The 262,523-nt window shown below is 40.2% G+C and overlaps 3 protein-coding genes across 5 annotated transcripts; 2 read left to right on the top strand and 1 right to left on the bottom strand.

Moving 5' to 3' along the window:
- Positions 1-112,431: 112,431 nt before the first annotated feature.
- DHX40 (DEAH-box helicase 40) lies at positions 112,432-164,445 on the top strand (the record flags this gene model as incomplete). 2 transcript variants are annotated; one of them, XM_079725877.1, is made up of 18 exons in its annotated part: positions 112,432-112,543; positions 113,386-113,553; positions 114,579-114,724; positions 116,201-116,320; positions 116,520-116,747; positions 117,333-117,399; positions 118,592-118,723; positions 128,055-128,154; positions 130,366-130,452; positions 130,598-130,780; positions 135,363-135,443; positions 137,241-137,398; positions 152,018-152,132; positions 152,732-152,840; positions 153,547-153,641; positions 162,297-162,366; positions 162,673-162,901; positions 164,069-164,445. In XM_079725877.1, the coding sequence occupies 18 exons, from the start codon at positions 112,432-112,434 to the stop codon at positions 164,206-164,208; spliced, it is 2,340 nt and encodes a 779-aa protein (XP_079582003.1). In that variant the 3' UTR covers positions 164,209-164,445. The 2 variants fall into 2 exon arrangements, with proteins under 2 accessions (XP_079582003.1, XP_079582004.1); XM_079725878.1 differs by lacking the exon at positions 114,579-114,724 and having other exon boundaries at positions 113,386-113,468.
- An 11,717-nt stretch (positions 164,446-176,162) lies between these two features.
- On the top strand, positions 176,163-236,466 carry CLTC (clathrin heavy chain; the record flags this gene model as incomplete). 2 transcript variants are annotated; one of them, XM_079725287.1, is made up of 33 exons in its annotated part: positions 176,163-176,204; positions 195,326-195,533; positions 198,235-198,503; positions 199,052-199,213; positions 200,873-200,986; positions 201,416-201,589; positions 204,428-204,625; positions 205,370-205,570; positions 208,013-208,165; positions 208,876-208,998; positions 209,839-209,976; positions 210,224-210,388; positions 210,535-210,715; positions 212,370-212,533; positions 216,730-216,855; positions 217,941-218,083; positions 219,522-219,756; positions 222,275-222,397; positions 223,443-223,588; positions 223,820-224,003; positions 224,201-224,393; positions 224,843-225,000; positions 225,196-225,360; positions 225,488-225,595; positions 225,678-225,845; positions 225,982-226,131; positions 226,223-226,354; positions 226,471-226,581; positions 227,522-227,692; positions 228,069-228,290; positions 229,555-229,575; positions 233,223-233,298; positions 235,424-236,466. In XM_079725287.1, 33 exons carry the CDS (start codon positions 176,163-176,165, stop codon positions 235,546-235,548), a joined length of 5,049 nt encoding a protein of 1,682 aa, XP_079581413.1. In that variant the 3' UTR covers positions 235,549-236,466. The 2 variants fall into 2 exon arrangements, with proteins under 2 accessions (XP_079581413.1, XP_079581412.1); XM_079725286.1 differs by lacking the exon at positions 229,555-229,575.
- Positions 236,467-240,976: 4,510 nt separating this feature from the next.
- PTRH2 (peptidyl-tRNA hydrolase 2) lies at positions 240,977-242,458 on the bottom strand. Its single transcript, XM_079724993.1, has one exon. The coding sequence runs from the start codon at positions 241,591-241,593 to the stop codon at positions 241,054-241,056; it is 540 nt and encodes a 179-aa protein (XP_079581119.1). The 5' UTR covers positions 241,594-242,458; the 3' UTR covers positions 240,977-241,053.
- Between the last annotated feature and the right edge of the window lie 20,065 nt (positions 242,459-262,523).

Here is a 262,523-nt window from a genome sequence, read left to right as displayed (position 1 = left end):
TTTCATGGCTGTTGATTGCAGCACTATTATTTTTCATTTCTTTTGAGGGGAAATAAAAGTGTTACTTTCAGTTGCTCGGACTGATTTAAAAGATAGAAACCCAAAAACATACCCACGCAGAAGTGACTAAAGTATCCTAACACATGGCATTTCTATGGGGCCATTGGGGGTGATGCTCCAGGCCAGCTTGAATAAGCCAAGGATTAAAAGTTCATGTTGCATGAAGATTCTTCTAATTCCCAAGTGATGTGGGATCATTTTTTTCTGAGAGAAAGAATGGCTAGAGACGCTGAATTTTTCAAGGCATGAGCAAATTATTTGAAAACTATGATAGAACTAGCGAGTTATATTTATTTTGAATTAAAATCATGTTAATGATTTATCCCAAGCTCAGGAATTAGCAAGGTCAAATAGAAAGAAGGTTACTTTGGAGTTGGACAGATGGGGATTTGAAGCCTGACTGCATGCTTAGCCACTGATCACTTTGAGGAAGTCACTGCAATTCTCAGGACTAGTTTCCATCATTTGTAAATTGGGGGTACCAGCAACGATGCATAAGTTACGGTGAGGATCAAATAACAGCCATAAAGGGCCCAGCACATTGCCCAGACCAAATAGGGCTTAACATGTGTCACTTGTCCTTTTTTATTTGCTGAGTGATTGGAACTCACTGTTATGGGCACTACTAGCACATAGGATATTTAGGATCCAACAGTCATCCCTCCACAAAGGAGGCTGACACCCAGGGAGGTTAAGTAACCAACACTTGGTCACGGGCCTGGTAAGTATCCAGAACTGGAACTGAAACCCAGGGCACCTTAGGCAATCAGGTGAGTGGTCCCTGCACCACGCTGCTTGCTTTTATTTCGAGAGAAGAGTGTGTACTTTTATGGAAAAAAAAAAAAAAGGGTGTCAGCTAGAAAAACATCCTTGCATTTTAGGATCCTGTTTGAAATGTTTGTAGTAACCATCCTTGGGTCGTCTTCAATAAAGCAAAATTTGCTCATTATCCTTACACCCTGGACTGATGTGCTAGCAACTTGTGGGAGAAGAAGCAGGATGTTCTCACCTCCCCAGCCTCCCTGGACTGCCTGCCTCCAATTCTGAGCCACTTCTCCAAAGCGCGGCCACACAAGCACAGCAACCAAGCAGCTGAATCAGGGATGTTTTATTTATGGCTTTAATAATGGAGTCTCTTGGGAAAACTTTGGTTTCCCATTCCCAGAAGCAAAAATTCATCTACAGAATGTTCTTGAAATTTATTACTGTTTTTTTTTTTCTACCATAGTCTTTGAGCCACCTTAATAGTGTTTAAAACATCCCTTCACAAAAGAAGGATAATTTGAACTGATGTTCATTGGGCTGGTATGTTCTGAACCAAGCCAGCACAGTGCCAGAAATTGAGAATATAGGTTGATCACCCTGCTGACGACACAGTCCTATACTGAACATGGTATTTATTACCAAAACTCCCATGAGTCCAACAGGGGCTTGTTTTAGCTTTGTCCAGTTCCCAGACCCTTATTTCCACGGCCATTGGAAGAATAGCACCCACATCTCCTGGAGGCACTCAGGCTTGAAGTCGTTTCCATGGTGACGAGACATACCCAGGGCTCAGGTTTCATTTCGTGTATATATCTCAACAATATTATACAGAAATAGTACCAGCAAGCATGTCAGCCACATGAGGGAGGCAGGTTGAGGAAAGGGAAAGCCACTAACCTTCTGGTGCCCTGGCTATAGGAGGGAGCTCTGGGAGTTTCTGCTTAACCAGGGGGAGTTGGGTAGTCATCTTGCAAAGAAAAGATCAGAGTTACCACTGACATAACTGGTTTGGACCTGTTGTGTCCAATGTATCAGATATTTCATCTTGCCTTGGGTAGAGCTAGATTCAGCCTGAGGGAGACTTACCTGAAAAAGCAGATAAGGCAGGCAGAACTCAACAGAGGAATTCCTGGAGAGATCTTTTCTGCCTGTGGGCATGAGACTACCAGGCACTTGGGGATTAAAAAGCAGGCTTCTAGGCTCTAGTTAGCTGTGTGACTTTGGATAGGCTGGTTACCTTTTGAGGCTCAGCTGACTCATCTGTAAAAGAGGGTTGTTGTAAGGACTAAGTGAGATGATGTGCATTAAGTACCTGGCACCCCAGAGCTAAAGAAATGTTGGTTATTGTTACTTAAATAGTGGTAAAGGCAAAGCACGGATGTGTGCTATTCAAAGTGGAAAAATGCATGTGCACCAATAGTCAAATGACAAGGATTATTAGTAGGCTGGTTTATAATTATCCTTTTCCTTTGCATGCACTTTCTGAACATGTTTTATCTTATATTTCTTTATTTCTGTATATTTGGCAAATATTAAATATCCCCAAGGACAATAACTTACCCATTCTTTCAACAAGTCTTTTGTTTCTTTTATAAATTTATTTATTTTATTTATTTTATTTTTGGCTGTGTTGGGTCTTGGTTGCTGCGTGCGGGCTTTCTCTAGTTGCGGTGAGTGGGGGCTGCTCTTCGCTGCGGTGCGCGGGCTTCTCATTGCGGTGGCTTCTCTTGTTGCGGAGCATGGGCTCTAGGCGTGCGAGCTTCAGTAGCCGTGGCACATGGGCTCAGTAGTTGTGGCTTGCGGGCTCTAGAGCGCAGGCTCAGTAGTTGTGGCACACGAGCTTAGTTGCTCTGCAGCATGTGGGATCTTCCCGGACCAGGGCTCGAACCTGTGTCCCCTGCATTGGCAGGGGGACTCTTAACTACTGTGCCACCAGGGAAGCCCCAGCAAGTCTTTTTTTTTTTTTTTAGATGTTGGGGGTAGGAGTTTATTTTATTAATTAATTTATTTATTTTTGCTGTGTTGGGTCTTCGTTTCTGTGCGAGGGCTTTCTCTAGTTGTGGCAAGCGGGGGCCACTCTACATCGCGGTGCGCGGGCCTCTCACTGTCACGGCCTCTCTTGTTGCGGAGCACAGGCTCCAGACGCGCAGGCTTAGTAGTTGTGGCTCACGTGCCTAGTTGCTCTGCGGCATGTGGGATCCTTCCAGACCAGGGCTCGAATCCGTGTCCCCCTGCATTAGCAGGCAGATTCTCTACCACTGCACCACCAGGGAAGCTCCCCAGCAAGTCTTTTTTGAGCCAGGCATTGTGCTAGGGATAACTAGACTAGGTCCCTGCCCTCAGGGAGTTTTCTTAATCTCTTCAGGGAGCGCTTGTGTGACAAGGGAGAGAGGTTGCCCAGTAAAGAGAAGCTCAGAGTTACCACAGCAATTACTGGCTTGGACTAGAGAGTATAGTTCTAGAAAGGCTGCACAGCGGCCCCTTGCTGCCTGTCTCCCACTGGGTCCTTGTAGCACTTGACTCAGGCCTCTTCAATGGCCCTTACCAAGTTTATTGTCTATCTCCTTCCTTAGGACTCCTTCCTGGGCAGGGACCCAGACTCTTTATAGCCGAGCAGTGAATGTTTAATGAACAAATAATCGTGGGGAGTTCCCTGGTGGCCTAGTGGTTAGGATTGCGGGCTTTCACAGCCATGGCCCAGGTTCAATACTTGATGGGGGAACTGAGATCCCGCAAGCCGCGTGGCCAGAAAAAAAACAAAAATTGTGTGGATGTAAGGGGTGGTCAGCCAGCCAACAAAAGTATTCTTCCTTTCAATCCCAACCCAAAAGGAAACATGATATTTATTGAACGTACGTGGAAGAAAGGAAAGATTGCTTCACCTTTTACCTTCCTTCCACTGGAAACAATAAGGTAAATGAGAGTTTACTTTTTATTTATTTATTTTTGGCCATGCCACACGGCTTGCAGGATCTTTGTTCCCAGATCAGGAATTGAACCCAGGCCCTCGACAGTGAAAGCATGGAGTCCTAACCCCTGGACCGCCAGGGAATTCCTGAGAAAAGTTTAGAAGACAGGAAAGGTAACTAAAGTGGGCATGTTTTACATCTCCTGGTGGGAGTGAAGGTTCTTAAATGGTTTCATTCAGTCTAACCAACTACAAGTGGTAGGGAGCATGGGGTGGCGGGCAGTCACTCATGTAATATCAAGGCAGGAGGATTTCTCCACCTGGGGTAAGCCGGACAGAGAGCTGGGCCAAGTCTTGGGGGAACAAACATGAGTCATTTCAGCTGTCTGGTCAGAGGGTGATGAGCAATCTGCTGCCCAAGGAAAGTCCTCACCAGTATGGCCTGGATGCCAACAAATTGTGGTTCCCTATCACTCAGTCACAGGCTGGGAAGCTGGTGAACAGGGACTCTAATCCTTCTTGTGGGTCCCATTAAGTTCAGCCTCTACATCTCCAGGCCCCGCTAATCATTTCCTCTTCCTCTCTCTTCCCTATCTCTCAGGGTCTAGGGAATCCCTTTCAAGTGAAGGACACAAGTGAGGACATCTTGCTTTCATTTGTGGTGTTTTCTCCCACATACCTTGTTCTGGCCTAAAGTCCTTTTTTCTTACCCTTGATGACCTAGGATTTTGAAACTCGAAACTCAAAAGCTAAAGAAATACAAATATTTTTTCAAATCAGATGTAATTTAGAGACAGCAAAATTTACTTTGTTAGGTATACAGTTCTATGAGTTTTGACAAATGTGTACGGTCATGTAGCTAATCATCACCACAATCAAGACAGAGAATATTTCCATCACCTCAAAAAGTTCCTTCATGTCCCTCTTCTAATGAACCCACTTCTCCCATCCCCAGCCCCTGACAACCACTGATGTGTTTTCTGTTCCTGTAGTTTTGCCTTTTCCAGAAGGCCATGGGATAAGTAGCCTTCTGAATCTGGCTTCTTTCCTAATGCTTTAACATAATACTTTAGAGGTTCGTCCACGCTATTGCATGTACCTGTAAGTCATTCCTTTTTATTGCTTAATAGTAGTTCATACTATGGATATACCACAGTATTTTCACCAGTTGATGAACATTTGTATTGTTTCCAGTTTCTGGCTGCTATGAAAAAGCTGCTATTAAGATCTGTGGACAGGTTTTGTTATGTATTTTGTATATATTTTCACTTTTCTTGGGTAAATGCTTAGATGTAAGATTGTTAGGTCATATGGCAAGTGGATGTTTAAATTTAGAAGAAACCATCAAACTTTTTCCAAAGGGGCTGTGCCATTTTGCATTCCCGCCAGCACTGCGTGAGAGATCTGGTTGCTCCAAACCTGTGTCAGTACTCAGAATTGTCTGTCTGTTTGTTTATTTTTCAATTTAATCGTTCTGATAGATGTGGATACTCATTTTTTTTTCTTTCTGATTTCTACTGACACATTTCTCCTTTGGGATAAATGTGCAGAAAATCCTATCTGACCAAATAAAGCCAAGAGGAAATTTAAGAGGAAATTTACATAATAAGCAAAAATATATTTTGCTTCCTAAGAAAACACAAAGATAAGAGTGAAGAAATGAAGATGTGAGGAGCAGGTGTTGGGAAGAGGGACCGAGGTATGGGGTCTCACAACCTTTCCAGTATGGTTCCTTTTTGTTACCCATCTAGGTAGGACATATACCTTTGGCCAAATTTTCTGATTAATCCATTTGGAAAAATTCACTTCTGCTCTCAGCATAGATTATAAAACCCACCACTTTTTGTTAACTCCTGTTTTCCACCTTAGTCTCCTTTAAACCAGAAATGCCAGCTCTCACAGAAAGATGGGTGGGACAATGGCATTGCTAAAATAGCCACATGGAAAATGATTATAAAAGATTACACATTCAAAGGAAGACCTCACCCTTGACCCAAAATTATGTTATTTTTTTAGTTCTTTAGAAAGTGATTTGACGTGAAGAGTCTTTGAATTCTTTTGAGGACTCGTTCTTTTCCTTGTCACTCCTCATTCAGTTCATTGGCACACACATTTTCAGGATAATCTTCCAATTTATATCTCGGCCATTTAGTTCCAGTCTCCATTGAGACTATTATGGCCTCTGAAAGAGGCTGTTTGAATCGAGATCCAGAAGACTCAGGTCTGAAATAGAGACTACAACCCCCTCCTTATGCATGAAAATTGAAAGCAAGGCATTTCTTCCAGCTGTATTTGAGACACACACCAGGGGCTTTGTTTATCCATGGTTGCTTTGTACACCTCTGTGCAGCCAGCAAAAGGGACAAAACACCCCACATCCTACCCTGACAGTCTACGTCCCACTTCCTTTCATCCAAGGAGAAATTGCTGCTTGTATCCAAAGCTGCTTACACCCATCACCTCTCTTTTACCAAATGCAAGGGACAACAAGGGGGCAGAGTGGGGGGGGGAATTTTGAAGAATTCAGGTAATCTGCTGACTGGTTGGCAAGGCTTATTTTTGGTTTCTAGGTAATAAATCATGACTTACAAGCAGAAGGCTACTCCTGGCTTCAGCCATCATCTGCAACCATACTCCCCAAGGCCCTGTATCCAGGGTGACCCAATACTTTGGCAAATGGAGAGCATGCTGAAACTGAGCATTCATGTTTGAGAACCAGGCTCTAGACATTTGGTTCAAAAAGTGATGGTGACACAATGGGGTCAAGCGATGCTGTCAGGAAAATAGCTACTAATAATAGCTCATATGTATTGAGCACTTGCTCTGTGCCAACCACCAGACGCTCCACATGGTCTTTTTTTTTTTTGGCCACGCCACATGGCTTATGGGATTTTACTTCCCTGACTAGGGATCGAACCTGGGGCCCAGGCAGTGAGATCGCTGAGTCCTAACCACTGAACCGACAGGGTATTCCCATGTTCTTTTTTTTTTTTTTTTTAATTTATTTATTTAATTATTTATGGCTGTGTTGGGTCTTCGTTTCTGTACGAGGGCTTTCTCTAGTTGCGGCAAGCGGGGGCCACTCTTCATCGCCGTGTGCGAGCCTCTCACTATCACGGCCTCTCTTGTTGCGGAGCACAGGCTCCAGACGCGCAGGCTCAGTAGTTGTGGCTCACGGGCCTAGTTGCTCCGCGGCATGTGGGATCCTCCCAGACTAGGGCTCGAACCCGTGTCCCCTGCATTGGCAGGCAGATTCTCAACCACTGTGCCACCAGGGAAGCCCACCTGTTCTTTTTTTTTTAATTAGCCCTCTCATTAGCCCTATGATAGATCCTATTGCTATTATTAACTCAGTTTTACTGAGGCTTAGTGAGAGAGTGACTTTTACCTAAGGGCCCATAGCAGATGGTAGAGCCAAGTTAAAACCAAGTAATGTGAGGGACTTCCCTGGTGGTCCAGTGGGTAAGGCTCTGTGCTCCCAAGGCAGGGAGTCCGGGTTCAATCCCTGGTCGGGGAACTAGATCCTGCAGGCATGCTGCAACTAAGACCCAGTGCAGCCAAAAGAAACAAATAAATAAATGAATATTTTTTTTTAATGTTAAAACCAGGGCTTCCCTGGTGGCGCAGTGGTTGAGAGTCTGCCTGCCGATGCAGGGGACACGGGTTCATGCCCCGGTCCGGGAAGATCCCACATGCCGCAGAGCGGCTGGGCCCGTGAGCCATGGCCGCTGAGCCTGCTCGTCCAGAGCCTGTGCTCCGCAACGGGAGAGGCCACAACAGTGAGAGGCCCGTGTACCACACAAAAAAAATGTTAAAACCAGGTGATGTGAGTCTTCATTCTTAACAACTACTAAATTCTATCTCAACTAGAGCCCCATTGCAGCAAAAATCCACAGGTAGATAAGTCTAACAATGGGAAAATGTGAGGACCAAAATTTCCCAGATTTTGAATTCTACTTCGAAAATCAATTCATTTCAACAAGTCATTCATTTATTCATTTAACAAAGATTTATGAACATGTACAGATGCTGGGCATACAATAGTAACAAGATAACTATGGTTCCTGCCCTCATGGACCTTACAATCTTAAAGAGAAAGAGTTTGTAGAGAGACAATTACAGTAAAAAATGATGTATTTCATCAAAGCTATGAAGGCACAATGCCAAAGGAAAAGAAGAGGAGCCTATATCTGATTGTGAGAGTGAGGAAAAGCAGCTGAGTCTCAAAGAAGAGAGAGAAATCACCCAACAGACAAAGTGTGTATTTGTGTGTGTGCCTGCACACATGTGTGCACAGGTGCTCGTGCATATGGGGTGGGGTACTGCACAGAGGGGAAAAGGAAGCATAGTACTCATCCCTGAGAGCAGGTGTTTGGTGTGCCTGGAACACAGGGTTCAAGGGAAACAGCAGGAGAGGAGGATGAGGCTGCACAAGGAGGTCAGGACCAGGTCTTTGAAGGGCCTTATAAGGGCCTTTAACTCACAGGCAACAAGAAACGAATAAAGGATTTTGAGCAGAAGCATGACATAGTCAGATGGGTATCAAGGGATTTCCCTGGTGGTCTAGTGGTTAGGACTCTGCGCTTTCACTACTGTGTGCCCAGGTTCAATCCCTGGTTGGGGAACTAAGATCCAGCAAGTCAAATGGTGCGGCCAAAAAAAAAGGATGGCTATCAAATTCCAACTTGGTCAGTTATGGAAGGAGGCATGGGGGCAGGGAGATAATTTAGGACGATGGGGCAATTTCAAAGATGAGAAAAGATAAACTGCCTAACCTGGGGCCGTGCCCCTGGGGGAGGAGGAGGCAACGGGAGTAGGATTAAGGAGACAGAATCCCTGGAGTTGAGGACTGTTTCACCATGAGGTAATGTAGTGGTTAACTGCATGTGGCTCCAGACTGCACCGTTTGCATTCACTTCATAGCAATGTGACTTGACCAAGGTATTAATACTTAAACCCATCTGCCTCGGTCTCCTCATCTGTAACATGAGGACACAATAGTACTTACAGCAAAGGGTTGTGGCTAACATCAGATGAGATCCATGCATCGAGAACAGTGTCTGGCACCGTTAGTGCTCAACAAGTTTTCTGTATACATCGTTTTAGTATGAGAAGGGGAGGAATCTAGGCTGGGTCCCGGGTTCCTGACCTGGGTCACTGTCAACGTCAACTAGGTGCCGGTTACTCTCCCTGAGAAGGTTGTAATCTTATAGAGCACCTACTGAAAAAACATTGTGAAACTGTTCCTAATGGGCCACAACTAAGATCTGATGTACTTGTTGAGCCATGGAAGTAATACGTGACACTCCTGAGTAGCTCCAGGTTCTGGGCTGCCTGACTCATAGCAAGATTTTCTGCCTTTGTTCTCAGAAGCTACTTTTCAAATATCAAAAGTATTTCATGTGATCCTAATGCTCTTAAAGTAATCCCAGATCATTGAAAAAAGTACTAGGTACTAGGAAATGCTCCCTGAAAGATCATTTCTTCGACTATCTAAGTTTTTAAAAAAAATTTAACAAAGCTTTCTAGAACTTTCTCTGTCTCCCCTGCACGCCCCTCCCCCAAGTGGATTCTATCTCCTCTGAATTCCTGGGAATAACTTTCGTGGGAATTCATGCTTGGCTCGTCTAGTGTTTCCTTTCAGGTGTAGATCTGAATCTACTCCTCCCAGTTGGAATCTCTTTTACTTTCAGAGAGACACTATGGTATAAATGATTTTCAGCATGTGATGTTGCCTTCTAGCCATCCATCTATTCATCCATCCTTGGGTCCATCCATCCACCCACCCACCCATCCATATACCCACCCAGACCCTTTGACTGTGTGGTACACTGGTGAAGAGCCTAGAGTTTGGAGCCAGAAACACCACTATTACACTTTACCACTTAGTACCTATGAGACCTTGAGGCTGTCATGTGATCTCTCTGAACCCAACTTCTTGTTTGTAAAATGAGGATACAAACAAGTATCTCCTCGCATTTCTCTTGTGAGAATTAAATGAGCATGACTATTAAGCATGAAGCACAGCACTGGGCATGGACTACACGCTCAGGCATTGGTATGTGTTTGCCTTTATTATTCTGCAAACCAGATGTTGTGCCAGTCACTGAGCACACAGCAGTGAACAAGAGAGTTAGGGGCCCGGCCTTCATGGAATGTATAGTCTAGAAGAGGAGAAAGACATGGAATTAGTCATTTCTCCCAAACAATCCCATCTCATTAAACAGTACTACTATTCTCCCAGTTTATTAGGTTCAAAATCTAGGAGTCATCTTTGGTTCCTATCAACCCCGCCTTCCCCCTCCCCGCACACCCAGCCCCCATATCTAACCCATAGCTAAGTCCTGTTAGCTGTACCCTCAAAAGATATCTCAAATCTGGCCAGTTTTTACCATCTCCTCTTGCCTGGACTCATGGCAACCACCTCCTTAACTGGTCTCCTTACTTTTATTCATGCACCTTATAGCACATTTCCAAGAATAGCCACAGGGATCTTTTCAAAGCTTAAACAGGGACTTCCCTGGTGGCTCAGTGCTTAAGAATCTGCCTGCAAATGCAAGGGACACGGGTGCGGGCCCTGGTCCGGGAAGATCCCACATGCCGCGGAGCGACTAAGCCTGTGCGCCACAACTACTGAGCCTGTGCCCTAGAGCCCGTGAGCCACAACTACTGAGCCTATGTGCCACAACGACGGAAGCCCGCGCACCTAGAGCCTGTGCTCCACAACAAGAGAAGCCACTGCAACGAGAAGCCCACGCACCGCAAAGAAGAGTAGCCCCCGCTCGCCGCAGCTGGAGAAAGCCCGCGCACAGCAACGAAGATCCAACGCAGCCAAAAAAAAAAAAAAAAAAAATCAAAGTATAAATCAGATGTTGCCGGTCCTCTGCTTGAAACCCTGCAGTTAGAATAAAATTCAACCTTCAAGGCCCTACTTGCTCTCATACCTGCGGTTGCACTACCACAGCCACCTGGACAATCATTCTGTGCCTTGAAGCATGAAGCTCTTCCCATCCTCCTATGCCTGCCTCCTCCTCACCCACCAGGTCTCTGTTCAGATGGCATCTCCTCAAAGGGGCGTCTCTGACCACTGCACCTCATTACCTCCACCCCATCTCTCTATCCTCCTACCTTGTTTTATTTTCTTGATATCACTTCTCTTTTTTTCTCTCTTCCTCCCTCCCACCCTTCCTTCCTTCCTTCCTTCCTCTCTCTCCCTCCCTCTTTTAAAAATCTCTGCATATAACTGGTCTCCATGCGGGATAGGCCTTTGTCTTCTTGCCTCCATATCTATGTGCCTTGGGTAGTACTCGGCACATAGTAACTGCTCCATAAATATTTTCTGAATTAATGATTAAAGGACTGAGTGAATAGTCAAGTCTGTGTGATCACAAGAACAGTATGGCTGGGGCAGCGTGGTGATGCCTGCTCAACTATGTACTGGAAAAGACTTCCATCTGTCTCAAACTGAAATTCAGTCCTGCCTGATAGCAAGAACTTGGACTAGAATTTTCTTAGGATTCCTTCCAATCCGAGATTCTGGGATCCATGCCTTTTACTGTGTCCTGAAGTGTCCTCCTTTCACCTGGTTCTTAGCAATACTCGTATTAAAGAGCTGCTGTGGCCAAATGGTTGGTGAAATGGAGACCTGGCCACCATTCTTGAAAGAGCCATGGATCACCTTCCTAAAAGAGGCACTGCCAAAACTCCACTGAGGTTATTTTATAGCTGATATCATAACAAAGGCTCCCATTTGTCCTGCACTGCTACATTGCATCCACCCTGCCTCCCTCTTGGCTAATTCTTACATCCAGTCTGCAGAGTAAGCAATTTCCCCCTCCTCGTCTTGCATGTCAGGAACCTGAGGCCCAGAGAAGACTCCCGACTTGCCCAAGGTCACAGAGCTGGTTAAAGTGGGGAGCTGGGGGGCTTCCCCAGTCCAGTGGGTAAGACTCCGTGCTCCCAAGGCAGGGGGCCTGGGTTCGATCCCTGGTCAGGGAACTGGATCCCGCATGCATGCCGCAACTAAGAAGCCCACGTGCTGCAACGAAGAGTCCACATGCTGCAACTAAAAGATCCCACATGCTGCAAGGAATATCCCGTGTGCTGCAGCTAAGACCTGGGGCAGACAAAATAAATATAAAAATATGTATATATTAAAAAAAAAAAGTGGGGAGCTGGGATTCGAATCCATGTCTGTCTGGCTCTGATATCTGGGCTGGGTCCCCAACAGTCTAGAGCAGGGGTCCCCAACCCCCGGTCCGCGGACCAGTAAGGGTCTGCAGCCTGTTAGGAACCAGGCCGCACAGCGGGAGGTGAGAGGCGTGCCAGCAAGCAGAGATTCACCTGCCGCTCCCCACCGCTCCCCACCGCTCGCATTACTGCCTGAACCATTGCCCCCACTCCGTCCGTGAACAAATTGTCTTCTACGAAACCGGTCCCTGGAGCCAGAAAGGTTGGGGACCGCTGGTCTAGAGGGCCAACTCCTTAATGTAGGCGGTAGATGGCACTGATGTCAACCTAGCTGATACTAAGTTAGGAAAACAATCCTGAGATAAAGAGTTGGAGAAAGAAGACTCTGTAATTAGCCTGCTGGCCCAGCAGGAATGATGGGTTTATCTATTGCAGGTCAGAGCTATTTGGCTTCTGGAGATTCAAGGACAGGCCTGTGGGGACCTTGGAGAAAACTGCTTTCAAAGACAGTGAGCCCATGATGGGCTCCTCTGGGCTGTGCCAGTGGTGGGCGATGTCCTCACCGTAATGAGAACCTGTCAGGTGAGAGGAACAAGGAAGGGTTTGTAGGGAAACATGTGCCAGGAAGGCCCTGGACAGAGGACAAATGGGTGCTGGGGTGCAGGAAAGAGAAGACAAGTAGATATGCCCACAGCACCTACTTCTTCTGTAGTCCCCTTTCTTCTCCCAGGATGTTCTTCACTGCATCCCTGGCTGAGGTACCCTTTTGTTCTTATAGTCTTTCATTAGCAGAGAAGGGAATTAGCTGAGCAGTGAGGGGGGACCTCCATAGACAATTGCCACCGAAATCCCATCAAGTTTTTAAATGTCACCTCCTCAGAGTGGCCTCCCTTGACCTTCTCCTCTAAATAAGACACCCCTCACACCCACCATCATTCTCTCTCTCTTTTTTTATTTTTTTTTGCCAAGCTGAGCAGCTTGTGGGATCTTAGTTCCCTGACCAGGGATTGAACCTGGGCCCTCGGCAGTGAAAGCCTGGAGTCCTAACCACTGGACCACCAGGGAACTCCCCCCACTATCATTCTCTATTACTGCACCCGAGCACGTCTCTTACCACCATTTCTCACAACTGGAATTACATACTTACTAATTTTCACATTCTGTGTCTGATTCTCCCCCTAGGGCAAAGACCATCATTTTTTAAAATTCACCAGTGTGTTTAGAGCCCAGAACAGGGCTGGTATGAGGGCAATGTTCAAAAACTATTTGTTGCATGAGCGAAGGAGTGAATGGTGTCTGGGTGGCTGATCCTCAGACGGGTGGTCTCTGTGGCATGGAAATAAATCAAAGTGTGTTCATTCCCCTCAGCATCTGCGTATAAGTAAAATCACGTTAGGTTAATACCAAGGATAGGTCCAAAGGGGAAGTCAGAACCACTCCCCAAGAGGTGTCTGAGGGAGTCCTACCCCTTTGCCTACTAAGGTGCAGGGGATTGGGGGCTGCTTTTTTTTTTTTTGCGTTACGCGGGCCTCTCACTGTTGTGGCCTCTCCCGTTGCGGGGCACAGGCTCCGGACACGCAGGCTCAGCGGCCATGGCTCACGGGCCCAGCCGCTCCGCAGCATGTGGGATCTTCCCGGACCGGGGCACGAACCCACGTCCCCTGCATCGGCAGGCAGACTCTCCACCACTGCGCCACCAGGGAAGCCCTGGGGGCTGCTTTTATGGGAACGAGCCTAAGTCAACTCAGCCCTGGTCTCTCCTCCCCACACCAGCCCCCACTCAGTGCCCAGCGGGGAGCAGGTCATGCTGGGGCTTGCCCCACTTTGTGCTGCCAGGAGCTCCCGCCAGCTCCTATCAGATACGTGCCGGCTGTTGGCAAGCGAGAAGGAAGCAAGCTGCCGCAAGAACAAAGTCTGCCACCCTCCTAGACTGCAAGGGGTAGCTGAGGGAAGCCAGCTGGTACTGGGTTAAGGGGACCATTATTTGCCATCTTATAAGCAGGTGTTTGAGGGTCAGATTATTTCTCAGCAGGTTGAAAAACGGGGCAGGCATGATGTTTTGTTTCTCCTTTGGCCTTCCTGAGAGCAGGGTTCGCCCATGACGTCTGATTGACCTGGTTCTTTTAAGGGGGACCTTGAAATGTAGCTGAGCATACAGACCCTACACCGTGCCTACCCATCTTCCCAGTGCCATCCTTTGTTTATCAACTGTGAGACCTCTGATAAATGTCATGAGAGAAGGTAAATGGAGCCAGGAGACTCCTCACTATGGCCTCAGCAAGATGCATCACAGTCCAGATTGGGCCTCTCTTTGGGATTTCTAAATGGTAGGAATCTAAGGAAGGGAAACAAAGTTCTGCTTATTCTTATGGGCTTTCATATCAGAGATGTTCCCATCGTGGGTCTGCACATTTAGAGATGATGGTCATTTTTTTCCCACTAGTGTGAGGGGCTTGGATGACCTTGATTTGCCCTCACATTTTATTTTCTTTTAATTTTTTAAAAAAATTTTATTTTATTTTATTTATTTATTTTTGGCTGCATTGCGTCTTCGTTGCTGTGCACGGGCTTTTCTCTAGTTGCGGCGAGCAGGGGCTACTCTTTGTTGCGGTGTGCGGGCTTCTCATTGCAGTGACCTCTTGTTGTGGAGCACGGGCTCTAGGCGCGTGGGCTTCAGTAGTTGTGGCATGCGGGCTCAGTAGTTGTGGCTCGCGGGCTCTAGGGCTCAGGCTCAGTAGTTGTGGCGCACGGGCTTCATTGCTCCGTGGCATGTGGGATCTTCCCAGACCAGGGCTCGAACCCGTGTGCCCTGCATTGACAGGTGGATTCCCAACCACTGCGCCACCAGGGATGCCCCACATTTTATTTTCTGGAAATAAAGTTAAGACTGTTTATTGATCACCTACTATATTCCAGGCACTGTACTAGGCATATTTTCCAAAGTTGTCTCACTTCACTGGTATAAAACCATTTCAGGATAGATTATTATTTCTTTTATATACATGAGAAGATGGAGGTTCAGAAAACTAAAATAAATTTACTAAGCCCTCAGCTGAGAGACTGAGTCATACTTTGTACTCAGGTTGCCTGGCTCCTAAATGTGTGTGTTCTTCCCATCCAGGACCCATGAAGAACAAGAATCCTGGAACAAATTACAGGGTGACCCAAATACATTACTCATCAGTATGAATCTAACACTAAAGATTGTTTAGCTGTTTGCTCTTACTGGGGAGTGAGGAGGGGTATGAGGGGGGCATTTTTCTTTTGCTGGGGTTCAGTCTGCTCTTGGCACCCTGTCCTGTCCAGACAACCCGAGCCTCTCTAAGTGGCCACCTTGCTACTGTAGTGTCAGAGAAAAGGTGACTTCTGTAGGGACTAATGTTAACTTGGCCCAAACTTCCATCCAAGGTAGCTGAAGGATCTGCATCATTGGATAAGAACCACACTTCTTCAGTCCAGGAATATCTGCCCAGGAATATCTGTGGGGATAAAAGCTCCAATAAAATGAAAGTTAGCCTGTATTATTGTCTCCTGCCCTAAACCAGAGGCATCTCAGCAAGACAGAAACCCCAAAGCAGTGTCTTGTCTCGGAGACCAGTGACTTAATCACCTGGACCTCTATCCTTCTGCGGAAGACAAGCCTCTGCCTCTGCCTTCTGGGATGGAGCCTGAGCTCTCCCAGCCCTCGGCAGCCCAGCTCCAGGAAGTTTGCTGCTTCCTTATTTGAGATGTATTATTAAACTGTAATCATACTGTGAGAGAAGCCAGCCAAAGCAGTGGCTATTAATAGGAAGGTGAAGAAAGCTGACTCAGGAGGAAGCTGACTTAGACTGGAGGGGCGAGCCTGGCCACCTTGGCCTACAATCCTTGGCCAGAGGTCAGCGAGCGAGAGAGAGACCTGAGCTCCTTTCGTTCCTGGACCAGAGTCAGCACTGTCTGGATTTCTCAACTTTGGAAATAGAAACCTGAAGCAGTCCTGATCAAAGGGATATACAGCTGTCTTTCCCAGGTCCTTGGGGAGTCTCAGAGCCCTGAGAACAAATAAATAGCTACGACTCAGCAGAGCAGCAACTCTTCCCTCACGATGTCATCAGTCCGTGCGTCTCGGAAAGGTGCTGGGGCTACGTTTCTGTGGTCTCCCTCAACTGAGAAGCCAGTGCTGACCCAGCCCTTGGCTGGCCAGACCTTCCCATTGGCAGAGATGTCAGAGCAGGGAGATTCTATTTCTGGCTTCTTGATAAGGCTTGGGGAAGTGGGCGTTACAGAAAGGTGCAAGGGGAGAATGAAGGACATGGTGCAGAAGGGCCTGATAACGTGGGAGAAAGTTTTCAGTAATTTCTGTTGATGTAATGCCTTCTTCAGGGAGTTAAGACTTTAGCCATCTGGTAGACTTGCCATCCTCTGGCAGCTGGAAGCAGGATAGATTCCAAAATCTGGCCAGGGCATGCCACAGGAAAAATAGATCGGCTCCTGGATGCTGGGTTCAGCGTATCCCTTACTCTGTACCAGGCACTGAAAGAACACATGTTCTGCATATGTTGCTACGTTTAGTCTGCACCAGCCCCCACAGGGGGGTATTATTACCCCTCTTCTAAGGGGAAAAAAGTGAGATTCAGAAAGGTAAAGTGACTTGGTCACACAGTAGGTGACAAAGATAGTACTAAAAACTAGGTCTGTCTGAGGCCAGAGGAAAAGCCAGGCTTCCTGCCTTTGTGCCCAAAGCACATCCCTATCTTTTCTGATTCTTCTACGTTCACCCAGCTGTCTCCCCTCTGTTGCTACTCCAGTACTCATACTGAGGTCAAGGTGGTAAAGGTCTGTATGTGTGTCGCTGGGAGGTGCTGAGAAGTGGGGGAGTGATATGTTCTCATCTTCTCACCTTTCTTTTAGTTGGTTAGGCATGCCTAGGTATGTTTCCTCAAAGTAGAAGATTCATTTTGGTTCCTGGATCTCTGAAGAAGGAGGTTCAGACGCAGATAGGATGTGGGAGACTTTTCCCCCTACTTCCTAAATATATTTATTAAGCACCTATTGGGCTCAGCTCTGGGTGGCCTGGGCACTTTCAGATTATAGGACAATTGAATGACACCATTGATCTGGCATTTTTCTCTGCTGTTTTTCACGTACTATCCATATGTGTATATCTCTTTAGAGTTACAAAGGTGTCATAATCTACACAGTTATATGTATCTATAAAATACTTCTTCACAGAAAAGAAAGAAGTGACTTTCCTTCCAATGATTGTCATATGGGCCACTTCCTGAACTTGAAAGAAATTCCGGGATCCCAAACACCAGGTCCTAAACTCTAGCACTTACATGAGGGAAGAGTTTCAGCCCCCAGCAGTCAGGGCACCTTAAATACAGAGGTGGGACCAGACCAAGCTTGGTAGTTTCCAAGCCCTCAGGCAGTAGATCATCTAGGCTCTTGTTTTGGGATCTTACGTACTCTTTTGGTCAATTCTTTTTCCTTCCTTTTTTTTTTTTTTTTTTGCAGTACGCAGGCCTCTCACTGTTGTGGCCTCTCCCGTTGCGGAGCACAGGCTCTGGACGCGCAGGCTCAGCGGCCATGGCTCATGGGCCCAGCCGCTCCGCGGCCTGTGGGATCTTCCCGGACCGGGGCACGAACCCGTGTCCCCTGCATCGGCAGGCGGACTCTCAACCACTGTGCCACCAGGGGAGCTCTCTTCCTTTATTGGAAAGGCAAACAAGTAGCCTACCAGCAATAATAGCCAACAGGATGATGGCAGCATCTAGGTTCAGAGAGCAGCCTCCTCTCACTGTAGTCAAAGTTAATTAATTCCCACTGTACCTTGAACTAGGTCACCTGCGGGTCTGTGCTGGGACCTGACCTGGCTGTCAGGGGAGGGCATTTCTAGTCTGGCTCTTGGTGCACTGTCCTGGGCAGGGGCCGTGGAGAAGTGGGTATATTTCACCTTTGTGTGGGGTTGTCTCTCCTCTTTTCCTCTAGGGAGGTGACCATTTTCAGATCTGTGGGTGGGGAGGAAAATCTTCTCTTCCAGAAATAATCTCTTTCTGCAGCGGGGTTTGAAGCTGGACCAAGCTGCTAGTGCTATTTTTACCCAGCTTGCAGTTCAGGGTGTAAATAGCAACTCTGGCTGTTTTTTCCCACAGCTGACAACAGAGTCGACCTCTTCGAGGCAAAGGCATTCTGGTGTTTTGCAGAGAGGAAACAACAAAGGTTGTCCTCGGGCCCAGGGGATGATTCCTTGACCACTGGGTCAGTATAGAAACAGGGGCGGCATCTCCATGGTTCTGTTGTCTCGGGCTCGGCTGTAAACACCAGGCCCCGTGATAGCTGTTCGGCTGAGGCTGGTTTAAAGAAGCTCGATGTGGAATCAGGAGGGGAAGTCTTGGCCTGAGCTGCTGAGGGTTCCAGTAGCCTGAGCAGCTCCAGGCTCCCCCTGACTGCCCCTTTGCCCCACCTCTTGCATTAGCAAGCACTTCCTCCGAGGTTACTGCCCTTGGAGGCTTTCTTGCCCCAAACCCACCAGATCAGGAGCTGAAGAAAGATAGAGAAAAAAAAAAAAAATCCGGGCTTCCCTGGTGGCACAGTGGTTGAGAGTCCGCCTGCCGATGCAGGGGACACGGGTTCGTGCCCCAGTCCGGGAAGATTCCACATGCCGTGGATCGGCTGGGCCCGTGAGCCATGGCTGCTGAGCCTGCGCGTCTGGAGCCTGTGCTCCGCAACGGGAGAGGCCACAACAGTGAGAGGCCCGCGTACCGAAAAAAAAAAAAAAAAAAAAAAATCCACTCGAGGCTGCCCAAATGACAGAACGTCTCTATAAATATCTGCCTCCTGGTTCTCAAGTGATTGGAGGCCCCGCAGTCTTCAGTGTTGGAAGTGGGCATTAGTGAGGGGGCTGGCTCCCCCCATGCCACGTGTGAGCAGAAGCTCAGAAACTCACCAAAGCCTTGGGTTATGTCTCCACGTGGCTTGGGTGAGGTGGGTGGGAAGTTCAGCTTCACAGAGGCCCTTCCTTGGTGTGGCTTATGAGCAAGATAAACCAGCAAAGACTGAGATGTGCCCATCACAGTTGGCAATTCTCTATTGCTTTTCTTCGGGGGAACAAATAAACTTCAGTGGCTTTTCTCTGAGGCCAAGTTTTTTACCCAAATCTTTCCCGGAGGGCTTTGGTCTGAAATTAGAAAGGACTTATGAGTCAGCACTTTGTTATGAATTACACAGCAACTCCTTATGGAACTGCCCATTCCTTTCCTTAAGTACACATCAGTCAGAGAATTCCTACCACACACTCAGAACTGGGCATTTAGGCACATGGTTCAAGTTTCAGATTCTTCCAGCAGATGATGTGTGGGGTAGGATAAGGATTGAAGAAAGGCAAGCAGTGAGTAATCCCCAAATGTGCTTTTTTGGAAATGGTTTCTATGTAACTCCTTGAAATTGATTCTGGGCTGCTGTTAATTGCAAAACTCACTGCCAATTATCCATAGCTAAAGTGACATTGGAGAGCTTCTCATGGTAAAAATAAGGGCAGGTAATAGATGAGAAAACAGCTTGGCGTTTGAGAAGAGAGGATGGGAACATATTGTTTCAATCTGGGTTTCCACTGTTAGCTTGGGTTCTCTCGGAGGACTGGCCAATGAAACCTGCTTCCTGACCTCCAGCAAGAAGTCTGCCAGAGAGCTTCTCAGGATGAGATCAAAGCTTTGTCTTAGCAGCCTGACCAGAAGAGATCCATGCTGGGTTCAGGGCATCCTGGCCCTAACTGTGCTCAGTCACATTAAACAGCCGACACCACCGCTTGCAGTAAAACCCGCTGAATTTTACACGTACTGTTGGCTAATTTGGGGGATTATTGTTGTCCAGTTGATGTGGTAATTTTTTTGTCCACCGAACTTCAAATTTACAAACAATGGGTTTTTTGGAATGCCTCTTGAAGCCTGAATAGTAAATGTTTACCGTAAAAAACAAACAAAAAAACCTGGAGCAGGAAGAAGTGCCCTGGTGAATAAAATGAAAAGCATGTGCAGACAGTCATATTGCTAAACTGACCATTTGTTTCGAAAAACGCTTCCAGCTCCAGCCTTGACATTGGGCAAGTTGGGAACACTGTAACAGACTTCCTGTCTAGTATTCCCCTAGATTCCTGGAATCCAATTTGAAGTGCCGTTTCCCCTACGCCACCAAGGAGTTAAACTGTGGCTCTGCTTTCTGGTGACTAATAGGCACCGTGTGGCTCTGAGATCAGCGAGAAAGAAACTGACAGTCGGCGTGGGAAGTGTGTGAGATTTCAGTGCTCTTGAAACGCCTTTGATGGGCATGGTGTGCGAGCACAAGGATGATTGCCATCCAGTGCCCTCGATTGTGTACTTTTATCACGAATTCTTGGTTCTTCCTTTGAACTTTGCATGATTTTAGATGAAGATCTTTAACTCCTTTGGGAGCTTGATATTACTGTGGTGTGTGAGGTAATTCCATGGACAATGATATTTTAGACAGCAAACATATTTCATCACTTTGAAAAAGAACCCATTTTGATTGAAAAGAAAGCAGAATCAACTGACCTGACCAAACCACGCTTGACTTGTGCTAGAGAGTCTTCGTCTTTCCACTCTTGCTGTTTTCTTCCTGGTGAAAGAAGCCCAACAGCATAACACTCCCGATTGCTCTCCACCCGCTCATTCTTCCCTGGGAAGGAGTGGTTTAATAGGACGGTTGAGTTTCGAAGGAGAATCTGTGCCTCTTTAGCATCTCCTCTTCCTTTCCTCTTGGGAGCCCACACTGCTCCTGCAGGGTGGGAAGGGGTGGCCCATTCTGGCCCAGCTGCGTGTCACTGAGTGGCCAGGTCTGTCTAATGCTGAGTTTGAGTATTGGGAAGCTCATGTACCTGACAATATAGGCCACATTCTCTAAATATCAGGTTTATTAGTTATAAAGGGCATTTTTGGTCCCCATCTAGCTTACTGTTATCTTACCTCTGATTTAGTTCAAAAACTTGCGGAGAGGGCTTCCCTGGTGGCGCAGTGGTTGAGAGTCCGCCTGCCGATGCAGGGGACGCGGGTTCGTGCCCCGGTCTGGGAGGATCCCGCGTGCCGCGGAGCGGCTGGGCCCGTGAGCCATGGCCGCTGGGCCTGTGCTCCGGAGCCTGTGCTCCGCAAGGGGAGAGGCCACAACAGTGAGAGGCCCGCCTACCGCAAAAAAAAAAAAAAAAAAAAAAAAAAAAAAAAAAAAAAAAAAAAAAAAAAAAAACTTGCGGAGAAAAGGGGGTGATTGCTATCTTGGGGCCTCCTCGAAGCCCCCAACATTTACTGGGAGGCTTCCTGGTGGTTAGAAAAAGCCTTGTGTTGGGTTGAGATCCTGGTGTCTAGATCCACATCACTACTTTCCTACAGATCACCAGGTTCCTTAGCTGTCAAATGAGTAAAGGGGAGTTTATAGGGTGTTCCTTCCAGCTGAAATGTGTCCATCCAAAATTTGTTTATTGAATGTCTACTACGTGCCAAGGGTGATCAAGATGGACCCTCTCTGTTGTCACACCGTTTATAATGTAACTAGGGTGTATCAATTAGAAATTTAATGTTCCAAGTGAAATAAAACAACTTCAAGCAAGCTTAAGCAATAAAGAAAATTTATTGGCTCACTGGGGATCCAGGCACAATTCGATCCAGGCATCAAACAACAGGGCTCCATTGCTTGGCTCTTCCCCTGGGCAGGATGCGTTCTGTTGCTGCCGCAAGACGGAACCCCTCCCTCTCCTGGCGGCTTCAACCTTTCCACTACGCCTGCAGCGGAAATAGGATACATCGTTTACCACTTGGCCTGAGAAGAGCTCAAGTCCCAGCATCCCCTGCACACCTCTGAGGTCCACTCTGACGAGACCATTCTAGGTCACAGGCCATCCTTAAAGCAACGACCGGGCTCAGTGTGATGGGATGCACTGATGGGCTTAAACCCAGTGGGGCCCATCCCATGTGACTCAGAAATTCGTGGACCCTACCCTCAATGCGGCCGGGCACAGGGGGCGAAGAGGCTCAGGCTGGGCTGTGGGGGGCTCTCGGAGGGGGGTCTCAGGAGCCCCTGGGGCCGACAGAGGGGTGGGAGGGCCTGCTTAGGAATGGGATGGGCCCAAGGGCCTTCCTCGAGGCAGCGTGGGAGGGTATGGCCCCAGGGAGTGCTCCAGGCTTTTTAAATTTTTATTTGTTTTATTTTTGGATGCTTTTGGGTCTTCGTACGCGGGCTTTTCTCTGGTTGCTACTCTTCGTTGCGGTGCACAGGCTTCTCACTGCGGTGGCTTCTCTTGTTGGGAGCACGGGCTCGAGGCGCGGGCTTCAGTAGTTGTGGTGCACCGGCTTAGTTGCTCCGCAGCATGTGGGATCTTCCAGGACCAGGGCTCGAACCCGTGTCTTCTGCATTGGCAGGCGGATTCTTAACCACTGCGCCACCAGGGAAGCCGGTGCTCCAGGCTTTGTGTCCTCCCTTCCCGTGGGTGTAAAAAGAAAAAGGAAGGAAGGAGGGAAGGAAGGAAGAAAAATTTGGGGACCTATTAGGAAGAGAAAAGGGGCCGCAGCCAATAACTGTCCGTAATAGTGTAGAAGGAAAAGAAAATACATGAAATGATTCTGCTCGGAGGGGACAATTCAGCTTGCAGAAAACACAGATATCCCGTTATTACCTGGTGAGTCAAGCACAGGCCTAGGAATCAGAGATCTGGATTCTGAATTCTGTGCAGGGCCCCATTACACAACAGGCCCCTTAAGTCATGGAGGTTAATAGACTTTGCTCCTTGATTTGGCCCCTTAGGAACTGCCCTCCAGCTGGATTCTCCTGCTTTGTGGTCCCCTTTTTCTTTATGGAAAGGATGATAAGGTGCCTGAGAGGACTGAGGCGATAGCCACAAAGCACCTGTCACTAAATAAGCCCAAGCTATCTGCTGGCCTCTGCTTGTTATTCTTTCAGATTTATGGACATTCAGCCAGCGGTTTAGGGGTTAAACATTAACCACACTGGAGCAGATTAGCACTATAGGAGTCACAGGACTTCAGTGTACTAAGTTCAAAAGATCTGTGTGAGGGGCTTCCCTGGTGGTGCAGTGGTTGAGAGTCCGCCTGCCGATGCAGGGGACACGGGTTCGTGCCCCGGTCCGGGGAGATACCACATGCCACGGAGCGGCTGGGCCCGTGAGCCATGACCGCTGAGCCTGCGCGTCCGGAGCCTGTGCTCCGCAACGGGAGAGGCCACAACAGTGAGAGGCCCGCGTACCGCAAAAAAAAAAAATCTGTGTGAAACAATATATAACCCAAATGAGTTGAAAACGGACAGAAATGACATGAAACAGGCAGGGTAGGAAGAGTGCTCCAGCTAAGTACCCAGCTACTTCTCAAGAGGTCTCAGTACTTGCCAAGCAACTCAAGAGTATCACTGGGGCCTAAGCAATCCTTTACTTCCTCATTCAATGAACATTTTTTGGGTACTTTCTATACAAGAAGGTACGGAGGCTGCCACTTAAATCCTTCTTGGAAGAAAGAAGGAATCTCCATTTTCGAATAGGTAAATTATCACAAGAAACCAGATTGCTATATGCAAAGCTAAAATGATCTAAAGATCTACTATTATACCAGAGACAGAATGTAAAACTAGTTTCATTTGGGGGCAAAAGTTGGAGAAGGAGTGGGCCATGGCTGGATTTAAGTGAATCTTGTTTTAAGACATAAACAAATATATAGGGTTACATTGAAAGATTGCAATCAATTACAGTCTCAGTCCTTTGAACACCCAACAGCAACAGTTTATTTGCACCTTTCTTATCGTTCTTATTCTGACTCGTATCACAGTCAGTTATTTATTCATTCAGTTATTCGGTCAGCCTCTCATTGAACATTTAAGGCAGGCTTGCTATGCACCAAGTACAGTGTCAAAGGCCAGTGTACAAAACAGAGTGAGATGTGGTCCCTACATTCCAGGGACTCAGTCCAGGAGGGGAGGAGGCATATAAAAAAAAAAAACTATAACATGAGAGGTACCATAACAGAAGCATGCACTGAGTGCTTGGAGGTGAAGTCTTTACAAAGGAGGTTACATTTGATCTTGAAGATAACAGCTGAAATTCCAGATGATCTGGAAAGTCCCTGAAGGAGGAGCCAGCATGGTGTGTGAGGAAGTGGGAAATCGTTTGGTATGGAGGGATCTTGAGGTATGTAGGGAGAGTGTCAGAAGAGGGGTTGAAGAGGTGGGTGGGGTAAGAGATAAGTCGCCAGAGCTTCTTGCAGAGATCTCGCTGTGGGCTTTGGACTTTATTTTACAGATAAAAGGGATTTGTTGAAGGACTTTAAGTAAAGGAAGGACAATATTAGGTTTGGGCTTTAGAAAGACATTCTGGCAGCGGGTCTGGAGGAAGGGTTATTGTGGGGAGGAACTGGAGGCAAAGAAATCAACAGGGAAATATTTCAGCAGGTAAATCAACAGGGAGGTGAGAAGTGATAAGGTCTTGATAGTTGAAAAGAGGGAACAGAATGGGTTCAAGGAAGAACTGAGAGACTGACTCAAACAATAAGACTTGATGATTGATGGGAGTTGAGGTGGGAAAGGAAGAAGTTAAGGATGACTTAAGAAGTTAAACTTGGACTTCCCTGGTGGTTCAGTGGTTAAGAATCTGCCTGCCAACACAGAGGACATGGGTTCGAGCCCTGGTCCGGGGAGATCCCACATGCCACGGAGCAACTAAGCCCGTGCACCACAGCTACCGAGCCTGCGCTCTAGAGCCCGCGAGCCACAACTACTGAAGCCTGCGCACCTAGAGCCCGTGCTCTGCAACAAGAGAAGCCACCGCAATGAGAAGCCTGCGCACCGCAACAAGGAGTAGTCCCCCCCCCCGCAACTAGAGAAAGCCCGCACAGAGCAACGAAGAGCCAACACAGCCAAAAATAAATAAATAAATATTTTTAAAAAAGAAGTTAAACCTGCTGTATAAAAAATAAATAAATAAAATTCAAAACAAAAAAAAGTTAAGAATCAGTAGCCAGGGCAGCGGAGGAAATGAGGGTTCCATTAACTACAGTAGGTAATAGAAGAAGAACAGGTTTGGGAGGAAAGATAAAAACATGCTGCCTTTAAGATGCCCACATGATATTCAGATAGGCAAGCCCATCCGTTAGAAACATCTGTCTAGAGTTGAGCCTAGAGATGGACTAAGGTTTAGGTAGGTGCTGAGGCCATGGAATTAAATGGCACAGACCAGACCACTGAAGGGCAAAGCTTTTGACATTAGGAGCTTGATAGTCCCCCAAACCCCTGGCAAAGTACTTTGCATAAAGCAGGCAGTATGTATGTAAAAATCTACAGAAACATTCGTAGACATACAAGTTTGGAAATTGCTAGTAATAGCTAGATGCCCAGAGACCTCAAATTTGGAGCCACTGCAATTTTAAAGACTTATTTTAGGGCAAAGGGGCAATAAGAAGAGTACAACTAACAAACTATTCTGTATAAAATAAATAAGGAACAAGGATATACTGTACAGCACAGGGAAACAAAGCCATTATTTTGTAACAGTTTTTTTTTGGCCACACACTGTGGCTTGTGGGATCTTAGTTCCCTGATCAGGGATTGAACCTGAGCCCTTGGCGGATTCCTAACCATTGGACAACCAGGGAATTCCCTATTTTGTAATAATTTTAAATGGAGTATAATCTATAAAAACTGTTGAATCACTATGTCGTACACCTGAAACTAATATAATGTTGTAAATCAACTATACTTCAATAAAAAAGAGTACAACTAGCATACTAATATTCAAAAGAGATTCTAGCCTTCCCCAAAATTCCATTAAAAAGTACTGTTATCACCTTTGTAGTGGTCTTTCAGAGAAGATGAATGGTTAATACTATAAAATGAAGAAGCTGGGGAAACACAGTTTATCAGAATAGGGGAGTTCACTTGCAGTTGCTGAAACACAGAAATTGGTCAATGTGTTTGACCTTCAGCAAAGTCATTCTGAGGGCAACTTCACGGTGTTTTAGGAGCTAAGCAATGTCTTCATCAAATGTCATAGAATGCGGGACTTCCCTGGTAGCACAGTGGTTAAGAATCCACCTGCCAATGCAGGGGACATGGGTTCGAGCCCTGGTTGGGGAACTAAGATCCCACATGGCACGGGGCAACTACTGAGCCCGTGAGCTCCGGAGTGCAAGCACCACAACTGGAGAGAAGCCCGCGCGCTGCAGCGAAGATCCCGCAAGCCCCAACTAAGACCCAGTGCAGCCAAATAATTAAATAAATAAATATTAAAACAAACAAACAAACAAAAAGAAAACAAGATGCCCTGGTGATTCCCAGGTACATTCAAGTTTGAAAAGTCCTGATTTACAAGATAGGAAAACTGCTTAGCTGGTAGAACTTGTCACGATGTTGCAATCTTAAGCTTTTTTGCAGGGCTAAGTGATATGTAATCAGTTTGTCAACCCCTATGATTATGATTTATGTCCAAAAGTAAACCCAGTCAGGGGTTAAACTGTTTGTACGCCACTAAACATTTCCAAGAAATCTCCTTGGAGTCAATGAGGTTGAGATCCCTTTAAATGAAGGGCTTGCCCTCTGGCTGATGGGTGAAAGTCATCTTTTCGCGCCATTGTGACGAAATAAACATAACATAAATTTACCGTTTTAACCATTTTTAAGTGTAGGATTCAGTAGCAATAAGTACATTCACATTGTTATGCAACCATCACCCCCATCTATCTCCAGAACGTTTTCGTCTTCCCAAGCTGAAACTCTGCACCCACTAAACAGTAACTCCGCTTTCCCCCACCTCATGTCCCTTGGCAACCACCTTTCTGCTTTCTGTGTCTATGAGGTAGACTACTGTAGGTACTTCATATGAGTGGCATCATACAGTATTTGTGCTTTTGTGATTGGCTTTTTCACTTAGCATAATGTCTTCAAGATTCATCCATGCTGTAGCTTGTATCAGAACTTCCTTCCTTTTTAAGGCTAAATAATATTCCGTTATACGTATATACCATATTTTATTTATCATTTATCCATCGGTGGACATTTGGGTTTTTTTCCATTTTTTTAGCTGTTGTGAATAATGCTGCTATGAACATGGATGTAGAAAGATTCATTCTTATAACCAGGCCTTCATGCCAGGCAGGCAGCTCTCCTTTTCCTGCTTATCCACATTATTTCCTACAAGCATACCACAAGAAACATTACAAAATTCACAGTTAATGGATGTTCTAAATGAATTTCTTTAATATGTCAAGTCTCTAGTTGACTCCTCATTAAGAAAAGGGAATTTGCTGTTGTTTGGAGCGAAATGTCTGTTCCATTTAGCGTCTCTGTCTGGGAGCAATGGCCTCCTGAATACAAACTGAGAATCAGAGCCAAGGCATTAATTTGTAAAGCTCAAGTATTGATTTGGTGAAGCCATTCTCTCCCCTGATGCTATCCTATCAACCCAAATTATCTCTGTGACTGTAGGAACCATTTTTTTCCTTGGGTGTGCTGGGCAGCTGGTGACAAGTTCCTTGATGATAGGCTCTGACAGAGATGAACAGTCAGCTGCTCCTGGGCAATCTGGGCCTTCCCTGCCAGAGTGTTACTGGGCAGAGGAACTTGCAGCCCTGAAGCCAAGGGGTAGATGCCCACCAGGATAGACTCAGGGCTCCATCCTGATTTCAGTGACCCGTACCAGGGCTCAGATAGGGGAAGAGTCCTTGAGCTTACGGTGGAACTATTCTAAAGAATTATTTAAAGCGTATTAGCTCCTCAAAATGATCATATTTCTCTTCTGGAGTCTCCAGTTTACTTGTGCCACTTCAGGAAGCTGGGGATTGGGGTGGGGGAAAGGACGGCGGGGGGCAGGTTTCCTTATGCACTTTCCCACAGGCATCCAGTGGGGGCGCTCTCATAACCCTCCATTTCATCCCCACTGTTTCATCCCTGGAACAACTCTTGTTTATCCGATAGGCCTGTGAAGAGGAGAGGGTTACAATCACACCAGCTCATTTGGAAAATGAACACCGCAACTCTGGATTTCATCTTCTGTGCAATCACTTTTGCTTTGCAAACTAAATCTAGATGTAAAACAGGGGAACCACTAAGTCCCCCCTTTTCATGTTAATTCCTGGCCTTCAAGGATGATTAACTTTACCTAGAAACTGTAAACATGTTTGGGCTAATCGTTTATGAGATCTGATTAAGAGCTTTACAGAGAAGATTTGCACCACGTTAGAAAGGCTCTAGCTATGTGGGAGAGTCACATATAAGGAATTTCCTTTTACCCAATTATAAAAGAAGAGCTAGAAATCACAGCCAACTACCCGAGAAAGGGGTGAGGATCTCCTGCCTTTCTGAATCCAAAGGAAAGAAAGTTTGCATACTGGTGAGAACATTTGAAGAATTCCCATGAAAACCATTGATTAAACCAAAATACGTAACATGAGATGAGATTATATGTGTGTGCAGCCACAGCAACCTGTGACATGCTGGAAGGATCCAGCGAGAGTCCGGAGACAGGCATAAAATAATAAAGTATCTATAGGCCACTGCCTAGAGTTTACAATTTGCCCCTGATCTGTGCAAAAGAAAGGCCTTTTCCTCTCCATTCATACATACTTATCAAAATTTCACCGCTCGTGGGAAGACTGCTCAGGCTGACCCCTCTTAACTGTAATCATCCTTTTGCACGCTCTCAAAATATGTGTCCTAGGGCAGCCCACATGGCGTTAATAACACATTTCTTTTTTATTTTACTTTTTATTTTTGTCTGCGTTGTGTCTTCATTGCTGCGCGCAGGCTTTCTCTAGTTGCGGCAAGTGGGAGCTACTCTTCGTTGCGGTGCACAGGCTTCTCACTGCGGTGGCTTCTCTTGTTGCAGAGCCCGGGCTCGAGGTGTGCGGGCTTCAGTAGTTGTGTCTCGTGGGCTCTAGAACTCAGGCTCAGTAGTTGTGGCGCACGGGCTTAGTTGCTCCACTGCATGTGGGATCTTCCCTAACCAGGGATCGAACCCGTGTCCCCTGCATTGGCAAGTGGATTCTTAACCACTGTGCCACCAGGGAAGTCCCAATAACACATTTCTTAATGGTCATCTGCATGACATTTTTCATGAAAAATGTGGTTTGAACTGTTAAACAACCTATAAGCTCCCTGAGGTAGGGACTATTTGGGGAGAGGGAGGTGGTGTCTGTTGTTGGTTTTGGCCTTTTTTCTAGGATGTCCTAAAGCAGCACTTCTCACACTTGAACATGCATGGGAATCAACAGGGGATCTTGCTAAAATGGAGATGTTGATTTAGCAGGAATGGGTTGGGCCAGAGATTCTCCACTTTTAACCAGCTTCCAGATGTTGCTGCTGGTTGGAAGACCACAATTTGAGTGGTAAGGCCCTATAACACCCAGTAAGGTGTTTCAAAATAAACAAGTAACACTTTCTATTGGTAATAGTTCTGGGAAAATGCCTCTTCTGGGGCCTGACCCCTTTAAGCACATGCTACCTTGCAATAAGGCCTTATCTTTTGATCACTAGACTGCCCCTAAACCAATGGAAGCCTGAGGACATGATTTTATTATAGTGCAGTTTGGATTTGTGTTTAAATTCTAGGAATATGAGCGGTTTTACTCATGCAATTTGAAAGGCTTGGTGAGTTATTTGGGTGTACATAGCCCAGCCCTGCCAAGCTAGGCCACCCTTGATAAGATCCACAATTATACTATCTGGTCCCTTAAAAGGGAGTACACGCCAGACTGCACAGAGTGCTGAGAGCTGTTACCCCCATTCTGGAATAGGGGCCCTGAATTTTCTCCCCAGTGGTTTAGGTAGGGAGAAGCAGTGTTTACCTGTGTCCGGTAAGTCTCTGTTTCCTAAGTCCTGCTCTGTTACAGGCAGAGACACCCCTTTTCTCTTGTAAAAAATCTTTATTGGAATATAGTAGATTTGCAATGTTGTATACAGCAAAGTGAATCAGTTATACATATACATATATCCACTCTTTTTTAGATTCTTTTCCCATATAGGCCATTACAGAGTATTGAGTAGAGTTCCCTGTGCTATACAGTAGGTCCTTATTAGTTATCTATTTTATATATGCGCCTTTTCACTTCACCTTCGAAACTAGGAAAATTAGTCTTTAACTGTTCTAAGCAGACCTCAGTAAATGCTTTTTAACCAGAGGGACAGGTCAGAAGGATAAGCTGGCACCACTGAAAGTGCAAAGACAGCTACCTGGACTCAAGTCAAACCTCTCAAAACCTCGGTTTACTTGTCATAGAGTCAAGGTGTTGGACTGGAAGATTCTTATCAGCCCTTAAAGTCTGTGATTCTAATCAGCATATCAGGGAAAGGCACAGAAGGACACAGGAATTCTACACCTGGCTACTTGAGGGCACAGTGTGACTGGGAGCCTCTTGGCTCTTATCCTCTGCCTGGTCTCAGCCCCAATGCTTGCCCTGAGATGATGCTAAGTTATCCCTTCCTAGACAATTTGGTGCCTCACATCCGCCAGCCTGTTGTAGCAAGACTAGAAAAGATATGCCCTGTGCTGCCACCTAACGGTTCCTGTTCTATCAAGGTGATTCTTCAGCACCGTTTGGATATTGTACAATCTTTCGACTCTTTTATACATAATCCATCAGCTATGAGAATCAACAAGAGAGAATAAAAATAGGGTACTTCCAAGTGCCATCTCATTAAGGGAATCAGGGGCTATGACTGTAAGAACTAGAAGGGTTTTTTAAACTTTGTCATTTCCTCCTTATTGTTATTTCCTGTCTGTTTCCCTGTAGTGATTAGCAGTAAAACTCTAAAAACAAAAAGGGCCAAGGTGTTTGTTTTCAAGGGCAGTGAGGAAGCAGGGAACTGGGGAAACTGAACTCCAGGGTTTGAGGTAAACAACTCCAGGAGATGGAGTGGGTGGAGGGAGCTGAATAGCTGAAAGGAAAGCAGGCTGAGTCCTCAGGCTTCCTTGAAAAAGGAAAGAGGGGGTGGGAGAATGAACTTGCCTTCTAGCTGGAATGAAGGGAACGGGCTTAATAGCATTGTTGTTCTTTCCTATTTTGTCTTCAGATGTACCAGTCTGTTTTCAAGCCCAGGAAACGAAGCAAATGTAGAGCTAGTCTTGTAGTTTAGGGGCCTTTGTAGCAAATGATACTCCACTAGAGTAAGGATTCTAGATGCAAATGTCTACAGAAATGCCAGGCAGATAAGGTACCTGGATGGGGGCAGCCTGGGGTCAGGCTATAGGGAGTAGTGGGGACTGTGGTGAATTGGAGGGCACTTACTCCATCTAAGGAGGTAACGGCTACTCAGCCCCAGGTGGTTATGGCCCTAACCAAAATATGTACCCATATTGCCTGATCGTTCAAATTTTCAAGAGAAGCGGGAAATTTGAATTATTAGTGAAGTCTCCTTATTTTTTAATGTTGGCCGCTAATGCTGCTTTGAAGACAAACAGCAGCATCGTGTGTGCCAAATAAAACATGTTGATGAGACATATTTAGCCCAAAGTCCAGCTCTTTGAAAAGTTGGATCTAGAGCAATTTGCATTCTGGAATCTTAAAGCACTAACATGCTCCTGGCAAGGCATAGGGTCTTCTATCAACAATAGCAAACTACAGGGCTTCCCTGGTGGCACAGTGGTTAAGAGTCCGTCTGCCGATGCAGAGGACACGGGTTCGTGCCCCGGTCCGGGAAGATCCCACATGCCGCGGAGCGGCTGGGCCCGTGAGCCATGGCTGCTGAGCCTGCGTGTCCGGAGCCTGTGCTCCACAACGGGAGGCCACAACAGTGAGAGGCCCGCGTACCAAAAAAAAAAAAAAAAAAAAAAAACAATAGCAAACTACAGTCCAACAAGCAAATACCAGATAAATTGGGGAAGTATAAAATGCTTTATGTTTAGATTTGTTCATTTGTTAATTTTTCATATCCAGCTGGGAAGCCTTGAGTGTATTCATTCAATAAATCAAGAAGCATTTATTGAGCACCTAATATGTGCTAAGTAATGATAAATAAAATTTTTTCTGTAAAGGGCCAGAGAGTAAATATTTTAGGCTTTGAGGGCCATACAGTCCCCCACAAAACTACTCAGCTCTGCCCATTAGAATTTCAAAGCAGACTTAGACAGTATATAAACAGATGGGTATGGCTGTTTTCCAAAAAAACTTTATTTACAACGGGCAGTAGTTCAGATTTGGCCCATAGTCCATAGTTTACCAATTCCTGATCTAGAATATCTGAGAGCTTGCAGCCTAATGCAACAGTTTTCTTTAAGGAGTCCTACATGTTTATGCTTTACCTATTAAGACACGGGTTTAGGGTGGTATCACTATGATTTTAAACTTATTTTTGTAAGTAAGATGCCCAAAATAGCTCTCTATTATCATTTAGTATAAGATAAACTATCATAACTATTCTGTAAACATAAGCAAGTTACTATAAACATTGGAAATAATTCTGGTCTTACCTGGCTACTGAAGTTAGCTTGGCAAGGCTGTCTGAATATGAATTTAATGTAGGATAATTCTTCATAAAGAGAACCATTTACATAGGAGAACAGTGAGTATTTGACTGAGCCACTTACCTCAGTGGAGTGATTCAATACCTGTTTTTTTGGATTTGAAATTGTTGTGAAGAGGCAACACAAAGCTGAACACACCTGTTTGTTTCCTGAGTCCTAGGATTTACTACTTGGAACTTTCATAAGTACGTTCTAAAGAGGACAAATGAAGCAATATATCTCTTTCATCTTTATATTCTCAATGAAGTAATAGTACATAGAAGATGCTCAAAATTTTTTTGCTTCATGAATGGGAGGCATACAGATTGTGGCCAAGTTAATTTCTTCTGATGTAACTTTTATGAACTATCAACTAAAGATGCCTAGCTGTTTATATGGCTGTAGATACTGTGTATTGGTTACTGAAATGTATTTGTAACCTCTTTCTCCTTTGCTTTCTTCTACGATAGACTCCCATGTAAGTAAGGAGACCGTATATTCCAATTCTGACCAACAAGTTATAAATCCAAGTACCTGCTGGGGTCTTCAAAGAAAGTTTCCTAATAGGGACTGATTCAGTTTGACCTCATATCCCTTCTCTTTTCTTCCTAATCTAGAACATAGATGCAGTACCTTAGCCGTTCAGTAGCATTTTGAAACCATGAGGATAAAAGCAACAGACTGAGGATGGTGGAATGGAAAGAAAGAGGAAGGTCTGATGATATCACTGAGCAGCTCCACTAGCCCTTGGGGTTTTTGTTTGTTTTTTGTTTTGGCTGTGCCATGCAGCATTCGGGATCTTAGTTCACTGACCAGGAATCAACCCCATGCCCCCTGCAGTGGAAGTGCGGAGTCCTAAACACTGGACCACCAGGGAAGTTCCAGCTCCACTATCCCTGAACTGACTACCTTTGGGTTTCTTTTTTTTTTTTTAATTTATTCTATTTATTTTATTATTATTATCTTTTTTGGCTGCATTGGGTCTTTGTTGCTGCACGCAGGCTTTCTCTAGTTGTGGCGAGCAGAGGCTACTCTTCGTTGTGGTGCGCAGGCTTCTCATTGCGGTGGCTTCTCTTGTTGTGGAGCACGGGCCCTGGACACGCGGGCTTCAGTAGTTGTGGCTCGCGGGCTCTATAGTGCAGGCTCAGTAGCTGTGGTGCAGGGGCTTAGTTGCTCCGTGGCATGTGGGATCTTCCCGGACCAGGGATCGAACCTGTGTCCCCTGCATTGGCAAGCGAATTCTTAACCATTGCACCATCTGGGAAGTCCGGGTTTTTTATTACATAAGAAAAAAAAGAGTCCCTGAGGGTTAAAGCCATTATTATCTGGTTTTCTATTACTTGCAACCCAACCCAGTCTTATCTAATTGGGGCTATTTAGAGTTTCTTTCTATCCTCATACTTCATCACGATTGCTCAGGAAATGAAATTTCTGGCATCCAATGTAGTCGTATTAATTCTCCAACTCTTCCTATGTCGCTTTAAAGAGTTGGGTTAAAGACATTTGAAATCTTGTTACAAACCCAAATAATACGTAATGATCAAAATTCATTGGTTTTCTTAGGAAGTCCTATTATAATACATCAACATCAACTTCAAAGAAAGTGTTCTATAATACAGCTTCTAAGAAATCAAAGGTGTCAACAGATTCTTTCTGAACTAGTTAGGTAGCAAATATTTTCTGCCAAGAAACCATCCAAAAAGTAGTTAAAATATATGAGTATATTTTACATTTTAAAGTTTCATGGACCCTAAAACCATCATATTGTGTGACATATACATTAGATTATTATAAAGACCTTTCAAATTTTGGGGGTTTTTTTGTTCTTTAAATTACAGGTGATTTTTTTTTTTTTTTTTTTCTTGGCTGTGTTGGGTCTTTGTTTCTGTGTGAGGGCTTTCTCCAGTTGTGGCGAGCGGGGGCCACTCTTCATCGCAGTGCACGGGCCTCTCACTATCCCAGCCTCTCTTGTTGTGGAGCACAGGCTCCAGATACGCAGGCTCAGCAGTTGTGGCTCACAGGCCTAGTTGCTCCGTGGCATGTGGGATCTTCCCAGACCAGGGCTTGAACCCGTGTCCCCTGCATTGGCAGGCAGACTCTCAACCACTGTGTCACCAGGGAAGCCCTCAAATTTTGGTTTTTAAGAGCTCCCAGTTGCCAAATTTTGGACAATTTCAGCATAAAAAGAAATTAATAATGGTAATAGATTGTAACACATTAAAAGAAAAGTAAAAAAAAATCTATAATCCACAGTGATTCACAAGCATGTCAGCTAATAAATGTAGACAAATGATAGAATTAGAGTTTTTAACTGCCACTATAATAATTGATTCAGGGTAGGATCATTAATGAATGCTAAAGTCTTTGAGTGAAAGGATTTTGGGGAACAAGATAATCATATGGTTTCAAAGTAGTATCCTACATTGGGAATTCCCTGGCGGTCCAGTGGTTAGAACTCTGCGCTTTCACTGTTAAGGATCTGGGTTCAATCCCTGGTCGGGGAACTGAGATGCCTCAAGCTGCATGGCGTGGCCAAAAAAATAAATAAATAAAAATAAATAAAAGCAGCAAAGTAGCATCCTTCAGGTCAATTAATAATTCCAAAGGGAAAACGTATCTTTACCATGGAAAGATCTGTCAGACACCATCTTAACCAAGAGCTAAAACTTGGCATCATCAACAGTAAGACAGCAGGCAGTGTTCTGACCTTATGCACTGAGAGGTACACAGTACCCCCTATGCAGAATTCTTGAGTGCTTAACCTGAATCTAAACATAAGGAAACAATTAGGCAAACCCAGAATTTGGAAAAATCTGCAAGACAACTGGCTTGGATTCTCTGAAAAGTTCAATGTCATGGAAAACACCAAAAGGTGGAGATTTTTCTAGACTAAAAGAAACTAAGGAGATAACGACCAAATGCCACGTGTAAACCTTGATTAGACTTTGCATTAGGAGGGAAAAATCCAACTGTAAAATAAATTTTAAAGACCACTGGAGAAATCTGAATATAGATAGGATATTAAAGTATATTATTGAATTAATGTTAATTTTCTTAAGTGTGATAGTAATGTTATTGTGGTTATTTGCTAAAATGTCCTTTTTCTAGGAGATCCATATGGAGATATTTAGGGGTGAAGTGTCATGATGGCTGCATCCTACTTTTTAAAGTATGGTGTGTGTGTGTGTGTGTGTGTGTGTGTGTGTGTGTATGTATGTCAGAGAGGACAGGGATTTCCTGAGACATGGGACAATCAAGGCTAAAATAGGGACAGTCCTGGGCAAACTGGAATGGCTGGTCATCCCAACCATTCTGCAACTTGTGTCACCTATGTGACCTTGAGGAAATCATCATTTAGCTTCCCAGAGTCTTGGCTTCCTCATCTATACAAAGGATATTATCTACATGCTACAGCATGGATATACCTTGAAAACATTATGCTAAGTGAAAGAAGCTAGACACAAAAGCCACATATTGTATGATTCCATTTATATGAAATTTCCCAAATAGGCAAATCCATAGAGACAGAAAGCCGATTAGTGGTTGCCAGGGCCTGGAGGGAGAATATGGGGAATGATTGCTAAGGAGTATGAGATTTCTTTTTGGGGTGATGAACATATTCTAGAATTCGATATTAGTGGTCACACAACTCTGTAAATGTCCCACTGAATTGTACATTTTAAGAGGGTAAATTTTGTGGCATATTATTTATATCTCAATAAAGCTGTTATTTTAAAAATTCAGTAACATAAAGCTTCCGGGAATTCCCTGGTGGTCCAGTGGTTAAGACTCCATGCCTTCACTGCCAAGGGCCCAGGTTCAATCCCTGGCTGGGGAATTAAGATCCCACAAGCTGCAAGGTGCAGCCAAAAGAAAAATTACCTGTTGAATAGTTTTATTGATATATAATTCACATACCATACAATTCGATTCACCCATTTAAGTAAAATTCAATAGTTTTTACTATCTTGATAGAGATGGGCAACCATCACCACAATCAATTTTAGAACTTTTTTTTTCTTGTTTTTCGTATTTTGGCGGCACGTGGGATGGTTCCCCAACCAGGGATGGAACCTGGCCTCTGCAGTGAACGTGCCAAATCCTAACCACTAGGCCACCAGGGAACTTCCCAATTTTAGAACATTTTTATCGCTCCAAAAAGAAACCCCATGCCCATTAGCAGTCCCTCCCCATTTTCCTCCATCTCTCCACAGCCCTAGGCGACAACTAATTTGCGTTCTGTCTCGATGGATTTGCCTATTCTTATTTATTTATTTATTTATTTTTGACTGCGTTTGGGTCTTTGTTGCTGCGTGTGGGCTTTCTCTAGTTGTGGTGAGCGGGGGCTACTCTTCATTGCAGTGCACAGGCTTCTCATTGTGGTGGCTTCTCTTGTGGCGGAGCACAGGCTCTAGGAGCACGGGCTTCAGTAGTTGTGGCACATGGGCTCAGTAGTTGTGGCTCACGGGCTCTAGAGCACAGGCTCAGTAGTTGTGGCACACGGGCTTGTTGCTCCGCAGCATGTGGGATCTTCCAGGACCAAGACTTGAACCTGTGTCCCCTGCATTGATAGGCGGATTCTTAACCTCTCTGCCACCAGGGAAAGCCCTGATTTGCCTATTCTTAGGAGTGGAATTGCTGAATTGTTGAGTTATACGGTAAGTCTATGTTATTTTTTGGGGGGGCCATGTCCTGCACCTTGTGGAATCTTAGTTCCCCAACCAGGGATTGAACCCAGGCCCTCTTCAGTGAAAGCGCCGATTCCTAACCACTGGACTGTCAGGGAATTCCCAAACAGATAATATTTTTAAAATATTTTAGGCTCAAAAAAGGAGATTGAAATACTTGTGTGAGATCTAAATGAGTCTTTGCTCTTATAACACCTCATGCCACCCTCCCCAACACACATTATCATATCACATCACCACTCAGTATGCCTTTGTCTTGCCCTTAGATAATAACAACTTTCTAATTCACCCAGGGCCAGCTCCTGGGTGTTCAACCTGTGAGTCATACAAGATTCCCTACTCAGAAGGGCCCTACATTTGGTTGAATGCTCTGCTGTCACCATGTTGAAATTCTTTTTCTGTTGTTGGTTTTTTTGTTTTGTTTTTGTTTTGAAGTTCTTAATAATTTTTGAACAAGGTGCAGGCACCCCCATTTCCATTTTGCACTGGGCTCTGCAAAGCTTGTAGCTGTCCTCAATCCAACTTTGTACCCCAGCGCTTAGCACAGTACTGATGCTCTATGGGTGTTCAATAAAGGTTAATTCTCTTTCCTGGTCCCTGTACCCTGAGATGTCCCTCAGACAGTGCATTGATCTTCAACACAGATTTACCCAGAGCCTCATCTGTGCCAGGAACTGTGTCAGTAGCTGGGGATACAGTCGGGAGCCAAAGCAGGCAGCTGAAGCCCCCTCCCCCTTCACGGCAGGGGAGCTGCTCAGAAGGCTGTTCACGCAGGCAGATGAGCCCACCTAACCATTTGTCTGAAACAGCAATGACAGCGTCTGACTCATCTGTACTTTTAGTTAGAGAAAAACACATCACCTTGGGATCCTGATTTTGCGAGTTCTGCTTTGTTACAGGAAATAGAAAGCTCTGATAACTGAGGATGGAACTTCAGTTCTTCTCCATGGCGTGAATAAAAAGTCAGCTTCGCCTTTTTCAGTTATGTTTGTGGTGTCTATCACATTGACATCTGGTATTAAAGAAATCTGTCAGCACCTTTCAATTCAATTCCGTTTCTATGTACAAAACACTGTGCTAGGCACTGCTGACAGGAAGATCCTTGCTGGATTTTTTTAAGCTCATCACACAAACTCTTTGTTGTTTTTTAAATATTTATTTATTTTTCTGCGCCAGGTCTTAGTTGCGGACTCGGGATCTTCACTGCAGCATGTGGGATCTTTTTAGTTGTGACATGAGGGCCCTTAGTTGTGGCATGCATGCGGGAACTGTTCCCTGACCAGAGATTGAACCTGGGCCCCCTGCATTGGGAGTGTGGAGTCTTAACCACTGGACCACCAGGGAAGTCCCTGATCACACAAGCTCTTTGGACAAAGATTATGGTGGGCTACAACTTCATGGAGAGTCAGCAGAGAGCAGTAGTCAAACTAAAATCCCTGATCTAACTGGCTCCCACTTGCTAAATGTTTTTTACTAGCTCTGAGTCCCAGGGGCAATTCCTTAGTCTTTCTAAACTTCAGTTTTTTAATCATTTGATAGGACCCTGGTGTCGAAGGGCTGTTGTCAAGATTAGAAGAGAAAATGCACACACAGTGTCTGGCTCTTAGTAAGAAAAAAGCCACACTAAAAACAAAACCTAAAACATCTTGTAAAATTGAGCTATTTTGCCTCATAATGGCTAAATGATACCGTTCCTGGCACATAGCCCTGAGTCATAAAATACCTCTGCCTGCAACTTCTATTTGTCCAGTTAGAGGTGAAGGCAAGGAACTTCAGCCAGCATCACCCAGCACTGTAAGTCAGTGAGGCCCTCTTCTCTGCTTTCAGCCTCGGTAGTGACCCACACGCTCCCGGGCACACACTGTCTTTTGTGGGGGAGGCTGAGCCATGGGGCTGGAATGCCTGCAGCTGCTGGTGTGGCTACTTGGGGGGAGAAGGTTTGACCTGTCCTGGAATCTTTAGCTTCTTTGGAACCCGAAGCCCACTCTTCCCCAGCACAGTCTGCTCACTGAGCACCTAAAGACTCGGGATCTCCCCCGCCACCCCACCTCCCATCATTGGCCAGTCATTAGAAGTGGCTATACCTCCAAGGACAGGGGCATGATCTTGGACAAGACAGGTGGGCAATTCTCTGAGAGACACTCATCTGAGAGCAGTTGGCCAACTCTCCCAGCAGGTAGAGGATTGAGTGCTCACTTGTGAAAGGGGGAATCTAGGTAGGCAGTGTACCCCTGAATCCATTCCCATAACAAGAGGTAGGAATTTCTGTTCTACATTTCAGCCATTGCTAGGAGCTCTGGAATAGGGGTGGGTTTGGGGAGGAGAGAGAATTGGGAGATGGGCCATCTGCTCAATTTCATAGTTGATTATCTGGGAGAATTGATTGAGAACTGCACATATTATGGTTTATGTATATATATATTTTTAAATTTATTTATTTTTAAAATTTTTTCGCTGCGTTGAGTCTTTGCTGCTGCCCACGGGCTTTCTCTAGTTGCGGCAAGCGGGGGCTACTCTTCGTTGTGGTGCACGGGCTTCTCATTGCGGTGGCTTCTCTTGCTGCAGAGCAGGGGCTCTAGGTGCGTGGGCTTCAGTAGTTGTGGCACACGGGCTCAGTAGTTGTGGCCCACGGGCTCTAGAGCACAGGCTCAGTAGTTGTGGTGCACAGGCTTAGTTGCTCCGCGGCACGTGGCATCTTCCCAGACCAGGGCTCAAACCCATGTACCCTGCATTGGCAGGCAGATTCTTTTTTTTTGTGGCTCCTTAGTTGTGGCATGCGAATTCTTAGTTGAGGCATGCCTGTGGGATCTAATTCCCTGACCAGGGATCAAACCCGGGCACCCTGCATTGGGAGGGTGGAGTCTTATCCACTGCACCACCAGGGAAGTCCCTCCCTCATTTTCATTAACTGGATTATCAAACAATCTAGGAGTTTATTTATACCTTCTATTCAAGTTTTGTCTCTTCCTTCTAACACATTAGTACTTTCTGTAGAATCTATAAGTTTTGTTGTTTTCTACTTCACTTCTCAATGTCAGAGTGTTTACTATTGAATTATCATCTTTATCACTTTTCTTTCATATTCTACTAATTTTTACTCTGGATTTTTTTCAGTCTTTTAATAACTAAATGTAAAAGATTTCAAAAGAAGATGCCTTTCATATCCAAATCAGAGGTCTGTAACTTCTCACTAGTTTATTGTAATGTTGCAAAATGTCATTCCGTTGACTTTGTGGTAAATCGACCTTGGATTACAGTGTGTGCTCCTCAGCCTCCCCTCATCATGCTCCAGCTGCTGGGCCATTTGGTTCTGTGAACAAGCCAAGCTTGCTCCAGCCTCAGGGTCTTTGCACTGGACTGAGCTCTCTTTCCTCTGATCTTCACTTACCTGCTTCTTCTTCTTTTTTTTTTTTTTTAATTAATTAATTAATTAATTAATTTTTGGCTGCACTGGGTCTTCGTTGCTGCGTGCGGGCTTTCTCTAGTTGTGGAGAGCAGGGGCTACTCTTCGTTGCAGCGCACGGGCTTCTCATTGCGGTGGCTTCTCTTAGTTGTGGAGCCTGGGCTCTAGGCACTCAGGCTTCAGTAGTTGTGGCACACGGGTTTAGTTGCTCCACGTCATGTGGAATCTTCCCGAACCAGGGCTTGAACCCGTGTCCCCTGCATTGGCAGGCGGATTCTTAACCAGTGCACCACCAGGAAAGTCCCCACTTGCCTGCTTCTTGCTTGTCATTCAGACCTCAGCATAAAATCATCTCCTCAAGGAAATCTCTGGCTACCCTGTGTTAAGTAGCCACCAACACTCTGTCTCATATCAACCTACTTTAAAGCTTTACGAATTGCTAAATAAATACAAATTTTATTATCTCATTATCTCATTAATCCAGTGAGGTAGGTAATATTATCTTCATTACAAAGGTCACTAGATAGAGGTCACTCAGGGTATAAGTCATGGAGCTGGGATTTAAATCCATTCTGGTCTATTTCCAGAGCCCTAGTTTTTTGGGGTGTTTTGACTATGTAACCATTATGTCTATACAAGAATAAAGATTTTAAAAGAAAACATGCAGACTCTTGTAAATGTATATTTGATGATAAAGGCATTGTTTGTACCTTTTTTTTCCTTTTTTTTTTTTTTTTTTTTGCGGTACGCGGGCCTCTCACTGCTGTGGCCTTTCCCACTGCGGAGCCTGTTCCGGACGCGCAGGCTCAGCGGCCATGGCTCACGGGCCCAGCCGCTCTGCGGCATGTGGGATCTTCCCGAACCGGGGCACAAACCCGTGTCCCCTGCATCGGCAGGCGGACTCTCAACCACTGAGACACCAGGGAAGTCCTCAATTTAATTTTTTATTTGTGATTTTATATTTTTTCTTAAAGAGGCTACTCTCCTTCCCCCCAAATAAATTGTGTAAGTTTCAGGTTCCACAAAACCTAAATCTGCCCATGGCTATAAAATGAGGTCTGGCTTTGCTGGCTAAGGGAAGGATCTGGATTTTCTTCTAGGTATGATGGGAAGCTATTAAAGAGTTTTTGGTTACACAAATGACATGAACTGACTGATATTTTAGAAAGATTGCTCTGGCTGCTGGGTTATGTGCAATTAACATGGTGTTAGTGGGAACATGAAGGAGGGGGGCTATGTCCATGCTTATGGTGATGAGGTGTGGGGCGTGGCCACAGCTGTGCAACACCCAGACCCTATAGAGAAAAAGCCAGGACAGGGGTTTCGGGCAGGAGGTGATAAGCCCCAACTGGAAGAAGATAAAATAGCCCTGGGTGGATTCAGAATTATTGAGGAAGAGATTGACTTTCTTATAGGATGGGGGCCTGAGTTAAGGGAATTGTGATCTGAGAAGGCTGGAGGGCTTAGGGACATGGGGAATAAATTACTGGTAGGGAGAGAATAAAAAGACACAATAGGAACGAAACATGGGGGCTTCCCCGGTGGTGCAGTGGTTCAGAGCCCGCCTGCCGATGCAGGGGACACGGGTTCGTGCCCCGGTCCAGGAAGATCCCACATGCCGCGGAGTGGCTGGGCCTGTGAGCCACGGCCGCTGAGCCTGCGCGTCCGGAGCCTGTGCTCCGCAGCGGGAGAGGCCACAACAGTGAAAAGCCCGCGTACCGCAAAAAACAAAACAAAACAAAAAAAGAAACATGGGACACCAAGGGTAAAGGGAGAAGTTGAGAGATTAGTTGGACAGAAACAAGGATAATAATAATAATAATAATAACCAACACTTCCATAGTGCTCACCTTGTGCCACATTCTGTGCTTTGCATGCCTTAACCTAATTTTTTCTTTTTTAAATTTTATTTATTTGTTTATTTATTTATTTATTATTTTTGGCTGCGTTGGGTCTTCGTTGTTGTGCGCGGGCTTTCTCTAGTTGCTGCGAGCGGGGGCTACTCTTCGCTGCGGTGCGCGGGCTTCTCATTGAGGTGGCTTCTCCTGTTGCGGAGCACAGGCTCTAGGTGCATGGGCTTCAGTAGCTATGGCACGCGGGCTCAGTAGATGTGGCTCGTGGGCTCTAGAGCGCAGGCTCAGTAGTTGTGGCGCATGGGCTTAGTTGCTCCGCGGCATGTGGGATCTTCCCAGATCAGGGCTCGAACCCATGTCCCCTGCATTGGCAGGTGGATTCTTAACCACTGCGCCACCATGGAAGCCCCATTAACCCATTATTTTAGAAAGATGGGCTGCAGTTGGATTGTGGTATGTTCTAAGTACCAGGCCAGGAAATATGGACATATATTATTTTATTGACAGTGAGGGATCACTAAAGATTTTTGAGCAGATATGATTAGAAAATAAAAGAGAAGAAGAAAGTTTGCTTAGACAGGGGAACCTAAAGGACCCCTGAAATTTTGAGTAAATATTTGTGGGAATAGCCATAGATTTCTTTTTCTGGAGGAGAAAATCCGTAACTTCAATCCAATCACAAAGGTAGACACTTCAAAAAGGGCTAGAAACCACTGGCTGAGCAGTTTCAAGCCCAGATGACCAGCAGGATGGCAGTAGTGGTCAAGGAAAAGAGGTCCCAAGGCAAGAAATAAGGAGGTGGGGTTGGCTGGAAGAGAGTAGAGATGATCCCTTCCCTCTGATATCTATTGCTTTCACGATGCTGTAGGCGGACCTTCCAGTGGGCAGTAGGGATGGAGAACCCAGGCCGTCAGAGGCAGAGGAAGGTCACAGACACAAGCAGGGAGTGGCCTCCATCACAGGCTAGCGTTTGAATGACGTTGTCAAGGAAAACAGAAAAGGAGGCCAAGGACAGATCTTTGAACATATGTAATCTGTCTGCTGTGCCTTTTCCTAAGTGCTTTCTGACAGATCATTTTTCTCTACACGGGAAATTCACATTTTGAACTTTAGTTCCTAAAATACATTAAATCACACTTTGGCTTTGGAGGAGGGCAGGAGGGGACGCACATAATGACTACTTAAGTGGTTCACTTCTCATCTGAGGAAATTATCTTTTCAAAACGATCAAGGTGCTTCTGACCCTGTTTGAGAGAGTGTGGGTATTTTTGAGCTAAGTTAGGAAGCGTGTAGGATAATTGTTAGCACTCAGAGGACCTAGTTCTAGCCCAGTGCTGACATCTCAGGAACCCACAGAATTCCTTCTCTCCCTGGAGGGAACGGAAAAGATCTCTGTTACCATTTCCCTGCTCATTACAGAAAAGCTACTTAAAATATTTGGGTAGATTGCAAATTGATAGCCCTAGCCTGGGTCAGTGGTCATAACTCAGCTATACTGTTGTGTAGAGATATCCCAGAGAATACCAGCATTTCCCCAAGAGTTTGTGTAATTTTGTATGGGTGCTAAATTTCAAGAAGAAAGGAGCGGAAGTTCTAATATGTCATACCCAGAAACTACTTAGTCAGCAACATCATGGAAATGTGTGGAAGCAGTAAAATGTCTAAAGTGGCCATCATGGTCTCCATAGTTATCATATTAAATGTTCACATTTTACCAGGCACGGGGTTAAGGCTATATATTCATTATTCATTTAATTCCCACAAAAATCCCATAAGATACATTTGGTTTATGGGTCTCATTTTATGCATGCAGAAGCTGAGGCTTAATGAGCAATATTCATGCCCATAACCATTGCCAGACTGTTCCTGCTTTACTCTGGGGCACAACTCATCTGCAGACCTTTATATGACCATAGTCTAGCCTTGTAGGCCCAGATTGTCCATACAAGGGGCAGTAATAAACACACTTAGATCTACCAAGTTGCACTGTAACTCTGTTTACCTGTGCATTCTCCTACCTGGTTCTGAACCTTGCCTGTCTGTCTCTAAATGTCCTCACTTCTATGAACTTCAAACATTGCTGGCTTGGGACTTCCCTGGCGGTCCAGTGGTTAAGACTGCGCGTTTCCACTGCAGGGAACGTGGGTTCGATCCCTGGTCGGGGATCTAAGATCCCCGTGGTCAAAAAAAAACAAAAAAAACATTGCTGGCTTCCCTCAGGATGCAGCTGGGTGTAGCCCCAGTACCTGCAGAGGTTGGGGCACAGCTAAAAAAGCAGGGGCCTGGATTAGCACATGCCCTGAGGTGAGGCCTGAGGAAATCGGCTCAGGTAAACAGAAGAAGCACTGGCAGGTTAGGAATACAGGACAGGTGTCATGGGATGGCCTTTCCCCACCTATATCCCCTTTTATGGGTTGAATTGTGTCTCCTCAAAATTCATATCTTGAAGTCCTAAGCCCCAGTGTCTCAGAACGTGATCTTATTTGGAAATAGGATCCTTGCAGATATAATTCGTTAATTGAGGTCATTAAGGTGGACCCTAAGCCATTATGACTGGTGTCCTTATAAGGGGTAGTTTGACACAGAGACACACACACAAAAAGAATGTCATGTGAAGATGAAGACAGAGATCAGGGTGATGCTTCTACAGGCCAAGGAATGCCAAAGGTTGCCAGCAAAGCACCAGAAGCTAGCATGGAACAGAATGTTCCTCACAGCTCTCAGAAGGAACCAATGCAGCTAACACCTTGGTCTCATACCTCTAGCTTCCAGAATGTGAGACGATAAATATCTGTTGTTGAAACCACACAGTTTGTGTCACCTTATAGCAGCAGCCCTAGAAAACGGATACACTCCCTTTCTCTAAAATTATAGAGCGGTTCCACTCTGCTTCCCGGTTTCCTGAACCAAGGCCTCAGAGGCGGTGGCTCTGAAGAGAACGTTTCAAACAAAATGGCTCCTGCAGAGCTTGCAAGGTCTGCAGAGCTCACTGGAAGTCAGCAGGTAGAGTGGCGTGGAGACCTCCAACCCTGCCTTGCACTTGGAGGACACTCTGTCTTATGTGCACTATGACCTGAAGGAGGGGGCCCCAGATGTAGAGCTGGGTGCTAACTCTCTTGAGGGATTAAAGTATTCAACCCCCAAGTCATGGATTTTGTTTCATCTGGATCCTAAAAGTCTTTGTTCTCAGCCATTCTCATCAGGCTGTTCCCAACTTGCTTCCAGCCACCTGATGAAGGCAGCGGGTTTCCATGGTTACCCACAAGCATGCAGCAAGGTTTCATTCCTAGGAGGCTCCAGGATTAGGCAAATAACAGAGACAGGGCCTCTGGCACACTGAAAATAACCTGGATCCAATGATCCGCATGGGATACCGTCGGCAACTGGGTCTCAGAAGCAAGTCAGAAGCCTAGTTGTTAGAGCTGGTCATGAAGGCAGTGGGAGAGCAGCAGTCATACTTGGTACTACTGTCTGGCAGATTCTGAGCCCCTTCCTATTAAGGAGGTGCTACACCAAGCACTTCATGGGCGTTGCCACGTTTTGGTCCTTGTTTACTAAAGCCCTCTGTTTTATTCATGAAGGAACTAAGCTCATGGGACTTGTTGAAGATCACACAGCTGGTGGTTACAGAGCAAGGATTTGAACCCCAGTGCGGAACAATGTCTCCCGTCTCTCCCTCCAGACCCACTTTCTGCTGTTCTCCACCCCAGAGGCTGACCGGCATGGGCTGCATCAACAGCCCGCTGGCTCGGACTAGGTCTGTTACTGGACGCCCCACCGACAAGGGGGGAGTGAGGAGGGGTGGCTTTTGTCTGGCTGTGCTGTCTCTACAGAATCCTCTCCTTCCATTTTCTCCCCTGGGGTCTTTGAGGCTAGGGCCCTATTCCAGGCTACTGCCCAATCCCTTGTGGTTACCTGTACCCACTCTTTTGTAGGGAACCCCTTGATAATAAGTCCTTCTTTATTGTCTTCTTTCGAGGGAGACCCTGACTGCTTCACCAGGCCTGTCTGTTGCTGAAGGCTTTGCCTTCAACTCCATGCCATGCTCCTCCCGATTCCCAGCCAGTGTGATGGAATTGAGTCCCGGAGTGTTGGGTCGGTGCTCTTCAAACCCTCGCAATCGAAGGGCAGGATTGGTTTCTAAGACTTGGGGTTGCGGGAAAGAGGTGCTGAACCTGAGGTGGGGGCCCTGTGGTTAGAGCGGAGCGGGCCACAGCACAGCCAAGAGAGTTAAGCAGGGTCTGGTACTCATCTGTAAGGATTCTCAGTTCCCATGTGATCTTCCCTATCCTGGCAACTCCCCAGTGTTTGGTTACTGCAATGAGTTTAGCTAACTGTACATTTTGAGTGAACAGTCCCCACAAGACTGTCCTCGCTTCAGGTGTTGGCTGTAAATATGTGGGTTCCCAAGACCTCCCTCCCTTCAGACTAGCTGGCTACAAAATCAGAGGTTCCCACGACCGCCTCAACTTCTATAATTTGCTAGAACAACTCACAGAACTCAGGAAGTGCTATCCTTAAGACTACAGTTTTGTTTTGGTTTTTTAAAATTAATTTATTTAATTTATTTATTTTTGGCTGTGTTGGGTCTTCGCTGCTGTGCGCGGGCTTTCTCTGGTTGCGGCGAGCGGGGGCTACTCTTTGTTGCGGTGTGCGGGCTTCTCATTGTGGTGGATTCTCTTGTTGGGGAGCAGCGACTCAGTAGTTGTGGCTCGCGGGCTCTAGAGCACAGGCTCAGTAGTTGTGGCGCACGGGATTAGTTGCTCTGTGGCATGTGGGATCTTCCCAGACCAGGAATTGAACCTGTGTCCCCAGCATTGGCAGATGGATTCTTAACCACTGCACCACCAAGGAAGTCCCCATTTAGTGTTTTTAGATGACTTAGGAGAGTTGCCTCTGACTGCATGCCTGCCTGCTCTTTAACAATAGTAACTCATATTTACCTGGAAGACTTACCTGTTTACAAATATTATCTCTTTGACCTTTGCACCTATGGAATAGGTACTCTTACTATCCTCATGAACAGATGGAGAAATAGAGGCAAAGACAGCAACTTCCCCAAGGACATTTAATTCCCCAGGTGGGCCAGCAGGGATGGAGCTGGGTCTGCTGGATTCCAGAGCTCCAAGCCCTTAACCACTATTCCATAATGGATTGGGGCAGTCCATTGAGATGAATGCAATTGATAGGGCATTTCCAGAAGAGGATTGAGCTTGAAATCACGTTTAGAGTTAGGAATGAGATGATAAGATAAAACCACTTGGAATAATCTGTGAAGGACTGAAGTGGAAGCTAGTGATTATGATTGAGAATGTACTGGAAATAAAGAAAAAAATATTGATTTTTTTTTAAGGGGGTAGAAAGCCACTGCAAGCGGATGAAAGAGATCATTGTTAAGTCCACAGGTAAAATATAAGATGAAATATTTCTGTGGTTTTTTTTTTTTTTCTGACCTTAGAGTAAGTTCAGCTCTCTCTCTCTCTTTTCTATATTTTTCATATTGCATGGACAATCTATCCCTTTATTTTTAGGTTAATTTCTATTTTTATACATGTAATATTAATACATACATGTATATAACAGTATAAAAAGGTAACATTGCCTAAGGATTTTTTTTTAAAAGTCCCTGGCCTGATCCTTACATGTCTTCCAGTTCTATTCCCCAGAGGCAATCACTTCAGCTCTTTTAGCTGTTTCTTCTAACATTTATCATTTTTTTTTTTTTTGGCTATGCCGCATGCCTTGCAGAAACTGAGTTCCCCCATCAGGAATTGAACCCAGGCCCTCTGCAATGAAATTGCGGAGTTCTAACCACTGGGCTGCCAGGGAATTCCAGCCATTTTCTAAATGATATGCTTTTATTCAACCTCTTGACTGATTGATTTTAGATATAATCTATTGACTTTTCACCGTGGTAGATGAGGGTTTCGCTTTTCCATACCACCTTTCCCATTTCCCTTTCTCCCATGTTCTCTGCATAAGCATATCAATACTTTTTGTTATATCAAAAGTCAGTGTTGGGGGCTTCCCTGGTGGCGCAGTGGTTGGGAGCCCGCCTGCCGATGCAGGGGACGCGGGTTCGTGCCCCAGTCTGGGAGGATCCCGCATGCCGCGGAGCGGCTGGGCCTGTGAGCCATGGCCGCTGGGCCTGCGCGTCCGGAGCCTGTGCTCCACCATGGGAGAGGCCGCAACAGTGAGAGGTCCGCGTACGCAAAAAAAAAAAAGTCAGTGTTGGGCTTCCCCGGTGGCGCAGTGGTTGAGAATCCGCCTGCCGATCAGGGGACACGGGTTCGTGCCCCGGTGCGGGAAGATCCCACATGCCGCGGAGTAGCTGGGCCCGTGAGCCATGGCCGCTGAGCCTGCACGTCCGGAGCCTGTGCTCCGCAACGGGAGAGGCCACAACGGTGAGAGGCCCGCGTACCGCAGAAAAAAAAAAAAAGTCAGTGTTTAGGGAGTTCCCTGGTGGTCCAGTGGTTAGGATTCCGGGCTTTCACTGCCGTGGCCAGGGTTCAATCCCTGGTCGGGGAATTGAGATCCTGCAAACTGCATGGTGCCTGAAAAGTTAGTGTTTACATTATTATGACCAAGCAAATATTGTTGACAGACAAGCCAAGTAGTATTCTCAACCACACCTCCTTTTTCATACAATCTTCATTTTTCCTATGTTAAAAATTGCTATGTTTTTTCATTTGCCTATTTGTCTATGAACCCTTCCAAATTCCCCCAAGCAGTTCATACCTCTGTCATCTACATATCAACAATGTCTCCCAAATATTCACACAAACCTCTTCCATAGTTTTCCCAGCTCTCTCCCAGAGTCTTCCTTTGTGCTCTTGTCTGGGCAGAATATTCTCTTGGGCTGTACACAGCTGCTGATTTGGGAATTCCTAGCCTTTTATTTTTATATGTCATTAAAAAGTAAAAAAACAAAACAAAAAACTACTGATGCTTATACACTATACCTTCTGAAGATTTTTTTGCATAATAAATTCCTATTTGAATTTTATAAAGAAATCTACTAACTATTTTTTTGTTGTTGTTGTTGTCGTTGTTGTTTTCGGTACGCGGGCCTCTCATTGTTGTGGCCTCTCCCGTTGCGGAGCACAGGCTCCGGACGCGCAGGCTCAGCGGCCATGGCTCACGGGCCCAGCCGCTCCGCCGCATGTGGGATCTTCCCGGACGGGGGCACGAACCCGTGTCCCCTGCATCGGCAGGCAGACTCTCCACCACTGCGCCACCAGGGAAGTCCTACTAACTATTTTGAATACTGGAAAATAAAGGGAATGAACCAAGAATTATTCTGCCATTCTGCTTTTCCTATTCTAACTGTATCCTTGGGTAACCAAATGTAGATAAGGAAAGATTCCTCTTTATGGAGCTCTTCCAGATAACAAGTGAAAAAAGGAGTCTCTGAAATAAAATACCACCATTTTGTAATTCTTAATAAATTAATGGATCTAGGCATTGAGCATCAATGACCACTGATGTCACAAAAAAAGAGACAACCAGATATTATGTGCCTCCCGATGAAAAAACTCAATACCACCTCTGAAGATGTGTTGCAAAAAAAATCAAACTAGAATCTGATTAGCGTCAATATCCAACTACCAATATATAGGAAATACAAATTAAAAACAACAAACAAACAGGAAAAATTGCACCACTGGGATGCAGTCAGCAAAATCCAGATTATGGAAATGTTTATAGGACAAACAACCCAGTTTATTCAACTAATAAATTGCAAAAAATAGAAAAACGGGATGGTGGGGAATTTTAAAGACATATTGACAAATTGCAGTATGTGACCTTTATTTTAATCCTGATTTAAACATATTAAAGAAAAGTATGACATTATGAGATATTGGAAGTTTAAAAGCCAACTAAATATGATATTAAGTGATTATTGTTAATCTTCAAAATAATACGGGAGTTGGGGAAGCAAGTGGAGGTATAGATGAAACAAAGTTGGCCATGAGTTGATAATTTTTCTTTTTTTTGGCCGCAGTGCGTTGCTTATGAGATCTTAGCTCCCTGACCAGGGATTGAACCCGGGCCATGGCAGTGAAAGCGTTGATTCATAACCACTGGACTGTCAGGGAATTCCTGAGTTTATAATTTTTGAAGTTGGGTAATGGGCACACAGGAGTTCATTGTACCATTCAGTTTGCTTTTATATGTTTGAAATTCTCTATAATAAAAAGTTAAAAATGTAACCTTGAGATAGTTACAATCCAAACTAAATGAAAAATCTTATAAAGGGTAAGCTGACTATGCTCCAAATGATCAACCTGGCTGTGGTGATTTTGAAGACATAGCCCCCAAATTCTTTGATACTCTCTCCATTAAGTGGTGGCTTCTATTTCTCTGCCTTTTTTTTTTTTTTTTTTTTTGCATGGTACGCGGGCCTCTCACTGTTGTGGCCTCTCCCGTTGCGGAGCACAGGCTCCGGACGCGCAGGCTCAGCGGCCACGGCTCACGGGCCCAGCCGCTCCGCGGCATGTGGGATCCTCCCAGACCGGGGCAGGAACCACGTGTCCCCTGCATCGGCAGGCGGACTCTCAACCACTGCGCCACCAGGGAAGCCCTATTTCTCTGCCTTTTGATTCTGGATGAACTTGTGATTGTTCTGCCCCATAAAATTCAGAGGAAGTGATGGTATGTGACGTCTGAGGCTGGGTCATAAAAGGTGCTGCAGCTTCCTCCAGGTACTCTTGGGACACGGCTCTGTGGGAAGTCAGCCACCATTTAAGTAGGCTGACAACTGTGAGACCATCTTGCTGGAGAGAGGTTTTTTTTTTTCAGGTTTTATTTCAGTCTTTAAAACAATTTTTTTCCCCCACAGCTTGAAACATAACTTACAGTTTAGCATGTACAGTGGCTAAACCTCTATGATTTAATATTTTCCTTTTTGAAAAACAGACAAACCCCCCCAGGCTCAAGAATCAAGAACTTTCCACAGGAATATTCGAAAAGGGTGGGGCAGGGAGCTTTAAAACTACAAAATAAAGAAATGGAAAGCTGGGTTTGGGCATAGGGGGCTCTCGCTGGGTATTCTTTTTTTTTCCCCCTGAGGTTTTCCTTTTTTTTTTTTCTTTTTGCCACACTGCGTGGCTTGCGGAATCTTAATTCCAAGACCGGGACCCCTGCAGTGGAAGCAGTGGAGTCCTAACCACTGGATCGCCAGGAATTCCCTTGCTGGGTATTCTTTTCCATGTCTCCTTTTATTACAAAGACTAACACCCCTGACTTCTGATAAGCTGAGAGGTAGAGCTCTGGAAAGCAGGTACTGTCAGGAAGACAGAGGCGGGCTTCCCTGGTGGCGCAGTGGTTGAGAGTCCGCCTGCCGATGCAGGGGACACGGGTTCGTGCCCCGGTCTGGGAGGATCCCACATGCCGCGGAGCGGCTGGGCCCGTGAGCCATGGCTGTTGAGCCTGCGCGTCCGGAGCCTGTGCTCCGCAACGGGAGAGGCCACAGCAGTGAGAGGCCCGCGTACCGCAAAAAAAAAAAAAAAGACAGAGGCTCTAGCAGCTACCCAGATCTATTTTTTGAAAACATGAGTACTGTGTCTGAAAGAGCCATTAATCTATTTGAATATCCATATTTTCTCTTATGAATTGAGGTATAGGAAGTGACTTAGGTCACTTCTAAGAATCCTTCTAGTTCTAGCATTTTCTAATCAGTAACAACAAATAGGCAAATTTTTTTACATTACTCATCCAGTTTTTCACTTATCTTTTATTTAAACAGCATGATTAAAAAAATTTTTATTGAAGTATAGTTGATTTACAATGTGTTAATTTCTTCTTGCTGCAAAGTGTGACTCAGTTATGCATATATATATATATTCTTTTTCATATTCTTTTCCATTATGGTTTGTCACACAATATTGAATATAGTTCCCTGTGCTATACAGTATGACTTTGTTGTTTATCCATCCTATATATAATAGTTTGCTAATCCCAAACTCCCATTCCTTCCCTCCACTACCCCCTCACACCCTTGGCAACCACAAGCCTGTTCTCTATATGTGTGAGTCTTAAACAGCATCATTTATTAAATTTTTCAACAAATATCTGACTCAGACACTGTTGCTAAGTGCTGGGCACTGTTCTTACATCATCTAAGGGAACTTGGTCTTTTTTTTTTTTGCGGTACGCGGGCCTCTCACCGTTGTGGCCTCTCCCGCTGCGGAGCACAGGCTCCGGACGCGCAGGTCCAGTGGCCACGGCTCACGGGCCCAGCCGCTCCGCGGCACGTGGGATCCTCCCGGACCGGGGCACGAACCCGTGTCCCTTGCATCGGCAGGCGGACTCTCAACCACTGCGCCACCAGGGAAGCCCCGGGAACTTGGCCTTTTTAAAAAATTGAAATATAGATGATTTACAATATTGTTAGTTTCAGGTATACAGCAAATGATTTGGTTATACATATATGTGTATATATTTTATTCTTTTTAAAAAATGATTTCCATTGTAGGTTATTATAAGACATTGCACATAGTTCCCTGTGCTATACAGTGAATCCTTGTTGTTTATCTATTTTACATATGGTAGTGTGTATCTGTTAATCCCATACTCCTAATTTATCCCTACCCCCCTCCACTTCCTAAGGGAACTTGTTGATCCAAAGTTAGGCATGGCATAAGCAGAGAAACTGGTCCACATCCCAATTGCCCCTTCCCCCCAACCTCCTTCGTGTTTTTGCAGGTTTACTAGAGTCAGCACTAAAACACTCTTTTCATGTTTTTTTAAATCTTTTCTGAAGAAAATGCTTTTTTATTCAGAAATTACCATATACAATACTGAACTCTGTTCATTTGGGTATATAAATATCAAGGAAATTGGCTTGGGTACATAAATATGGAGGAAATTGGCATTAAATTCTAGGTAGTTCCATGGCAAAACTGCTACAAAAATAAATAACAATATTATTTTATGCAGTGCTGTTTGGTAATCTTAGCGTACATTTCTGGACTGACATTTGGAGTTCGGGCTTTGTTCTTAGGCTGGAAATGAGAAGAGCTAAATGAAATGATAAGTTAATGTCTTCTTTGCTTAGGCAAAATGATGAGAATGTGGGCCTAAGAGAAATTAATTTGAATTTTAAAGAAATGTCCAAGGTCAACCTGGGCTCCAGTTCAAAAATTTTGTTTGCTTACTGTGGTTTCATTAAAAACCCCCCACTAATTTTATAATGTTAATCCAGTGTGTATGTATGTATATGTATGTGTGTGTGTATGTATATATCAGTGTGTAAAATTCTTTCATTATAAACATGCTCAGTCGTTGTGGCACATGGGCTTAGTTGCTCCGTGGCATGTGGGATCTTCCCAGACCAGGGCTCGAACCCTAGTCCCCTGCATTGGCAGGTGGATTCTTAACCACTGCACCACCAGGGAAGCCTGCTTGGAATTCTTTTAATGCTGGTGAGTTGGAAAAACACTCCTGTGTTTCTCCTTGATTCTCACACTATTACCACACTATACTTCTGACAAAAAAATGTGTGGGTTTTCCACACATCAAGCAACTACCAACACCAGCTGAGTGTCCTACAATTCAATTCAGTTCTGACGCCATCTACCTGGATTTACCTTAACCTGTTGAATCCACAGGTTAAGGTCTCAATCGCACAAGACTCTCCCCACTCTAGATTGTAATTGCAAGTCCCAGATAATCACCTGTACTTCTGACCCACGGGCAATAAATCAGGGTTCCCATGCACCCCTCCTTGGGTTCAAAAGTTTGCAGAAATCATCACAGAACTCAAGGAAACACTTTCTTATGGTCACTGGTTTATTCTAATGGATATAATAAAAGATACGAATGAACACCAGATGTAGAGATACATAGGATGTGGTGTGGAAGTGTCCGAAGTGCAGGAGCTTCTGTCCCTGGGGAACTGGGTGTACCAACCTCCTGGCACATAGATGCATTCACCAACCCAGAAGCTCTTTGAACCCTGTATGATTGGGATGTTTATGAAGGCTTCATTACAGAGGCATGATCGATCATTAATTACATTTCCAGGCTCTCTCCCTTCTCTGGAGAAAGGTGGGAGGAGGGAGATGAAATTTCCAAGCTTCTATTCATGGCATGATCTTTCTGGAGGCCAGCCCCCATCCAGGAGCCCATCAAGAGTCACCTCGTTAGGGCTTCCCTGGTGGCGCAGTGGTTGAGAGTCCGCCTGCCGATGCAGGAGACGCGGGTTCGTGCCCCGGTCTGGGAGGATCCCACATGCCGCAGAGCGGCTGGGCCCGTGAGCCATGGCTGCTGAGCCTGCGCTCCGGAGCCTGTGCTCCGCAGGGGGAGAGGCCACAGCAGTGAGAGGCCCGCCTACCGCAAAAAAAAAAAAAAAAAAAAAAAAAAAAAAAAAAAGAGTCACCTCGTTAGAACAAAAGACATTCCTATCATCCAGGAAATTTCAAAGGATTTAGAAGATCCGTGTCAGATCCTCCTATCACTTAGGAAATTATAAAGATCTTAGGAATTCTATGCCAGGAACCAGGAGCAGTATTATTTCACAGTAGATTATTTCTATAAAATGGTATCTCACTTTTAACTTTGTGACACAGCCTCCAAGATTTTAACTGTCATGATGCTACCTTATTAAAAATAGTAGCATCAGTGATAATAATAATTAACAGTTATGGAGTGCCAGGCACTATGTTAAAAGCTTTCTACGCATAATTTCATTCAAAGCTCACCACAACCTTATGAGGTTGATATTGTTATTGGCCGCATTTCATAAATAAGGACACTGAGGACTTATATCGAGTCAGTGGAAAGTCCCAGACTCCCACCCAAGTATTGGGTTGGCCAAAAAGTTCCTTTGGTTTTTAAGTAAACATAAAAGACACATTTTTCATTTTCACCAAGATCTTTATTGAATAACGTATTCACCATTTTGTTCCACTACCTTCTGCCATTTTTCGGGCAACTTCATAATTCCATCTTCCCAGGACTTTTATCTTTTTGAGCAAAGAACTGTTCCAGGTGCCTTTTACAGTCTTCCAGGGAATTGAAATTTTTTCCATTAAGAGAATTTTGTAAAGACCGAAATAAATGGAAATCTGAAGGTGCAAAATCTGGTGAATACAGTGGATGAATCAGAACTTCCCAGCCAAGCTGTAACAGTTTTTGCCTGGTCATCAAAGAAACCGGCGGGCTTGCGTTATCCTGATGGAAGATTATGCGTTTTCTGTTGACTAATTCTGGACGCTTTTCATCGAGTGCATTGGGAGCAGTACTTGTTGGAATTAATCGTTCCGGAAGGAGCTCATAATAGAGGACTCCCTTCCAATCGCACCATATACACAACGTCATCTTCTTTGGATGAAGACCAGGCTTTGGTGTGGTTGGTGGTGGTTCATTTCTCTTGCCCCACGATCTCTTCCGTTCCACATTATTGTACAGTATACATTTTTCATCGGCCATCACAATTTGTTTTAAAAATGGAATGTTTTCATTACGTTTCAGTAGAGAATTCCGTGGTCAAGAAGGTTTTTTTCACTTAACTTATGTGGAACCCAAACATCAAAGCAATGAACATAACCAAGCTGGTGCAAATGACTTTCAAAACTTGATTTGGATATTTTGAGTATGTCGGCTATCTCCCGCCTGGTATAACGTTGATTGTTCTCAGTTAATGTCTCGACTTGATCACTATCAACTTGAACTGGTCTATCCAACAGTGGAGCATCGTCCAGTGAGAAATCTCCAGCACAAAACATCACAAAACTCTTTTTACACGTTCGATCAGTCACAGCACCTTCTCCATACACTGCACAAAGCTTTTTTTTTTGCATTTCGGTTGCATTTTTACCTTTCTTGAAATAATAAAGCATAATATGCTGAAAATGTTGCTTTTTTCCCCCCATCTTCAATATTAAAATGGCTACACAAAAATTCACTCATTTTGATAGGTTTTTAAAAAATGCACCCGGATATGACAGCTGTCACAATACAACCTAACAAAATTGTTTCGAATGAGGTTAAAGACAACTAAGTGCTACTAGAGCCATCTTATGGGAAAAAAAAACGAACCAACGTTTTGACCAACCCAATATATTTAAGTCAAGCCTGTGTGCTTTTAACCTCTAAGCTATCTTTCCTCTATAATTAGGAAATTAAGGCTGAGCAGGATCATTTATTTATACCATTGCCTTGTTCCAGAAAGGATTTCAGGCATCTGGTTAAGTAACTTGTCCAAGATTACCCAGACAATAAGTGGCAGAGCCAGGAATCCAATCTCTTTGTCTCACGAGCTGTATAAACGAAGTGAGATAACACAGATGTAGACCCACATCATATATTTCCTCATAACCATGAGAAGGGGAAACGGGGACACTTTCTTTGGCTTTCATTTTCATTCTGGTTGGATATGTTCTCAGTGTTAGAGTTCTTTGCTGTATCTTTTGAGAAGGGATGAATAGAACAAGAGGGGTTCAGAATAAAAGGACTGGGCAGTAGGTACATAGGCTGCCCATGGTGGGCAGATGAAAAGGCCTGAGACCTCGTGAGAAACGTGCTTGGTACATGGCAGGCAACCTGCAAACACAGCTTAGTAAATAAACAGAGTTCAGGAGGAAGGGTAAGAAAGAGCAAATAGAGGGTGAAATGGGCAGACAGACAGAGGAAGCCAAGTATTAGAGGAAGTGGAGGGAAGGCGAAGGGAGTGGGGAAGGGAACACATATCTGTTCAAGAGTGAGAATAAAAATAATAATTGAATTTGGTTGTGCAAGTTTTCAGAGAAGAAAAGTATGAAAGGTAAACGCCACCAGAACAGCCAGTTTTTTAAAAACCGCATATCCTAAAGTATGTCTCAAATCAGGGACAGTCGCTTCAAGTCTGAGCAACTAACAGTTTCATCAATCCCTCTCAGTCCTTTCTTCTTCTTGAATGTAGCATTGTCCCTCTTCAGACAAATACTTAATCCATTTCTTTGGGTCCCAAAGACCCAATCCAAACAGGATTGTGTAAAAAAAATGGTCTTTTCTTGGGAATTCCCTGGCTGTCCAGTGGTTAGGATTCGGCGCTTTCACTGTCATGGCGTGGGTTCAATCCCTGGTTGGGGAACTAAGATCCTGCAAGGCTCGGCCAAAAAAACAGTGGCCTTTTCTTGGCAATACCTTGAAAAAATAAATAGGATGAAACATACACTCATATTTTAGTATGTGCCTAAAAAGTGGAACATTCATTTGCTTTCAGTTTGAATTATTATAAAAACATTGCAGAACTTGTTCTTTTTTTTTTTTTTTTTTTGATGAAGGAGCCTGTCTCAATTTAGTATCCTTAACCAAATATGCTTTAGTCTCAGGGCAAGAACTGGCTATAAAGAAAATATAGCTCTTTTAAGAGCAGCTCTTTAGCCCTGGCTGTTCACTGAAAGCTAACTATGAAGGCAAGATGCATTTGAAACTCTTCTCATTAAGAGCCATGATGTTTTACTTAAGTTGGACTTGGCCACTCTGGATAATGTGAAACAGAAGTCACTTATTGAGAGGCAGGGACAGGAAGAGGACATGGCTGACTGGGAACTAGAGTTCTCTAAAGGTGATAGGTACATTTATTAATCTCCTGGGACCTACATTCAGTTAGCAACTTGCGCTGACTAGCATGTGTGTGGAGTAATGTTTAAATCGTTAACGTGCATGAATACGAACTTAACATCACGGGAATTTATCTCCTCCCCCACCCCTCTTCTTTAGACATTTCCTCTTTTACCTAAACCATGCAAACAACATTCAAAAAAAGCAATCCAATTCAGACTTGTTGGATGGAATCTCATGGAATATTGATCGTGAGAATTTCTCTTTCGCCACCAGACGGGGACAAAAAGTTCTCTGTTGTAAGTCAATTAATCCAGGGCAAAGAAATTTCCAAATCTCCTTGAGTTTAGTTTGGAATTCTTCCTTCTTTCTCCAAAAGTGGCATAATGTATATATTTATTTTTAAATATATGTATTATATATATTTTAATGTAAGCAATTTAATCTTGTTTTAAGGATTAAAAAAAATAAGAAAATTGAAGGAGTTGCAAATTCAACAAAGTAAACAGCACAAAGTAAACAGTATTTCTGGAAATACTGTACATAGAAACGCACAAGGTAGAAAATGTACCATGATAGCCAGTGGCTAAAAGCCTGACCTAAATTAAATTTAATCCCTCATTGATTACTTTGTAAAATCTCAGGTCTAATACAAACAATAGACATGACACACAAATGTGACAGAGGCACAAATGCATTAGACTTCAACGCCCAATAAAATGATATGAGACATAGAAGATCTGTGCTCTGATACTATTTTTTTAAATTGTGATGTTCTCAGCTCTAAGAACCCCTGAAAGAAAAATGACTCATTTTATAAATGCATTTTTGTAAGCGAAGTGGATTTAGAATTTAATGGTGACATTTAGTCATTATCAAGCAGACAATTTCATGAAGAGTAATTTGATATTTATAACAGCATCATTATCAATTAAATTTATAAAGAGTAAAAGTGAATCAAAAGTCCTCGATGAGCAAAGATAGAGAAGTGGGAGCTGTAATGGGGTTGTCAGCTGTTAAGAGAGAAGAAAAACAAAGGAAGGTTGTAATTTTTGTAGTTGTTCATTTTTAATTCCACTGATCTTTAGGTGTGCATCATGATAGAATCAAAGGCCTTTAGTATGAGGTAAATGTATATAAATTCAGATTTCTTTTTTTTTTTTTTTGCGGTACGCGGGCCTCTCACTGCTGTGGCCTCTCCCGTTGTGGAGCACAGGCTCCGGACGCGCAGGCTCAGCGGCCATGGCTCACGGGCCCAGCCGCTCCGCGGCATGTGGGATCTTCCCAGACTGGAGCACGAACCCGTGTCCCCTGCATCGGCAGGCGGACTCTCAACCACTGCGCCACCAGGGAAGCCCCAACTTGCTTTTCTGTTGCTTGTAGTTTATGGCCTCATGTGCTCTGTGCTACCTTCTGAGGACAATGCAGGTACTGTAAACGTCAGAAACATATGTAAGCCGTCAAACTCCATTGTATAATATATTGTGCCAAGAATGTATTTTGCACACATGGTGGGTTAGTGAAGAAATAAAACCTTGAAAATAAAGTGTATTCTATTAGGTAGAAAATGGTAGGTGCCCCAGGGCAAAAATTAATTGATGCTCAGGCATAACCTATTGATTGAAAGCTTGCTAATTTTACAAGTGTAAATCTGTGAGCTAAATCACATTTTGAGCCTCAGGATTCATGACTAGGATAAGCTTAATGCTGAATTAGCTCTTATAAAATGTGCTCTCTTAGAATAATAGCATTAGCTCAAAAATATATGTTCTTTGGTTGCCTTATTGCACCCAAAACAAAATTAGTGAAATTTGACAATAGCATAAAACATTTACCTTAATTAATAATAACACATATTTGAGCATAAAGTATGTTCAGTAATTGTTCCCTGAGATTCAAGCATCTGAAAATACATTCACAACATCACCTGACCGGCAAACAAATATTTCATTTTTAGGACTGAAAAGATGAAGTTTTAACGCTTAATTATTAAGGCTATGTTTTACAGAAACTATAGTATATTGTTTTAAGTTCTTTTTTTTCTTTGTGAATGTCTGCTTTGAATTTTCATTTATTCCTTGGGGTTTGTGGTTTGGTAAAACACAGTGGCAAATACATTTATCTAAAAATTAAAAAAAATTTTTTTTCTCATGACTCTTCTAACTGCCCAACTGAAATTTTAGAAGATCAAAAGGAAAGTAAGCAATAGATGCTGATTTTTTTAAAGGATAAAAGAACAGAATGTCTGGCTCATTTACTTCTAATTAAGGTCTGCATGAAACCATTAAAGTGGAAATGTGTTTATGTAACCCACTTAAAAGCTAACCAATCCAGAGAAAACAGCCCTCAACTGGGTGTGTCAATACACAGTTTTGTAATATAAGAAAAGAAAAAGTGACCCGAAAAATAAGAGCCAATGGTTAGTCCCTTTCTTAAAATAATTTCCCTCTACTAAATACATGAGTATCCAAATGAACATTCACAGATGGTGGTTTGCCTCTACGTATCAGGAGAAAACAATAATGAACACACTGTGCAGAGAAATTGATTTCTTTATTCACCCACGGTTATTCAGCATTCAGTTGTGTGCCAAGCACTGTGTTCTGTCTATCCAAGTGTCAAATGCCTAATAGAATAAGGTGAATTATCGTGTCTCTCTGCAGTGAAATTATAAGTGTATCTGTAGATAGCCTTTCATTTTCAACCCATTGTTTCCTTGACATTCATGTTCTTTTAGACATTTTTCTCTCATATTGAAGGCTAAGTATAATTTTTAGGAAAAAGTTAATTTTATTTATTTATTTTTTGGCTGTGCTGAGCTGCTTGTGGGATCTTAGTTCCCCGACCAGGGATCTAACCTGGGCTCCCAGCAGTGAGAGCACTGAGTCCTAACCACTGGAATTCCTGAAAGAGGTTAATTTCAGATCTTCCACCATATAGGCTTAATCTGAAAATGTTCTCTTTCACATTGTTCCAAGCAAATTATTCTATTTTTTTCAGGGCTGCATTCTGAGGCTGTTGGGCCTGCTTAAGCCACTGTCTGTTGAAAAGTTTAGTAAGATATCCATGAATGTAAGATCCTGTAGGTCAGTGTATTACTTTGATCAGAGATTTTTTGCCCAACCAAGAGGACTAAGTTTGACATTTTTCAAAACCATGAATCATTTGGTAGCAATATATACTCTTCTTTCTGGGATATTTGCCTATGTCCTTATCAATGCTAAATTCTCTTTTTGGTCTAAAAATGTAGACTTCTTGGCAGTTTAATTTTCATAGCTATACCCCTCTCTACCACCTGCAGTAGTCTGTTTGTTAGTATTCAGATTGGACTTTCTAGATTATATATTTTTTAACTTTAGAGTTGGACTCTTATTTTGGCTCTTTGATTTGAATTATCTAATTCTGGTGAGATAGGATTCTCCAGTATTAAACTAAGATGTCTCCAGGGTAACAGAGCAGAGAAGTGGTAGGATATGCTAAATAAGGCTCTGAGCTATTTCAAATATTAAGTGGAAAGCAACCAGGAATAATCAAGGGCACTATAGAATATGAAAGAAAGGCACTCTGAATGAACCTATATTGAAGAAACAAAATGCATGTAAAACAGAGCCAAGCATGCTGTCTTTTGTATAACAAAAAGGGGGAATTAAAAAATATGTATTCATATTTGATTATATTTGCATAAAGAAACAAACACTGGAAGAATAAACAAAAAACAATAAAAATTATTACCCATGAAGTAAAAGAGCTGAAGGGGGAAAAGAGAAGGTATAGAACATTTTCATGGGCTTTCCTGGTGGCACAGTGGTTAAGAATCTGCCTGACAATGCAGGGAACACAGGTTCGAGCCCTGGTCCGGGAAGCTCCCACATGCTGCGGAGCAACTAAGCCCGTGTGTTGCAACTACTGAGCCTGTGCTCTAGAGCCCGCGAGCCACAACTAGAGAAGGGCTGCGCAGCAATGCAGCCAAAAAAAAAAAAAAAAAAAGTTCCCCACAACACGCCCTCAGAAAGACTCCTCATCCCCTTAGGGACTCTCAGTGCTCACTCGCACCAGACAGCTCCCGCTTTGGAGAGATGACCAAAAGTAGCTTTTTAAAAGAGGTTTGAGACTCCGGAATTAAAATGAGTTTCTCAGCCTGAATTAGGCTACGCAGATAACATTTTACTTTTCAAAGCAGGTCAGAAAAATTGCTGTGTTAATGAAGAAAGAGCAAAAGTTAAATAAAAATTGTGTATATCCCAAAGACTGAAATTTATGAAACAGTTCACGATGAACAGTTTCATAGAGCTGCCTTTCTTGAGTTAGACAAGACAATAAACTCTCTTTGTGTGATTCTTTTGTTATGAAACCTGGGTAATTATTTGGGCCTTTAAACTCTCTTTTAATGTGTATTATTTCTGAATGATGACGATAGCCAGTTTTTAAATAAATAGATAAATAAATACTCCACAAGGGAAAGACTGAAAGGAGGCATTCTTTCCAGGGGAGGCTCTGCCCTGTTATTCCATGGCTGGTGTCAATTAGCTTTGTGCCACCACACATTAGTGAATTCGGCAAAGGCGTAAAGAAGATGCCCATAGGTCTGGGGAAGATTTCCATTTTCTCTTCATTTTTGGCACTGCAGGAACACTTCAGTGCAGGACACATAATCAGTTCGAGTGCATGAATAAAACTCTAGTATATATAGTATGAGTGAATTCCAGGATGCAAACGACATAAAGTTGAGCTAAAAAGCAAGTTCGGTGTCATGTTACTCAGCTTGGCAATGTTTGAACATTAAACAGTTCCTTCCAGTCATTCCTTGTTGGATGCTGGTCCTTACTGGTGCCTCCTTTGTGCACCCTTACCTTCAGCTGGTCTGTTTTCATAAGTCTCGTTTTGGACTTGTGTCAAGTGGGAGCTGCTTCTGCCTGACTTCCTCGTACTGAGATGGCTCTAGCTTTTCTAAGCAGGAAGAGCTCAGGGCAGCAATCTGGTTGGGGAATTGCCTGGAATCTTTTGGCGGGTTACTTGGAGGGCGTGCTGGAGACTACAGAGGAGGGAGGGAGGGCTAAAGAGCTCACCCTAGGCTATCTTTTGGTGCTGTCACTACCTGTATATACCTGTTTGTTGTCTTATAGACACTGCTTATTCTGGCAGCCAGTTAAGCTGAGCTCACCCAACAGAAAGTCTCTTAATTATTCTCTGAATTGCCCATTTCCATCAGCAGGGCATTGAGAGATCCTATGAGCATTTATTTGGACATTGGAGATGTAAAAATGAACAAGATTGTCCTTGTCCCAAGTTGTTCATGGTCTAAAGTAGGGGTAAAGGGACATACAAAAACAAAAATAAAACATATACAAGGACCGTACTTTAATGGTGCTTTGTAAAAGTAACAGTGTGGGCCCAGGTGAAGGTTCCATATACCTCAGATTGCTCTCTCTATTTGTATCTCCTCTCTCTAGTCTAGAGCAACTCATATTTCATGTTTTTCTTCACATTCAACTCATTTCACAAATACATATTGAGTATTGACTCTGCTCATTGCTGAGGCTGCAGCTATGTTGGACTTTTATTCTAGTTTGGGAATCAGATAATAAACAAATCAACAAATAAGATATTATATAGTGATAAATAAAATAGGCTAAGTGTAGCTAATGACTGCTGGTGGGGAGGGGGTGGGCGTCAAAGGGGAAAGGTCGCAACCACAAGCACAGAGGTCAGGGAAGACCTTTTTTGGAGAGGGCACATGTGAGCTGAGACCTGATTGGTAAGAAATAAGCAGCCATGGGGAGAGCTGGAGGAAGAGTGCTGCTGGCAGGTAAAACTGGAAGGTGGGAGAAAGTTTGGGGTGTTTCAGGAATGGAGAGAAGGCCACGTGACTAGAACCTAGAGTTAAGGGGGAGAATGACAGGAATTGAGGTCAGAGAAATCAGCAGGGGCCCCCCTCCTGAGGGCTGGAGATTGCATTTGAATTTTGGCTCAGTGCAATTTAGAGAGGGGGAAATACTTTTCCCAGTGATCAGATATGCATGTTTCTCATCCAGGGTACTCTCTTCAGCATCTAAAGAAAACAGAATTAGTAATTAAAATATTGGCTGCTTGGTGAGAACAGAATTAGAGCAAAGGTAAATGAAAGGTCTTGAGGGATATTTTACATGGGCTACCGAAGGGTCCACACCATTGGGGATTTTCCCTTTTGAGTGTCTGGATATTTGTGAGCAACAGATATACTACTCTTCCTTGAACAAATTTTCAGTCCCCAGGTTTCCTTCTTTTTTAGGGTTGACTGTCCATTTGTCTTTACTCTTTTTTAAAAAAATAAGCTGTAGTAACTACTTTTAATGTTTTTATTTTATTTATTTATTTATGGCTATGTTGAGTCTTCATTGCTGCACGCAGGCTTTCTCTAGTTGTGACGAGCGGGGGCTACGCTTCATTGTGGTGCGGGGGCTTTTCATTGCAGTGGCTTCATTGCAGAGGCTCTGTGCACACAGGCTTCAGTAGCTGCAGCACGTGGGCTCAGTAGTTGTGGCTCGCGGGCTCTAGAACGTAGGCTCAGTAGTTGTGGTGCATGGGCTTAGTTGCTCCGCGGCATGTGGGAACTTCCCGGACCAGGGATTGAACCTGTGTTCCCTGCATTGTCAGGCAGATTCTTAACCACTGCGCCACCAGGGAAGTCCCGATTTGTCTTTATTCTTCTTTTGTTTTTAATTATTTATTTATTTTTGGCTGCATTGGGTCTTTGTTGCTGTGCACGGGCTTTCTCTAGTTGCAGCGAGCAGGGGCTACTCTTCGTTCCGGTGCGTGGGCTTCTCATTGTGGTGGCTTCTCTTGTTGTGGAGCACGTGCTCTAGGGCACGCAGGCTTCAATAGTTGTGGCTCACGGGCTTAGTTGCTCCGCGTCATGTGGGATCTTCCCAGACCAAGGATTGAACCCGTGTCCCCTGCATTGGCAGGCGGATTCTTAACCACTGCACAACCAGGGGAGTGCTGTCTTTATTCTTTATCACACTGTCACCTTTCCTCACTGCCACAACTTTCGATGCATTGAGGATTCTCAGTTTAGAGATGAAATTTAATCACCTCAAGAATCTAATCCAAAGCCTATTCTACCATGGATCTTCATGGGAAGTATACAGTTATATAATAGCCCATCCATGTTTAGTGAATGGCTGTCAGGATCAGCCCCTGAGAGTGAGACCTCCTGACTTGGTCTTTTGGTTTGGAGGTGAGTCTTTCTTTCAGGCTTGTCACCCTATAATCACTGAATGATTATGGTTTTAACATAAAATAGAATCTTTACCCAAAGAATCTGTCCACCTAACAACTTTAGAACCCATACAAAATAAGGAGATTCTTCTTTTGGGATCTCATTTGCTCATTCATTCAGGTCCCTGGAAGCCCAGGCAGTGCAATGGGCACGGGAATAAAAGAGGTGCATGATGTATTCCTAGCCCCCAAGTCTGATAAAGCTTTCACGTATATCTCTGGTTCTTAAAATGAACAAATTGTCTACTAACAAACTGTGTACTTATAACTGCCCTGGATTTGCAGGGTGTGTTCTCCATGCAGCTTACAAATATCTGCCTTTAATTATCTTCCAAAGACGAATAGCCACCACAGCTTCTGGTTTCTCCTCTCTCCTCCCTCTTCCTTCTTTCTACCTCCAGGGACCTTGTTGCTGTTGCCATGACAACTGGAATGGAAAAGCCTCAGAATCTTATCTCTTACTATGGGTATGTGCCTCCCTATAAGGACATTATTGTACATCAGCCAAACTGGATTCTAGGGGCTGTTCTTTAAATATACCATTAAGTCATGTTGAAATTGGAACCCTAGAGGCAAGATTATGTTGGTATTTTGTCAAGGACCTAAGAATTCTCAAGTCTTTCTTTCAACTGGTCATCTCTTTCTTTGAGATCTTCAAAGAAAATATGTGCACTAATGACAAATCAAGGTATAGGAATGCTTTTTTTACTAACTGGGACTTCACATCTAAACCCCAGTTCCAGTCAGTACATCCAGGCCTGGTGGAGATGCCTCTACTTCCTCCTCTCTATAAACAGCTCCAATACCCAGCCAGTGGCCCAAGCCAGAAAACTGGGAGCCATCCTTGATTCTTCCCTTTCTCTTGCCTCCCTCCATACCTAGCCCTTCCCAAATCCTACGGGCTCTACCTCTACAGAAACTCAAAGATGTCTGCTTCTCTGCATCTCCACTCCACCTCTTTAGAACAAAATGTAGTCATCTTCTGCCTGGGTTATTTTATGATAATAGCATTCTGATTCTACTTGTTTTTCCCCGAAGCCCTTCTCCCTAAAGCAGCTAGAGTGCGCTTTGAAAAAGATAAATGCAGACCATATCACTGTGCTCTTTAAAACTCTTTGTGCCTCCCATTATACTTGGAATAAAATCCATACTCTTCTCCCTGGCCTACAGGGCCCTGCCCTGAGTTCCCTGAGCCGCTGTCCGGCCTCATCCGGTACCACTCTCCACCTGGCCCCCACTCCACGTGCACTTTCCTTCCTTCAGCTCCCCATATGCCTTGCAAATATCTGTCTTTAATTTCCTCTGAAGTCGAACAGCTGCCATAGTCCTGGTTTTCCCACGAAACTCTTTTCTCAACTCTCAGCCTTTACATTCTCAGCGCCTTCTGCCTGAAACACATTTCCCCGTGCCTTTTTTTTTTTTTAACGTATTTATTTACTTTTATTTTTGACTGCGTTGGGTCCTCGTTGCTGCACGCGGGCTTTCTCTAGTTGCGGCAAGCAGGGGCTACTCTTCTTTGCGGTGCGGGGGGCTTCTCACCTCCGTGGCTTCTCTTGTTGCGGAGCACGGGCTCTAGGCACGCGGGCTTCAGCAGTTGTGGCTCGCAGGCTCTAGAGCGCAGGCTCAGTAGTTGTGGCCCATGGGCTTAGTTGCTCTGCAGCATGTGGGATCTTCCCAGACCAGGGCTCGAACCCGTGTTCCCTGCTCTGGCAGGTGGGCTCTTAACCACTGTGCCACCAGGGAAGCCCTCCCCCTGCCCTTTGCCAGCTCTTTGCACAGTTCTGTTTCCTTCTCAACCTTGAGGTCTAAGTTAAATGTCACTTTCTCAGCAAGGCCTTCTCTACCACCCTATCCAAAATTACCCTCTCCACCAATGATCCTCTATCAATACACCCTGTTTATTTCCTACATAATATTTCCCAGAACATCTAACTCTTTTGTTTATTCATTTGTGTATTTACTAAGTTTGCCTTCCCAACTAGGAAAATAAATTCCTTGAAGGCAGGGACTAGATCTGTTTTATTCACAATCAATGGCACATGGGAGGAACATAATATCTGTTAGATACGTGAAGGATCCTGCCTGAAATTCTGCACCCAGGAAAGGAATAAGAAACCCTTTTTCCTCTTCTTCCTTCCCTCTCTCAGTCAGGGTATTGATGGATGGAATTCCACTCAGATGGTACAAATGAAGAGATGTTAATGAAGAGATTTTTAACTGAGGCATGGGTGGGGTTAAGAGAACCAACACAGGATGTTGAGATACCAAAGAATAGCAAGAGCAGGGAGAGGTTATACCCCCAAGACAAGGGGAGGGGATGGAGGGGGGAGGGAAGGGGAGTGAATGACTGATGTTCCCAGAGCCCGGTAAGAGCTAGAGCTGTGGAGGAGGGGCTGCCCAGCTAGAGATGTAGCCCCTGCCAGATTGGCAGCAGCTATGCAAGACAGGAACAGATGAAGAAACACCCCATCCTCTCTCTCCTCTTCGCTTGTCTCTGATCCATGCCCCTCCTTGGCCAAAGCCAAGCGAGGGAACCCAGATAAATGAATCCATTTGTAGCCCAGTCTTCCAGAGCACAGAGCAGGTGATAAAGGGAGAATAATCAGCACAGATGTTGTCTTCTAGCAGCTGGAACTCAGGCTGGTCTTGCTCCTATTGACCTAGAGGTCAATCAGATTTGGAGTTTATGCTTGGAATTTAACTACCACTTATACTATTATGCCTAAGGAAGAAACATTTGGATTTCGAAAAAACCAACAAAGTAATAAACTTGGGAACACAATTCACTAGGGCATCGGAGCCTGCCTTTAGAGTGAATGAGTGGGTGAGTTGTTTGTATTATTAATAAGCACAGCACAGCCTACTCAGAAAAAGAAAACTCCTATAATCTTATCTGGCTACCTATAAATCAAATTATGGAGCATTTTGGTGCTATCCATAGTATCCTCAGAAAATATATGGGACCAGTGTTTGGCAAATTTGATTTCTAGTTTCTTTCAAACCAATTACAGAGAAAATGTAGCTACAACTTTTTTTCTGAGGCAAAAAGCTTTAAGTCTTTGAGTTCTAGTTTCCATCCTGCTCTGAACAGTTGTTGTGTGAGAATGTCCATTTTGGACTCATTTTACTCTGCACCCAGAGTAATAAAGAATTGCACCCAGCTGATTTTTAAAAAAATTTTATTGAAGTATAGTTGATTTACAATGTTGTGTTAATTTCTGCTGTACAGCAGAGTGACTCAGTTATACATATATATATTCTTTTTCATATTCTTTTCCATTATGGTTTATCACAGGATATTGAATATAGTTCCCTGTGCTCTACAGTAGGACCTTGTTGCTTGTCCATCCTATATATACTAGTTTGCATTGCTACTCCCAAACTCCCAATCCTTCCCTCCCCCACCCAACCCTTGGCAACCACAAGTCTGTTCTCTTTGTCTTTGAGTCTGTTTCTGTTTCAGAGATATGTTCATTTGTGTCCTATTTTAGATTCCGCATATAAGTGATGTCATATGGTATTTGTCTTTGACTTACTGCACTTGGTGTGGTAACCTCTAGGTCCATCCATGTTGCTGCAAATGGCATTATTTCATTCCTTTTTAAGGCTGAGTAATATTTGTACCCAGCTGATTTTAAGGATATTGGTCATCTTGGAGTTTTCGTAAGGTTTTACAGACATATGCTGGAGGAAAAATAAGAAGTGAGATGCAAGTCTTCCTGAAAGATGATAATGCTGCTTGGGGAAAAAAGTCATTTCCTCTTTATAACTCCAGCAGTCGGAGCTGGAGCTGGGTTGTATGGCTGGGGAGAATCACAATATTAATACACAGCTTCTTGGGCTTCCCTGGTGGCACAGTGGTTGAGAGTCCGCCTGCCGATGCAGGGGACACGGGTTCGTGCCCCGGTCCGGGAAGATCCCACATGCCACGGAGCGGCTGGGCCCGTGAGCCATGGCCGCTGAGCCTGCGCGTCCGGAGCCTGTGCTCCGCAACAGGAGAGGCCACAACAGTGAGGGGCCCGCGTACCGCAAAAAAAAAAAAATAATAAATAACCTGATAATATACAGCTTCTCTCTAGAAATCTTCATTTTAGAGTACGACTTGAACACTGAGACAGCTGTATTGAATGTCTAAATAGGAGCAGAAGGGTCTTAGGACAGAGAAGGAGCTGCCCAATTGGTTGTATCTTTGTTAATTAAGTGCTAGATCTGTGAATGGAGCATCATAGTAGCAAACAGCAACCTCATTTTCAATTCATTTTTCTCTTTGCTTAAAATGTTCTGAATATTGGAAACAAAAACTACCAATATTTAATTGGAATGTCCCCCCTTTGTCTGCTCTGCATTGTGTAACAAGAAAGCATAAAATATACTTACTGTGTTTATTGATTAATTTATGCTTAGAAAGTAATAGAATGCTAGTTTAAGAGAGGCTGCATTTTATCTTCCCTCTGTGTAGAAAATGTAGAAAAGAGTCAAATTGCTCTAAGCTCTCAAATGCTTGAAACACAGAGGCTTGTAAGGAAAATCAAATCTGCCTCTGATTTCCTTGTGTTCTGAGATTCCACAGACAGAAAATTCTCTCCTAAAAGAACTACATACCACCTGGCACATATCCTGAGAGAAGAAAAGCAGGGTGGATGGTAGAGTGAAATATAAACTCAGCGGAAGAATACTTGGAAAGCCACTTCATAACAATAAAGATCTTAATTAAATCACCCAGGACCTTATTCCATAATGATATGCACCAGGTGTTTCTGCTTCCATTTACTCAGCTCAGCATTGTTCCCCTTTTAGAAATGACACATACTGTTGGGGTGTATCCAGCTGAAACACACATCAACATAAAGTACAATGCTTTTAAAATGTGTTCTCTTTCTCTCTCTCCCCCAATATATATAAATATACATATATAAATATATATGTATATATATATATAGCCTCATTTCTTTCACTATCTGTGGACTGACCTTAATGGGTCACCCAGGATGAGGGATGAAGTAGAAATAAGGCAATTCCATGTTTATAGACACAAAAACACAGTAACTGTAGTTTTATGGAAACTAAGCTTAAGAAATGCAAGGCATTCACTGGTTTCTCTCAGAAGTTTCTCAGATATAGGAGAAATATGTGTGAGCTTTGGGCTTTCATTTATCCAAATATGAGGAATTTATTTGCTAGAGTCAACCGACTGATAGTGGATGGAAAAGATTAGTGCAGGTCCTATTTGGCAGGCGTCTCGGCAGAAACCCATATGCTCTATGACATTGATTATAATTATTTTTCCATCATTCCCAGGTTACGTTCTTAGCAGGAATGTGAGCCAACTCTTTCCCTAGGAAGGCTCCTGCTGTGAAACCATCTTTGGCAATGAATCTTTAACAAAAGATCAGGAACTTGACATTTATTTTTAAGCATGAGAAGAAAATTTGTGCAATGTTGGAAGCCAATATGGGATAGGAAGAGCTTCTAACCAGTTGCAGGAGTAGCAGTGGAACAGGAAGAAATGTTATATGACAGGCCAGTGGCTTTACTTTTGTGAAATAGCAACTAATGACTAGGTATGGAATATGTAGACCACGTATATAATGTCAAGCTGTAATGTCTCTCTTTTTTTTTTTTTAAGAAAAACCTACCTAGGGGCTTCCCTGGTGGCGCAGTGGTTGGGAGTCCGCCTGCCGATGCAGGGGACATGGGTTCGTGCCCCGGTCTGGGAGAATCCCACATGCCGTGGAGCGGCTGGCCCCGTGAGCTATGGCCGCTGAGCCTGCGCGTCCGGAGCCTGCGCTCCGCAACGGGAGAGGCCACAACAGTGAGAGGCCCATTACAGCAAAAAAAAAAAAAAAAAAGAAAAACCTACCTAAATTCTTTTTTTTTCTGTTTAAATATTTATTTATTTAAGGACTTCCCTGGTGGTGCAGTGGTTAAGACTCCGAGCTCCCAATGCAGGGGGCCTGGGTTCGGTCCCTGGTCAGGGAACTAGATCCCACATGCATGCCACAACTAAGAGTTCGAATGTCACAACTAAAGAGCCCACCTGCCACAACTAAGACCCGGAGCAACTAACTAACTAACTAAATAAATATTTAAATTTATTTATTTATTTATTTATTTGGTTGCTCCGGGTCTTAGTTGCGGCACTCGGGATCTTCATTGCAGCGTGCAGGATCTTTAGTTGTGGCGTGTAGGATCTAATTCCCTGACCAGGGATCGAACCCAGGCCCCTGCATTGGGAGCACAGAGTCTTAACCCCTGGACCACCAGGAAAGTCCCTTTAATGTCTTTTTAAAGTAGAAGATGTGGGAGCAATGTGTTTGTTATTTTGGATCAGGTGTGTCTTTATGATTTTATATTCAACTGATCATCAAGGAGATTGTTAGGACACTGGTTGTAAGAGAAATTTAGGATGATATATTAAGAAACAGGAAGAACAATCATTTTCATTCTAATTGACTAGATCAATAGAGATGAAAAAAATTTTTTTTCAGAAAGAGCATGTGCATTACAATTTGTGAATTCATTCGTCTGAGGTGGGGGGTGAGTTTTTGGTGGAGAGGTTAAATAAAGTACTCTGGATGCTTCCATCAGGTGAGAATTTTTCATCCTCACCCTGTGCACCTACAGTAAGGAAATTTCTTCAAAATTAATTTAAAAAGCAACAGAGGCAGAAAATGGCATGGCTGTCAGAAAATTACCAAATTAAACATAAAAGAGTGTCAGCTTCTCTCTTAAAGGATGGTTATTTCTATTTCATGGTTTAGCACACTGTAATGATTAGTGTCTCCATTAAAATCAAATGCAGAATATAACTAAGTAAATCCTTCAGGTTACATGTCTTTTAAAATTCCAGTAGCTGAAGGACTCACCAGAGGAAGTAATAAGTACTTTAAAAAATGTCCTGTACCATAAATTTAGTTCAGATGTGACAAAGTCAGCATAAGCCTCATCATAGACAGTTTATAAGCACTGGATTGGTAAGTGTTTTTTTGTTTTTTTTGCTTTTGATGAGTTAGAATTTTCTAACCTTTTGGATAAAGTTCCTAATGGTATTCTTCTTTCTACCTTTATGAAAACTTTAGCCCAGGTAGATGTGTACATGCTTATAGATGAGAATGAGATCAAGTGAAAAGTGTTGATTTAAAAAGGAAACCACATATTATTGAAAACTGAAATGTATCACAGTAACGGACCTGTGAATGCTACAACAAAACTCATTGTGGAGGATAAATTACCCACCCTTGTAATAAGAGTTTTTAAATATGGAAAATGTATACTGTTCCTCATGTCTTAACGTGTAGGTTTACATTTGGTTACATAATCACAATTCAATTTCCATCTCACTTTTGATGGTCATTATCATAGCAATACAAAATCACATTTCTAGAAACCATTATCATTACTTGTACTTGCATTGTTTCTTTTAAAAACCTTCTTGGTTTGGCATAGGTGGAGATGTTAATGGTAATGGGAAAAAAGATAATAACAGTTCTCTACTGCTAGGCAAATGAACATATCCACCAGGATGGAGGAAAGCTAAAGAATTCCCATTCATAGTCTGCCTTATCTCTTCATTAGCGTTAACAGCTAACATTTACCAGATGTGCAAGGGTGTCTGCTAAACATTTTACATGCATTCTCTCATTTAATTCTCATAAAAATCTTAAATATTTTATATATTTAAGCCCCCCCACAATCCAGTGAGAGAGGTAATAATAGCCTCATTTTATACTGAGAGAAAACTGAAGCATAGAGAGTTTAAGTTATTTGCCCAAAATCACGCAGGGAGGAAGTCATCTCTTGTAACCATCTGTGTCAGCTGTGTCTTCCAGGAAGCTAAGAGTGCAAGGAGTTGATTTGGGTAAAATGCCTGTGAAATAAAAAATGGGGAGGAAGCAGAATGAGATAAGGAAAGCCTTTGGGCAATGATTCAAATCTGACACTAGTGAAAGAAAAGTGGAGAAGAAAGAGGATTGAACAGGGAGTGACTTGGAACTCAGTGCAGACCTGACAAAGTTTTGACCAACTCAGTGGGATGCTCTGGAGTGAAGATTGCCAATTAGAGGAGATCCATGTAGGGCAGAAATAGTTCAGGCCCTAGTTAAACAACCATGTTCAGTTATTGTCTAGGGGAGATTCAGGAAGAGCGTGGCCTCAGCTCAAAAACTGAGGTACATTCTGAAGATGCTGCAGCTGGATGCTGTCAAGACAATTGCTCTCCTAGCAGCTGCCTGGATGGAAGTACTTTCTGGAAGGGAGATCCAAGTGGTGCCCCTTTCTGATGGCCACAGTCTACCCCCTGGCACCATGCAGACCCACTTCTTCTTTCACATTTGGGAACAGCTCCTCCAGGGTTCCAGTGCACCTTTCTTCTTGCAGAGAAACTTAGAAGAGGGATATCAGTGGGATAAACTATGGTCCTTATCACTGCAGTTGGTCTTGGGGCCACAACTGGTACTTATGCTTTCCTCTCTCCACTAACCATTCTAAATTTACTTGCCCTTAGCTATCATCTCTATTTGTTTCAGCAACTTACCTGGTGGTGGAACACAACCTTCACTTCTGAGGGGTCGGACCCAGTGGTAATCATACCTTTCTCAGGCTGAGGTTGCTGTATTTGTCCGTATACATTTAGTTGGGCAAGGGAGTACCATAAAGCACCCAAATGGGTCACCCAAGTTCCATACATATTCTTCCTCGCCCCTATTTTTTTTTTTTTTTTTTTTGCGGTACGCGGGCCTCTCACTGTTGTGGCCTCTCCCGTTGCGGAGCACAGGCTCCGGACGCGCAGGCTCAGCGGCCATGGCTTACGGGCCCAGCTGCCCCGTGGCATGTGGAATCCTCCCGGACTGGGGCACGAACCCGTGTCCCCTGCATCGGCAGGCGGACTCTCAACCACTGCGCCACCAGGGAAGCCCAGCAAACAATCTCTTTTAAAGGTGGACGTCCTTTAGAAGAGGACATGTACAGTTCACAATGATTTACATCTTAGTAAGAATTACATTAAGGAGCCAAGTTTGTTTGTTTTCCTCTAACAACTGGTGATAACCAGAACACTGAAAGGGAAGATTGTTTAAGGAGCAGTATGAGCCTTTGGCACAAGGCAGCAGGTGGCCACATGGTCAGACGTTGTTCCAGTACAGGAACATAGCAGTGAACAAAACAGGCAATTGTCTGTTGGCCTGGAGCTTACGTTCTTGTGGGAAGAACTGAAGAAGAAGAAAAAAGTAAGCATATAGACATATGTCGATAAGTGATAAGCTTTGTGTGGGAAAAATGAAGCTCTGTAAGGGGAAGGACATGTTATAGGGGACTCAGGGACAGCTTCACCGATATGGTAACTTTGAGCAGAGACCTAAGATACGTTGAAGGAGAGAGCCATGAGAGAAGCAGTAGGAGGGTTCCAGGAAGAGGAAATGACAAGTTCAAAGGTGCCAAGGAGGACGTTTGCTTGCAGAGCAGTGAGAGTGTTGGGAGTGTGGTGAGCAAGGAGCTGTGGGTAGAAGATGAAGTCAGGAAAGTATCGGGTTCAAACCATCCAGCCCTCAGCAGCCGTCGGAGCTTTGCGGTTTGACGTCATGTGTGATGGGAATCCACTGGAGGGTGTTAAGAAAAGGAATGAGGGCTCCCCTGGTGGCTCAGTGGCTAAGAATCCACCTGCCAATGCAGGGGACACGGATTCGAGCCCCGGTCTGGGAAGATCCCACATGCCACGGAGCAACTAAGCCCGTGAGCCACGACTACTGAGCCTGTGAGCCACAACTACTGAGCCCCCATGCCTAGAGCCCGTGGTCCACAACAAGAGAGACCACCGCAATGAGAAGCCCGCGCACCTCAACGAAGAGTAGCCCCCACTCGCTGCAACTAGAGAAAGCCCGTGCACAGCAACAAAGACCCAATGCAGCCAAACATAAATAAATAAAATAAATTAATTTAAAAAAAAAAAGAAAAGGAATGACATGGGCTAACATTTCAAAGAGTTAATTTGGGTGTTGAATGGAGGGGGCAAGTGCAGAAGAACGGAATCTCAGTAGGAGATCGCAGTAATCCAGATTAGAGATGATGGTGGTTCAGGGAAGGGTAGGCAGTGCAGGGGACGGACGTGGGGTATATTCTGAACGTAGAGCAGATGGGATTTGTTCATGAATTGGACGTGAGGATGGAAAAAAAGATGAGTCAAGAATGACTCTAGGGCTTCCCTGGTGGCGCAGTGGTTGAGAATCTGCCTGCTAATGCAGGGGACACGGGTTCTAGCCCTGGTCTGGGAGGATCCCACGTGCCGCGGAGCAACGAGGCCCGTGAGCCACAACTACTGAGCCTGCGCGTCTGGAGCCTGTGCTCCGCAACAACAGAGGCCGCAACAGTGAGAGGCCCGCACACCGCGACGAAGAGCGGCCCCCGCTTGCCACAACTAGAGAAAGCCCTCGCACAGAAACGAAGACCCAGCACAGCCAAAAATAAATAAATAAATAAATAAGCCAAGCATTTAAAAAAAAAAAAGAATGACTCTAACGTCTGTGGCCTGAGCAACTGGAAGTTTGGGATAAAATTGCAGTCCTTTTTTTATTAAGTCTGAGGTGCCTGGGATACCCAAGCTCTGCTGCCGAGACATTCAGGGTAGAGGCATAGAATAGAGATAGGCATTTGGGAGTCATCAGTCATATATGGTATATATATATAGATTGTTTTGGCCGTGCCGCCTGCCTTGCGGGATCTTATTTCCCCCAACAGGGATTGAACCCGTGCCCCCTGCAGTGGAAGCGTGGAGTCTTAACCACCAGACTGCCAGGGAGGTCCCAGTGCATAGATGGTATTTAAAGCTGTGAAACTGAATGAAATATGAGTGTAGACAGAGAGGAGATACGAGGGCTGAGTCGTGGCACATTCCCGTGTTCAGAGCTCAGAGAGATGAGGAGAAACCAGTAATGAAGAGTGAGGAGGAACGGCTATTGCAGCAGCTGCTTTTGTATACCCGGAAGAAAATGGTTTAAGGAGGGAGTGATCACCTGTAGGAAGGTACAAAAGGTACTGATTGCTGGGATAAGGAAAATGAGGGCCGGAAATTTATTACTGGATTGAGCAATGTGGAGCTTTTAGCACTTACTGCAGTCTTGCATACTATCAATTGACGTTTGTTTATTTTTTATCTCCTCCCATTTAGATGTAACCTCTGCAACATTTTGTTTTGTTCACTACTACATTCCTAGTGCTTAATAGTGCCTGGTATATGGTAAATGCTCAACAAATATTTCTCAATAAGTATCTCTTGAATGGAAAAATGTGAAAAACAAGAAAAACTTGCATTTTATTTCTCTATTCCTTTGTACGTGGGTAGCTTGTATTTTATATTTCGACAGAGGAAGTAATGATATAGTATTAGATTTTGAATTATGTTGAAAATTTGGCAAGGGATTTAACATCACTAAGCTTTTATTTGCTTATTGATAAAAGGAGAGGGATAATAATATGTTTGAGAATGTACTCCCAAAAATGTCCCATAAGTACTCAATTAATGCTTTGTAAATCTGAAGGGGTCACATGGACCAGAACACAGTGACATGCAAATTTATTTTAGATAAATAAGTTGTTTGACATGGGAAGTTTCATTTATTTGAGGAGTCTGAAAAAAGGAAATGGTGCTAGTAGGTTGCATTTCCAACAAAAAGCATCTGCGTGTGTCTCAGGATGAGATAAGGGCCATAATACATTGAGATTCATCTTGCTTTTATGGTTGTTTAACACTGAAATGTAATAGCTTTGATGCTTTTTATTTTTATTTTTTGTATTTTTGTCTTGTAGATTCTATAGTTCAAGTACCATTATACTATAGATCTAAGGTGGGTAGACTTTGGTAAGGCCACTTCCTCTAGACCTAAACCTTTCCCTAGATTGCCCAGATCTGAATCTTAAAGAAGGCACAGAGTTGGCTAGAGCAGATGCCAAGGCTTGGAAAAACTGCAAATTCATTGTGATCTAAGCATTAACCTTAAAAGGTTAACTAGGAAGTTCTTAAAGGATCTTGTAGGTTTAAAGTAAGTAAAGATTATATTTTAAAAGAGATTGGCCTTTAGCAGGGGAAAAATGTGCTGAGTGAAGAGGTGGGATAACAAGTCGGAGTTAAATTCTTCTGGATTATCACTTAAGCAGCCTGGGCAAGCAGCCAAATCTCTTGGGTTAATATTTCTTTTCCCTTGTTGTCCAGGATTAGGCAACAACATAGCCTTCTGTCATTTTGCATTTCTTTGTCTGTTAAACAAGTCAACAGGTGATAACCTGAAGTCCCTTTGGACCCAGAATATTTGGCCAACACCGTACCCTTAGTAGATGCCCAGAATGGATGACATTTTGGTATTGATGTATTGATACTGGACATCTTGGGGTGGCGATGACTGAAGTTCTGGTTCTTGGAAATTAGTGCTCATGGACAGGTAACAGCCATTACAAGATGCTAAGAACTTGAAAGACAAATTTTTTTTTTTTTTTTTTTTTTTTTTTGTGGTACGCTGGCCTCTCACTGCTGCGGCCTCTCCCGTTGTGGAGCACAGGCTCCGGACGCACAGGCTCAGCGGCCATGGCTCACGGGCCCAGCCGCTCCGCGGCATGTGGGATCTTCCCGGACCGGGGCACGAACCCGTGTCCCCTGCATCGGCAGGTGGACTCTCAACCACTGCGCCACCAGGGAAGCCCGAAAGACAAATTATTTAGAGAAAACCTCCAAGGGTAAACTTCCAAATGGGGACAGAGTTTGTATTAGCATGCCAAGTCTTCTACCTCTCTTGATAATACTACCTTTTGCTGTGAAATGTGGGTTATTAGTGATGGGGAAGAGAGACTGACTCAGAAAGGATGTCAAAATGTGGCAATAAGAAAAAAGATTTTTAAGACTTAGTGTTCCCTTCATGGAAATGGCTCAACGCATCACACTGTGGATTCCACTTTTGCACCTGGGCTTCAGAAGGGCAATACCATCTCCCAAGTTACTCAATCTCACTGGTCTTTGCCATTATTATTACCTCATTTATTTAACACTTCCTAATATTAGACATTGTGTTAGCTGTTTTACATATAGTGTTCATTCACTTCTCACAGAAAAACGTTATGAGGTCGGCACTATTAACATTCTCACTTCATACAAGGAAAACTGAGGCTTAATCCCAGTATCAGTAAGACCTTTGTGATGTGCAGCATCTGGTTAGTGGGAAATAAGTGACTAGCTGAGGTGCTAAGGAGGAAAAACAAACACAGTTAAGAGCGATTTAACCAAGGCTAGAGTGTAGTTATCAAGGAACAAGAGCATGCAGAGCTCAGAAAAGAACTTTCCCAATGTTTCCAGGGCTCTTATGAAAAGAAACATGTACATTAGATTTAAAAAAATTTTTATTGGAGTATAGTTGATTTACAATGTTGTGTTAGTTTCAGGTGTACAGCGAAGTGCTTCAGTTATATCTGTATATATATATATACACATATTTTTTGTACGTATATGTATATGTTCTTTTTCAGATTCTTTTCCATTATAAGTTATTACAAGATAATGAGTAGAGTTCCCTGTGCTATACAGTAGGTCCTTGTTGGTTATCTATTTTATATATAGTAGTGTGTATGTCAATCCCAAACTTCTAATTTATGCCTCCCCACCCCGACATTAGATTTTTTATTCATTCACATTTTGCTTCTTTCCATGAGTTGGACCCTATATTGTGACTGGGAATATGATAATGAACAAATGCAGTTTGCAGGCTATTGAAAGACAGATAATTCAAATAATGGTATTAATAATATAAGTGCTATAATATAGAGCAATGTTTCCAAGACTTTTCTGAAGGAATCCCCTGGGTGACTTGTTAAATATACAGATTATCAGCCTTCTCCCATAGAAATTCTGAGGTCCTAGATTGTGCTTTTTAACAAGCACTATAGTTGAGTCTTAGATTCAGGAAAGTTTGGGTGTGTGCCCAAGTATTCAGAGTGATCAGAGGTGGGGTGTCTTCCCAGCCTGGGGCGTTAAGGATGGCTTCACAGAGGAGATGGCAACTGAAGAGGAGGTGTGGGGTAAGGGGGTATTGCATCCCTCAGCAAGGGGACCCATGTGTTCCAAGGTATGGAAGTGAGAGCAAGCGCTAACCTATCTAGGATGCTGGCAGCAATTAGACACCACTGGACCACAAAAGATAGAAAGGGAAATAGCAAAGGATAAGACTGGGGAGAAAGTTGGAGTCCAGATTATGAGGATCCTGGAATGCCATGTGAAGAAATTTAGATTTTAAGAGATGATTTTTAGACTGCCTCAGCCTTTATATCATTTACATTTTTTTTTTTCCACGGTACACGGGCCTCTCACCGTTGTGGCCTCTCCCATTGCAGAGCACAGGCTCTGGACGCGCAGGCTCGGCAGCCATGGCTCACGGGCCCAGCCGCTCCGTGGCACGTGGGACCCTCCTGGACCGGGGCACAAACCCATGTCCCCTGCATCGGCAGGCGGACTCTCAACCACTGCGCCACCAGGGAAGCCCTCATTTACGTTTTTATATTTATATTATTTATGTTCATATTGCATCTATAATAATTGGATACTCTATATTATTTATAAAATAGCTGCACAGTATTTGTATATGTATGTATTAATATTAGATACCATTCACCTAATATTTATATATTATTATAGTAGGATATATTATTACACTTATAGCTTTTCTATGTGATGAAATTAATTCATTTTTAATTTTCCTTAGACAAGACTTGGTGGTGCATGACAGAGGAATGAGAGACTTGTTTGTTTGGTCCTCAGCAGAAGAGTCATGCTGCTGGGAGCAGATGTGGTCAGATTAGGGGAGGGAACCAACATGAGAGAACCAAGATAGAGAGGCCGGCTTCACAGGGAAAGGTCTGGGAAAGACTGGAGTAGCATCTTCTCCCTCTTGAGAGCTTCTGTGTTCAAACCAAAAGAGAATTTTCTACTTTGCTTTTATAAGACTGGATGTTTTCTATATGAAACCGGATCTAAACATTTAGGTATAAAATACTGAAATCCAAAAATGCTTTTAAAAATGTATATTTGGGGCTTCCCTGGTGGCGCAGTGGTTGAGAGTCCGCCTGCCGATGCCGGGGACACGGGTTCGTGCCCCGGTCCGGGAAGATCCCACATGCCGCGGAGCGGCTGGGCCCGTGAGCCATGGCCGCCGAGCCTGCGCGTCCGGAGCCTGTGCCCCGCAACGGGAGAGGCCCCAACAGTGAGAGGCCCGCGTACCGCAAAAAAAAAAAAAAAAGAAAAAAAAAGAAAAATGCATATTTGATCACTAAAGATAAGGAACCCTCTATATTAATTCCAAGGACTACTACATGCTCAGATGTCCCCTGCTCCAGGGAAACCTTCTCTGCCTTCTTTCCTCTGTCTCGCCGTAGTTCAGGCGCCTCTCCTCCGGGCTTCTGTAGTATCCTGTGTGGACCTAACCATATCGCACATGCATATTATATCCTTATTTGTTTATATGTTTATTATTGCATTTTACATGCTTATTTGTCTGTCTTTATATCCATTGGAATGAGCAAAGGCACAAAATGAGTTAGTGATTTTTTGAATGAAAGAAAAAGAGATTGAATGAGAGAGAGAGAGAAAGAATACTGTGTTTATTCTTTGAAACCATATTATTATCAGGACTTTCGACTACTCTGAACTGAATTGATGAATAAATGCTTTTTCTCAACAACTTAGGGAAGCCTGTATTTGATGTGGTTTAAAAGCACAGATAACAGCTCCTCTGTTAGTATGAATTTGTGCAGTAATTTCAAAACTAGGGTTGGTATATAGCACATTTAAGCCACACTGCTCACAGATCACATATAATGTTATATATGTTTTAAGGAGGACATTTCAAGTCAGAAGTTCTAAAGGAGAGAAAGGCAAAAAATTAATATTGCCTTCTAGACTTTTAACCCACTTATGCTTTTTGCTAAGAACAATTTTTGCTCAAAACCCATCAGATTTATATGTCACATATATAAAAACTCCAGAACAGAAAGCTATTATTTTGTGTTTCACATTATCAATTCTCTCATTTTAGATGGGAAACATTTAAAAATAGTTTCCATTTCATCTTTAATTTGGTTTAGCCCTGATTTTTTAGACTGGCTTAGTATCCTGTGATTATTGTATCAACACAATGAAATATTTCAAAACAACCTTTCTTTTGTAAAACAATTAGATTTATAGAAAAACAACCCATGCTTTTTTCTTTTGTTGGGTCACTTCAAATTTTCATTATTGAAAACTTTCCATTTTCTTTTTTTTTTAAAGGAATTTTGCCTTTTTAAAAAATTTTTAATTAATTAATTTATTTATGGCTGCGTGGGCTCTTCGTTTCTGTGCGAGGACTTTCTCTAGTTGCGGCAAGTGGGGGCCACTCCTCCTCACGGTGTGCGGGCCTCTCACTATCGCGGCCTCTCTTGTTGAGGAGCATAGGCTCCAGCCACGCAGGCTCAGTAATTGTGGCTCACGGGACTAGTTGCTCCGCGGCATGTGGGATCTTCCCAGACCAGGGCTCGAACCCGTGTCCCTGGATTAGCAGGCAGATTCTCAACCACTGCACCGCCAGGGAAGCCCTCCATTTTCTTTTAATGGTTACAAATCTATTATTTTAAAATAATTTTTCTAGAAAGAAACAGTTATTTTACAATTATTACTTTAAAATAAAGCCTTGGGTTAAAAACTTATTTGGATATTTGTGACAACTGAAACATAAAACATGTGACATGAAAATGTCAGGCTTCAGAAAAGATTGGCTTTGGTGAAGAGACATCATGCTGAATGTGGACATGTGTTCTCTATAAGAACAATATGTATTAGAAGGTACTGTTATCTATACAAATCTTAATTGAGTGGAGAATTGTACATGTGTTCAATGACTTTTTGTGAAAAAGTTAATTCATTTTAGGAAAAGAAGTGAAATTACTAAACAGAAACAAATATTTAGAAAACAAAAAACCTGTGAGTCCATTAGCAATTTGGATTCAGGCAATTTATCCACGGAAATAGTTGTTTGCACTTATGAAAGCAGGGCAAAATGTTGATAGTTCTCATTTTCTTTTGTTGGACCATCTCATTTAGAATCATGGATGACTGAAATAAAACAGATTCTTAGACATCATCTGGGTCGGGGATTCCCGACACTCATTGTACACCAGGATTACCTGAGACGGAATTCCCTGGCTGTCTAGTGGTTACAACTCTGCGCTTCCACTCCTGGGGGCAGGGTCCCTGGCCGGGGAACTAAGATCCCACGAGCCGAGGCGTGGCCAACACACAAACAAACAGCCCTGAGAAGTTGTGCAAGATGCCCGTCTGCAGGCCCCACACTTTGCCTCCCATCTCCCCACCATCAGACTCAACTGGTCTGGCATGGGGCACAGCATCAATATGAGTGTGTGTGTGTGCGTGTGCGTTCAAATGTACGAAATATGGAATTCACCATCGTGACCATTTTCAAGTGTGCAGTTCAGTGGCAGTAAGTATATTCACATTGTTATGCGATTACCACCACCACCCACCTCCAGAACGTTTTCATCTTCCCAAACAGAAACTCTGTACCCATTAAAACATAACTCCATATTCCCTCCTCCTCCTAGATCTTGGTAATCACCATCCTACTTGCTGGCTTTATGAATTTGACTATGCTAGGTATCTCATATAAGTGGAATCATGCAATATTTATCAGTTTTATCTGGCTTAGTTTGGTTCACTTAGCATAATGTCTTCAAGGTTCATCCACATGGTAGCATGTATCAGAATGCATTCCTTTTCAAGCTGGTAGCATCAGTAGTTTTAAAACCTCCCCAGGGGGCTTCCCTGGTGGCGCAGTGGTTGAGAGTCCGCCTGCCGATGCAGGGGACATGGGTTCGTGCCCCGGTCCGTGGAAGATCCCACATGCCGCGGAGCGGCTGGCCCTGTGAGCCATGGCCGCTGAGCCTGCGCGTCCGGAGCCTGTGCTCCGCAATGGGAGAGGCCACAAGAGTGAGAGGCCCGCGTACCGCAAACAAAACAAAAAAACAAAAAAAAAAGCTCCCCAGGGTTGGACTTCCCTGGTGGTGCAGTGGTTACAAATCCACCTGCCAATGCAGGGAACACAGGTTTGAGCCCTGGCCCAAAAGATCCCACATGCTGCAGAGCAACTAAGCCCGTGAGCCATAACTACTGAGCCCGTGTGCCACAACTACTGAAGCCTGCGCACCTAGAGCCTGTGCTCCAAAACAAGAGACGCCACCGCAGTGAGAAGCCTGCGCACCGCCAAGAGTAGCCCCGGCTCGCTGCAACTAGTGAAAGCCCACGCAGCAACAAAGACCCAATGCAGACAAAAATAAATAAATAAATAAATTTATTTTAAAGAAAGCTCTCCAGGGTTTTCCCTGGTGGCACAGTGGTTGAGAATCCACCTGCCAATGCAGTGGACACGGGTTCGAGCCCTGGTCCAGGAAGATCCCACATGCCGTGGAGCAACTAAGCCCGCAAGCCACAACTACCGAGCCCACGTGCCAAAACTACTGAAGCCCGTGCTCCTAGAGCCCATGTTCTGCAACAAAGAGAAGCCACCACAATGAGAAGCTCGTGCACCACAACGAAGAGTAGCCCCTGCTTGCTGCAACTAGAGAAAGCCCACGCGCAGCAACAAAGACCCAATGCAGCCAAAATAAATAAATAAACAAATAATAAAATAAAATTGAAAAATAAAAGCTCGTCAGGTGATTCTAATGTGCAACCAGAGCTGAGACGCACTCATTTCATCCAACTCCTTCCTTATATTCAGATGAGAAAATTGAGGTTCAGAGAGAGGAAGTGACATTCACTTGTCCTCTCATTCAGCACATACTTTCTGCCCATCTACCATGTTCCAGGCACTGTGCTGGGTACACTTAAACTCACACAAGGCCGAGTAAATTGGGACTCACATCTTCTAATTTGAACTCTTGGAAGCTTCACAGGTTGCCCTGTTATAATACACCCTTTCCTTGTGTTTGAAAAACTTCAAACTTCAACAGTAGTAAAATAGTATTTTAGACTCTGGGGCTATTTGGGGAACCAATTTTTAATATGCTTTTATCTAGAGTTCTATTTAGAATCATTTTACTTTCTCTAATTATAATCAAAGTTGAATATAGTAATCATGAATCAAGCCAAACTATTAATTTAGTTGAGAATAGCTGATTTACAGTAACTTTAAGTTTACCCTCTAGACCAAGAACTACCTGGTAAATAAAAAAATAAGAGAAAAGTCTTAAAATGCTATTTCTCTAAAAGATGGGTGGGAAACCTCCAGCCTTCAATTTGATTTCATCTGGCCATAGGAAAAATCCAAAGAATTTATGCCTAAGGCCATGAAATTATAACCTTATTTTAAAGTATATAATAGCAGTGCCCTTAAAATGTACTTATGTGTAACGAAAATTCTCCAAGAGTCTAAAAAAACAACTTAAAAAAAGCAAACAAAAGGAACATTTCATATTTCTTTAAAGATAAAATAATAAATTCATTTTACTTATATAAATTTTTTATTGTGGTAAAATATGCTTGACATAAAATTTACCATTTTAACCGTTTTTGTGTTCAATTCAGTGGCAATAAGTACATTCACAGTGTTGTGTAACAATCACCAGTATCTATTTTCAGAACTTTTTATCATCCCAAATAGAAACCCTGTACCCATTAAACATGAACTCGCTTTCCCCTCTCCGGCAGTTCCTGGTAACATCTTTACCTTGTGTCTATTAATTTGCCTATTCTAGGCACCTCCGATTAATGGAATCATAAAATATTTGTCCTTTGTGTCTGGTTTATTGCACTTAGCATAATGCTGTCAAGATTCATCCATGTTGCAGCACGTGTCAGAATTTTATTCCTTTTTAAGGCTAAATAATATTCCATTGCATGTATATACATTTTGTTTACCCATTCATTTGTTCATAGACATTTGGCTTGTTTCTACTTTTTGGCTATTGTGGATAATGCTGCTATGAATGTGGGTATACAAATATCTGTTCAAATCCCTGCTTTCAATTCTTTGGGTATATACCTAAAAGTGAAATTGCCAGATCATGTGGTAATTCTATGTTTAAATTTTTGAGGAACTGCCTTACTATTTTCCACGGTAACTGCACAATTTTACATTCCCACTAGCAGTGCACAAGGGTTCCAATTTCTCAAATACTCTCCAACTTAAGCAAAAATTTAACCTTTATTTATATAACCCTTGATATTAAGAAGTTTCTAACCCCCTCATCTTTAATTATTCTGCATTTCCAGGTTGCATGGTTGTTTTTCAGCCCAACATAAATGTTCAAATTCTTATTCTTCTATCCCACACATCTACCTTCTCTGAATATAAAAGCAATATGTACTCATTCAAAACCTACAATTCATATAATCCATATTTCTCCAGGTTTCACCAAGCTGAGAGTACTGATGTGGCCACATTAACAATAGTATCTGAAATTTTACTGCCTCTTGTTCCCAGGCAAATCTGCCTTCCTCCTAATCTGCCCTGCCTGAGGTGTTCCTGAAAGTCCTCAAGAAACCCCTACACGAGCTGAGGTATAGTCACTGATGTAATTCCTTGAGAAGCCACTGGAGGGCGGCAGCTCATGCCCACCCCTTACCCCAGTCCTGGAGTAAGTCCCAGTCAGGCCAACTGCATTTCTTTTTCTTTCTTTCTTTCTTTTTAATGTTGATAATTGAGAAGTGTAGTCCTTTTTAAAAAATATTTATTTATTTATTTATTTATTTATTTATTTATTTATTTATTTGGCTGTGTCAGGTCTTAGTTGTGGCGCGCGGGCTTCTCTCTAGTTGTGGTGTGGGGTCTAGAGCGCACAGGCCAAGTAGCCCCACAGCATGTGGATCTTAGTTCCCCCACCAGGGATCGAACCCGCGTACCCAGGATTGGAAGGTGGGTTCTTTTTTTTAATAATAAATTTATTTATATTTTATTTATTTATTTGGCTTCGTTGGGTCTTCGTTGCTGCGCATGGGCTTTCTCTAGTTGCAGCAAGCGGGGGCTACACTACGTTGCAGTGCACGGGCTTCTCATTGTGGTGGCTTCTCTTGTTGCGGAGCATGAGGTCTAGGCACGTGGGTTTCAGTAGTTGTGGCTCACGGGCTCTAGAGTGCTCAGTAGTTGTGGCGCACAAGCTTAGTTGCTCCACAGCATGTGGGATCTTCCCAGACCAGGGACTGAACCCGTGTTCCTTGCATTGGCTGGCAGATTCTCAACCACTGTGCCACCAGGGAAGTCCCCCAACTGCATTTCTGAATGAGCAAACTCTCAAAGTGCTGCATGGCAATTACTATAAAGAAACAGGGGAATATCCATCTTCCATACGCTTGGTCACACTTTGTCACCTGGGTTTCTAGAGTCCCATGTGGAAACTCAAGCACAAGTCTGTATCCAAGATCAACAACTAATGGAGGGGACTTCCCTGGTGGCACAGTGGTTAAGAATCTGCCTGCCGGGCTTCCCTGGTGGCGCAGTGGTTGAGAGTCCGCCTGCCGATGCAGGGGACACGGGTTCGTGCCCCGGTCTGGGAAGATCCCACATGCCGCGGAGCGGCTGGGCCCGTGAGCCATGGCCACTGAGCCTGTGCTCCGGAGCCTGTGCTCCGCAAGGGGAGAGGCCACAACAGTGAGAGGCCCGCCTAACCGCAAAAAAAAAAAAAAAAAAAAAAAAAAAAAAAAAAAAGAATCTGCCTGCCAACGCAGGGGACACGGGTTCAAGCCCTGGTCTGGGAAGATCCCACATGCCACAGAGCAACTAAGCCCGTGTGCCAAAATTACTGAGCCTGCGCTCTAGAGCCCGCGAGCCACAACTACTGAGCCCTGTGTGCTGCAACTCCTGAAGCTCGTGTACCTAGAGCCCGTGCTCCGCAACAAGAGAAACCACTGCAATAAGAAGCCTGCGCACCGCAACAAAGAGCAGCCCCCGCTCACCGCAGCTAGAGAAAGCCCACGCACAGCAACGAAGACCCAACGCAGCCAAAAATAAATAAATAAAATAAAACAACAACAACAACTGATGGAGAAAGTGGAAAAAAAAATACCCCTGATAGCTGGCCATAGTGTTCCCCTATTGAAGATAAACAGTTTCAAAGAGTAAAAATTCACGACAATGTCGTGAATACATTAATTTTTCATATAAGGAGGTGAATGTCTGTAAAGAAACATTGTAATAAATCTTTATTCTTGCTGAGAAGATAATCTTAAAATCTGTATAGATAAAGCCACTTCAGTTTACTTTGTATAATTAAAGACATTTTAAAATATGAGTTCTGGGACAGCCCTGGTGGTCCAGTGGTTAAGACTCCATGTTCCCAATGCAGGGGGCCAGGGTTTGATCTCTGGTCGGGGAACTAGATCCCGTGTGCCACAACTAAGACCCAGAGCAGCCAAATAAATAAATAAATAAATATTTAAAAATAAAATAGGGCTTCCCTGGTAGCACAGTGGTTGAGAGTCTGCCTGCCGATGCAGGGGACACGGGTTTGTGCCCCGGTCCGTGGGAAGATCCCGTGGAGCGGCTGGGCCCATGAGCCATGGCTGCTGAGCCTGCACGTCTGGAGCCTGTGCTCCGCAACGGCCACAACAGTGAGAGGCCCGCATACCGCAAAAAATAAATTAATAAATAAAATAAAATATGAGTTCTGAGTGAAATTTATAACATTTTTTTTTCTGAGAAAGTTGAATTCTCTCTGGATTTTTTTGGTGTAAGTATGGTAGATGAGTGATTGTCAACTTTGTGAATTAGCTAAGTGAGAAACATATATTATTTTTTCCTATTGACCCACATTATCTTAATTGGCTCCATTGAATTCATTAGATAAATATTCAACCCCCAAATTGGCTTTCCTGTTTAAAAGATCAAAGTATGCACTGAGAATGTTTTCTGATAAAAATGCAATTCCATCTAAGATAGAGGCAGCTAGCTATTAAATGCCATACCATCAAAGTTAAGCTATCACTGCATGTAATTGCTTTTAAAATGATAATTAAAGTTTCAATTATGGAACAAAATATGAATAGGTGAAAAAGAAAATTCTCTTCAGGAAAAACAGAGGCAAAAAACAAATAAACAGGACAAAGACATTTAGAGGCATAGAGATACTTCTAGAAGCAAAAGAAGACATCAAAAATAAGACTAGTAAAAACGTTCTCAGAGAGATAAAAGAGGATATGCACTCATGAAATAATAAAGAGCCCATGGAAATTGAAAACACTGTAGCAAGAGCAAAAATTTTAATAAATGATTTGGAAGATAAAGTTGAGGAATCTTCCAGAAAGAAGAAAAAAACCCCAAAAGATGGAAATCGGAGAGAAGAAAAGTATAGGATCACTGCAGAACATCCAATTTCTACCTAAAATGTGAACACCTCCAAGGCAAGGATTTTTTTATGTTTTGTATATTGCCTAGAACAAAACCAGACACAGGGTAGGTCCTCAATATATATATATTTTTTTAATGAAAAAGGTTCAAGAAATAAGAACGGGGAAAGTAGAAAGGAGCAAATTATCAAAGAAAATTCTCAGCATAATTTCCAGAGTGAAAAAGATCCACTTAGCATAAGGAATGGGGAAAGACCCACATCAAGATACGTGATTGTGAAACTTTAGAACATCAGAGACAAAGCTTCCAGAGAGGAGAAAAAAAAACGATGCAAAAGATCAAGAATCAGAGCTGCTTTGAACTTCCCAAGAGCAAAGCAGGAACTGTGTCAGACGTCAGTTAGGAGTCATCATCATGTGATTTTTATACATTCTTTCAAATGTCCTATGATACAGAGAAACCTATTTTATTCATGCCCAATGACAGAGAGCAATCTACTTTAATATCATGTAAAATTAGTCCCTATTTGCAAGTAACTAAATTGAACTAAATTCTTTCAAAATTTTGTCACCAAAGATGAAAGGCAAGGTCACATCTTAAGTTTTGGGGCTTGATATAATTCCATGGTGCCAAATTAAAATTAAACCCGTTAACTATTCAATCTATCGAATGTACCCTCATTGTATGCAATTGCAACAAGTAGAAAATGGAGGCAAAAAGTGGAAATTATACAACACAGAATTGATTCTCAAATGTTCATTAATAAAGTAAAAAAAAAACTATAACGCTTATCTCTACTTAGTATTCATGTGTTGACCAGGGCTAGTGATAGTGCCACGAGGCTCCACGTGTCTGGATTGTTGATTTTTGAATGTCCAGACCCTTTCAGTTGTAAATGATAGAAGCTCAACTCAATCTAATTTTAACAATGAAGAGAATGTTCCAGGAAATAGGAAGTCCAAGGAGTGGATCCTGCTTCTAGCATAACTGGATCTAAGGGTACAAATCGCATCATTAAATCTCTTCTTCTACCTTTCTCTTTGCACCTTTCCCCTTTGCTGCCCCAGCATTTGCATCATTCTTTGGAAAGAACTTACATTATGTCACTTGCTCCCTCCTGAACCGAGTGTGTGTCTAGGGGAATTAAGTACTCTGATTGGGCAGCATGATTCATAAACCCATGCAACTGACAGGCCCACCAGAATCCCATAGAGTGGGAGGGAGAGAGCTTTCAAAAAGAAAGAATGGGAGAAGATTCCTCCATACCTACCACCCCAAAAGTAACAGATGGCCACTTACATGAGATTTTCCCCTAGGAGTCAAAATTCTTCATGCTATAGGAGACTCAATAAAACTCAATGGTTGTATGAAGAGCATACTTGAGAAAATTGTCACCTTGAAGTGATGGATGGCTTAAGTAGAATTTAAAAAAGAACAAAACTCAACCCACAATATTATCCAAATTACTGGAGGTATAACATCCTTGGTTTCTAGGAGATATGTAAAAGATTTGCTTGTATTTTTAATTTGTAAGTAAATGATGCCAGGTTTCTAGGTTGAAACCAAAGCCACATCTTTATCCATAGAACTTCACACAGAGAGGCACATCTTGGGAGATGAATACAAATCTCAAACTATTCCTGTTCAAATGTGCCCCAAAATTGTACCTAATATTTGCTGGTCATGATATCCTCACAGCCCTGGGTTCTTCAAATCAGATGTGGACTCATCCTCTTTTTAAAAATATCTCCCTTGGGGCTTCCCCGGTGGCGCAGTGGTTGAGAGTCTGCCTGCTGATGCAGGGGACGCGGGTTCGTGTCCCAGTCCGGGAAGATCCCGCATGCCGCGGAGTGGCTGGGCCCTTGAGCCATGGCTGCTGGGCCTGCGCGTCCAGAGCCTGTGCTCTGCAACAGGAGAGGCCACAGCAGTGAGAGGCCTGCGTACCAAAAAAAAAAAAAAAATCTCCCTTCTACTACTTTAATACAGCTCCGGAACTTGATCTGACCAAAACACATTCTATTAAACGTGCATAGTAAATCATGTTCTCTTGTATCTGTCAGAACCTGCCTGACTTCCAACTTCTATATACTCGCTCTCCCCACAGATACCAACTATCTAGCCCCTAAAATAAACCTCAGCTTCTGGAAGGCATCCTGCCCATCGCCCAGGGACTTGGCACACAAAGTCATACTCACTGCTAGACTAGCTCTGACCTCTTGCTTCAGTAACTGGGCTTCTGACTTGTCTCCAAGACCACACTTTCTGGTTATCAGTTCTAGTAACTACATCTCTGTCTGTTTCCTGTGCGAGAATCCCTGACTTAGAAACCTGCTGAAAATCACATTCTCTCTAGTCCTGGAGGGTCTGCCTTGTTCTTTCCTTTTTTTTTTTTTTTTTTTTTGCGGTACGCGGGCCTCTCACTGTTGTGGCCTCTCCCGTTGCGGAGCACAGGCTCCGGACGCGCAGGCTCAGCAGCCATGGCTCACAGGTCCAGCCGCTCCGTGGTATGTGGGATCTTCCCGGACCAGGGCACGAACCCGTGTCCCCTGCATCGGCAGGTGGACTCTCAACCACTGAGCCACCAGGGAAGCCCTTTTTTTTTTTTAAAACGTATTTATTGCAGTATAATTGCTTTACAATGGTGTGTTAGTTTCTGCTGTATAACAAAGTGAATCAGCTATGCATATACATATATCCCCATATCCCCTCCCTCTTGCGTCTCCCTCCCACCCTCCCTATCCCACCCCTCTAGGTGGTCACAGAGCACCGAGCTGATCTCCCTGTGCTATGTGGCTGCTTCCCACTAGCTATCTATTTTACATCTGGTAGTGTATATATGTCCATGCCACTCTCTCACTTCATCCCAGCTTACCCTTCCCCATCCCCATGTCCTCAAGTCCATTCTCTATGTCTGAGTCTGCCTTGTTCTTATCACTCCCCATTCTTCTCATACCAGGGACTGAAGGTACGCACTGTTGATCTGAAACAAACAGACTGCCAGATATTTCTTCAGCAAAGATGGGCTTATTCAGAATCAGCAGGGAATTGCAATTCAGGGTCTACAACCATGGCGAGCCATGTGCAAGTCCCCACACAGCCAGGGAAGAGAACGCTTTTATAGAGAGGAAAAGGAAGGTGGGAGGGCTGTGGTAAACAAAGAGCCCACGACTTTTCATTGGCTGAGTCCTTGCCAGGAAAGGAGTCTTTCTTCCTCCTGTTGAGCTCTGCTATCGGCACAGAATGTGAGAATCTCCGCATTCTGGCCTCCCAACTCAATTGAGATTTCTGTATATTAATTTTTTACAGCACCATAACCTCAGCCCGCATACCTGACAGATAGGTGACTGTCAATATTTGGTGATCTATGTAGAGAAACCTTAAACATCTACCATCTGATGCTTTGTGACCACCTAGAGGGGTGGGATAGGGTGGGTGGGAGGGAGACACGAGGGGGAGGGGATATGGGGATATATGTATACGTATAGCTGATTCACTTTGTTATACAGCAGAAACTAACACAACATTGTAAAGCAATTATACTCCAATAAAGATTAAAAAAAAAAAAATCTACCATCTGAGACCTTCCAGCTTCTTTGTGTTGGGCCCATGCTTTCCTGGATTGTAGCCTGCTGTCTCTTACTGAGCCTTCCAGGGGTAGACTTAGTCTCAGCCTCTGTTGCTCTGTCTTTCCCTTTCTATGCCTATTTTACCTCCGTGCGGGGAACCCGCTTACAGCCCTTCTCTATACGTCTGAGGAGAACAAGATTATTTCCTATCCTGCTGCAGTTTTCTCAATATCCTGAGTTTCACTTCATGAAAAAGTTACTCTTTAAGAAGAGTAATTTAATTGGATGCTTGGAGAAGAAGCCCAAGCTGGATTGTAGGAATTTTTATACTTTTTTTGTGCTACACTCATACAAATAATTTATCCTTAACTTCCCTTACCATTCGGATTTTGTTGTTTTTGTTTCTCCAGCATCTTTAGCATTGGGGAGCTGACCCTTCCCGTTTCATAGGACTGAGTCACAGAACTCTGACAGTCTTTGTCCCAAGGGTTAACCCATGGCCAGGACCTGGCCATGATCTAACCAGATCAGTCCCTTCTCCTGACTGGCCAGCTAGAGAGACCTTCCCTAGGATTTGATATATTCAAGTTTGGAGAGAAAAGTGGGGTAGTTGTGCTGTGATGTAGCCTGGGGCTACTGGAGCTGTCTTACCCACCATGTAGAAAAAGGCTGAAGGCACCAAGAATGAAGAGATGTAGCCAAGATATGAAGATACAAAGTCGGAGAATCAAGTCAAGCCAAGTAGAGATGAGAAACGAGAGATGGAAACTTTTAACCCACACTCCTGTTCTTCCCAGTATGTGAACCAGTTAGCCGCTTTTTTTTTTTTTTTTTTTTTTGGCTTTAGCTAGTTTGAGTTGAATTTTTGTCTTTATAATTAAGAGTCCCAACTAATAGAACTGTATTTCAAGATATTCACATATCTAACCAAAACCCATCTGCTGGAGGTCTGGGAGCTAATCTCTCCCCTATCTTCCCCTTCAAGGTCTAACCCAGTGGAAAGTAGGGAGAGTTTTCTCCTTATAAGTTGTGCTGGGAATTCCCTGGCGGTCCAGTGGTTAGGACTCGGTGCTTTCACTGCCATGGGCCTGGGTTTGATCCCTGGTCAGGGAACTAAGATCCTGCAAGCCGCATTGTATGGCCAAAAATAATAATAATAATAATAATAATAATAATAAACTGTGTGAATGTAATTTGGCTTTAGCCTGAGGCTAAATTAGGGCTAATCTCAATTCCCCACTTATCTAGGCCTGTCCACCCATCTGTAGGGAGGGTTGGGTCTGCAAGGAAGACACTCCCTCAACCAGGGGTGCTTTGGGTCATGACCTGCCTCACAAATCCTGTCACCTGCAGAACAGACAGCATAACAGCCACAGTTAATAGTGAAGCCTCTGGACTCCCCTTTTCAGTGCAGAGGTCCTGCTTCCAATGGCTTGTCTTGATGTCACTAATTACCTGAGTCACTCTTACTTGACGGTGCTCTCAGGGAATCAATTTCTACAGACGCTTTTCTTCTTCTGGAAGGTGAAGGAGAGTCACTCCCCTTCCTGGGTCCTTCTGCCATTTCCTTAGCCCCTTGTCCTAGCTCCTCCCATGTTATTCATAACACTTTACCCACAGGGGTTGGCATAAGGCTCAGGATGGTACAATCAGAGCTCGCCTCTTGACTCTGAACAGAATTACAACCTTCTATGCCACCTTCAAAATCACTCTCCTTTCTCAGGGCCTTCATACAAGCTGTTCCTTCAAATGGAATGCTTTTCCCTGTCATCTCATTTGACTAGCTTTTTGTCTTTCTTTAAGCCTCTGATGAAATAAAATTCATATTTTACGGCAAGACAAAAATTTAAGCCTAAAATTGTTCTCTGCCCGTTTAGGCCTCCTCCCTCCCCTTTAATGTGTGTTGTGCCTTCACGTTTACCAGCCCTCCTTAGGAGATAACATTCCCTCTTAATCTTGTAAAGGGTCATCATGGCCCATTACTTGCTTTGTACATGCAGATCTGGATCGTGTAAACTGTCAATATGTCATTTGATGTATAACTTTTTGTCTCAAAAATGTATAACTGTGCTTTGACCTCTAATGGGTGGAACAGCCCTCAGAGCTTTCTAAAAGACTGTCTCCCAGGTTATAATCCTCAGGTTGGCTCGAATAAAATTTTCCATTATTTTCTTAGATTGACTGTTGATTAACATTTTTTTTTTTTTCGGTACGCGGGCCTCTCACTGCTGTGAGCTCTCCCATTGCGGAGCACAGGCTCCGGATGCGCAGGCTCAGCAGCCATGGCTCACGGGCCCAGCCGCTCTGTGGCATGTGGGATCCTCCCGGACCGGGGCACGAACCCGTGTCCCCTGCATCGGCAGGCGGAATCTCAACCACTGCGCCACCAGGGAAGCCCTTGATTAACTTTTTGGTCAATGCCTCAAATATGACTTCCTCAGCTTAAACATTAGCTCTTCAGAGAGGTTTTCCCTGACAGTTCTACTGAAGCTAGGACCTTCCTTATGATCTCCATCTCAGCCCCTTATTTTACAACGAAAAGAAATGATCACTGTTTTACATATAAACTGATGTCAGAAAATAGAACATATTTACTGCTAAAAATGAGATGAAGAAGTACATTGGGGCTTCCCTGGTGGCGCAGTGGTTGAGAGTCCGCCTGCCGATGCAGGGGACGCGGGTTCGTGCCCCGGTCCGGGAAGATACCACATGCCATGGAGCGGCTGGGCCCGTGAGCCATGGCCACTGAGCCTGCGCGTCCGGAGCCTGTGCTCCGCAACGGGAGAGGCCACAACAGTGAGAGGCCCAAAGACCGCCAAAAAAAAAAAAAAAAAAAGAAGTACATTGATATATCTTTTAAAAATACACTATACACTATAAAAGAAAAATGGTCCCAAACCTGGATGCGGAAGAAACTAGCATTCCTAATAAAATGCTTAAGGAGTTTTCTAAAATTTAACTGGTTAGAACTTATTCTAGAAAAACCAGTCACCTATCAATTTAACTGAGCAGAGTGACCTAAATGAACATTCTTCTGTATTCGATCTAAAAATGATTAACCTATTTTCCTATAAAATAAATAAATATAGTATCTTTACTTGCTATATTTGTTCATAACTTGTTTCTGGTCTTTTCCTTGCACTAGACTATAAGCTATGAAACTGTAAGCTCTGATAGGACAGAGACCAGGTTTGTATTACTTATTTCCAGGAAAAATTAGCACAGTACCTGGTAAATAGTGGGAGTTGCCATGATATTTGTTAAATTAATCAGTAATAAGTGAGTGAGTAAAATTTAAATGTGTGCCCGTTTATAGAGTAGATACTTTTAAATAAAAATTAGTGTGAATCTCCTCTTTTCATATGGTGGGATTCAGGACAAGTTACCCCAAAATGTGGCACCTTGGCTTTTGAATATTTTAAACTGAAAGGGTTTGAGAAAAACGGCAAAAGCAGTCAGGTCACACTGACCTTCCCTTTGCCCTTCTCCCCTGAAACTTGTCATAAAACCCTCAGGTAAGAGATGCTCTCCTGAAACGGAGCAAGACCCTATGGTCCTCCCCGCCACGTCCTCAGCCTGCCTTTTGTCTGTGGAAAAACTTTAGCCAAAGAATACATTTAATCAGAGAAATGAGAAAATGCAGAAGCAAATAAAAGGAGTCTAACAAGACTAAATAATAAAAGCTTAGTCATTAAGCATAGTCAAGGACCTTTAGTTCCTTCTCAAGGGCTATAGATAATATTCTGAGCCATACCCTGTGAGTTGTTTTACAGATACTGAAACATCCACCAGGTGGAAGAGGTTAACTACATGATGCAGACTGCAGCCATGACATAAGCTGCCACAATTCCGAGAATATGCCTCAAAGAAATGGAAACAAACCAACCCTGGAACTGAAGATTAACTGTACTTAAAACAATCAAAATGACGCTGGTCAGACCACTGCATGACCAATTTCAAGATGACTGTCAGAGCTGACTGTGCTGTTTCTGCCTGTAGCCCCCTCCCTCTGTCTATAAAAGCTCTTGCCCCCTGATTGTCAGGGTGGGGGGTTGGCCTTTGGACAGGCATCCGCCCTCGTCCCCGGTTGCCAGCATCCAAAATAAAGCAAACCTTCCTTTCCACCAACCTTGCCTATTTATTGGCTTTTGAGCAGCGAGCAGCCGGACCGCACTTTTGGTTACACTCCCTGTACCTGGAGGAAAGGAGCATCCTCACCTCTTGAGACAAAGGGGTCTGAAGAAGAATCCTAACAGACAGGAGTTGTTAATTTTCACTCAATTTACGACCCTTACTTCATACTCCTTATCCTATCCTATTTCTACACAACTGCCCACACTTCATCAAACCTAGCATAAGTATACACAGGTCTGGTTTTTTTGGGTTTTCATTTCCATACGAAGGTTCCATGTCACACAATACTTATATTAAATTTGTATTCTTTTCTCTTGTTAATCCGTCTTTGGCAGTTTAATTCGCAGACCCAGCAGGAGACCCTAAGAAGGTTGAGGAAAACTTTTTCCTCCCCTACACTTGTGAAAAGTAAACATGAAAAGAAAGGAGTCCCTTTTTCTCTCTCCAACCTGTAACATGAGCATACTTGACCTTCCTTGGACCCTCGGAGGCCACTCTCAAATGTCATCTCATCCACACAACAGGAATCCCACTGCAAAAATGTTGGTGAGTAATAATTTTTTACTGAAGGTTTCATGGGAGACAGAGAGGTGGTTATGTAATATACCACAGCAGCATCTTTTTTTTAAAAAAAAACTTTTAATTTTATATTGGAGTATAGTTGATTAACAATGTTGTGTTAATTTCAGGTGTACAGCAAAATGATTCAGTTATATATCACATGTATCTATTCTTTTTCAAATTCTTTTCTCATTTAGGTTGTTATATAATACTGAGCAGAGTTCCTTGTGCTATACGGTAGGTCCTTGTTGGTTATCCATTTTAAATACAGCAGTGCATACATGTCAATCCCTAACTCCCTAACTATCAGCAGCATCTTTTAAATACCTACCTGAACACTTCTCTCTCCCTGAAGTTTCTCCAGCATCAGCCTCTTGTCTTTCTCATTTCTCTTTCTCAAATCCATTCAACCTCCCTCCCTGTCTTTGTAAATTTATTTATTTATTTATTTATTTATGGCTGCACCAGGGCTTCATTACTGAGCGTGGGCTTTCTGTAGTTGTGGTGAGCTGGGCTACTCTTCGTTGCAGTGCGCAGGCTTCTCGTTGCAGTGGCTTCTCTTGCCACCCTTGTGGCACATGGGCTTAGTTGCTCCGTGGCATGTGGGATCTTCCCGGACTAGGGCTCGAACCTGTGTCCCCTGAATTGGCAGAGAGATTCTTAACCACTGTGCCACCAGGGAAGTCCCCCCTCCCTGCCTTTGACACTCTCATTTCTCCTTCTCTTCCTCTTTCTCCCCAAGTTCTTTGCCTTTGGGTCTCTTCCCATTTCTAAAGTGGAACAAGTGGCCCTCTTTTGTTTTATTTTATTTTATTTATTTATTTTTATTATTTTTGCCTATGTTGGGTCTTCGTTGTTGCCCACGGGCTTTCTCTAGTTGCGACGAGCGGGGGCCACTCTTTGTTGTGGTGCGCGGGCTTCTCATTGTGGTAGCTTCTCTTGTTGTGGAGCACGGGCTGTAGGCTCACGGGCTTCAGTAGTTGTGGCATGCAGGCTCAGAGTTGTGGTGCATGGGCTTAGTTGCTCTGCAGCATGTGGGATCTTCCTGGACCAGGGATCAAACCCGTGTCCCCTGCATTGGTAGGCGGATTCTTAACCACCGCAACACCAGGGAAGTCCCCAAGTGGCCCTCTTTTGACTTCTTCAGTTTACATCCCTACCTCCTCAGTAGGTACTCTGAAGGCTTTCCATCATTAATAGAAGATGGGAGAGAGGAAGGGCTGGCAAATAACTGATTTGTTTTCTTTTTCTTTTTCATATTCCTTTTGGTTGAAATTGCAAAAAGTGAGAAATTGAGTGTGCAATACAGTAGAGAAAACAACAAAATATGAAGCCTGCACCTAAGGGGTCTGCAGGGACAATCATTTGTACCAAATGGATCGTCAGTTGGGCACTAAAAGGATTAAGTAATTTGTCTTGGCTTTTGTACTTCATTAATGCCAAAATGGCTAGTTTATAAGTCATTAACACGTCAACAGGTAAGGCTTCTCTTTGTAACTGTTAGGGAACCATTGTCCAAAACTGCCTGCCCGGGCCAGGCATGATAATAACCACTGTGTGAGTTGTCTCACTACAGGAGGTCCCGATAAGAACAGGGAACTGACAAGCTGTTGCCAACCGGCAGAATTTGGGAGGGGTCAAAAGGAGAGAGGAGATGCCAGCCCATAATATGTCCTGCCAACCTCCCAGAAATCCCCCTGCTGGAAACCATCTTGACTGAGAGATGCCCATACCGCCAGGAAGGGCCTTGAATCGGACCAAATATGGGCCCAGGCCAGATGATTGGCCAGAGACAACTGGGAAGGCTAACCCCACTACCAGAAACCCTGAGACTGCAAGCCACGCGGCAGAGCAGTTCTCCTGGGTTCCCTTACCCTGCTGCTCTCCACTTGAGCACCCCTTTCCAATAAAGTCTTCTGTTTGTCAGTATGTGTGTCTCCTCAGACAATTCATTTCCAAGTGTTAGACAAGAGCCCACTCTCGGGCCCTGGAAGGGGTTCCCCTTCCAGTAACATAACTTCTAAAAGAATGCATTACAAATAACCTCTGTATGATTAACTCACTTAATCCGTTTTCATTTAAGGTGTCTTTTATTGTCTTCCAGGTGCAATTTTTTTCTAATAAAAAAATGTATTGCTAAATCCTTCACTGAACTAGTAAGTGCTTGAGACACAATAGGCCTCCTGCACGTCTTCCTTCCTTTTGCCAATGTGGGCTACCAATTACATGAATGTAGGTCTAAGGACACTGGAGAAGAAATTTTCAGACTCAGACCATTCAAACAAATGATTAATGTCCAACCAAGAGCTCATTCTATATGGGACAAAAATAGATGGAATGTGTTATTTGTGGCTCATCTTGGCTTGCTTTTTTTTTGACAGCACAGAACTGATTTCATTTTTATATCCTGCTCTTTTCTGTACAGTGACTTAGAAACATAGGTTATAGAGACTTTCAAAAGAGTTATCTATTTCCAGTGGCCCAAAATGGATATTTAAAAGGGTCTAAAAGCAAAATAGACTGCAGGAACTTCCCTGGTGGTGCAGTGCTTAAGAATCCGCCTGCCAAGGAAGAGGACATGGGTTCGAACCCTGGTCCAGGAAGATCCCACATGCCTCGGAGCAACTAAACCCCTGTGCCACAACTACAGAGCCTGCACTCTAGAGCCCGTGAGTCACAACTACTGAGCCAGCGTGCTACAACTACTGAAGCCCAAGGCCCAGAGCCTGTGCTCCGCAACAAGAGAAGCTACCGCATGTGCTAGTTTTTTGTTAACAGCAGTTGTTATTAGTTATTCCCATAATGAAACCATGATATTCTCACAAGATTCTTTCTTTAATCAGCTTTATTGAGGTATAATTTCTATGCAATAAAATTAATCAATTTTCAGTGTATAGTCTTTTTTTTTTTTTTTTTTTTTTTTTTGCGGTACGCGGGCCTCTCTCTGCTGTGGCCTCACAGGCTCCAGACGCGCAGGCTTAGCGGCCATGGCTCACAGGCCTAGCTGCTCCGCGGCATGTGGGATCCTCCCGGACTGGGGCACGAACCCGTGTCCCCTGCACCGGCAGGCGGACTCTCAACCACTGCGCCACCAGGGAAGCCCCAGCGTATAGTCTTTGAAGGATGCATACAGTTGTGTAATCAGCCCCACAAACAATACATAGAATATTAACATCACTGTCAAAGGTTCCCTTACACCGCCTTTGCAGGAAGCTCCATCCTTCTACCTCCAGACCTGGCAACCACTGATTAGTTTTCGGCAAAAGATACTTTTCATTTATTAAGCAAATAATTATGAAGTCTTTCTATTTGGAAGTCCTTTAGCTAGATACTTCATAGAATACAAAGATAAGTAAGACAGTGTGTGTCCTTAAATAGCTTAAAATCTAGTCTAGTTTTATGTAATTTTGAGATTACTTGTCTACAGATAAAGTGGGACTGACTTTCAGTGTGTATATTATTATGCCTACTAAAAAGAAATAGGAAGGACAAATATTGCAAATGATTCCCTTACTTTTTAGAACACTGAATGAGAACAGGTACCTTCATGAATACCACTAATTATGATTTCTTTAAAAAGGCACAAGTTTGTGATTGCATGATGATCCAGATAATTATTTTAAAGTAAACTGTTTTTAAAATTAAGTAACAAATGGACTTCCCTGGTGGCGCAGTGGTTAAGAATCCGCCTGCCAATGCAGGGGACACGTGTTCGAGCCCTGGTCTGGGAAGATCTCACAGGCCGCAGAGCAACTAAGCCCGTGTGCCACAACTATTGAGCCTGCGCTCTAGAACTTGCGAGCCACAACTACGGAGCCCGCATGCCACAACTACTGAAGTCCGCGCGCCTAGAGCCTGTGCTCTGCAACAAGAGAAGCCCCTGTGGTGAGAAGCCCGTGCACCACAACGCAGAGTAGCCCCCGCTCACCGCAACTAGAGAAAGCCCTGTGCAGAGCAACAAAGACTCAATGCAGCCAAAAATAAATACACATATCAGAAAAAAGTGCAGAAATCGTAAGTGCACAGCTTGATCTTTCCAGGTTATTTAATGTCAACCTAGACCAACTCTCTGACCAACACAGTAAAAAGGCAACATCCTAAAGCCTTTTGGTTTAGGTAGAATAATTACATCGTTGAAAAAAAGAAAGAGATAAGAGAATAATGTTCTGCAAAGGCTCACAAAGAATTGTGGGATGGCACAATGAATGGAGAAAATGGATGGCACATTAAAATTCATGAGGAAATGCCAGTTAAATTCCATGAATAACAAAGCAATTATTGTGCAGGATCGGGTTTTTCTTTCATCACTACAGAAAGACACAAAATCATTATTGTGATCTGCCATGTGGTTTTCCTTTGTTATTCATTGCTGGGACTGCCCTATTAAATGTTTCATGTTACCCAGGGGAACAGTCACAGTGGTGAGGAACGGTGGTCGCAGTGCATCACGTGGCTTTCTATGGTTCTAATTGTAAGTGCATTTAGACCAGAGGAAAGGAACAAATTAAAAAGGGCAGAACGGCTGGGTGGGCATTTTCTTGTGATTACAAAGAACCGAGTCTATCCTTAACCTTAGTGCCCCTTGCTTCCCGCTTTACACCTGCCAATTCCAGAACAGGCGAAGCTGATATTTGCATTTGGAGCCTCCTTGGTCAATGCAATGGGGACTACAGGTAATTTCAAAAGCGGTAATACATGCAAATTGAAGAGAGGTATTAACATCAGGAGAAAAAACAATCTGGAAAAATAATCCTTTGAAGATATGTGTAGAGGGGTCAAAATTTTATCCACAGTATAATTTCAATAGGCACAGAAAACGCTGTTCTTTATTTTTTTTGATGGACCTAATTTTCCTTGCAAGCTTCCATACCGGGAGGAAAAAAACCCCCAAACTTTAAGCTTGTCAATTCAAAGTAACTTTTTTTTCCAGTTTAAATAATAGTCACTTTTGAATAATACGTTTTCTTTTGGGTAGGTGCAAAAATCTTTCACATTTCTTTCCACTTACCCTTGCTTCTCTTCAGAATAGTGTCTAGATGTATAGAAGGATTTGTGACCTAGTGGTGGCAAGGAGAGGAGAGGCCCCAGATGTCTGTCTCAGGATGCAAGTTTGTCCCTGTGGCAGAACAGCATCTCTGTTGACTGGTGGCCATTGAAGGCCCCTTTGAGATGTAGCGGGTCTCACCTGGCCTTTGGGCAGTGTGCTGGTATCATCACTGGGTCTGTGTTTTGCCATTTGCTCTATACACTGCATGCAGCCTCTTAGTTGCACTAGACTCATCCTCATTTCTGTGCTCTCTCACCAGGATGCCCTGCAAGTCACACAGGAGCCAGGACCAGTGCTTCAAGCTGATCCATCCACCGACTTCTGTCACTGCTGTACAATCACCATACTGGCTTTTGCACTGAGTCAAATAGAAGCAGGGCATGAGCCTTTTATTTTCAGCTTCCTCCTCACTCTAACATATGCTCCTTCTCTAGAAGGTTGCCCTGGAGAAAGGCACTCAAGACACAGGGGACTAACTTCTCTTTCCCCTTTCAGGGCCACCATTCACCTTCCACTCCCTCTCTCTCTCTGAACAGGCTTTCTCTATATCCTCCTGCTTCACTAGAAGGAGGTGGGCACTGGATGGTTCCATCTTAATGGCAGACAGGAGTGATCCAAATAGGGTAAGTTGTCTTCCCCTGCAAGACAATTGGGAACTGGGGGTTTACAAAATATTTATTTTTCCCAAATATTGTTCCAGTTTCTTTTTGAAGGAGCATGGCAAATGCTCTTTAATTATATATGCCATAGTGTTCAAACATTATGACCACCTAGGAGAGACAAAAGAAATTCGTAATTTCATATTTTAGGCTGCTCATTATTTAGGCCTTTTATGAAAACAGAATTTCAAAGAGACTTTCAAAAACTTTCTATTTGAACCTTGAGATAGGTTGCTTTAAAGAAGAGTGCACTCCAGTTCTTATTTGGAGGACTTTAATCCCATTTCTGTTTTGATTGGCCCTGTCCTCTCTTCTCTGTCTTCTCCAACATCAAAGATTCATCTAACTCTCCCGTGACAAAAGACCCACAATTGCCTTGAACCTATGGATGGTCAGAAAAACAAAAACATGGAAGCACCAAAGTTCCCGTAGGAAGGGTATACCTTTTACTTGCTTCTATTTCCTTCCTTCCTTTGAAAACTACTGAACCTTTGTGAGGAGAGTGTTTTGGATGCATCATAGTATGTGCAGAAATACAGTCTTGGATCTCAAGGATCTTCTACCTTCAACTTCTCGGCAGTAGAGGGTCAAAGAGATAACCAGGAAGACATGTGACATGGTACATTGTCTCTCCTATAAGCTAATATGTTCACAACTGATGTGGAAAAGACAACTTTGCTGTCTCCTTCAATGTCTTCATAACCAGTAAGATGTTTATAAACATTTAATTATTGATTTGCACAAATAGGCTTATTTATTGAGGTATTTCTGAAATGTTTTGAGAGTTCTTAGTGTAGCGTTAATATGTCAGATATATAGAAAAGTATGGAAAATAACATGATAAACATTTCTGTACTGAACAGCAAGTCTTTTTTGTTTGTTTTGTTTTGTTTTTAGGCTGCGCTAAGCAGCATGTGGGATCTTAGTTCCCCCACCAGGGATCGAAATCGTACCCCCTGCAGTGGAAGAGCCGAGTTCTAACCACTGCATCGCCAGGGACGTCTCTTAACAGCAAATCTTAACATGTTTCCATATTTGTTTCAGATTCTTTTAAAAGAAATAAAAGTTAAAAATAACAGTTGAAGCAACCATCCCATCATCTCGTTCCCTTTCCTACTTACCACAGGCAACCAGTGTCCAGAAGTTAGTATGTATCCCATGTTTTTTTGTAATTTTACTACATAGATATGTGTCCATAAGCAAAGTTATTATTTTTTGTGTTTAAAATTTTATTTAAATGTTATCATGCTGTAAGTACACTTTTGCAACTTTACTAATATAGTAGAGTTTATTTCTACTTTCTTATTTTGTGTTTTCTGTTTATCATGCTTTTATTTCACTTCCTTTTCTATACTTTCTTGCCTTCTATTACATTACTGAGTTATCTTTTTCCCCACTTCTGCTGGCTTGAACATTACACCTTAAAAAATATTAACCTTGATTTATTATGGGAATAAAAAGGATTTTCTCTGGTAAACAGGTGGGGTTTCAGACTTATTTACATAAACATTTATGTGATACATAAAAAGTATCAGAAAACAAACTATGCTATTTTCTTATAGGCTTACACATTTTGAAATCTATCTTTTCTTCACTGTAATTATATATAAGCTTTAAACTTTTTTTTTGTTTTATTTATTTTTCCTTGGATTCTTTCTCTTTTGGTGAGAAGTTCATGGTTGTCAAGTATATTTTTTTCATAGTAGTAAAACTAACAAGAACTTAACTTTGCTTATGTTTTACATTTATATAACAATATACACTTCTTTCTTTTTATTCATTCAGTGTTTACCCTTAAATTTATAACATGCACACTCAACCAAGCCTAAGATATCATCAGCCTCTTTCGAACAATATACAATCTTAGAAGCTTCAACCCTCCCATCATTCTTTTTATTTTTAAAATTTATTTATTTTATTATTTATTTATTTATTTTTGGCTGCCTTGGGTCTTTGTTGCTGAGTGCGGGCTTTCTCTAGTTGCCGCGAGTGGGGGCTACTCTCTGTTGCAGAGCTCGGGCTTCTCATTGTGGTGACTTCTCTTGTTGTGGAGCACGGGCTCTAGGTTTGTGGGCTTCAGTAGTTGTGGCATGCTGGCTCAGTAGTTGTGGCTCGTGGCTCTAGAGCACAGGCTCGGTAGCTGTGGAGCGCGGGCTTAGTTGCTCCACGGCACGTGGGATCTTCCTGGACCAGAGTTCGAACCAGTGTCCCCTGAATTGGATTCTTAGCCACTGCACCACCAGGGAAGCCCCATTCATGTTATTATAGTAGTGTGGCTTCACCTTTTCAAATACCCTCTCAACTTAGAAATAAGTGTCAATATTGCTTTTTAACACTCAATATTAATTTAGATTTACCAATATTTTTTACTATTATGTCCACAATTAGTACTTCTAGCCAATGCTTTTTCCTGGCTTCACTGTCCTTCATCTTGAAGTATATACTTGAGCATATTTTAAGCAACAATTTATTACTATTAAACTATTTTAGTATTTGTCTGAAAATAACTTCAGTCTCACTTTCAAATGATACTTTGAGTATAGACTTCTTGATTATTTTCCCTTAACAATGTGGTAATACCTGTCATTCTATTGTCTTTCCTCTATTTTTATTGAAGAGAAATCTGTTGATAATGTATTATTTTTCCCTTGTAGGAAATGTTTTTTATTTTGTTACTTTTAAGATTTTCTCTCCTTCTGTTGTGTTCTATGTTTCACTTTGTTTAGGTATATATCATTTTTATTTTTTCCTGTTTGTGGCTCAGTGATTATCTACTCAAATATTGCTTCCTTCCTATTTTGTTTATTCTATCACTCTGGAATTCCTTTTCAATATATATTGGGTCTTCTCAATTCTAGTCTCCATACCTCTTAAGTTCTTTTTCATATTTTCCATCTCTTAATAGTTATGTGCTGCATTCTGAGTGATTTCCTAAGCTCTGTCTTCTACTTTATGATTTTCTCTTGACTTGTTTAAACTGTCCATGGACTTTTTTTAATTTCAATGAATATATTTTTAATTTTTTAATGTTTAATTTTATTATTTTTATAAACCTTCCTGTTTGTTTTTGTAATGTTCTCTTTTTCATTATTGATCTATTTAAAAAATCTTTTTAATAATTTAAAACATTTGTAAAGTTTTAATAAAAATAAAGTTAGTGACATATTCAATAAGGAGGCCACAAACAGTTGGCAGAAAGAGCCATGGCCTGAGATTTGGAAAGCTGTGCCCTGGGCTTTGCACTGCCTCTGTCTAGCTGTATGACCGTGGGTTAGTCACTGGAGATATTAAGGTCCCCGTTTCCTCATCTCTAAAAGGGGGGCTGGTACTCTCTACAGTTTAAAAGACCATAATTCTAGGTAGTGCAGAGATAGATAGTGTCATAGGAAAATACCTCAAAATTCTGACACTACTAGATGGAATGAAATGAGAGACAGAGAAGCCGAGACACAAACTGCTCTATTTATTTGTTTATTTGTTTGTTTGTTTGTTTGTTTATTTATTCAGTTTTTTCCTTTTTTCATTTATTTAGATTTCACATATAAGGGATAGCATACAGTATTTGTCATTCTCTGTCTGCCTTATCTAATTCAGCCTAATGTCTCAAGGTCCATCCATGTTTTCAACCACTTTTTAAATTCAAGTATAGTTGATTTACAATGTTGTGTTAATTACTGGTGTACAGCAAAGTGACTCAGTTATAATATATATACGTTCTTTTTCATATTCTTTTCCATTACAGTTTATCACAGGATATTGAATATAGTTCCCTGTGCTATACAGTAGGATCTTGTTGTTTATCCAAACTGCTCTTTTTAAATAGGGTGTAATAATTGGAAAGTAAAGTGAAAAAACTGAAAAACAAAAAGTTGAAAAAAACTCTCAAACAGGACCTATCACAGATTTTAACTGTATAATTTAAAAGTGTAAGTCTCTACTTCTGCTACATTTTTCTCCTATGAAGAAATGATGCTTGAACAATTGGACATCTATATGAAAAAAAGAACCTTGACCCATACCTTGTACCATATATAAAAATCAACTCAAAATGTATTATAAACCGAACTATAAAAACTTCAGAAGAAAACACATGAGAAAATCTTTGTGACCTTGGATTATGCAAAGATTTCTTAGGTACCACACCAAAAACACAGTCAAAAGCAAAAACACTGATAAATTGGACTTCATCAAAATTAAAAACTTCTTCTCTTTGAAAGACACAATTAAGAGAACTAAAAGGCAAGCCACAGACCAGGTCAAAATGTTTTCAAAGCACATATCTGATAAAGGACTTGAATCCAGAATCCATAAGGAATTCTCAAAACTTAATAATAAAATAAGTAACCTCTCTCTCCCACACACAAGTGGGCAAAAGATTTGAACAGACATTTCACCAAAGATATGCAGACTACAAATAAATACATAAAATATGTTCAAAATCATTGTCATAGGGATATGTAAATTAAAACCACAATGACATACCACTACTACCTATTATTAGAATGGGTAAAACAAACAAACAGACAAACAAACTGAAAATATCAAGTCCTAGCAAGAATGCAGAGCAACTGGAATTCTCACACATGGCTGGTAGAAGCACAAAATAGACCAGCCACTTTGGAAAAAGGGTTTGGCAGTTTCTTGTAAACATACATTTATCATTCGACCCAGCAATTCCACTCCTAGGTATTTGCTCAAGAGAAATGAACATATGGTCATTCAAAAACCTGTATGTGAATGTTTATAGTGACTTTGTGCATAATCACCAAAAACTGGAAACAACATAAATGTCCCTGAATTAATGAATTGATAAATTGTGATACATCCATACAGCAGAATACTACTCAGCAATAAAAAGGATTACATTTTTAATACACACTACAACTGTATTCGACTACAGCTGAATCCCCAAGTAATTATGCTGAATGAGAGAAACCAGATCAGAAAAGAGTACATACTGTACGATTCCATTCATTTTGGAAGAGGCAAAACTAAAGAGACAGAAAACCAATTAGTGGTTGCCAGGGCCTAGAGGTGACAGAAGTGATTGACTACAGAGGAGCACAAGGGAATTTGTTAGAATAATGTAACTGCTTTATATCTTTATTATAGTGGTGGTTACATATCATATGCACTTGTCAAAATTCATAAAATGCATACAACTATACATTAAAAAAGAAGCTTTTTACTAGTTGGAAATTATGCCTCAATAAACCTTACCACACCCCCAAAGACTTATACACAGGCTCTATCACAGATTTTAACGGTCAGACTTGAAAGTATAAGCTCCTCTCTTTCTCCTACGTGAAAATTGTATCATAAGTAAGAAATCAATAAGGACAACCAAAACTAAAAATTTTAAATGTAAAATACTTGCAATACAAAATCTATGTGCTTTGAAATAAGTAATATTAAATATGTATGGTATTTACTTGCTGGTAATTTCAATATTTTTCACTTTTTGATTTTACAAGTTAAATGTCAATGAAAGTTTGTGGGTTTTTTTTCTAGAGAAATAGTACTGTTTCATTTTTCCTTCAAATAATGTTGATGCTGACGTTTCTCAAATAAACCCAGCTTGCCACCTTCAGGCAAATGAAAGATTTACAGAGACCATCACCAGTGATAGAACATCAATTTTGCAGATTTCTCAATCATCCATAATTAATAATATCTTGGTCACCCTATTAGTGTCTTTGTGAGATTTCCTCTATCCAGAATCTTTCCCTGGCATTTATTGAAATCTTTCCAACTTTCAAAGCTCAGTTCAAATGCCAAAGTCTTTCCTCATCACTCTAGCTAGTTTTTCCTCCTTTAAATATTTAGCTCCTTGACTGCTTGCAGGTAGTGATAATCTCTTACACATATTTTTATGCCTCTTTATGGCTATTAAGAAGGGTGAATAATATAGCTGTGCATTCTAATATTTACTGAATGAACACATGAATGAATGAATGAATAGGAAGTTAGAGTACCCATTGAGCTTTTATTTGAAAGAGTTCCTATTTTACTGATAGAATAATGGAAATGCCACACATTCATGCACGATTATATGCATATGTGTAAAGCATCAATTTTCATTGATAATGACTAAAAGTGTCTCAATTTTTATTAACCTCTCAATTAAATAATATTATAGATGAATGATTAATGGCTGCTTGGTAAGTGGCCTTGTGATACTTACTCAAATCTTAATATCTGGACAGCAAAAAAAAAAAAAAAAAAAAGACAGAAGAAAGTAGGATGATGTTTTTTAGTTTTGAACTGAAAGGTGGGTACTTCTCTAAGTTCTATGATATGGCCATCTAAACATTTTCCTCCAAATGCCTAAATGGCTAACATCCTACATGCATGTTAATAGAATATGTAACTAGCATGGGGTCCACTGCCTCACTCATAGGAAAATTCCCTATTGTTTCTAACTCTGGTTAGGGAGTGAGGTTCTTCATGCTTCCATTCCTTCCAGAACGTACAAGCTCCCCTCTCTCTTTCCAGGCTTACATGTATCCAGGACTGCTAAGTGACTAACTGATCACAGTTTTGGTTTTTTATTTATTTTTAAAAGGAGGAATGGTCTACACTTCAGATGGCTTATCTTCCTGAATGCCTGCCACTAGAACTTTCTAATGAAAGATTCTTTTTCTCTTGCCTACTTTGAGGGCTCCTTATTCCTTCGATCAGTTCTTCCTTTCTCATTACATTCTCCCTTCTCTCTGCCCTCTCTAGGCTCAGTCTTACCTGTCTGAGAGAGGCAATAACCAGTTCTTCAAGCATGCACAGGAGGCTCTGATCTTGGCATTTAGGTTAGCAGTGTCCTTGGATCTTTGTTTCTGCTCTGGTAAGGGCTGGGGCGGAAGAAAGGTCTTTAGTTTACAAGTAAGACAAATAAAGGAGGGAAATAGGGAGGAACAATCAGATTCATATTTTGGGGTACAAATCTGTCACAAATGCAGATTCATTATACCTACTTTGACTAAAAGTTTGTTCTCTCTCTTCCAGACCTGCATTCATTCTCAAAATGTGAACTTGGTTTTTCTCCCTCATCAGTACCTATCTGTTTCAAGTCTCCGAAACACACCTTCTAATTATACCCCAATGATACCATTGACCATGAATCATCACACATACACTGTAGCACCAGCATCTTTTTCTGGCTATTCTCTTCTCTCCTTTCATTTACCTTAGTTGATTCTAACCATACATCTCCAAATGCATTAAGTACCTTTTCAGTTTGCCCTCTATTTCTCTTCCCACCCACTTACAGTCTGGCTCCTATCTACTTCTCTTTACCAGACAACTATCGTTTTGGTCAAATTCATGGATTAAAAAAAAATCCATGCACTTTGACACTATTGCTCACTCTCTTGACTTCCAGTTATGATTAGCTTTCTACATGCTGCCATTTGTCTGGTGTTTTTGACTTTCTGTATTTCATTGTATGAATACCTTTGATAATTTTCCTTTCTACCCCAGTTAAACTATAACAGTGGTTCTATACTCTCCTTTCTTTCTTGAAGAGGATTTAAAATTCTACTCCATTTAAAAAAAATCTAATACTGAGCCTCTTTCCTGTCTTCTGGATGCTCTGAAGTAGATTGCCTAGATTCAAGAACATTTTGAAAGACTGCTTATGAAGCAATAGCAGCAGGGTGCAAGTCATACTTTTCACACTTCTTTGAATATCATTTCCTTTAGGGTTTTTTTAAAATTAATTAATTAATTATTGGTTGCATTGGGTCTTCGTTGCTGCTACTTTTTGTTGCGGTGCACCGGCTGCTCATTGTGGTGGCTTCTCTTGTTGCGGAGCACGGACTCTGGGCACACGGGCTCAGTTTCTCCGCGGCATGTGGGATCTTCCCGGACCAGGGCTCGAACCGGTGTTCCCTGCATTGGCAGCCAGATTCTTAACCAGTGCGCCACCAGGGAAGTCCTCCTTCAGCTTTTTCTTTTTCTACCCAAAGATAAAAGGAAATAGATTCAATGTTGTTGAGAACACTGACTTTTCTTCTCAGATTAAACCCATGTATTTTCTATTTTCATTCTATATTTGTATCTTGTTTGCCATTGCAATTTGTAAACTCACTGAGCAGGAAATAGTTGTTGTTCTTTCAACATGGAATAGCCCTAAGCACATGGTTATTAATGGTGACATGTTTTAAACGTCCTTGGTTTTAAAGTCAACAATGTTAAACATCATTTGAGCTTTTCACTTTTACTTTTCTTTATTCTTGGCTTGCAGGTTTTATTCTGGATACTCTCACTATGTGGTTCTCATATGAGAATGGAGTCATTCTATAATAGTTGATTTACAAACATTAGAAGAAAATATGTTAGCCACCAAGATTTAGATAATTCCGTCTCCCATTACAGTACAGTGGTATTAGTGTAACTTTGAAATCTGGTCGTATTACCTCTGTTTTGAGGCAAATATGTGAGCTTTGATTCCCATATATGAAAATTAGTGATAATAACCTGCTTGTATGGGTTCTTGTGAAGAATAAGTGAAAAAATTTATATTACATGTTTGACTGCTAAGTGCTCAATAAATGGTAACTGTCATTGGTCTGAAATTATTCTGCTCATTTTCTTAAAAGTGACTACCATGCCCTGTACTCACCAATATCTTGCCTATACTACAAATGTATTTTTGCTTTTTTTGTGTTTTTTCTGAGTTGTGATATTTTGAATTCTAACAGAATGCAGGATGTTGGGGGATTCCTTTAATGGATGAGAGAAATCTGGGATGTTCTCCTATTATCTCATTTATTCCTGTAGCTCCCAGGTTTGGAGATATAAAGTTGTTAGAAAGTTGCTCTCACTCACTTGCACTTTAGGAGACGTTAATCAGTCCCATTTAAAAGGAGTTGGTATACATATATTTTAAATAAGCACAGAAAAATCTTGGGGTCCAATGACATCTTTTGAAGCCTGGTTGGTTAGGAGAATAGCAAACTTTAGTTAAAGCGACAACTTGAGCTGTCTTTTTTGGCAGTAAGTGTTGGTTAATACTAACAGCAGGAATGATTGAGAAGTCCAAGAAACAATCTTCTTGCATGCGTTTTGTTACGATTGACACTACTTACAAAATTGTAAGGTTCTATAACAGAAAGACCTGCTTCTCAAAGTACCTTTTCTGAAAATTCACCCCACCCCGATTGTTGTATATCTGTTTAATTTTTCAGTTCTTGTGGTTTCCAAGGAATCCACAACCATTAAAAGTGAGCTTGACTCCTCTGGAGATCAATCATTCATTCATCCATCAGCGAATTCAAAAAATATTGACGGTCCAGTTTGAATCACTTTGCTGTGCTCCATGTACCATGATTTTCTAAAGTTGCCGCCCTTGCGTCTAGTTGGGGGAAAGGGGAAGAAAATAAACATGGAAATAAATTAAAATGCAGGGTCCTATGAAGGAACTGGACAGCGTGGGGGACCTAAGTTTTGGACAGTACGGAAATAGAAGTTCAGCTCTGCAACTCATGAGCTGTGTGCCTTGAACAGGTCATTTCAGGATGAACAAGGTGAGAATGTCGTGGAACGCCGAACTCTAGGATGGTTCCAGCTCCTGGCAAAGGGTCACATCACGGTAGGTGTGTGAAGGTAGGAAAGGCTTGCAGTGACCACTGAGAAAAAAAGGTGTCGCCTGGCCCTTTTGCGCACAAGAGGAGAGACAGGAGGGGTCCCTTCGGGACTTCTGGGCTGGCTTCGCCGGCGGAGCCACAGCGCACGCCGGCGTTTGGCGGGAAACACTCGAGGGTGTGCCCTCTGCTCGGGGCCGGGTCGCGAGGGTTGGGCAGCTCTCCGGCTGCCTCGCGCCACGTCATCGAACAGCTCCTCCTCCCCTCGCTCGAGTCGCACGCGCGGAAGTAAACACCTTGACGTCATCAGGGCGCGTCTTCGCCTTTCCCCTCCCATCTTCCCAGAACCGTGGACGTGCTCACCTCCGCTCCGGGCCAGGTCTATGTCCCGGTTTCCCGCCGTCGCGGGCAGGGCGCCAAGGCGGCAGGAGGAAGGTGAGCGATCAAGAGACCTCCAAGAAGAGCAGCCTTCGGCAGTTCCCATCGCAGATAGAGGTGCGGTCCGCGGGACACTACGGAGGCCAGCGGGAGTTATGGCATGGGGGTTCTGGGGGCGGGGGATAAAAGTCCGCCTTAGGCAGGCAGAGAAGAGTAGGGGGAGAGGCCGCAGCGTTCTTGTCGCTCTCCAAGCCGGAGGCGAACTTTGCATCCAGTGAGGACTTTGGTCTAGAGGGGGGCGGTCCCAGACCCAAGTTGGGTGAAAACCCTGCTGGGGGACAAAAAAGTGAACCCCAACGCCGAAACGCGTTCCTCTCTTAAATGGGCTCATAAAGCCTTTGTTCTCTACCCATCCATTCCCGCCTCCCCCCCTCCGCCCCTTCGTCGGGCCGCCAGCCTGCCTTTGGGTACGGTATGAGGGAGCCAGTTTCCAGGAGCCAGTTTCCATGGTTACCCACCACTTGGCCTTCTGGGATATCAGTCACTCTGAACAGGGACCTAACTTGAACCGTGAATCAGAAGCAAACACCGGTGGCTTTTAATTCAGCTGAGAGTTTTTCTGCTGTGTTCCAGGTTTTGGTCTATTGTTTAATAAAATTGGGTTTTGTTCTTCTGTATAGGTATGCTTGCAAATACATTGCCTTGTGCTAGGCTTAACTTTGTCAGCTACTTTGAGTCATGCATTAGCAAATGCTCAAGTTGATTTCACTAAAAAGTTGCTCTCGGTTTATAAACCCTCGCTTGCAAATTGGATGTAGGTGATTTAACTGAGGAGTCATGGGTTGATTATTTCCAGCCCTGAAATTCTATTGTTATTCCCTTTTCATTTTTGGGAGATTCAATCAGAGATATCTTTACAGGCCATTGAATTGCACAATTTTTTCCCCCTGTCATTACAGAAGAGAAAGGATGCACATCACAGGAGGGAGGAACTACTCCAACTTTTCCTATTCAAAAACAAAGAAAAAAGCTTATTCAAGCTGTGAGGGACAATTCATTCCTTATTGTTACTGGAAATACAGGAAGTGGTAAAACAACTCAACTCCCAAAATATCTATATGAAGCAGGTAATTTTATTCTGGGAAAATATTGGGAGTACTTTAAAAATATCCTCTTAAAAGCTAATAGGACTTCTGTATTACACAAATGCCCATCATTTGTTCTATAGTCCCAGTTCTTCTCTTGGCACACTGTCCCCATATCTTCCTTGCTTTTTTACGGTCTTATTTCAGATTAGTTGAAATGGCATTTTCAGTTATCATAATAATTCCAAATAGAATTATAGGTAGATGTTGATTCTGTGCTATAGAATAAGGTTGTCTTGCAGTAGACTGTTGACCACTGGGTACTGAAATAATTTTCAGAGGGAAGGGATATATTGATATCTGCTGCTGACATTAGTATTTCTTGGTTCTATCTCCAGAGTATTATCAGGTAACTGTTTATTCCTTGACTCTCCTAACACCAAGCCAGCTAACAGATTATCCTTACGGTGTCTTTCCCTTCAGTACAGTAAAACTTTCTATCATAAGGTTGGTACAGAGCAAAATTATGTTGGATATTATAAAAATTTCGTAGTGTATGTTAACTTACTCTAATGGATCAAATCTAAGATGCCGTCTATTAAGACATACCACTATTTTACATACTATTAATAAAAAAAATGCCATCAGTTATAAGATGCATCTCCCTTTCAAAGATATTAAAATAGTAAAATATGCTTGTAGAATCTATGAAAAGTGGTATATTTAAACTTCTGTGGCAAAGTTAAATCCATTTTAGGAAGTGTGTGGAATTTTATGGATTCCTAGGGGTTAAAAATTCTTGGCTTACTCTTTAGAGTAAATCTTTAGACTGAAATTGAAAAAAATTAATTAAAATATATACATTTAGAAGGGCTATTAATATGTATTCTTATTTTTAATTAATACTTAAATTTCCATGGTGCAAATGTAATACAGTGTGTTGTTAATTGTCAGAGTTTTCTTTTAGAAACACTTGAACAGTTTGTATTGATTGACCAGAAACAATTTAGCTCCAATGGGAAGCAATTGTTTACATTTTTGTGTTTTTTTACCTCTGGTTTTGATAGGGTTTTCACAACATGGTATGATTGGTGTGACTCAGCCACGAAAAGTAGCTGCCATATCTGTTGCTCAGAGGGTTGCTGAAGAGATGAAATGCACTTTGGGATCCAAAGTAGGATACCAAGTTCGTTTTGATGATTGCAGCTCTAAGGTACAAAAGTTTTTTGCTTGTATTTAATTAAGTACTGTAAATTTATCGAAAGAGTGAGAAAGTGATGAAAGATTTTGACTTCAAAATTCCATTTATATTTTAAAGAAACAAAGCCTCAGATTAGAATTAATTTGTGTTGCCCATTGTTAATGCTCTAGTCCTGGGGTGTCTAATTCATCCCATTTTCTCCCTTCTCAATTAGTTTATGTGACAGTTATGTTGATTTTTCACAGGACTCTCATGTATTTTAGCTGTAAGGATCCTTGGCATGTAACTTACATTTGTATTCTTTAAAAAAAATTTTTATTGCAGTAAAATACATATAAAATAAAATTTACCATTTGTATTATTTTTAAACCATTTTTAGGTGAACAATTCAGTGGCATTAAGTTCATTCATAGTGTTGTGTAACCACTACTGCTATCTATTTTCAGAATGTTTTCACCATCCCAAACAGAAACTCTGTATCTACTAAACAGTAACTCCACATTCCCATCTCCCCGCCCCTAGTCCCTGGTAACTTCTATTCTGCTTTATGTCTCTATACATTTCCATATTCTAAGTACCCTGTACAAGTGGAATCATACAATATTTTGTCCTTTGTGTCTGGCTTATTTCATTTAGCTAAAGTTTTCAAGGTTCATCCATATTGTATGGTTATATTCTTGAAGTCAGTGGAAAACTGACAGCTTAATGAACAAAGTCATTGAGCAAGTATTTATTGAGCATCTTCTGTATTCATGGCAATAGTTCATAGCTACAATTTACATTCCTTCAGGATTTCTTAATCCTGTACCAGATACAAAACAATCTCTCATTTGCCTATGGTCCCTGATAGGAATGGCCATCAACAGTGGCAAAGAATGACCCCCCAAAATACTGTCTTTGCCTTCCTAGTGGTCACTGCTGGGGATTTTTCTTTCTTTTTTTCTTCCTTTGTTTTGTGGATATCATTGCTGTTAACTCCTCCTCTGGACCTTACTCTCACCTTGTTTTAATTCTAGTCAACTGACCCTATTTTTGTAACAGGAAAGTGGTCAAGGAAGAAGAGAGTGAGAGAAATGGTGCACCTACCTTTTCTCTTGAGTCCTCTAAAATAGCAGCTGAGACAGGGAGATGAATTCCATTTCATTATTGTTTTCCCACAACTTGCTTACCTGAAGTCATTGCATTATCTTAACCACTTTCCACTGACTTCATTGTATTTCCTCATTGGTCACTTTTGTTTGCTTTATCCCAGAATATTCACCTTAGTTCCTTATCCCTGTCTCTGTATAGATCACAAGTTTCATAATTTACCATCCATGTTATTAGACATGTTATTAGACTATTTTATGTACTCTTATTTCATCAGATTAGTTTGGTCACTTAATATCTGTACATCTGAGGGGGAAAATTTAGTTTGCAAAGCAGGGATGAATTTCTGTGATTTTATTTTTATGTATATGTTAATGTACTCTGCTGTTTGAACATTAGGAAACAGCAATCAAATACATGACTGATGGATGTTTACTGAAACATATTCTGGGAGATCCAAATCTTACCAAATTCAGTGTCATTATATTGGATGAAGCCCATGAGAGAACCCTAACTACAGTGAGTATTTTACTGTATCGGTTATTTATTAGACAGTTTACTTCTTTTGGGTAGCTTTGTACTGTATAGTGAATTGCCTTCTCTTACTTACATTTTAATCTAATCAAATGGGAATCCTTTGGTTAGGAGAGCAAAATATTTAAAATAAATTGGTTGTTATGTACACTTGTGACTTACTAGAAATTTACTTTTCTTTCAGGACATCTTATTTGGTTTATTGAAGAAGCTGTTTCAGGAGAAGTCTCCTAATAGAAAGGAGCATTTAAAGGTCGTAGTGATGTCAGCAACTATGGAATTAGCCAAGCTCTCTGCATTCTTTGGAAATTGTCCAATATTTGATATACCTGGAAGGCTTTATCCGGTCAGAGAAAAATTCTGCAATTTGATTGGTCCACGAGATAGAGAAAATACTGCATATATTCAAGCGGTATTACTTGACATCCTTTTTATGTCTTTTCTGTATCTATTATTCTAGTTGATTGAGTAGTTTGATAATTAATTTGTCTATTATTTTAATGGCAGCCCTCATAGGTCCTAGGACTTTATTTTTAAAGATGTATTATTTATTTACTTACTTATTTTTGGCTGTGCTGGGTCTTAGTTGCAGCACGCAAGATCTTCGTTGAGGCACGCAGGATCTTTTGTTGTGGCGTGTGGGCTCTTCTTTGTGGTGCACGGGCTTCTCTCTAGTTGTGGTTCGCACGCAGGCTCCAGGGCACGTGGGCTCTGTAGTTTACAGCACGCAGGCTCTAGTTGAGGCGTGCAAGCTCAGTAGTTGTGGCACGTGGGCTTAGTTGCCCCACAGCATGTGGGATCTTAGTTTTCTGACCAGGGATCGAACCCGCATCCCCTGCATTGGAAGGCGGATTCTTTACCACTGGACCACCAGGGAAGTCCCAGGTCCTAGGACTTTCGAGAACCAAATTTAATTTTTCCGTGGAACTAGGGGAGGTGGTGGTGGTGGGGAGACTGTATTTCCACTAGCATATTATGCTTGTGTTTCTTGCTTTAGATTGTGAAAGTGACCATGGATATCCATTTGAATGAAATGGCTGGAGACATCTTGGTTTTTCTGACTGGTGAGCATTCAGTACCAGGTTTAAAAATTTTACTATTTGTACGAGGGAGTGGGGCACCATGATAGAGTGTTACCTTTGTTGGAAAATCTAGGCTCTACTCATGTTATCCTAGGCTTTTATGATTTTCTGAGTAGTTTTAGATATTATATCTATTATAAGATATATAAGGTAATTCTGCACTGCCCTAGAAACCATGAGTCTCATTAGTAAACATAGGTAAAATACACTGACCTTTTAGTAGAAAGATATTAAATGGTAAAATATTAATATTTTTATTACTCTATCTTATATAGAGCTGTTAACCACACTAAACAGTCCTGGATCTGAATGATTAATTTCATTATTTCAAAAGACATACTACTAGCTCCTTTCTTCTTTGAGTGGTGGGATGGTACTGTGTGGTAGCAGTACACAAGGTGTGGAATCCATGTCTCATAGACAAGCCTTTTTTGGAGGTCAAAAATAGAATAGTTAAATCTCAGACTAGTGTGATTTTTCAAGTAGCAGCATCTTACTAACAGATATGAGTAATTTCATGGCTCACCTCCTACACTGCCTTGTACCCATGTCAGAAGTGAGACATTGTAACAATCTCTTAGCCTTTTTGAGGTACTTAAGTATTTTGAAATACACCTAAATGTAGTATCTCCTGGACTAGCCTCCCCTATGGTAATGATTAACTTCATTGAGTCTTCCTCAAATATACCATATTAGCAAGATGAAAGGCTTGATGGTTATAAACATTTTTTTTTTTTTTTTTTTTTTTGCGGTACACGGCCCTCTCACTGTTGTGGCCTCTCCCGTTGCGGAGCACAGGCTCTGGGCGCGCAGGCTCAGCGGCCATGGCTCATGGGCCCAGCTGCTCCGCGGCATGTGGGATCTTCCCAGACCGGGGCACGAACCCGTGTCCCCTGCATCGGCAGGCGGACTCTCAACCACTGCGCCACCAGGGAAGCCCGATTATAAACATTTTTATTCCTTTAGAGATTTAAATTCCCTTGGAAACTTTCTTCTATTTTTAATTTTATTATTGTTGAGATTGAGTACAGTTTATGTGTTCATCTACCTTAGATCAAATGAGAGATTTAAAATAACTATTATGTAAAACCACTATTAATCTAGAAGGGTTTTTTTTATTCTTAAATTAATTTTGCTGTTCGGTTGTTGACATTATTTTCTCCCCTCATTTCAGGTCAGTTTGAAATCGAAAAAAGTTGTGAGTTACTTTTTCAGATGGCAGAGTCTGTTGATTATGATTATGATGTCCAAGATACCACTCTAGATGGCTTGCTAATACTGCCGTGTTATGGATCTATGACAACAGGTAATTCCTCGCTAGAACAGAAAATTTGATTTTTAAAGCTTTTCATTGAGTAATAACGTATACAGAACAGTGTGCAGATCTTAGGTGTTTAGGTCAGTGAATTTCACAAAGTGAACTCACGTTTGTAACCAACACCCAGATCAAGAAACAGAGCATTAGGAGAACCAGTCAGCATCCCTTTGAGAGAAGTGATTTTTTTTCTTGAAACCTTTTCACATTCACTTTTTCAAGACCTTGGACATCTATTCTATCCCCCTTACTATTGTTAAGAGTGGCCTATGTCTTCTCCCAGCAGAACAAAAATATTGTTGGTAATTTTTTGAAATTAAGGCTATAATTCCTTGATAGTAGTACCATAAGTCAAATCTGATTTGCCACTGCCACGGAATTTCTAGAAATTTTATATATCCAGATATATCTGAAACAAACCAGTGGATTGTTTTCTTTTTATGTAGCTACACACATTAGTCTACTTTCCAAGTACGATGTTCTTTTTTAAGTTCAAAGAGCAAATGCAAACTCTTATCATTCTATTTGTTCATAATAAATGTTGTTGAATGAGGTTTAGAATTTGTTTTATAAAACTATTTTATTATGGAATTTGACTTGTAAAAGCAAAGGGAAGTTAACCTGCAGCCTCCTATTTGAAGTTTGATTGGGATTAGCATTTAATGTAATGCAAAAAGCATTTAAATGTCTTTATATTTTACGTGTAGTTTTGTTTTTGTTGAGTAGGTGGTTCTTATCCTTATATTACGAAAAAAGTTCAGGAATATATGTGTTGGTAAATAACCATAGACCATGTGCTATTTTGGAAATCCCTTTTGTGATGATATTGGGCCCTTGCTCTCAACATTGAGATCTATTTTAGATTTTTACATCTTCAAGGGAATTTGTAGGGTCATTATTAGATATTTAATGTTCTCATTGTTTTTTTTGAGATTTTATCTACTAACTTTTATAATTTACTTTATATCTGATAAGATAATTCAAAACCTGTTGCAGTTGCTTTATTAACTATTAACAATATATATATATATTTCTTTTTCTATATAAAGTAAATAATTTCATTCTTTCCATCTTACTGCCATATTGAAAATAATGTTCTCTATCTGCCATTGCTTCTTGATTATCTTCCTGAAATTCAGTTTTTGTACTATTAAAGGTTGCTAGTGACCTCCTATTCCTCAAATACCATGGCTTTTTTCTATTTGTATTTTGATTTTGTGTTAATATAAGTCTCCTTAAATGCTGTTGTTTAGGATAATTATTTTGGTTCTCCTGACCACTATTTCTATAAGGCTGCTGTCTTCCCACCCTCCCTGGCCTTTGTTCCCTTCTGAATGTGACTGTTCCCTAAGGTTTCATCCTTAGCTTGCTGTTTTCTTAGAATTCTCTGTTTTGGAGAGCTTGGCTCCTGGGATTCACCTGTCACTTTGTGATGACTCCTGAAAGCTGTCTCAAGTTCAGTCTCCTGCACTCTAGACCTGCTGGGTCTCACAGGGCTTTCTGGTCTGTGCATCCTAGATCATACAGTCCAAACAAGTGGCAACTCCTACAGGTTTTCTTTTACCTTTATCTTGTCCAGATCATTCATTTTTCTTTTTTTTTTCCTCATTGTCATCATTAGAATTGGGATCCTCAGTTTGCTTTCCTGAGCTGTTAACATATCCTGCTAACTTGTTTTCCCTGATATAATTTACCATCCTACCTGCCGTGATAAACATAATCTTCCAAAAGCACAGCTCTGATTGTGTCAGTCTCCTGTTGGGTACCTTCAGCCATTTCCTATCGCCAACTGAATTATAATGCGAACTTAATAACTTGGTATTCATTATCCTTCCAGTATGACTTCAACCAGCTTTCAGCCCTAATTCCCAGTGTATGTGATTTTCTTTGTTGGTGTATATGTGTAAATGGTAAAGATGCGGGATTGGGTGTGAGTAGAGCCATTATTAAAGGGTTTTGTTTGTTTATTTTAGTTTCCCTTCCGGTTCCAAGGACACTGTAAGGGTGAGCTACTGGTGATCCATTATGATCATAACAATATTTACTGTAGCAGTTTATAACAGTGCAAAGAGGCATTCGGATGGAGCTGATGAGGTACTAAGTAATGGGTGAGGTGGAGTTGGATGAAGTAGGGAGAGGGTGGCAGGTTCCTGGGATCTAAGGCTTTCTTTCTAAGCCTGGTAAATACAATATAGCACTTATTTTCTTTATTATTGCTACTTTGGGTTGTGGGGAGAGACACATAACATTATCATGTTATTTCCTTTATTTCCTATTAGCTTCAGGGACAGAAAACTTGCACTTGGGAGTGAGGAGAGGGAAGAAGAGTTTCCTGCTTATAGCCTGGAGTGAGGGGGTACAGATGGACCTAGGTTTAGTGAATAAGTAAAACTTATGAGGTGGATATTTTATATTTGCTCTTATTTCTGGGCTGGCCATGAGGGTGGCTGACTGTTTTAAAGGGACATCTTAAACTACCTCCCTACTTGACATCAAAAATTGTCATCTGTCCAATGTGAAGAGGTGCTGTGGTATCCCTTCTACTACCAGGGTCACATGACCCTGCTCCCTGGGCTGAACTCCCCCAAGCCCCACCCTTTGCAGTGTTCACTCAGGCTCAAAATGGAAGAGAGATTTTTTTTTTTTTTTTTTTTTAGTTTCTGCTTTATAACAAAGTGAATCAGTCATACATATACATCTGTTCCCACAACCCCTCCCTCATGCATCTCCCTCCCTCCCTCCCACCCTCCCCATCCCACCCCTCCAGGCGGTCACAAAGCACCGAGCTGATCTCCCTGTGCTCTGCGGCTGCTTCCCACTATCTAGGAAGAGAGATTTTTGATTCCTTTTCTACCCACAACATTTTTGTGACTCTGTGTTTGCTCTTTCCTGAACTTGTACTCCTCCTTTCCCTTTTATTCTCCCCTTTCACTGGTTGAAATACGCTATTTTGTTTCACAAGTGCAACCAACTCCATAAAAACCTTTCCTGATTTCCCTCCTCACAGCTGGTTTTTATCTCTTCTTCATTTGAACCTCATTGTGCTTTACTGTATCTCTTGTGGCACTTAACACATTTATCTTGTGTTACGATTGTCTCACCCCCTCTATGAGATTTTGAACTTCCTGAGGACAAGCACTAAACATTGAAAAAGTCCTGACTAAGTATTTGTTAAATTGAGTTCCAGATTTTTTACTTTCTGCTGGATTCTATTAATGTCTTACACCAAACACTATGTCTGAACCTTCTTCTTGTTTCTTTCAAACCTTTTCCCTCTTCTGACTTCCCCCTTTTTGTTTAGGTCTTATACTCCTTCAGGTTGGTCATGCATTTAGGGAAAGCTGAACCCTCACAAAAATTTATGAACTGAAATATACCTGTTACTTCATAAGTGACAGTTATTTGCATGGAATTAGACACTTTTAGCACTGATGTAATTATCTAATTCAGTGCTTCTTAGCCTTTTGTGGAGGGTGGGGATCTCAGATTTTTATTTTTAAGTAATGAAAGCCTGGCTGTTTTTCTAGAAAAATGCACATATACCCATATATATATATTTGCATAATCAGATTTTTTTATTTTACAGATAGAGGCTAAGTGATGTTCCTGAGGTCACATGGTGAATCTACATTTGATAACTGGTTATTTATTCAGTAGTGGAGGATCTAACAGTACATGTATTTCCAGAATAGATGAAGAAAAGGAGAGGAGCTTTACCTTGGATTACAACATGTTAAAAGGGGAAAACCTACTCATTTAGATTATTGCATAAATCCAAAAATAGTTTTTTTCTTTCTTCTGCTTGCAAACCAAAGATATTACTTCAATATAGCAAGTACCAAGTGTCTAAGATAGTTTCCTTAAATGTTAAGATTAAAGATGTGGGGGAATAAGCCTAGTGAGTTTCACATAAAAACTTTTAGTCTATGTGGAGTCTCCCCAAATGGGAAAAATTTTCTTTTGTCTTAAAAAGAAATATATATTTTTTAAAAACAATAAAATCAGCAAAGAAAAATAAACTTACTCAGATGCCACCAACATGATTAAGTGATAATCACTATTAATATTTTGAGGCATATTGATTTGACCTTTTTATACATTTAGATATATTTTATTGTTTAGTGTTTTTTTAACAAAAATGAATTTATTTTACATATGCTCCTTCATTTTTCTTTTTTGCCCTTTGTAGAAATTTTAAAAGTATAGAAAAGTACAAAAAAAATCCATTTTCCACTATGCAGAACTAATAGTTGGTGTCTCTCTTTTAAGAAAAATTACTCAATTAAGGGAAAATAATACAGTTTCATTATAAAGAATTCAAGCAGTGTACAGTTTTACAAAGGTAAAAGTAAAGAAATCACCTCAAACTCCATCCAGAAATAACCATCTTTAACATTAGAAAATACATTATTCAGATCTGTGTGTGTGTGTGTGTGTGTATGTGTATGTGTGTACATATAGAAGGATAAGTAAGTAGATAGGTTGACAGAAATACTTTTTTTAAGAGTGAGATTATAGTATTAGCTGCTTTTTAAAATATTTAATTTTACTTGAATTTACTTGAAGGAATTGTTAACTTCCAGAATATCTTTCTTTACCACATGAGATAATATTTTATAAAGGAGTGCTTTAAAGTTTAAAAGGATGAAAAATATTAAGCTGAAGTTAATATCTTCTTTTTAGACTATATTTGATTGGAGATCTTATCTGTTGCCTGATTTGAAAGATGAGCACTTAAGTACTGATATTCTATATCCTCCCCTTCTGATTTTTGTTAGTTATTTTTACATTGTTCAGTTGTATTCAGTATTTACTATCAATCCTTTTACCATGGTTTTTCCATTCCTAAGTTACTTTCAGTTAATTTTAGATTGGCTAGATTTTAACTTTTTTTTTTTTAATAGAAGAGCTCTTGGGTGTTATTTTTTTTTTGTAGTTCTTTTGTTTAAGAATGTCTGGCTTTTGCCTTTATACTTGAGCTACATCTTGGCTGGGTTTTATGTTCTTGGGTCACACTTTCTTTTCCTTAGAACTTGGTAGACGTTGTCCAGTTGTCTTCTGGCATTGAATGTTGCTGCGGAGAAGTCTGAGGCCAACCTGATTTTTTTTCCCCTCCTTGTAAGTGATTTGCTTTTTCTGTCTGATTGCCTGAAAATTTCTATTTTTATCCTTAAAGTTCAATAGTTTTTAATTAGAATATTTTTTGGTGTTGAGTGTTTTATAGTAAAATTTTCCTGGAATTTTATGTGCTCTTTTTAAAAATCAACTTTATTGAGGTATAATTTACATACAATAAACTGTGCCCGCTTTAAGTATATAGTTCAGTGAGTTTTGACAATGTACATACCTGGGTAACTACCACCACAAACAAGATAAATTATTCTTAGTTGCTCTTTTGATCTGCAAATTCAATTCTTTATTTCAAGGAAATTCTCTTGGGTTATATCTTTGTATATAACTCTTGTCTATTTATTGGTTTCCTACTTCAGGGATACCAATTATTCTTATGTTGGATTGCATGTCTTCCATATTTTTTAGCTTCCTTCTAGTTACTTTATCTTTTCAACTGCATTTACTGATCATCTCAAGCCTTTTCTCTATGTCAGAAGTTTGATTTTCATCTGTATTAGTGAGAATTCTCAAGATATTTTTGACTTACCCAAAAATGACTTCGGGGGGTGGCGGTAGAGTTTGAGCTGAGCAGTGTTGTACCTCTTTTATTCTGTTCCAGAATCATCTTTTTTCCCCCTTTGATTGACAATTTCTGTTTATAGCTTTATGTTCCTTTTGTACACATATTCTCTCTCTCTCTCTCTCTCTCTCTCTCGCACACACACACACACACACACACACACACACACACACTTTCTCTCTCTCTCAAACACGTTTCTGCTTTGGGATCAATTTGGAACAAGAAATTCTATGAGGACGTTTCAGTTGGCCTTAACATATAATATGTCACATACATGTATTATCTTAGTAACATTACTCCATTAAGAGCATTAAGTGGTCTCTCCTCAGTATCCTTATTTCTTGGTAGATTTTGGAACATCTTTCTACCTCTTTGCCAATCCCCCCCCCACTGTTAATTTATACTCTAGTACCTTATTAGGTGAATTATTAGGAGAATTGCTACATCTTAATGAAAATATTCAGTTTCCCTTTTTCTTTGTGGAAAGTGAGAATGTGCTTTAGGATATATGTATTTAACTTTTCCCCAAACCTTTATAAACAAACATAAAATTGGCATGTGTTTATATTTGTGGAATATGGTGAAAGTATGTGGGTAAAATGTAAATGTGAAACAAACGTGAGTCTTGTCAAAACAGCAGTTTCAGGACTTTTTTTTTTTGTGGTACGCGGGCCTCTCACTGTCGTGGCCTCTCCCATTGTGGAGCACAGGCTCTGGGCGCACAGGCTCAGTGGCCATGGCTCACGGGCGCAGCCGCTCCATGGCATGTGGGATCTTCCTGGACCGGGGCACGAACCCGTGTCCCCTGCATCAGCAGGCGGACTCTCAACCACTGCACCAACAGGGAAGCCCCAGGACTTTTTTTTTTTTTTTTTTTTTTTTTTTTTTGTGGTACGCGGGCTTCTCACTGCTGTGGCCTCTCCCGTTGCGGAGCACAGGCTCCGGACGCGCAGGCTCAGCGGCCATGGCGCACGGACCCAGCCGCTCCGCGGCATGCGGGATCCTCCCAAACCGGGGCACGAACCCGTGTCCCCTGCATCGGCAGGCGGACTCTCAACCACTGCGCCACCAGGGAGCCCAGGACTTTTTAATTGACTGTAGTGAACAAAATGATAAACTGAAATTTTGCTTGAACTGAAGACTAAAATTAGGTACTTTTAGACATGGGTTAATTGAAAAACAGAGTTACTCATAAATATGCTCAGGCTGGACATTTCTAATTTATGTAAAATTTTAGGGTAATGTGGAATTTCAAAGGTAGAAGGATCTCAATTTATTATTTATATCATGCATTTTTATTTTTATTTTTTTTTTTTTTTTTTTTTTTTTTTTGCGGTATGTGGGCCTCTCACTGTTGTGGCCTCTCCCGTCGCGGAGCACAGGCTCCGGACACGCAGGCCCAATGGCCATGGCTCACGGGCCAAGCCGCTCCGCGGCATGCGGGATCCTCCCAGACCGGGGCACGAACCCGCGTCCCCTGCATCGGCAGGCGGACTCTCAACCACTGCGCCACCAGGGAAGCCCTATCATGCATTTTTAAATTGATCAATTCATTGAACTTTACTGAGCACTTTCTATGGTCCAGCCATTGTAAGTACTGGGCATATGTACCTACAATGACAATGTACATACCTGTGTAACTACCACCACAAACAATAAAAGAAAGTCCTTATTCTTACAGAGCTACATTGTAGTAGAATAGACAATAAATAATAAATAAATGTGTAAACATATAACTTGAACTGCAAAATAGTATATGAATCCTTTGAACCGTCTGAGCTACCTAAATCTAAGAAACACCTAAAAAATAATTTTTATCACTTATGTGTAAGCTGCCTTTCTAGCATTTTTTTACTTGTGAAATAATTTCAGAATGGTTTTTAGAAAAATAGCAGCAATACTTGACTTGGTTTTAAACTTGCCTGTCTATATGTAAATCCTGGGCAAGCTGCTTGACCTCTATGGGCTTTAGTGTTCTCATCTATAAAATGAGATAGTTGGCCTAGTAACATAATTTAAAAACTGTGATTGTCTGTGCCACTCCTTTTCCCTTTCATAATAGTTCAACTTTGGTCTGTTTTATATATTGCGGATACATGGATCTTTTTAAGATTTTCTTTGGAAGCAGGTTTTGTACTTTATTTAAAAACAGGTTTGGTTAAGATTTTCTTGGCTGCTGAAAAGAAAACAACTTGAGGTTGTTCAGGTAGAAAGAGTGAATTTTCTGAACAAATTTCCAAATATCTTGTGGAAATTGCAGCCAGGCATTTAAAATTTTTCTCTTTTTAAAGGACGTATATGTACTTACTGTTCTAACATATAACATAAAATAGTAAACACATATAAAGAGTTTAAAAGGATGTTATGAGAAATATAAATAGACATGCAAATGATTTCTTTTCATACCCCAATCGATTGACTTATGTACTCCCTGGAATTATTACCCCTCATTTTTGGATGTCATTGAAATAGACGATCTACCCAAATCCCTTGCTTGACCTCTCTAGCTTAAGTGATCTTTTCCTTCATCCCACCATGGCCACCCCTTCAAAAATTTAACGTTGTAGACTTTGTCATTATCTTCATTTCTGATCTCAGTTTTAAACCTCTTTCTGATGATTACTTCCTGTCTCTGCCAGCTCACTCTTCTGTTCCTAATTCAACAGTTTTCAGATTGCATTGAGATCTGTCTTATCACTTATCTCCTTTTGCCTATGCTGTAATCATTTCCTTGCAAACACTAACTCTCTTGTCCTGTTCTCTGCTTAACCTGGCAGGAGGGCAAGTCGGGTCAAACCCACCTTTCTGCTTATTTTACACTCAGGCCTGAGAATTGCCAGCAACCCAGAAATACTCACTTGTGAACTCTCATGGATGATTCATTTTTTATTCTCTTTAGACTAGCTTTCCTCCATATACACTGGTCCCTTCCCTATGGTTCACAAGTTAATTCTTTCTCTTTGCAAGAAACTGGCTTAATCAAATTGAGCATCTCTTGGACCTTATTCCAAATTCACAGGAGGATGAGACTGGCCCGGTTGAAGGGAGATGTTTATCCTCGGTGCCCCAAACTATGGCCAGAGGAGCAAGGTACCATATGTAAGCATCGCTGCTGAGGCCCACCCTTCAGAATGTGTGGATAGTGGAAGTAAGGGTGGTGTTACTTGTTTAGAGATGGAGTGATGAATTGGCCAGACACCTCAAAAAGTAAAAAACCGCCTTAGCTAATCAGTCTTTAAAGCACAGAGAGGTTCTTAATCTGTTGTCCGTGGATAGACTTCAGAGTCCTGAACACCCTGTTATTGTTTGAAAATTTTTTTGTGTATGTACATATGTGACTTTTAATGGAGACAAGGCCCACAGTTTTTAAATAGTCTCTAAGGGAGCTATGACCTATATAAAGGACTCTGCTATAGGGTTTATTTTAGCAATAATCATCTGTGATTCCATGGATCTAGAGATCTTAATAGTGAAAGATGAGGAAAAATAGTTTTTGCTATTATATTTTGAATTCAAGATAATTAAAGAGGTGAAGAAAACAACTTTTAATGAAAAGGAATGAGTTTTTCAAAACTTGAGTTTGACAAATGCATGTTGTAAATTAGTATTTTGTCTTTACATATATTTTAGATCAACAGAGAAGAATATTTTTGCCACCTCCACCTGGAATTAGAAAATGCGTCATATCCACCAATATTTCTGCAACATCTTTGACAATAGATGGAATCAGGTATAACTTTAAAATTCCTTTTAAAGCTGAGGAAGCCACTTAGCTAGTCATAAAGCATTAAGTTTGTGTCTCTGTGCCCTCCACTAATTCCCTTCTCACTTTTTTAACTTGTAATCACCTATCATTTTTTGTAATTATTGATTGCTCTGAATAGGAAATGGAGGAGGAGGTACACATAGTATTTCTGTTCACACCTTTTTTTTTTTTTTTGTGGTACGCGGGCCTCTTACTGTTGTGGCCTCTCCCGTTGCGGAGCACAGGCTCCAGACGCGCAGGCTCAGTGGCCATGGCTCACGGGCCCAGCCGCTCTGCGGCATGTGGGATCTTCCCAGACCGGGGCACGAACCCGTGTACCCTGCATCAGCAGGCGGACTCTCAACCACTGCGCCACCAGGGAAGCCTGTTCACACTTTTTGAATCCTGGTACTTGGTAACATGTAGCTTTCTCTTCCCAAATTTAAGATTATGTGTGATGTTTCATGGGTTTCTGGGAAGCCAAACTTGTTTTTTCTATATTACATTACCAGCAGGTACCTAAGATGATCTGATATTCCCTTCTTACCTGTCAGCTCCACTTCACATAGTAAGCTTTGTATATCCAAGTGTTTATCTGGAGGTACTGTTGCTTGCTTTTCACCCTTTTGTGAAGTTTATTTTTCAATGTAATCAGTGATGCCATCAAATTTTGGAGTAAATTTTGTAGAGAAACACTTACCAGTCTACGTCTAGACTGATAACTAATGTGAAGTTCTTTCAGACTGTTGAACCACATTCCTTCTGGATATTTATCTTTTACCCAATATATTTTATGTCCTTAACTAAGTCTGTCTCTGCCACAGGAAGGCTGGACCTGACCCAGAGATCCTATATGTTTCTTTTGGGTAAAATGATCATCCAGATCTAAGAGGAAGTTTAATTTCCTCTGCTTTTCTCTTTACTTTAAAAATAATGGTTTCAATAAGGGCTTAGGCAAGCAACTCTCTTTTTTTTTTTTTTTTTTTTTGCGGTATGCGGGCCTCTCACTCCTGTGGCCTCTCCCGTTGCGGAGCACAGGGTCCGAACGCGCAGGCTCAGAAGCCATGGCTCACGGGCCCAGCTGCTCCGCGGCACACGGGATCCTCCCGGACCGGGGCACGAACCCGCGTCCCCTGCATTGGCAGGCTGACCCTCAACCACTGCGCCACCAGGGAAGCCCCAAGCAGCTCTCTTGAGTAAATTAAGCTCTGCCATTTTCTGTTTCCAGCAAAGGCAGAAGTCATTAAATAGCGTGTTTCAGAACGTTCCCTAAGTGAATGATAGACTTAATACTGTTCCTAACTTAGTTTTTTACCTGACTTATTCTCCGTTAAGTTGGCTTAAAGTGGTGTAGTTAAAGGCTAACTGGAATTAGATTCTGAACCTGTTAGAATGGTTTAGAGCTGATTTTCAAGTTTGTTTTTTTTAATGGGAGAACATAAAATTAACATTGAAAAGTGAATAATTAAGTACTATTTATTACATACATAATGTTGTGCAACCACCACCTTTATCTAGTTCTAAAACATTTCATCACCCCCAAATAGACACTTGTACACTTTAAGGGGTTGCTCCCCATTTGCGCCTCCACCCCAGCCCCTGGCAACCACCCCTTTCTGTTTCTATGGATATCTCATATAAATGGAATCATACAATATGTTACCTTTTGTGCCTTGTTTCTTCCACTCAGCATGTTTTTGAGGTTCATCCATGTTGTAGCATGTATCAGTACTTCATTCCTTTCTATGGCTGAATAATATTCTGTTGTATGTGTATACCATAATTTGTTCATCCTTTCGTCCCTTAATGATTAATGGACATTTAGGCTGTTTCTACCTTTTGGCTCTTATAGTCCTCTTACAGTGCTACTATGAACATATGTCTACAAGTATTTGTTGAGTACTTGTTTTCAGTTCTTTTGGGTGTATGCCTAGGAATGGAACTTCTGGGTCATACGGTAATTCTATGTTTAATGTTTTGAGGACCCTCCAAACCATTTTCCACATTGGCTGAACCATTTTACATTTCCAGTAGCAGTGTATGGGGTTTCCAATTTCTTGACTTTCAAGTTTTACACTTAACTTAAAAGTTGTTGCATAGTTGTTAGTTTGGTAGAAAAGGAGTACCCAAAGTGGTTAAAAATTAACAAGTCTTTCCTTATTTTCTAGAAACTTACCTTTTTTTCATTATACTTAGATATGTGGTCGACGGTGGCTTTGTGAAGCAGTTAAATCACAATCCCAGATTAGGATTGGACATCCTAGAAGTGGTTCCAATTTCAAAGTAAGTCTCTGTGTTAAGCCTTTTTGTTCAAAGAACAGTTGATTAGATAATTTCTGATTGGTTTGGGGAAGGAAGTGAATTACTTAGAAAAATCACAGAACATTTTGGGGACTTTGTTTTTTTTTTGTTTTTTTTCCTTCTAAAGGAGTGAGGCCTTACAGCGAAGTGGCCGAGCTGGCAGGACTTCCTCAGGAAAATGCTTTCGCATCTATAGTAAAGATTTTTGGAACCAGTGTATGCCTGACCATGTGATCCCTGAGATTAAGAGAACTAGTTTGACATCTGTAGTTCTGACCTTAAAGTGCCTTGCCATACACGATGTAATAAGGTATGTAGACAACTTGAAAAAAAGAAAAATCTGTTAGGGAGTCAGGTTATTCCTCAGAAATTTTTTTGAAGTATTTGACTCGTATGTCCCTATATTTCAAGGTTCCACTAAACCCAAATAAAGGGCTTCTTTGCATTGCTTTACTGGGATTTGATCCCTTACTCGTATTTTAACCTTGGCTTAATCGAGTTTTCATGCTGATGTTTATTTGGATAATTTAATGACCACTGTTTATCTGTAATGAAAGGTGTACAATGACCCTAATGCCACTCAGAAAGTGTTGCTGAGTTGTTTTTTTTTTTTTTTGGTAGCATCTTTTGTATGGCCAGCATGGTACCAAGTACGATGAGAGACAGAATAATACTCTTTAGTAGGTTTTTGCTTTCACTAAGCTTAAATTATAATGGGGAAACGAAATTCGACATGAAGCAAAAAATAGAACAACTGTTAAATTAGTTAAATGTTAAAGAATATAATTAGTATAGGACAGAATATTGTAGGGCTTGAAATTTCATATTATGAAATTTATGGTAGAAGAAATAATGAAAGAAAGTATTATCTTGGTTTTAATTTTGGTCTTAATTGGAAATGTTAAAAAGTGTGAGGAACCTTGGGAGAAGGTGACCATGCATTCTTTAAATGCATAATAAAAAAGGAAGTAATTACTAGGTGCATCCAAATATGTATTGTATACTCTTAGAAAGCCATCTAAGATTTTTTTTATCATTATCATAAGACTAGAAGTTTTCTTCTTCTTTTTTTAATATTTATTTATTTTGGCTGCGCCGGGTCTTTGTTGCGGCATGTTTAGTTGCGGCACGCGGGATATTTTTTTAGTTGCAGCATGTGGGATTCTTAGTTGCGGCATGTGGACTCTTAGTTGCAGCATGCATGCAGGAACTAGTTCCCCAACCAGGAATTGAACCCAGGCCTCCTGCATTGGGAGTGTGGCATCTTACCTACTGGACCACCAGGGAAGTCCCGAGACTAGAGATTTTCTAGATGAGAATATAAATCCTAGAAAGAGGAAAGCAAATATGTAAAATTCTAACTGATATCATAAATGATACTAATGAGAAAGAAAAGCCATTTAAAGAAATCTAAATGGCCAAACAGATGAACCCATATTTAAAAATAATATTTATAAAGGCTAACAGAGCAGCATATAATCAAGAATAAATATATATTAGGAAAATAGGAACAATAATTACTCAATATCATCTGCACTGAGTTATTTTTTCATCTTAAGTTTTAAGACTTAGAATGTAATGAAAGTTCTTAAAATGCTAGAGACCAGAAAAAAAAAAAAAAGACGTCTCTCCCCTACCCCCGCTTTTTTTCTCCCAGTTTTATTGAGATATAATTGATATACAGCACTGTATAAGTTTAAGGAGTACAGCATAATGACTTATATACATCATGAAATGATTACCCCAGTAAGTGTAGTGAACATCATCTCATACAGATAAAATATTAAAGAAATAGAAAAAAATTTTTTTCCTCATGATGAGAATTCTTAAGATTTACTCTCATAACAGCTTTCGTATATAACATACAGCAGTGATAATTATATTTATCATGTTGTGTCTCCCTGCTCTTTTTAAGAGTGTGCAGAATATGGGCAGGTACAACCAGAATTTGGGATAGGTGGTATAGTATTCGTAGGTGACAGAGAGAAAATGGAACTTTTCAGTTATTATTTTGCCTCCCCTTTCTCCTCCGTTAGGAATGATTTTAAAACTGAAAAGATAAGAACAAGTCTAGATAAGAAGGAATTAATGACCAATATCAATTAGGAAATAATGAGAGAAAACCTAATGACCATAAATGAGTTTGTATTGTGGCTTTAGACGTTATTTCCATGGTACCAGAAGGACTTGCAGATATAATGTCAGAGTTATCGTGGGTCGTCTCTGAGAAATTATGCAGAACAGGTTACCAGAAAATTGTGAGAAACTCAAAAATCAGTTTTCCATTTAAGAAAAGGGCAGGTTATAGAAACAACTGCCCAGTAAGCTTGACATTGATTCTTAGCAAATTCTAGCATAGTTTATTGGAAAATGGTTTAAGAGAATATAATATATATTTTTTAATATTTATTTATTTATTTGGCTGTGTTGGGTCTTCATTGCAGCATGTGGGATATTTCCTTGCAGTGTGCGGGCTTCTCTCTAGTCCTGGAGCGGGCTCTAGAGCGTGTGAGCTCTGTAGTTCGCAGCACGTGGGCTCTAGTTGAGGTGCGCGAGCTCAGTAGTTGTGGTGCACAGGCTTAGTTGCCCCGCGGCATGTGGGATCTTAGTTCCCCGAGCAGGGATCAAACCTGTGTCCCTTGCATTGGAAGGCAGATTCTCTACCACTGGACCACCAAGGAAGTCCCTAAGAGAATACAATGTTGATTTGTAATCATCAGTGTGAATCAAAATGGTTCACAAAGAATATGTTATCATAAACCATTTTCTTTTCGGTTTGAAGGCAGGACCATCCACTTAATGGATGCACCACAAGGATTTATTGATTGATAACCTAATGTGTCTTGTTTTCAACACAATATTTAACAAGATTACATTGATGTATTTTTGAATAAGATGTGACAGTACTGCTGAATTAGGGTATGTTTGCCAAATAGCCGAATCCAGAAAGCACTGATTAATTGCTCACTAAGCCTTGATGAAGGTTTTACTGGTAGTATGCTGAATTTCACTCTTTCCTGATAAGCAGTTTTAATGAAAAGATTAAATAAAGATATTGAAGTCATGATTACCAGATTTTGGGAAAATATCTTCATTTCTAATGGGTAGATGATTAAAACCAAGATTTAGAATGGTCTCAGTAGGCCAGAACCTTGGGCAAAAATCAACAAGGTAAAAGTCTGAAGGGGTACATCTTAAATCTTAAGTTTTGGTTGCACATTAAAGAAATTCAGTGCAGAAAAGATCTGAAATTATCAGATCACCACAAACTTAATATGAGCTTGCAGTTATTATTCTGTTTAAAGAACAATTTAAAAAGTTCCACTAGCATAAACTTTGGTTATATTAATAAACCACAGTGTCCAGGTGATTGGGAATTATAGCATTCCTGTTCTGTGTTGGTACTGTACATTTGGAGTTCAGTTTTGCATGTCATCGAGTTTTATTAGGAGTTTGACGAACTAGATTGTTTCTAAAAAATGCTAAATATGTTTGGTGGGTCTCTTAGAAACCAAATAATACAAGGAGAGTTTGACAGAATTGGTAATTGGTATAATCAAGGGAGAGAAATAATTGTAGTTTTTACAAATCTAAAATGACTCTTATCTAGAAGAGGAAGCTGACTAGTCTGGTATTGCTCTAGGATAGGGGTCGCAAAATATGGTCTAGGCTCACTGACTGTTTTTGTAAATAAAATTTTATTGGAACACAGCCATGCCCATTCATTAATGTATGGCTGCTTTTGCTTCAGCAGCAGAGTTGAGTAATTGTGACAGCGACCATATGGCCTGTAAAACCTAAAATATTTACTATCTGGCCTTCTTTAGAAAGTGCTTGCCAACTCTTGCTCTAGCAGATACCAGGACTTGTTGGTACAAGTTGTAGGAAAGCTGACGGTAGAACAGTCTACCAGATTTTTGTTTATTTGTTTTTAAATAGAGTGTCAATCCTTGAATGGACTTTCGTGTAAGGTATTAGACCTTTTGTCCTCTGTTGGACCTTTTTCAAGGTGAGAAATTGGAGTGGATGATTTAGCATCTCAAAACTAATGGTGGAAAAAAAAAATCCAGTGCAGAATAATATTAAGTGATTATTGTTCCTGGGGTGGGGGGATATATATTCACACTTGGTTTTATGCCACTCTGCTGTCCTTTGTGAATATTATTTTTTTCCATATTTAAAGAAATATTTATTTTCAAGTGTGAAATAGATCCATGTTCTAGAGGCATCTCAATAGTCATACTGTCCTTTGTGAATATTGTTAATTGTCTTATGTTTATAAATGATATTGTGGTATGTAAGAGAATGTCCTTATTTTCAGGGGGTGCACTCTGAAATATTTTGGGGGTAAATTGGCATTATATTTGCAACCTGTTTGCAGGTAGTTCAGGAGAAAATAAGTACATACACATCCATACATACAATAAAGCAAACTGGTTAAATTAAGATATTTATCATTTCATTAAAAAACCATTTTGAAGTACTATTAAATAATTTGTAATTTTTAGCCACTTTCAGTTAATTTTCCTTCACTGTTTTATAAAATTGTAATAAAAATTACAGACTACAGAACAGAGTAGAGTTGATGTTGGCTATGAAGAATGGGGAAAGGTTAAGATAAGTAGAGAGGAATGGTGAGAGTGTTCCAGCTAAGGGGGAATCAAAAAGAAGGGCTTCTTGAATTAAATGGAAGAGTGTGATTCAGAAAAAAATTTCCTCCTTTGCTGAATGCTGATCACGGTCATAGAATGCTTGGAAAAAAAAAAAAAGACAGAGAAAAGAAAGACTTGAAAAACAGAAGTAAAACCTTTTAAAGGAATTTTCAAATCTGTATAAAATCTTGCCATGTTCAAGGAATGGTATCTCATTTTATGTCTCATTTAAACACACAGGTTTCCCTATTTGGATCCACCTAATGAGAGACTTATCTTGGAAGCTCTTAAACAACTCTACCAGTGTGATGCTATTGACAGGTAAAAAAACAAACAAAAAACAAAAACAAAACCGACCACAGTAGATGTTAATCTCTTTTTAGAATAGGGTTCTTTTTTGTGTGTGTGTGTGTGGTACGTGGGCCTCTCACTGTTGTGGCCTCTCCCATTGTGGAGCACAGGCTCCGGACGCGCAGGCTCAGTGGCCATGGCTCATGAGCCTAGCCGCTCCACGGCATGTGGGATCTTCCTGGACCGGGGCACGAACCCGTGTCCCCTGCATCGGCAGGCGGACTCTCAACCACTGCGCCACCAGGGAAGCCCTGGGTTCTTTTTTTTTAATTATTTATTTTTTATTTATTTATGTTTGGCTGCATTGGGTCTTTGTTGCTGCACACAGGCTTTCTCTAGTTGTGGCGAGGGGGGGCTATTGTGCACGGACCCCTCATTGCGGTGGCTTCTCCTGTTGCAGAGCACGGGCTCTAGGCACGTGGGCTTCATTAGTTGTGGCACACGGGCTCAGTAATTGTGGCACACGGGCTCAGTAGTTGTGGCTCGTGGGCTCTAGAGTGAAGGCTCAGTAGTTGTGGCACACAGGCTCAGTAGTTGTGGCTCGTGGGCTCTAGAGTGAAGGCTCAGTAATTGTGGCACACGGGCTCAGTAGTTGTGGCTCGTGGGCTCCAGAGTGAAGGCTCAGTAATTGTGGCACACGAGCTCAGTAGTTGTGGCTCGTGGGCTCTAGAGTGAAGGCTCAGTAGTTGTGGCTCGTGGGCTCTAGAGTGAAGGCTCAGTAGTTGTGGCACACAGGCTCAGTAGTTGTGGCTCGTGGGCTCTAGAGCACAGGCTCAGTAATTGTGGCACACGGGCTCAGTAGTTGTGGCTCGTGGGCTCTAGAGTGAAGGCTCAGTAGTTGTGGCACACGGGCTCAGTAGTTGTGGCTCGTGGGCTCTAGAGCGCAGGCTCAGTAGTTGTGGCACACAGGCTCAGCTGCTCTGCGGCACGTGGGATCCTCCCAGACCAGGGCTTGAACCCGTGTCCCCTGCACTGGCAGGTGGATTCCCAACCACTGCGCCACCAGGGGAGCCCTAAAATAGGGTTCTTAATACTTTCCTTTATCATTAGTAAGTGATTTGTTTGAATTGAATGGATTGTTTTCCCTGAAATTAAAATTTGTCCTCAGTCTTTCTTCACCACAATTCTGAAATTGTACCATAAAACTGTTTTTGTTTAGTGTTGGTATTATTTAACAAGTAATTTCTTTCTTTCTTTTTTTTTTTTGTACCTTTTGACTGCTTTCATCCAATTCCCCCTCCCTTCTCACCCACTTCTGGTAACTGCCAATCTGATCTCTTTTTCTATAAGTTTGTATGTTTGTTTGCTTTTGAAGTATAATTGACCTACAACACTATGTGTTTCCCTAACAAGTAATTTCTGAGTACCACTTCAGTGCCAGGCATTATGCTGGGTACATCAAAATGATGAGACCCAGAGTCCTTGTTCTCATGATTGTGTGATGGGAAAAGATTTGGTAATTATCATCGTCTCATTTCTTTAAGGACATTTTCCATGCTTCTGTAGCATTGTGTGTCTTTTATTATACTACTTTATTCTGCCTCATTGTTTAGTTTTTTGGATATATAGGCCCTTGAGAGCAAGGAATTTATCATCTTTATATTTCTCTTATCAATGAACACAGTGTATCATATTTCTTATCTTGAATTGAATTTCTGGAGGTAATTTAAGGTAATCTAAATTGTATCTGACTTATTCTGAATGATAAACATTTCATTTGTACTCTGCCAAGGTAGAAAGACTTAAAAACGTTTTCTTTCCATTAAGGAGTGGCCATGTGACCAGATTGGGTTTGTCTATGGTAGAATTTCCTCTCCCTCCACACCTGACATGTGCAGTAATAAAGGCTGCTTCTCTGGACTGTGAAGACCTATTACTTCCAATAGCAGCAATGTTGTCTGTGGAAAATGTCTTCATTAGACCTGGTAAGAACTTTATTGATGAATTTTCTTTTCTAATTAATAGATTTTATTTTTTAGAGCAGTTTTAGCTTTCTAGAAAAGTTGAGGGAAAGTACAAACACAGAGTTTTCCCTATTATTAACATCTTTCATTAGTGTGGTACCTTCATTACAATTAATGAGCCAATATTGATACATTATTATGAACTAAGGGATCACTGTTTGTATTGTAAATTCTGTGGGTTTTGACAAATCTCTAATGACACATACTCACCATCAGAATATTGTGCAGAATAGTTTCACTGCCCTAAACATTTCCCATGTTCCACTTAGTCATTCCTACATCCCTTCCCCCAAACCCTTAGCAACCACTGATCTTTTTACTGTCTTCATAGTTGTGCCTTTTCCAGAATGCCGTATAATTGGAATCATACAATATGTAGCCTTTTCAGATTGACTTCCTTAACTTAGCAATGTGCTTTTACAGTTCCTCCATGTCCTTTTTTTTTTTTTTTGGAGTATGGTTGCTTTACAATGTTGTGTTAGCATCCACTGCACAACAAAATGAATCAGCCATACACATACAGATATCCCCTCCATTTTGGACTTCCCTCCCATTTAGGTTACCACAGTGCATTAGGTAGAGTTCCCTGTGCTATATAGTATGTTCCCATCAGTTGTCTATTTTATTCATAGTATTGAAAATGTATGTGTCAATCCCAGTCTCACAATTCCTCCCACCCCACCCCTTTCCCCTTTGGTATCCATACATTTGTTCTCTACATCTGTCTCTATTTCTGCTTTGCAAATAAGATCATCTATACCATTTTTCTAGATTCCACATATATGTGTTATTATATGATATTTGCTTTTCTCTCTCTGACTTACTTCACTCTGTATGACACTCTCTAGGTCCATCCACATCTCTACAAATGACCCAATTTCATTCCTTTTTATGGCTCAGTAATATCCCATTGTATTCATGTACCATCCTCCATGTCTTTCTGTGGCATGATAGCTCATTTCTTTTTATTGCTGAATAAAATTCCATTGTGTGCAATTTGTTTATCCATTCACATATTGAAGGACATCTTAGTTGCTTTCAAGTCTTGGCAGTTATGGATAAAGCTGCTCTAAACATTAGTGTGCAGGTTTTTGTGTGAACATCAATTGTCAACTCATTGCCAAACTGTATAATAAGAATATGTTTAGATTTGTGAGAAACTGCTGAACTGTCTTCCAAAGTGTCTGCACAATTTTGCATTCCCACCAGCAATGAGCCTGGATTCCTGTTGCTCCACATCCTCAACAGCTTTCGATGTTGACAGTGTTTTGGGTTTTGGCTGTTCTCATAGGTGTGTGGTGGTATTTCATTGTTGTTTTAATTTGCAGATCCCTGATAACATATGATGTTAACTGTCTTTTCATGTGCTCATTTGCCATTTGTGTATCTCCTTTGGTGAGATGTCTGTTCCAGCCTTTTTTAATCAGGTTATTTGTTTTCTTATTGTTGAGTTTTAAGAGTTCGTTGTATGTTTTGTATAACAGTTCTTTATCAGAAATGTCTTTTGCAAATATTTTTTCCCAGTCTGTGACTTGTTTTCTCATTCTCTTATTCTCTTGATGTCTTTCACAGAGCAAAAGTTTTTAATTTTAATGAAGGCTAGCTTATCAATTATTTCTTTGATGGGTCATGCCTTTGTGTTATATCTGAAAAGTCATCACCATACCCAAGTTCATCTAGATTTTCTCCTATGTCATCTTGTAGGAGTTGATGTCCTTTTGTTCCAGCCCCATTTATTCAGAAGACTCCTTTCTCCATTGTAATTCCTTTGCTCCTTTGTCAGAGTTAATTTGGCTGAATTTGTGTGGGTCTCTTTCTGGGCCTTGTATTCTGTTCCATTGATCTGTTTTCCTATTCTTCTGTCAATACCACACTGTCTTGATTATTGAAGCTTTATAATAACTCTTAAACCTGGATAGAACCATTTATCCAGCTTTTCTCTTTCCCTTCAATATTGTTTTGACTATTCTGAGTCTTTTCCCTTTCTATATAAACTTTAAAACCAGTTTGTTGATATCTACAAAATAACTTTCTGAGACTTTAATTGAGATTATATATTTTTTAATAAGATTTTAAAAATATTTATTTTATTTATTATTATTTATTTTTGGCTGCATTGGGCCTTTGTTGCTACGCACGGGCTTTCTCTAGTTGTGGCGAGTGGGGGCTACTCCTTGTTGCGGTGCGCGGGCTTCTCATTGCGGTGGCTTCTCTTGTTATGGAGCACGGGCTCTAGGCACGCGGGCTTCAGTAGTTTTGGCACGAGGGCTCAGAGTTGTGGCACACAGGCTTAGTTGTTCTGCGGCATGTGGGATCTTCCTGTGTCCCCTGCATTGGCAGGCGGATTCTTAACCACTGCGCCACCAGGGAAGCCCCTAATTGAGATTATATTGAATCTATAGATCAAATGGGAAAGAAGTGACATGTTGACAGTTATTGTCTTCCTGTCCATGTACAAGGAATATCTGTTTATTTAGATCTCCAGTAATTCACTGAACATTTTTTTGATTACCATATAAGTAGCCCTAGGAAACATGAAACTGAAGATAAACAATTTTTTTCATTTTGTTATTCTTTAACTTAGTTTTTTGAAATAGGGAGTATATAACGTTCCTGGCTGAAAGTTAATTTCCTTTCACTGGTAAAGGAAGATAGTATGGTGAACCTTTGCCCTGTTATAATACATTAGTAATATATTAACCTTTTTTTTTCTACAATCAAAAAAAAATGGTAGGTCAGCCCTTGTACACTTAGAGAATTGTTTTGAAGTTTCCATGCCTTTAGCCTTCTGCTTCTTTCCTTTCTTAGTGTGTCAGTACAGGATACAACTTGGTTCATCACACGTGAGCTTTGCTTTCTTCTAGTGCGGGGGCTTGGGGGGGTGGTCACAATTTTTTTTTTTCCAAAGAGCTTCTGAGTAGATAGTATATCTTACCTGCAACCAAGACTAACAATAGTGTGCTATCTCACTGGCTAAATCCCTTTATGACTGTGGGTGTTGGGTCCAGATTGGTTTATTATTGTGATGGTTATAATGGAGGATACGTTTTTCTATAAAAATACTCTGTAGTTTAATTAGTGTGCTACCTATCCCAAATAGATTGCAGTGTAGTTTTTAAGTGTCAGAATTTTGATTCTAGTAGTACCCTAATTGCAGGGTTGTTTTTTTTTCCTAGTATAATACTATATGCAGTAAATAAGGTTGGCTGGCTTTCATTAGGTAGTATCAAAGCTAAAAATACTCTTTTTAAAAACTATTACAGAGTATTGAAATGGGGGTCAAGAGATCAGGATTCTAACCTGACTCACTGCTACCTAATTATCTGACTGTTGGCCTAGTTTTTCTGGACTTCATTTGTAAAACCAGGGAGCTAGATTAAGGTGATCCAACTCTAACAGTCTTGTAATGCCAGAAAAAAGGAAATGTTTTTCCTTGTTGGAATATTGAAATAGATAAAACTAGTCTGGTGTTACATTTTTTTGTGTGTGTGGAGGTGGGGTATAACATTTTATTGTAATACAATTTCAAACTTACAGAAATGTTGAAAGAGTAGTAAAAGAATTTTTTTAAAAACTTTTATCTAGTTTCAGCAGTTTTTAACATTCTCCTGCATTTGCTTTATTATTCTCTCTGTGCATGTATACATATACATATTTATTTATTTTTATTTTTATTTTTTGGCTGCGTTGCTGTGTGTGGGCTTTCTCTAGTTGTTGTGAGCGGGGGTTACTCTTTGTTGAGGTGCGCGGGCTTCTCATTGCTGTGGCTCCTCTTGTTGTGGAGCACGGGCTTTGGCGTGTGGGCTATAGTAGTTGCAGCACGCAGGCTCAGTAGTTGCGGCACATGCACCCTAGAGCGCACAGGCTTCAGTAGTTGTGGCCCGCGGGCTCTAGAGCGCAGGCTCAGTAGTTGTGGTGCATGGGCCTAGCTGCTCCGAGGCATGTGGGATCTTCCTGGACCAGGGATTGAACCCACGTTCCCCTCACTGGCAGGCAGACTCTTAACCACTGCACCACCAGGGAAGTCCCTACATATATGTATTTATAAATATGCATTTTATTTCTTTTTCTGAATCATTTGAGAGTAAATTGGAAACATTGTGCTCCCTTACCACAAAACATTTACATGTATGTTTATCAAGAACATGGGCAATCTCTTATTTAACCATAGTACATTTATCAAAATTAGGAAAGTTAACTGATACAATGCTGTTAATCTAGCCCAGAGTCCATATTCACATTGTCCATTGTCCCTAGAGTATGCAAAAGTAGTTTCAGAATTGCTAAGCTATACCACTGTGAAAGGCAGTCCTGTATAAGTAGAGTTCAGTATTTGCTTATAGTTGTGGTTTTTTTTTTTTTGAGGCAAAACTTACATGTAGTAAAAAGTATAAATCCTAAGTGTATAATTCAGTGAATTTTGTGAAATACATTTACCAATGTACCCTACACTCCTGTCAAGATATAGAACAGTTTTATCACTCCAGAAAATTCTCTCAGTGCCCCTTTTCAGATTCCATCCTACCTCCTCCCAGCAAGCCACTTTTCTGACTTTTTTCAGGTTAGTTTTGCCCCTTCTGAAACTTCACATAAGTAGAATTACACAGTACGTGCTTTTTTGTGTTTGGCTTCTTTTGGTCAACATATTGTATGTGAGATTCATCCATGTTCTTGTATGTATCAGTGCTTTGTTCTTTTTATTGTTGAGTAGTATCCTGTTGTATACTACAACTAGTTTATCCATTATCCTATTGATGAACATTTGAATTGTTTCTTGTTTGGCGCCATTTATAAATACAGCTATTTTGAAAATTCTTGTGCAAGTCTTTTTTTTTTTTTTTTGTGGTACGCGGGCCTCTCACTGTTGTGGCCTCTCCCATTGCGGAGCACAGGCTCCGGACGCGCAGGCTCGGCGGCCATGGCTCACGGGCCCAGCCGCTCCGCGGCATGTGGGATCTTCCCAGACCGGGGCACGAACCCGCTTCCCCTGCATCGGCAGGCGGACTCTCAACCACTGCGCCACCAGGGAAGCCCGCAAGTCTTTTATAGAGATATTTTTTTAATTTTCTGAGGTAAATACCTTGGAGAAAAATAGCTGCATTACCGAGTTTAACTCTAAGAAATTGCCAAATCTTTTCCCACAGTGGCTCTATCATTTAAAAATCACATCAGCAGTGTTTGAGAGTGCAGCTTGTACTACGTGTCCTCCTGAACATTTGGTGTTGCCAATCACTTTCATTTTATATATTCTGTTATATATTAGTCATACCTCTTTGTGGTTTTAATTTGCATTTTCATGATGACTAATAATTTTGAGCACTTTTTCGTGTGAGTATTGATCATTTATCTGTCTTTGTGAAGTATCTATTACAGTCTTTTGCCCATGTTTTAAATTTAAAAATATATATATATATTGAATCTGGTAGTTCTTTATTCTAGGTACAAGTTATTTGTTAGGTATGAGTTGTGCATATTTTCTTCCCAGCCTGTGGCTTTTCTGTTTGCTTTTTTCACAGTGTCTTTTGATGAGAGAGGTTTTGAATTTTGAAGAAGTTTTAGTATATCAATTTTTTTGTGTGTGTGGTTATTGCTTTCTGCGTGGTAAGAAATGTTTTCCTGCCCCAAGATAGTAAAAATATGCTTCTCTCTTGTATCTCTACTGATACTTCGATCTAGAAGCTTTACAGTTTCTAGCCATTAAGTTTAGGACAGTAATCCATCTGAAATTAAGCTTTGTATATGGTGTGAGGTAGGGGTCTAGATTACTTTTTTTCCTGTGAATATCCACTTGTTCCAGCACATTTGTTGAAAAGATTTACTTTCCCCCATTGAATTGCTTTGGCACCTTTGTTAAAAATCTGTGGAAAGTAGGGGGACTTACCTGGTGGTCCAGTGGTTAAGACTCCATACTTCCACTACAGGGGGCACGGGTTCTATCCCTGGTCGGGGAACTAAGATCCCACATGCTGCGCAGTGTGGCACGGCCAAAAAAAAGAAGTTAAAAAAAAAACCTTATTAAAAAAAAAAATCTGTGGAAAGTATATGTGTAATAGTCTATTTCTGGACTTTATTTTATTCCATAGATCTATTTGTCTATCCTTATGTCAGTGCCAACTTTGTGTTGATTACATAGCTTATGATAAATTTTGAAATCAGCCAGGAAAAGAAGCAGAATATTTTTTCAGTATTGTTTTGATTATTCTATATTCTTTGTATTTCCATATAAATTTTAAAATCAGCATATTAGTTTCTTAAAAATAAGCCTGCTAAGAATTTTGATAGAGATTGTATTGAAACCTTTGCTGGCTTTTTGCCATTTCTTAACATATCTTTGCTCTATTATTGTCATATATATTATATTTACATACATTATAAACCCCACAATACAGTATTGTAATTTTTCCTTTAAACCTTCATATGTCTTTGAAAGAAGTTAAGAGAAGAAAAGAAAAATTAAGTCTTTTCCATAGCTAGAAGTTAAAGTCCAGGTGTTAGTTTTTAAACTCTTATTTAGAACCCTCTATCTGTGGGTGGACTGTTGACTCAGTTTTTTAGCCTTTCAGGTTGTTCAGGTCTTAACTTTTGATTATGTGTTCTTTTTTTTTTTTTTTTTTTTAAATCCTTGAGGTGGTTTTTGGTATCTTGAAAGCCTTTATTTGGGATCTACACTTTAGCAATTCCAGGAAAAGGGAGACTTTCCTTTGCTAGCCTAATACTTGGACTTAGATATCTATGGACATAAGTCAGTCTAATTCTTTAGAATATTGAGATAATAGCCAATAGGAATATGTCTTGTATTCTGTGCTTTGATTTGATGGGAAATTTTTGAGTAAGTCTTGCCTTTGTGAAGCATGTGATGTCAGTGATGTTAATGGATATGAAGCATGAATTACCCTGAAAGCCCTCAGGTAACACATAGATTTATCAGTGTTTCTAAATGCCATACAATGAAAACATAACTGTAAAGCAGTGGCCTTGTCTATTGTCTTGTCAGACTTAAGATTAAGTTTATTTTCCTTAGATACTGACCGAGGCCCTTTTTTAAAAAAGTAGGTAATACATGTGTTGCTATTGTCAAATATATTACATTTCCATGTTATAGGCCCAACAATACAATTTTATAGATAATGTTTCATGCAATTTCTTTTAAATACATAAGGGAATAGAAGAAATAACCAATTATAATATAATCATACTCTTTTAAAAAATTTACCTACATTTTAACTTTTACCAGTGCTCTTTTTTAGTGTCATTCAGATTACCATCTTGTGTCACTTCCTTCCAGCCTGAATAACTTCTTTTATTATTAATTGTAAGGCAGGTATGCTAGCAATGAATTCTTTCAGGTTTTGTTATCCAGGAATGCCTTTATTTTGCCTTCATTTTGAAAGATAGTTTTGCTGGATATAGGATTCTTAGTTAATGGTGGTTTTCTTTCAGCATTATATCATCCCACAGTCTTTTGGCCTCCATCATTTCTATTGAAATCGACTTTTAATTTTATTGAAGTTCTTTTGTGCACAACAAGTAAATTTTCTCTTGCTCCCTTCAGTATTTTGGCTATTATATGTCTGTGGATCACTTTGCTTTTATCCTACTTGGAGTTCATTAAGCTTCTTGAATGTATACATAAATATTTTCCGTCAAATTTTGGAATTTCTCAGCCATTATTTTCTCAAATTTTTTTCTGCCCCTTTCTCTCTCCTCTTCTTCTGGCACTCCCATTATGCATATGTTGGTGTGCTTAATGATGTCCCATATTTCTCTGAGACTCTTTGGATTGCCTGATCTCTCTTGATCTATATTTTGCTGATTCTTTCTCCTGTGAGTCCAAATCTACTGTCGAGCCCCACTTAGTGAAGTTTTCATTTTGTTTATTGTACATTTCCACTTCAGCAGTCAGCCACTGATTGGTTGGAGGTTGTTCCTAACCCCCTTAAGCCACTGGTGTTTGCACCCTTTACTATTGGATTTATGTTGTGTGGCTTGAAGACTATTTTCACAGTTCAGGGAGTTTATGAGTTTGTCCTGTGTTCAGCCAAAGACCAGAGTCTCAGATGTTCCCTCTCCTTTTGCTTCTTGGGCATCTGCACAGTCTTCCAGAGCATCAGGACAAACTGTGGTTTTTGCAGGTTTCTCTGATATTTCTGTTAAATGTTTGGCTGGTTTCATTTATTACAAACCCATAGGTAACATCATACTCAGTGGTGAAAAGCTAAAGCCTTTCCTCTAAAACAGGAACAAAACAAGGATGTGCACTCTAGCCACATCTGTTCAACATAGTATTGGAAGTCTGAGCCACAACAGTCAGACAAGAAAAAGAAATAAAAGGCATCCAAATTGGAAGGGAAGAAGTAAAACTGTCACTATTTGCAGATGACATGATGTACATAGAAAACCCTAAAGTCTGCATCAAAAAATTATTAGAATTAATAGATGAATTCAGTAAAGTTGCAGGATACAAAATTAATATTCAGAAATCTGTTGATTTTCTATACACTAATAGTGAACAATCAGAAATAGAAAGCAAGAAACTAATTTATTTTAAATTACATCAAAAAGAATAAAATAACTAGGAATAAACTTAACCAAAGAAGTGAAAGACCTATCCTGTTAAGACTATAAATCATTGATGAAGGAAATTGAAGGTGGTACAAAGAAATGGAATGGTATCTCATGTTCCTGGGTTGGAAGACTTAATATTTTTAAAATGTCCACACTACTCAAAGCAATCTATGGATTTAATGCAATCCCTTTCAAGATACCTGTGAAATTTTTCACAGAACTAGGACAAATAATCCTAAAATTCTTATGGAACCACCTAAGACCTTGAATTGCCAAAGCAATCTTGAGAAAAAAGAACAAAGCTGGAGGTGTCATACTCATTGACTTCAGACTGTACTACAAAGCTACAGTAATCAAAACATCATGATACTGGCTCAGAAACAGACATATAGATCAACAGAACAGAATAGAGAGCCCAAAAATAAACCCATGCATTTATGGTCCATTAATCTACGACAAAGGAGTCAAGAATATACAATGGAGAAAAGACAGTCTCTTCAATAAATGGTGTTGGGAAAACTAGACAGCTATATACATGTAGAATGTATGAAAAAGAATGTATAAAAGAATGAAATTAGAACGTTTTCTCATTCCATGTATAAAAATAAACCCAAAATGGATTAAAGACCTGAATGGAAGACCTGAAACCATAAAACTCATAGAATAGAACATAGGCAGAACATTCTTTGACATAAATCATAGCAATATTTTTTTTTGGATCTGTCTCCTAAGGCAAAAGAAACAAAAGCAAAAATAAACAAGTGGGACCTAATTAAACTTAAAAGCTTTTACACAGCAAAGGAAATGATTGACAAAACAAAAAGACAACCTACTGAATGGGAGAAAAAATTTGCAAGTGATATGACTGAGAAGGGGTTAATATCCAAAATATATAAATAGTGCTTGCAACTAAATATCAAAAAAAACAAACAGCCTGATTGAAAAATGGGCGGGGAATTCCCTGATGGTCCAATGGGTTAAGACTCCGTGCTTTTACTGTCGAGGGCTTGGGTTCAGTCCCTGGTCAGGGAACTACAATATCCCACAAGCCCTGCAGCAAAAAAGGGGGTGCAAAAGACCTGAATAGACATTATTCCAAAGAAGATATACAGGTGATCCAACAGGTACATGAAAAAATGCTCAACATTGCTAATTATCAGAGAAATGCAAATCAGAACCACAATGAGATATCGCCTTAACACCTGTAAGAATGGCTATCATCAAAAAGTCTACAAATAATAAATGTGGCGAGGTTGTGGAGGAAAGGGAACCCTAGTATACTGTTGGTGGGAATGTAAATTGGTGCATGCAGTATGGAAAACAGAATGGAGTTTCCTCAAAAAAACTAAAAATAGAACTACCTTATCATCCAGCAATTCCACTTCTGGGTATACATTTGAAGAAAATGAAAACACTAATTTGAAAAGATAACATGTATCCCAGTTATAGCATTGTAGCAGCATTATTTACAATAGCCAAGATATGGAAGCAACCTAAGTGTTCATCAACAGATGAATGATTAAAGAAGATATGGTGTATATATATACATATATATACACACACACACAATGGGATATATCTTAGCCATAAAAAAGAATGAAATTCTGCCATTTGCAACAATGTGGATGAAATAAGTCAGATAGAGAAAGACAAATACTCTGTGTTATCACTTATATGTAGAACCTAAAAAATAAATGAATTTACATAACAAAACAGAAACAGACTCACAGACATAGAAAACAAGCTAGTGGTTACCAGTGGGAAGAGGGAAGCGGGGGGATGGATAAGATCGTGGTGTGGGATTAACAGATGCAAATTACTATGTATAAAATAAATGAGCAACAAGGATATATTTTACAGCACAGGGAAATATCGCCATTATTTTGTAATAACTTTTTTTTTTTTTTTTTTTTGCGGTACGCGGGCCTCTCACTGTTGTGGCCTCTCCCGTTGCGGAGCACAGGCTCCGGATGCTCAGGCCCAGCAGCCATGGCTCACGGGCCCAGCTGCTCCGCAGCATGTGGGATCCTCCTGGACCGGGGCACGAACCCGCGTCCCCCGCATCGGCAGGCAGACTCTCAACCACTGCGCCACCAGGGAAGCCCATAACTTATTTTTTTTAATAAATTTATTTATTTAATTTTGGCTGTGTTGGGTCTTCGCTGCTGCGCGCAGGCCCTCCCCAGCTGCAGCAAGCGGGGCCACTCTTTGTTCGGTGCACGGGCCTCTCACCGCGGCGGCCTCTCCTGTTGCAGAGCACGGCCTCCAGGCACACATGCTTCAGTAGTTGTGGCTTGCAGGCTCCAGAGCGCAGGCTCAGAAGCTGTGGCACACGGGACCAGTTGCTCCGTGGCATGTGGGATCCTCCAGGACCAGGGCTCGAACCTGCGTCCCCTGCACTGTCAGGTGGATTCCCAACCACTGAGCCACCAGGGAAGTCCCTGTAATAACGTTAAATGGAGTATAATCTATAAACATATTGAATCGCTGTGCTGTACACCTGAAACTATTATCATAGTGTGAGTCAGCCAATACTTCAATAAAAATAGCTTGGCTGCTCTACGTCAAGTTTTTGCTGGTCTGCCTCTGTTGATATTACACCAAGCTGTCATTCTCCATGGATTGGTAGCTGATTGATCTGTTTTTGACAGTGCCCTGGGGCATAAATTGCTCCATAGTCTGATCCAAATAAAGTTAGGCACCTTGGCAAGAGCATTCCTTGGCATCATCCAGGTCTGATTCCTTGAGGCAACAATTGCTACCAGTTTCTTATTCATACTTAAAGAGACACTCTTGCTATACGTACATATATGAGCTAGGCCTAACTTTTTTTAAAAAAATTTATTCTTGGGTGCTTTGGTTCTTTGTTCCTGTGCACAGCTTTCTCTAGTTGCGGTGAGCGGGGGCTACTCTTCGTTGCGGTGTGCAGGCTTCTCATTGCGGTGGCTTCTCTTGTTGCAGAGCACAGGCTCTAGGCGTGTGGACTTCAGTAGTTGTGGCACGTGGGCTCAGTAGTTGTGGCTCGTGGGCTCTAGAGCACAGGCTCAGTAGTTGTGGCGCACGGGCTTAGTTGCTCCGCGGCATGTGGGATCTTCCCGGACCAGGGCTCGAACCCGTGTCCCCTGCATTGGCAGGCAGATTCTTAACCACTGCACCACCAGGGAAGCCCCTAGGCTTAATTTTTAAACCTGGATCATCAAGGCTTCAACTGTTACAAAATGCAGCTTCAGTTTTTGAGCATGTGACTTGCTGAGATCTTGTTAAACCCTAAAATATGTATTCATTGTCCAACTGCTTTTAAGTGCATTTGTAGACTTTATAGGTTAAGCAGTTCTTTCTGGCTTGCGTCTTAGTCATTGTAGATCACCTAATTTAGTTTATTATATACTTATTGGTAAAACTGGCTTGTATTTTCAGATCTAACAATGAATAAAGATTTTAAACATCAAAATGATGATACTGTCAACATTTTTAGTAATAGCTCTTTTGCTGTAGTAAACTGTGTACACAATGTCTGCTAGAGTATTACTTTAGAAGTCAGACAATGGAGTGAGGGCTCTTAAATGTTTTTAAGGTGGTAAACAGCATCGCCTTAAAATGGAACAAATTTAAAATAACATTGTGTTGGTTTTAAATTATTTTAACTGCGATATTTTTAGAAATAAATCGTACTTTATGTGTACGTGTCACTCACAGCCTTACTCCCCGGCTTCAGCTCTGAGGATTGCTGTTAGTAAAACCCTTTCTGTGTAATAGTTTTATTTTCTGATTGGTTGTTATATAGAAAAGTATCAACTTATCTTCCCAAAGAGAGAAGTTCAGCTGATACAGCCTTGTGTTGCTGCTTCAGCTTCTTATTTAGTTTTTGCCTCAGTAGCATTATTTGCATGAGTTAAAACTGATAATAGAATTTCAATCTGGGGAAAGATAATAAAGAAAATGACAAGTCTGCTGGGGAAGTAATTAAAGATGGATAGTCAAACTACTGTTTAGTCAGAGTATAAACTTGCTGAGATTGTAGGAACTGTGTGTGATATGGTTTTTTACTTTCCTATAGAAATCCTGAATTTACTATGGGACTTCTGCCAGTTTTAATTTTAATTAATTAGGTTATTTTTGAGGGAAGAGTTAGGGAAAAGGAACAAAAATATGTTCTGTATTTTCTCTTGACTTTGAGAATAACAGGGGGAGGGAGAGAGACAGAGAGAAGGTAGTAGCGATGTGGGAAGGATAGCCAGAAAAGCAGTGTGCTCTCTACATTTTTTAAAGTGTGAGCAGGTAGCCACTCTTTAAACAACAGAGATCCAGCACTAACCATGCAGAGTTAATCTTTACAAAATATAAACTGAGTTTAGAATTGTAATCCACTAAAATTTATTGTAGTTATTATGACATTTTATTAAGAGATGGTAAGCCATTTGTGTAAATTGCTGTAGTAGGTATTACAGCTAAATTGAACATTTCTAGGGTCAGCTGGAGACAGAGAAGAGAACTGAACCATAATAGGAAGCTTCTCTGAGGCTTCATAGGCCAGAGGTCGGAGGAGGCTGGGACTTTACATTTGTATAGCAGGGATACCACAATTCAAGGATGCAGGAGCCCCTGGCTGATAGGTAGGCTTGTCTCTTAGTGTTGGAGCCAAGACAGGGTTGATGCTTGAGTCTAGTGCATAGTACCTTCTGGGCAATGGTGTTTGGGTGCATGAAATTAGATGTCTTGGCTTAAAAATCAATATCCATGACAATATCCATGATAGGCATTATATCTTCACCTTGGCAGGGCCATTTGTATGGCCTGTGATAAATCATATTTGCTCTCCTTTTGTCTCTAGCTGCTTCCTTCAGTTGTTACCCAGGTCACATAGGTGGAAGCCACTTAAAGCCTGGGATAGAAGACTTTATATCTTCGTGAGTGTTTCATTTAATCAGATTGCTTTCTTCCTAATACCAGGAACTGATGCTTTGCACATTCACATTGTAGTCTGTCTAAGTGCTGCTGCCTGGAATTGGGCAGCATGGTGCCTCTGCCAAATCCAGCTGCGATGGGCACACTGAACGCATAGGGTGGGGGTTTGATGCCCTACAAGGAGGGAAGAAGCCCTAAGACCTTTTGAAGAAAAGGGGGGGGGTTAAGTTTAGAAACAGGCAAAACACTTCTTTGGGGTTAGAAGTCAGGATATGGGTTATCCTTGTGGACGGGATTGGGTAGTTATTGGAAGGAGAGCAAAAAAAGGGCTCTGGGATGCTGGTAATATTCTGCTTGTTGATCTGGGTGTTGGGTACATTGGTATGTTATAGTTGTGACCACTCATTGACCTGTACACTTATGACCTGTGTAGTTTTCTGTATGCATGATATACTTCAATATAAAGTTAAAAATGAAAAGTTTGTAGTAGTTCAGTTCTGCATATATGATGGTCCTAATTGTCCATAATTAGGAACTGGATAAATAGGGACTGGTTAAACTGTGTTATGTTCCTCATACCCCTGCGAAATACAATGTAGGTATGTTTGAGAATGAATAATTCTATATGTACTTACATTAAGCTGTTACTAATAAAGGAAATTTCAGAAGGTATATCCCACTTATGTAAAAATAAACCATTGTACACAAGGCTTGTATATATATAGAAAATATCTTGAAGGACACACACTAAATAATTAACAGTGGTTAGCCTTGAGGATTGGTTTGTGGGTAATGTAACAAAGTGGGGAACATTGAACTTTTACTTAAGTTTTTTTTACTGTGAGCATGGGTTACTCTTATGGTAAAAACCAATAGTAAATTCCAAATACTATTTGGGAGGAGTAATGTTGCTATTCTGGTAAAATCTCCAAAGTGTGATTAAAGAAGAAAAGGAATTGTGGGAGTAGAGACCCCCCAGAAGAGTTAATGTACTTCTCCGTTATTCCACCTCAGAGGGCGAGGCAGATTTTAATGAGCTTGAATAAACAAAGTGAATAGAGGCACTTGATGTAAAGTAGAACTAAACTGCCTTTCCAATTGTCGTTTTAGTTGATCCAGAGTACCAGAAGGAAGCAGAACAGAGACATCGAGAATTGGCAGCTAAAGCTGGAGGATTTAATGACTTTGCGACTTTAGCTGTCATCTTTGAACAGTGCAAATCAAGGTATGTGAGATAGTTGTTCGTACTGGAAAGTGTTAGTTTGAAATATATCTTCAATATAGTATATTATTTTAGACAGTAAGGTTCAGTGGGAATGATACTGACCTCAAGGTATTTTTGTGAACATTAGTGAGATTTCTCTGTCAGGTGACTATGACTTAGTAGTCATTTATTGCATAACATTAGTTCTCTTCTTTCTTCTCTCCCTAAACTTTTCCTGAAAAATGACCTTATAGAATTTTGGCTCTGTGTAAGTAGCTTAGTTGAGAAAATGATTGGATATTTGTTAAAGCGTGTATGAATAAAAAGGAACACATTTCCAAATCATGTTTTAATTCACTTAGAGGCACCTGCATTAACTTGTTAAAGCATATATGAATAAAAAGAAACCCATTTACAAATCATGTTTTAATTCACTTAGAGGCACCTGCATTAATTTGTTTTTTCAAATTCCTTAAAGTGCTTTTTTATTAATTGGACAGGTCTCATAAAAGAGCTGACAGTTGCCTATGGGTTTCTAGTTGTGTAATAGACATGAGAACGTTAGACTGTCTTTCACTCATAGAAGATATTTTTGAGGCACCAATATTTTTGTTTTGCAGTGGCGCTCCAGCTTCGTGGTGCCAGAAACATTGGATTCATTGGAGGTGCTTATTTTCTGCATTTCGTGTTGAAGCTCAACTTAGAGAACTGATCAGGAAGCTTAAACAGGTGATTGCTATAATGTTTTTTTCCTTGAGTAGCATTTTGGCAAGGCCTTCTGGGTACTCTACCCCAAACCATGTGTATTATAAGGTGTTGAAGAATGGTTTGTAGGAACAGGCACCGTTCCTGACCCTGTGCGAGCGCACAGCTCTGTTATCCCTTATCCTTTTGGGAGGCTCTTTTCCTGGCCTTGGGCAATTTGCTCACATTCATATGCTTACCAGTACTCAGTTGAACCCTTGAGGCCCTTCTGCATATCTCTGGAGTTCTCTATGCAGATCTCTTCTCTCCTGAACTCTGGCCTGGGAACTCTAGCCATCCTGGTCTTCCTGGATTCTCAGCTCTGACTCTTTAACTCTGGGAGTTCTCCAGGTTCCACTTGGGTTTTTCCTTTCCTGCACCTTCGTCCAGAATCTTTCTCAAGGTTGACTGTAAGCTGGGGCAGTTATTGGACTTACTTCATTTATTTTCCCTGCTTCATTTATTTCTCAGAGGTCACTGTCCTTTATTGCTTGATATATAGTGTTTTGGAGATCATTATTTCATATGCTTTGTCCATTTTTTGGTTGGTTCAAGCAGAAGGGTAAATCTGGTCCCTCTTACTCCGTATTGGCCAGAAACAGAAGTCTTTAGAAATGTGGATTTTTCAAACTAAAAGATTATTTCAAATTGTTCTGTGAGATTTACCACTGTACATGTATTCTTTCTATAGCAAAGTGACTTCCCAAGAGAGACCTTTGAAGGCCCTAAACATGAAGTACTGCGAAGATGTCTTTGTGCAGGTTATTTCAAAAATGTAGCTCGCAGGTAAGCAGTAAGAGCTTGAGAGATGGATAGAGAAATACAACCGTATTTGATGACAATATTAAATATTTAATATTAAAGACAGTTTGATTTAAACTCTGTTTAAATCAAATTATGATGACATCAATTACAGTGACCCTTTTCATAACTGTCACTTGTGCAAGGGGAGCTGCCGTGGCTGAGAGCAAGGTATTGAAGCTCACGTGGGGCGGGAGGGGCGTCTGTAGGACAGCTGTCCAGCGTGGGGTATTAGTGCCTAAGTTGAGTGACACTGGTTTTCTTGCAGAGGGGTGGCTCTTTGTGGAGTGTGAAAGCCAAATAGGTTGAGGATGGCATCCCTGAGGAAGGGTAGTTTGGTGTGGAATGTCAGGGCGTGAGCAGGATTGGGGAAGGTACTCACATGGGAGTTACTTGGTATTGAGTGTCAGAGTCTGAGTGTCGGGAGGGAGGCCATCTTTGTAGGGAAAGGGGTGAGAGTGGTGGTGACGGGAGGTTCGTTATATACAGAGGAATTGATCACAGACTTGACTATATCAAGGCAACTGGTGAAGGGAGTTAGAAATACGGAAAGGGAGAAAACAAGAATGAGCCCTGTGGTGTTGACTGGAATTTCAGGTATTACGGGTTTGTTTGTTTGTTTGTTTGTTTCTTTGTTTATGGCTGCGTTGGGTCTTCGTTGCTAAACATGGACATTTTCTAGTTGTGGCGAGTGGGAGCTACTCTTCGTTGTGGTGCGTGGGCTTCTCATGCGGTGCCTTCTCTTGTTGCGGAGCACAGGCTGTGGGCGCGTCGGCTTCAGTAGTTGTGGCACACAGGCTCAGTAGTTGTGGCGCACGGGCTTAGTTGCTCCGCGGCATGTGAGATCTTCCCGGACCAGGGCTGGAACCCGTGTCCCCTGCATTGGCAGGCGGATTCTTAACCACTGCACCACCAGGGAAGTCTGGTATACAGTTTTTACTATAGTTAAATGGATGGATAGATAGATATAGTAATAAAAATAGATGGTACTGTGTGTGTGTGTGTGTGTGTGTGTGTGTGTGTGTGTAATATGTATTTCTATGTATGTAAATATGTAACCTAACTATGAGATGGACTGGGAGCAATGACACTATAATAGCAATGAATATACTTTGTGCCCAGATCTTGACTTGGAACAACCATCTGCCACATAAAAGACCCAGGGCTCTTTGGAGAAATCGGGCTGGGAAAGTACATGATGAGCCCAAAACATCTTATTTTGCCAGCAAGCAAAGTAGTGATCAGTGAAGGTTGAGGCCATGTCAGAAGTACAAGGGAGCCAGCTTAAATAGGTCCCAGCTGATCAAAGATGGCATATTTTGAGCATTGAAATAAATAATGATAGTAATGGATTATATAACCCATTGAATAAAATGAAATCATGGGTCTATAATCATATAAATTAATAAATGAGTAAATTAAAGGTTTAATGACAAATAGAATCATTTACATAGTTGAGCACCTCTCCACAAAACTCTTGTTAATTACAAAGGGAAAAAGTAACTTCTCAGTGAAGAAGCCTGGCAGATGTTACCTAAATCAAGCAACAAATCAAAATCATGTTCCTCCTGATAGGATATAATGAAAACACAGCATCACTTCTGTGATATTCCTGCCAAAGATCTGTAACCTGAATCTAATCATCCTAAAACAGACAAAATTAAATTGAGGGACATACTACAAAATAACTAGCTGATAATTTAAAGGTGTCAAGATCATGAAGGTCAAAGGAAGACTGGGGAGTATTCCAGAATGAAGGAGACTAAGGGGCCATAAAATGTAAAGGCAGTAAATGATTCTGAACTGGATCCTTTTGCTATAAAGGGTATTATTAGGACATTTGGTAAACTTCATTGGGTTCTGAGGATTAGATGCTAGTAATGTGTCAGTGTTAATTCCCTGGTTTTGATGGTTGTATTATGGTTATATAGGAGAATATTCTTGATTATAGGAAATGCACACTCAGGTATTTGGGGATGATGGGTCGTAAGTTTGGCTACTAACTTTCAAATGGTTCAAGAAAAAAAGATTTTTGTACTGTCCAAATATGTACTGTGTAGATATATATGCAAATAATTATAATGCAGTCTGATCTGGGTTATAATAGGAATATATGTGAAGTTCTGTAGGAAATCAGTTGTGATGATTGAGCTCTAAAGTATAATTTTGACAAGTTTTTGGAATAACATATATATAGGGAAGTATAGAAGAGGATAAGAATTTAAAGTTAACATGAATTAGAAAAAATGCAGATGAAATGTTCTAATGATCATATATTTTTTTGAATTTTTGAATTTTTGAATTTATTTTTTTATACAGCAGGTTCTTATGAGTTATTCATTTTATACATATTAGTGTATACATGTCAATCCCAGTCTCCCAGTTCATCCCACCACCACCACCCCCCACGCCACCGCCGCTATCCCCCCTTGGTGTCCATACATTTGTTCTCTACAACTCTGTCTCAATTTCTGCCCTGTAAACCAGTTCATCTGTACCATTTTTCTAGGTTCCACATATATACGTTAATATATGATATTAGGTTTTCTCTTTCTGACTTACTTCACTCTCTATGACAGTCTCTAGATTCATCCACCTCTCTACAGATGACCCAATTTTGTTCCTTATTATGGCTGAGTAATACTCCATTGTATGTATGTACCACATCTTCTTTATCCATTCATCTGTCGATGGACATTTAGGTTGCTTCCATGACCTGGCTATTGTAAATAGTGCTGCAATGAACATTGGGGTGCATGTGTCTTTTTGAATTATGGTTTTCCCTGGGTATATGCCCAGTAGTGGGATTGCTGGGTCATACGGTAATTCTATTTTTCGTTTTTTAAGGAACCCCCGTACTGTTCTCCATAGTGGCTGTATCAATTTACATTCCCACCAACAGTGCAAGAGGGTTCCCTTTTCTCCACACCCTCTCCAGCATTTGTTGTTTGCAGATTTTCTGATGATGCCCATTCTAACTGGTGTGAGGTGATACCTCATTGTAGTTTTGATTTGCATTTCTCTAATAATTAGTGATGTTGAGCAGCTTTTCATGTGCCTCTTGGCCATCTGTATGTCTTCTTTGGAGAAATGTCTATTTAGGTCTTCTGCCCATTTTTGGATTGGGTTGTTTGTTTTTTTAATGTTGAGCTGCATGAGCTGTTTATATATTTTGGAGATGAATCCTTTGTCCATTGATTCGTTTGCAAATACTTTCTCCCATTCTGAGGGTTGTCTTTTCGTCCTGTTTGTAGTTTCCTTTGCTTTGCAAAGCTTTTAAGTTTCATTAGGTCCCATTTGTTTATTTTTGTTTTTATTTCCATTACTCTAGGAGGTGGATCAAAAAAGATCTTGCTGTGATTTATGTCAAAGAGTGTTGTTCCTAAGTTTTCCTCTTAAGAGTTTTATAGTGTCCGGTCTTACATTTAGGCCTTTAATCCACTTTGAGTTTATTTTTGTGTATGGTGTTAGGGAGTATTCTAATTTCATTCTTTTACATGTAGCTGTCCAGTTTTCCCAGCACCACTTATTGAAGAGACTGTCTTTTCTCCATTGTATATCCTTGCCTCCTTTGTCATAGATTAGTTGACCATAGGTGTATGGGTTTATCTCTGGGCTTTCTATCTTGTTCCATTGATCTATATTTCTGTTTTTGTGCCAGTACCATATTGTCTTGATTACTGTAGCTTGGTAGTATAGTCTGAAGTTAGGGAGTCTGATTCCTCTAGCTCTGTTCTTTTCCCTCAAGACTGCTTTGGGGGCTTCCCTGGTGGCACAGTGGTTAAGAATCTGCCTGCCAATGCAGGGGACACGGGTTCGAGCCCTGGTCTGGGAGGATCCCACATGCTGCGGAGTGACTAAGCCCGTGAGCCACAACTACTGAGCCTGCGCATCTGGAGCCTGTGCTCCGCAACGGGAGAGGCCGCGACAGTGAGAGGCCCGCGCACCGCGATGAAGAGTGGCCCCCGCTCGCCGCAACTGGAGAAAGCCCTTGCACAGAAACGAAGACCCAACACAGCCAAAAATAAAAATATAAATAAATAAATAAATTTAAAAAAAAAAGACTGCTTTGGCTATTTGGGGTTTTTTGTGTCTCCATACAAATTTTAAGGTTTTTTGTTCTAGTTCTGTAAACAATGCCATTGGTAATTTGATAGGGATTGCATTGAATCTGTCGATTGCTTTGGGTAGTATAGTCATTTTCACAATATTGATTCTTCCAATCCAAGGACATGGGATATCTCTCCATTTGTTTGTATCATATTTAATTTCTTTCATGAGTGTCTTATAGTTTTCTGCATACAGGTCTTTTGTCTCCCTAGGTAGGTTTATTCCTAGGTATTTTATTCTTTGTGTTGCAGTGGTAAATGGGAGTGTTTCCTTAATTTCTCTTTCAGATTTTTCACCATTAGTGTATAGGAATGCAAGAGATTTCTGTGCATTAATTTTGTATCCTGCAACTTTACCAAATTCATTGATTAGCTCTGGTAGTTTTCTGGTGGCATCTTTAGGATTCTCTATGTACAGTATCATGTCATCTGCAAACAGTGACAGTTTTACTTCTTCTTTTCCAATTTGTATTCCTTTTATTCCTTTTTCTTCTCTGATTGCTGTGGCTAGGACTTCCAAAACTATGTTGAATAATAGTGGTGAGAGTGGTCGTCCTTGTCTTGTTCCTGATCTTAGAGGAAATGCTTTCAGTTTTTCACCACTGAGAATGATGTTGGCTGTGGGTTTGTCGTATATGGCCTTTATTATGTTGAGGTAGGCTCCCTCTATGCCCACTTTCTGGAGAGTTTTTATCATAAATGGGTGTTGAATTTTGTCAAAAGCTTTTTCTGCATCTATTGGGATGATCATATTGTTTTTACTTTTCAGTTTGTTAGTATGGTGTATCACATTGATTGTTTTGCCTATAATGAAGAATCCTTGCATCCTTGGGATAAATCCCACTTGATCATGGTGTATGATCCTTTTAATGTGTTGTTGGATTCTGTTTGCTGGTATTTTGTTGAGGATTGTTGCATCTGTGTTCATCAGTGATATTGGCCTGTAGTTTTCATTCTTTGTGACATCTTTGTCTGGTTTTGGTATCAGGGTGATGGTGGCCTCATAGAATGAGTTTGGGAGTGTTCCTTCCTCTGCAATTTTTTGGAAGAGTTTGAGGAGGTTGGGTGTTAGCTCTTCTCTAAATGTTTGATAGAATTCACCTGTGAAGCCATCTGGTCCTGGACTTTTGATTGTTGGAAGATTTTTAATCACAGTTTCAATTTCATTACTTGTGATTGGTCTCTTCATATTTTCTATTTCTTCCAGGTTCAGTCTTGGAAGGTTATACCTTTCTCAGAATTTCTCCATTTCTTCCAGGTTGTCCATTTTATTGGCATAGATAGAGTTGCTTGTAGTCGTCTCTTAGGATGCTTTGTATTTCTGTGGTGTCTGTTGTAACTTCTCCTTTTTCATTTCTAATTTTATTGATTTGAGTCCTCTCCCTCTTTTTTGTGATGAATCTGGGTAATGGTTTATCAATTTTGTTTATCTTCTCAAAGAACCAGCTTTTAGTTTTATTGATCTTTGCTATTGTTTTGTTTCTATTTCATTGATTTCTTTCCTTCTGCTGACTTTGGGTTTTGTCTGCTCTTCTTTCTCTAGTTCCTTTAGTACGGTTAGATTGTTTGAGATTTTCCCTGTTTCTTGAGATAGGCTTGTATTGGTATAAACTTCCCTTTTAGAACTGCTTTTGCCGCATCCCATAGGTTTTGGATCATCGTGTTTTCACTGTCATTTCTCTCTAGGTATTTTTTGATTTCCTCTCTGACTTCTTCAGTGATCTCTTGGTTATTTAGTAACATGTTATTTAGCCTCCATGTGTTTGTGTTTTTTACGTGTTTTTCCCTGTAATGGATTTCTAATCTCATAGCATTGTGGTCGGAAGAGATGCTTGATATGATTTCAGTTTTCTTAAATTTACTGAGGCTTGATTTGTGACCCAAAATGTGATCTATCCTGGAGAATGTTCCGTGCACACTTGAGAAGAAAGTGTAATCTGCTGTTTTTGGATGGAATGTCCTATAAATATCAATTAAATCTATCTGGTCTATTGTGTCATTTAAAGCTTGTGTTTCCTTAGTAATTTTCTGTTCAGATGATCTGTCCATTGGTGTAAGTGAGGTGTCAGTGTGCCCCAGTATTAGTGTGTTACTGTCAATTTCCTCTTTTATAGCTCTTAGCAGTTGCCTTATGTATTGAGGTGCTCCTATGTTGGGTGCACATATATTTATAATAGTTATATCTTCTTGGATTGATCCTTTGATCATTATATAGTGTCCTTCCTTGTCTCTTGTAACATTCTTTATTTTAAAGTCTGTTTTATCTGATGTGAGGATTGCTACTCCAGCTTTCTTTTGATTTCCATTTGCATGGAATATCTTTTTCCATCCCCTCACTTTCAGTCTGTATGTGTCCCTAGGTCTGAAGTGGGTCTCTTGTAGACAGCATATATATGGGTCTTATTTTGGTATCCATTCAGTGAGCCTGTATCTTTTGGTTGGAGCATTTAATTCATTCACGTTTAAGGTAATTATCGATATGTATGTTCCTGTTACCATTTTCTTAATTGTTATGTGTTTGTTTTTGTAGGTCCTTTTCTTCTCTTGTGTTTCTCACTTAGAGAAGTTCCTTTAGCATTTGTTGTATAGCTGGTTTGGTGGTGCTGAATTCTCTTAGCTTTTGCTTGTCTGTAAAGCTTTTGATTTCTCCATCGAATCTGAATGAGATCCTTGCCAGGTAGAGTAATCTTGGTTGTAGGTTCTTCCCTTTCATCACAGTTGTGCCACTCCCTTTTGGCTTGTAGAGTTTCTGCTGAGAAATCAGCTGTTAACCTTATGCGAGTTCCCTTGTATCTTATTTGTCATTTTTCCCTTGCTGCTTTCAATAATTTTTCTTTGTCTTTAATTTTAACCAGTTTGATTACTACGTGTCTTCGTGTGTTTCTCCTTGGGTTTGTCCTGTATGGGACTCTCTGAGCTTCCTGGACTTGGGTGGCTATTTCCTTTCCCATGTTAGGGAAGTTTTCGACTATAATCTCTTCAGATATTTTCTCGGGTCCTTTCTCTCTCTCTTCTCCTTCTGGTACCCCTATTACTGAGAATGGTGGTGCGTTTAATGTTGTCCCAGAGGTCTCTTAGGCTGTCTTCATTTCTTTTCATTCTTTTTTCTTTATTCTGTTCCGTGGCAGTGAATTCCACCATTCCGTCTTCCAGGTCACTTATCTGTTCTTCTGCCTCAGTTATTCTGCTATTGATTCCTTCTAGTGTATTTTTCATTTCAGTTATTGTATTGTTCATATCTGTTTGTTTGTTCTTTAATTCTTCTAGGTCTTTGTTAAACATTTCTTGCATCTTCTTGATCTTTGCCTCCATTCTTTTTCTGAGGTCCTGGATCATCTTCACTCTCATTATTCTGAATTCTTTTTCTGGAAGGTTGCCTATCTCCACTTCATTTAGTTGTTTTTCTGGGGTTTTATCTTGTTCCTTCATCTGGTACATAGCCCTCTGCCTTTTCATCTTGTCCATCTTTCCGTGAGTGTGGTTGTTGTTCCACAGGCTGCAGGACTGTAGTTCTTCTTGCTTCTGCTCTAATTACCACATTTTAGAATAGTGAAAATTACCTATACCCTTGAAAGGAGATGTAGCATAATACAATGTAAAGAATACTGTGTTTAAGTCAGAAGACCTATATGTTTAGGACTTGCCTCATCATACATTAGCTCTGTGACCTTGAGAAAGCTATCTAATTTATTTGAATCTCAGTTTTGACCTTTTAATAAACTACCTGGCTCTCAAAACTCATAGGCTTATTTGAGGTTTTATTATGAAAGCATTTTGGAAATTCTCAAGCACAAATACGATATTATTGTTAATATTGCTGTTTATTGACCAGAAATGTTTATACTTAATTAAAATGACTCTTTAAGTTGTATCATTAGTTCTTTTTTTTCTTGGCTGCACCGCACAGCTTGTGGAGTTTTAGTTCCCCAACCAGGGATCAAACCCAGGCCCTTGGCAGTGAGAGCACAGAGTCCTAACCACTGGACCGCCAGGGAATTCCCTGTATCATTAGTTTTAAGATGAGTTGGTAGAGGGGACTTCCCTGGTGGTGCAGTGGTTAAGAATCCGCCTGCCAATGCAGGAGACACGGGTTTGAGCCTTTGTCCGGGAAGATCCCACATGTCGCGGAGCAGCTAAGCCCATGAGCCACAACTACTGAGCCCATGTGCCACAACTATTGAAGCCCACACACCTAGAGCCTGTGCTCCACAACAAGAGAAGCCACCGCAATGAGAAGCACGTGTACACAGCAAAGAGTAGCCCCCACTCGCCGCAACTCGAGAAAACCTGCACAGATCAATGAAAACCCAACGCAGCCAAAAATTAATTAATTAATTAAGAAAACAGATCAATTGGTAGAGAAGTTATAGTGACAGTTGAGTAAATATAAACCTCTGCTTATAGCAATCTCTGTATTAAAACATATAACTTTTCATCGTCAGTGCTCTACGAGGAAACTTAGTTAGTGCTCTAAACTTATTTCACTGCTTTTACTGTTCTTGTCTTTATCCTTTGGTTTTTTGGTTCTTAGGTCTGTTGGGAGAACGTTTTGCACAATGGATGGGCGTGGAAGCCCAGTTCACATTCATCCTTCCTCAGCAGTAAGTACCTTGTTTTTAATATAAAAGGAAGAAATTTCTTCTTTTTGTAAAGGAAGGTGTAGGCATTCCTTCCTTTTGTAAAGGTATAGGAATAAATAATATACAGATGTCTTCTACTTTTCTCTTTTGAGGATAGTTTAGCATATATCTATATTACATAAAGGTATTGGTTGGCCCATGCCTCCCATTTGATTGAAGAATATAGAGATTAATTCAGAAGAGTTTGGTCTGTTGGTATTTGGTTGGTCTAATGTGCAACAAGGCAGGTTATTGAATTATCATCCTTAAGTGAATTCTTTTGTGTAGCTTCATGAACAGGAAACCAAACTTGAATGGATCATTTTCCATGAGGTATTAGTTACCACCAAAGTCTACGCAAGAATTGTGTGTCCAATCCGTTATGAATGGGTTAGAGACTTGTTACCCAAGTTGCATGAATTTAATGCACATGATTTGAGCAGTGTGGCCCGACGTGAAATGAGAGAAGATGCAAGAAGGAGGTGGACCAATAAGGAAAATGTAAAGCATCTAAAGGGTGAGTGAATCGCTTGTTCTAGAGCATAAGTGTCCAAATTCTCATATAATTACAGAAAAACTGTCAGAGCTTAGATTCTTTCTCTGTCTCCTCAGAAAAGCAAAGAGTTGTCATGAGTCTCAGACTTCCTTTGACTTCCTTCTTTCCTTCCAGTTAATCATGTTCTCCTTAACCCCTCTATTCAACAACATTATTAATAACAAGATCTATTGAACTTTCTTGCCACATGCTAACAACTTGCATTACCCCATTAAATATTCACAATAACTCTGTGAAGTAACTGCATATCCCTACTTTATAGATGAGGAAATACTTAGCAGTATACCATCATTTCCTGAAAATCCCTAAGCTAATATTTGGTGAATCTGGATTTTGAATCCAAGGAATTTGACTCTGTGGCCTCTACTCTTAACTGTTATGCCATATTGCTTCCCAGTAGTGCTTTACTATTTTTATTTTGTGTATAAAACTTTGTGAATTATTACTGCAGAACATCCTTTTTTTTCAGGAGAGTTTTCCTTGATGTTAGGTCCCTAGTTGTGAGGCATAAACTGTTGTGGTCCTGAACTAGGGCAGAAAGCTTAATTCTCAGCTTACAAATAGAAAGAGCTTTTCAGTAAAGCGTTTTGAGGCTGATGGATGGAGCAAATCGTATTATCCTTATCTAACATCACTGAGAAATAGAATGGTGGCGAATTTTGCCCAAGGTCATTGGAAATGTTAACTACTCTGTTTTGTTGTTAGTGTATAACCACACTACATGTTTGACTTAGGGTCAATTTTTCTGACTCCTCAGACCTCTATGCTCTTATTTTATTTATTTATTTATTTATTCATTCATTCATTCATTCATTTGGCTGCGCCGGGTCTTAGTTGTGGCACGCAGGATCTTGTTAGTTGCAGCATGTGGGACCTAGTTCCCTGACCAGGGATTGAACCCTGGCCCCCTGCACTAGGTGTGCAGAGTCTTAGCCACTGGACCACTTGGGAAGTCCTTTTATGCTCTTATTTTTATCCATAGACGATATCATTTCTTTTGAAAGGGCAAAATTTAATTTCCTTCTTTTCCCCTTAACATTAAAAAATCAGAGCATCTCTTTCTCTTAACATTTCTAATACTGAAACTCAAAACTAAAATTTTATTGGATTAATTTGTAATGTTTTCAGATGGAATATCAAAAGAAGTCCTAAAGAAAATGCAAAGAAGAAATGATGATAAATCCATATCAGACGCACGTGCTCGTTTCCTTGAGAGAAAGCAGCAGAGGTCCCAGGATCACAGTGACACCCTGAAGGAAACAGGCTAAGCAGTGAACCCTCCAATTCAGGAAGTAGGAAAAGCAGCCAGAAAATGTGCTTCTGCTTTGCCATTTATGTCAGACAGCACTACCAACAGGAAGTGGTCAGCAGCTGTTTTTAGCATACGAGTTAAAAGCAAATCAAAGATCATCAGTACCAATAAATGGAATTTTCAAAGAAAAGATTGAGTTGCCATAGTCATAGGAAATGATGTATGAAACCAATGAAAGACAATATATGTGATATTTTCCTCACTTCAATTTTGCTGGCCTTAACTGGTATCAAATGCTGTCAGTGAGATATTTTCAAAGAACATTGAATTGTATTTAATCAGCGTGTATTCCATTTGCATTGAAGCATTAAAAATTATTTTCCTTAAATCTCTTTAAGGCCTTCTTGTTGCTATTAGAATAGTATTATATCAGGTTATCAGGTATGTGACCATTTCCTTCTGAAGGCTGAACATAAAAGAGGTTTTTACTGAGCAATACTTAGATGTCTAACCGCTTAATTGCTACAGAGCTTTATAGATATTTAGAGAAAAGACTTAATCAATTAGTAAATAAGAAAATTGCCTATGGCAAGATTCTTTGTTGAATTAATATTAATCCTTAAGTTGATTTTTCTGGGATTATACAAATTCCTTTTTATATAAAAGTATATTGTTTAAAACAGTAGCTATAGCCATTAACCAAAGGACAGATGATATATATATGTTCTTTTTTTAGCTGTCCCTACATACTTGTATCAGCACCATGTATGTAGGTGTGACAGTGTTTCAAACAGCCCTTCCACCTGGCCTACTCTCTTGCCTCCAGCTGCTTGGGCAGGACCATTTAAACATCTATTACGCCGATCTTGAAATGGGATTTTCAAAGCAGCCGACACTGCATCACCAGTGTTTCAAATTGGAACCTTGAGGCTAGTTAGTATCACACTCAGGCCACACTCAGCACTTGTCCACTCTGTTGTTTACTGCCTTGTATTCTAGTTATTTGTGTATTTGTCTGTCTCCCCCACTAGATTATACGCTCCTTGTGGGCAGGGACTATGTCTTTTTCATCTTTGTATCTTTCATGGCACCTAGCACAGTGCTTTGCACATAGTAGTCAATGTGTGTTAAATAAAGCTATTAGTGTCGTTCAAATTCAAAAGGCAGTATAATGTGTGTTTTTAGATATTTTCTGTAAAATTTAAGAATCTAAAATTTTAATAGATAACTCACTCTTTCACAGTTACTTCCTTTGGCATCTAAACAATTTTCTGTTCAATATTAGAAACTTGAAGCCTTTATTGAAAAATTACATGAGGACCCAAATCCATGTTTGTTCTTGAAGTAAGGTGAGTAGTGATGGTTCCTCAGAACACTCCTAGCATTGTTAATTTGTTCTTCTAATCTTCAGTGCTCAAGACACTGTTTCAGCACATTAGTCCTATCAGTTTCTCTTCCCAGGTATGTATCAGTGCATTGCCTTAGACGTGGTGGGGGTGTATGTGGATTCTTGGAATGACAGCTCTTTTATTTCAGTAAGTTTTTATTAAGCACACATTCTAAATCTATAGTCTGTATCTATAATTTCATCAGTTTTCCCAATAATGTCCTTTATAGCATTTTCCCCCAGTTCAGGATCCAGTCAAGAATCGTGTATTGTATTTAATCTCCTTTAATCTGGAAAAGGTCTTCTGTCTTTGTCTTTCACATTTAACATTGTTTAAAATTGAAGTGTAGGGAATTTGGGATTAACAGATACACACTACTATATATAAATAATAAGGACCTGCTGTATAGCACAGGGAACTATATTCAGTATCTTATAATAACCTATAATGGAAAAGAATCTGAAAAAGATTATATATGTATGTATATATAGTTGAATTACTTTGCTGTACACCTGAAACATTGTAAATCAACTATACTTCAATTAAAAAATAATTTTAAAAGTAAACTGGAGTAAATTGACCTACAACACTGTATTATTTCCAGGTGCCCAACATAGTGATTTGATATTTCTATACATTACCAAATGATCATCACAATAAGTCTAGTTACCATCTGTCACCACACACAGATATTACAATATTATTGACTGTATTCCACATGCTGTACGTTTCATCCCCGTGACTCATTTATTTTGTACCTCTGAAGGTACAGACCTGAAGAGTGTACCTCTTGATCTCCCTCACCTACTTCACTCATCCCCCATTCCTCCTTCTCTGGCAGCCGCCTGTTTGTTCTCTGTATCTATGACTCTTTCTGTTTTATGTCTGTTCATTTGTTTTATTTTTCAGATTCCACATATAAGTAAAATCATACGGTATTTGTCGTTCTCTGACTTACTTCACTTAGCATAATACCCTCTAGGTCCATTCATGTTGTTGCAAATGGAAAGGTTTCCTTCTTTTTTTTTTTTTTTATGGCTACTACTCCACTGTAAATAATATATACCACATCTTCTTAATCCATTCATCCATCAGTAGATACTTAGGTTGCTTCCATATCTTGGCTATTATAAACAATGCTGCATTGAACATAGGGTTGCATATAGCTTTTCAAATTAGTGTTTTCTTCAGAAAAATACCCAGAAGTGGAATTGCTAGGTATATGGCAGTTGTATTTTTAATTTATTGAGGAACCTCCATACTGTTTTCCATAGTGGCTATACCAACTTACATTCCCACCAACAGTGTACAAGGGTTCCCTCTTCTCCATGTCCTTGCCTACATGTATTTGTTGTCTTTCACATTTAACATATTTGAATAACAGTTTTGACATTTTTTAATAATACAGGTTAGTAATTTTTTAGTATATCCTCAATTTGGATTTCTCTAATGTTTCCTCATGGTTTTGCATTTGTGACTGGAATACTGCGTAATGATACAGTGTCTTTCCCAAGGCATCAAATCTGGAGATACATGGTATTTGCCCCTTATTGCTGATATTAATTTTGATTAATTGGTTAGGGTGTTTTTGATTTCTTCAGTCTAGTTACTCTCTTTTTTATTATTATTAATTTATTTATTTATTTTTGGCTGTGTTGGGTCTTTGTTGCTGTGCTCAGGCCCTATCTAGTTGCGGTGAGTGGGGGGGGCACTCTTCGTTGCAGCGCACAGGCCTCTCATTGCGGTGGCTTCTCTTGTTGTGGAGCACGGGCTCTAGGCACGTGGGCTTCAGTAGTTGTGGCACACGGGCTCAGTAGTTGTGGCGCACAGGCTTAGTTGCTCCGTGGCATGTGGGATCTTCCTGGACCAGGCCTCAAACCTGAGTCCCCTGCATTGGCAGGCGGATTCTTAACCACTGTGCCACCAGGGAAGTTCCAAGTCTAGTTACTCTTATAATTAATAAGTAATTTGTGGGAGGGATACTTTGAGGTTATGTGAAATAGCCTATTCCTTATAAATTATTACCCTCTGGATTTATCGTCAACTGATGATTCTTGCCTGAATCAGTTTATTCTTATGGTTGCAAAATGTTTTTTTTTTTTTTTCCTATACAGGTGATCCTTGAACAACATGGGTTTGAACTGCATGGGTCCAGTTATACATGTTTTTTTTTTTTCAATGAATACGTAGTATAGTATTGTACTACATGATCTGTGGTTGGTTGAATCTGAGGATGCAAAACCATTGACATGGAGGTCTGACTGTAAAGTTATACAAGGATTTTCGAATACTGGGAAGGGTGGGCACCCCTAACCACTGAGTTGTTGAAGGGTCAACTGTATTCATTTGTTGACATTATATTGTCAGGAAGAGCTTTCCTTGAAGAAAAATTTCCAATAAACACTTGGTTGCTAGGAACAGCATAAATCAAGACAGAGAATTAGAATGCCCAGGGGGTATTTGAGAGGGGTGGCAAACAGTCTAGTTTATTTGGTGCATTGAGTATAAATAGAATAATAGGTTGAAAATATTGGTTGAGGACAGATTATGGAAGGCTTTGAAATCCAAACTATGGAATTTGGACTTACTTTGTACTATATATGAATTTGTTGGAGGGGAATGACATCATTACATCTTTAAGGTAATTGTGACAATGGTGTTTTTTTGTTTTTTTAATAAATTTATTTATTTTATTTATTTTTTTTTGGCTGTGTTGGGTCTTCGCTGCTGCGCGCGGGCTTTCTCTAGTTGGGGCGAGCGGGGGCTACTCTTTGTTGCAGTGTGCGGGCTTCTCATTGCAGAGCACGGGCTCTAGGCACATGGGCTTCAGTAGTTGCAGCACGCGGGCTCAGTAGTTGTGGCTCATGGGCTCTAGAGCACAGGCTCAGTAGTTGTGGCGCATGGGCTTAGTTGCTCCACGGCATGTGGGATCTTCCCGGACCAGGGATCGAACCTGTGTCCCCTGCATTGGCAGGTGGATTCTCAACCACTGTGCCACCAGGGAAGCCCTGTGACAATGGTGTTGATAAGAAGAATTGATTTCTACTGAGAGGGCTGTGAGAAAAGTAGTATGGGAGGAATACTGGATCCAGTTAAGAAGGTAGAAGGAGTCTTGGAGGAAGAGGTAGTGATTATGGAAAAGTCTGTTCTTAAAAGAATGATTCACCTTTAAATTACTAAATGAAACAAAAAGAAACAAATGAAGATGAATGTTATCACAGAAAAATGGTCAAAAGACATGGTCAGTCATTTTATAAAAGGAAACATTGAATGGTCAATAAATAAAATACTGAATCTTACTAGTAATTCGGGTAATGCAGTTGAAAATAAGTGAGATGCCATTCTTTTCCATCAGATTGGCAACAATTAATTTATGCCTAAAAAGTGTTGTCATACGATAAATTGCTTTTATTTTAGAGAACATTTTGGCAATATCTCGTAAAAGTGAAGATGTGTACAACCTGTGACCCAGCAAGCCCAACTTTAAATTTATATCCTAGGAACTCTCTGAGAGTATATAAAATATTCTGTTTGTAGTAAAATTTGACTCCTATAGATTTAGAATCAGTTTGATGATTTATGTTACATACGGCATTTATAAAAGTTATATACTTCATTGTTTCTAGTAGTAAAAAATTGAAAATTATATACATAGCTATCAATAGGGAAATGAAACTGTGATATGTTCTTATGGTCGAATTCTTTACATCAGTGGAAGTGATTTTTGAGACTCCTGTTGCCTACTCTGCAGAACAGATGAACCACTTTACATTCCTAACAGCAATGTTGTAAAGTACCTGTCTTACTGTACTGTACTCTTACCTGTGTTGTGGTGCCTCAAAAATGTTTTTGTAATTATAGACAAAAAAGTGCCTCATTATTATGTTAATTTACATATTTAGATATTCAGCTCTTTTTCCTTAAATTGTCTACAAGAAATGAAATTAATGAAATTAACTGATTTGAATTTGATAGGGCCAGATAGTAAATATTTTAGACTTTCGAGGCATACAGTCTCTGTTGCAGCTACTGTGCTGTTGTAGTAGAAAAGCAGCCATAGACAGTACATAAACAAATGGATACGGCTGTGTTCCAATAAAACTTTATGGACAGTGAAATTTGAAATTCATATAATTTTCACATGTCAGGAAATATTCTTCTTTTGATTTTATTTTTTACCACTTGCACTTTATTCCAGAAAAGCTACTTTTCACGAACCCATTCTAATTCAAATTATTTCAATTGAAAGAAAAGATCTTAATTTCATGAAATACTGAATTTTTTTGGTTTTTACTTTTTCTTTTATTTATTTATATTTATTTATTTATTTATTTATTTATGCATGCATGCATGCATGCATGCCACGCCACGAAGCTTGTGGGATCTTAGTTTCCTGACCAGGGATCGAACCTGGGGTATAGGAGCGAAAGCACCGAGTCCTAACCACTGGACCGCCAGGGAATTCCCAACGTTTTCTTTTCTTTATAGCAGAGCTGACAGGATTGAACATGTCAGGAATCAAAAAATTTAATTTGTAATCTGTATTCTCCCAAAGATTTTCAAAGTAACCTGTATTACTTGTTCGCTGTTCCTTTAACCTGAAAATATGAATAATACAAAACTCTTGTGGGGACTTCCCTGGTGGCGCAGTGGTTAAGAATCTGCCTGCCAATGCAGGGGACATGAGTTCGAGCCCTGGTCCGGGAAGATCCCACATGCCGCGGAGCAACTAAGCCCGTGCGCCACAACTACTGAGCCTGCGCTCTAGAGCCCACGTGCGACAACTACTGCAGCCCGTGTGCGTAGAGCCTATGCTCCACAACAAAGAGAAGCCACCACGATGAGTAGCCCGCGCACCGCAACAAAGAGTAGCCCCTGCTCGCCGCAATTAGAGAAAGCCCGCGCACGGCAACGAAGACCCAACTCAGCCAAAAAATAAATAAATAAATTTATAAAAAAGAAAACTTGTGAAGCTATTGAAGATTTTTCAAAGAGAAGAATCATATTATTCGTCCAGATAAAATCTAACATGTGTTTCTCAACCTAATATTACTTGGTTCTCAGCTAAATCATAAGAAATAAGATGGGATAACCCAAAATATAGCCTAGCACAATTTGGTACTTTCTGTATATGGTTGGTATTTATAAATGATTGTTGTGCTAACTCCAGGTGTGATTATTAACAACATAAGTTGGCCTGGGCTTCAAATTAAATAGGTAGTATAGTTGATAAATGCTATAATAGCTTAAGAAGTAGGGTAAATAGATTTTAAGGTGAGTTTTTAAGTAAGGGTAGGACTTGGACTAGAATGAAAAAGGAGACAGAATTTGTGTGGTTGGAGAGAGGAATAAGAGATAAACAGTGGAAAGATTATGTGTCACCTTGAGAAGGGCTTTTTTGAAGGGTTTTGAGGTTTCCAATTCTGTAACTAGAGTTAACACTAAATAGGTCATATGAAGTATAATTTGAGTGCCACTCATTCTTGCAGATAGAAAAATTTGAAAGTCAGCTTGGACTGGGGTTTTCTTTTTACAGTGTGCAGCACTTACAGACTGCCATTGTGTGCTAGTTTGCCACTCCATCTAGTTCCCATTCAAGAAATGGTATTTTTAAGGCCTCTGCAGTAATGAAGAGTATAATCTTATCTCTACATCTGATCTGATGGCTTAGCTTGATAGACCCAAAATATGGAGACAGTAAAGGACTGTCTTTATCAGGTTAGTTCTCACCCTGTGGAAAGCTTTATATTTGAGTGACCAACTTTATATATTAAGTGGCGTAACCTAGAGACCTTTTCGTGCCTTTTGGTGCTAATAGGGCTGGCTTAGAAAAGAAAAATAAAATTTAAATCAGTAAATACGATGTAGGAAAAAAATAATGTTGGTATATTTTTCATTACTGGAGTGTCATGGAATGAACAGTAATTATATGGTTGTATACTGTACAACATTAAACTCACAGTTATTTGGAATATAAGCAACAAGGAAAAGGAAGTAAACAGGCTTTGGGTTTCTTTTACATAATGCACTTTTATCATGACACATTGAGGTATGAGGTATTTAAAAAACAGTAATTTCTCGTGTCCTATATTTGGTACATATTCAGATCAGGCTACATTAGCAAGAGTAGTATACCAAAACTTCACAGTGATTAACCTGAGGCCTTTAAGATTCAGAATTTATTTCCCCATATAAAAATATTTTTTAAAGCCTTTCAAAAAATTTTAACATTAAGTATTTAACTTTTTATTGTTATGTACTGAAGTGTTTGTTGACCGAGTAAATTATATTTCCTTGACTTTGCTATTATTGAGTTAACCAAAACTTTGTTTACCAAGTCTCAGTCCTTAATATTCTCTTCTGAGGAGGAGTTTTTCACCATAACAAGGCTGCATAGGTGCACTGCTACTTGTAGAACTGTCTATCCCTGGAGTGTGACAGAATTTTAAGATTGCTGACAGAACATGTTTGTGGGTTCTACCCTGCTTTGGAGACAGTAATAACTCCAGGAGGTAAAAAGAGACTGTTCTACATATTTAGAAAGGAGTGGGGGAAAAAGCCCAAAACAATCATTCCCACATCCTGGCCCTCATGGCCCTTTCATTCTGTAGATCCTCTCAAGCTTCTTTTACCTTTTGTTTTTCCATTTGAAGGGGATGTTGTGACTAGCATCTGTTGATCAGTAGTGTTATAACTCTTCTGGTTTTTCTTTCCCCAAAGCTCTGTGTATCACTATATTTGAACCAACTTTTCTGAGATGACTTTTTAAGGTAATGTTACGAGCTATTTCATTCCTCTGCTGGGATCTGATTTAACCTTTAGAAAACATGGGAGGGGCCTATATAATATGCCAGATTCCAGATTGTATTTCCACAGGGCTAGTCTTGACTGTTCACTTGGAACATGCTTGATCCTGACACAGAATAGATTCACTACAGATCTTATTGCTGTCCATGACACATTATAAAACTTGTCTATATAAATTAGGTTTAGCACAAGCCTGAGCAGTGAGTGATAATTGAGTTTAAGTTAAGGTCTATTTCATACTAATATAAGACCGTGAAAATTTTCTTCTTGCTTTGTAAATGTTCTTTTTGGGTGAGCTTTGCCTATAATCAGTGCCTTGTACAGGACCAAAATAAAGTGGTTATTTATGTTGACTGATACCTGAGCCACTTATTGGCCTTTGATAGGGTCTTTATCTAATCCTGCTGGGATTCATATCAGTGGCCCTAGGGGGCTGAGATGTTTCTCAAAGCTGCCGTTTAAATGGCAAAACCACTCATCTTATTTAGGTAATGCTAAAGTATATCCCTCTTGGTTTCATTAAAATCTGAACTTTAAATATTTGGTACAGTGGGTTGGGTTTAAACTTCTGCTTTAAAATTAATCTCTTAATGTTTGAGAAACGCCTTTACTTTGTGGCTTTTGCAATGCAGCTAGTTCACGCTGTTTTTAAAAGGTCAAGTTAAAAGGCAGGGGCCTTAAATCCAGGGTTGCTTGAAGATGTAAAACTACAGAGGAATCCTACAATGAAATGTTTTTCTGATGTGTCATTCCCATTGGAGGATATATATATATGTATATATATGTAAAACAGGTCCTGGCATAAAATATAAAATTAGGGACACAATAAAGTTTTCTTGTATAGGTTTTGAGAAACTGGCACTCCTCAAAATAGCAGATGAGCAATGCAGTTTTTGCTAATGGCACTTGCTGTGACTCAGAGCAAGGACCTACTATTGAATATTCTGCTAAAAATACCTTCAAAAAGAATTTGACGATTTATTTTATTAACATGGCTACTTTACTAAAACATTTTCTGAAACCAAAAGCCATGATGATAATACATTTATAGTCTTATTAAAAGACTGTCATAGTTGGATAACCTAATAAACCAGAAAACTTTTTTTTTTTCTATCTTCTCTAACTTAAGGTAGTGCCTGAAAACAAAGGCATTCAGTTACTGTTCAGGTAACCGTTAACACTGACTCAGCCTTCGGGGCTTCTAAACCAAGTATTGACAACCTTTTGTCCTGCCTCTATACCTTTAGAAAGAACAGTGTGCTTTTTATGAAGCTCTCTCATTACCTCAGCCAAAATCATTAATCTTTAAAAGGCATCGGTTTGGGTTTTGGGTTTTTTGTGTTTTTTTTTTTTAACGTTTATCATCTAGTACATTTTTTTTCTCGAAAAATTTTGGATTTACTGATTTGAAGGACAGTGTTCAAAATGAGCTGGTATACTGTAATCTATTTTTCTTCCCTCTAAATGATTCTGAAAACAACGCATTCATTAGATTTCTATGTGATGACACAGCAGTCACTTTAACAGAACCTCAGTGCAGTTTTGGTTAGATATTCCACACACCAAATATCCAAGCTAAAATCAATTGCTTTGGGGATTCTAAACGTCTTTAAAATTACAGGTCTGTCTGAAAATGCAAGACAGTTACTGAGAAAGAAAATTTTGGTGGCCAGTTCATAATATAGCTCTTGTAACCCAGATTCTGAGATTGGAAATGTAACTTGATTAAGCTACTGCTTTAACTGTAATAAAACAGTAACTCCTTTAGATTTTTAATTTAGAATTTGTATACTTCCAAAAAAGATTCAAAGTAGCTATACTGTTAAAGTGGTATTAGAAAGGTCATTTCAAATGCTGCAGAATACAGAACATCTTCAAGTATTTGGCTTAACAAAACATAATGAAATTTTGCCAAGCATAAATATTCACTCTGATGACATGGTGGCAAGGCTTTTCTTTGCAGAACAGTCTCTGTCTGCTCTCTTAACTGCCAAAGATTCTTCTCTCACCCTCAGTATGTGAGGTATACTTTGGGGAAAACATTAAAAGCAATTTAAATGATTAAGCAAATTCTCAGCAAAACTGCTTAACACACAAAATTATTGTATACCTAATAGAGTTTTCTGTTTAACTGAAAAGGTTACTAAAAATAATGTGTACTTGAATTCTTCCTCAGGATCTTTCTGGAATAGCAATCACATCTCTTTAAGATGAAAAGCACGGAACGAAATTCTTTTATGCTTTATTATATTTGTGCTATTATGAAATATTATTACAGCTTATACTTTAGCAATAAAGTACTGGGAAGGTTATTAATCGATAATGAATACCGTAGATACCTTAATGCTGTTAGAAGACACGATGCCCCCAGCTTTGAAACGCTTGCATTCCCAAACACTGCTAGTTTACACTGTTGAGGCGGACCCACTGAAATACAATGCTAATAGTTAATCCCTTTCTCCAAGAGTGTACCTTAGCCACACCGAGGAAAAACATTAAGGTTTTACAAACCATCTTTAACCTAATTATCTAAATCTTTGAGGCTCATTAATTATTTGATATGGCTGGAAAAAAAATCCTGCTACAATTTTAGTCCAATTCTTTAGCGTATTTATGACACTCAAATTCTTCACCCAATTTATTACTCAGCTAGACCCATATATATATACATCCGCCAAAATGTCCGCAGAAACGTTAAGAAAGGCTATCACAAGGCCAGTTTGAGATACCTCATAAATGGCCTTCACTGCCCTTTGAGTCAATTGTTTAACGTCCCAAGAGACTACTAGTTCTGTTAGAACCTAAGCGTCAGCTTCTCCAACCGTCCGAAGGGCGTGCGTAAGGGCAGATAGGATTTTTAAACCCCATTTCAGTGTTTCAGTGCCCCTCTCCCTGGGATGTAACAAACCACCCACCACATGAGACTAGGCGGGGGAGGAGCGCTGCAGCCGGCTGCCAAGAGCGCTCTGCAGGGGGGCCGTTTCCCTGAGTCACGGAGAGGGCGGGAGGCTGGGCCCATCTGCCCAAGCCACGTCCTCTTCGTAAGGGACTACGTTTAAATAGGCAGGGCCCACTGGGAAAGGGACCAGCACCGCCATTCCTCAAGGCGGCCCAGCAGCCACCTCATTCCCAGGAGACGCCGCACTTCCCTAGAACTCGCTTTGCATTCCGGCAGCAATCAGCAGACCTTTCCTGACCAGCGTCACGTGCACCCGGAAGTACGTGGGTGAGACCTAAAGCGCCCACGGAAATGACGTTGATCGCCCCTAGTCGCATGATGTGGCAAAATGCGAAAAAAAGGTGGGGGGGAGGGAAAAGCAGGCGGCTGGGGAAAGTGATGAGACAAAAAGTAGTCCCTTCGATTCCTCTATTTATCTCCGTGTCGCAGCAGTAAGCGAGGCCCTCAGCGCCCTGCGCCCCACGCTCCGAATTCCTGCGCCCCGATGCACCGCGGCGCTCCGTGGAGGAGTACATAAGGCGGAGGGGGTGAGGTGACCTGGGCGGAGTTCTGTCGCCAGGATCCTTCCGCAGGGCTCAGCCGTTTCCGGAGTCTGCGCTGCGCCCGGTTCCGCCATTGCGGCTCTCGCGGACCCTGGAGCCTCCGCCCCCGACCTGAGCTCTTTCGTCTGCCTGCCAGTTTCCTGCGTCCCCGGAGACTCTCCTGCTGAGCCCAGCCTCCCCCCTCCCCCTTCTCCTCCTCTCCCTTGGAGAGCCCGGGCAGCCACTGCCCCGCAGCCCCAGTGACAGGAGGAGACCATACACCCCCGACAGCGCCATGGCCCAGATTCTGCCAATTCGTTTTCAGGAGCATCTTCAGGTGCGGTGGGCCCGAGCTAGTGAGGGCTGTGGAGAGAGGGAGGTAGGAAGGAAGAAGCTGGAGTCTGAGCCCAAGCAAAAAGAGGAGAACCGGGGGGGAGGGGGGATGGTGGTGGTGGTATCGGTTCCTGGGGTAGATGGAGGATGGGGCACTGTCTTGGAAAGCTTGAAGGGTTAAATGATGTGGGGCTTGGGTGGAAAGGAAGCGAGTCGGGGTGCATAGGGCAGTGAGGCCATACCTGGGTTTGAAGGCCTCTCTATCTTCGCTTCCTGGATGGCAAGAACTGCGCATAATAACCCTTCCACCCCCGGTTTTATTCAGTTCATTCATTTGGGTACGTTGCGGGGCGGGTGGGGGGGGCGTTCTCCCGCGTTTCTTCCGGAGCAAGAATTCTCTTCCCCTAGGGCAGCGCAGGCTGTCACCTCCCATTGCCCTCTTCCCTTTACCCCATCGTGTCTGCACCCGGGAGTTGTGGCGCGGGTGGGTTGGGGAGAGGCAGCCTTTTTTCTTCCTCTCCCTGCGGCTCTCACCGGGAAAGGCACCTTCCCCGGGCATGCGGAGAACGGCAGTGGCTCCTCTCTTGCCTTCCCCGAGGCAGTAGAACAGGGAAGCTCACTGAAGGAAAAGAAAGTGGATAGAATGGGGGAACGTATTTCTCAGGGCGGTGTCAATTTCAGAGTGCGTGGGGTCAAGGTTCCTAAGGGGGCTCGCCTTTTTTCACTCTCTTGATGTCTCTGGGAATGGTGCGGCTTTTATCCCCTCTTCGATTCTAGAAGGGAGAAAAGAGTTGTTTAGAGGTTATTTTTGGGTCTGCTGGAGTCTAGCAGCTAGTTGGCTTGGCGTGAGTACTTTCCTCAGGATTGCATGGAATTGAACGACCCCTGGGGATAGAGCACACCTGCCCTGAGATTTGCAAGGTTATTTGGTCTGTACTTGGTTTCCTTTAGTAGGTTCTAGAGCTCTTCCCCATGGTGCATTATCCTGTAGGCAACAGACTCTTATCTGGCAGCTTGCCCATAGCGGGCCCAGGCAGGTGATCATTGGAGGGCTTGACTGAATTAAGTCTCTTCTAAGCTTCTGATTTTCCTGGTTCACCAGTCCTGGTTTTACTTTGGCTGAAATAATTTATTCATAAAGTATGCTTTCTTTCTAATTACCTCCTTAAAGAGGTCTGTCTCAGCTCAGTCATTTGAAGGACTAATTCGTAATGAAAAGAGATGCCAGTGGTTTGATATGACACTAATACTAGTGGCCTTTTGGACACTTTACCATTGAAGGCTGTTTACTTTCTGCCATTGTTATAACAATAAATAAATGTTAATTAAAAGGTTTAATATTCTGGCTATCAACATGATTTCATTTTTTTTACAGGTATCACCTTTGCTTGCATCAGCAAGACTTCTTTGTCTTGAAATGTAATGAATTATAAATCTTTACTCAAAAAATGAGTTAAGTAGTGTACTTTATTCAGTCATTTTTGGTTTTCAGATAACTCATCTGATGTAATAGAACACTATTTTACAAAAGGTTAAAAAACATTGTGACAGAATGGACACAGAAGTTTTTGTTTATGCTCCATCCAAATTTGTATTGCTGTGGTTACTTCTGTTGAATGTGGAGTGTGAGGAAAATAATGTTTTTGAGTCTGAGGGGAAGACACAACCTTGTCCTGACACTAAAGTGCTTCTGGAATATAATCTTCCTGCAGACAAAAATGTGTAAAATCATACACAAGAAAAGCAGTTATAGTTGCTGTTTACTTTACAAAACAGATATAGCCCACTAGTAAATCTTGTTTCTTGACTGGTGGTCGTTTGAGCAATAGTTTTGCATTTCTATTAATGAGGAGACAAGATTGTTGAATAATCCCAAAGACTGGACTCCAACCATATCACTGATTGAAGACAGATTTAATATGAGTCTGATTTCTAAGTGGTTCAGAGTTTTTGCAGACACTTGAGTGAAGCCATTTCCTTCTCAAATACTTTGAAGAGTTGCGTATAAAGTAGCTTTGCAAATAAACTTGAAGAATTCAGTCATTCATTTTTTGGAGTAGTATATATGCCATGACTAAGTTTAAGCTTGCTTTGGTGGCTGTGTACTCAAGCTGATAATGATTAATTATTGTGCAGAGCCCCAATCACCAACCTCTTCCAGGATAATATAATTCCTGACTTTTGATTTTTATCCCTTGCTGTATAAAAATTAATAAGGATTATTTTAATTGGCGACTTAGGTCTTTGACCTCTCAGCCCCTGCCAGTTTGCTAAGTAGCAGAAAACTTTCTGAAACACTTAGGATAAAAATTGGGAACAAGAATTGAGGAACTTGCGTGTAGAGTTAACCTGTGAAATCTTCAAAGGGTGAACTGTAAATGAATTTATTTTTATACCGTGGAACTACTTTGGCCAACTGAAGGGTCTGTCATCAAGGACTCAGAACTACATCAAGTGAAGCTTAATATTTTAAGTTATAAAGGAGTTTTTTTTTTCTTTTTTAGGAGGTATAGGCTGATAGCAGTGAACAGATGAGTGCCTATTTGAGCAAGATTTTGCTAGGATTGCAGGTTCTGAAAAAAATCCTAGGCTACCTATAGTGTTGCCTGCAACTCTGATTTCTTGGCTCATTAAGTATCTTTATGCCAATTGACATATTCTGCTGTATTCCCAGGTTCTTTGGGTCTGAAATTAAAAATCTCCCAACCCTGCTCTTTTCCCTTTGATCCATAAATGTGTTGTGCATTCAATGGTAGGGGTTCTTGCTATGATTATTTTAATTTGCAAAGAGAAAGCAATGCTGAGTATTACTGGGATATGTTATATGCTTAACCGTACTGCCTGGAAGAGGCATACTGCTTGGAATTATGTTGCAGTCTACTTTATTTTTTTTTATTTTTATTTTTTGCGATACGCGGGCTTCTCACTGTTGTGGCCTCTCCCGTTGCGGAGCACAGGCTCCGGACGCGCAGGCTCAGCGGCCATGGCTCACGGGCCCAGCCGCTCCGTGGCACGTGGGATCTTCCCGGAGCGGGGCACGAACGCGTGTCCCCTGCATTGTCAGGCAGACTCTCAACCACTGCGCCACCAGGGAAGCCCTGCAGTCTACTTTAGGAATAGCTTCCCAGTTTAAGATGTATCAAGGTTTTCAGAATTTTCCTAATGGTCAATTTACTCAACTTAAAGGGGTGTGGCTAATTCTAGTGAATGTGCTTTCACTCTGTTTAGGAAATAATTTAAGGCATGAAACTGTGTGTGTAGAATGACAATCACTTTCATTTTGGTGTGCAGTGAAATACATGATTTCAGGAACCTTAACTTAATGATATTTGAATTATATTTAACAGGATGTTTTTCTGTCATTGTTACTGTGTGCCTTTTTCTTTTTGAGAGTTACTATCCAATAGAACTTTCTTCCATGATGAAAGTTTATACTAGCTACATAGGCATATTGAGCACTTGAGATGTGGTTATTGTGACTGAGGGACTAAATTTTTACTTTTATTTCTTTTCAATTAATGTAAATGTAAATAGCTACACGAAGCTATTGACTATGACATTGGACTGCACAATTACAGGCCATTCTGATGTGCTTCCCCCCGCCCCCCCCGCCGGTACGCGGGCCTCTCACTGCTGTGGCCTCTCCCATTGTGGAGCACAGGCTCTGGACACACAGGCTCAGTGGCCATGGCTCACGGGCCCAGCCGCTCCGCGGCAGGTGGGATCCTCCTGGACCGGGGCATGAACCCGTGTCCCCTGCATCGGCAGGCGGACTCTCAACCACTGCGCCATCAGGGAAGCCCCTGATGTGCTTTTTAAGAGTGAAGATTTATCTGGCCACCCATATTTATATGTTTAGAACACTTTGTTACCTAAAATTAAAACATTCATTAATAGAAAGTGTTGGTTGAATACTGTCTCTTTTGGGAAGTATAATGAACAGTGACTAGTGAATGGAAGGAACAGCAGACTTCCTTTCTTGTGAGAGTCTGTTGTGTCCTTTGAATGTGGCTGGGTGCTTCCAGGTCTTCACCTAATTCCCCCAGACATCCTTCTTAAACAGTAGGAGAAAGTGAGACTCAAACTAGTGCCCAAGGGAACCTGTCAGAGTGGGATTTGAACCTAGATCTTCTGACACTAAATATTTTGAAGAAAAACAATGATTGACCTTAAGAGGAGAAGTTATCAGTATCCTAGTGTGCTTTTTTATCTGTTGGACTTTTCCCTGAGAAGGTGACTTCTCTTCTGGTTTAACGTGTGGTTAATGATGCGGTATAGTAGACAGATCAGGGGTTTGGAGGTTGTTGAGACCAGTTCCATCCAGTAGAAAAATATGAGCCACATCTGTAATTCTGTGTTTTCCAGTGGCCATATTAAAAGTAAAAAACAGGTGAAATTAATGTCTCATTTAACTCAGTGTACCCCAAATGTTATAATTTCAACATTGCAATCAGTATAAACTTTTCAGATGAGATATTTTACATTCCTTTTTGGGGGGTACTGAATTTTCAAAACCTGCTATGTATTTTACACTTAGAGCACATCTCAATTCAGACCCTATTTTCATTGGATATATTTGACCTGTATTTAGCTTTCATAAAATTTACAGTTGGAAAAGCAGGTTTGCATATGTAGGTTGTTCCAAACATAAGTTTTCCATAATTGACTGGATTATCAGTTACTATTTAATTTTAATTAACTTAAACTTGAAAATTCAGTCAAAGTAGCCACATTTGAAGTTCTGAGAACCACATGTGGCTTGTGAAATGTCGCTACAGTATTGGAGAAGGCAGGTTAAGACTAACCTCTTGCTCCTTTTTCTCTGTAAAAAGTGTACTACCTCACAAAGTTACCGTGAAGGTCTGAGATCATGTATGTGAAAGTACTTGGTGTAGCACTTGAAGGGTATTAATTGTTGGCTATATAATTTTTGTCCAATATATTTTATTCAGGTATCTCTTAACCAGTGACAACATTTTATTTTGCAGATTTAAGACCTAGATTTTTATGGTTTATAAATATTTGATACTCACCTGAGATTTGAATATTTACTATATATCAACAATTATGTTACACTAGGGACAAAGTGGTGAACAAAACTGACTGCAGCTTGCATATGTGCTTGCATTGATTAGTTGGCAGAGGCTGTCCTCACATAATTGTAACCATGGATGTTATTGAATGTTTGATACTGTGCAGGATTTAATACAAATATTCATATGACACAAAATTGATTCTGCTCTGAAACTGCCCAAAAGGAAGAAAAAAATTTAGTTAATCTTTTATAATATCCCATGAGTGCTCACATGTGCCATTGGTACATCTTTAATTAATGTTCCTTGGTCAGACTCCTGATAAACCACATCTGATAAAATACCCACCTGGAATGCCAGTCAGGCCTTTGTTAGTATTTATATGTCCTATAAGATGGTAGTGCAGAAGTGTATGTTCTCACTTAGATAGGAAGTGAGTTCATAGCTGATATTTTAGTCCTTCATATTAGAACAAGGCTGTTTTTTAAAATTTATTTACATAGCCATGCTAAAGCTATTTCATAAAATCAAATTCTAAGCTGTAGCAAAGTTTCCAGCTCTTAGGTATCTTTTCTTTTTTTCCCCCCACCGTTACTTGGCCAAGTGCCTGAGGCTAATGCTCTTAACTCAGGGGGTGGCAGGAGGCTTGGATCTGAATATATTATGCAAAACCCATCTGTCAGACTCAGATTTTTGTGTCTCATCTTTTGTGTTATGAAAGACATAACTTAAGATAGTTTACATAATTTATGATAGTTTATCCTAGTTCAGAGGGAATAACTATTCATCAAATCCTAATTGTCCTGAAATCTACAAGATCAAAATAAATTGACCATTATAGCTATTTGAGCACCTACTGTGTGCCAAGACCTCTGCTAAATCTTTTATGTTCGTGATCTCATTTGATTGGCAAGAGCATCCCTTCAGGTAGGTAGGGTTAGCCTTATTTTGCAGATGGGGAAACTGAAGCTCATAGCAGTTAACCTGTAGAGTCACACAGCTAGTGAGTGGATGGTAATATTTGCTCTTCTTTCATTGTGGCACATTGCCTCATTTGGTGAATGATCTGTATAATTTGTATGTATGCTGTGGTGTTCCTTGATGTATACATTCTACTAGTATTTTTGTTTGTTTTTTTGCGGTACGCGGGCCTCTCCCTGTTGTGGCCTCTCCTGTTGCGGGGCACAGGCTCCGGACGTGCAGGCCCAGCAGCCATGGCTCACGGGCCCAGCCGCTCCGCAGCATGTGGGATCTTCCCGGACTGGGGCACGAACCCATGTCCCCTGCATCGGCAGGCGGACTCAACCACTGCACCACCAGGGAAGCCCCTACTAGTATGTTTTTAGGTCAGTAGTTTTTATGAGAAAATTAGGGGCCAGTGAACCAACATCTGGATTTTCTATGCCTTAAATGGTTATTGAGATGATGTTTTTTAAAGGGCTTTATCCAAGTTCCCACTAAAAAATTGTGCAGAATGATTGGAATCGGGTTAACTTGTAATAATCAAGATTATCTATATCCCTGTCATAAGGCTGAACTTCTCAAATTTCTCTTAGACTTTTCCTTAGTGACAAGAGAGTGAATATGTTCTAATCTGAAGCCACTTGTGAAAACAGGAAACTTCTGCTTTCTATTTTATTGTATTATTTAAGTTTTTCTGTTTATTCTAATGTAAAACTTGAATAGAACTCAAGGAAGACTGTTATGCTTGGGGAGGGAGGATGGGAAAAGTGGGAGTAGAACATGCTTGCTCAGTTTGAATAGCATAACTGTAGAGGGGAAAATGGTTATACATTTGTAGGATTGTGCTTTGGAAACAGAACTGCCAGTAATACTGGTACTTCCTTTTCTGAATCATTGGGTAAGTAAGAACTTGTCTTTAAGTTCTGAAGTACAGCAGATTTTATTTATTTATTTATTTATTTGGCTGCGGCGTGCAGCATGCAGGATCTTAGTTCCCCAACCAGGATCGAACCTGTGCCCCCTGCCCTGGAAGCGCGGAGTCTTAACTGCTGGACCACCAGGGAAGTCCCCTGAAGTACGGCAGATTTTAAAGCTTATTTTTGAAAGAATAGGAACTGGGTCCATTAAAACCATATGGTCATGTTAAAAAATTTAAATTCTGCAATATACTGTTGTGGAAAATGTTTCACATGTTTAATCCGAGCTCTTATCTTTTTAGCTCTTCTCAACTTTCTCTTTTATTAAATATTTAAAACAATACTTTCTGGCAGTTGTAAAGTTAGCCTATAGTATGTGGTTGTATTTATATCATGATACTTAGCCCGTACAGACACTCAGATATTAATCCTTAGCCCCTATGCTGGAGGGGAGTCTCTCTTTATCCATTTGAGTTGAACATATATGCTATGCTCAAGGAAAAAATTACCCATTTACCCAGTTATTGAAGACAAGATCTTAGAGTTACACCAGACTCTCTCCTCCTCATTTTGTACATCCAGTCCATTTATGAAGTAGGGAAGGTGATTGCAGTGTTTAATGACCCCCGTCTGTTGAAACTGGGAATCATGGTAGATGAAAAATGAGAATTGGGTTGAGAGTTGCCTTCATCTGTTTCTGACCAGCTGCTCATCTGAGAAAGAGGACTTAAAAACCACTAAAGTGGACAGAGGGAAGCCAAAGACTATCCACATATGCATAGCTTGGCAAAAAACTAACTTTGGGTAGATCTCATTATTTGAGGATTAATAATTAGGGGAAAAAACCTATAGGGAGAACATGGTTCAAAAAATCCATCTCTTTCCCAACTCTCTACAGTACTTTACATTCTTTCTTATTGAACTATGCAAATCTAAGGCAGGTGTCTTTTTTTAACCATAAAATATTCCACAGGAAAGAGTTTCCTTATATTAAAAGTCTTACCAAGTGTCTGTGTTACTGAGTCCTTTACAGTTGCTTCTGTTTGAATTGAATACTACAACACTGTTCAGGGAAGGCTACCGTGGACTTGAAATCAGCTGGATTGGTAAGAGGTAAATTTAACACACCTAATAATTATTCCTCTCTGTATGGCTTCACAATTACAACTGTTGGATGTTGTAAGCAAACATTTTAAATTTCACTCAAAAACCAGTCCATTAGGGAGGTGTTTCTGGAGATTGTAATCCAAAAACAAGTGTAAAAACACCTCTCCTAATACAGAAATAGACATTTGAGGCATGTTATACATTTCCCATGATGGTACCATAATGAATTTTTAAAAAGCACTTTGATGGATGCAGATGACTTTCCACTGCTAATGAAGACACTGATGTAAACAATGCGCATGAGGAGTTTAAAATGGTTCCTGAAATATGAAGAGTGGAAAAACATTTCCGAGTTAATTATTTTATAATTTAAAATGTCTATATAAACTGTCAAATGACTACATGAATTATATATTACGCATATCTAAAATTAAACTTAACCATTTTAAAGTGAACAATATAGTGGTATTTAGTACATTCACAGTGTTTTGCAACCATCACCTGTATCTAGTTCCAAAACATTTCATTACCCCAAAAGGAAACTCCATATCCATTAAGCAGTCTCCTTCCTCCCTCCTCCCATCCCCCAGCAACCACTAATAAGCTTTCTGTCTCTATGAATTTATCTATTCCTATAAATGGAATCATACAATGTGTGACCTTTTGTGTCTAATTTCCTTCACTAAGCGTACTGTTTGAGGTTTATCCATGTAGTATGTATCAGTACTTTATTCATTTATGGCTGAATAACACTCCATTGAATGGATATACCACATTTTATTTGTCCTTTCATTGATCGATGAACATTTGGATTCTTTCCACCTGTTGACTATTGTGAATAGTGCTACTGCGAACATTACAGGTTTTTGTTTGAATACCTATTTTTAGTTCTTTTGGATATATACTGAGGAGTGGAATTGTTGGCTCATATGGTAACTCTATATTTTAACTTTTTGAGGGACTGCCCAACTTTTTCACAGCAGCTACACCACTTTACATCCCCCCATCAGCAGTATATGAGAGTTCCAGTATTTCCACATTGTCTCCAGCAGCTCTCAGAAGCTTTTTTGGATGACCAGGGAATAGTCTACTGGGGACAATGAATACCCTGTTTGGTGTTTTTACTTCCATGTGTTCTCTCCCAATCTTTGTAGCTCTGCCCTCCCTTAAATTGTGTGTCCTGCTTTAGATTGCATTTCCATAACCAGTCATAGCTTGGGTAGCATTCAGTTGTTTTGTGCCACCTGAACGGCATTTATACAGGAAAGGGCATAACCTTGGGGAGTCATACCTATCTGCAAGGTTTGGGGTGTAAAAAACTTCCCTGTATTTCCCTGCAGCTTGGTCAGAATTGATATGTGATATTTCATCAAATTCTTGGATTATTATTTTTAAAGAACGAGTCACATTTAAAGGTTTTTAATTTTCCAGTTAGTAGTTGGCTACAAGTAGGACAAATTCTTTGAGTCTCTTGATAGTTTACCAAAGCTAGTAGTCTTATAGTTCCTGTCTCCAACTGTGGTTCCTTCCTGAATGTATTACTTAACAATATGGAGTGACCAGAGTAAAAAAATTCTCCTGAGAATGATTGCCTCAAAGACTAACATGGAGTAGAAGTAAATTTATATGTTTAAGTGTGGGGTCCACAAGGGCATTTTTATTTGTTGCTTAAAATGTGTGGAGCGCATAGAAAACAATGGCTGGTATACTGTTGATGAAAGAATTAAAGGAATGCTGCACTTTCAGCATTTTTTTTAATTTCCTGTAGAAGACAGAAACTGCAGTTTTTATTTGACATTCTGCTAGTTTCCTGGAAGGGCTCAATGAAGTTACTATTGTCAGCATTTTCTTCACTGTGATTAATACTAGTGAAGGTAGAGGATGTTTTGGAACTTTTAAAGGAAGTTATGCTGAGTGAAATCCTTGGGATAGGAAGTTAACCACATCTTCAAGCACCTAAAAATATCTGTATTGGGTGACATCCAAGTATCAGCAGGACTCGAAAATTGTTCACCTCTTCTCTCTATAGCAGTAACACTTAAGTCTTTGTCAAGATACAAGATTCATTTACAGAAAAGGTAACTGAAATAGGATTATACATAGAGCACAGCACAAAATTGCCTTGTCTGAAATACAGTAGCTGTACATGCTTCCTTTACATTCTAACTATTCAGATGAAACAAGGAGGAAGGAACTGGAAAGTGTAAAGCCAAGCACTACTTGTGAAACATAATCCTTGATAATAATGCTGTTGTAAACACAAATGTTAATGTATTTTGATTTTCAGCTGATTCAGCTGGTAAATGAGTTCTGTTCTGAGTCTACTAGTCATTCATTAGGAAGCATACTTACCGTGTGTGCTTATAAAGAAGCCTATTTCCAATGAGTGTTCCTATTTCCAATGAGTGTTCCTATTTCCAATGAGTGTAATAAGCGCTGGTTGAAATTAGTAGGCTCAAAGCAAACTTATTACTCCTTTAATTATGTGATATTTGTAGGCACAGACACAACTGTGATTGATTGCTGAGACAGATGTGCTGATGGAGAGTATCATCCTTAGCCAGTCAGAGAATTGGGCATTGAAAAAGTAGTCTGGTTTTCCTTGGTTGAATTGTCATATGCCAGAATTTTCTACCCTTTTTATTTTATTATTTTATTTTTTTAACTTTTGGCTGCACACTGTAGCCTGCGGGATCCTAGTTCCCCGACCATGGATTGAACCCGCACCCCCCACAGTGGAAGCTCAGAGTCCCAACCACTGGACTGCCAGGGAAGTCCCTCTACTGTTTTTAATACATGTATACTATTGGATTAAATATATATATATATATATAGAGAGAGAGAGAGTCCATTCGGTTCCTTTAACAATATTTTCATAGTTTGATCACTAATGTATTCTACTAAGATGCTGACTCACCATCAGTGGGTTTCCTGATTCCTTGATATAAGAAGGCTTTGCTAGCTGTCTTTAGTAACAAGAATTTTGAAAAAAGCAAGTTGGGTTTCCCTGGATTTGACTATGTAATGTTAGTGGCATGACATCAGAGCCAATCTATTTTAGAATAGTTTGTCATGATACCATAGTCCCAGAGCTAAATAACTGTAAAAGGATAGAAATCCCTATAATAGAGTGCTTATGTGCCCCCACTGTGTTCTAAGTGCTTGCTGTATGTTAAATCACTTAAACCTTTTATGCAGCACCTAGGCATGCCTTGCTCCCCCTCAAACAGGGATGGACGCTTTCTCTTTTCTGTTTGCCACATGTACAGTTAAATCAAGTACAGTTTCAAAACCAAGACAAGAAAAAACAAAGCTTAAAGCATTAAAAACTGATGAGCATGTAACTTAGATTTCTGAATCTAATATTGCTGAAGTTAAAAAAATTTTTTTACCATATTTAATTTTAATACAATCTCTTTCACAGTTAACATTGTTGAAATTGGGGATTCATCTTACAGTTGTATACTCTTTCCCCAAAAGCTTTATGATATTGATGAGCATCTTAGAAACTGAGGCAGTGGTAGTTTCTCAGGCGCAGAGATGGGCCTTTCTTTTCTCATGTTCTCTGAAGGAATTACATCTTATTATTATCTGTACCTTCTCAGTACTTCTCAGCCCCTTATAACTTGGGCCTTAGCTATTTGAATGTTTAGTGATCTCTTGAAAGAGGCACCGAGACTTAGGTGGGCTCTTCCTTGTGCTACCACTGAACTTTGTAGATTTTTTTTCCCCAGAGCCTCCCGCAGATATCTGGACTTTGAAACCTGAAAGTTCTAGTTTTCCCTGCTTCTCCTTGTCAGAAATCCTTATATAAGATGAAAGTGTTTCTTTGCCAACTATCCTTTATATTTTGCCAGAGTTTAATGTAAAAGAAGTTCTCCCTTTCTCCTTGTCGGATTCCCAAGAAAAACTTGTGAAAACAGTGCTCTCCAGTAGAACTGTGCAATGATGGAAATGTTCTGTATTCTGTGCCTTCCAATACAGTAGTCACATGTGGCGGTTGAGTACTTGAAATGAGATTGATGTGAATGAGGAACTGAATTCTAAATTTTATTTACTGAACAAAATTAAATAGCTGCATGTGACCAGTGGCTGCCATAGTGGACAGTGTAGCAAACCTCTCAGTTCTGATAGGGCAGGCATTATACAGCTCCTTTACAGAGCATAAACTCTTGCTCTGGAATTATATCACTCTTTGAATGGTTTGATTTTCATCTTTACCTTTTGAAGTTGTGTTCTTCCTTCCTGCCCTACAGGTAAATTGCCCAATAAAAGTCTAATCCCTACAATTGCAATTTAATTTTCAAGTTCTGTAACCTATAAGAGCAGAAATTCATCCCTTTTTTAAAACTTCAAAAAATAATAAATTTGCAAGTTTTCATAATACTGGGAAGAGCATATACCCAATCATCTAGATTTTTAATAATATTTTGCTGTATTTGCTTTTTTGTTTTAATGAAACATTTTTTTAAATTCAGGCTATTACGACATTTTATAAATATTCCAGCCTGCATCTTTAGAAGATAAGGACATTTTCTTACAATCACGATATCATTATAGCATCCTAATAGTTAACAGTTCCTCAGTACCTAAAAACCAGTCAGAATTCAGATTGGCCGGGCTTCCCTGGTGGCGCAGTGGTTGAGAGTCCGCCTGCCGATGCAGGGGACACGGGTTCGTGCCCCGGTCTGGGAGGATCCCACATGCCGCAGAGCGGCTGGGCCCGTGAGCCATGGCTGCTGAGCCTGCGCGTCCGGAGCCTGTGCTCCGCAACGGGAGAGGCCACAGCAGTGAGAGGCCCATGTACCGCAAAAAAAAAAAAAAAAAAAGAATTCAGATTGGCCCCAAATGTTATTTGGTTTGTTTAAAGCAGGATCCAAGCAAGATGTACATGTTGCTTTCAGTTACAACTCTCAGAAATCTCTTTTAATCTATAGTTGTCCTGAAAAGTAATTAGCAGTATACATATAGTAAAGGAATGTTGTCCTTCTGTGTAAGAATATTTAGGCCTCCAGAATTCTAGGCATATTGAAAAGAAGAGTTGGGAGAGGCTCTCATTCTTTAAGAAAGTTCTTTTATTTGAGGAGCTTAAGGTTTAGTTGGGTAAATGGATCTGAAATTGTGTGGCATGGGCAGTGAGGAAACATTGGGAAGTTTTGGTTTTGGAAAAGCTACAGTAGAGGGGAGAGGAAGAGGCAGCGCATGTGTCTCTGGATCAGGCAGTTTCAACTCTTCTGCACACCAAGGGGAGAAACGCTGAGCCTGCTTTCCATTTCACCTTCTATTTCTTAGCCTTGAGCTCTTTACAGTAAAGAATTTTTTATGATACTGACCTTATGCCTTTTGTTTGCATTAGCTTTCCCGGCTTGCTGCCTAAACAAAGGTGTAGGAGACAGAAAGCCTTAGCAATACTATTCCAGGGTGCCCCTAAAAATAAGAATTGAAATAAAATAGGGTTACTTAGCATGAATATGTTACATGATTCCATGTTACGTGATTTTGAAGATTCTGATCTCTAACTTTATTTTTAAAAATTGTTTTTAAAAGTCTTTATTGAATTTGTTACAATATTGCTTCTTTTTTAATATAAATTTATTTATTTTATTTATTTTATTTTTGGCTGCGTTGGGTCTTCGTTGCTGCACACAGGCTTTCTCTAGTTGCGGCGAGCGGGGGCTACTCTTCGTTGAGGTGCGCGGACTTCTCATTTTGGTGGCTTCTCGCTGGGAGCACGGGCTCAAGGCACGCGAGCTTCAGTAGTTGTGGCTCGCGGGCTCTAGAGCACAGGCTTAGTAGTTGTGGTACACGGGCTTAGTTGCTCCGTGGCATGTGGGATCTTCCCGGACCAGGGCTTGAACCCATGTCTCCTACATTGGCAGGCGGATTCTTAACCACTGCGCCACCAGGGAAGCCCCTGCTTCTGTTTTATGCTTTGGTTTTTTTGGCTGTGAGGCATGTGGGATCTTAGCTCCCCGACCAGGGATTGAACCTGCATGCCCTGCATTGGAAGGCGAAGTCTTAACTACTGGACCGCCAGGGAAGTCCCTCTACCTAAATTTAGTTAGGCAAATTAAAGAGCAGAATTGGAAATTTTAAAGAGTAATTTCCTTTTCTTGAAAGAAAAAACAAACAAATTCAGTGTCTAATAAGTTAAGCACCCGGAGACCAGTAATCTTTTATCAGTAATCAAAAGAAATTCACACCCAGAATTTCAGCCAACTTCTAGGACAGCTGTATTAAGCAGATAAAATGCAAATACAAAAAAAGCTTACCTTGAGCTGGCCTAAGTACTGATGTGTTATATGTACTAATAGTATCTATTGAAGTTTTACTGTGTGTAAGGCACTGTTCTGAAAGCACTTCACATTAAATCCTCACAATTGTGGGATATGTACTATCATCTCACATGTTTCAGGTGAGGAAATGGATATACAGAGATAATTGATTTGCCCATGATCATTTATATGGCAAAACTAGGGCTAAACCCAGACATTTTGGCTCTTATGAGGAACCCACAGAACTAATTCTGGATAGCACTTGTAGTTCATAATCAGAGTTATACATTTGTACAGTAATTGTCTACTTGAATGAAGAACTCTCTGTGTTCTCTAGGTTATGTGGAATCTGAAATACTATTTTTCACTTCAAAACTAAGAATGCAGTGTCTCACTTTTTTCTCTTGGCATGTTAATCCATACTGGGGTGAGGAGGGGAGGAGAGGGAAAAGGAATCATTTTTGTATCGTTTGTAAAATGTAATTCCAGGGCACTCCAGAGTTTTGGGTGTGCTGATTAACAGTAAATCTATTAATATTTACAGTCAGCCCTCCCCTCCATATCTGTGGTTTCCCATCCATATGAAGGACTTTCCAGCATCTGTGGATTTTTGGTGTCTGCGAGGGGTCCTGAAACCATTCCCCAATGGATACTGAGGGATGGGCAACTGTACTTAATTTTTAGAATCTGAACTAGATTTACGTGTCAAGTCCTACAGTATTGCCACTTACAGACCAGTGTCCAAAATCTAGCCTGGAAACTAAACAAATTACACAGTTTGGGTGGCTTTCTTTAAAGGGGGAGCAGTTGATAGTTTGTGTGCTTTTGTGCATGTGCCATTAATGTTTTTTTTGAAAGGGAGAATGGAAATACATACTTTCATCTGTGCATAGGATATCCAAGATGGAAAAGTATCTCTTATTGCTGGGGGGAGAGAGGTATTACTGGAAACATGGAGTGGGTCACTTTTCATAGTGTATATACGCTTTAGTATAGTATGAATTATTTGCCATGTACATGTAATAACTATTCAAAAAAAGTAATCCCTTTTCTTGGGCCTAAGTTTATTGACTCCATATTCTTATTTTATAACAGCAAAATAAAAGTTCTTTGAAGTTAAAAAAAACCCCACTTAATTATAGAAACTTCCAAGTATATCTCAAAATAGAATGTCCCCATCTTCAACAGTAGCAACACTTTGCCAATTGAGAGGATAAAAAATGTGGCCAGAATTCTGATATTGTTGTATATTCTCTGTAAATAGCTGCAAGTTTGGAGATGCTTATACGGTCTCTGAATTTATTAGTGATTTCTTCCACAGTCTGTAATTCAGTTTCTGTGGTAGATAGCTCATACATCATCAGACCTTTATGATTGACTAGAATATTTTATGGCTAGTATGTGCTGTTTTGAAAATGAAATCTGTTAAAAAACATTACAGTGTTTTTTGGGTTTTTTTGTCTGCGCTGAGTGGCTTGCGGGATCCTAGTTCCCTGGCCAGGGATCAAACCCGGGCCTCCAGCAGTGGAAGTACAGAGTCCTAACCTCTGGACCACCAGGGAATTCCCTATGTTGTATTTTAAAGTTTTAATCTGTATGAATATTGCTAGACACAGTTATCTAGTATGGTAGCCCTTTTATATGATTCTATTTTAAGAGTGCACCTAACCCAGAATTGTGATTAATGATGGTGACCTGTCCTATGACTGTTTTGGGATGTTTTCCTTTTGAATATATCCTAGGAAAATATGGGAAGAATTGATGAGCGTTCTGGGCATTCTCACTGAAAAGTATCACCAGTAAGGAAAAATTCTTACTGACATTATTTGAAGAGAAGGGAGCAAATGTAACTTTCTGTTAACTGATAGGAGGAGGTCACTTGAAGTTCTGTCACTTATCCTAACAACCGGGATAGGCTTTTTAGGAAGGAGAAGTTTCCTATTTAGTTGTATAAATGGGCATTACTTAAGTAGGCTTCTTAAAATGTTTAAATATGTGAATTGGTGAGAATTTGCCATCTACCTCTTGTTTAATTTTTTGTTGTTGTTTGTTTGTTTGTTTGTTTGTTTGCGGTACACGGGCTTCTCACCATTGTGGCCTCTCCCGTTGCGGAGCACAGGCTCTGGACGCGCAGGCTCAGCGGCCATGGCTCACGGGCCCAGCCGCTCTGTGGCATATGGGATCTTCCCGGACCGGGGCACGAACCCGCGTCCCGTGCATCGGCAGGTGGACTCTCAACCACTGCGCCACCAGGGAAGCCCTAATTTTGTTTTTTAAATAAAGGGTGTATGTTTGTTTCACATGGAGTACATTCTTGATAGAGAAGATTAAAAGTATATATATGCATATAAAATATATATGCATAGCTTATATGCATATATGTGTTTAATGAGAAAAGAATATAAGGATTACCTAAATTGTGAGGAGTACAGGAACCCCACCCCCTTTGAACCAGATCTTTGCTTTTTCTGCAGATAAAACAGCTCTGAGGCTGAAGGTCAGTGCTAAATTTTGACAACATGTGCCTTTCTTGCTGCATTTATCTGGAGATCTAGCTGGGAATAAGAAACACATATTTCTTGACTTACCTTTTTTCCTCCTCTTTACTGCATTTTCTAATAGTGTTTTCTTCTCCTACGGTTGTCTTGTACCTGCCTCTTGTGTGGAGGGGTGAAAAGGAATCTATTAGACTCATTTATGGGTTCACTTAGTAGTGTTTGTGGTTTGCATCCTTGTTTTAATTTTACTGTTTGACTAACACTATTTATTTTTACTTTCTCAGACACTGTAGGATTTAAGCTGTGACAGTTGGGACTCAAAATTGCCTTAGGTGAATCCTTGGTAGTGACTTAGAAGCGTAGAATTCTTATTTTACAGAGTAGTCTAGAAGATAACTCGTTGCTTTTACATATATAGTTCTGGGAGCTCTAGGATCTACTGGAATATTTTTTTAATTATTGGAAAGGTAGCTATCAATTAAGCTTAAGAGTCTGAGGACTGGTATACTCAGAAAAACGAATGTATCCACCTCACGTGAAATTAGACGAACAATTTGGTTTGTACGAGGCTTCCTTTAAGCCCACACACAGTGTCTTCATATATTGTTGAGGACCATTTATATTTATCTTCCTCCATTAGTTCTGAAACTAAAAGTCACTAAAAGTTAAACTTAGGAAGAAATGAAAATTGATAATTAATAAAGTTTTGTTGTAACCAAACTCATGTATAAGTTACATATCTCACAGCTTGTGTATTTGGCTTGCACTGCAGCAGACACTTGAGCTTGTACAACTAGTTAATCTTCTACTTTATTACCATGTTTGTGTTAATAGTTAGAAAATTGCTTGTCTCCTTGCCCTGGTATTCAGTGACTAAGTTACTGTAACTATACTTCATAATTGGTTGTGCCTGCAGTCATTGAGGTACAAGGGGGAAGTGAAAGTAAAATGTAGTCTCTTAATCTTATGTTGTATCTTTTTGAGATCCTGGTCTGGTTATAGTTAAGCACTATTGGCAGAAGAGTTTGACAAAAGAATTTAAGTTAAATACATTTAATTTGTCTCAGCAAGTCCACAAGAGAGTAGTGACAGTGATGGTCTCTGGGAAGGGAAATAGGCTATCTGGGGAACAAAGGCAGGAGGAAGACTTGATTTTTTTTTTCTTCCTGTGCTTTTAAATTTTTGTTTGATTTTGTTCTGTGTGAATTTGTTGTCTATTGGAGGAAAGGAAAAAAACAAACAAAAAACCCTAGGCTGGTCAAAGCTAAGAAAGCCTTCAGATAGGCTTTGAAGTGGTACTTAGTCTATTATACTACATTTAGTCGCTCAGAGAAATGACCCACTCTGGTAGAAGTCTTCTTTTAACAAGTGCCTTTTGTTCTTAACACACTTAACTAGTTTTCAAAGACCTGCTGTCTTTAGGTCCTATATATTTGCTTAGCAAATACTTTAATAGCTTCTGAGTACACAAAGCAAATCTGATTCCATTATTTTCCTTGTTAAAGTCCCTAAGTAGCTTCCTTTGCCTATAGAATAAATTCAGGACTCTTACTGGGGTACATTTAGCTTATCAGTCTAGCCCTTGCTTGTGTTTATAACCTTAATTCTCTACTCTGAAAGCCTTTCATAGTCTATGTTCCCAATGTTACAAAAGTACTTACAGTTCCCTTAGCAGACCACACTTTTGTATCTCTAGGCCTCAGCATTTGTTCTTCCTTCATGTTGAGCGTTCATTCCCTTGCCTGTAGGCCTCCTTTGACAGGATCTCTCTCTCCTATCTTTGTTTTGTCACTTTTTGCAAAGTATTGTTTGTCTGCTCTGGCTAATCCACGTTCCTTTAGACCAAGAACCCTGTGAAATTTTTAAATCTCTCATTTTATGCTGTAATTTAATTTTCAGATTCCTGAGGTCCAATGCATATGAACAAGTAACTACTAATGGCTAAAGGGGATTAGAGAGGACAGATGCAGTAGTTCAAAGATCTTAAACCAAGAAACACTGATTACCTCAGGTCCCTGAACCCATAAAGGCTAGCTCTCAGATGTAGCTCTTTCCTTTATCTTGATATCTATTTATTCTGCCTCTTAGTTGTCATCAGAGGGTTATACATCTCAAGTTACAACTACAAGGTTATAACAAAACAATTGAATGCCATGTTTGTTGGAAGAGAGAAGGTCCATTATAGTAATTGCCTCACTTGAATCAATGGAGTTGTCACTGTTGACCTTGAAGCAGCAGTGAGGATCTGTAATGATAACAATACGTGAATATCAAGTCTTTCTAATTTGCTTTGTAATATGATTTATTAATACTTTTTGTTTTTTTCCCTCAGCTCCAGAACCTGGGTATAAACCCAGCGAACATCGGCTTCAGTACCCTGACTATGGAGTCCGACAAATTCATCTGCATTAGAGAGAAAGTAGGCGAGCAGGCCCAGGTGGTGATTATTGATATGAACGACCCAAGTAATCCAATTCGAAGACCCATTTCAGCAGACAGCGCCATCATGAATCCAGCCAGCAAAGTAATTGCACTAAAAGGTATAGAAAGATTGTGGGTTTTTTTTTTTCTTAAAACACTTTTCCATGTATAATTTATTCAAATACAATAATTAAGATCTATTTTTTTAGTATCTTGATTAAATTTGGTTAAATAGATCTGCAACGTTAAAGCTGTTACTGTATTTGATTTTTAACTACTTTCATGACTTCTACTTGGCATATTTCTGTGAGATGTCTTACTTTCTACTTATAAGATCTACTTGGAAAATTTTAAGTTTTAGATGAAATTAATTTAAATTTTATATCTACAGTGTGATAAGATTGTACTGAAAACATAACTCCATATACAGAAGACATAAGAAATTAGTGATTCATATTCTGGAATAAAATATACTTTACTAATATTAGCACCTAAACATAGCAGAAGTTTGTTATGATGATAAACTTGCTCTTCATGCTGTGCCTTTTTTATGCTTCAGGCTTGTGTTTCATTTAGATTATCAAGTTCTAAAAATGGCTTGAATTTACACTCATTTTTAAAAGTGTGTGTGTGTATAGGTGGGTATTAAATTTTTGGAATCAACAGTGTTAGAGTTTATTCAGACTAACTTTTTAATTGTCACAACAGGGAACTGTACAGCCTGTCAATCTAAACAGAGTTCAGAGAACCTCATACTCTCTGGGAGTCTATGTTAATTTTTTTCCTTTGAATTATAGACTGAGTGAAATTGACCGTTTAGGAGGGTTTTTAAGAGGACTAGGTAACAAACTGGCTGAATCTGAAAGGCACATTTAATTGCCTATTTTTTGCTCTGTCGTTTTTCTTCTTGGTTGTAGGAGGAAGAGTTCAGATTCCTAGTAATTTCTTGATAAATTTGTGGGTGACTTGTTAGAGGTGCTGAAGTATTTAAATAGACTTTTAAATACATTTTTTTCCCACATGATTTATACTTTGTATTTAGTAGTAACTCTGGTTGGAGATTAAATTGGTTGGCTGAGGGTCGGGGGCAAGCATATTCAAACAAATAAGTTTCCATTACATATCCAAGATAGGAGTTGATCTCATCTCAAGGAAAGATGGTCCAGCTTTTTTACCTGGGATGCTTGTTTTGTGGCAGTGATCTATTATTTGCTTCCATTAAACAATACATATTATACTTTAAGGTATTAAGGTCCCTTTAGCCTCCTTAAAGAATTTAAATTCAACTGCTTAGCAGCTCTCACACCTCTATTAAAAGGCCATCGTTTTAATTTTCTCAAAATTCTTTGCTATTTTTAATGTTATTGTTATTTTATCACATTTCTTAATGCTTTCTTATGTGTGCAGATGGTGAGTTATCTTAATTTAGATTGTATTAGTTATTGTCCTGTTCTATAAAAAGAATAAATTGAAATGATTTGTGCCTGTATGTCTACGTTACAGAGTTAAGCTGTCATCCCTGCCCTCCTCCCAAAACCACCCCGCCAACGCCTTTCATGTAAAGAATAAACCGTGTAATTAACTAGGGGCTGGGGAAGACAGCAGAGGAAAGTACGTCATTCCCAAATCCTGCTTCCCTCTGAGTCCAGTTTCTAATCCCTTGGTTTCTTTTTATAAACAGGACTATAACTCTCACAATTGTTCGAGTCTGGTTGTGGTTTACATATTGTGTGGGATGGGAATAACATTCTTCGTTTTATGGAAGAAGCTTTGACCCATGTAGTAATTAGGAAGGGTCGTGGTACAAAGCTGTATGTTTTGTGTCCCGTCCCATCCCTCTCTCCACCCCGACTCCCACCCCCGTACTATCTTATAATTTTTGTTCTTCAGGAGCCAGATTCTCTGTGGCTCAGTAATGGAGTTTTCCTTAGTCTCTAAGGACTAATCTGAATTAGATAGCCTAGTGTCAGCCGTGGGCTTTTGACCTCTAGTAATTTAACCCAAATCACTTTTCGGACTGTGATGGATTTCAAATTATAAGTACAAGCCTTTGCATCTGACTCAGTGAACTATTAACATTCAAGGCGAATTTCATCCTTCTTTTACTAAATGTTTGCTGTCTTAACTGGATGAAGCTTGAATTTTGTTCTTATCTCTAGTATATTAAGATCTGAAACTGTCCTCCTTTGTCTCCCTGTCCTTTCCTCCAGCACCCCTACCTTCCCTTTGTATCTTAAACCAACTAAACGTAGCATGCACTTCTCTTATGTGCTAGTGGTACAAAGTAGAGTTGAAGTAGATCCTCTTCCAAAGAGAAGTTTCCACGAGATTTAGTTGAATGGGGCGGGGCTGGGGGGGCGGGGATGACTGCCCTTTAAAAAGTAGACATTTCCCCCATGTGCTTGAATCAGATTTGCTTTGTTCTGTGTACCTGCCACTAACTCAGTTTATGGGTAAGCATTCTTAATTAAGCATAAAGATTACAACTTGTTTTCCATTGTTAAGTGAGCTGTTCTTTAGACTCATTTTTAGTTGAGATTTAGAATTCTTTGGAAGTCATGCTGTCTGTTTAAAATGTCTTGAATAGGGGTGATAGAGTTTTTGTTTCACAGTTAGGTGTAGGCTACTCAGTTTCAGCTATCTCTTCAATGGTTGCTAGTCTGTCAGTGTGACTTCTGTAGTTGGTTATTAGTCTCATGATAGAACCATTTTGTTTGGAAGTTACAGATTTTGCTGCAGAGAGAGTCTAGTCTAGCTAGATATTAATTTATCCTGAACTTTGCTTTCTTAGTGATTCATAATTCTTAATTTTGTTTTTAGCTGGGAAAACTCTTCAGATATTTAACATTGAAATGAAAAGTAAAATGAAGGCCCATACCATGACCGATGATGTCACCTTCTGGAAATGGATCTCTTTGAATACGGTTGCTCTTGTTACGGATAATGCAGTTTATCATTGGAGTATGGAAGGAGAGTCTCAGCCAGTGAAAATGTTTGATCGCCATTCTAGCCTTGCAGGGTGCCAGATTATCAATTATCGTACTGATGCAAAGCAAAAGTGGTTACTTCTGACTGGCATATCTGCACAGGTAACATTTTTCTAGTTTTTAATAAAAGGTTTAGAGAATTAATGGGCTCAGAATGCAGTTTATTTTGAAATTAGGTTGTCTTTGCAAATCTGATTTATTTTGGAAGACTGGTTTTTTTCCTTCTTTTTTTTTTTTGTTTTTAGGAAATAGAGGTTGCTGGCTTAATGCCTTTATACTAACATACAGTTCAGAGTACTCTTACCAAGGTGTTTTTAGGTCTTATTTGCAGGTTGAGTGGATAATGAGTTCCTGTATGAATGATTTGCAATTTATTGTGGATATTTACTGCAGAATAAGTACTCCTGTATCTTTCTTTTTTTAAAGATAGTGTAAAGAGATGGTTGTATATGAGGCACATTTTAAACATTCATGTTAACGCTTTAATAAGAGAGTGTTTGCAGCTAAATTTTAAATTAAGAGGTATCAAATCTACATTGAGAGACTAACAAGGAATTGTAAATCCTTGTAAAGCATTCTAGTTATTTCAGTAGTTGTTGAATCTGGGAGTTATTGGGTCCCCAAACTTTATTCTGCTTGATCTTTTGTAGCAAAATCGTGTGGTAGGAGCTATGCAGTTATATTCTGTAGATAGGAAAGTGTCTCAGCCCATTGAAGGACATGCGGCTAGCTTCGCACAGTTTAAGATGGAAGGAAATGCAGAAGAGTCGACGTTATTTTGTTTTGCAGTACGGGGTCAAGCTGGAGGGAAGGTAAGTTTTGCCTTTGGAAATTATTTTAGAACTTACCTTTTTTGTCTTTCTGTTACTAATTAATTTGTTACCTAATTTCAAAATAGTCTTCTCCCTTTCTTGCTAATTTGTTTTTAACATTCAGATTTTTGGTGACTTAATTTGTTTAAATTCTGTTTCTAGTGATACTTGTCAAAAATGAATGTTCTTTAACAACTTATTTGTATCAGCTGTTTATAGTAAGACTATTTTCATTGCCTTTACCAAAGGCCTTAATTAGATGTTTTTCAACTTTACGGTGCATAAGAATCACTAGGGTGGCTAAAATGTACATTTGTGTGCCTTGCATCTAGAGAGTCTGATTCAGTAAGTGGAGCTCATAATGTGCATTTTAAATGCTCTAGGTGACTAGATAGAATATGTGGACCACAATTTCAGTACCATTGCCTTAAATCAGAGCTTCTCAACGCTGACTATACATTGAAATCACCTGGACAAATTGAAGTACTTTGTACGGTTCTTAGTTTCAGACAACAGAAACAGGGTGTGGTTGATTAGAGCATAAAAAATTGAATGAAAGGATATTGGATAGTTTTCAATAGCTAGGAAGGTTAAGAACCAAGCTTGGAAAATTAGGAGGAATAAGGGAGAATGGGCAGCAGCCAAAAGTCCTGACCCAGAACCTGGTGCTGCTATGATTGCACTGCTGGATGCCACAGTTGGCACTGCTGCCCCTGGAAACTCAGTTTGACTGCTTTTCTCATTGCCATAGCAGAATCTCTGACGTCTTAATATTTTTCCATGCTAAGTAGTTTTTAAAAATCAAGACAGAGATTGCCTAAAATATGGTAATCGATAGCCTTTAAGCTGGATGGCTAGTCATCCTAATTAAGGATGAGACCACCCTAATAACTTTCATATGGTTATATATCTTGGAAATGGAATTATTTATTGTTTTAGTCCATTCCTGACATGACTAAGCAAAATATATAATACTCTTTCATTGACATTATTTGCTTTCTCTTGCCTCGCTCACTGATGTGAAGCATCGGACATTTTAAATCAGAATGTTCTCATCCAAATTTGTGAGGTGTATGTGATTGGAGCGACAACTCAGCTTAAGTGCATACTTATCTAAAGTGCATACTTTAGAGTAGGTGTGGGCAGAGAAGAATTTAACAACTTAAGTTAGATTTCTATTTGGAAAAACTAAATTATAATCAAAAGCCCTTTTGTGGGTATTGTTTTACCATTCTTAATTTAAAGTAGATTGAGGTGTGATTGAGCTATTCAACCGACTTTTTAAAATTTTTATCTTGAAATAATACATATTATTCATGGGAAGCTGCAAAGGCGGTACGGAGAAATCCACCATCTTTAACCCCTGAAAATCACAAATTTACTCTCCATTACTAGAATTTTGTCTCTTCAAGAATGCTGTGTAAATCAAATCATATAGTATGTGATCTTCTGAGAGTGCCCTTTTTGTGTGTGTTCCCACTGGGCATATTGTCCGTGAACGTTCATTTTATTCCCGAGGAGTTCCATGGTATGGTTGTACCATATAGTTTAATGTTCACCTATCATAGGACATTTTGGTTGTTTTTAGTTTGGGGCTATAAATAAAGCTGCTATGGTCCTTTTAGCATTTGATCATAAGTTTTATTTTCTTTTGAACAGTTACATATCATTGAAGTTGGCACACCACCTACAGGGAACCAACCCTTTCCAAAGAAGGCAGTGGATGTTTTCTTTCCTCCAGAAGCACAAAATGACTTTCCTGTTGCAATGCAGGTATTTTAAGCAAAACAAATGAACTTAAAATCTCTCCTCTTAACACAATTAATTCAAAAACTACAACTGATAGTCAATATAATTTAAGTGGTGCCTTTGCTCAAAAGTAGTTTGTTAGTGAAACTTTGTAAAGTAATACACTTTCTTTAATGTAATATATAAATTGGGTTATCCCAGGTTGTTCAAAATGATGTTTTTCTCTTTTATCTTATATAATTTATTAATATTCTTGTGTTTTATGTAAGAGCTTGGGATATCCCATATTTGAATTTGCTGTAAAAATGAGGAAGCCATAAATACTAGCTTTTAATTTTTCATATAAGCCTCTTGTCAAAGTTCTAGAATTTCACCATCTCTAAAATGGAATTGGACTAAATTTTCTGTTTATAGATTCATTATTTTACTGAAGTGTTGATCTTCTTTATACAGATCAGTGAAAAGCATGATGTAGTATTCTTGATTACTAAGTATGGTTATATCCACCTGTATGATCTTGAGACTGGTACCTGCATCTACATGAATAGAATCAGTGGAGAAACAATCTTTGTCACTGCACCTCATGAAGCCACAGCTGGAATAATTGGAGTAAACAGAAAGGGACAAGTAAGGAAACTTTGAAAATTAAATTAAGTGATAAAATAAAATAGCACTTATTAGTGTTAGCTTTTTTCAAAAAGTAGATGGTAACTTTGGATGTCAGAAAATAATATATACCTAAAAATGCAGAAGCATATGATAACAGTCTCTCTTTAACACTGTCTCAGAGAGAGAAACTATTTGGCATACAGTATAGCCACCTAGGATTGTGTGTGTGTCTCTATTATCAAGAGAAGTAACTCTTCATGCAAAGAAACTAGTAGGGTCACATTTGACAGACTGTGTACTTTTTTTTTTTTTGGCTGCACCTCGCGGCTTGTGGGATCTTAGTTACCTGTCCAGGGACTGAAGCCAGACCCCAGCAGTGAAAGCGCCAAGTCCTAACCACTGGACCAACAGGGAATTCCCAGATTGTATACTTTTTATAGGGGTTTTCTTCCTATGATCTCTCTAAGACAAATTATCAACTACAAAGAAAAGAATTCTTACATCTTTTTCCCTACCTCTTTAATTATTACTAAATGTTTAATGTTGGAAGGTGATATGTTACAGTAGCTATGATATGTTCAGTGGGGGTACTTGAAAAGTTATCCAATTAGGGAGTATATTAGCTGTTCTGAATTTGTGACATTTGACATACCTCCTCATACCACCTAACACAAGTGATCCTTCTTCTGTGTTTTAGTGTTTTAAGGTAATTTAAAATATTATACCAGGAGGTATCTTTTTCCCTAAAAAAAAAAATGGTTAAAATTTCAAAAACAGTACTGTTACTGGCCTTGCCTTTTACTAGTTTTCCTCCAAATTAGTATTTTCCCTAGATGGTAAGCAAAAGAAGTAAATAGGTTTTTTCTCCTTTATTCTATTAATTTCCAGAAAATGGTATGTATATGAAGAGAGAAATACTCTAGAGAGAGAGTCTTTCCCTACTTACCCATCCCCTCCCTCAATTCCACACCTGGTTAGGTGCTTCTGCTCTATGTCCCTAGATCTTAGGTAGCCCTCTTCGTGGCACTTACCACAATGAATTACAGTTGTTTCAGTCACTGTTCTCCCTTAGGAAAGGGGCTTTTCTTTGTTTAATTGTATTTCTACACCAGTCAGTGTCTGGCACAAAAGTTACTTTAAAAATATAGTAGCGTTCATCTATTCAGTTGCATGTGTCTCTCTTGGAAAAATCAAGAATGAATGGGTCCTTTGGTGAACTAGGTTAGTGATAATTTTATAATGATAAATTTTTTAAGCCAGAGACTACTGTTTTTTGGCGGGTTTTTTGAGACTATTATTTGAACTAAAGTATCTTGAATAATTTTACCATATATATTTAATATTCATAACTTTGATTCTGGGAACTTATTGATTGTTTTCCTCCCCTTCCCCCCACAAATTTTCTGTGCCAGCTGCTTTGAATAAGAAGATGAATGTTTACAGTAACCTTTAGGCTTCAGGGCTTTACTCTTTTGCACAGAGCCAACCAACTATAGCTGGACCTATGCCCTGAAGGAATGAGTGTGTGGTTTCTGTTGGTTGAAAAATCAAAAGTGATCAAGATGACATTGTTGCCAATATCTAGCTTACATTCTGAACTTGGTAGAACTGAGTACTTTAGAAGGTACAGGAACCTTCTTTGTCCCCTGTAGATCTTAAGTACTGGTTTCTAGAAATCTGCTAGTACAGTCTAAAAGTAGGATAAAGATGAAACTGGTTTGGTGTTTGGGGAAGACTACAGAAAGTATAGTTAGAAGCGGGTCTGTTCATCTCCCTTACTTTTCCTAGGAGGTAAGCATTAAATTAAAGATGGGTGGAATGCAAATGACTATAAAGAAAGTAATTCTTCCTTTTTTTAAAAGGTGGTTCTTAATACGGAGCAGAGCGACGCATTGCAGATAGAGGGTGGCCTAAGCTTTTGGCGATGGGGTCAGATCTGTAGAAACGAAAGAATTTCGAAGGTTAAACTTTTTTCACTTTCCTCAAAAGGAATAATAGAACAGGCAAATAGATATTACCTATCTGTTTGGTTATTGAGTTCTCATTTATTTAACAAATATTAAGCATTTACTTTGTGCTAAACACTGCCTGGTGCTAATAATACAATTAAAGATAAGTCCCTTTCCTTATGTGGAATAGTGACTGAGAAACACTTAGATGAGAAATAATAGTATGAGAACTGCTGTTGGGGTAATATAAGTAGTTTACTGGGATGTATACCAGCTCTGGTGTTGGGGAGAGGAATGGATGCATAGTGAAGGGCTCCCTTTCTCTTTGGCAATTGACAGGAATTCAGCTTTTACGCAGTGTTCTGTGACTTATTAGGAGGACTGAGGGTAGGTAATTGTTCTTCAAAAAGAAGCAATTAGAAGTTCCTCTTCACTGGTGCCACATTTATAAGCACCTGCTGTATACCTTGCGGTATATAAGGTGCCTGAGGATTCAGTGGTCCTCCCCTCATTGAGTATATAATCTGGACTCTGGGAATGTAAATGTAGTTAAAATTACTGAAAAACACTAGAGTTAGAAGGAATGTACCTTAAACTTCTTCCAGGTGAAATCATACCATGTTAAGAATGAATGAATGGTAGCAAAGCAGTTAGAGTTTGGACAGTATGAAGTGGGGAGTTATTTATATTATAAGATGGCCATATTTTAGGAACCTGCAAATAGCTTAGTATCCTTTAGTCTTCTCTTTCCTGCCCTTTTTTTTTCTTTTTTTTTAATGGCAATAAGAAAGCAGCTGTCACAGTTTTATTACCTTTGTGACTCAGTAGTCAGCAGCTCTAAATGGATTTGGTTTCACTGATGCTCACATGAACACATTGCAGCTATTCATTAGATCTTAAATTGCAGGTTCTCTCAGTATGTGTGGAAGAAGAAAACATAATTCCTTATATCACCAATGTCCTACAAAATCCTGATTTGGCCCTGAGAATGGCTGTACGTAACAACTTGGCTGGTGCTGAAGAACTCTTTGCCCGGAAATTTAATGCTCTTTTTGCCCAGGGAAATTACTCAGAGGCAGCAAAGGTGGCTGCTAATGCACCAAAGGTAAATAGTTATGAAAGTGAAGTTGCCATGATTGGATTAATGCTAATATGCTCTATTTCTAATACTGTTAGAACTGGAACCAGCTTTCCACAGAGAAGCTAATCTTTTTTAGGATATGTTTTCCAGTAGAATGAATTACTTGTCAGTACCTCTAGATTTAATTACTTTTCTGTGCTCTAGATTTGGTTAGCTTCTTAAAACTCCAAATGTCAGAATGATATATAGATCTAACAAGCTCTGATTTACAGAGATGTAATACTGTTTAGTTACTCAGTTGTTATACTGTTTGATCTTATCTGTGATAGCTACTGATTTTATTTCTAAGAGTTGAAAATTAAACAGATCCTGTTCAATTTATGGTAGGAAGAGTTGTCTGAAATTGAGCTGAATTTATCCTCATCACCTTGGTATTATGTTGGACTGAATTAACACCTTACTCCCTGACCAGTGTAATGAAATTTCCACTTAACCTAATGTGAACCTGGAATAATAGCTAGTTGTAACTTATTGTCTTACACATTGACATTATTATAATTAGGTTGGTAAGTTCCTGATTCAGGATAATCTCATAACATTGAACCAGAAGTGTGACTGAATCTTTACTATTCAATATATTGAAGATTTGAGGTTTGGTTTTAGTAGATGGAATCATGCCTTTAAAATTGACTTAAGAGACCCATGGAGTTATTAGTGTGATGTTGGATCATCTTTAAAAGGAGTGTGTAACATTTCTGTTTCTTAAAGGGAATCCTTCGTACCCCAGACACCATCCGTCGGTTCCAGAGTGTCCCAGCTCAGCCAGGTCAAACTTCTCCCCTACTTCAGTACTTTGGAATCCTTTTGGACCAGGGCCAGCTAAACAAATATGAATCCTTAGAACTGTGTAGGCCTGTACTTCAGCAAGGGCGGAAACAGCTTTTGGAGAAATGGTTAAAAGAAGATAAGGTATATTCTGTTAACATATTTTTGCTTTGATTAAATACCATGTTAGCAAGTTAAAAACATAGGCTGTGCCAGAATATCTCCATCCATTATTTATTGCTTGTAGGAATAGAACAAGAATAGACATTGCATGAGATGCATAAACTTACTTCCTTTTGAAAATGTATTTATTTTGTGGCATGTTGAGGGTAGGATATCTATTTTAAAATGGAATCCAGGATTACTTGCTTGGTGGTTAAAACTCTAATCTGGAAGCAAATTGCTATCCTTTTGCTTCAGGAAAAGCATAGTGTGAGACGCTTTGCGCATTCATATTTGTCAATGTGTGTAACACTCACTTGGACCTAAGAATGTATTCCTTTCTCCCACATCCCACACTTGATATGCCCAGTAGTTTCAACCATACAACATCATATTTTTTCTTGTAGAACTTCCCAGGTATCAAAACTGTGATATTTGCTGCTAGTAACCATGTTTGGGTGTGCAAGGGAAACATATTATATAAAATGTTGGCTCAGAAATATGTTAACAAGACAGCAGGGCTGTCTAATTAGCAGTGATATAGATTCCCAAAGAGATTTCACAGAATGTTAATTGGCATTACATGAAAAAATATTTAACTAGTTTCTTGAAATTATTTAAATATAAATCTTTAAAAACTGTTGTTAACCAGCTTTCTTTACTGTAGGATTTCTCTATGCCTTTTAAATTCACTCAGTACTTACTAATTTCTTTTTACATAGAGTACCTAGTGGTATTATGTTTTCTGGAGCACATTATGGAAAATGTTGCTTATTTGTAAGGCAACTAACAAGTTTAAACAGTCCTTTAGTGGTATTATTCCTTTCATACCACCATAGAAAGCCTTTCTCCACAAAGTGGCAATATTGAATTGCCATGTCTTATGCCAGTGTCAAGAACTGAGGTGGTACTGTTTATAGCACTCTGAGTAGTGAATAACTTTTAATGTTAGACCTTTTGGCTTTAGTGTTATGTTGGTTATAGTTTTACATTACTACTTGTAAGTCCTTGTTTCTTGACCCAGCTTCTGGCAATCTTATAGGATATTGGAGGATAGTACTCCGGAGTTGGGATGCTTGGACAGGAGTCTGCTGAAGAATAGTTACTAGCCACATAGCGAGTATTTGAGGTCTGTCCTAATTGCTTAAGATAAGGGAGGATGGGAACAGCCAAGGTAACTGAGTTGACCAATATAAGTGTGAAAGCTTTTTGGGTATCATTACCTTTTTTGGTGAATGGTCACATAGGATTCGTTTGTGGTAAAAAGGACACTGATCAACTCTTCATTAGTTAACGTGTTCGGTTGAGAGGTGTAGACTCTGATAGAACTTCTCATTGAATGTCGGTGATAATCATAGAAAATCAACTCTGGTATATAAAGCAGAACTCTTTTAGAGAAGCTGCTTTCCAGATTGGGCAGCTGACTAAGGCAGGTTGAATAGTACAGAGGAGGGTATCTGCAAGTATACCACCTAAAAATTCTAAAATTTTTATCTGTTTGACCTCTTGAAATTAGTGTCCTGCTTTATAACCTTAAATCCAAAAATCAAGAAGATAATGAAGCTTAGATCCTTCAGACATACAGATTATACCCTAATTTTAGTAATGGCCTTTATGGTAAGCCTCATCTGGCTCCTTGAATATCAGATTTTCATTTCATAACATTACATTAGGAGCTGCATTATTCTTGAAAAATTAAGACCATGTGGGTCTGATATCTGAATACTCTTAATAGTTAGAGGTGCAAGATTCTGCTTTTTAAGTATTTATGTTCCTAACAAGGTAATTGGTAGTATCTGTACGTGTGAAGTCTTGGTGGGTTTTTATCCTTGATTAAGTAGAATGTGTGGAGAATGCTGAGTTACTGCTGTGAATACAAAATCAAGAGTCTCGGGCTTCCCTGGTGGCGCAGTGGTTAAGAGTCCGCCTGCCAATGCAGGGGACACGGGTTCAAGCCCTGGTCCGGGAAGATCCCATGTGCTGCGGAGCAACTAAGTCCGTGTGCCACGACTACTGAGCCTGCACTCTAGAGCCCTCGAGCCACAACTACTGAAGCCCGCGAGCCACAACTACTGAAGCCCGTGCGCCTAGAACCCACGCTCCATAACAGGAGAAAGCCACCTCAATGAGAAGCCTGTGCTCCACAACGAAGAGTAGCACCCGCTCGTCGCAACTAGAGAAAGCCCGCACGCGGCCATGAAGACGCAGCACAGCCAAAAATAAATACATTAATTAATTAATTAATTATTTAAAAAATCAAGTCTTTATAACCACAACCCCTGTATATTTATAATACATTCTGGGACAACTGAGAAACTAAGTGCCTGTCATGTTAGTTATTATTTATAGTGGAAGTAGTGTCAATTGCTGATTTATACAACAGCTCATGGATTACTAAACAGTCTCTGTTTTTCCTTTGGACAGCTGGAATGCTCTGAAGAACTGGGAGACCTTGTGAAATCCGTGGACCCTACATTGGCACTTAGTGTGTACCTAAGGGCTAATGTGCCAAATAAAGTCATTCAGTGCTTTGCAGAAACAGGTCAAGTTCAGAAGATTGTTTTATATGCTAAAAAAGTGAGTTCAATGAAACAGATTCTCCACATAAATTCATTAAAACATTAAGAGAGAAATTAGCTTATAGTAACTCTCAGTGACTTTAATAGTAAATTTCCTTAAATATTTACAATTACTTGGAAAAGTATAAAAATGCTGTTATGGCTCACATATAGAATTACACTTCAAAAATGGAGATGGGCTTCCCTGGTGGCACAGTGGTTGGGAGTCCGCCTGCCAATGCAGGGGACATGGGTTCGTGCCCCGGTCCGGGAGGATCCCACATGCCGCGGAGTGGCTGGGTCCGTGAGCCATGGCCGCTGAGCCTGCGCTTCCAGAGCCTGTGCTCCGCAACGGGAGATGCCACAACAGTGAGAAGCCCGCACACCACAAAAAAAAAAAAATGGAGACAGTTACTCTTGTATGGCTTATAGAATTTAAGCTGCTAGGGCATGTTTAACCTGTTAGAACAGATTTTTTTGGTGGTCAATGATATTGAATAAGCCAATTATAAAAATTTATAGCTATTTGTTCAAATATGTTATCACCAAGGTGTTTATTTGTCTTGTATAAACCAAGATCAAATTGAGCATCTAAGTTAAAACTGAATTTGTATTTTCACCATTAGCTCTGTCTGTAGTAGCAAGATTCTATTGCAGAAAAAGCCTTTAAATGATATAAAAATGGAACTTTGCAGCAGGTCTTGGTCTTAAGTTTTTGTCTCTTTGTAGGTTGGATATACTCCAGACTGGATCTTTCTGCTGAGAAATGTTATGCGAATCAGCCCAGATCAGGGGCAGCAGTTTGCTCAAATGTTAGTTCAGGATGAAGAACCTCTTGCTGATATCACACAGGTAAAGGAGTTAAAATGTAATTTGTAGAAGTTGATTTAAATAGAGAATGGGGGAGATCTGAGTTTAAACAACTTTGGAGAAGAATGGGTTAACTTTTTTATTTGTAGAAATTAGAGCTGTGTTGATCTACATGGATAAACCTTAAGTACGTTACCAAAAAAAGCAACTTGCAGAAGAGTGCACAGTCAGATACCATCTATATACAGTTCTAAAACATGCAGAACAAATACCGTCTCATTTAGAGTGGTATATGTGTTAAAAATATGAAAAATATATGGGAATAATAAAACACAAAGGATAGCCGCTGCCACTAGGTGAAGGGAGAGGGAAGAGATGCATATATGAAGTGGGAGCCACAGACTCTTTCATTTTTATGCTTTTGTATATTTTAACTAGTTCATCAGGGAATTCCCTGGCGGTCCAGTGGTTAGGAGTCCGTGCTTCCACCACACGGGGTACGGGTTCGATCCCTGGTCGGGGAACTAAGGTCCTGCATGCCGTGTGGCGTGGCATGCATGCATGCATGCATGCATCAGTCAGTCAATCATCAAAATTTTAAATCTATCAATTTTATTCTGCTATTATATAGTATCTTGAAATATTTTGTGGTAGTTTTTACTAGAACTAAAAGTAACTCCAGAAGACAAAAACTGACTCTTAAATTACAAGGTTATGCTGTCCAAATAATATTCTTTAAATCTGGGATTTGATCTGGCAGTGTTTTATATGTGAAGAAAGAGATAATGTTTCATTTCCTTTCATTTACATATATTGTCAACAGTATCATAAAGCAGTTTTTAAGTATCTTAAAACGATTTCCTTTAAATCTTTTTTTTGCAGATTGTCGATGTGTTTATGGAATACAATCTAATTCAGCAGTGTACTGCATTCTTGCTTGATGCACTGAAGAATAATCGCCCATCTGAAGGTCCTTTACAGACAAGGTTGCTTGAGATGAACCTTATGCATGCTCCTCAAGTACGTGTTTTCATGCTTTTTAGGCATGTTTCCAACACTGTTTTTGTAGTTATTCAGAGCTTCTTAGATTATTTGAAGCTACTGAGATGCCTATTCCTCGTTTTAGAAAATTTAGCTAACATTCTTTTGTACTTTCTCTCCTTTACCAGTTGATCCACTGTTGAATCTTCATATGTAATCTGCATATGGAGTTACTGATATAAATGGAGTAGTGTAAAATAAACTCATCCTTTTTATGGTTTTATAGGTCGCAGATGCTATTCTGGGGAATCAGATGTTCACGCATTATGACCGGGCTCATATCGCTCAGCTATGTGAGAAAGCTGGCCTCCTGCAGCGTGCATTAGAACACTTCACTGACTTGTATGATATAAAGCGTGCGGTTGTTCATACCCATCTTCTTAACCCTGAGGTATTTTAGGCTCTTACCTAACTATTAGTTATGATTAATTGGTATACTGAAAATGTGTCTGTGTTACTGAATGATAGTAATTTCATACCACCACTAGGTTTAACATTGTTTCATTTATTTATTTACTTATTTATTTTGTCCTCTAGTGGTTAGTGAATTACTTTGGGTCCTTATCAGTAGAAGACTCCCTGGAATGCCTCAGAGCCATGCTATCTGCCAATATTCGTCAAAATCTACAGATCTGTGTGCAAGTGGCTTCTAAGTATCACGAACAACTGTCCACTCAGTCTCTGATTGAACTTTTTGAATCTTTCAAGAGTTTTGAAGGTAATTAGGAGTTTGAGTTGTTTTAAATTATTTAAGGTAGCCAAGAGGGGTATTGTTATACGGACAATGTCATAGGCTATATGGACTTGTCATAGGCTGTTGGAAATTCTTTCTACAAGCTTACTTTGATGGGATATTTTTTTTTTTTTTTTTTTTTTTTGTGGTACGCGGGCCTCTCACTGCTGTGGCCTCTCCCGTTGCGGAGCACAGGCTCCAGACGCGCAGGCTCAGCGGCCATGGCTCACGGGCCCAGCAGCTCCGCAGCATGTGGGATCTTCCCGGACCGGGGCACGAACCCGTGTCCCCTGCATCGGCAGGCGGACTCTCAACCACTGCGCCACCAGGGAAGCCCTTGATGGGATATTTTAAGTCTTATTATTCAGTAACTGTTGTCAGGCATATTCTATACCAGGTTCCAGGGACATGCAGTGAAGAAGACTGTCTGCATGGATATTTTATAGGTGAATTAAAGGCAAAATTTTAAGATACAAATATATGTAGTAGCTTTGTCATAATTGTATAAGATGAAAATACTAATGATCAGGTATGTAATGATTGTGTTTATATTGTCTGACTCTTATAATGGCTAATGATTCTAGCCAAGGAAATTTTGTGACTTGTCCCTGTAGCAGGTTTTCTCAACCTCAGCAATACAGACATATTGGGCTGGATAATTTGTTGGGTTGGGGGGTACATTTTTGTATGCATGCAGGATATTTAGCAGCATTGCTGGCTTCAGTCCACTGGATGCCAGGAGCATCAGCTCCACCAGTTGTGACCACTAAAATGTCTCCAGACCTTGCTCAATGTCTCCTGGGAAGAAAACCATCTTGCCCCCAGTTGAGAACCACGGTTGTGCTGAGTATTAATGTAATCACTGTTGGTGGCTTTTAGGTTCATTAGCTAAATATCTGGTCTCTACTTAACTTTTCCTCCCTCTTCTTGTAGTACTGCTCTAGACAGAAGGAATAAGCGATTCCTACTAGTTTTCTTAATTTTTTCAGTTTCTATGTTAACTGTGCACTACGTTTATACTGTTCATTCAGTACAGTAGCCACTAGCCACATGTAGCTATGTAAATTTAAAGTAATTAAAATTGAATACAATTAAAAGTTTAGTTCTTCAGTCACACTAGCTACATTTCAGGTGCTCAATAGCCACGTGTGGTTAGTGGCTACTGTATTACATAGTGTAGATATAGAATATTTGCATCATTGCAGAAAATTCTGTTGAATGGCACTGCATTAAATTCTTTTTAAGCTACTGATGTGTGTTTCCTATTAACTGCGTATAGAAAAACACCTGCTATAGTGGACTTCATTTAACATTTCTCATATGGCATATGGTATGATAATTAGCTTTGATATTAAGTAGCTGTCTCCTATTTCTCAACTACTAGAAAACATTGAATTTTCTGTTCTGTAGGGATTAAAGTACAAATCCATTTATTGAACTGATTAGTGGACTATTTAATATTCTTATTGAGCAACCAGTTTTTATTTGGGACTATTCAGTATAACTGTGTGGGTTTTTTTGCTTGTTTTTTAAATTGAGGTATAATTGACATAATGTTTTTTAATTGCTTAAGTATTTTTCAGGTCTGGCGCTCTCAAAGGTACACCTGTGCTTAATTTCAATTATTTGTTTCTTTAAGGTCTTTTTTATTTTCTGGGATCCATTGTTAACTTTAGTCAGGACCCAGATGTGCACTTTAAATATATTCAGGCAGCTTGCAAGACGGGGCAGATCAAAGAAGTAGAAAGAATCTGCAGAGAAAGCAACTGCTATGATCCTGAGCGAGTCAAGAATTTTCTCAAGGTAAGAGTGAGTGATGCATTTTCTGGTTGGGTTGAAGATCAGCAGTTCTGCAAGGGTTTGCTCACAGTTTTAAAGTATTTTTTTTCCCCTAAAAGTGAAATTCTTAGCATTCTCAAATTGTATGCTGAATTATTTCTTCCAAATTTAATATTCTGTGGTTTCCTTTGAAATAAGGAAGGAAATTCATAAGTAGTACTTAGGAATGACCATCTGTTTAAATGAAGAGAAAAATAACACTATCTCTAAGAAATTTCCTTTCTTTAACTTTAATTTTAGAAGAAAATTTTTGAAAAGTGATTGTAGATGCTCAGTGTTTAGAATATCATTTAGGCGCTTTTTGAATATTAAGATCAGCTTGCCCTCAGTGTTATTTTAAGGGGCCTGTATTATATGCCAAGGGTTCTGTTGTGTAAAGGACATGGGTTAACCTCTGTCACTGATAAACCTAACTCTAGAAACTAAATATTAATCATGTGTAATTCATAAATTGAAGGTACAATCGAACAAAAAAACCCTCAGCTTTGTGACACGAATTTGGTTATGGAGAAGTAAGAACTGCCTGTGTTGGAATGAGGAGTAATGGTTTAAAGATTCTTAGACCTTTACAGCATACCTGAGGGCAGTTGATTTTTGTTTAATGGTTAACTTAACTTTAGCTTTATTCTCATACCTAGTAATTACTTTGTGAGGAAGGTAAGACTTTAAAATTGGCAGTCGTTTATAAAAATTAGGAAAACTACAGAACATTCAGATCCCCCCAAAATACATATTTACATACTTTACATTTATATTAAAAATATATTAAATGATTCCAGAGATTGTATATAAAGTTCTTAAGTATTTTTTTCTTCTGGAAGAATTTTAGATTGAAACTAAAACCAAAATGTTCATTGTGCAGTTTAGTAGGAAAGATCAGGCTTTTCTTACTCCTACACTGATCATTTTTAGATAATCTGTAGTTGTTTTAGCTGATTCTTCTTCTGAAGAACTTAATACCTAGATTAAATAGCGAAACCCTTAGGTGTTTTAGTGTAATGATGTAGTTAAAGTGCTGAAGTTGCCCTATGTTTTAGATTAAAAGATAAACATTCCCCAAAAGTATAGCTTTATAATGTCTTGGCCATCATGAATATTCTGAGGAGCCTGGCTAGTATATGTTTGAACCCATGACTTCCTGGTGTCATAAAAAAACGTCCAAATGAGAAAGATTTGATACTCTGTGCTTGACTAGTATACCCATAACACCAGTCCACTTCCTCCTTTGAGTAACAGTACTGTTTCCTTTTTAAAAAAATACTACCAGATCCACACTGATTTCTTTTTGTTTTCATTAAGCTCTCAGCTTTTATGCTTCAATTGTAATTTCTTGAGCATTGGGTTATAATATTTGAGTTATATATATGTAAAGCAGGACTAAATTAACTATTTTCACCTAATTATGATGATCTTGAGCTTCATAAAAAACCCTCTGGAAACTAGGATGTGGCAGCCTTACATTGCTTAGCCCATGAGATCTAATTAGATGAGGAACCCCCCTCCACACTTGTGAATTGGATGCAAGTCTAATGAGGAGAGTGGATGTGAATTATGGGCTTTTGAAAAGTCAGACCTGGTTCAAATTCCTTTTCTTTCTATAAAGCTGTTAACCTCAGGCCAGTTAACTAAGGTGCCTCAGCCTTGGTTTCTTCAACCATCAGCTGTGTTTATCGAGTACCTTGTATGCCATAGGTGTTCAAGTGATAACCGTGGTTAATAAGCTGTGTTGGTGGGCCTTGAAAATAAGGTATTGTCAGCCTTTCTATCAGGCAAGTTTTGTTTCTTTTTGGTTTTAAGTTATTCCTGACTCCTTGAAGGAATTTTAATACCAGCCTGACTTAGAGGAAAAAACCTAGTCTCTTATCATTAAATAATCTGAGATGGGAGCTCAGTGCTAATATGCTACTATTGGATATTCAGCCTTTCACCCCAGTAATGAGAATGAACATACTAAACCATTTACTCACTTTCCTTATTGATCTGTAGTTTGTAGCGGCATGCTACATTTCATCATCACCGTTATTAACCTTCATTTTGGTGTTACTAGCTGTATTATAACTGGTGTTGTATGCAAACTGTGATAATAAGAAAAATACTTCTCTGAATCTAATCTTGAACATTAGCCAAGTGCCGATTACATGCTAGCCACCAGGAATGCAGAGATTGATAGAATATGATAGCATATGAATTCTCCTTTAAAGAGGCCTGTAAGGATGAAATGGTGTCAGTAGCCTTGCATAGAAAATGTAAAACTGTTCTTTAGACGCATGCCTCTTGCTACCTTTGATCTTATTTTCCGGGTTTTGTTTCAACCTCACTGGCCTGCTTGCTATTCCTGGAGCTCCCCAAACCCTCTCCTGCCCCAGGGCCTTTGCTTGTGCCCTTTCCCACTTTCCTCTCAGACCCTCATGACCTGCTCCCTTACCTCCTTTCAGACTTCCAGTCAAATGTCACGAGAAAGGATGTCTCAGCTTACCCTTGTCTAAAATAAAGTCTATTCCTGTTCCATCCTCACTTCCCCCTTGTCTTGTTCTCTTTTTCTTTATAACACTTAGCCCTGTCTCTTCCCACTAGAATGTAAGTCTCTTTGGGGAATGCTTACTTTGTTCTCTGCTCTATCTCCAAACTTTATGTTTAAGAAAACCTGAATATGTTTATATAATTGCAATTTTGATCCTAAAATCTCTAATCATAATACCTAAAGGGTAACCTTTAAATAAAAATTTAAAATATTAATAGCATTATTTTCATATATGAAATCATATGCAAATTTAGGTAATCAAGAAAGTATCCCAGTTTTTGTCTGCCTTTTTCAAATTTAAATTTTCTTTGTGAATACAAATAGTTGTCTTTTGCAGCAGAAATCTTAAACCACCCACGCGTGAGACTAGAATACCTAAGTAATCTTAGATTACTTGCCATGTATGTTTTATCCCCAAATGGTAAAATGCAGAAGGTAATATTTTATATGTATATTAAACAAGATAAAGAAGATTAGTGTGTTGATGTTTGTTTAGTAGGAAAAACTTGGCCTGCTAAAATCTTTTGCATAGGTAGATCAAACATTCTCTTTAGAAATGATTATAGCAGCTCTTAGTACAGAGTTTCCATGGTGCTAAATAATACTTGCTTTCGACTTTCCTTGATGGGAAAAATCTGCAGCTGGACTTCCACTTCAGATTTACAGCCATTTTGTTTTTTTTTTAATTCAGGATTTCTTACGACTCCAGATTTAGTTTAGTGTTCTCTGAACACTTCATAGACTAATTATAATTGTTTATAATTGGGTGACTTATAAGTGCTAGACTTAGGATTTATTCTAACCTTGCAAATAATGTTTTTTGTGGCTGTCATTGAGGAAAGTCCTGTCCTGCTTAGTTCTTCTTCAGTAGACAATCCATAGAGGAATCATTTACTGAGGAATGTTTCACTGTGTATAAATGAATTCCTGATGGAAACTGTTGTTTTTTGTGCTGTACCTAATGTCTGTGGAATGTAACAGGACATGTATCAGGTAAATGCCCAGTACAGGTGTTACCTACCTGTCTATAACATCTGTGTCAATCTGTAAGTAGGATTATAGCTTGGTATTTGTAATGGTAAAAGCAGTTGGCAATTTAAAGATGCTTTAAATGTTTTTTATCTTCTAAACCTTTTTTTTTTTTATAGCAACATGTGGTATATTTAAATTCATGGCCATCACTATCATGCTGCTCCTTGTAGGCTTCATTATAACAGTGTTAGAAGACGGCCATATAGATTGGAATGGGGAGGGGTAAAAAACAAGTCATCAGTTTGAAACAAATGTGAGCCAATATGCCTAATTTTGACAGTGTGACTATACCTCTTAAATCAACTACAAATTCAATTGTTACTATTAATGAAAGTCCCAGTGTGATGATTTTATATCCTGAGTGCCACTGATGGCTCACAAGTCTTGTTACTTTTTTTGTAAAGGATCATATGTGGGAAGGACCTGGTATTTTGCTGTGACTCTAGGTATTACTTCATAAAAATTTATGGAAACTGGGTTGGGCACTTCTAAGAATAGCCAAGTTTATGTGAGCCTCTCCCACAAGTGTAGAACAGATTCTCATATTTTACACTGATAAACTCACAGAAGAAGAAAATTAAGGTTTCTTTTTTTTTTTTTTTCCCAGGAAGCAAAGCTAACAGATCAGTTACCACTTATCATTGTGTGTGATCGATTTGACTTTGTCCATGATTTGGTGCTCTATTTATATAGAAATAATCTTCAAAAGTATATAGAGATATATGTACAGAAGGTAAGTAATACTTAGATAACTTTAAAATATAATCTTGTGGATTTTGCTTCTCACACTGGAAATCTTCATCCTTTTGAAACTGTGTCCAGTAAGAGTGGTCTGCTACAGTGGCTTTCAACTTTTTTTTTTCCCAGAAGAACCCTTTCTTTGATTAAAATTTTACGTGCATTCCAAGTAGGTAGAACAAAACAGAACTGCTGTAGTTGAAAAAATTGAGTGGCCTACACCCTACTTATTTTTTTTGTTTTTTTTTTTTTTTTTTTGCGGTACGCGGGCCTCTCACTGTTGTGGCCTCTCCCGTTGCGGAGCACAGGCTCCGGATGCGCAGGCTCAGCGGCCATGGCTCACGGGCCCAGCTCTGCAGCATATGGGATCCTCCCGGACCGGGGCACGAACCCGTATCCCCTGCATCGGCAGGCGGACTCTCAACCACTGCGCCACCAGGGAGGCCCATTTTTTTTTTTTTTTTTTTTTTTTGCGGTACGCAGGCCTCTCACTGCTGTGGCCTCTCCCGTTGCGGAGCACAGGCTCCGGACGCGCAGGCCCAGCGGCCATGGCTCACGGGCCCAGCCGCTCCGCGGCATGTGGGATCTTCCCAGACCGGGGCACGAACCCGTGTCCCCTGCATCGGCAGGCGGACTCTCAACCACTGCGCCACCAGGGAAGCCCCCTACTTATTTGATAGCCCCTGCGGTATCCGTATGGAGGCCATAGGCTGCAAAGCATAGTATTAGAACCATCTTAAATAAAGATATTAGAAACTTTACGTTCTAACTCCAGAAACAGAAAGGCAGCTTTGCTATGATGGAGGCCTTTTTACCAGATAATGTTTTCACAGTCATTCTGTGACTTTAGCTTCTTTGAACTTATTTGTCCTTTGGAGCAATGCTGAAGTAATTAATTAACCAAGGCAGACTTCCTGCTAAATTTCTTTGTCTAGTTGTAAATTTAGACTCAGTTTATTACTGAATTTTGAAACTGAGCTTGAAGAGGAAAATGAGTTTTATTTTTTAAAACTCCTTTTGGTTTTGCTTATTAGTAACGTAATGACATTCTTCTTCTTCTTTTTTTTTTTTAAACCATAGGTGAATCCAAGTCGACTTCCTGTGGTTATTGGAGGATTACTTGATGTTGATTGCTCTGAAGATGTCATTAAAAACTTGATTCTTGTTGTAAGAGGTCAATTCTCTACTGATGAGCTTGTCGCTGAGGTTGAAAAAAGAAACAGGTGTAGTACTGTTTTAATCTTCATAACTAAAGATAAATTATTAGTCTCTTTTAGCTTGGTAATGAATAGAAGTATAACCTGTCAGTTGCCTAAAAGCTACTCAGTAACTCAGGGACCTTAATTCCTTGGAGATACCTAATTTAGAAGTGATAAGCTAGCTGTAGCTTGCTCTATTTCTGAAAAAAAAAATGTTTTCTGAACTATTACAGCCGTCATATAGAATATCTGTTAATCTAGTTGATCACCTTCTTTGCATGTTTATACACAGAGTCAGTGTAAACTATTTTAATGTAAACTATGTAAAAAGCCTCCTTTTGGTTAGGTATGATACCACCATATTTAATAACTAATTCTTCTCTGATAAATTCTTCTCAAGCATGACAGAAGAGTTCCCTGTGTAACTCTGGGTTAAACTCATTTTTAAGTTGAACCTTGATATGATAATATGAATTACGAATTTCCATTAAAGGAGAACATAGTGTGAGTGCTTCTTACACTGTGAAGTCTTTTTTTAGCCGGGACATTTTGTGTTCAGAAAGTGCTGACATAGTAAATGAGGTTAGTGGGTTGGTATAATAGTAGGAGGTTACTCTAGCTATGAAAAGATGATCAAGAATGGGGTTTAATTTTAACCTGAGGTGGTACAGGTGTTCTGTTAATGGTATTCATAGAATTTATATCTGAATGTTTCAAACATTCAGAAAATGTTTGAGAAATTCTACCATTAAGGACAATGGAGATGTAGAATATAATACTGATTCTTTTAAAGTTTGAGACTAAGGTGATTATAGGTTTAACAATTTTGTTATTTAAACCACGGTAAAAGAGTGTTGGTCATCTGGACCATTGAAATATAAGCTATAACTTAGCAAAACCATGGCCCTTGGTGGAGTGATTGTATGACTGCTAGAGGTATTAAAGCTAGAGCTTCTAAAGCTACCAGATTTTGTTCCCAGTATATATTTAGGGTACTATGTCTTTTGGCTTTAGGTAATGTTGTATGTTACTTGCGTTAAAATTAAAAGGAACTTCAGATAATCAGGCCTATTTTTTCATACCACATCTCTATCCTATTCCTAAACAAAACTTATCCAAAGACCAGCCATTTTGTCCAGTTTTAAGAACAATCTATGAACCTATAATCTTTTTTTTCTATATCCTGTCTAGATAATGTAGCAGATAGATCTGGGAGAGTATGAAAGACAGTCTTATATATACCTTCTGTGTAACCTTGGGCAAATCATTTAACCATCTCCAAGTCTTAGTTTCACAATTTGTAGTAGGCGTGTTGAGGATTCAAAATAGTATATGGGAAAGTACATTATAGACTGTAAGGTACTTACATAGTGTGTCAAGAATGTGCTATTTATAATATAATATGTGTATATGTGGGGTTTTTTTGTGTGTTTCTTTTCCTTTTTTTTTTTTTTTTTACTAGATTGAAACTGCTTCTGCCTTGGCTGGAGGCTAGAATTCATGAGGGCTGTGAAGAGCCTGCTACTCACAATGCTTTAGCCAAAATCTACATAGACAGTAATAACAACCCAGAGCGATTTCTTCGGGAAAATCCTTATTATGACAGTCGTGTTGTTGGAAAGTATTGTGAGAAGAGAGATCCACATCTAGCCTGTGTTGCTTATGAACGTGGCCAGTGTGATCTGGAACTTATTAATGTGAGTACTGCTAGCTGAACGTGTACAGAGAAGACTGCATTTTTTTTTTCCAAAATAAATTTATTTATTTATTTTTGGCTGTGTTGGGTCTTCGTTGCTGCGCTCGGGCTTTCTCTAGTTGTGGCGAGCAGTGCTGCTCTTCGTTGTGGTGCGTGGGCTTCACGTTGTGGTGGCTTCTCGTTGCGGAACATGGCCTCTAGGCGCAGAGGCTTCAGTAGTTGTGGCACGCGGGCTCAGTAGTTGTGGCTCGCGGGCTCTAGAGCACAGGCTCAGGAGTTGTGGCACACAGGCTTAGTTGCTCCGCAGCATGTGGGATCTTCCCGGATCGAACCCATGTCTCCTGCATTGGCAGGTAGACTCTTAACCACTGTGCCACCAGGGAAGTCCCAAGACTGCATTTTTTAAAAACCTGTTATATAATGTTGGATTAGTGAATTTTGAGGGTTTCAGAGTGGTTTTAGGTAATATGGAGCATCTTTGAAAGATACATTCTTTTTAAAAAAACTTTGCTGATAATTATGAACTTAAACTGGCCAAAGTAGTTGATTAAGCTTATATTCACCCATTAACATTTAACCCCACTAGTTTTATCACTTATGTTCTCATACACTCATATGTACACACGCACATATATGTATATATGTTTATATATATGTGTATGTATGTATAGACACATCTAAATTTTTAACCATATGAGAATAAATTGCATACCTCATGGCCTTATACCTCTTCATTGTGTATTTATTAAGAATAAGGATATTCTCTTTCATAACCACATTGTAGATGGCAACCTCAGTCAGTCTGACACAAGTAGAATACTTTTTACAGTCTGTTTTATTCCAGTTTTGTCAATTGACCCAATAATGTCCTTTAAAAGAAATTTTTTCCCTCCAGTCTAGGATTACATATTGCATGTAGTTGTCTTATCTATCTTGTCTCTTTTAATCCGAAACAATTCTTCACACTTTCTTTGTCTTTTATTGACAGACATAATTGTAAAAATAGTCTTTTTCTCTATTTGTAACTTTTTATTGAGGTAAAATTCACATTAGATTAACCATTTGAAAGTGAACAATTCAGTGGCAGTTAGTACATTTACAATGTTGTGTAATCACTACATCTCTCTCTAGTTCCAAGTTTTCATCACCACATGAGGAAATCCAGTACTCATTAAGCAGTTGCTCCACATTCCCTGCCTCCTTCCAGCCCTTGACAACCTCCAGACTGCCTTCCGTCTCTGTGGATTCACCTGTTCTGTATATTTTTTATAAATGAAAAGTCTTTTTAAAAAAAAATAGAATGTTCTTCGCTTTGAGTTTCTCTTATCGTTCCTCCTGATTAGATTTAGATTGTACGTTTCCATCCAGAATTTATTCCTTAAGTGATGTTTTGTTTTTCTCATGCTGTAACATGCAGAAGCACCTAATGTCCTTTTGTCCTTCATTTTGGGGTCACTTTTTATCAAGTTGTCAATTTCTCCTATTGCCTAAATATATTTCCCCTTGCAGATATATTTCCCCTTGCAGATATTAAGTAGTTTGTGAAGAGACATTTAAGACAATGCGAGTATCCTACTGTGTGTGTGTGTGTGCGTGCGTGTGTGTGTATATATGGTTCCCCTGCCCCCCAGTTTTGAATCTATTGATTCTTATTCAACCAGTCTTAATGTGTTGGTTGCAAAATAACAATTTTCCAACTTTATCCCTTTCTCCACATTTATCAGTCAGCATGCATATATTCATGCACTCATGAGTTCTGTGGGTTATCATCCATTGTTTTGATTTTCAAATTACTCCAGTTTTGACTGATAAAAACCCCATCAACCTGCCTCTCATGGCTTTGTGTCGTGGTCTCATGGCTCTTGGCGCACTTCTTTGTTTCCTGGCCCAACAAGTTATACCATGCTCATTTTATACCCTCCCCAGCCCTGGATCATTCATTTTTCTGGGGAACTTTGATCCCTTTTAGTGGGGAGTACCACTAGAAACCCAGATCTAGGCTCTAGGTATATTTCCTTCTAGGGTCTTTCAGTCGTCAGAGCTAGGAAATAATGCATCTATGTACATACACATTCATATATGAATATATGTATGCATATACACATGGGAAAATAAACACATAAGAATAGCTAGTAAAACACTGAAAAGAAAGCTATGAAGGTGTACTAGCCCTACCAGTTATTAAAGCACATTACAGAGCCTCTGTAATTAAAACTTGGCATCCTGGTGCATGAATAGATAGTCTGGTAGAGTAGAATATGAAGTCCAAATATAGATCCCACATCAGGGTGCTTTTTAAAAGCCTCCAAAAATTAATAAGTATGTTTTTTCTGTTGATTGAATTTTAATAAGAAACATATGGTTGTGACCTATTAAAGATACATGTAAAAGTAATGGATTTTTTTTGCTATAAAAAATAAACAGAGTATAATGATAGGAAATAACCTTTTAAAAGTAAAGTCAGTCTATAAAAAGGTTTTATCTTTTACCATGAAATTAATCTTTAATATCTCATTTAGGTTTGCAATGAGAATTCCCTCTTCAAAAGTCTTTCCCGCTATCTGGTACGGCGAAAGGACCCAGAACTGTGGGGTAGTGTGCTGCTGGAAAGCAATCCTTACAGGAGACCCCTCATTGATCAGGTAAAATTGGAAAGTGTGTTTAAGGCTCATCTTTTTAACTATGAATAAAACCTTCTGCCTCATCATATACCAAATGTACTCAAATGGACCATATTTAACTATGAGAGATGGCAGTAAAAAGTAGAAGAAAATAAAAATTGTACTAAAATGTATATATATCATAAATGTTAACAAAAGTGAAATATATCTTCTCCAAGAAAATACATCCCGAAAGAGAGAATTTAATTATATAAGACTTCCTCAATTCATCACAGTTAAAAGGATAACAGTAAATTAAACATTTAATAAAATGAATAAGAATTGCTATTTATTAATACCTGAGAAGTGAGTCAGTTGATTAGAAACATTCAAGACAGTGGTAAATCAGCAAAGGATAAGAATTGGTGAGAAAATACAAACGACCTAGTGGGTAAATGTTAAATAAATCTCAATAGAGAAGCATAGACCTGCAAAGGAGATGCGGGTTTATATCTATATAAAAATTGAAAACATTTTTTAAAACCTTAAAAATTGAAGGTTGTTAATAATGGTTCTTAACTTGTTGGTAGAAGTATAAATATAGAAGAGAATAAATTGAAGAATATTAATTTTTCATTCTTAGGAAGCATTTCTAAGGAAAATTCCCAAGTTAATACAAAGCTTCCTAGAAAAAATGTTCATTGGTGCATCTGGGAACTATGCAAATAGCCAGAAATAGAGGAATTACTGAGTATATAATGCCACATCTGTATGGTTGAATTGTATGTAACCATTAAAGTGATAATGAGGAGTGGTTATTATGGATAATATTTTAATCAGGGAGAAGATAGAAATTATGTAATTAGGGTGATTTTTTTTTTTTTTTCAAGAGAACAGAAGTATACGTGTTAACAGGTATATGTGGATTTATGTAAAAAGACCTTTGGGTGGTAAATTTAAAGGTATTTTATCTCGTTCCTCCTTCTCTGCCTATTTCATTTTCTACTGAGGCCAGCTTATTCTTATTAGATAATATCATCAAAACCACCTTGACTCTCAGTACTTATTCCCTGTATATCCTCTGCAGGTTGTACAGACAGCCTTGTCTGAGACTCAGGACCCTGAAGAAGTGTCAGTAACTGTCAAGGCTTTTATGACTGCAGACCTTCCTAATGAACTCATTGAACTGCTGGAGAAAATTGTCCTTGATAACTCTGTATTCAGTGAACACAGGTATCCTGTGAAGAGGGGTCTCTTGGCTCTTTAGAGTTAGTCTTTAATTATAGCCTGTCAGTTTGGAGAAGGAACAGAGACAAAGATTAGAGAATGTTGTCTAAATTCTCACTTTTCTAATACCCTCTTGTCACCCTACCTCCTGAGGCGAAATACTCTTTAGCTGCAGTGTTTTTTCTTTATGACTAATGAGCTTTTCAAACATTGCATTCAAATCTTTCTTTCTTAAAGGAATCTGCAAAACCTCCTCATCCTCACTGCAATCAAGGCTGACCGTACCCGTGTCATGGAATATATTAACCGCCTGGATAATTACGATGCCCCAGATATTGCCAATATCGCCATCAGCAATGAGCTGTTTGAAGAAGCATTTGCCATTTTTCGGAAATTTGACGTCAATACTTCAGCAGTGCAGGTAAATCTACAGATTACCTGAGTTGATTTACTAAATGTAATACCTTCTCTTGATTCAATGTATGTATTGTCCTGTGAGAATGGGCATAATTTATTGCTGTGGCAATAGAAGAGCAATAAAATCCTAACCGTTTAAATGTAATTGCTGTGTGGTAAGATTCATTGTACTGTAACTCTGATTAAAAATTGGTTGCCTAGGTCTTGATCGAACATATTGGAAACTTAGATCGGGCATATGAATTTGCTGAACGCTGCAATGAACCTGCAGTCTGGAGTCAGCTCGCAAAAGCCCAGCTACAGAAAGGAATGGTGAAAGAAGCCATTGATTCTTACATCAAAGCAGATGATCCTTCATCCTACATGGAAGTTGTTCAGGCTGCCAATACTAGTGGTATGACTTCTCACTTTTATGTGTTTGCCACCTCAGAAAATGTACCTAAGCTAAGCATTAAGTTATATGTCTGTTCTGTATTAAGTAGGAGTTAGAGACTGCATGGCTGTTTGCCCTCCGTCTTAGTTCAGATAAAGAGAGTCTGTGTTTTGTGAATTTAAAAGCTCCAAGGGGAAGTTTAATTTTCTGTTTTGAAGTCTCAAAATTCTCATCTATCTCTAATCCGATAACTTTAAGGAAAAAGGGGATTCCGCTATTCATTTGGTCAGTAATAATACAGAGGCATAACAGAAGTTTCACTATTTTGATGCCTTTCACTGTTTATATTTGTTATTCTCTGTACTGTCTCTTTGAAAGGGAAATTAATAGCAATTCTCATTTACTTCAGTGAAAAGATAAATGTTGGTATGTTCGTGTTTGGATTTACTTATTTGTTTTTCTATACCTAGGAAACTGGGAAGAACTGGTGAAGTACTTGCAGATGGCCCGTAAGAAGGCTCGTGAATCCTATGTGGAGACAGAATTGATATTTGCACTGGCTAAAACAAACCGCCTTGCAGAGTTAGAAGAGTTCATCAATGGGCCAAATAACGCTCATATCCAGCAAGTGGGTTTCCTGTTCCGATTTTTTTTTTAGGAGTGTAAAAATAGTTGAGCAACTTCATTAGCTTAGTAGGATCAACAAGTGGCAACTGAAAGTTTCTAAGGAAAAATATTGTTTCTTAGTATTAAATTGAGTTGTAACTTTGGAAAGAAGATGGAGTTTAGGCTTACTGAAAATGGTTTTTGTTTTTTTTTTCAGGTTGGTGACCGCTGTTATGATGAAAAAATGTATGATGCTGCTAAGTTGTTGTACAATAATGTTTCCAATTTTGGACGCTTGGCATCTACTCTGGTTCACCTGGGTGAATATCAGGCAGCTGTTGATGGAGCTAGGAAAGCTAACAGTACTCGAACATGGAAAGAGGTAATCTAAACAACAGTTTGAGTGAAGAATTAAGATGCTATTTAGGAATGTTCTTTAAACTGATTAATTGAATTAACCAGCCATGTTTACACTTGAGTTCACATAATTGCAATTTTTTAAATTGTAGGTCTGCTTTGCCTGTGTAGATGGGAAAGAGTTCCGTCTCGCTCAGATGTGTGGGCTTCATATTGTAGTACATGCAGATGAATTGGAGGAACTTATCAACTACTATCAGGTAATGAACTGAGTCTTTTGTATTAACTGAGATCTTTCGCCACAGATATTCTTGTCTTTAATTGCATTTTTCTCTTACTTAGGATCGTGGATATTTTGAAGAGCTGATAACCATGTTGGAAGCAGCACTGGGACTTGAGCGAGCTCATATGGGGATGTTCACCGAATTAGCTATTCTGTATTCTAAGTTTAAGCCACAGAAAATGAGGGAGCACCTGGAGCTGTTCTGGTCCAGAGTGAATATTCCTAAGGTAACCAACCTTTAATTTTAAGGCAACTTTGTAGCTAAAACGAATACTTTAATTTATTTAAAAGAAAGGGTTTTTTTGCTATTAATAGAATTAGAGACCCCTGTCTATCTAAAGCAATTAAATCTTTCTTATGCAGGTGCTAAGAGCTGCAGAACAAGCTCATCTTTGGGCAGAATTGGTGTTTTTGTATGACAAGTACGAAGAATATGATAATGCCATAATTACCATGATGAATCATCCGACGGATGCGTGGAAGGAAGGACAGTTCAAAGACATCATCACCAAGGTGTGTGCCTTCTGCAGAAGAGCAAGTCTTCAGAGAGAGAAAGCTCACTAGGAAGTAACTCTACCTCACGTATGGATTTTTGCTGTTCTAGGTTGCCAATGTGGAACTATACTACAGAGCAATACAATTCTACTTAGAATTCAAGCCACTGTTGTTAAATGATCTGCTGATGGTGCTGTCTCCACGGTTGGATCATACTCGTGCAGTCAATTATTTCAGCAAGGTAATACTTTTTAAAACCTCAAAACTTCATAGCAAGGAGGTAAGACATTCTTGGATAACTTTTGTCCATGGAACTTTAACAGTGTACGACCTTTGTAACAAACTCTTATTTTAAAGGTTAAACAGCTACCACTGGTGAAACCATATTTGCGTTCAGTCCAGAACCACAACAACAAATCTGTGAATGAATCACTGAACAACCTCTTTATTACAGAAGAAGATTATCAGGTAAAACTTTTTGGTTCTTTCATGTATTCTCAAAACTCAGGTTATCATTGAGTTGTAAAGTTGGTATGTTCTGCAGTTAAAAAAAAGGCCATCATCCCTTAGGACTGTAAATAGTGGATACTTGAGTGCTGTGGATCTAAATTTAGTGAACTTTTCAGGATTGGTAAATCTGATGTCTCCTAATTAAATGCCAAGTTTGCAGAATTCTGCTTAGATCTTATCCAAGTTAATGCTTTAGAAAAATACCTAAACATCTAGACTGTAGATTGAGTTGAAAAAGTTTTTGAGCTCTTAAACTAGTCCATAAAACTTACACAGTATTAACTCTTTTAGTCACTCTTTTTCTTGCCCAAGAGCATATTAGTACCTGTCTTTTAGTAAACTTTCCCTTGTGAAGGATTTTGCAAAAACAAAATTAAAGTTAAGGTTAAGCTAGTTACCTTTGTCTTTCTCTTACTGTCAACATGGGTTTTTTTCAGTCTCAGATCCCATGCTGATCTCTATGACTGAATATCATGTTGAGTTGTATCAGGAGTTTACCTAGAGCATAAAACCTTACCCTCCAAATTACAAATCCTTCCAATTTCATAACGATTCAGGTTAGTCCTTGATACTGAAAACTTTGGAGAAAAAAATTGTACCTTTAGAAATTTTATAGTGCCTTGAAGGACTTTATTGTTAAACAGTTAGATTGAGGAATGTTGATACTTGTTCATATTACAACTTTGTGGTTTGAATCTTGAATCTAGGCTGTCGTATTACAATAATGGCTCATTGATCAAGTCATATTATACATATATATCATGTAAGGTATTGATCATATTACATACAGTCAGTCATATACAGTAATGGCTCATTGATCAAGAACGGCGGGACATAAAAGTTAAACTAAAATGAAATACTGGTTTGGCATTTGAATGGCTTTGTTTTATTTTTTAAGGCTCTGCGAACATCGATAGATGCTTATGACAACTTTGACAATATCTCGCTTGCTCAGCGTTTGGAAAAACATGAACTCATTGAGTTCAGAAGAATTGCTGCTTATCTCTTCAAAGGCAACAATCGCTGGAAACAGAGTGTGGAGCTGTGCAAGAAAGATAGCCTGTACAAGGTGAATAAAGTTGGTGGGGGTGGGGCTCTTAAGCCAAATACTAGATGATCTGTGTTAACCCTGGAATGGTATATTATAAGTGGTTATGGTCTATAAAAGTATTAGTTTTTGCAAGTATGAGAACTGCCTTTAAGCTCCTGCTTGAGGAGATGATAATTAAGTCGATTTCTTGATTCTGGAGGCTGTCTTATGTTTATGTCAAACGTCTCTCTGTTTAAAAAAAAAAAAAATGCTTTACCCTGTCTTTTCCTTTTCTTTCAGGAAATCCTTAATTTAAATGATATAACTGGGAGGTTTTTTCCCCATTCTATTACTTAGTTTACCAGTTCAGTGTATTTGAATTTAATGTTTGACCTTCATCCTTTCCTTTAAATAGGATGCAATGCAGTACGCCTCTGAATCTAAAGATACTGAATTGGCTGAAGAACTCCTACAGTGGTTTTTGCAGGAAGAAAAAAGAGAGTGCTTTGGAGCTTGTCTCTTTACTTGTTATGATCTTTTAAGGCCAGATGTTGTCCTGGAAACTGCATGGAGGCACAATATCATGGATTTTGCCATGCCCTATTTCATCCAGGTCATGAAGGAATACCTGACAAAGGTAATGGCACCTCTGAGAACTAATTATCTTGAGGATATGTAAAATTCCATGTACAGACTTTGTTTTCAAATGTTTTTTACTCTAGTAGAAGTAATTCAGTTGATCATAAAATATTCCTATCCTCCAGTAATTTTTAACATCTGACAAATGACATTGAATGGAAAGGGAACTCAAACATAACGTCAGAGTGTTTACCCTCAGAATACCTCAGAATGTATTTCTGAGGGGCGAATAGTATTATGTCCATGTTGTATGGGTTTTTTTTTTTTTTAATGTTTGATAGAAACCTTTTTGTCAAAATAATGTCTTCCTCAAATCAATTCTTGTAACTCAGATGACCATAACTTAGTAGTGTAGATTCCCTTCTGTTTGGTTGGTTCTTGACTTTAATATGTATGTCTGTTTCCCCTAGGGAAGCTACGCCTATATTCTTAATACCCTGTTAATCTTCTCAATATTTTGATAGTTTAACCCCTTATTTAAAAATATTGTAGGAGGTTAACAATTAATGACACATTTCGTAAAAGTGCATTAAACAAGCTGGGGGTATAATCATTTTATAAACTTCACTTATTCATCTTAATGTTCATTTTTGATGTTAAGATGTTTTTTACTTACCCCTGTCCTCAACAGTTACTAGCTTTCATACTATAGAACATATTTATATGGTCCTAAAGAATCCATTTTGTCAAAGCAAAACATGCTTATTAAAATCAGAGTTTCATATCTCATCTCTTCAGCATGCCTGAGTTAAAGCGGGGGGAAAAGCACTACTAACAACCCCCAGTATGATTGAATATTTCCTTGGGCTACCATCTAATTAGATATCATGTGTTAGTTATAATTTTTTAAGAATTAACATTTTCTGTGTATAAACTGCTTAAAGTCCAGTGTAAGAGGAAAAACATTCGCCTTGTGTCTTAGCCATAGATGAGAATAGCTTCTTTTCTTATGCGTAATGCCAACTTGTGAGACCTGGCTCTAAGCTGCTGTTAACCGAAGTGCTGTAAATTTTACTAGTGATTAAGCTGCTTTCTTTCACACTGACTCTAGCATAAACTCTTCTGCGATAAGCTCTGAAGTTAAAAAAAAAAAAAAAAAATTCTAAGTTTTGCTTCCAGTATGCCCTTTATTTTCACTTTCCTCATACCTTTTTTAGTGGTTAGATGTTTCTCCCCTAAACCTTTGTTGCTGATTCTACCTTTTTATGCTCAATATGGAATTTGATTTTTTTCTAAGCTGCACCTTCTGAATTCCTTTGCAGGTTGATGCAATAAAGGAAAAGGTGAAAGTTGATTCTTTTCCATCTTTAAGTCTGGAGGACTAAGTCTAAGGAATTTGCATGATTTTTTTTCCTTCCTTTTCTACACTGCTGCTGCTGCTTTTTCCCCCCGATAAATTTTCACTAAAGCCTCTGCAAGTCCCTTGAAACATAACTATAATAGAGCTCTAGGACATTAGTAGATGTTTGCTACTAATCGGCTAATAGGCTTTAGGAAGGGCAGGAGGCTAATCAGTAGTTGGTTCACAGTCTCTCTTAAATATATTATTAAAAACTGAGCATGTTGAGTTTCCATATTAATTCCAAAGTTTCAGGAAATTTCTCTTCCCTGTCAGGGTATCTGGACCATAATAGGATTTTCTCAATACTCTAAGTAAAATTAAACAGCCTCTGGTTTTATTTTGTAAGCGTGCCTGACAGTTGCTGAATTTATATATGTATATACATGCCCTAAAAGGCTTTTTGGGGTTTTTTTGGTATTGAAGGACTGTGATCCAGTTTCTGATCTCTTGATTCTTACTAATTTTTTGCTGAAAGTAGATACGAGAGATACTAGCTGCTTCCGAAGAGACTTTCCTCATGTTTCTCCAGGTGTCCAGTTCTTATGGTGCTAGTCCATTTTCAAGAGGAATCAAAACTTTTAAAACCATCAGAGTAGCTTGCTGTAATTGTTGCTAAGCAACATGGATTATTTCTGTATATAATGAAACAATATTAACTTATACTTTCTGTAATAAGGTACATCTCTGAAGCTACAAATTTGCTCTTATCCATCCGTTGGCTTGTCCAAGGTCAAATTTAGGTACCTTTTGGTCACTGCTCCCTTCATTGGCTTGTCTCCATCCCAGTATAAATGAAACAAACCTAACAAACTTACGTCTGGTATCAAATTGTGGTGAGAAAAGGGTGGGAAGGTAAAGGACAGTTGAAACAATTTAAAAGAATTTGGAGGGGGGACAGTGCCTTGGAATTATGTTGAACCAAACTGGAGTCACCATTGGAACTTAGGGCAAACCTGAGTAAAATGCATTGTGTGTGAGGCCCTTCAGCAGCTAGTAAGCAAGGCAGTTAGAAAGCGTGTGTGTGAAAAATAGGTAATTGAACTGCAGTGTTATGCATTGTTTTAAATCAAGCATGTACAACAGTCATTGCAATTACATCATACTACTTTTGAAACTCTTAAAGCATTGCTGTGGGCTGTGTGTGTTTCTTGAGAGCCTGTATAGCAACAGTCATCTTCAGATCTCACTTCTTGCTTCAGTACTTTTGCCTTTTTTTCATGCACACATACACCAAAGTAACTGACTGCATGTTAACTTTTCCTCTGAAGCATATTGCAGTCTTTGTGGAAAAGCCTTTTACATTATAGTGAATTTTCAGTAGTACAGATGGAACTGAACTCAGTGACATGCTTACGTGTAATTTTTCTTTTTTAATCCAAGGATCAGAAACTTTTGTTACAGCTCTTAACAAAAGCTTGTGTTCATAAAAGCCTTCTCTGCTTTTCTTTTTTGAGCAGTCTAAATTGGGTCAGTGGAAACAATAATTGGATGTTGCTGTGCCAGAGGCTGTCCCATTAAATAGAAAAATCAAAAATTTTTTTGCTTAGCTCGATACTACTCCTTCAAAGTTGTTACTTTTTGTTTCGTCCCTATGCCCAACCTGCCTATGTCTGTGCCTGGGCATTGTGATATTGCTAGCTCTTCTAAGTCTTTAATGTACTTCTGTAATAGGACTTCTGTCTTCAACATCTGACTCAGACATTAACTTTTAAACACGTGTTCACTTTAGATTCCTTTCCTTGAAAGTCTAGAGATGTGTTATGCAGTGGTGGTTTTTCGTTGTTGTTTGATTTTTCTTCTTAGAAGTTATTAACATACACTCATCCATATTTTTTTTTGTATAACCTCTTTAGCTATACTTATAGCTTTGTATAATTATTTAGGTTAACAAAACCCCATCTGACTGCCCTTGATGGCACAAACTGTGCTTTAAATTATAAAGCTGCAGTAATTTTTGTTTTAAGTTTGGGTGCCAAACAGTGGGTGTTTCTCATGGTACTTATACTGCATAGTAGTCTTTAATTTGATATTGGGGTAATTTGTAACACATGAGCACTTAGGTTATAAAATAGAAAAATGGTATACGAAAGCAAACTAACCCATCTTCCTAGGGTAGAAAAACCACATTTTATCTGAAGGTGTCTAGAGTCTACCTCAGCTTACTTTTGTCACATTTTGCTCCGTGACAAATGAGGATGGATTAGACCCACATTTATGGTATTTCATAGAAACAGTTAAAATATGTATAAAATACTGTCCTAACCTTAATGGCCTATGTGAGGATTGAAACACTATTTTAAATAATTTCAAATAGAGACTAGGTGCTGCTTTAACCTTTTTGGGACCCAGTCTATAATAGCCTTTTCACTGAAGTCTGCATGTCTTTTTTTGTGAGTGATTTTTCACTATTGGCTTTTTTGAAGAACATGCAGTGAACATTCATAAAAAAGTTCTTTCCTGCGCTCTGCCTCCCCATCTCAGCGCACTTAGGACTTTGAAAGCCACTCTAGATAACATTGAGATTTGAAGTTTAGTTTTACTTCAAGTATAATGATAGACCAACTATAAGACTTTTAAATACAGTCTAAGAGACAAATACAGTACAGTTTAAAAGGCAAATGGAAGTGGTACGGTGGAGATTCCCTAATCCCAGTGTCCTAACGTCATTCTCCCAGTCCTTCACAGAATTCCAGATTCAAATCATGTTAATCCTAGAAGGAACTCTGTAGATTATCTCATTCAACTGACTCACTATATAGACAAGGAAATTTGAGGGTCAGTACAATGGTTTGCCAAGGTCACACAGTGAGTTAGTGGAAGGATCTATGTATTCCAGCTCTTTCTTCCACTAATATATTTGGACTCCTCTACAGTATTATTTCTGTCTGATACTATCCAGTTTTACTTAGAGTGGCTAGCATATAGTAGCCATTTGCTTCTTTGGCTTAATTAAAAGCAAAAAATGTCTCCCTCAAAGAAGTTGGGGGAAAATCAGGCATTCCTAGTTCCTTCTTAGAAAATAGAGCATCAACACATGCAGCCTGTCTTTATATAAAAAGATTGAATATGGAGCCACTTGAATCTTAAACTTCAGTCCGCACGTAATCAATATTGACAGAAGCTGTGCACAGTTGGCAAAAGATAGCTCATTCTGCACAAGTGCTTATCCAGTCACTAGACTCATTTCACTTTTTTGAATACCATTTCCTTTGGGGAGGGAAGTCTTGCCAGGTCATGAGTTCATTATTATTGATAGGGTTTAAACCTCATTGGAGAAAGTGGTTCCTTCTCGTTATCTCCCTCCCTCAGGCTGGCTGCATCCTAGCATGCCCAGTTTTAGCCTGGCGTGAGCTTTTATGGCATTTATAAATCCCTCCTTCCTGAGGGTTTATAATGACAGTGCTAAAAATCACCTTGACTGAAGTATGAACATTGCCATTGAATTTGAGGGGGCCTGAGAATGTTCTTTCTACTCTAGTCTGTTTTATTTTGACAAAATTTAACATACTAAGGCTTTTCCACTTTCTGCCATAAACTAGGTTTATAATACTTTTGAGGTGCTAATTACCATTACCTGTTTTTCTCCAGGTGGATAAATTAGATGCTTCAGAATCACTGAGAAAAGAAGAAGAACAAGCTACAGAGACTCAACCTATTGTTTATGGTAATCTCTTTCTCTCTTTAACCTCACAGAAATATAGTAGACAAACAGTTCATTCTGTGGGGATTCTATCTCAAAATAGAAATGTAGTAAGCTCTAAAGTGCAAAAGGCTCACTGAGTTAAGGAATAAGTCTATTATTTTTTTCTGAAAACAGTCTTAAAGCGGACATTGACATTATTCACTAAGATGATCTTTTTTTTTTCTGTTGCTTTACTCACTAAGATAATCTTAAATGCAAAGGTAATTTCAAAAAACAGTCAGTTGAGATCATAACCTAATTTACCTAATGCCTGGTCACTGATTGCTTATTCATGAATTACTGAGAAAGACGTGTTGGTGAGCTCAATTTTCAGAAGTACAAAAGGTGAGAGAACATGTCAAGGTCATCTTAAGTGTGCTTTACGGAAATAGTACATCTCTTTAAATTCTGACTAGGACAGAGAACTGGATAGCGTTTCCATTTGAGAACTTTCCAGAGAGATAGGATCTTCAGACTCTCAGTGAATATTTAAGGCAATTTAATTTCTTCTGACATGTGCCTTTCTGAAATACTTCCCCTTTCCATTTCACTCATGGTGAACAGATTGATTTGAGCAGCGAATTTGAAGGGTATAGTTTACAGCACTTTAACCAGGTGGTGTTGGGAGGAGGGTATAAAATTATGGCTGCTGTATCTCAACCTGCTAAAGGAAATGATAGTATACAAATCTATTATGCCATTATCTCCTTTTTACTATAGATAAGGACTTTGGGAATTTAGAGGACAGGGTAGTTTTGATAAAGTTGGAGAACATAAAGTAGATTCTTAGAGATGGGAGCAAGATGTTTGACATATTTGATGTAGGAAACAAAGTAGAAACAGAAACAGGGTGGATGTAATAATTGGGGGGCATCTACTGAATTTGGCTTATCTTCAGGGTATTTAAATGCATAGTCCTTGTAGGCAGTTGAAAATGGGGTTGAGCCAAGGACAGCTGTGACAGTGCCAGCTTCTCACCATTCCATCTGCCCAGCTGGCTAAGGAGAGGCATGATGTTGGAACTACTTTGGCACTTCTTTCAAGCCTCTCCTTCCCTCCCCCTCAATTGCCTTGAAGTCTCTGCTGTTTGTCAGAGATTTGCAGACTCATGGGGTTTTTTTTGTTGTTCTTGTTTTCTCATCATTCCATTGTGATACTAAGAAACTAAGAAGCTGAATGAAAAAATAAAATGCTTACGTTGTTAAAAAAAAATGCGGTTGAAATTTCAAGGTAGATATCAGTATCAAGGTTAGAAGTGTTTTTTTAATAAACCGCTAGTACCTAAAGAGTTCACTCACTGAAGACGGTTTTGGTTGTTCACAAAAAGGAGAGATCTTGTGGGAGAAATCTCGCCCTAGGTTTACTTTATAGTGGGAGATTAAGAGTAGTACCTCTTTTGCAGGGGGTGGGGAGAAGTGTTAGGTGTATTCTCCCTCTAAGTAAGCCAGGTTCTCAACAGGTCGTTTCCTGTATGTGTCAATAACTATTTAAACTTCATAAGAGTGTTAACTTAGTATTGGAAAGAGGTTGTTATCCCCTAATATATTTCACACCTAATGCATATTTGAATATGTCTTGTCTCTGACTTTTTTTTTTTTTTTTTTAGTACTGGGTACTTTGCTAGAAATGCATCTGGTTTTGTTACCATTTAGACATGTCCAAATCAGGAATTTAAATCTAACTTTAAAAGTTCAGTTGTGTTAAAAATATATCTGTTAAAAAATTGTTTTCCTGTGCTAATTATATTGTCACCAAATAAAATGTCCAAACACCATATGGTGATAGGCTTATTGCTAGATGTCTTGCCTAAGCATGTCGAGCATGCATGTGCTTATTGCTTTAAATGATGTATGAAGTAACATAATCACTGTTACAGTTCTGGCCCTCGGCCCTGCACGGTTTTTGTTGGCTGTTTAGGCAGGACCCTTCTCAGGGTGACTGTCATGGTGAAACTGAGACAGTCAGAAGTGCCCCCACAAAATTCATTCAAAGTAGAATGAATTATGTTGCTAGACTAGGGAGACTGGGGTGTGATCATCCTACGATGCTAACAGTTTCTCCCACCTCCTTGCCCCCCACCCCTGCTCCTTTCTGTTTTCTTCTGTAGGTCAGCCCCAGTTGATGCTGACAGCAGGACCCAGTGTTGCAGTCCCTCCCCAGGCACCTTTTGGTTATGGTTATACTGCACCACCCTATGGGCAGCCACAGCCTGGCTTTGGGTACAGCATGTGAGACGGAAAGCTGATCCTGTAGTCGCCTATTTTCATACCGAAACATCGTCTCTACCCGCTTCTCAGTTTATAACGGGGGAAAACAGGCACATGTTCTTGTAACCTTTATTTCATGAAGGACTACTTTTTGTTTCTAACTGTAAACTTGGATCACCTATGTTAAAAGCTTATTTCACATTCCGCATCATTTTAGAATTTATTTTCAAAGGGGAATAGTTTCAGTGTTTTATTCACTTGGGCTTTTTTTCTTCCCTCTCATTCTTTGAAGAAGTGCTTAATATTCAGTCTGTTGTGAAGAACCTGATTTGCACTCTGTAGTGTTTAAAGAAAAAAAAAAAACTCTAATATTGAATCTCTTAAATTTAGTGTATGTAAACAGCTTACAGTATGTATTGTCTAAATGCATTTAAATCTCTTTTATTCAAAGAAAAGCTAAAGCAGACATATTGGTATGTGACCATGCAAGACTGTCAATGCCAACAAAGACAACACTAATCAGCATATCCTACACTGGACTGCAGTGCTCTCCAAATTGTTTGAAAAATGCATCACAGACAACTTGCCTGACTTCTAAATGAGCGTAAAAGGCCCTCTAACCTATGCAGGTTTCCTCATTACACATATAGAAAATGCTAGTGTGTTTTTGCTCACTTCATATGTAACAGGTGCCCTTATGTTGTGCTGTATCCTGTGCTTTTTTTGTGGGACCATTCCATTCAGGAACAAAGAGCACCATGATTCCAATCTGTGTGTATTTACTAACCCTTCCCTGAGGTTTGTGTATGTTGGATATTGTGGTGTTTTAGATCACTGAGTGTACAGAAGAAAGAATTCAAACAAAATATTGCTGTTCTTCAGTTTTGTTTGTGGAATTTGAAATTACTCAAATTTAAAATAAATTACTGGACTGTGGAAATAACATGTAGAATGGCAGTTTTACTTAAATATCTCTCAAACTTAAACCAAAAGAATCGTTTCATATTGGATACTGAGGCAGTATAGGAAGGCATGAGAGCAGAAGTGGAATGAGGATTGGGACGTGTGAAAACACTGCATTACACTGCGTGCATTCCAGTAGTTAATAAGGTACATGCAGTTGTCTAAAGAACCAGTCAGTGCTGAAGTGGGCTACACTTCTACTAACTCCATCATTTTAACCAAGGTGTTTACCTAAGCATTTCATTTATGAAGAGGTCATGGATGTTAAATTATATTAACTTGAAGTAAGACTATACAAGCATGTAGTTAACATGCTGTTCTTCAGCATGAATTGTAAAGGCCCCCAAATTGTGGGTATTTTAAGTTGATTTCTTTTAAACCAGTGTTTGAATTCAAGTTTTTTTGCTTATGGCTGAGAATGTTACTCTAAGTTCATTTCACGGTTAATTCTCAATAGTTAGAGAGCCCCCTACCTAGCTTTGTATTGCTCTATAACTCTAAGTCAAGCCACTGACCATAAACTCTACAGAATGGTTTTTTAAAACTTAGAACTCCTGCTCTTCCCCACCTTCACCTCCCCCCCAACCCCCCAATATTCCTATAGGAAATTATAGTATTAGTTGGAAAAATCCCCTTTCCTTCCTTGGCTTCTCATAGGGAAAACACCTTGCTGCTCAGGTCCTGGGCGTCCTGTTGTTTCTCCTGGATCTCGGCCCCCTTCCTTCATCTTTGTCAAAATCGAGAGATTTTTCTCTTTTCCCTTCCCATTTAATAGAAACAAGTTAAAATACTTTAGTAAAGGTTTTCTTACAGCATACTTAAGCGTTTTTTTGTTTTGAAGCCTTGTTTTAATCTGGTGCTATGTCTGTGATACTGAGTTGCCCCTTAAAACCATCCATAATGGGCTACAGTAGAAAGAGAAACTGATGCAGCATAAAACTTAGGTTCAAATTGAGAGCAAGCTGAACTTTTGAGCTTGTTCCTTCACCTGTATGTTAACACTATGAGTAATTTTCAGGATTATTTGTAGGAGTATGTTTAAATTACAAAACACCTAGCTCAATACTGGGCAGTAGTAAGTGCTGTACAATAAGAGACAATGAATTGGTAATAAACTGTAATTTAAGGGATCTTCCCTGACTTTCCTCTGAATAGGATGATGGTCGATGGTCTGGGAGAAGGAACTAGAAACAGAAAGCCAAGAGTACTAAGAGTTCGTTACCACTCTCTAAAGGTAACTAAAACAGGAGGGAAGAAGGGGAAAGAGATTCACAGGAAACTTTTCAGGAGGTAAGCGTGCTTTCAGTTATCTGCCTCCCTAGGAAGAACACTGCTTCCTCTTCCTCCCTAGTATCCAAATGTAGACATTATACCAAAAAACACCTGATAATTGTTGACAATCATTTCAACAGACATTAGTACAATAGCAAGAGGCTGATGATCTCCAAGTAGGAGATCATCTACTTTGTGAATTTTCCATAAATTGATTTAGTCATGCGGATATTCTCACTGTCGTGCAGGGGTCCCCATCCCCTGGGGACCTGTTAGGAATGGGGCCTTACCACAGGAGGTGAGCAGTGGGCGAGAGTGAAGCATCACCTGTATTTACAGCCACTCCCCATTGCTCGCATTACCGCCTGAACTCCACCTCCTGTCAGATCAGAAGCAGCATTAGATTCTCATAGGAGCGTGAACCCTACTGTGAACTGCACATGCAAGGGATCTAGGTTGCGTGTTCCTTGTGAGAATCTAATGCCTGATGATCTGAGGTGGAGCTGACACAGTGACGCTAGCGCTGGGGAGCGGCTGCAAGTACAGATTATCATTAGCAGAGAGGTCTGACTGCAGACTCTCATCAAACCCTATCAGTGAGTGGCAAGTGAAAACAAGCTCAGGGCTCCCGGTGATTCTGCATTAGGGTGAGTTATATAATTATTTCACTATATATTGCAGTATAATAATAAAGTGCACAATAAATGTAATGTGCGGGAGTCATCCCCAAACCACCCCCTGCCCCCACCCCAGTCCGTTTAAAAATTGTCTTCCGTGAAACCAGTCCCTCGTGCCAAAAAATTTGGGGACCGCTGCTGTAGCGGTTCTCAAACTTCTTCTTAGGATCCTTTTTATACTCAAATTACTGAAGATCCCAAAGAGCTCTCGTGTATGTGGGGTTTTATCTATTCATACTGACTGTACTTTAGAGTTAAAACAATTTTTTTAAACTATTAACCATTTAAATAGGACAAACTCATTGAACGTTAATATAAGCAGTAATGAATGAACCGTATTTCCCCAACCAAGAGTCAGGCAAGAAGAGTGGCACTGTACTATTTGTAAAGAGTCTCTTTAACGTTTGTTGTCACAGAAGACTGCTGGACTCTCATATCTCCTTCTGCATTCAATCTGTTATGTTGTGAAGTATATGAAGAAAATCTGGCCTCATACAGGTATTTAATAAGGAAAGGAAGGAGTATTTTAATAGCCTTCCAGATACTTGTGGTTAGTTGAAATGTGGACTCTGAAATCATGAAGATGAACTTTTTGTAGTTATATCTGCCAAACATCCAGGTCTGGTTAACTAGATTTTGTCAGTTCTTGCAAGTAAAAATGTTTGATGACAAAAGCAGCTAGTTCAGCTCAGGACTCAGCCACAAGTGTTTTTCCTCAAGATGACAGTCACACTTCAGTGTGCACCAGAAGTGTTTGATGTTACATAAAATATAAAGACAAACAGTCAAGGATCAAATTTAATAATTTTTTTACTGCTTCGTCAAGGACATGAAGTGAATTTTTTTTTTTTTTAAACTAAGTGTAGGGCAGTGAAAACTACAATGACTACTTGTACAGGTAGGTGCCCCTGCCTTGATTTGTGAAAGGTGCCAGCAGTATTACCCACCATTGCTTTTTTATCATCACTGCAAATGTCAAAACAGTGGAAAAGGAAAAGAATGTCTTAGTATTAGGAACATTGTTTAGACCCCCTGCCAGTGTCTTAGAGACCCCAAGGGCTCTGCAGAGTATACTCTGTGAACCGTAAGATTATGAACCCTGTAAAATAAATATGAAAGGACAGGTGAGCTAGAAAACAAACACGATGTTTCCATAACTACCAGAATTTGTGTACTATTCATCCTAGTAGATACGCCATGATTTATTAAAATTACATCAGCCACGGCAGACCATCCTGTTGGGAATGCACTTTTGAACCTAGAACCATCAGTCTGAGGCAAGCCTCAGATATTACCAGAGCCAGAACCATACATTTAGGATTGGGTTCTCTTCAACTCAGTTACGTGCTGTTGCATCACTTTCCAATCCAGTATAAACATTCTACTTAGAAACAGTTGCTATTGTGGCATCCTTCATAGTTGCAATTTCTTCTGTGCTGTCAGATGCCAGTGTAAACTACAAAACTGACAAAATAGAACCTTTAAGACTGGCCGCAGTAGTCTTTAGTGTTCTACCCAGACTCCACTGACCTTAGAGCTTGCAGTTGTGCTATATTACTGCTTATGTTGAAGTTAACTGCTAACTGATATTAATTGCTGAAGTTAACCATGGAGAGCTGCAGTCACTTAACGTGTGCCTGTTACCAAAATTCTCCCTGACACCATCATAGTTCTTAGGGATATACTGAAATTAGAAATCCTGTCAGGATCCCTTTTTGCAAAAAAGCGATCAGGAAGCTATGTGGCTCTTGGGAGCTGGAACCTTCATATTCTGGGCAGCTGGTATAACATAGTAATTATTGGAATTATGTCATGCTAAGTGTATGACGATCAAAAGGGAAATAAGGTGCCCTTAAATAATTGTCCAGTTCCTTAAGTTCTAGGTAAAGAAACAGTGGGATGTTGGGCTAAGCTACATTCACTTTACAATTACCATAAATTCTTACGTGGGCCCATTATCACCTTCAAGGTCCATACAAGTCACTTCGCAAGTTTCAATGCCTTCACTGTTAGGAAAGGTGGGGGGGAACTAAAGAGATGCAGGACCACTGCTGAGGAACTTTAGCCAGTGTGGGTCAGGGAATGAACGTGAAACACAGCACGGGTGGGTTGTATCAGTGCTATAAAGCCTCAGCTTTAAGACAAATCCACAAAGTTAGATTTTAAACCCATGATCTATTAATAATATAGGCAGTCGTCCAAAAACTGAAGGCAGGAAAAACAAACTACAGTTGGCACCTAATGGTAGTACCCTTGACCCCTGATCCTCCAAGGTGGGTAACAGAAGAGCTATTAACACACAAAGGGACCGAACCACACATAGGAAATGCTGTTTCCCACCTCGTAATCCAATTCTGTTGTGACCTTTGCCTCTCATCTTAAATATTTCTTGTTTCAGCACCTATCTCTTGAACCACCAGGACTATTTATTAACCAAACTTTTTTTTTTTTCCAGCCCAAGATAACTGTGTAACCAGGCCAAGTACATGATAGAAGAACACAGGAATGAATTTTCATCTCAAGAATACATAAGTTGGGGGAAGAAATTCAGCTTTTATTGTTAGAATTTTAGTTTCAAACCCTTGTGGTGGGATGACCATCATCATACAATATTCCACCTAGTAAAGTTTTAGGTGACCAGTGACCTTGTCAATTAGGTCTACTGGTCCTGGCCCAATTCCTAGAACAGTTCGAGAGCCTGGTGCAATCTGAGTACGTCCTGCATCTTGGATTAAACTTACAGTCAGTCCCAGCATTTTTGCATGGGTCAATAATTCAACTAGAGTTTCTTCATCGGGAGCTCTGACCACCACTTTGGGCTGGCCACAGTATTCCCATTGTTTGAGTAATTCAGGGTTTCTCCTTTGAATTTGCTTGTAGGCAGAAACAGCAGCATGAGCGCACTGGGCAGCCACTTTCCCTTTTCCCATCTTTAAGTCACTTCGAACCACAAGAATCATTTTGTACTCCCCACCCTCTCCTAAGATGCTCGCTTCTGTTTTCGTGTCAGTGTCTGTCTCGCTCACCGAGTTCTTGGGGATCGTTCCAAAGCGTACTCGGAGTCTCCAGCCCAGGCACATGCCACAAGCAACTCCGGCAGCCAAGCTGAGTGCACCAGGATTAGTCAAATATTCCATAACCAAGGGTTTGGAGAGCATCTGAAAGGAAAAGAAAGTTGTCACTATCTAGCAGTGGAAAGTTACAGGCTTATCAGATACAACATCCTGACAGTATAGAAGCAGCAATATTTTAATTCATCCAGAAAAAAGGCAAAATATGTTTTGGATCTTAGGCATGTACTATTTTTTCTCCCCTGTGTACTAGAAAAGGTTCAAGAATACAGATGAAGCAGTTTAGGTCATTTTAATCTCAATGTGAGGAGTACATCTCTTTCTTGGATACAACAAAGCTCCGTTCCTCAATTTTTTTTTTTTTTTTTTTTTTTAAATTTATTTTATTTATTTATTTTTGGCTGTGTTGGGTCTTCGTTGCTGCCTGCGGGCTTTCTCTAGTTGCGGTGAGCGGGGGCTACTCTTTGTTGCGGTGCGCGGGCTTCTCATTGCAGTGGCTTCTCTCATTGTGGAGCACGGGCTCTAGGCACGCGGGCTTCAGTAGTTGTGGCTCACGAGCTCTAGAGCACAGGCTCAGTAGTTGTGGCACACGCGCTTAGTTGCTCCGCAGCATGTGGGATCTTCCCGGACCAGGGATCGAACCCGTGTCCCCTGCATTGGCAGGCGGATTCTCAACCACTGCGCCACTGGGGAAGCCCCGTTCCTCAATTTTTGCTAAGTCTTGTGGAGAAAGGAAATGTTCTGTTTTACCAAGATGCCTAAAGGATCTAGAGAAACCAAGATTCTCGCTCTTTCTGGAATACAGTGAGTGCTTATTTACTTGTGTCTTCGTACTGCATTAATTCTTAATGGGGATGGTACCAACCCCTCAGAGAAGTTCCTGGTTGTCACAACAACGGGCCTGGAGTGAGGTGCGCTGCTGACATTTACTAGACCTTGGCATGGAATGCTAAAAGCCTTACACGTGAAGATTTGTCCCACTGGACATTTCTGTAGATGAAAAACTATTAATGTCTGAGAGTAGAACCCAATTTCATTTTGCATACGAACACAAAGTATTTTTTGCATAGTTTTAACACTCAATTTACCAGTAGTATAACTATCATATAAATCAAAGGAAGATGATCCTTTATCCTTATTATTTTAGAAATTCCTATTACCCCAGCAAAGCTGTTCATGGTATTTGAATCATCAATAAAGCACTTAAATCAGTCTACATGTGAGGCTGTTGGATTCATGACGCTTCAGTGTATAGGCACAAACAGTCATCAGTTTCTTCTGGTGGAATAAATAGAATCTAAGCATTTATACATTGAAATACATGGGGCCATCATGTTTGTAGAACTTACAAGTGGTGCCCTTGGAATTGTACAGTGCATAATCTGCGTGGCATAGGTGGCAGTCCTGGAAATACATATTTTACCATAAAGTTCTTTTTTATTCTTTTTTGTTAAAATTAGAACATACTAATGTTTTTGAAATTATATGGTAGGCAAAGTATGCAATGTTATCAAATATTTAAAATGAGGATAGGGGCTTCCCTGGTGGCGCAGTGGTTGAGAGTCCACCTGCCGATGCAGGGGACACGGGTTCATGCCCCGGTCCGGGAAGATCCCACATGCCGCGGAGCGGCTGGATCCGTGAGCCATGGCCACTGAGCCTGCGCATTCCGGAGCCTGTGCTCCGCAACGAGAGAGGCCACAACAGGGAGAGGCCCGCGTACCACAAAAAAAAAAAAAAAAAAAAAAAAATGAGGATAATACAGGGAATCAAACTTTTTTGAGATGTAATTCACATACTATAAAATTCACCTTTTTAGTGTACAATTCAGTGTTTTTTAATATATCTACAATGTTGTACAATCATCACCACTATCTAATTCCACAACATTTTCACTGCCCCAAAAAGAAACCCCTACACCCATTAGTAGTCCCTTCCCATTTCTCCCTCGCCCAGTCTCTGGTAACCACTAATCTACTTTGTCTTTATGGATTTGCCTATTCTGGACATTCATATAAATCAAACCATACAACATGTGGCCTTTTGTTTCAGGCTTCTATCATCCAGCATAATATTTTCAAGGTTCATCCACACTGTAACATGTATCAATACTTCATTCCTTTTTTTTAATACATAAATTTATTGATTTATTTATGGCTGTGTTAGGTCTTCGTTTCTGCGCGAGGGCTTTCTCTAGTTGTGGCAAGCGGGGGCCACTCTTCATCGCGGTGCGCGGGCCTCTCATTGTTGCGGAGCACAGGCTCCAGACACACAGGCTCAGTAGTTGTGGCTCACGGGCCCAGTTGCTCCGCGGCATGTGGGATCCTCCCAGACCAGGGCTCGAACCCGTGTCCCCTGCATTGGCAGGCAGATTCTCAACCACTGCGCCACCAGGGAAGCCCCTTCATTCCTTTTTTACTGATGAATAATATTCCACTGTATGGGTATACCACATATTATTTATCTCTTCATCAGTTGATGGACATCTGGGTTGTTTCTACCTTTTGGCTATTATGAATAATGCTGCTATAAATACAAGTTTTTGTGTGGACATTTGTTTTCATTTGTCTTGGGCTTATACCTAGAAGTCTAACTGCTGGGTCATATAGCAACTCTGTAACTTTGAGGACCTGCCAAACTATCATCTAAAATGGCTATACCATTTTATATTCGTTGCAAGTGACTTTATTTTTTAAAAAACTCTGTGTTGGGCCTGGTAGGGTTGAGAGCGACTTCTCTAGTGCCTTATGACTCAAGTTGCTAATTCAGAAACAAAAAAACCAATGCCTTTGCAAACAGATCTTCATATAAGTCATGGCTCTCTCCAGATCTCAAAGAAGGATTGGGAGGATTATGAGATAAACCGGGCTAACAGACCTTCAGTAATTGTTAGAGAATGATGGAGTAGACTTAATATCTGAAGGAAAAGAAAATGACTATAAATTCTTTTGTCTCCAAACTATAAAAATATAACTTAACACATTACACTGCTATACTATGTATCTTGCTTTTCTAAGTCAAACGTACAGTTAATAAAAAAGTGAAACAACCCAATATCCCCACATTTGCAATCTCAAATTCAAACCCTGCCCTCCCCAGAACAAAACTAATTTCCCTGAAATTGCTACTTAATGTTATAAAACCTGTATCTCCACTTCCTTGGAGTCCATTAGAATCCTTTACTATTCAGTTACTTTCTGAAACACCCACCAAAAAAACTCTGCATTTTATAGTAGTTCATGCATCTCCTTCTCTAGTTGGATCCTGTCTGGAGCTACCTTTTTTTTTTTTTTTAAATGGTTCAATTTCTCCATATCCTCACTAACACTTGTTATTTTCTTTCTTTCTTTCTTTTTTTAAATTTATTTATTTATTTTTGGCTGGGTTGGGTCTTTGTTGCTGTGCACGGGCTTCCTCTAGTTGCGTGAGCAGGGGGCTACTCTTCATTGTGGTGCATAGGCTTCTCATTGCAGTGGCTTCTCTATGTTGCGGAGCATGGGTTCTAGGTGCGTGGGCTTCAGCAGTTGTAGCACGCGCGCTCAGTAGTTGTGGCTCGTGGGCTCTAGAGCGCAGGCTCAGTAGCTGTGGCGCACGGGCTTAGGTGCTCCACGGCGTGTGGGATCTTCCTGGACCAGGGCTCAAACCCGTGTCCCCTGCATTGGCAGGCGGATTCTTAACCACTGCACCACCAGGGAAGTCCCTGGAGCTGCCTTCTTAAATGGCCAACTTTTACAGATAGAGGCAGGAATACCAGGACAATGTGGTGAGGAACATATTTCCAGAAGTTGATAGCACTCTGAGACAGTCTGTCCATTAGTTTTGGCAAAAAACTAATGTGGGGCAGTTCTGGGGCAGAAGCTAGTTTGAGGCGGGGTCAAGAAAGAGAAACAAAGTGAAAGCAAAGCAGAAAGAAAAAGCAACAGATACAAGGGGCTGTGAAGAAAAAGTAAAGGTTTTTTTTTTCCCTCTTAGGATGGAAAGATGAATATATACAAAGGTTGAACATATTTAAATATTAATGGATGGACCCAGAGAAAAGGTAGGTAGATGTTCAAGATAGGGAAAGAATAAATAATAATACAAAGCAGTAGGTGGGAGGCACCTAAGTCCCTGTGAAGAGATTTAGTCTTGGAAAGAAGGGACACCTTTCCCAATGTGACAGGTTTAGATGCAGGTAGGGCTGTGGATTTGGAAGCAGGAAATTCTTCCTTGAAGGGAGTTATTTGTACAAAAGTCAAGCTGGAGTTGAGAAGAGGAAGACTGAAACAAAAGTTACAGCAAAACACAGCAGGATTGCAGAGGAACATTGAAAACGGTTAGGATTAGTAATGATTTTGTAACAGTACCATACCTACCAGTTATGATCCTCTCCAGCAGTACTTAGCAGCCTGAGTATAGGTGAAAATATAGAGGAGATGACTTCATACTTCACAGAGAAAATAGAAGCCAGAAGACTAAAACCACATAATCACTGCCTCCAAACATATAAACTAAATCTGCTGCACCTATATTCTTCCTTCATCCTCCCCGTCTATGACAGATAGTTGGATTTATCCAAGTTTGAATTCTACTAAGAGTAAGCACCAAGACACAAGGGCGTAAGGGAATTTAGGGTGAAGGCAAGAATGTTTGAAATGATAAGCCCTGAAATCCACATTCTTATAAAATGATTTAAGGACAGGAAGGTGACAGAGGATATGCACATGCTATTAAGAAAAGGTATGATGGAAGTAAGCTGGAAAGGCAGATGGCTGTGGTTAGAGGGAGATGTCTGGGGTTTTGAGTTTGGAAATGGAACATTATAATGTGATGGAAAGTCCCGAGTGTAGCTACAGAAATAGGTTCTGAATTAGAGTCGGAAGTGTGTCGTTAAGCTCATCTGCTTTCTGAATTCTTTTACTTTTATGATCTAGTGCCTCCTTCCACAAATGTTAACTGGTTCTGCTCTAGGACCTGGGGGAATACAGGAGCACACAAAGGAGAAAAAGTCCCTTCTCTCATGGAGCTTACGTTCTGGTAGTGGTTTAGAGAGGACTCAGTCCTAATGTTGAATTTCTTTCATTTTATTTTAAGAAAACTTCATGTTGTCATAGCTCAAAGCTTCAATGGTACTTTGAATGTATTGCGTCATTTGATCCACCTAACTGTAAGAAGTTAGCATTAATTCTATATATTGAAAATGAGGAAACGGAGGCAAAGAGAAGTTAAAAAAAAACCCAAACGTTTGCTGACTTCCTATGTACCAGACACGTACCTTGTTAGACTAGGAATACAGTGAACAATACAGGCCACTGCCAGTTGTTCACAGATGAGTGGAGGAGAAGACAAATAATTACATGGCTGGTAAATGTTATGAAAAGGCATTAGGGAGGACTTCCCTGGTGGTGCAGTGGTTAAGAATCTGCCTGCCAATGCAGGGGACATGGGTTCAATCCCTGGTCCGGGAAGATCCTACATGCCACGGAGCAACTAAACCCGTGTGCCACAACTACTGAGCCTGTGCTCTAGAGCCCTTGAGCCACAACTCCTGAGTCCACGCACCACAACCACTGAAGCCCATGCACCTAAAGCCCGTGCTCCACAACAAGAGAAGCCACCGCAATGAGAAGCCCGTGCACTGCAACAGAGAGGAGCCCCTGCTCACCGCAACTAGAGAAAGCTGGCGTGCAGCAACGAAGACCCAACGCAGCCAAAAAAGAAAAACGAAAAAACAAAAAAAGAGTCTGCCTTCTAATGCAGGGGACACAGGTTCGATACCTGGTTGGGGAACTAAGATCCCACATGCTGCGGGGCAACTAAGCCTGCGTGCTGCAAGTACTGAGCCCACGTGCTGCAACTACAGAGCTTACGTGCTCTGGAGCCCACATACTATAACTAGAGAGCCTGTGAGCCACAACTACTGAGCCCTCGTGCCACAACCAGAGAGCCTGTGCATAACAACTACAGAGAAGCCCATGCGCCGCAACGAAGAACCTACGCACTGCAACGAAAGATCCCACGTGCCGCAACTAAGACCTGACACAGCCATAAATAAATAAATAAATAAATAAATAAATAAATATTATTTTTTTAAAAAGGTGTTGGGGAGTACATAAAGTGCTTTAGCTCAGTGTAGGAGGTCGGGGAAGGCCTCGTTGAAGAAATATTTAAAATGCAACAAAGGATCAGTAAGAAGATAGAAGGATGGAAGATCATTTCAGGCAGAAAGAAGGCCAAGTGGGCAGGCCAGAGGAGAGAAACACAATATGTCAATGACCTGAAAGCAGTCCAGACTGCTGGAAGATGGAGAGAAAGAGCTGCAGAGAACCAAGTGAGAAAGGAGGGCAGATCACAGGAGGCCTTGTAAGCCATGTTAGACGGTTTGGAATTTACCCTAAGGACAATGAGAAGCTGCTGCAGGGAAATGAGTTTTGTTTTCTAAGAGATCACCTGGGACTTCACTATAAAGAATGAATTAGAAGCTGGTAAGAACAGATACAGGGGATTGATCAGGAGGCTGCTATAATGTAATCATAGTAACAGTTAATAATTGCTAAATTAGGTTTTATATTAGATATATATTAGGTATTGACACTCTACATGAATTGTCTCCTTCAATGTTCCCAACAGTCCTTTAAGGTAAATACAGAATTATTATCCCCATTTTTTTCAGATGTGAAAATTGGGGTACAGAGAATATAAGTTTAGGTCACCCAAGTTCACAAAGCTAGTAAATGGCAGCCTGACTGCAGAGCCTGTGTTCTTAACACTACTCTGTTGCCTTTCCCAGTAGTCTAGATGAGATGACAGTCACTCAGAGAAGAGTAGTGACAATGGGAAAGGAAAGAAGCGGCTGAGGCACACCTGTATGATTTGGTGACCCACTGGAAGTCTGATGATAAAAGAAAGGGAGAAGTTTAGAATGACACCTAGATTTGAACAAATGGAGATTGGAAGTATACTATTTACTGATGAAGGGATTCTGGTGAAAGAAGGTTTGAAAGTAAAAGATACTAAAATCAGTTTTAGATATATTACGTCTGGTTTGACCAAAAGACATCCTGGTTGAGGTGTCCAGGAAAAAAAAAAACATATATCATTTAAGAGGTCAGAAGATAAGCTTAGGCTAGAAATACATATTTAGAAGAAATTAACATATAACTGAGATTACTGAAGTGATGAATGTGGGTAAGGCCACTGGGTCAAGTATATCGAGGGAAGAAATGGCTAAACAGAACCCTGAGGAAACAAGCATTTAGGGATAAAAGGAGAATGACAAGGAATGACCAGAGGGTCATAAATGGTTAAGTCATCAGCACCTAGTTTCAGTCCTCTTTCACTGGTGTACCTAAAATGGTGACAGGGCTGTACTGACATGGTACTTTAAGGCTCTAGATGTCTTTGCAGCCGCAAAAAAAAATAAAATTTAATTCTTATTAGAACCCACATTATCTCATAATGCATCTATCATTTAGTTACTACATTATGCTTACATATCAGCAGGACTTCTGTGTGATAATCTAACAACCAGACTACAAATAGAACAAATACTCAATTATATATATATATATATTAAAAAATACACACACACACACACAAACTTCTATGCCAAGAATTAGAAGGAGTCTCTGCACCAATTTCTAGGTTGCAAAATAACCAAATATCCCACATACCAGACTCAGGTACTATCTAGAGAAAGGAACTACACATGAGTATATGTTGAATATACTCATCTAAAAGGTCATGATGGAAAGTTTCTCATTTTCTCAGCTTTATTTAAAAACAGATATACCAGTAAGAGTCATCATAAACAGAAAGCAGAAAAAGTTCCAGAAATAACCAAGCTTGTTTGTCACTTCTGTCCCATATCTTATGAGGTCTCTAATTCTAAAATGTTGAAATTAATACTAACATCTCTATTCTTCACGATGTTCTAATCTCCTATCAGCCTGATCAGATCAACATCTAACTCCTGTAAAAAGTGTTTCAGCCTGGCCCCTTTTCTGCATATCTATTATAAACATGTATCAATAGACCCAGTGCTTGAGACTAAGGTAAAAATAACTGTCTTAATCTCACAGACAATCCCGGGCAATGACAGCACTGCCAAACGAACATGTCCTATCAAACCCTCCTCTTGGTGCCTTCTAATTTCTCAGCCAGATGAAACCTTTCACCAATGCTCATGATTCCATCACCTTCTGAAGCATGCTACCCCCATTTATCCTGTTCCACTGCCCCTTGGCCTTTTCCAACCTAAAAATCCTTCCTCTTTGACCCTTAAACCACTGCCTCACTTTTCCTCTTCCCTTCATCTCTAAACTTCTTCAGTTACCTGTCTCCCTTCCCCACTCGACTGAAACTGCCAAGGAATCAGACACTAGCTAATTGCCAAGTGCAGTTGCCTCTTTTTAGGCCTCACCTTGAGTTTTCTGCACCACTCACTGATAACTTTTCTTTAAGCTTTCTTCCCTTGAATTCTTTAACCCAACGTTCACCCTATTATCATCCTATCTTTCTGATACCTTTTTTCCAGTCTCTCTTTCTGGTTATATGTCCTCTGTTGTCTCCTGATGTATGTATTACCCAAGCTTACACATTTGGTCCTCTTTTCAGTCTGTACCTACATTGTCCTATACAGCAACCATCAGCCAAACGTAGTCATTTAAACTTAAATTAAAACTAAATGAAGATTCAGTTCTTCAGTTACATTTAACCATATTTCAAGTGCTCAATAGCTCAACAGCTTACAAGTGGCTAGGTGCCACTCTATGAGTTAGCGAGGTATGGAACGTTTCCATGACTGCAGACAGTTCTGCCACTCCCTTGCTTGGGGCCCTGCAATAAAGACTGTGCTTTATTTCACCACAACCCGGCGTCAGCACCCTTTGGGTACCCGTCAAGTTCGGTGGGGTAACAATAAAACCTAAATCCCTTCGCAGGAATTCAAAGAACTACACAATTCGGTTTCAACCTACTTTATCCTCCTCTCCCGCTACACAGGGTACTCTTCAGCCACACCAAGTGACTAGGTATTTTCAAGCAGCAATCTCACCCTGAAATAATTTTCTCCACTTAAACACACAAAAAACCCTCTTCACCCATGAAGGTGTAGTTCAAACCAAACCTGTCTCTTAAGTCTTTACCACCCCCCAGTCAGTCTTAATTATTTACTTTCCAGACCCGCTGTAACAATAACACATAACCGCTGTAGAGCATAATTCTCAACGTCTAGTAGAGTGCCTGGGATTGTTAAAGTATTAAATACTCCTTTAGACATTATGTCTGTGTGACACAGGGAGGCAATTTTTCGATCATATTCTTAGAGGCCTTTTCTCTCCTCGTAGGATTCAACAACTTGCTACGCTGGGCTACTCAATAAACACTCCGCAGAGTGTGAGGCCTGCTCGGTATTTTCTCACATTCGGAGCGAATCCATCAATGCTGCCGCAATGGAGGCGTTGCCTGGGAACTAGAAATTCTGGGTCCTTCCCCTCCCCAGCAGCTTGGTCCTTTCTTCCAAAAGACGACTGGCCGAACCGGAACAGTGGCTCCGGCGGCCACTGGGCGGAAGACAGTTTACGAAGGAGAAGATGAAAGGGTGAGGGGTGGTTATAAACTTAGATGGGAAGAAACATTCCACTTGGAGACAGAATGAAGAACCTCCCCTACCTGTGAGAGGCTGACCTACCTAGAGAACCTCTCCTCCGCCTCAGCCGCGGCTCTGCGTTCTTCACTTCTGGGGAGCGAACACGCTTCTCTCGCGCGAGTTACCCCTTCCGGGGTTCCTTGACAACAAGTTCCGGATCAAGAACCGCGAAGAGAACAGTCATTCTTCCTCTCGCCCCGCCCACAAGTCCCTAACCCAGACTCGAACTGAAATTCCACGACGATCAGCTGAGGCGGCCGAAAGGAGGGGGGAACGCTTTTCTTTGGAGGCGGTCTCCAGGAGGGGAAACGGACCGGAAGTGACGTGAGCTAGTTCCGGTTGGCCGGAGCCCTGCGGCGGTTGTGAGAGTCAGTCGCGAGCCGCTTCCAGGATCTGAGATCCGGAGAACCGGAGAAGCCGGAGTCAGAGCGGGTAGGTAAGCGAGAGCGGGGAATTGGGGACGGACGCCTGAGGCTATCCTCAGAGCTTGGCTTCTTCTGCATTTAGACGGTGCATATCTAGGGCACCGTGATTTCGACTTCAAGCAGTGCTTTAGAGCGCTGCTGACTGTCTCAATCTGGCAGTAGATTATTTGGGACACCTCCCCGTGGTTGGCCACCCGTACTGGACTCCCAACCATTCTCTCTCATCGTGGCGAACTTGGAAGCCGTTCTGAGCTTCTGTAGAGTACCCATCTCCTCTTCCTCTCTGGGTGTCTAGGATCTTAGAGTAAACGAGGAAGGTCTTCCCTGCTGATGACCAAGCTGTTTCTCAGCATTTGTCAGTTGGTTTCTTGCCGCCCCCCACCCGCCGCCAACCACTAGCACATGATTCTATTTTGTATCCATTTCTAAACAAAATTCAGACGTGCAAGTGCCTTCTAAAGCGTTGGTGGCCAAGGGAATGGGGCCTTCCCTCCGTAGATCTCTTGCAGAGGACCTTCCCGTTATTTCCCACTACTTTCATGAAGAATAGCGTTCTCTGCCTTTTCCAAATCCCTGACCCCCTGTATTTCTTTACAGTGGAGGCATTTGCAATAAAACATGAAGGTTAGCTTAATCTCTGAACTTTCAGTAAGCCATATGTGACCCTGTGTCACGCTGCTTAAGATTATTTGTGACCTCCATTAAGTTTTGCACTGTTGTCTTTTGTCTTCCTGCAAATTCATGCAAAATTCTCATATAGGCTTTGGCACTGTTTACCTGTCTTGATAACGTAGCTCCTTTGCCTAACTTTAATGTCTTTCATTTCTCCTTTGGGGCTAGTCAGAAATTCTGTAGACGGATTGCACTGATCCTTTGGAGAAGTTCGTACCAGTATTTCTAATGTTGTAATGATAGAGAATTTAATGTTCTGCTACTACCTATTAATTGTATTATCATCAGCCCTGATTTTAGTTGTGTATTCTTAGCATAAATGATGATAGTAAGAAACTATTATTTACTAGGCAACATTTTATGCATTATAGATTATTTTTTTATTGATCTTTGGAAGAGGTGGTGGTACCCAGACAAATGTGGCCAATTTGTGTAGGTGTGAAATGACTCTACAGTAGAAATCTTTTATATTTTACTTGTTTGCCTATATTATTTTAAAACACTGGAGCATTTTTTTTCCTTTGAGGAATATATCCTAGTTGATTAACATAGTTTAATTCCTTGATTCACAGTTCAGAATAACCAAGTTTCTGAAATACTTCAGTAAATGATTTAATACCTTTTAGCAATTTAATGCTTTATAGCTAGTTTAATCAATTTGTTGTTTATTTACATATTGTTCTTATTTTTGAGTTAGAAATTTTTTCACACTTGTCTTTGAAACGAGGCAACAAGATTTTTGAAATGTGAAATTATATAAATTAGATGTTATTATTTTTAACAGCTGGTAAATTTGCTTTTTTACTTTATAACTGCCACACCTGGTCTTATATTCTTTTTGTTCAGTCCAGTTATCCAGGGACTGATTATCCAAATTTTCTCACTTGCCAACTTCTTCCTGCCTTTGGCTTGAATTACCACTTTTTAGGATTGCAAACATCATTAAACTTTAAATCAGAAGACCTAGATTGGAATCTGGGCTCCAACATTTATTGAGCATAGTTTGGCAAGTTACCTAACTTTCTGAGCTGATCTTAATTGTGTTGATTAAAGTACTGCTCACTTCATAGGATTGTCACAGCGATGAAGGGAGATAGTAAATGTGAAATCACTATGTAAATGAAAATATGGTGATATTGTCATTTTACTCTGAAAGCAGGAAATATATCAGTGCAGAATCCTGTTACTCTGCATCATTTCAAAATTTGATGTTTTATATTAAGTGTGTTATTTATCTGAAATTTGTCACACACTTTTCTGAGATGATCTTTGCCCTCCTTTTGAACGCAATAAAAGCTAATCAGGAATAGTTTGAAACTGTAATCCACTGTATTAGTCACCTTGGTTTATAAGTAGGTGACTTCAGAATGAGTTTAGTTTTGCATTTAATACCTTTTAGCAATTTAATGCTTTATAGCTAGTTTAATCAATTTGTTGTTTATTTACATATTGTTCTATTTTTGAGTTAGAATTTTTTTCACACTTGTCTTTGAAACGAGGCAACAAGATTTTTGAAATGTGGAATTATATAAATTAGATGTTATTATTTTTAACAGCTGGTACATTTGCTTTTTTACTTTCTAACTGCCACACCTGGTCTTTAGTTTTGCATTTGGGAGTTTAAATTTGATCCTTTTTGGCCATCAGGTATTGTTACTTAAGAATTTCCAAGTGCAGAGGAAGTTGAACTTTTGGGTGCTTACATATAGTTAACTAAAGCCTTACTTGCTTGTATTATTTCACTGAAACCTATTGAAAGCAATATTTAGAATTAGAAGCAACCTCTGTGAACACAGAGTTAGATTCTTCTCATTTAACAGGGGAGAAAATTAGGGCCCAGAAACAATCAGTAATTGGCTTGCCTGAGGTCATATGGCTTAGGTAGTGCCAGAGCCTGAACTGGAAATGAGGTCCCAAGTGTTCTTTCTTTCTGCTAAGGTTGTCTCCAGGCATCTTTATTTGGTTTCGCAGTATTTCCTGGTTTGCATGAAAATGGTTTTCTTATGTATTAAAGGGATCTATATGTGTATGTACATTTTTTCCCCTTTTTACCTGATTTTCAGTCTTGTAAATTCTAGGAAAACAAAAACTATGCTTGGCAAAATTTGTGGTGGAATGGAATAAGGATAGAAAAAAGTTAGTTCTGTTCTTCAGAATAGTTATTCTGAGTTCATGCTTCATTACTATCAGGTATCAAGGTGTCTTCTTTCTGGCAAGTGGAAAAGACAGAGGATCTTTGTAACACATGTCTCTACTGAGTGAGTGTCGTTGCTAATGAGTAGGAGGAAACTATAATAATTTCTTTGCTCCTGATAAAAAATTTTCCCAGGCTATTTGTAATTTTAATATAATTATTTCATTCTGGGTAACTAGCCACTGTAGAAGAGTTTATTTTTTGTCTTGGTGAGAATCCTTTTGCTTCCATTGATTTCACAAAACTTGTTTAGTCTCTGACTATAATTTAAAAGAGTTTGTCAGTATTCCAGAAATAAAAAATCTTCTTAGTAGGTCACCGTGGTGTTTTCTCTTGTTCTAGAGGTTCATTAATAAAACCTTGGTCTTTACAGGTTTTCCTGGAGGGACTATGTAGATAGTGTTAAGAGCCTAGGCTATGAATTTAGATTGCCTTAGTTCAAATTCCAGGTCTACTACTGTGCAACCCTTGGGCTAGTCTAGTTACTTAACTTATTATCTCAGTTTCCTCCTAGATATTGAAGTTAGTACACACCTTTATTGTTAGGATTAAGTGAATAGATTTAAGTAAAGCATTTAGAACAGTGCCTGGCATATAGTTAACCATGATTGTTATGTCATCATTATCATGTGGCCTACTGAGCAGTTGCTAAGAGCTTTTTCCGGCGCTCTTTCGAAAGCATATCTTTGTGTTCCTGCTTACTCGATTATTGTTTGCTCATTATTAATGAAGTTTCAGTAAATATATATATGTATATATTTACATTTCGTGAATGTTTTACAACATATGCGGGATTCTTAACCAAATGAGTCATTCTTGTAGGCCATTATCTCAACCTTTTTGTGTTATTAACAGTTTACATTATATGTGTAAGCCACAACACAGAATTTGAGAATTGAAATTTGGGGGTTTGATATTTAACAATGTCTTCTAGCACTTACTTTCTTTGCATGAGAAGATTATTTTGCAGTGATATCTATTGTCATATTTATCTGTTCATTCATCCAATCAGTGAACAAACATCTTGTGTCTTAAGCCTTTTGCCAGGTTCTGGGAAAAACAGTGGGAAACAAAAACTAATAGATATTTTAGTTAGGAGCCTGACAGAGAGAAAAAAAATACAAAAATGAAAGAATAAGCACAATGTCATAAATGTTATGAAGGAAACAATTAAGGGTCTGAGAGAGAGTTAATGTGGATATGTGCTTGTTTAAGACTCTAGTATCGTACACCTAGAATATAGTGACATGCGATGAGATAGGAAACATTCATGGTCCAAGTTATGTAAAACTTTGCAGGCCATGGAAATGAGTTTGGATTTGATTTTGAGTGTAATTAGGAAGTCATTCTACAGTTACAAGTAGGAGAGTAGTATGATTTATAAGTAGTTTACTCTTGCTCATGTGTGAAGGATGAATTGAAGGGGACAAGAGGAGAAATGGAGAGAGATGTTAGGAGTCCATTGAGTAGTCTAAGCGAGAGATGAAAATGGCCTGGACCAGAGTGGTGGCAAAAAAGTGGAGAGCAGTGGGTGGATACTACATATATCTGGAACAGGATTGGTCCTGGATTAGACGTGAGGTGTAAGGAATTGAGAAGAGTCAAGGATGGCTGTGCCTCTGGATTTAGTAACTTGGTGGATGGTTGTGCCAGGTAGTGGGAGAGGGAAGGTTTTGGGAGGGCCAGGTTTGTTACAGGAAGAGGGCTGGGGAGGGAGAAAAAAGCGCGTGTTAAATCTGAGGTGCCTAGGAACCATCTAAGTGCTGCTATTAGGTATTCCAATCTAGAGGTCGGATCAGGTCAAATTCAAGCTAGTATTTTAAACCGTGCAGCTAGATAAGTCACTTGGGGGAAACAGGGAAGAGGAGAGGTCCCAGGTCCGGTAAAAGAGAGCTGGCAAAGGAGACTAAGGAGTGTTTAAAGGAAGAATGATGGGGTACACAGAACTCATACAAGTGGTTCCACCTAGAGAGGACTAGACAGATGAGGGACAGAGGGGAGCAAGATTTTTCATTTTTTTAAAATTTTATATTTTAGAGCAGGCGGAAGTCTTTGTTTATTCAGAATTCTCTTAAGAAATGGTCGGGTCTTTCAAATGCTGCTCTCTGGTCTATATGAGGACAGAATAAAGTCCAGTAAGGTTGAATTGGTTGATCTGACTAGCTACTTCTAACCTCATCATTTGAGTCTGGTTCCTTCCAGAAACTTTCAGGTCACCACATTTGAAAAGCGTTTAATCAAGCGAATATACAAGATTCTTCTGCTCCTTATAAGTTTTTTTTTTTACGGTACGCGGGCCTCTCACTGTTGTGGCCTCTCCCGTTGCGGAGCACAGGCTCCGGACGCGCAGGCCCAGTATCCATGACTCACGGGCCCAGCCGCTCCGTGGCATGTGGGATCTTCCCAGACTGGGGCACGAACCCGTGTCCCCTGCATCGGCAGGCGGACTCTCAACCACTGCGCCACCAGGGAAGCCCTCCTTATAAGTTTTTAAGATCTATTTAGAGGAGATTTTATTTTTTATTTTTTTATACATATTTTTCAATTTTTACTTTAAAGTAATTATAGGAAGTTGCAGAGATAGTACAGAGTATGATTGGTAGGTGTATGATAATTGCATGTTTAGTTTTTTGTTTTTTTGAGGGGGGCCAAGCGCCACGTGGCATGTGGATGTGGGATCTTAGTTCCCCAACCGGGGATCGAACCTGGGCCCTTGGCAGTGAGAACATGGATTCCTAACCACTGGACTGCCAGGGGATTCCCTAGAGGAGCTTTTAGTACTGCTTCTATGGGGCAGAGAAACTTTCTTTAATTTTTTAAAATAATCAGAGAGTATCTATAGTATTTCTATATCTATGAAACTGTAAGTTTTAGAAACTTGTGTTTGAATTTATCAGGAACCTTAATAACTATTGGTAAGTGGAACATGCCAGACAGACTCCTGCCTCAAAGTCTTTGCACTTCTTTTTTTTCTTTCCCTACAGTGCCCTTCCCCATATTTTTCCATGGTCCTTTTCTAATGTCAGATTCTCAGATAAAGCTTCTCTATCCACCCTGTTAAATATTGTGCACAAACACATACATATGCACACATACAAAATTTCTTTATTTTTCATTTGTAGTACTTACTCCTATCTGATAATATGTTTGAATATTTGTCCGTTTACTGCTGTGTCTCTAGCATCTCACACTGTGCCTGGCACATAGTATGTACTCAGTAAATATTTGTTAAATGAGTAAATGAAAAAATTTATTTTCACAGCTGTGTAATATTTCATTGTACCTTAATTTATTTATCTGTTCTCCTGACAGTGGACATTTGAGTAGTTTATAGCTTCTGCTATTAAGACCAGTGTTGCTAAAAATATTATTTTACATATTGGCTCTTCACATGTGCAAGAGGTTCTTTTGGCTATATACCTAGGCATAGAATTCTAACAAGGGTATGCCAGTATTCAGCTTTACAAGTTGTTTCCCAAACTCTGCTATTGTCGTCCTTCCTAATTCTTGCCAAAGAATGCATGTAAAGAGTGATGTAGTGGATTATAGATTCTTCTCATCATCGTATGCATACCCCTCTGCAATATGATTTTACTTCTAGAGTCTCTTATTCCATCCCTTGACTCTGTACTTGGCTGTGTGACTTGCTCTGGCCAAAAGGACATCAGCAAGTGTGACACAAGGAGAGGCTTGAAAAGCACTTGCACATTGGGTCCTGTCTTCTCTTACTGCTCTTTTGAAACCGGAGCCCACCATGTGGAAAAAGCCCAGGCTAACGTACTGGGGCATAGAGGACTAGCTGGACCAAAACAAGGCATCTCAGCTTAGACCTGCCTAGCTTAAGAGCTAAGCTAGCCCAGAGCAGAACTGCCCAACCTAATTCACAGAATCATGAAAAATACTAAATGATTTTTTAAGTTTTGGAGCTACATTGTTAAACATAGCAAAAGATAATGGATATACAGCACTGTAAATTAACTATACTCCAATAAAAATTTACCAAAAAAAGATAATGGATACAAATGATACCTCATTGTGATCTTGGTTTATATTTTTAGGATGTCAGTGAGGTCAAGTAGATCCTCTGCTGTGAAATACCTCTTCATGTCTTTTGCCTGTTTTAGTTTTCTAGGATTATTTGTCTTTTTCTTAATAATTTAAAATTATTATCTGCCTACTAGTCCTTTTCATTTATATGTTTCTGTGGTTTGTCTTCTCACTTAAGATATCTTGTGATGAATTTAATTTTTAATTGCAGTGTTGTCCAACTTATCAGTCTTTTTCTTTATGGTCAGCTCTTGCGTATGTCTCAAGAAATCCTTTCCTACCCTAAGGCAGAAAGGCATTTATGTTTTCTTCTGAAAGTTTTGCTTCTTCTTGACTTTTAAATCTCCAGCCCATTTGGAATTAAATTTTGTGCGTGGTTCAAAGTAGGGCTCCAGATTTTCTTTTCTTTTATGGATAATGAATTTGAACAGTCTCTCCTTTCCCCACTGATCTATCTTGCCATCTCTGTCACGTAGAGTTCCAAATATACAAGAATCTTTTGAGAAGCCACATTTTCTGTTTCTTGGTCAGTTTGTCTATTGCCATACCTATAAAACACATCTTCATTATTTATTACTGTAACATATGTACAGAGAGATAGATATACTCTGGATTCGAGAACTTTGTCAGATACATGTATTGCAAGTATTTTCTCTCATTCTGTGGCTTACCTTTTTTTTTTTTTAACAATGTGTTTCAAAGAGCAAAAGTTTTTAAATTTTTTAAAGTCCAGTTTATACATCTTTTTCTCTTATGGTGCATGCTTTTTAAACCCTAAGAAATATTTGTCTACCCCAAGATCACCACCAAGATTTTTCCTGTGTTGTTGTTGTTGTTGTTGTTTTTCTGGAAGCTTTATGGTTTTAGTTCTTGCATTTAGATCTATGATCCACTTCAAATCAGGTGTTACATATGAGAGAGGGTCAATGTTCACTTGTTTCATAAGAATGTTCAGTTGAAGTAGACATTCCTTTCACCATTAAATTGCCTTGTACTTTTGTAGAAAAGTAATTGACCCTATGTATGTGGGTCTATTTCTGTATTATCTGTTCTGTTCCATTGATCTATATCTATCCTTTTGCCAAAGCCACACTGTCATGATTACTGTAGCTTTATAGTAAAGCAAGACTTGAAATCAATCAGTGCAAGTCTTCCACCTCTCTTCTTTATCCAAATTGTTTTAGCTATTCTAAATTCTTTGCATTTCCATATAATTTTGAATCCATTTGTCACTTAAAATTTTTTTAAAAACCTGCTTGAGTTTTGGTTGAGATTGCATTAAAGCTGTACATTAGTTTGAGGGAAATTGACATAGTAACAGTATTGAGACTTCCAAATGATGAACATATGTATTTTCCTATTTATTTAGGCCCTCTCTGATTTCTTTAAAAAATTTTTTTAGAATAGGTCTTGTATGTATTTTGTCAAACTTACCTCTAAGTCCCTCTAAGTACATGAACTTTTTTTTTTAGACCCACAGAATATTTTTATTGAATTTTTTTCTTTTTAACTGTATATCCTCACCTTGGTATAGGTGAAAATCTAAATATAAATCTCATAAAAACAGTAGTTGAAAACAGAATTTTATATATATATATATATATATATATATATATATATATATATACACACACACACACACACACATATTTATATACCTCAGAGATTGAATTGACAGTAAGCATAATTTTTCCTTAGAACCAAATGGATATATAAATCATATATAAATGCCTAAGGATCATCTAAAAATGAGATATTCATGAATATTTCTAGGCCACATGCAGAACAAGTATATACATTGTGACATCAATAAATACTTTCTGAATTAATGAAAACAAAAGATCTCAGGAGGTTTGTGAGTCTTACAACATGTTGTCTTCAATATTTCTTTCATTGTTTACTAAGTGGACACTCTAAAAAGCATAGCAATTATTTAGTCTATCTTTGTTCATGTGACAATCACCCCCAAATTACAAAATTAATCTATATTTCTTCTGCTTTCATAGAAATCTATTTAACATTATGTCCTTAGACTTCTGCCAAAAGCCTGTGTTGAAATGACCATGGAAGGAATATTTTGGCATCTTTCATAAAACTGCAATTTGGGGACTACATGAACTTTTAAAAAATTCAACTTTCTGTGTATTCCAAGTATATAATAGATTATTGATTTTGACCTTTAACCTGTGACCTTGCTAAAGTTCACTTATTAGTTCTAGTAGTTCTGAGCATTTTTCAATTTTCTCTTATTCTGACCCGAGTTATTTAGAACTGTGTGCATTAACTTCTAATTGTGTACAAATCTTATATTTTTGTTGCTAAAGTTTGACCTAATTTGTTGAGAATGTGGTCTGTGATGCCCATTGTTTGGAATTTGTTGTGACTTATTTCTTGGCTTAATTGTGATAAGTGGCTTATGAAAAAATATGTATTCGCTAATTGTCAGATGCTGAATTTTATACATATCCCCCCTATATTTTATTTCTTAATTTTATTGTTAAAATCTTCTATCTTATTGAATGTCTTGTTTTTGTTCTTTGTTTGCTTGAAATATCAGTTATGAACAGTTGCTTTGAAATCTCCCAATATAATGTTGGATTTATTCATATATCTGTATATCTTTATCTATTTTTATGTTGTAAATTTTGATGCTATATTCTATTAGGTGAATTCAAATTTACAATTGTTGTATCTTCCTGGTGAATTGAACCTTTTATCATTGTTCTCTTCCCCTAATAATGACTTTTGTCTTTTGTTTTATTTTCAACCTTAAAAAAATTTTTATTTATTTATTTTTGGCTGCGTTGGGTCTTTGTTGCGAGTGGGCTTTCTCTGGTTACAGTGAGTGGGGACTACTCCGTTGAGGTGCATGGGCTTCTCACTGCAGTGACTTCTCTTGTTGTGGAGCACAGGCTCTAGGCTCACAAGCTTCAGTAGTTGCAGCACGCAGGCTCAGTAGTTGTGGCTCGTGGGCTCTAGAGCACAGGCTCAGTAGTTGTGGCTCACGGGCTTAGTTGCTCTGCGGCATGTGGGATCTTCCCGGACCAGGGCTCGAACCCGTGTCCCCTGCATTGGCAGGTGGATTCTTAACTACTGCACCATCAGGGAAGTCCTCAACCTTTTTTTTTTTTTTTTTTTTGTGGTACGCGGGCCTCTCACTGCTGTGGCCTCTCCCGTTGCAGAGCACAGGCTCTGGACACGCAGGCTCAGCAGCCATGGCTTATGGGCCCAGCCGCTCCGCGACATGTGGGATCTTCCCGGACCGGGGCACGAACCCGCGTCCCCTGCATCGGCAGGCGGACTCTCAACCACTGCGCCACCAGGGAAGCCCCCTCAACCTTTTTTTATCCTTATTTTTAAAAGGGTGGAATTTAAAAAAATATAATTTGCAATCTTTTTCAAGTGATGAGTTTAATCTGTTCATGTTTATTTTGATTATTTACATATTTGACCTGTTTGGACTTGTTTCTATCAAGTACTGTTTCAATGCTCCCCAACTTTAGAACAGTTTAGCTCTGGTCTTTCTCTTTCTGATTTATATACCTTTGTCCAAATTTCAAAATCTGTTTTGTAAATCATAAATTTTAGAATTATCTGGATTAAATCTTTTATTTTGATATAAGTAATCTGAAGCATGTACATTTGTCATTTGAAAATATTCTGTGACTTAACTTTTCATATTAATGACTTGCATAGACCAGTTTATATTCCTCAGGTATTTAGGGGCAATAAAATAGTGAGGTCTGTTAAGCAATCTGAATGTAAAATTTTGTCAGAGAAATATACAAACAGTAGTAACCTACAAATGAGTCAGTTTGAGTAATGAGAAGCTATGGAGATGAGTGTTCTCTTAATTCTAGTAATGGGGAACATTTGTAAATACTAGGACAAGCTAAACCTTTAGGACTATTTTTTTTTTTAAATAAATTTATTTATTTATTTTTGGCTGTGTTGGGTCTTCGTTTCTGTGCGAGGGCTTTCTCTAGTTGCGGCGAGCAGGGGCCACTCTTCATCGCGGTGCATGCTCTCACTGTTGCAGCCTTTCGTTGCG

Source organism: Hyperoodon ampullatus, assembly GCF_949752795.1.
Source record: "Hyperoodon ampullatus genome assembly, chromosome: 19".
Classification (NCBI taxonomy): Eukaryota; Metazoa; Chordata; class Mammalia; order Artiodactyla; family Ziphiidae; genus Hyperoodon; species Hyperoodon ampullatus.
The sequence above is the reverse complement of the archived record's forward strand: the minus strand, read 5'-3'. Positions and strand labels throughout refer to the sequence as shown.

Excerpts from the sequence above, each read along its gene's own strand:
- PTRH2 (XM_079724993.1), bottom strand. The coding sequence starts at position 241,593 with ATGCTCTCCAAACCCTTGGTTATGGAATATTTGACTAATCCTGGTGCA.